At 40.2% G+C, this 204,990-nt stretch overlaps 2 protein-coding genes across 3 annotated transcripts; one reads left to right on the forward strand and one right to left on the reverse strand.

Moving 5' to 3' along the window:
* Positions 1 to 43,074: 43,074 nt before the first annotated feature.
* Positions 43,075 to 63,756, reverse strand: cry1a (cryptochrome circadian regulator 1a). The gene is made up of 12 exons (XM_088348485.1): positions 62,856 to 63,756; positions 57,409 to 57,517; positions 55,292 to 55,434; positions 55,035 to 55,219; positions 53,630 to 53,718; positions 53,407 to 53,547; positions 52,185 to 52,496; positions 49,379 to 49,733; positions 47,803 to 47,919; positions 46,131 to 46,235; positions 45,983 to 46,048; positions 43,075 to 43,816 (listed from the first exon to the last, which is right to left on the reverse strand). Exons 1-12 carry the CDS (start codon positions 63,011 to 63,013, stop codon positions 43,722 to 43,724), a joined length of 1,875 nt encoding a protein of 624 aa, XP_088204611.1. The 5' UTR covers positions 63,014 to 63,756; the 3' UTR covers positions 43,075 to 43,721.
* Positions 63,757 to 74,939: 11,183 nt separating this feature from the next.
* On the forward strand, positions 74,940 to 196,249 carry LOC148356745 (ankyrin repeat- and BTB/POZ domain-containing protein 3-A-like). Of its 2 annotated transcripts, XM_088348072.1 has the most exons (17): positions 74,940 to 75,962; positions 151,879 to 152,031; positions 163,227 to 163,521; positions 170,405 to 170,557; positions 174,401 to 174,566; positions 176,867 to 176,956; positions 179,352 to 179,453; positions 181,607 to 181,700; positions 182,784 to 182,919; positions 183,735 to 183,973; positions 186,905 to 187,083; positions 189,417 to 189,522; positions 192,057 to 192,159; positions 192,232 to 192,313; positions 192,398 to 192,466; positions 192,538 to 192,651; positions 195,078 to 196,249. In XM_088348072.1, exons 1-17 carry the CDS (start codon positions 75,080 to 75,082, stop codon positions 195,303 to 195,305), a joined length of 3,192 nt encoding a protein of 1,063 aa, XP_088204198.1. In that variant the 5' UTR covers positions 74,940 to 75,079; the 3' UTR covers positions 195,306 to 196,249. The 2 variants fall into 2 exon arrangements, with proteins under 2 accessions (XP_088204198.1, XP_088204197.1); XM_088348071.1 differs by lacking the exon at positions 179,352 to 179,453.
* Positions 196,250 to 204,990: the final 8,741 nt, after the last annotated feature.

Consider the following 204,990-nt stretch of genomic DNA (forward strand, 5'->3'; position numbering starts at 1 on the left):
TAGTTTAATAAGTATTCATGGACGAAATATAATTACCGTATTTCCCACACAATTAGGCGCACCTAAAAACCTTTATTTTTTTCAAAAGCTGACCCTGCGCCTTATAATAAGGTGCGTCTTATATATGGATCAATATTGAATCGCAAGGTCTCGCAAGTAAGGCAAGCAGCTGCCGACTCAATTTCCCCCCATAGAAGAAGTAGTCCGCAGTGCATGCTGGGATATATATATATATATATATATATATATATATATATATATATATATATATATATATATATATATATATATATATATATATATATATATATATATATATATATATATATGTAACCGCGTTGTACGTGTCCCACCAAAGATCCACATTCACGCTGGACTGGATGATGAGGTTTTTATTATTACAGTTTCTGCAAATGGATGAGTCACAACATTAGCTTTTTCTGCTGGGTTTGATCTCTTTGATCTCTTTGTAGTACTCTGGTTAAACTGACAACAAAGCATATCAAAGAGCTGTCTTTTCACTTTACAGAAAATACATTTTAGAATATCACAATACATTTATAAATCTTTGCATTTTAACAAGATACTTTTAACAAGAGATCGTATAGTGGATTTTTAACGTTTACAATGAATTCAACATGTTTTTCTTTACTCTGAATTTTAACCAACATCATCCTTTTTTAATGTATATGAAAAAATAGGAATAAAAACAATAATGAGTATAAAATGGGTACAATTTACCTGCAAATGGATGAGTCACAACATTAGCTTTTTCTGCTGGGTTTGATCTCTTTGATCTCTACAAGGGGAATTAATATTTAGTAAAACAGAAACAAAACGAAAATAAATCAAAACAGCTTGACAATATCAATCACATTACTATGCATGGTGAGAGATTTGTCAGCTGGGGTTATAATGTTTAAAATTAACTTATTTTGTGGAGCACCAAAAGATATGTCTTACCTTTGTAGTACTCTGGTTAAACTGACAAAACCCCGCCTCCTGGTCACATGTTAGAAGCCAAAACCAAACCCCACCCCATACCAGCAGATGGCACTGTTGGACTCAGCATTGCAGGACATTTACCAAAAACTATACACATATTTTAGCAGGAATTTCAATAAAATAAAAGTTATTATTACACCCGTTACATACACCCCCCTGAAATTCTGCTAAATATGGGAGTGCTACACTAAAAAGAAAAAAAATCACATGCCAAAAAGGCAAATACTGATGAAAAAGAGGACACGAAAACTGGTACAGTATTACAAGGAACAAACTGAAGTGCATGTCAGTTCTAAAACTCTCCCAAAAAGGAGTGTGAAAAGAAAGGAGGCGAGCAAACTCCTAACTAAGCACAGACTCAAAGATGCCTGTTACATCTCTGAAATATCAAACATTGTTCCTGTAGTTGTAAGTGCTCACATAGGCACAATTCTTGTTTCTTACTCAAGCTTTGTTACTCAAACTGAAAGTGCATCTCTACTGAACTTAAACTAGGAACTTGCAGATATTGCGGACAGATGATTGTCACCTACCACATGGTCATTCATCTGACAAATAAGACGACTAGGAGGCCTGATGGACTGGCGAACCCTAAGACCATAACGGTTAGGTTGAGCACAAATAACCTGAGCTTGAAGGTCTGGGGCAGTCAAGTCTAAACAGTCAGTATCAGGGGAGTCTGCGTCCAGATGGTCAGTGTTCAATGGGGTCTCGTCTGGGAGACCCATACCCAAAGGGATCATGTTTTCAGAGCACTGTGATGGGCTTTCCGTATTGTCACTTGAAGTATGGTCAACATCTTGTTCGGGGATGTGCTGACTTCCTCGGCTGGATGTATCAACACTGCGAGAGTCGGACTGGGCATCAGATCTGCTGTCTAGTGAGTTATCCTCTACCTCTGGATGAACTTGCTCTTCACCTGCCTGTATCACCCAGTTTACTGTACGGACATCACTGTCTTCAACCGCGTCAGGTAAATCAGGGCATACATCACTTCCATGCATAGCAGCGTCAGACTCTGAGTGTTCAGATTCGCTGGCCAGATCATCCTCACAGGGCAAGAAGCTAACAGAGAGCAGCAAATTCCTGTGAACTACCTTCTCTTTGCCCGTCAGACAATCCTTGACTCTGTAGACATTGAGATCAGGCTTGACTGATATGACTTCATACGGGGTTGACTCCCACTTGTCTGCAACTTTGCGTTTCCCCGGGACACCTCTGTTGGCGATCAACACCCGGTCTCCCACGACGAGAGGTGATCCTTTGGCCCTACGGTTGTACAGCTTGGCATGACGAGTCTGTTCTCTGAGAGTATTCCTCTGTACAATCTGAGCAGCTTCATGTAGATCTTTCTTCAGATGGCGTACAAAGTCAGAGTAGCTGACAACAGCATCATTGGTATTAGCATGTTGAAACATGACATCGACAGGGAGACGAGGGATCCTACCAAACACTAGGTAAAACGGTGCAAACCCTGTTGTCTCATGCTCTGTGCAGTTATAGCAGAATGTGAGCTGCTGCAGCATTTGTGGCCACTTTGCTTTGGGCTGAGGGGGAAGGGTTCTGATCATATCTCCCAATGTTCGGTTGAATCGTTCTGCGATGCCATTTCCCATGGGGTGGTACGGAGTGGTATGGGATTTCTGCACCCCTGCCATCTCTAGAAGCTCTTTGATCAGTTTGCTCTCAAAATTAGCTCCCTGATCTGAGTGGATACGCCGTGGGAAACCATAGACAAGGAAGAAATCCTGCCACAGACGGCGAGCAACTTGTTTGGCGGTTTGATTTCTGCAAGGGAAGGCGTGCGCCATCTTGGAGAAATGATCAGTTACGACCAGGACATCTACAGACTTGTTCTCTTGCTCAGCAGTCCAAAAGTCTATACAGACCAACTCCATAGGCTCAGAGGTGACTATGTTCTTGAGTGGTGCACGGTTGTGTGGTTCCGGTGTTTTCCCTACTACACAACGCTGACAGGATTTGACATAATTCACAACATCACGTTCCATGCCATTCCAGAAAAATCGTTGCCTCACCAGAGACAAAGTACGGTTCTGGCCTTGGTGACCTGCTGAGTCATGTAAACCTTGAAGGACTTTCTGTTTCAATGAATCAGGCACCACAAACTGGAAGATTTTCTTGGCCATGTGAGGATCTTTCCTTATTTTGTAGAGCATGCCATTCTGTATGGTGAGTCTGCTCCAATGTTTCAGTAGTTTCATCACACTAGGCGACTCGACAGCTCTCTCACGCCTGGTAGGTCTCTTGTGTCTATGCACAAAGTACATGGTTCTGCTTATTGTGTTGTCCTGTTCTTGTAACCCAACAAGCTGACTCTGTGGGAGTGCCGTTGACTGATCTCCCTTCTGCAGAAGATTGAGGTTGGCATCTGTTCCCATCACTTGACCCACGCCACCAGTGGACTGAGCACTGAAGACAGCAGCAACTTCTTCTGATGTCACAGAACCATTGGAGCCTGATGGAATTGCCCTTTTTACTGACTCGTCTGATGTCCCAGCACTCTCGTCTACAACAGCGTGACAATTGTTGGATACTCTGAACACCTCTTGCACAGTACTGTTGTTCACCCCGTTGACTTGGTCCAAGAGCGAAGTATAGGGCTCGGTAACAAGGCGATGACCCACACATGACCGTACAAATGGCTCACGGCTCAGAGCGTCGGCTACGATGTTCTTTGGGCCGGGAATGTACTTCAGGTCAAAATTGTATGCAGCAAGCTTCGCTACCCACCGCTGTTCACACGCATCAAGTCTTGGTTTGGTCAAAATGTATGTCAGTGGGTTATTGTCGGTCCACGTGGTAAAGTGTCTTCCTTTCAACCAATGGCTGAATTTATCACATACCGCCCATTTCAAGGCAAGAAATTCGAGCCTGTGTGCAGGGTAGTTGAGCTGGGAGCGAGAGAGCGTCTTACTTGCAAAGGCGACTGGTCTGGCTACTTTTCCACCAGGTGGCAGCTGTGACAGGACTGCTCCAATCCCATCAAAGGATGCGTCGACAGCCAAAATAAACGGCGCATCAAAATCTGGGTGGGCCAGAGTGACACCTGTCACAAGGTCGTGCTTCAGTGTTTCAAAGGCGTTCTGGCATGCATCGGACCAATCTGCAGGCGTCAGCTTCACTTGACCTTTCTTGCGGGCTCTCTTGCGCTTATGCTTGTCACCAGATTCAGATGTGAGCCTGAACAGCGGTTTTGCCTTCGCAGAACATGCTTCAATAAAGCTTTGGAAATACATCACCATGCCTAGAAAGGATCTGATTTTACTAGGGCATGGCGTCTTGCCATCCGACTCCATTAGATCAGCGACTTGTACGTCATTTATCGCTCTCACTTTCTCGGGGTCAGTCCGAATTCCATCCTCACTGATGACATGCCCAAGAAATTTCACAGTCCGTCTGAGGAAAAAACACTTTTTGGGCGCGAGCTTGAGGTTGTGTTCCTTAAGGCGAGTAAACACCATCTGCAGGCGTTGGAGTGCAACTTCCTCTGTGGGGGCAAACACCATCAGATCGTCCAGGTAACATAATAGGCTCATGAAATTCTGATCACCGAATATTGACATCATCATCCTCATAAATGTTGCTGGGCTGTTGCAAAGTCCCTGAGGGAGCCGGTTGTACTCGTGAAGCCCGAATGGTGAGGAGAATGCCGTGTACTTTTTGTCGTCAGGGTGCAAGGGGACATTGTAGTAGCCTGACGTCAGATCCATTGTGGAGAAAAAGGCATTTCCCCCAAGTGCGGCCAACGCATCAGCTTGATGCGGTAGTGGGTAGGCATCCTTTATGGTTCTTGCATTAAGCCTTCTAAAATCAGTACATACCCTTAGTTCTCCATTCCGCTTCCATATGAGAACAAGCGCAGATGCATAGTCGCTAGTCGACTTCTGAATAATTCCTTTCTCTTCCATCTCGTTCAGAGTCGTCCTCAGTTTTTCATACTGACTTGGTGGTATACGTCTGTAGGGTAGACGGAACGGCTTATCATCAACAAGGTGGATACGATGTACAAACTCTTTGGCCTCTCCACAGTCCATCTTATGGCGAGAGAAGATTGACTCGAATTGTTCGATGATATGGAGGAGCTTGTCTTTACACTGCAGCGAAACCTCACATGACTTCAGGTCAATGTCTTGCAGTCCCAGAGCTTCCAATGTACGCATCATGTCCTCTTCTGACCTGGGTCGGACCTCTTTGCTCTGTACACTCTGCACGTTGCACTTGACCTCCTCTGCATTGGGCAGGTCTTCCGCTGCGATACAAGGAGACACATCTGCAATTTTCCTGTTTCTCCTCAGCACCACAACTCTGTCCGTGGGATTAAAGACTTTAACAGGCACCCATCCATCTCCCCAAAGTGGAGTAACAACTCTTCCGACAAGGACTTGTCTGGGCCCAGCCTTTGATTGGGTTGGCTCAACGACCACTGTGCTGCCCGCAGACGTCCCGGCCAACTCAGGTAACTTGCCCCAAATAACGTACTCGGTCCGTGGATTCAGCGTCACGCAACTCTTGATTTTTACTGTCCCTACTTTGTCTGGAATGCAGTCACCTCTCCATCTCTCTGTGTTAGAAAGCATTGACAGGAATTGACTGTGGTTATCGGACAGACCGTTGTCAGGAGTGGAAACTAATCTCCAGTAGCCATCAGTACTTTTCAATTGAGTCAAAATATATTTGATGGCATTGCTGCCAAGGATCATCTGTTCGGTCTGGCCTGGCACAACCATTACTGGTATTATCATTTGGCACCCGTAAACTGTGACGTGAATGTCGTACATATCTCTGGGAGAAACTTGGTGTCCACCGCAGCCTACAATGACATAATCATCGGCCGTGTAACTCATCATATCAGGGAATTGCTGCAGGAGGGACTTAGCCGTGTCCTCACTTACTGTACAAGCCATCGACCCACTGTCCAACAGCGCTCTGAAAGTGGGGCCTTCTTGCACAAGTACAGGTGTGTAAAACAGTTCGTCAGTCTCCGCTATTCTCTGAAACCCCTGAAAGATCAGCTTCTTCGATGGAGGTATCTTGTTGCTATACAACTCATAAATTGATTTATTATCTTGCATGTCAGGCTTCACATTAGTGGTGGGAGGTATACTCAGTTGATCTGCACTGTTCTCCCCTAAGCGCAGATCAGTTAGTTTCCCTGAGGCAGCGGGACAACTTTCGTCACTGGACAATCACGTCGAGAATGCCCTGGGGCATGGCAGTGAAAGCAAAGGTTTTTGTCTCGGCAATGAGAGAGAGCACTGTGTTCGACCTCTTTGCAAATGATACATGGCTTGGCAGTGAAACCATTGATTCTGGCTCCAGGTCGCCTGGTTGGAGCTCCCCCTCTCTCTTGAAACTGGTTCGAGGTAACACGTATCAGAACTTTCTCCAACATACTAATAACGTCCGTTAGAGAGACATACTGTGGGCTCGAAGTCTGAGGTGGCTCGTGCACGAGGGTTGGACCATGGTTCACCTCAGCTTTGTGTACTGCAATTTCCGCTCTATTCGCAGGTTGTTGTAGGGAATTTGCTTTGTAGCTCTTCTCAGCGTGGTATTCATTCAGCACCTCTAGTACCTCACATGCTGACCACTTTTCGATGGTTTTTGATCTGTAAGTGAGTGCCAGTTCCTTGCATGGGCAGTTCCTAATAAACATGCGAGTAACCTCTATTTCAGGGTTGTCAAATGTTTTTCCCTGCTCACTCAAGCATTCAGAGGCAAGGTCAGCTGCTCTGTTTAGTCTCAGCCAGTAGTCATAGGGGTCTTCCTGGTCTTTGGGCAAAGTTGAATAAAAGTCAGCTAAAGGGACAGCAGAGTACTTGGTACAGCTAAAGTATTTCCTGAGAAGACTATAAATCATGTCAGGGCGGGTATAGACGTCTATATTACTGTTTCTAACGCCAAACCTAACTACATCTTTAGCTTTTCCTCTCAAATGTATAAGGATTTCCTCTGCTTGCTCTTCAAGTCTCACATTACTCCTTTTAATAAATGTCCTCATTAGATCTTCCCACTCATGTATTGTTATTGAGTCTGAGCCATCCCCAATAAATGACGGCGGTTCCTTAACCTTTCTCTGCGTAACCACCTGACTCAATCTGTTTGCTACATCTTGTGTGGCAGCAGCGTTAGGAGCTACTATATTATGTGACTGAATATTTGAGAATATGCTATCAGCCAATTTATGTCCTATCTCCTGAATAATATTTTTCATCTGATCAGCTACACCCTCAGAAATGTCACTCGTGCTCTGATTAAACATGTTTTGAATATGTAAATGAGTCAAAATCACAAAATAAATCAGTAGCCTGAGTAACACGTCACTGTATAGCAATTTTAAATACTGTGAGCTGATGACTTCATGAAACGATGTGGCAGGTAGGACAGTCCTCGGTTCGGAGAGTTTGAATGAAGTCACGGGTCTCGGCACCAATGTAACCGCGTTGTACGTGTCCCACCAAAGATCCACATTCACGCTGGACTGGATGATGAGGTTTTTATTATTACAGTTTCTGCAAATGGATGAGTCACAACATTAGCTTTTTCTGCTGGGTTTGATCTCTTTGATCTCTTTGTAGTACTCTGGTTAAACTGACAACAAAGCATATCAAAGAGCTGTCTTTTCACTTTACAGAAAATACATTTTAGAATATCACAATACATTTATAAATCTTTGCATTTTAACAAGATACTTTTAACAAGAGATCGTATAGTGGATTTTTAACGTTTACAATGAATTCAACATGTTTTTCTTTACTCTGAATTTTAACCAACATCATCCTTTTTTAATGTATATGAAAAAATAGGAATAAAAACAATAATGAGTATAAAATGGGTACAATTTACCTGCAAATGGATGAGTCACAACATTAGCTTTTTCTGCTGGGTTTGATCTCTTTGATCTCTACAAGGGGAATTAATATTTAGTAAAACAGAAACAAAACGAAAATAAATCAAAACAGCTTGACAATATCAATCACATTACTATGCATGGTGAGAGATTTGTCAGCTGGGGTTATAATGTTTAAAATTAACTTATTTTGTGGAGCACCAAAAGATATGTCTTACCTTTGTAGTACTCTGGTTAAACTGACAAAACCCCGCCTCCTGGTCACATGTTAGAAGCCAAAACCAAACCCCACCCCATACCAGCAGATGGCACTGTTGGACTCAGCATTGCAGGACATTTACCAAAAACTATACACATATTTTAGCAGGAATTTCAATAAAATAAAAGTTATTATTACACCCGTTACATATATATATATATATATATATATATATATATATATATATATATATATATATATATACCAGCATTTAATTTCCTAAACAATGCATCAATCATCTTTTGTATCGGTCACTATTGGCTAAAGTTATCTATTCACTCTATATACATCGGACTTTAAGTACAACTCTGAGTCCTGCCATGTGCAAAAGTTTGCCGACGACACTGCGATCGTGGGATGTATCAGAAACGGGCAGGAGGAGGAGTACAGGAAATTGATTCAGGACTTTGTCCGATGGAGCGACGCAAAGCACCTGCACCTAAACACCACCAAGACCAGAGAGATGGTGGTGGACTTCAGGAGAACCAGAACTCACCCGGTTCCTGTAACCATCAAGGGAGAATGTGTAGAATTTGTCCAGACCTACAAATACCTGGGTGTGCAGCTGGACAACAAACTGGACTGGACTGCAAACACAGAAGCTCTATGTAGGAAAGGGCAAAGCCGACTTTACTTCCTCAGAAGGCTGGCCTCCTTCAACATCTGCAAAAAGCTCCTGAAAATATTCTATGAGACAGTAGTGGCAAGCGCCCTCTTCTATGCGGCAGCGTGTTGGGGAGGCAGCGTCAAGAAGAAGGATGCCTCTCGTCTCAATAAACTGGCTAGGAAAGCGATCTCTGTTGTGGGCAAAGAGCTGGACAGCCTAACAACAGTAGCTGAGAGACGAGCACTGAAAAAGCTGAGGTCAATCATGGACAATCCATCGCATCCACTACACAGCATTATCTCCAGACAGAAGAGCAGTTTCAGCGACAGACTGCTGTCACTGTCTTGTACTACGGACAGACTGAAGAGATCTTTTCTTCCTCATGCCATGAGGCTCTTTAACTCCACCCGGCAGAGTAAAGGCCCACATTAAACCACACCACCTACATTGGATATTACCGAATCTTACTGCAATATGTATTCTGTGTAGCACTATTTAGTTACTCTATATAACACGCTACAGTGGGCATTTGCACGTCACACTGGGTATTTGTATATTGCATTCTTTTGGCTTTATTATTGTACTGTTCTCAGCTCAGGGATGCTGCTGGAAATGTGAATTTCCCTTCGGGGATAAATAAAGTATCTATCTATCTATCTATCTATCTATCTATCTATCTATCTATCTATCTATCTATCTATCTAGGAGGCGGGTCCTTATCAGCATTTACAGGCTCAGGCTAAAACAACGTTAAACAAAGCCTGCAATTGGTCAAAAAAGATGTGAATCACAAGTTACGTTGCTCTTCGGCCTGAAGAAAATGTTTTGTACTACGGTAGTTTGTGTATTTGTAAACAGGGTCTAAACAGACAGCTAGCAACAGGCAAAATACATCGATACAGATGCTTCTCGGTGGAATTTTTTTTTTATTTGTCGGCATTATTGCGTGTTTTGGAGTGTGTAAATATTTTAAAAGGTTGGATTTACTACACTCACGGATGTAAGAGGACGATGCTTGCGTATTATTGTTGAATGCGATAGCTGCAAGACTACTTTGATGATGTACCCCAGCTTTATATTTTCCTGGTATCTTGTTTCAGACTGATCTTGATGTTTCTTTGATGAGTCTATTTTTAACTACAGTTCAATTCAATTCAAAGTGGTTAGTGTCATATGCACAGTAAAGAACCACCTTTCCCTGCACAATGAAATTCTTACTTTGCTGTCCACAAAGTAGTCAGCGTACAAAAACAAATAGAAACTAAGAAATGCTTGGCATTTCTTGAATTCCAAGAGTTTAACCCTCCTAATGATCTGCGTAATGACGCATTTGAGTGTTTGGTGACATCGACAGGTATTTGCTTCTTTGCGAGCCGTCGGAATGTTAAGGGGTTAATAAGTTTGACTGAACTTTTTGACTGTTTTGTTGACGTCCCCACTCTAGCGCCTTTTAGTCCGGTGCGCCTTATGTATGGAAAATATATGACAAAAAACTATTTTTGCGGGGTGCGCCTTAAAAACTCGATGAGCCTTACAGTGCAGTAAATACAGTACAACACATAATTCACATATTTTCTAGGACAGCAGAAAGGTCCTTGCAGACCCTAACGGCCCACCAATGCCGTATCCATTGTACTCTACTGTAAGCTTTAGATCAACAGTGGTGGCAATATCCTACCCCCCCCCCCCTTGTCCCAGGTTTCAATTTAAACAAGCTATTTTCCGATTACGTTGCAAAAAACGAGGTGGCTCATTAGTCAAATCCGCTAATTTGTTAAAAATTATGGTCTGCAAAGTGTACGCGCCGACACGAGGTGTCCCAATGCGACCCGCACAGGTGAATCAAAAGAGTCTGTCTCCTTGACAACAGTACACACGGGAAATTGTTTGTTAAACGTCTGGACGAGCAAGCAACCCTGCTAGAAATTTGTCTGAGGAAAAAAGATAAAGACTGAGCCAAATATTGTCAGCTATCAGGTCAAGTCAAGTCATGTTTATTTGTATAGCCCTCAATCACAAGGAGTCTCAAAGGGCTGCACAGACCACAGATTATTGCAAACGACAGACTAGTATTACACCATCCCCTGATCTAAAACCTACATGAGGGCAAGGAAAAACTTGAGAACCTAAACATGAGGAAAATGAGGAAACCTTGAGAAGGGACCTCACATGAGATAATCCCCCCTTCCAGGATGACCAGGCTGCAATGGATGTTGCAACAACAAATAATACACAGATATTGTCAACATAAAATATAGGTTATTCATATGCTATAGAATAGAAGTGTGTTTAAGCCTAGATTCAAACAGTTCCACTGAGGTTGCAGATTGAATCTCAGGGGGAAGAGCATTCCACCACACTGGGGCCCGAATAGAGAAAGCTCTCAAACCTGCGGATCTCTTCTTGACTCTTGGGATCACTAGTAGACCGACATTTTCAGAGCCAAGGCTCCGGACCGGAACATAGGGGGAAATTATATCTGAAAGATATGAGGGAGCAAGTCCATGCATGATTTTGTATACTACCAACAGAAACTTAAAATAACATCTCAAGCTAACAGGGAGCCAATGCAGGTTAGCTAAAATCGGGGTAATGTGATCAAACTTTCTTGTCTTAGTTAAAAGCCTCGCTGCAGCATTTTGTACCAGCTGAAGGCTCTTGATTTTGGACTTTGGGACAATGGAGAGTAGTGCATTACAGTAATCAAGACGGGAGGTAACAAACGCATGAATTATAATCTCCGCATCCGACTGAGACCACAAAGGGCGGATTTTAGCAATGTTGTGAAGATGGAAAAAAGCTGTTCTAGTAATATTCTTAACTTGTGTTTGAAAGGACAGATTGGGATCAAATATGAAACCTAAATTTTTGACTGAGTCACTATGGGTGATATTACATTTGTCAATGTTCAGAACAGTTTTTGAGAACAAGTCACGGCATTGAGATGGCCCAATAACTAACATTTCGGTCTTTTCAGAGTTAAGGCGCAAGAAGCACCTTGAAAAAGACCCCCTTGTGTACGATAGTGTTGCTATATAAGGCGCATCGAGATATAAGGTGCATGCGATTAAAACGTATTTCATAGAACATAAATATTATGGAATCTGATTTCACAACTAAAATGAACCAATTCCTTTCTAAATGGTTCCCATATTTCAAAGAATTTCCTTCTATTTATCCATTGTTGAATTTATTTACCGTATTTCCGGCTCACTGAATGAAAAGGCAGACTTTCGAATCCAAGGCAAATTTGGGTTGTTTTGCGTCCGCCGTATAGTCCGGAAAATATGGTATTTTACTTGTCCTGTTGAAATTGTTATATAAGTATTTGTATTTTTGTTACATTGCTGCTTTTTTGGTTTGACACTCTTGCCTTTTGTTCTAAAACAGTTATTGAAGTATCTTAATTTTTATACTGGCTTATTGTATTGTTTACACTATTTGCACATTAACTTCATTTTCAAAATATTTTGCAATGGAAGGTATTAAAACTGCCATGTTGACTTTGTTTGTATTTTCTTCAATCAGTTGTAATATATATTTATTTATTCAAGAGTGTCGAAGTTCGTATTTGTCACGGTTGCCGTTGCGCCCAATTGGCCCTGCCCGTGTGGCGCCAACTGTGTTTTTTTGACAGACTGGCTTCCCTTCCATTTAAGCTCAGTGCTCTCACTTACCCTTTGTCAGTCCGTCTACGAACCTCTGCACCCGCAAGACGTGGGTTTAGGCTCTGTCCGGTTTCCTGCTTGTCTTTCCTGTCCGGTATTGTTCCTGTCTATTTTATCCTGTTTAATGTCGATCTCCAGTTTCGTTCCCATCTAGTTTGTCCTGTTTAATTACGATATCCAGTTTTGATATCAATCCTGTCTGTCCTGTCCTGTCCGGTATCGACCCTATCTGACCAATATCTGCTTGTGCAATTGGTATCGATCTCGTTGGCCTCAGGCTTACTGTCATTCCATGCCAGACTGCTGCCTTACGTCTTCTGCCCAACGATCGCCGAATCACCGGTGTTTGAGTTAACGTGCGTGACTGCCCCATTTCCCGTAAAATAAAAGCTTGTCTGAGAAATGTCACGCATTTGGGTTCTCCTTCCGTTCCTCTTCTTGACAGTATTGTATTTATTAAATAAGGAATACACTTTTTAGGCTGTTGTATTCATAGTTATAAACTAACTCAAGGGTAAGGGGTTTGTTTATTCAAATTTCAAAGCAAAAAGTATCGGTGTCTGATTGTTATCAATCAATACTACCATGTATTTACTTCGATCGGATCAATACTAAATATTCCGGTATCACTCAGCCTTAGCTTCAGGACTGTTTTTTGATCAGTACCAAGATTAAGTGCCGCTCATGCTTAAGCCAAAGTGGAAGCTGATTTGAAGCAGAGTACAAGTGAAAACAAATCCCACAACTAGAGATGAAAAGGTGTTACAGTATATACACATGGAAGGAAATGGTGAAATCATTTCAATTTGTGTCACCTAAATGCCTACTGTAAATGCAGTGGTGCAGTCAGGATTCTGGGCCAATCTCTCTACTGAGACAGCGCTGGTTGGAGTAACCAATTATCTCTTCCTGGCATTAAATTCCAGCACTCCATTAATATTATTGCTCCTGAATCTCAGCGCTGCCTTCGACACCGTGGACCATAATATACCGTATTTTCCGCACTATAAGGTGCACCGTGTTATAAGGCGCACCTTCAATGAATGATATATTTTTAAACTTTTTCCATACATAAGGCGCACCCCATTATAATGCGCTATAAGTGCATGCTGGTTGAAGATCAGGTAATTGTGCAATTTTGTAATTGTAATCCTGTGCAGTCCTTCCTTTTGTGATTAAGGGCGTCATAAATAAATGTGACTTAACTTGACTTGGCTACAGCAGAGGATGTAGTTACGTTATGCAACTGTTAGATGGTGCCGCGCTAAAGGGAATGTCAACAAAACAGTCAGATAGGTCAGTCAAACTTTTTTAAAAGATAACAAACAAGCTTTCCACAACTCCATTCACTCCCAAAATGAATAAACAGCCGTTTTATTATTTTCTCTGAGGTAAAGCATTTTCGTGACACATCTTTAACATCTTTGAACAACAGCAAGGCATAACATTTTACTTTTCCTCCATTTAGTCAACACGCAAACAAATGTCTGATACTGTTATGGTAAATTAAACGTTAGTGCAATCGCAACACATTGACACTCGTAATGTGCAAAAACAACAAGTGCAAAACAATAACAGTAAAGCAATAACATAATAACTGTAAAATGTAAAACGTTGTAGTGGGTTTTCACCCATGGAATCATTGTTCAGTTAGCAAGTTCCTAGGGGGACTCTTAATTCTGCCGGCTCGAACCACTCTCGTGTTCGATTCATTAATGTTGAACTCTCTCGCTGCTGCTCTATTCCCGTGTTCTACTGCGTGACTGATCGCCTTGAGTTTAAACTCTGCGTTGTAAGCGTGTCTCTTAATAGGAGCCATTTCAGGGTTTTTATACAAACGCACTAATAAAAGAGAATCGTTGTTTAATATTTCCCTGTATGCACAGCGCACTTCTTCTTCTACGCGAAAAATGGAGTCGATGGCTGCTTCTCTTAGTTGCGAGACCTTGCAATTCAATATTGATCCATATATAAGGCGCACCGGATTATAAGGCGCATTGTCAGCTTTAAAAAAAAAAAAATCAGATTTTATGTGCGCCTTATAGTGCGGAAAATACAGTACAACTATATCGTCTGGAAAAATTGATTAGTATCTCAGGAATGGTTCAGGTCCTTTCTCTCTGACAAAACGCATTGTGCTAGTTGTGGTACTTAGCCTTTTTGTGTCGCCTGTGGTGTTCCACAGGGCTCAGTACTTGCCCCCTCCCCTTCAGTATGTTTATGCTTCTGCTTGGTGAAATTGTCCACGAGTATAATAGTACTTTTCATTGCTGACACCTCCCTGTATACGCCATTAGTGGCAACAGCTCTGGTTATTTGTATGAATTTTAGAAGCTTGCTAGACATAAAAAGAAATGGGTTTTATATTAAGGTTTCCAAAAAGATTCTGGTTACATTTGCCTGCAGTTAGAATGTGGCCTATGTCATTTGGGTTGTTTTTAACCCTCCCCGATTTGAATAATGTCTCCGCTCCACTTAATGACTTTAAATATAATCATAATCATGCAATATGGCGTGTGGCTTGGTTCCTCTGGTTGCCATGGTTACAGTATTTAATACCACTCTTTCAGCAAAGCACCCTTTGATTACACAAAAGAGTGTGTTGTAAACTAGGATTTCAAGTATGTTCGAAAAGCGAGGATAAAATTGAAGGTTGTCTGTTAAAAGAGGCAAAGAAACATGACTATTTGGGTATCAAGGAGCCCTCAAAACCAACTGCATAGTGCTTTTAAAGATAAACAAGGAGGGAAAACACACTTGGAAAGACTTTTTTGAGAATGAGAAAGCTTTATGTGAACAAAAGTATTACCAAAGAGTGGCAAAGAGCATCAAATAAATATAAATTAAGAATAGATGAATTAGTGGGGTAATAAATGAAAATTAAAATGAAACTAATAATGGTCTAGTAAAAGCATGTAAAGTGCCTATAAGACAAAAAATTGGGGAAAAGATACTTGGAAAGATGGTCTTCAGAACAAAAAAAAACCTTGGGAAAATATTACTAAATGTGGCAAAAGGGTTCTACAATATGAGACTAAAGAATAGTGACAACATTTTGAAGATTCAAAGAAGAGTGCAGGGTTAACAACTGGCTATATAATTTAGAAGTGGCGGCCTGTTTGCCATGATGCGAGGCACCTGATTGGCTCCCTGTCACTATTTCAACCCCCGTCTTTCTGTCACCTGTTGTCAGTCTGTCTGTAAACCTCAGTTTACGCTAGGGAAGCTTTTTGACCCTGACTCACTCCTGTTTTGGCTCCCATCTGTTTCCCGGCTTCAACCCGTTTTCTGATCTCGACCACGTTTTTTTGCTCCTGTCCCGGCTACTGACCTGTATGGTATAGCTCGCCACGGAAGTAACACTTCCATATTCAGACTCCCGGATCGTGTGTGCAATCCTTTCCCTTCTTCCCAATAAAACTGAGAGAAACGTACGTAAGTGGGTCCTGTCTCTGTTCTGGTCTTGACACTGTTGATTTTACACCTGGCTTAATCATGTCCAAATGCCGGCCCGGGGGCCTGTTGCGGCCTGTGAAAATTTTTTTGGGGCCTGCGGCATCTGTCATGAAATTGCCTTGTTTTGATGGCTCGAGCTCGACGTAAACACCTCGGAGCTGCATTTGGGTGACGCGCATACTTCAGCCAAAGAAGATTATTCTGTGGCCAACTTCGGGTCCGGTCCCTCAAATCAACTTGGTCGGGTTCGGACTGGTCCGGGCTTTTACACCCGCAGGTCGGGTTGGACTGGGCTGGATTTTCTCAGGCCTAATCTTACCTCTAATCAGTATTGATGGACAAAATATGATTATCATCACATGATTCTGATATTTTCTTAGGCTCACAGAGAAGGCCTTTCAGGCCTTCAAGGCCCACCACTAGCTAAAAGTGTCTAAAAACAAGCTGTTGAGAGGGTTTAAGGACGGTATAAGGACGAAAAAAGGTGGCAAAAACTGGGAAATTGCTAAGAGACAGCTATGGTAACTAAAGATGCCCCCTAAAATGATAAAATCGATGCAACAAAGTTTAAGGAGATTAGAAGTTGCTGCAGAGTTATCGGTATTAGATGAATGGGTATCTAATAAGGTTGTCCACCCTGGTCGAATGGTTTATTGTATTTGAGAAGTCTGATTGGAAGCCAAAGACAACACAAGAGCGATGTTCCTTTTTATTCCTAATGGTTCCGTGCATGGTACACGTGACATGGTACGGAGCCGGTTCATCAATAAGCGCGTGCCTGGCTACAGTGTTAATGAAGAAGCCGTTGTCCTTTGGAAAGCCACATCATCTTCCTGATTGAAAAGGGCCTTCAGACGTGATTGAATTGTTGATTGCTCGTCAGCTATAACTCTTTTGCTGTGAATGCGGCTGCGGCCAGGTAGCTTTTTGGAGAAAAAAAAGGGAAAACTGTTGTCATGACGACCGTTGCCGCTCAATAGAACCTGGGTGGTACCAGGGCTACTCTCTCTACCAATAGGTGAGCTATTTTTAAATGCAACAAACACCCCTGCGCTAAACTCATCAATCACTGATTGATTTAGAAGTCGAGCGCTAAGACTAAAGAGTGATTAAGAAAGTATTGAAGATTTAATGGCTCAAAGTGACGAAAGTCTCTATTTACCATTTTAAAGAATTTGGTTTTAAGAATTGAGTCTTTGGATGGGTTTTGACTTTTTGTGAAAGTGATTTTCTATTAGAGCTGTAGTAGATTTTTCTTTCTAAATCATATAATCAAATAGTCTAAGGCCTGTTACATAACAGCAAGGTTAGTGTTGTGTAACACCTGTAGAGTGACACATGCTGGGATTTAAATGGATGATGGGAAATTGCTCACAGCCCCCTCTCTTCTCTCTCTCGCCTTGGGAAGGCGGTATCTCTAATTCACGTGCGGTGCAACATGCATCCGTTTGGCCTCTAAGCTACTCTTATGAATTGCCTAAAACCAGTGGAAGGCTGTGTGTTTCACACCTAAGCCTGTATTAGTGCTATGTCTGAATCAATCCATTGAATGCTGGAGTGACTAACGGGATATTTCCAGAATCGACGGCTCATGACAAGGTGGAGTTTGGGCTGACTGGATAAGAAAAATAATTTGAACATGTATCTGTCACTTGCACCTAACCCTACTTATTAATTCACTAATCAGCTAATCGGCTACATTCAGCATAACACCAACATCGTTGCAGATGAGGTGAGTTTTACCACCTGGATGAATTCTCCCCTCTTAAAGCTGAAGTAAGTTTGGCCCACCGCAGTTTTTCTGTGGCGGGAAAATGAACACAGAGCCACGCAAAAGATATGAGTCAGGTACGATTGAAGGCAGAACGGTGCTAGGTGGAGCTGAATAAGCCAGTAAAAGCAAAAGAAACGCGTTACAAGAAGCCAAATGTGCGATATTTACATTTTTCGGACGACATAACCCAGTTGGTAGGTTACTTAAAGATATAATAACATTTTGTATTGTTGTCATTGGGCTATCCATTGGCTCCATGTGACATCACTGTGTTTCATCGTCACCATAATTGTAACCGGACACAATATTGCAGTGCATGAAGAAGGTATTGCGTTTGGATCACATTTTTGGCACCTTATCTCATAATTACAAGATCAGGTTCTTTTAATTACTAGTAAAGATCTCCTGATTATAAGAAAAGCTCTGATAAATGAAAAGGAAACACCTGATATCTTCTATAATCAGCAATGGAAATTATCACTATCGCAAATAATGTCATGATGACTGATTAGTATTACCTGTGCCCGCTCATTTGGCGCCAGCCGCTGCGGGCCACCTGATTGGTTCCCCGTCCTTTTTGCGCTCAGTCCTTTCACTCGCCTGTTGTCAGTCCGTCAGCGAACCTGTGTTTCCACAAGGCAAGCACTTTGATTATGACTCCGGTCGGTCCCGATTTTTGCACCCGTTTTTCCACCCGTCCGTTCCTGATTTCACCGGCTGTCCCCGGCGACGACCTGTTTTTTGACCCCGACCACGTTTGCTCTCCCGTCCCGGCTCACGACCCGTTTTTGATCCTGACCATATTTTTGCTCTCCTGTCCCGGCTATCGACCCCGCCATCTCCTTCTCCAGAAGATCCACTTCCGCATTCGAAACACGATCCGATTCTGTGAGCAGCTTGCTCCCCGCGTCCAGCGAGCAACGGATCACGGTGAAGTGTTTCCTCTTTTTTTCTAAATAAACTTATGGTTAATGTTACGCCGCAGGGTCCTGATTCTGTTCTAGTCGTGATAAATGATCTGCTATTACTACCTCCTCAGTTTAAGACACCTGGAAAACTGATGTTTATAAAGACGGTGGGTGTTTTTAATATGTTTGTCAACACAGCACAGGCATCTCAAATCCTTGGGATTGATTTGGCAGAAAGCCCAGTCTGACGTGCCAGATGTCGCAGACAAGATCTCGTAATTATGAGAGAAGATGAATGTAAAGGAAACATCTGCTAGGGTGAATAGTAGATGTAGCAGTGTGATACCTGACTCCATCCTCATCAACTCAGCATTCTGAAAAACAAAGTGCAATGGAATTGGGGGGAGGGGATCCTGAAGTGTTGGGTCAGGCAAACGGGTTCTTCTCCCTGTTTCCCAGATCATTTTCCTTTACCAGATGTTAAATTTCACTAAGGTCAGAGCCTCAGAATGTTAGCAAACACCCGTATCTATTATCTGAGTAATCTTGGGGGGTTCATTCTCCCTAATCATGGTAGGTGCTAGTGTGTTGGAAGAGCCGAAATGAAGCACGACACTACGGATGAGTGTTTAAAAAGTGACGAGGGAGAGGTGTGATTGGAGGGTAAGAAGGACATTTGGCACCAGGTGTGGGATGGAATTCAGAGCCAGGAAGTGAGCGACCAAATATTAAGGGCAATCGAAAGCTGCACTTAGTGTGATCTTCTTGCTTGGTCAAACATCTCTACATAAAGTGAAAATGATTTTTCCTGTCTTTCATTGTGTAGTCTATTCAGAGAAGTAACGTATTATTATAAAATAAAACCCAACTGAAAAATTCATAATAAGAACTTAATAAATGAAGAAGGTCTATAATTATTACCATATATGGACAGTGACATACTGTAATCCCTCAGTTATCATGGTTAGTAGGGATCATAACCCGTGCAATAAGTGAAAATCTGCAAAATGGCTGCGACCTTTCATAAAAGCACCTGAGGGTCAGACTTACCTCTATGTGACGTCCTTGCCGGCTAGGAGTATTTGACTATAAACGAATAGCAACTAGAGCTCTACAAATAAAAACACAGAATTGCAGTCGAATGGTCTTCATAGTCATTATACAAAAGTACAATAATATTGGATGGCTTCTTCTTTTAGTGTCAGAGTGATTTAGAGAGCGACTGGCTAGTTAGGCCCTTGCATTTGTACCCTTGGGTTAAGCCAGGTCTCCTTGTTGATTACAAAACAATTTTCCCAAATGTAGCTGTTTCCCATAAGTTGTAGCTCAATGCGATCTGTATCATTGGTAATTGATATGGCGTTGGAGAGATACAGGCTTGGCAGGGGTACCTTGTGAGAGTTAGTCGTAGCAGTAGGCTAGACCTGCAGCACTGCAATTGTCTTCTCTCCTGACACCGCCTCAGTTGCTTCCCGAACCTGATGATAATCCACGGAGCACCCGCTTATGATCACCATTTCTTTGCTCTCATTTGACTTTCCTCAGAGTCTGATTCAATCGATGAATTTTTCAATGTAACGAGACGCTTAAAGCTAACCGTCGGCATGCTTCGGTTGGTTTTGGTGGCCACGTTCACTTGCGCGCTCGCCCCGCTGTTTGACTGACAGCATACTCCCGTTTATTACAGTCACGCCCACCCAACACACACACATACAACCTGCCCCAGTGATAGTAATCTTTGTCTGCTGTTTGCTACAGAACACAAAGCGCGATACATTGATATCAATTACAATAAATACAATCCAAATCAATTAAAAACCCGCATGGCAGTAAACCAGCAATAACCAAAGCCCGAAGGAGAGAGTGATTACTGTATTTTTGTCACAGTTGCCCATTGCCCTCACTTGGCCCTGCCCGTTTGGTGCCAGCTGTGGCTGGTTGCCTGATTCGCTTCCCTCCTATCTAAGCTCAGTGGGCTCACCCTTTGTCAGTCCGTCAACGAACCTCTGCACCTCAAGACATGCGTTTTGACTCTGTCCGGTATCGATCCCGTCTATCTTGTCCTATTTGATATCCGACTCCAGTATCCCGTATCGAGTATTGATCCCGTCTATCTTGTCCTGTTTGATATCTGACTCCAGTCCCCAGTGTCTGGTATCGATCCCGTCTGTCTCCTCCTGTCCGATATCTTGCACCAGTCTCCGGTATCCGGTATCGATCCGATCTGTCTTGTCCTGTCTGATATCTGACTCCAGTCTCCAGTATCCGGTATCTATCCCGTCTGTCTCGTCCTGTCTGATATCTGACTCCAGTCTCCAGTATCTGGTATCGATCCTGTCTGTCCCGTCCTGTCCGGTATCTGTTTGTGTATCTGGTATTGATCTCGCCGGCCTCTGGCTTCCTGTTTTTCCACGCCGGACTTCTGTCTTACTTTTTCCGCCCAGCGATCGCCGAATCACGGGCGTTTGTGTTCATGCGCATGACTGCCCCATTCCCGTAAAATAAAGCTTGAGTGAAAGCGGTACGCATCTGGGTCCTCCTCTTGTTCTGGTTCTGACCATTTTAGTACCAGAACACTTTCTTGCCTGCCCTTGCCCCGTCTTAACTTTCTTGACTTCATCTGAGGTTTAAGTGAAGGCCACAGATGAGCATGTTCTATGTAATGGATTCCACTGAGGCGCCTATGAGTGCTTTAATCATTATCCTGCTCATTTAATTAGCTGGCGAGCTAATCCACCCTAATTGTACGAGCTGATATCCTCTCCCTGCAAAAGCAATCTGTTGAGCCTGGCTACTGTCCTCCGACTGATGTGGAGGCGTCCCAAAATGCAATTATATCCTTATTGAACACGATTGTGTTACCAACCCCTTTCAAAACGGGTGACTTCTGTGGGGATTGTGCTCCTTTAACATTTAATGATGAGTGGTTGTGTTGAAAAGACATTTAGAGATGGGAAATATGGCTTCAAAACAACAAACCTTTTGGGTTGGGGCGGGAATTGGGTTAAAAATAATGGCAAAAGAGCCAGGAGGGGAAAAAAATGATATTTTCAATTTTTTAGTGTGTGTAGATGCAATCTCGAATCCTGTACAAAATACATGAGGAAACATAAGATGAAAATAAAATGGTGGCCCATTTAATATTTCTCATACTACACCATTTTATGGCATTTTTAATGTTTTGGGGAGCAATTTCGCTTTATTTTTTTATTGCAAAAATTCTATTAATGCAAGATAATACATAAAAATGGAGAAATGTATTTTTGGGATAGCAGTAATAATATGCATAAATAAACAGGCAGGCATTGAGATTTTCATGAAATATTTCATGTTTTTTTCATCTATAAATAGGCCATTTCATGACATTTATTTTGAAAAAAGTGATTCAATTCTGTATATCCTATTTTAAGCACTAAATTTGATAACTATGAATTGAAAATCAAATAGGGATAGTTTAGAAGTGTTTTTGCATGAAACTTTGTAAATATATTTATAAAAAAATAAAATCATGATAGAAAAAAATAGAAAGTAGTGAAAAAATGTAGCCAGCTCTTAGAAAATTGATATTTATTTGAGCTCAGTACATAATAGTACTTCATGAAAACTGTACTATACAATACGATACAATATGATAGATACCATACGATACAATACAATACAACATGATACCATACCATACCATGCAATACTCTACTCTACTATACATACGCTGCCCTACTTACGAACGAGATGTTCCAGATGATCGTTCGTAAGTTGAATTTGTTGAAGTTGCTTCAGTGCTATATTTTGTATGGCTAAGGTTTATATAAGTATGTTTAAGGCTTGTATAAGTAATCTGTATTGTTTTGTACTAAAAAAAACATAAAATAATATGCTCTTTAAAGAGAAATAAAGTGAAGTTTAAATTACTTTTGGAAGATGGGCTTCAAGAGGTCCTCCTCCGTGGTAGAGAATAGATAGATAGATAGATAGATAGATAGATACTTTATTCTTCTCCACAGGGAAATTCACACTTCCAGCAGTATCCTTGTGTTGAAAATAAGATAATAATAAAATAAAAGAAATAGAATACAGAAATACCCAATATAACGTGTTGATATAGAGTATTTGAATAGTGCTACATAAAATACACACTGTAATAAAAATAGGGTAATATGAAAATTTGGGGGGTGGGGTTTAATGTGGGCTTTTACTCCCCCGGGTGGAATTAAAGAGCCTAATGGCATGAGGAAGAAATGATCTCCTCAGTCTTTCCGTGGAACAAGACTGTGACAGCAGTCTGTTGCTGAAGCTGCTCTTCCGTTTGGAGATGATGCTGTGTGGTGGATGTGATAAAATGGTCAATGATTGACCGCAGCTTTTTCAGTGACCGTCTCTCAGCTGCAGTTGTCAGGCTGTCCAGCTCTGTGCCCACAACAGAGCCCGCTTTCCTCACAAGTTTATTAAGACGAGAGGCATCCTTCTTCTTAGCGCTGCCTCCCCAGCACGCTGCTGCATAGAAGAGGGCGCTTGCCACAACAGTCTCATAGAATATTTTCAGGAGCTGTTTGCAGATGTTGAAGGACGCCAGCCTTCTGAGGAAGTACAGACAGCTTTGTCCTTTCCTGCATAGTGCTTCTGTGTTGGCAGTCCAGTCCAGTTTATTGTCCAGCTGCACACCCAGGTATTTGTAGGTCTGGACAAATTCTACACATTCTCCTTTGATAGTTACAGGAACCGGGTGAGTTCTAGTTCTCCTGAAGTCCACCACCATCTCCTGGTTCTTGGTGGTGTTCAGGTGCAGGTGGTTACCGTCGCTCCATTGGAAAAAGTTCTGAATCAATTTCCTGTACTCCTCCTCCTGCCCACTTCTGATACATCCCACGATAGCAGTGTCATCAGCAAACTTCTGCATGTGGCAGGATTTAGAGTTGTACTGAAAGTCCGACGTAAACATGGACAAAAAAAAGCGATCCAACCATTTTCTCAACCGCATGAAGCTTTCTTATTCCACTTTCTTTTCAAAAGAATCCTCTTCTTTACACTTTACACCAACCATATTGATACTATGCGATACTATGCGATACTATGCGATACGATACTATACTATACTATACTATACTATACTATACTATACTATACTATACTATACTATACTATACTATACTATACTATATAGGGAATACTGGGGACAATAGTGGTGCAAAATTAACATTTTTTTAATGATCATGATGTATTTTATTATATTTTCACCATTTTATAAATGTTATCGCTTTAAACATTTTCATTTGGCAGGCTGGATTAAAAAGACTGACGTGCTGTTGCATAAGCTTTACCGCCACTGCTTTAAAACAAGATTATGACATTAATTTGCCACAATAAACCCCTCTATAATTATGTTACATGGCAGGTAAATTTACCAGCGTTTTTTCTCCGGCGGTAAATTGCCACCTCATTTCACAGTTAATGTGTGCCCCTTGACATGACAAAATGTCCTTTTTGTAAAAACATGTACACTGACTAAAGGTTTGGGGTCACCCAGACATGTTTTGCGCTGATGAATACAGTTGTAAATGGCAAATTTTCCCACCCAAAAAATTGTTTTTGTTTTTACCACCTTAGAAATATCCACAGACAAAAAAAATTAAAAATATCAAGATCTGTGAATAGGGCTTCAAAAATAGCAAAAAACCCAGACTTTAAACCTGGGGTTATGGAGGTAGGATTTGAAAAAAGGGCCCAAAAAGGATTGATGTTGATTACCCAAGTATTCGAAAGACAGGCAATAATATCCTTCGAACAACTCCAACAAGAATTTGACCTACCTAGAAATGATTTTTTTACAAATATTTGCAACTAAGGAATTACCTCCAGAAACATGATGAATGGGGGAAAATATGTAAGGAGCCAACTAAAGTTGAGGAATTATTAATATCATATTCAAAGGGACAATCAATAAAGTGGGTTATAACAAAACTATATAAAGCTCCGAGAATGGTTCTCAGTAATGATGGCATGGTGGCTAAGGAAAAATGGGGACAAGAAACTAATGTAGTGATAAAAGATAACGAATGGGAAAAAACATTGAAAGAGGGAAACAAAATAACCAACAGCCTGACATGGAGGGAGTTTGAATGGAAAGTAAAAATGCGATTCTTCTATACACCCTCTATCACTTCATAATATAAAAATACCTTAAATCTATGTTCCATAACTGTTGGGGGGTCGGAGACTTTACGCATATTTTCTGGAGTTGCGCTGTAATATTAAATTTTTGGAGAAGTATTCAGACAGAAATAAAATTAATTATTGGCTGGGAGTTGCGGTTGGACCCAACGGCCTACGTAGTAGGAATTTTGCCAGAAGAATTACTGTCTGGTCAAGATAAATATATACTAAAGGTTATGCTTCTGGTAGCAAAGAAAATGATCAGTGTCCTGGCTGAAACCACAACCTCCTGACATAAAACAATGGAGAGACATATCAAAGCAAATGTACATTATGGAAAAAAATCACTGCAAGACTTCAACTGAAACTCAATCAATTTGAGAAAAGGTGAAGTCTATCACACAAATTTTACTTGATGTCTAAACATCTCCCCCCATTTTTATTTTATTGATTGTATTGTATTAACTTTTTTTTTGTTCCTTCTGTTATTTATGGGTGTGTCAAGTGTATATGTTTTGTGTTTGTGTTGATGTATGATGGTGGAATCAAACCTCTGTAAAAATTTGTGTGAGAAATAAAAACTTATAAAAAAAAGTAGTTTACAGTCACCAAAAAAGAATGAAAACGTTTCCCATAGACCTTTATTTCAGTAGTGTATGTACTGGAAACCTTAAAATTGATATTCGAAAATAATTTTGTCTTCTGATCTTTACAGATCAGGTTTATTTGAACAGTGGTGGGCTGTTAGGGCCTGCAAGGCTTTATCTGCTGGCCTTGAAAAGATTTGAATCATCATTCTATTATCTGAACCACTTATCTGGTTGCCGGCCAGTCGCAGGGCACACAGAGACATACAATTTACTCGCTCATTCACACCTAGGGACAGTATGGACCGGTCAATTAACCTGACATGCATGTTTTTGGAATGTGGGAGGAAACCCAAGCATGCACGGGGAGAACATGCAAACTCAACACATTAAGGTTTGATCCCATGACCTCAGAACTGTGCCGGAGACGTGCTTACCACACATCTGGCCTGCTGCCCTATTTGAATCATGTGATGTTAATTGTAATTTGTCTATCAAAACTTATCAAATAATTCCAAATTGTCTGTCATCTTCCTTTCATTGCTTCTCCCTGTTTGTGCTGCTTCCAAATGTTTGCTTTCATATTTAAGTATCTATCAATCACATTTAGGCCATTAGTTGTTACTAAAATCAGAAATCTACCCGGAGACCTTCACAAAAAATCCTGAAGGCGGTGTACTGCAACATGAGTCTTTGATAAAGCTGTTGGTTAAGCCAACCAGATTTCAAATTGGCGTCTGAATGCCTTTAGCGGCGTTAGGAATTGTCACCAGTTAACAAACTGCGATTGGCTAGGGGCTATTAATCTGGTGGATTAATGCCCCCTAGCGATCGCGCCAACAGCCGTTAAACTTGAAGAAACCAAGCCGCACAAGGAAAAACATTGTTTTGTTGATTTAATAACAAAGTCCGAACAACTCCTGAGCGAGCAAGGCTTTTGGAAGCGGGAAAATGTTTTGTCTGCCACTTTCAGCCAAAAGTAACATCGTAAACCCAGACCCAAGCTTTATCAGATACAGATTTGGGGACAGGTCAGGCCAGACATGTCAATCATTACGTTAGGATCAGGGACGAGCTTCTCTCTCACTGACTTTTTAAAATTATCCACCCGTCATTGTTCTTTGTCTCTCTATATACTGTCTTGTTCATCTTGATTTTGTTGATTTTGAACGATTCCCAAAAAAAAGCTGAGCACATGGAATGAAAGCTCTGATTTTAATTGCTGTTTCTGTGGCTGATGAGTAATGATACCATGGAAATCCGTGTCATAAGCTTTTAAAATATATTTGCTTAAAACCTGTGATGACTGGAAACATCTGTTTTGCGACAATGAGGCGTGCTAATCCGACCCACCTAAAAAATTCAAATTAATGTATAAATCGGAATAATAACATAATCCTACATGTGATGAAGGACCTATCTGTGTTAAGACCTGCTATTGCAATAATTAAAACAAGTCTCTGGATTCCTCACACTCGTGTTTTTGTGTCGGATGAATGGATTAACGACACCTTTTATAACATAAACACGATGAATCATTTCTTGATCAAGGTTACTTACAAAAGGTAGTTAAAAGAAATCATGTGGTAGGTTTCCTAGAGATTATTTTCCCTTGTTGCTATGGCAACTCTCCTGGATCGATTTCCGAAGGCCTCTGTTCTAGGAACGAATCAGCTTTGCTATATAAGTGTTGAGTTATGATACGATCTGCAACCTCAGGGGAACTGTTTAAATCTAGGCTTAAAACACACTTGTATTCTATAGATTATGAATGACCTATATTTCCTGTTGATGATATCTGTGTATTATTTGTTATTACAACATCAATTGCAGTCTGGTCATCCTGGAAGGGGGATTACCTCATGTGCTTTCTAAAGGTTTCTTCATTTCCCTCATGTTGAGGTCTTTGAGTTTTCCCTTGCCCTCATGAAGGTTTTAGATCAGGGGATGGTGTAATAACAGTCTGTGGTTTGCAATAATCTGTGGTCTGTGCAGCCCTTTGAGACTCTTTGTGATTAAGGGCGTCACAAATAAACATGACTAGACTTGAATTGACTATTATGACTTTTAGTGGAGCTCTTGTGACAGGTGTGAAGTTGTTGTTTTTTTCCTGCAAATATATGTGAGCTAATATGAGTAATTAAATTCCTTTCTCAACAGCGGTCTACCGCAGTGAAGGATATAAGGTAGGGGTGGGGGATCAATCACAAATATCAACGTTGTTGATATTCGGCAAGTACTTGGAATAGATCGATACCATTGTCGGGGATGGAAACTTCGCCCTTCCATCAATTTCCTTAAAGCGCCACCTTCATACGTAGATATGGCCTTTATTCTCTCTCTCACCAGGTACCCTCGGCCACTCTCTAAGTTTATGCCTGTTTGTGTGAGTGACAGGCACACTTTTAGAATCTACCTGGCCTGCTGCTGCATCTTGCCTGAAGAGAGGGTGAAATCTACGAATGCACCCTTATCAGATCCTTAATAAGAGAGAGGCAAACGGGAAGCCCAGCGCGGTGTGGACTTTGTAAATTTGTCGTCACTATGGCAACAAAGCCAAAGGGCTTGCTCGTTACATTGCTGATTTTTGTAGTTTGACTCTTTTGACTTTTGCTCTGTAACCGTTGTTTTAAGTGTTTTATTTATTATACTTTTAATAGTTTTTAGATTGTATTGTTTACGCTATTCGCACTTTCTGACTTTATTTTCAAAATATTGTGCAATAAAAGATATAGTTGACATGTTGACATTGTTATGTTTGGATTTTAGTTACATTGCTGCTTTCTATTGGTTAACTTGCTGTTATATTAGTTTTAGTTTGACTCTCTTGACTTTTGCTCTGTTACAGTTGTTGTGGTATAATAATTTTATTTTTTATACTGTTAAATAAGCTTAGATTGCGTTGTTTACACTATTTGCACTTTCTAATTCTATTTTTCAATATTGTTTAATGGAAGATATACAGGTAGTTGACATGATGACATTGTTATGTTTGTATTTTAGTTACATTGCTGCTCTTTATTTGACTCGTGCCTTTTGTTCTGAAGCAGTTGTGTAAATATTCTCTGACTGAATACAGAAAACCCCCTGCGACAGAAACTTCTCCTTTGCATTCTGTCTATAGAAGCAAGTCTCACACCCTACACCCATACGTTTATTTTTTAAATGAAAGTGGAATAAGAAAGCTTCATGCGGTTGAGAAAATGGTTGGATCGTTTTTTTGGCCACTTTTGACCAGGAAGGAGGGAGTAGCCTAACCCTTGAAGCGCAACTTCTACAAGTAAGTTAAACATAACTTTATTTATCTTTATAGAGCATATTATTCTATGAAATGTTTATTTTTTTAGTACAAAACAATACAGGTTACGTATACAAGCCTTGAACATACTTGTATTAACCTTAAACATACAAAACCTAGCACTGAAGCAACTTACAAAAAAATTCAATTTACGAACAACCTCGTTCGTAAGTAGGGCAGTGTACAGGCGTGCTTGGCAGAAACGCTAACTAGTGGCAATCAAATCGTGATTTTTCTTTTTGCTAATCACATCAAATTTCTGCGTGCAAAACTTGGCAGGCCCGCAAAGGAGGGGCACATGGGGAAGGGTGACCAGTCCCTCCACTCTCCACCCACTTGGGTGAACTCAAGTTATAAAAGGTTGAGAAACCCACTTCACAGTCTCTTTTTTTAGCCATACACTCGTCCTCCTCCTTTTTTTTAGGGACGAACTTCAATCAATCACAATGTAACAGAAGGCTAAATGGAGAAAACCAGTGTTACATTTCTGTTGCTGTGGAATAGGAGGATGCTAAACCCTCACAATGACTGAGCAAAAAGTTGATTCAGAAAACAGCCTTTCCAAACCGAGAAGAGGCGAAATATTCATTAACTGACTTTGCTGGTGAACCTTTGTGTCTTCTTTGTGGAGCTACTGTGGTAATGTGCGTAGTTAAGGAATTCAATTCAAAACGGCACTGCGAGACAAAACATCAGAGTAAGCTGAAAAACCTGAACGCAGAGCAGAAGATACAGAAAATTGAAGAGTTAAAGAGGAATATGAGGGCTCAGCATAAGTTTATCCCCAAAGCAAAATACACAAAGTAAAAAGTAGAAATTATATGTATGTTTCCATTTTTTGTTATTTTGAATTTGTATAGTTTTCACAGGAGATGTTTTTATGGAGACCCACTTTTTATTTGTTTATTTAATGTTTAAGTTAGTTTATTCTGGAATAATATTCCTGATTGTTTTAAATTCATATCAATGTTTTTTTTTAAAAGTCAAGTTTTAGTGGACATATTCAGTAAATATTTAGCCTTTTCGGCCCGTGACCAAAAGTGCGGTTTGAGTTTTGGCCCTCGGTGAAATTGTGTTTGACACCCCCGGTATACTATCATCTATTTACCTGGATCAGATTGATACTAAAATTCCCAGTATCGCCCACCCCTAATATAAGAATGCAAAGGTCAAAATGCTTTAAATTAGACAAACCACTGCCACCTATTCACAGAAACCAACTAATTCCGAGCAGAAAATAAACCCACTTAAGTAGCATTATCGGGCATAAATTCTTACATGACAGGACTGCATTGACTTGTTTTTGCTGTTCCCCATGAAGCAACACAGTCCACATGGGAATCGGTATTAATGAGTCTCGTTGGAATCCCGGCTCTCATAGGATTTCTTCAACGCTCCTTCTGTCATACTACTATTTGTTTTATCAGTACAGTCTCGTGGGTGCGTTTTCACGTAATACTCTTATATTTATTGTCATGTGAAACAATGCCTTGGTATACCTCCATCTGTTTTTTTTCTGTTGCAATTTGTCTGACATGATAAATAGAATTTCCCTTAGTTTATTTTTTTCCTTTATTCCGTCTTTGTTTTTCCTTTTTTAGGTACTTTGTAAGCATGGGCCAATGTGAGATTTTTTTTCACGCTCTTGCCCTCTGGTTCCTGTGGCTCTGTAGTCTCCTGTATGCCCCCACCCCTTCTTTTACCCCTCTACGTCTCTCAAACTTACCTCATTTGGTCACTCACTTCCTGGTTCAATTTTCCTCCTCACAGCTGCGGTCACTTGTGTTGATTTCCCTCCTATCACAACCCACCCTCATCACCATTTAAACTCTCTGTCCTATAGCCTATGTGCTAGTTAGTTGCCTTCCTTGTCACATCTCAAGACCTCTAGTCTCAGCCGTGTTGTTATTACGGTGTAACGAACCATTGCCTGCCCTTCCGGATCACGAGTACCGCCTGATAAACTCTTGGACTGTCGCCTATGCTGATTGAGTTTACGAGACTACCGACCCTTCGCCCGTATCTTGGACCACGATTGTTGCCTCGCGACGCAACTCCATGTCGGACCCAGATGAAGCACATACACGCATATGATTGAGTCTGAAATACTTTTTAATATAAATATTCTACAAATGCTTAGAATAAATGTTTAAGGGTGCGGCTTGTCGTTTGCAGTGTATTTAAAAGTTGAACGTACAATATTGTCTCTATTCGGTATGTGTTAAAAATTACTAACTGAGTTCAAAGAGCCATATTATTTTTTTACACTGCGCATAGCTGCTTTTATCATACTTCAAGCATCTGTTCCAGGACTCACGACACATTGGGAAGCAGTAAGGGTGAAGGAAGGGTGGACAATGATTTCATGCTCACTCCCATTTTTTTTGTTAGTGTAGCCTAAAAATGGTAAGAGTAAGAAAAGGCCTGTTTCAAATACAGTCCAAGCGCTAACCCAAACCCACAAAAAGATGGAAGAAGAAGAGTTTTTTTTTTTTATTTGAGAAATGAGTTGACTGAGGCTGCGATCATGACTTGAAGCCAGAAGATGGTGACAGAGAATATCAAAATTTCATGTTGCTGACAACACCTTAATTTTTTTCAGGTAAAAAGAGTTCTAATGACATAAAGTACAGTAATTGAAAAACTTACGATACATTTGCCGTATGGCAATTTCATTAAGCCATGAAAACTAACCAGCAGCAGAATTTTTGCAAAGCAAAGAAAATATTCCATTGCTTATTACCAAAGTGTCACATTATATTCCATGAGCCTGAAAAATCAGCTGTGCTTGCCAGATTCGTCACATTCTTGGTGGAGTCGCATCTTCAATCACAGGTTGAGACTCATCCTTCCAAAAGACTAATGTTTTCGTGTTGGGTAAGATGCAGCCGAGAAGCCATCCAGTGCCTGCATGTATTATATCAATTGATGGTGTTGGTTTTTTTGGAGGGTTAAAGTTTTCAAGGGACAGAACCGAAAAAGCCATCTTTAAAATCAATCCATTTTTCCCCTGCACCGCGTATCCTCGCTAGGGTCAAAGGGGTGATGGAGCCCAACACAGCTAACTTCTGGCAGTGGGCATGGAACACTCTGAACTGGTATCCAGCCAATTACAGGGCCCACAGAGACACACAACCATTTATATGCTCACTTATACTTAAGGAGTAACTAATTAACCTGCCATGCATGTTTTTGGAAGGTGGGAGGAAACCAGGGTGTCCTGGAGGAAACCCACGCAGGCACGGGGAGAACATGCAAACTCAGCATGGGGAGGGCAGTAGCAGGAATTGAACCCTGGACTTGAGCACTGTGGGGGCTGAAGCGCTAACCGCTCATCTGCCGTAGGCATCTGTAATATTTGTGATGAAATACAAGTTATATGACGTTATTTGCTAGGTGGCTATGAAAAGTGTCATTATGACAGTGTCCACCCAAAACTCGGGCATATTTATATCAGAATTTAGTAGAAAAAACACCTAAATATGGTGTGTACCCTGATAATAAATATTAATCTGTCTTTGTTTTTTTTTGTGTTACAACACTGAGTGCGAAATATGTGTTTGCATTAATCCCCTAAATCTTTAGATTACATCAAGTTGAATCTACTGTGCCTTGCGAAACCCTTAGCCCAAGCAATTTTATATATATATATATATATATATATATATATATATATATATATATATATAATATTTATATACTATATATTGGTAACCTAGTAAGGGAATGATAAAGAAAGTTTGAGTATGAGTATCTGCCTAAAAATTCCTAAAATACTTGATGCCTCTCTCCTCTCCTTTTTTCTTCCAGGTGGACTGTTAAATTCGGCACTATCCTAATCCGTCTACTTATATCTTTTCCTCAATCCATTTGGAGAGCGAATGATCGTCCTAATCAAGGTGTCATTGTGACATCGGTGACTTGTGAACAAGTAATGATTCGTGCAAATGACCCGCAGCTAACATCTTGGCCCACTGTCAGCACACTGGTGTGGTTTTCTGCCTCCCCTACCCACCCGTCGCCATATCCACTCCGGTTTAATTAATAATAAAGTAGCTTCCAGTCGTTTCTAGGAGGCATTCCGTGATTGGGGTCAAATGCTAATTGGGATTCATGGAAGCATGGAAAGCATAGAGAGCCCAGTTTGTGCTGTTTTTACACTTAGTGCGAAAGCAGAAGCCAGATACAAAAAGGTAATCGGTTTTCTTTTGATTTCTGATGTCAGGAACAATAGATGAAAGAAACCCTACGGATTATATTCATGGATTAAAAAGGATTTCTTTCTAAAAATTCCCTACTCACGAACGTTCGTAAGTTGAATTTGTTCGTAAGTTGCTTCAGTGCTATATTTTGTATGTTTAACGTTTATATAAGTAAATTTAAGGCTTGTATATGTAATCTGAATAGTTTTGTACTGAAAAATAAACCTTTCATAAAATAATATGCGATATAAAGATAAACAAAGTTAAGTTTAACTTACTTTTGGAAGATGAGCCTCAACATTGAGGCGATTTCCTCCTCTGTGGTAGAAAGTGGCAGAAAAAAAGTGATAATTTTCTTAACCACAGCAAATTTTTCTACTTTCATTTAAAAAACAAAAACAATCTGGCTTCTTCTTTACGCTTTACACCAACTATATTGAATGAATTCACGAGGTATTAGACAATAAAAATGTCAAAGTTCTTATTGTGCTTGATATACAATATAAAATATCTACACACAAACTAGGAAGAGGAAGCCGGATTTCTTCTTCCAGGTGGATGCTGGGTAAACTCCCGCAGGGCCACACGGTGGAAAGAAGCAGTATTGTACCGTCCTGTACTCGGAACAAGGTGTGCACAATCCAAAATCTAACTTGCAGCAATGTCCGTATTTTTTTCAACATCCGGAGAAAAAATCTACCTTTTTTGAAGTCGAGTGGTCAAGTCGGGGAGTGTCTGTACATAATAAGAGTTTTAGAGGTGATTGGGCAAAAACCTTTGATCAAACTGCTCGTCTGTGGCCAAGGTTGGGTAGGGTTACTTTAACTGGATTACTTTCAATTACTTTGGATTACTCCAATACCAAATATGCTAATAAAAGACAAAAGAAACTAATTTACTAAATTTTTTGCAGGCTTGGAATACATGGAACGGCAAAAATGATGTTGGCAAGCTGTTTGGATTTATTTTCATTTTGTTCCTGCCGCATTTTATGTTAGTTTTGCTGGAGATCAAAGGGATCAAAGCCAGTAGAGAAAGCTTACCACGTGTTGTGAGTCATCATTTATTCATATTTAGTTTCTTTTGTCTTTTATTAGCATATTTGGTATTGGAGTAATCCAAAAGTAATTGAAGTAATCCAGTTAAAGTAACCCTACCCAACCCTGTCTGTGGCCTACTGAATCTAATATATTGCACAATATTGTCTTTAACATGAAACCAGACTGTTCGTTATCTCTTGTACAGCTTTAAATGTAAATGGTATGCATTTATATAGCGCTCTCAAAGCACTTTACAATGTACTTCACACTCACCAATTCACACACACTCACACACTAATAGCCATGCAAGGCAACTACCTGCTTACCGGGGGCATTAGGGATTCAGTGTCTTGCCCAAGGACACTTTGACACGGGAATCAAACCTGCGAGCTCTTTACATCCTGACCTACTGCCTTTACTGCCCTCTAGCGGCGGGGAGTATTACTAGCTTTGTATTTGTTAAAAACTCTCTCTTTTGATAGAAATGAGCTAGAAAATTGCTCTTTTTTTTAACATACTCGGAAATTTACGGCAGGATCCAGTCCAAGGGCTGTATGTTTGACATGCCTGACTAAAGCTTCGAAGTGTAATTCTGGTGTGTGGCCACAGCTTGCACACTGGATTTTGCTCACAATTGTCCTCAGGGAACTGGGGGAGATTGTGTGTTTCACCAGACTGACAAAAAAATGACAAGGAACGTTGCTCTCTATGTTTATATGTGGGCAATACTCCGAAAGGAATCAGACCCTGGAAACAAGCAAAGTAAACCAAGTCATGTAAACGCGCAATCTGACCCGATTGTGGTTTCCATCCAAATACGAGAAGACAGTTTGAAATATGTGGGTTAGTCTTTTTGAATGCACGGTTCAAGGATCCCTTATCTGAGTTGTCAGGGCACCACTTCCAGTGGTGTGTCTTGGGCAAGTACAACCCAGTGGCCTATCCCTTTCCGGGCTGTTTTTAGGTAGAGGTTTGCTGCCTCACATGAAACTGTACCGGTTTCCATGGATACCAATAGCCAGGGAAGCCACCATCTGGCTCAGATACAGCACCTTCATCATCTGGTCGTTCGCGAGTACGCCTGCTACAGCCCATCGCAGCATACTTTGACCCCGAAACCTTCGGATAATCGTGTATCCTACCAGAGGGCAACAGGTCAAAGAGGTGGTGGCCGGGGTTCGAAGTGTCCAAGTGTAGAGTTCGAGAATTCAATTTTCATTCCTGTGTTATTATTTTCTTTTCTTCTTGAAATAATACTTTTCCAGTCTGATAAATACCAATAGGAATAAAAACGTCATTTTAAATATATGTAGTAGACCAGTGGTTCTTAACTGGTTTGACTTCAGGATCCACTCGCTCACCCTAATTACAAGCCACGATCCAAATCAAGAAAAAAAAATCCAGTTCAAAAAATGGAAATAAGTAACATATTGTGCAGTTTGAACCAGCAATAAATTGATTTGTTTACAGGTTTTTAAAAATAGAATAAAATAACCAACAAAACCAAAGCACAGTTATTTTATTGAATTCCATTGAAAAGGATAGTATGTATTATTTAGGCAGCATTTAGGCAGTGGTTAGTGCGTGTGCGGCACAGTTCTGAGGTCATTAAATCGAACCCCCTGTGTGGAGTTTGCATGTTCTCCCCATGCTTGCGTGGGTTTCCTTCGGGCACTCCGGTTTCCTCCCACATTCCAAAAACATGCATATCAGGTTAATTGGTTGGTCCAAATTTTCCCTAGGTATAAATGAGCGAGCGAATTGTGTCCCTGTGTGCCCTGCGACTGGCTGGCAACCAGTTCAGAGTGTCCCCTGCCCACTGCCTGAAGATAGCTGAGATGGGCTTCAGCACCCCCGTGACCCTGCTGTGGATAAGCAGTGCAGATGATGGATGGATGGATGGCATGTATTATTTAATTATTCATAGTGTTAAAAGAAAAATGCTTTATCATAAACACTACACAATACAGCGAAATCTGGTGGTCAAATAAAACACACTGTCCCTTTAATGCTCTATGTTTAAGAAAATCCACAACTCTTCGCTTTAGATTTTCGAAGCCATTTAAACATACCTAGACCATTGTTTTTTTAACTGGTTTGACTTCAGGATCCACCCACTCACCCTAATTGCAAGCCACGATCCAAATCAAGAAAATAATCTCATCTCATCTCATCAGCCGTACCGCTTATCCTCATTAGGGTCGCGGGGGGGCTGGAGCCCATCCCAGCCATCTCCGGGCAGTGGGCAGGGGACACCCTGAACTGGTTGCCAGCCAATCGCAGGGCACACGGGGACAGACAACTCATTCGCTCAGTCACACCTAGGGACAATTTGGACCGGCCAATTCACCTGAAATGCATGTTTTTGGAACGTGGGAGGAAACCGGAGTGCCCGGAGGAAACCCACGCAAGCACGGGGAGAACATACAAACTCCGCACAGGAAGTCTGGAGCTGGATTTGAACCCACGACAGGTTCCCATGACATGAACTGTGCCGCACAAGCGCTAACCACTGCGCCGCCGTGCTGCCATCAAGAAAATAATCAATCTCTAAAAATAGAAACAAGTAAAATATTGTGCAGTTTAAACCAGAAATACAATTATTTGTTCACGTTTTTTCTTTAAGAAAATGACCCACAAAACCAAAACAACCCCAAGTTATTTTATTGTATTCCCTAAAGAGTGTTTATTATTTAAAAACTCATATCAGTAAAAAAAAACTATTTTTTTATAAACACTACACAATACAGCGAAATCTAGAGGTCAAATAATACACACTGTCCCTTTAATACTCTACGTTCAATGAAATCCAAAACACTTCACTTTAGCAGATTTGTCCCTAGATATAATAAAAATCCAATTTTCAACATGTGTAAACAAATGTTACCTGTCTTTTTATGTGGTGTGAAATGATGGGGTGTCCACTCACATTGGTAGGGCATACACGCCATTTAAAGTTAGGGGTTTAATTGACCCTCAGAAATGTTTTGCCTTTTCAAGTCAAGTCAAGTCAAGTCAAGTCATGTTTATTTGGATAGCCCGTGATAACAAGGAGTCTCAAAGGGCTGCACAGGACAGACTATTTTAAACTACTGTTGTTACCCCACCCCCTGATCTAAAACCTACATGAGGGCAAGGAAAAACTCAAAAACTTCAACATGAGGAAAATGAAGAAACCTTGAGAAGGGACCGCTCATAAGGTAATCCCAGCTATAATGAATGTTGCAATAACAAATAATACACAGATAATCTCAACATAAAATATAGGTTATTCATATGCTATCGAATAGAAGTGTGTTTTAAGCCTAGATTTAAACAGTTCCACTGAGGTTGCAGATTGAATCTCAGGGGGCAGAGCATTCCACAGCACCGGGTTCCGAATGGAGAACGCTCTCGAACCTGCAGTTCTCTCCTTGGCTCTTGGGGTCACTAGTAGACCAGCGTTTTCAGAGCGAAGGCTCCGGACCGGAACATAGGGGGAAATTAAATCTGAACGGTATGAGGGAGCAAGTCCATGCATGATTTTGCATACTACCAAGTCAACTTGTATTTATTTGTATAGCCTCTTAATCACAAGATGTCTCAGAGGCCTGCACAGTGCAAAATTAAACTGCCCCTGATCTTAAACCAACATGCGCGTCACGACCAGAACGGAATCAGGACCCAGATATGTAACGTTAACCACAAGTTTATTGAGAGAAACAGGAAGGCCAGCGCCCGCGATCCGGTGCTCACTGGACGCGGGAAGCAAGCCGCTCCCAGAATCCTATCGTGTTCCCAATGCGGAAGTGGATCTTCCGGAGCGGGAGATGGTGGTGCCGAAGACGGAAAAACAGGTCGATAGCCGGGACAGGAGAAAAAAAAGCGTAGTCTGGATCAAAAACGGGTCGGGAGAGCAAAGGTGGTCGGGGTCAAAAAACAGGTCGTAGCCGGAAACAAACGAGGAAATCCGAAACGGACGGGTGGAAAAACGGGTGGAAAACGCAGGACCGACGGGAGTCAGAATCAACGTGCTTGCCTTGTTCAAGGAGGTTCGCTGACGGACTGACAACAGGTGAGTGAAAGGACTGAGCTTGAAAAGGACGGGGAACAGATCAGGTAGCCCGCAGCGGCCGGCGCCAAACGAGCGGGCACAGATGATACTAATCAGCCATCATGACAAAGCGGGTAAGGAAAAAGTCAAAACCTCAGCACGGGAAAAAAAGGAAACCTAGAGGAGAGGCCTCAAAAGAAGTAATCCCCCCTTCCAGGATGACTGAAATTTACCCCGACGTGCATTTTTTAAGCATTATTTTGAAATCCCGATCAACCAGTTGACAAACACTGAATCAAAACAACTTTTCCATGTTGTTCTGTCGCCCCTCCTACCCCGTCCTCCGTTTAACTCCTCCCCAAAACACACAAACACATTGCACGCACAAACACATGTCTCACGCTCCCCACCGGTTGGCTGTCACTTTCAATTTTTTTCTATTTTGCAGAAATCGAGACGCTTATGTAACAAAAACACATGGTGTACTGTCATATCCTTAAACTTAAGACTACGATTTCTGACCCTTTTTGGGAGATTACAGCAAAACAGAAAACAGTTTCTGGCTCTCAACTACACATTTTCATACGGCGACGATATATTTGTTAAGTTAAGTTAAGATCTCCTCTTCAGAGCATGCAATTGTCTCACATATACAAAACTAAACATCCTAAAGGCAGTGGATGTCATTTTTTTCATCATTCATCTGCGTCTGTGTGTCAACCGCACTCGGAGGACTGCACGCTAGCTGACCTTTATGTCGGCAGGAGGCATACAAAGCTAACTGATGGGTGGAGCGAGCGTGGAAAAGGTTAAAACAGCGAGAGCGTTGGCATCAAGCGCGTACCCCAGCATGAGGGAGGGGGTGCGAAATTAAAGTCTCCACACCTTGTGGTATCGCCCATCCCTCTCCAGGCCGGTGTTTGGGTCATAGGGGGTTTTCTCCCCCCCACATGAAACAGATAGTTACTGGTTTCCGTGGTTAACAGTAGCAGGAGAAGCTTTGCTGATCGGGCTCAAGTACAGCACCTTCGTCATCTGGCTGCCGTTGTTTTTCCAGTGTAAAGCGTCATCTGGCTCTTTAGAAATGAGCTGGACCTGGATATTGACGAGTAGCGGCATGTGACAATACTGATGCCAGATCCTAAATCAACGGGGATTTTTTTTGAGCATTACATCGCACAATACGCATTGCATGACTTGTGGCTTTCATTTTTTTTGTAGGAAAGCAAACTTGGTGGCGGTTACGTTAGAATTGATTGCTTTTAGGACATATTAAAGCACAGTGTCAAATTCACTTCGGATCAGGCCACATAGTAGGAAAAAATATTCTCACAGGGAGCCGGTTGAGTAAATTAGATAGAAAGCGAGAGAAGGAAAGACAGAGAAGAAAGAGAGAGGGAAAGGAAGAAAAAAAGGGAGAAAGAGAGAATAAGATAATGATAAGCAGAGAAAGAAAAGGACAGAGAGAGGAAGAAAGAGAAAGAGTGAGAGGCAATACAACAATATTCTTTGAGAAAAACATTGCTTTAGCTGAGACAAGAGCTACTTTATATTACAGCAAGCTGTGACATCAGTAAACATTATACAGCACCTCACACTTAACAAGATAGTGTTCAGAAATGGCATTGGGATACGGTAACACTGTAACATTTGAGGCTACTACACCCCGCATCAGAACAAGGTCTGGAGTATTCCCATCTTTATGAGTGGGCACATAAACTATTTGATTTAAACCAAATGTATCAATCATTGATTTAAAAGCAACCACAAGTGAAGTAGATAAGGAGTTTATGTGAAAATTAAAATCACCAGGAATTACAACATTGTCCGCATGAGTTACTAGGTCTGTTGAAAGTTCCGAAAATTCATTCCCAAATATTTCAAAATCACGAAAACACTACTAGAGTAATACTTTAACACAAAATACTACTACAGTAATACTTTAACTCTAAATAGTACAACAGAAATATTACAACACAAATACTGCAAAAGACTATGATGGAAATACAGGAAAAAGATTACAAGAAAACTACAGAAAAACTACTATGGAGATTCCTCCAAAAGAATTCTACAGAAATACTACAAAAGTACCTCTACAGTAATACTATACTATAAAATACTACATCAGATATAGTATGACAGAAATGATACAAAATACTACAACAGAAATACAGTCCTACAAAAATATTACTACAGAAATATTATGACAGAAATTCTACAAAAATAGTACTAAAGTAATATTCAAAAAATACTAAAGAAAATTCTACAAAAATACTACTATGTAAATCATACAAAACTACTACATAAAACACTACAAAAACACTACAAGGGAAATAATTCTACAAAAATACTACAAAAATACCACTACAGTAATAAAATATAAAGGTACTACTACAGAAAAATTATGACAGAAATACCACAAAAAATCTACGACGGGAATATTATGACAGAAATACTACATGAGTAAACATACAATAATATTAAATTAATTCGACAGATATACTGCAAATATTCTACTACAGAAACACTACCACTGTAATACGACAAAAGTACTACAGAAATACTACAAAAATACTACCAAAATAAAACTATAGTAATAGAATGAAGAAGAATGAAGAAGAAAAAAAAAAAAGGTCAGCATTTATATAGCGCTTTTCAGGTCAATCCAAGACCTCCCAAAGCGCTTTACAATGTGCTTCACACTTACCCATTCACACACGCACACTCACACACCAATAGTGGCCATGCAGCCATGCAAGGCGCCAACCTGCTACTGCAGAGTTTCCTACAGGAACACTACCATGAAAATCCTACAAAAATACTATCAAACTAAAACTACACTAATACTATGAAATACTACAGAAGTATTACAAAATTCCAAATTGCAAAAAAATTTGCAAAATACTAAAGAAAATGCATATACAATAATACAATACTACAAAACGTTATATCGAGAGTAGTGCTTTAAACAAGGGCCACGTATATTATATTTCTTTAATAGCGAGGGTTATAGATAGACAGACAGACAGACAGACAGACAGACAGACAGACAGACAGACAGACAGACAGACAGACAGACAGACAGACAGATAGATAGATAGATAGATAGATAGATAGATAGATAGATAGATAGATAGATAGATAGATAGATAGATAGATAGATAGATAGATAGATAGATAGATTACATATTAGATAGATAGATAGATAGATTACATATTCGATAGATAGATAGATAGATAGATAGATAGATAGATAGATAGATAGATAGATAGATAGATAGATAGATAGATAGATAGATAGATAGATAGATAGATAGATAGATAGATAGATAGATAGATAGATAGATAGATAGATAGATAGATAGATAGATAGATAGATAGATAGATAGATAGATAGATAGATAGATAGATAGATAGATAGAATACATATTAGATAGATAGATAGATAGATAGATAGATAGATAGATAGATAGATAGATAGATAGATAGATAGATAGATAGATAGATAGATAGATAGATAGATAGATAGATAGATAGATAGATAGATAGATACTTTATTCATTTTAAAACCAATTTGAAGAAACTAACCACAACCCTTTAAAAACAAATCTAAAGAAACATGCATGTTGATATCTGCATGTATGTTTTTTTAGGATCGACCCCTTGGCCAAAAAGTTTAACCCAATAGGGCCACTCCAAATTCCTGCTTTAGAGGGTTGAATAACTACGTTGAGCAAATAAGTGAACAATAAGGACGTCGACTGACCTCTGCTGGCCAATATTTTGTAGTACAAGGATATTAGAGGCCTTTAAGGACCTCCGAAAATCAATGTGCAGAACAAGAGATTGAGGGAGTTAAATCATACAGTAGAAATTCACATAAATAGTTGAAAGGAAAACATACTTTGAGATGCCATTTGAACGCATTAAGTTGCCACATGAGCATAAGTAAACTGTTCTTCCTTTCTCGTTTTTTCTTTATTATATTTTATTGTATTCAATTTTTTTTCATTTTATTTAATTTTATTCTATGTGATTCTATTTTATTTTATTCTATTTTATTTAGTTCTTCATTCATTCCTCCTTTTTACCACAAACCTTTTTTCCTTACTTTTTTCCTTTGTCTCCTTTTCCATTTGAAATAAGAAAATTCTTGTGGTTTCATCACTTCGAGTCTCCAAAGTTTGCTTTCTTCCTTGTGCTTCGTAGCACTCATTTTCAGTTGCACTGTAAAAAACAGTGATAGATTACACAAGAATCCCTAAAAACGTATGTGAACCCTTTTCCTCATAAAATGTCATTACGACCGATGCGGATTGTAATTTGTGACGTATATTTCCAAAATATTTAAGGAGGTATTTTAAATGACAGTGCAGTAATCCCTTGTTTTTTGCCGGGGTTGCATTCCAAACAAGTCAAAACATGGAAACATTTATTAATTACCTATTAGTAACAGTCTAAAAATGTAACAACTACCGTAAAAACACATACCTACAGTAGAATGAACAGTCTTATACATAAAGACTGGAGGGCTTCTCCTTAAAATGGAAGAAAGTGATGTGGAGAGTGGCTGGCTAGCTGCACGCAAGCATCAGGATCCACGGATTAAGCCAAGTCTCCGTGATGGTCAAATAACGAGTCACGAATGTAGCAGTTTCCCACAAGTTGTAGCTCCAGGTCATCCATTCTATGTGTAAATGATCTGGCATTGGTGAGACACATGCTCAGCAGGGGTGGCTTGGGAGAGTTGTTACGTAGCCACAGCTTTTCCTTCCCGATCCGCCACCGCCTCAGTCTTTTCCCGGACCAGATAACCGGCTACGGCGCTCCTGGTGGTAATCAGCATTTTTTTGCGTTCTTCGGACTTTCGTAAGAGTCCAATTTTTTTGTTTCAACGCAACGAGCTGCTAAAAAATGCTGGACGACCTTCACGAGACATCCTAACTTTATCTGAGAACACTATAAAAGCCAATGTTGAACGTCTGGAACTTTGAAGCGTGTTCCCTTTTCGCCATATCTCCTCTCTGCGTATTTTTTGTGGCGACACCCAACGACGTTCTCTCCAAAACTGACAGCATACACCAGCCAATCATAGCCACCTACCCAACACACACAACTTGCCCCCCTGTAGCATTTGCTGTGTGTTGTCTTGTGCAGAAAAAAACAACTCTCTTATAAAACATTGAAATATTTATCTCTAAATATGAAAGGGCCAAACCATTATTTTTACATCCTTTTATTAAAACAGCACAATTAAAAGCAAGTTTGCAATATTGGTCATACAATGGTGGATATCTGGGGAAGAGGAGCACAATATGACTTCAGGGTAATGAGGCAGAACAGAGTCAAAATGACATCTAGAATAGGAAATCCAACCGGTCGACGGGTACAGACATTTTTTGTCACTAAATAAACAGGATGAAAAAAATGAAACAGCCGGGTTTTTTGGGGGGGAGGGATACGTCAGGGAGAAACCCCACAAAGAGAGCTTGTAACTTTGTTTTTGCATCATATCAAAAATATATATAATGGATCTATGACACTACACAAAGAGAAAGGACACACATACAGTAGTCAAATATGTACAGGTTGTATGTGAGTTGAATTTTGGAACATTATTTATATATACACAACGAATTTCTTCGCATTTTACCCCCCCTCCGCCCAAAAATAGTGCATTGCTCTCCCGAGACGTCCGCTGAATTACATATTCGATAACTTCATGGCGGCCGATATGACGGGGATTTACTGAGAAGTGCAGGAGACACCAAATAAATGTTGGAAATCCATGCTGGTAAGTAAATGTGAAGCATTAACAAAACTAGGAACCTTTTCCTCTTCTTTTTTTTCAAAATGTTTCCTTTAGCTAGTGTCTCTGGACTTTGGAGCTTTTGCTGTTCCCGGAGTCCTCGCAGTGGCGCTTGCTGCTCATGGAAGCGCCGCTCGAGTGATGCTCTATCCCTAAAAAGACAAGATTCAGGGTTAGAAATGTGAAAACACAACTGAATTGAATCAATAAGGTATAGCTTCTTACGTTCAATAGATTTGTACCAGGCCATTGTGGTTTAAAGGGACAGTGTGTATTAAGTAGCGCCTTCTGATTTCCCCCAGTCATTTAGGATCCAGCATTGTTCAACTCGCTTAGAAGTCAGCCTGTTATTTTATTTTATTTACAGAACTGTATATGTAAGGGAAATGATGGTCTAAATGTGCCTTTTATACTATATTCTATACTTTTATACCTAATATATACTTTTATACTATCTTTATACGTTTATATATTTATATTGCAGTGATTTTCAACCGCTAAACACTAATGTGCCGTGAGAGATAATCCAATGTCACTTATTAAAATGTAAAATTTTATAAAACACACACGGCGAAATACACAAACGAAAAGCCACAATCACCTACCTAAAAGGTGGAGAAGGCAAAAAAGAAACGCACGCTGTAAGGACAGCAGGTAAACTTAACCTACTCAGCTTTTGAAGGTCGAAGCACGCGACTCTGACAAAATAGTCACAAGGAACCCAGTAACAGGGTGAGCAAAGTTAAAATTTCTCCTAGCAGAAATGGTCGGTACGCAATGGCTGTTACTTACAATCAACGTCGGTTTCAGAGCTGCCTTACGTGTTGTGTTAATGATATACACCATGTTGAACGTGTTGTGTTACTTCAATGACGTCACATCTCTAGAGAAAACAAGCCAATGAGGTCTACTTTGAGACTAAATTTATCGAGTCCCCCCAGGACAATGACATAATATTTTCTGCAAATAGTATGTCATTGTCAAGTGTCTGTGCTGTAAAAACTGGGGGTATTATAAACTATATTGTAATTAAACATACTGTTCAGTGTCATTTTATAACATTTTTGGTTAGTGGTGTGCCACAAAATTTTTCCAATGTAAAAAAACCTGCCCTGGCACAAAAAAGGTTGAAAAACACTGTTCTATAGAAAACTCAAAAAGTGTGCAGTTATGTTTCCGAGTTGTTTTCAGGGGCGAGCACCTTCAAAGTAAAAATAATACGTTTACCAAGCCAAAAGAGTTTGTCTCCAAAAGAATTCGTCTCTACTTAAAAGCTACAACTTGGAGGCCACTGGTAAGCTCGGAGACTGTTTCTTCTCCAGGGCCATCACCACCCTAAACAAGAGCGCAAAATATCTTGTGACTTAATTTTTGTTTTGCTGCTAAATAGTATTGCACTATTGTTACGATGCAGTAGTCCTTATCGCACTGTTACAACTTTCGACAGTCTCTTGACCCACAGATCCCTTTACCGCCAGTGTTTTCAGGATACCACTTCCTGTTGTGGGTCTAGGGAGGTTACAGCCTGGCCGCAACAGTCCCTCTCACAGGATATTTTTTTGGGGGTAGGGGTTTGCTTCCCGACATTAAACAGATAGTACCGGTTTCCATGGATACCAGTAACAGGAGAAGACTGCTAATCCTACTCATTTACAGCACCTTCTTCATCTGGTCACTGTATAGTGTCCTTCTGCTTTTCAGAGGTGAGTGCGACGATATTGAAACCAGATCTTAAATCGCTGTAATGGTTTCCATGGTTACCTTTAGCGACGCCTACCAATCTGACATTCATGTTTTTTGTTGGGGAAACAAAATGGCGTCCTTTGCTTTTGTGACATATTTAAAGCACAGGCATATGTCTTTAAATCCTGCACTTTATTTAAGGTATTTGATTGTAAAAACAATCCTAATATCCAATATTTCAAGTCGCAGCAAAGTAAGATAAATAAATAATGACCAAAAGTTACATGAAAACTGACTAACTTAACGCTTAAATACTCTGTAAAAAATGCATAGTGCTCGCTTGAAATATTATACTTATAGGTAAAATTAATCTCACTGTATAAACAATTAGGCATGGATGTAATATCACGTAGTACATTAGTAAGAAAACTGCTGACCTACTGCACTTGCTCTGCACTACATTTGCTACACAGTAAATAGGCACAATATTTTTGCATATTTATTCAGTGTAAAGTCTTTATCATACGTTTACCCTGGAGTGCCATAGCTAATCTCGTTCCATACAATGTCTCACTACGTTTTTGCTAATCACAATGAAGAAGAATCAATTCAATGCTGATTCTAAGGGAATTCACCTTTCTGAAGAGCGGGGCTGTGGCGGCTGCCTTGAGGATAGCACATCATGCTGGAGCTGACGTAGCCTGGAAAAATACAGCAGCGTGAAGGACTACAACTCCTCGGGAACGCCATTTTTTTTTCTTAAGGGTCGGATTTTTCAGGTACCTTGCTGGTGCGTGGCCATGCCGGCTTGGGAATCGCCCTGCAAGTACATCATGACGTTGCTACCGCCTTGCCAGTCAGCTGGGGTTTGCCCCTGTAGAGGATAGCCTGGGAAGACAAAAATAACTTTGAGTTGAAATCTTTTCACAGTACACCATATTTGTTTGACCCCCTAAAATCTGATGTCATGCATGAAAATGGACTAGGGGTTAAAAAGGTGTGAAGCGTGCGAGAAAATATATTCCAGTACACAGTTCTTCAACTTAGCAACATATTGAGGTCTGTCGAGCCACACTGTGTTTCAGTGGTCTGCAGGAGGTCCCTCACACACACATACACCTTGGGGATATTGCACGAAACCAAGTTAAAGGAAATAAGCCTGTGAAGGTTTGTTATTAGGCTGAATTTAGCCTCAAGTCGGTTGCATGAATGAAGGTTAAATTTAGCTCGGCTCAGTTACTGTAATGATTTATTCTCTACAGCTAAACTGCTCCTGACCAGGCTAACTACTAGGCTATGATTACCCCCAGAGAGTTTAGATTCCTGGCTCCTCCGTGTTATATGGTGAAGTGACCTTGGGCAAGACACTGAATCCTTAATGTCCTCAATAAGCAGGTAGGTGCCTTTGCATGGCTGACCCCCTATTGGTGTGTGATTGTGTGTGTGAATGGGTAAGTGTGAAGCACATTGTAAAGCGCTTTGGAAAGTTTTCGTTGACTTGAAATGCAGACCATTTACATCTGGCAACTCGGCTATCTATCGTGAGAGAAATTAATGGGTTTTATAGCATTTCCATGGACTTTCTTGATATGTTGCATTATTAATATTACCCTGCATTGAAATGTGACATGTAGGCTATATTTTCATTTCCTTAACCTCTGTTGATGTAATAATTGCAAAAGTTGTTTTTTTTAGCCATTCATGTAGTCAATGTATTGCTGTCAGGCATGTGTTTTATTGCCATGCCAATGGAGAATGCTTGTCAAATGACCATCGGAGCATGACTGCAGTTTATGAGATTTTTAAAGGGACGCAAAAACTTGCAAATATGGTGTCACTGGAGTCTTCAACAAGTGTAATATATATATATATATATATATATATATATATATATATATATATAGTATTTCCATTGTAGTATTTTTAAGTATTTTTGTACTTTTGTTGTATTTCGATAGTAGATGTTTTCATTGTACATCTGTAGAATTTTTGTCGCATTTCCATTGTAGTATTTATGTCATATTTCTTTAGTATTTTTGTAATATAACTGTAATTGTTTTTTGTAGTGTTTTTGGAGTAAATAACTCTGAAGTAGTATTTTGTAATTTAGTATAACTGTAGTAGTATTTTTGTAGTATTTTCAGAACATAAGCTAAATAATACATGAGGTCCCCGTTTTTAAGAACTAAGTATTTTTGAGTGAACACACAAAGTGACAATGTTGGGACCAAAAAAAGTGAACCACTCTCGGGGCCCCCTAGTGGTTGCGTGCCCAAAGTAGCCACTTAGCTCGCTTATGCCATGACTCACGTTATACCCCTGCACCCTCAAAACCCTAAATCTACACAATTCCTGTACGTCACCCTTTTTGACTTCAAAACGAGGATTATTGCCAAAAGGAGAGATATTTTCAAGCCTGCTATATTCAGAAAGCATGAAAAATAAAGCGATTTACCGGAAGATGTGGCAGTGGGTGCAGCTGCAACGTGAGGAGTTTCCACATAGTATCCCATCCCGTCTGACGAAGGTTTATTGTTTCCATTGGATGTGGAAGGAACGGACGCAAGGAGACCTGCAGGATCATAAAAAAAGGTTAAAACGAAATAAGCGCGATGATCATAGTTGTTGGTTGTCAATGAATTTTGTACAATTTGACAGTCTCTGAATCGACTCCTTGGCTTTTGGGAGTAAATTCATTTCATATGAACAGTGGTGTTCCATCTGTGGTACTGGGGGCACTTTTAAGTGATTTGCTCAGACTAAAAATTTCTATTCCATACGTGCGACCTCTTCTTGTGGTGTCTCAAGTTTTTTTTCCGTTTTTTCCTTGCCCTTATGGTGGTTTCAGATCAGGGGATGTTGTCATGGTGGTCTGTGGAGCCTTTTGAGACGTTTTGTGATGAAAGGACATATAAAAAATGTGACTTGGCGTGTATACTGAAAACATTTTCTCTGCGGGCAAATATATTGAACTTTTGCAACAAAATCAATTTTCTTCAAAAGAGGCTATATAAGGCTTTTCAGGTACCAGTTTTTCCAGATTGAAAAAAAACTATTCTAATGTGCTTTACAATTTCTTTTTTCTTTTTTCCATCTATGTTATTTAAGGAAATCAAACTTTTTGGGATATTTTTACCTGCCAACAGATCTTTTGTTTTGTATCTATGTATGGTTTGTTAATGACACATCCGTTGCACCCTGGTCATCCTTTTGATTTGATATTATACTGTAATTATTTTATATTTTATTTGTAATTTTATTGTTTGTTAATGCAACATCCATTTTGGCCTGGTCATCCTGGAACGGGGATTAACTCATGTACACTCTTTTTTCAAGGTTTTTCCGTTTTCGAGTTTTTCCTTGCCCTCATGTAGGTTTTAGAGCAGGGGATGTTGTAATAATAGTCTGTAGTTTGTAATAATCTGTGGGGCCCTTTGAGACTCCTTGTGCTTAAGGGCTATACAAATAAACATAACTTGATTTAAGTAGTATTTTTAACGATTTTCTGTTCATTTTTTTAAGAGACCAAAAACATTTAGGCTTGCATTTGCTATGATGTGGACTGAACTCAGTATGATTAAAGCGACAGTGTGTATTAATTAGTGCCTCCTAGTGGTAAAAAAAAAGAACATTGTCTATTGAAAATACAATAGATTAAAACAAACAAGCAAAAATACAAGAACTAGAATATAAAAACTTTTTTTTTAAAACACCTAGGTTGAGAAATTAGCATTTTTTTCCTTTCAAATTATTAGCCTCACCAAAAGAGAGGTGACATAATTTTTTGCAGTCTTACAGTGACCCAAACCAAATACATCACAAAAAGCTTGGCAAAAAAAAAAAAATGGTGCGGTTTGGTCACTTGGAGTCTTCCTAGTTTATATTCTTCCTTGTGCTCCTTAAGCACTCGTTTTCAGTTGCACAACACAATAAAACCACATTAGTGGTCAAATAATACACTCTGTCCCTCTAATGTTCAGCCCGTTTGTGTTACTATAGATATGAATGCATTAGCATTGTGCAATTCATACCGAGGCCCCTGTAGCAGGACAGTTGCTGGTAGATCTGTTTCATGCGTTCGATGTTGAGGCGACTGGCTTCGGCGTGGTGCACCATGGGTTTGGGGTAGTGCACGCCCACAATACAGCGTGCAGCCTTTTGCACCGCTTCCGGCGCGTTCCACGGGTCGTAGATGTATTTGGCCGGGAAGCCTCGCAACACGGGCAAGTAGCGGCGGATGTAGTCGCCGTTAGGGTCGGTGCGGCGACCGAAAACCACGGGGCAGTAGCAGTGGAAGAACTGCTGGAAGAAGGAGCTGCAGGAGAGCCACATCCAGCTGCCGGCGTTTACACTCCAGTCAGCATCTAGAAGTAGCTCTTCGAACACCTGAGAACACACGAAAACAATCATTCGAGCAACTATTGGACTGCCTTTAGTTTAGGGGTGTCAAGCTCAGTTTACCTCAAGGGCCACATGGTAGAAAAAACGGGGAAGACAAACTAGTAAATTAATGGCAAGGAAAGTGTGCCTTAGCTATAGGGCTGCAACAACTAGTCGAAAAGTCGAAAGCACTTTTCAGACACAGAAAGGCAACTCAAAGTGCTGTAAAAAAGCATTCAATACACAAAATGTTATATAAAAGGTTGCCTGCAAAGCCAAGAGGTAAGCAGGTTTAAAGCGAGGCAGTTCTGGTATCCATGCAATCAAGTTTAGAGGTTGGATTGTTTGTGGCTTTTTTTTTAGCACGCAAAAAAACGCATCAATCATTATTTAACAAAAGGAAAAAAACATCCGACGAAATACTCGCATTCTCCTCCGTTGTTGCCTCTTTTTTTTTCACTTTATTAAAAAGTATCTTACATATTTGCAGGTGTATAGCATACTTTAGTATGTATTTCTGTTTATTGTTAGGCGATTGAGAAAAACTTTTTTTTATGTTTTCTGTTATACAATATTCTGTCGTTTTGTGCACTATTTTTCTATCAGTCCGAAAATATACAGTGTATTTAAAAAAAAATCAGATTTATGGATATATCCAAAAAAATCGAGCGATCCATCCATCATTAATGTAGTCAATAGTTGCAGGCCTACTAAGATCAAATGCTTTTGGAGGCTCACAATTAATTCATTATTGAAGGATGTAATGATCTCAAAAATATTTTTTGAAGTGGGGGGGTCTCCTAAGTATTTTGTTTTTTTCACTAAAATTGTATAAAATGTAGTGTTTATAAAGTGTACTTTGTAAAAACAAACAAACAAAACAAAACAACAATTGAATTTATTTCTACTACAGTTTATTTAACTCAGGGAAACTCGTGCCAAAAAGTGGCCAAAACAGCATATAAACATGAATTAAACTATAATGACTATAAAATGATTTAAAAATCTTGCTTTTGTTTTTTTATGAATAGATAAACTTGAATATGATTACTTTGCTGTTAGAGATCATATGTATTACAGGAAAGAGCTAAAGCTTCTTTAAACTTCTGCAAATACACCCAGGTGCTATTTTTAACATAATATTTTTTGTATTGCCTAAAAACAGCATGTCTGTGACATTTATTTGGAGTAAAGTATTATCGGGATGGGTTTCCTCGATGTTCTCTGGTTGATTACTGGTAGTCCAGCTATAATGGGTACATTGCGAGTGGCGCCTGGCTTTAGCGACATCAGGTGAAAATATTTAATTGATGCATTACAATTTTCTCTTGTGCTTCACTCAGTAATGTCTTTCGGGTCACATAAAATTATGAGGATATGAGTTTGTCACACATTCCCTAGATTCTCTTAATGTGAGGATTAAATATGGTTTGAAATCAGTTGTAATTGGGAACAACAACTTTACATAGTAGACTAATACGATGGAAACTGAAAATGACCGTATCCTGCCTGTTACCTAGTATAGCCTTTTGTGTCTTTATGATGGAGTTTCATTTTTTTTCCCTTTTTATCCATTTGAAGTGTCTGCAATTGTCACTTCCTGAAAATGAACCCTTCAAATCCAAGTGGCAGACTTCCTGTGTATTTCCCAGCCCTGCCACTTGAGATTGTTTTTTTAAGATCTACTCAAGATAGATTTCTTTATTTTTCCCTATTTCATTATACGATTCTTTAATAATTCAGTAGACATTGAAAAACAAAACAAAACATCATTTAAAAAATATGTATGTCATCTGTACCACTGATGGTTTAATGGTAAAGTGTCGGTGCTTTCACCCATGCGAGCCGGGTTCGATCCCCGATTTTAATCAGCGATACTTAACGACTGATTCATCATTTTTGTATTTTTTTTGTATTTAAATTTGAAGAAGTGAATAGTTGGACACCGTTTGATCTCGTCTTGTAAATTGTTCCAGTTTGTCTCCACACACAGACACACACATACTTTTCGAGGTGGTTCTCACCTCTGGGATTATGAATTCACTACAGCCCCTTAAATCATAATTTCCCTCTTTCCGAATGAATAATTGACGGATGTTTTCTGGCACTATGTTTTTGTTGACCTTAAATAGTAGTTGTGCAGTGAAAAATTTAACTAAATCATCTAATTTTGATGATTTGGACTGCAGGAATAAAATGCTCTATTAAAAGCTGTAAGAGTATCAAGAACTCAAACTTTATAGACGAATAAACAAGGCAGCTCTTACTATAGTCTTAATTTCATGCGCCCTATTGTTCGATGAGCCCTATGTATGAAAATAATATGACATAAGACTATTTTGTGGTGGTGCGCCATATATTCCAGTGCGACTTATAGTGCGGAGATTACGGTATGTAAAAAAACATGGGAACCAAAGTAAGATTTGTTCCAAAAAAGGTGAAATTGTCTCGGCTTACCTTCATGCCCTCTTCCCAGCTGATCCACAAGTCCCCTCGGGTAAGAAAGCAGGCCACGGCGTGCCGGGCAAGGTGGTGGATCCAACCCTCCTGACGCAATTGCGTCATGATGGCGTCGATCCAGGGGAAGCCGGTGCGTCCTTCGGCCCATTTGGCGAGCGCCTCGGCGTTGCGATCCCACGGGATTTGAACGCAGATGGGGTTGCTCTCCATCTTGTCGAAGCACGGGTTGTTGGTGGCTGCCGTGTAGAAGAACTCGCGCCAAAGCAGTTGGCCGTACAGCGACAGTGGCGGCGAGCTGTTCTTCTTCACCTTTGGTCCGGAAGGAGAGTTTCAAAGTTTAAAGCATTGCACTTTCAGAAATGTAACTCCCGTTTGCTATTTTGACGATTATGCAATGTTCAAGTAATTATCACTGCTAGCCAATAATGTTACTGTTTGATTTCCACACCCTTAAGGGTGGATATGCTTTTATAACCTAAGAGAATTAATAAAAAGTAAAGGGCTAATGGGAAGACGTTTAGAGTAGACTGGAAATGTTCTTATTTTGAGGATTTTTGTACAGTCTTCTCCTGTTCTCCTTGCAAGTTCAAAACCAGCAGATGTATTGTCTCCCTATTTTGAGTGATAACTAAACTATAAACTTATCAATTGCCTTTTTATCTATTTGATTTCTCAGTATTTTTGTTGATTTGTTTCCCTTCAACATTTGTCTGAATACTTCTAAGTAAATATTAGTAAGTAATAATTGTTTTAGTTGTGATAAACCATTTTTCATTCCTGTTTTTTATAAATTCGATTCAAACTGGAGTGATTTTTCAGTAAAATATGTGTCTGAGTCTGATACTTACAACTTTGGCCAGTCTCTAAGCACTAACTAGTAAATGGTCTTGCCCATTTATCCTGACATACTATTATCTCAATTTTCTTTTCAGTCTTTATCGTGTGTTCATCTTGTATATCCTGGAGTGCCATGTCTAATCTTGTTGTAAACAATGTTCACTACATTGTTATCAATGGCAATAAAGACGATTTCATTCCATTAACTGCCTGATCAATTGGTGTTTGGCAAAAAGTCAGTAACAGATTTCTTGGTGATTGACTCCTAATTGTTTAGTGGTTGTCTCTATCTTTACATAACAGTTGTCACAAAACCAAACATTTTATTTATAGAAATCTACCCAACGTTTCCCACCTCATCGGGAGCGGAAGCATTCCATACCTTTCTGTAGAGGTCAGTGAGTTTAAAGTAGAAGAGACGGCAGGAGAGGCATCCGAAACGTAGGTAAGGGCTGAGGCCAGTGGGGCTGGCAAGGAGGGAATTGGCATTCATGCGAGGGCGCTCAAAGTTGGCCACCCAGGCCTGAGGAAACAAATAAAAACCGGGAGTTTGTTTAGAAAACCGCCCTTTAAATGTAATTTTATCAATTTGAATTGTGACCAACCTTCCTCTCCAAGTGCCTCTCGAGTCTTGTGAGAGCTTCGGATTCCCCTCCGGGCCAAACGGCCGATGATAAGCCCTCGGTATCGAAACCTGAGAGGAGAACATCAAAAGTTAGCGCGCTAATCTATACACTGATGCTCCTCCATTTTAGAGCTGCAACTATTAGTCAACGTTGTCGTCATAAATCGATAATGGAGTGCATTGTCAACTAATGTCGCCAAACCATGTTTTCCCAACAGAGAGAGGCCCCTCTACATGAATCTCTGATTGAATACCCAGGCGCAATTAACCAATAGCATCAACATCAATTATGCATATCAAAACTTGGAAAGTTTGAGAATTTTAGCCGGGATGCGACCAATAAAAAAAATACTTGCTAAGTTTGCGAAGCAGACTTTGGGTATCATGCTGGTAGATCGGTGACAAAAAAACACGTCGGACTGTTGTATGGAATGGAGTCTGACTCGCCTCAGTAAGATTAAGGTGAGCCATTACGGTTTTGATGACATACATCGTTCATTTCATACGCATATAGTAGGCTTTGTAAGAGAGATTGCGCGTCATGCCAGATTGTGCCTGAAGATTGTATTTGAAAATAAATCCATGCAGTCTAAAGAACAAATGTCAATTGTTAAAACTTAGCAAACGGCAGTTGTTTGATTTCACAATGTTGAGAATCATTATGTTGTTTTGTTACATAATTTGCAGTTGATCACGCAAAGTCCTTCACAAAATATTTAACTCTATTCTTCTACTGCTGCAAATGTGCCTCTTCTTGGTTTACAGGCATAAAAATGTTCACCTGATATTGATTTATTATTCATTTACTGTCCCTATAAATAGACAGAGGTTTATTTATACATTTATGTCTCAACTGTAACCTTGTGGGCAGGGCACCCAAAGACTGGGAGGTCCCTGGTTCGAGCCTCGGCCCAGTTGCACCTAAGACTTTCAACATTGGTACCCGTTGCCTCCCTGCTTGGCATTAGGGGGTTTAATTGGGGGGTTTGGTCACCAAATGACTCCCAACAACATGTCTGTTGGGTTGAGCGAGGGGGCTGGGAATCTCCTTCTTTGTATCAATCTCCCAGAAAGAGGCAAGAATGTGACCGTGTTCTTGACTCTAGCCACCTCCCACTAGGGTGATATGGCTCTGGTACATACTGTCCATACAGACATGTCTCACTGATTGAGCACAGTGCCTAATTGTTTTTAGTTTTGTATTTCATTTCTGGATGAATCCAGAGTATGTTCAATATAAGATGTATTTTCATTGTACCTTGTATTATTTGCCACTTAATTAATCAATGCTAAATTCAAGAGAAAAATCATAAATATCAGATTATTCCACAAATTGTTTCAATAATTGTCGAATTGCAGCCCCAGTCCAGTTCCCTTCTACTGACCCAGTTCCTCCAGGGACGGCACCCCGAATTTGTCGTCATGGTCGTCTGAGAGGGGCGTGTTGCATTTGCCCATCACGTCGGCAGTAATGAACTCGGCCGGCACCTCCACGGCGTCCATGCGGCTGATTAAGGTCTGGAAGCGCTTGTAGGTGAGCGGCGACTGACCGCCGTTCAACTCGATGATCCTGAAGTGCAAAATTATAATTTAACAATGGTCCAATAATGACTGAACATTTTGAGGGTTTGTCGTTGCTCACTTGTCAAGGTCATAGAGGGTGTGCGAGATGCGCACCATCACCTCCACGCCGGCTTCAGAAGCCAGCTTCTTGATTGCTGCATCCCGCTCTTTTCCGAAAGGTTCCGAGTCGTACTCGTAAGATAGGCGGGATATTTTCCACTCCTGGGGAGTCAAGACGATGAATAACTCGTTCGCTGACTTTGACAGCTCAAGATTTATTTTATGTGGGATGACAGTTGAGAAAATCCCCAAAACCTGATCCCCAAACTAGATGAATGAGTAATCCATAATAAAATAGTAATAATTAAAAAACATACACAGCATGCAAAGTGCTTGAATTTTTTTGTAAATACTGGTTTGGTTGCTGCTATTAAATAAACACAACTTGTATGCAGAAGTGAGCATCTGAAATACAGTATTCCCTCGTTTTTCGAGGGGTTTGAGTTCCAAAAACGTACCGCCATTGTCAAAACCTGTATTTATTTATTTATTTGATACGCTACAATACATTGAACCAGCGAACCAACCCAAAATACAGGCTCAATTAGTTGTCATACAAATAAAAGTACAGACGCTCCCCTACTTACAAACATTCGACTTACACAAAACGGTAGATACGATCATTTTCTTTGGGATGTCGAAAAATACCTGGACATTGTTAGATTTTGTATTGTGTGCACCTTTTTCCGAGTAGAGGACATTACTGTAGTGCATTTTCCCGCCGCTACCGGCGTGTGGTGCTGTTAGAGGGCACCCAGCATCCACACTGAAGAAGAAATCCGGCTTCTACTTCCTGGTTCGTGTGTAATCTTAACAATGAGTACTGCATCGCTAGCGCGCTAAGAACTTTGACGTTTTTATTGTTTAATATCATCCATATAATATGGTTGGTGTAAAGTGTAAAGAAGAGGCGAGCTGTTTCTTTTGAAACAAAAGTGGAATAAGAAAGCTTGATGCGGTTGAGAAAATGGTCAGAATGCTTTTTTTTGCCCATCTTTTACCATGAAGGAGGACCTTCTACCAAAAGTAAGTTAAACTTAACTTTATTTATCTTTATAGAGCAGATTATTTTATGAAATGTTTATATTTTAGTGCAAAACAATACAAGTTACTTATACAAGCCTTAAACATACTCATATAAACCATAAACATACAAAATAAAGCACTGAAGCAACTTACTAACAAATTCAACTTACGATCGTCCGGAACCTAACTCGTTCTTAGGTAGGGCAGCGTCTGTACTGTACTTTGTGAATTTTCATTATTTATTTATTCTTACAAAAAAACTTTTGTAAAGTTAAATTAGAATTTAAAAAATAATCTTCCTGCTTTATTGCACAACTTTAATGATTAAGGACACGATCCACTTGACTTCACGTGACACTTTCTCACCATCATGTGGAAGTTATGGAAAACTGCATCTACTTTCCAGTCAGCAACCCAAAGTGTTGAAAGAGCCATATTGAACCAACAAAATAAATGTCTATAGCCCCAAAAAATTATAAGCTATATAGAGAAGGAAACACATACTGTGTCTATATTCAGTGGAAAACGTAAGGAATGTGTCATTTTTTTCTCTTTATTTTTAATTACAATACATTTTTGAAAAAGCACCAGGGAGCCACTGGAGAGCGCCAAAGATCCGCACCTAATTCATGCAGAAAAATCCCAAAAATATTTTTAAAATTCCCCAAAATAGAGGGTCTACGTTATCTGTCTTCCTTAAGTAGTGCCGAGGTATCGGATTTGAGAATGTATCGATAGATACAAAATTAAATTGATCATTCCTTTCTTCCCTGCCCTTTTGCCAATTTTTCTAAACCAATGAGTTTTCCCACCTGTTTATCTATGTATATTTATAAACAGTCAATTTGAACATTCATTTTTATATAAATGGAAAAATATCCAAACATGAATGGAACTGCAATAATCAGCAGCGTTCTATGAGTCTTTACCAGTTGCTAAATTGACAGTAGCGATAAAATCGTCAGAAACAAAAGTAATAGGCAGTATTTTAGGGTATTTAGCAAAATAATATCAATATAGTTCTGTAATATAGTCGTTTTACAGGTCATAGTAGAAAGCGGCGAATGTTTCTTTGTTTTATCGCTTTATACCAGCTTTTCACAAACGCACCTTGAAGAGCCTTGGAAAAACATCTGTGGGCTGGCCCCGGATGACAAACAGACGGGAGTTGAGCTTGCGAAGGTTCGAGTCCAGGTCCTCCAGACTCTGCAGCAGGAATCTACGGAAAGGGACAGAGGTCAGAATAGCCACCTTGCACCCTTTCCTCCCGATGTTCGCAATGAATCATAGTTGTGAACACGCGAGCTCACTCACATGAACGCACAGGTGTGTTGGATCTGTGTGGGAGGCGGAAAAACAAATTTGTACAACACTCGGAGTAAGCGGCACTCATACGAGCTTCCCGTGCTGTTTCCGTGGATACGAAACTTGGCTATGCGGAAACCCTTTGCTTTGGGGTTTTCCGTAAGATTAGAACTAAGAGAGGTACCATAAAACTGGGACAACAAAGCGTATGTGATTAAAAGATGTATGATCAAATTTAAGAACAAAACTCAATTTTGTCTCTGTAAAAGCTTTACCACATTTTAAGCTGCAGGCTTAAACAGCCATGAAAATGAAATAATTCACGTCCGTTTCTTACATTTTAAGGCCAACTGCGCCGTGCCCCCGCAATCCTGACTGCGTCGTTTCCAGTTCTGCTCGGAGTGGTTTTCCGTCACGTGTTTTTGGATAATGAGAACTTTCAAGATGGCGATTGCAAAAATGACCACATATTTACTACAGCGCCAAAAGGAAACGCAAATAAGGGCTGCGTCATGTAAAATCTGAGCCTCGTATTTCTAGACGACAGCGCCAGGGCAACCATACTGAGATTAGTGCCAGATTGCAACACAGAAGTGGGGTTTTGTGTTGTTGTCATTGATGGTTGCCACGGTAATGGACCAAATTGCATTTGGTTGTTATCGTTCCTTGACAATTCAAGGGAACTTGAGCAACCTGACAAGGATTCAGATGATACAGAAAGTGTAGCATTTTTGATGGATGGCTTCCGATGCTGTTCAATTCAGCTACAGTTTATGAAGGATTTGATTTGTGGCTGAAAAAGTTGAAATATTGCAAGTACGTTTTAAATATTGAATAAAGTACTGTCCAACCTCCGGTTTTGCTCCTCTTATGTGTTATAGGAACAGTGTTGGCAAAAACATGGACTCATTTCTCTAAGAGGACGTCATAAATATTACCAGATCTCACTGCAGTGTTTTGTATTTAGAGAGACTGTGTTGTGGAAAAGAGCAGCTCGCCGTTTTTCTTGGTGCCGCCACAGAAAAAGAAAAAAACTGCACCGTATTTGAAGCTGCAGTTTTTAAAATGTAGCTTAAAAGTAGCTTGCGTCTTATAGCCAAGAATTCATGGTATATCGTTTACAGAGACAAAACGCTTACAGGTGTAATTATGGTGTCATAGAAATAGTATTAAATACGAATTTCATGGCAAATTCCAAATCCCAAGCATACTTTTAAGACTTTGGGAAAAATTATTTTAATTGTATTTGCCAGGTTAACTTTTTTCCGTATTCTGCTCTTTAAGATGGTTAAAAATGGGGTCCTTGCGAAGAATTAGGTCACAACCAGGGCAGAGGGAGGAGTGAAGGGGGTGAACTAACACACTGACCCATTTATGTAACACCATTATGATTGCGAGGTTCACCTTGAGGGTTCAATTGCTGAGGTGTACAATAAAATGTCCTCTCATTCGGGGGCCGAGGTGATCTATTCACGCATGACAAAAGCGTCTGCGTCAGCGGTTGCATAACAAAACATGGAAGTGCATGTTACATGCTTGCGTGGAACACCCCTGTTACCCCCTTTTAACCTGGACTTCACTTTCAACCAGGCTATCACTTTAACACCTCAAGTCATTGAATACATGCCTCTGCCTGACCAATTCCCTTGAATAATGTTATCACTCAAATGTAGAAAAATCAGCTGCCATTTTTTTTTAACCCATTCTTACACTTTCCTTAAATCAGGGATTTTGGCTGAAGGTGTCTAAAGAATTCTTCGCATGGAAGCTAATTAAACAATCTATGATCACTGATGGGACATTTTATGATGAAAACCCACAGATCAAACGGTAAACACCAGAAAATGCTATCCAAGCCAAGAGCGATGTGATTGAGTGAGCATTCATTCTACACACATAGCTCCTTCTCATTTTCAGAATGCAGTGACATTTTACAAAATAACTCTGTCTGCTCCCACATTGTTTTCGAACCATTGTATGAAGGTCAAAATGAGTCTCAATTGTCTTAAGTAACTGCGGGAGAGAGACACATTTGAAGTAGTATTGATTGATATGGGACACAGGTATGATTATTATTTCATGGATTTTATAAAATCATCAAGCTTTTGTCTAGACAGCAGTTTTAGTGGTTTTATTTTATTTTCAAATATATGATGTGACCCCAAAGAACCCTAAATATTTTGCTTTCTTGGCTCTTTCAATCAAAAAGTTTCATGACCCCTACCTTAAAGTGACACTGTAATACAGGGGTCACCAACCTTTTTGAAGCTGAGAGCTACTTCTTGTTACTGATTGGTCTCTCACATCAAGAAATACATTCCACTTTGACCGGCCAGGACGTCAAAGAATATCAACACTATATTTCAGTCAGGTAGGTTACACAAGATATGAAAACAAAGCTGACTTGGCCTATTGGTTTCGCTGACTCATTTGCTTTCCCAGAAATAGTTTGGCCAGATCACAATATTTCACAAACAACCAGGTAGGTCACTCTAGAGGTGAAAATGCCCTCCCCAAAACTGCCTCAGCACTTTTAATTTGTTGACACAGCAGTTTTTCTGCAAAAATATTCCCTTCTTCCAGGCCACAACAACATGCAAAGCAAAAACAAAGACAGAAATGAGAAAACAAAAGAAGAAAGAATACAATAAAAGGGGGAAAAATTAGAATAAGAAAGAAAACAGTAACTGTTTTGACTTCGAGTGGATGTATCTGTTTAAAGGCAACTTCAAACTGACAATGTTATTGTAAAACTCCATTATAATGACTTAATGTTTGAAATGGAACAACTCAGGGTAAACTGTATTTAAAATGCCAATGCTAGCTTAGGGATTACCTCATGTGCGGTCCCTTCTCAGCGTTTCTTCATTTACTTATGTTGAGGTTTTTGAGTTTTTCCTAACCCTCATGTTGGTTTTAGATCAGGGGATGGTGTCGTAATAGTCTGTGGTTCGTAATAATCTATTGTCCGTGCAGTACTTTGATATGCCTTGTGATTAAGGGCTATACAAATAAACATGGCTACTATTTTGCTACATTTCTAAAATACCTTATGTCATTACTATGTTGTTACTATGCCTTTACCAGGCTGTAATTCTTATAAGTTAAGGAGACCACCCAAACACCATGTCAGTTAGAAATCAAATTTACAAGAAAATTGCAATCACCCAATAACTGGTGACTTCTTTCAGAACCTACTCAGTTGTTTTCAGGGGGCTACCTGGGGCCCATGGGCATCACATTTGAGAGCAAGATGGAGGAAAAATAGGCTAGCTCCCTCTAGGTGAGCCACATGGTATGAATATAAACACACATTTCTCAAAAAACGACCTTTGAAAAAAGTGCCCATTTATGTAATAGTTTATGTAAAACTTAGTCTGCTGTTAAACTGTCAGGATTAGAGTTTAGTTCGATCAGATTATTACATTCGTGTTTTATCTTTTTTTAAAATGTACGGTTAAGTTTACCTTTCTTCTAGTTCAAAAAGTTTTAGTAGTGTAGAAGTTTGTCAGAGTCAAGACCCATGAGAAGGTTTTCTTCGGCCCCTAAGAGGATCTTGATTCATTTCTGTATCATACACTAGGAAACGTTGAATTTGATTTCAGTGTGATTTACTTGTACTTTCACTTTATTTATTTGTAGTAATGAGAATAAAATTTGTTTTTTTTTCATTCACTTCAGAATAACCAAATTCCTTCCCACGATGCCCTTCTCATTGTTCCAATCTGAAACTTGTGCGTTTTGTAAAGATTTTGAAAAGTCAATTGCACCACGGACTGGTTTAAAGTATGACAATATTCTCGTGGCCTGGACTGATGATAAAATCAACAATTCAGTACTGTGACCTAAAAATGGAAGATGATAAGACCTAAAGCCTTTGTTGTTTGTATCCCAAGTGGTCTAGAGGAAATGATCCGGCACACAGCATTTAGGTTCAATTCCTGTTGCATCCGATGTTATGCAATTGTGACCAGTGATAAATTAAGACCGATCTAACGTGCAACGGGGTTCGTACACCTTTTTTTCATGGTGGAATGAAGCACTTTTAAGGACATTTAAGGACAATTTTATAATTTCTCCATTACCATTAAAAGGAAAAAAATCCAGTGTAAATTGTGTATTTTGCATAGCCACAGATATATCTGTGATTTACATATGCAATTTTTAATCTTGCACGTGCATTTATCATAACATATAATATTTAGATCTTGACTAAACCGCGAATAAATTCGTTTTTTAGATGAATCTCTCCCCCTATAGGCGTTGGGTAAAATGACAGTAATATCTAGCTTGCATTTTCAGTTGCAGGAAGTTCTTCCCGTTAGAATTTACTGGGAAATGCTACCATAATTCTTTGCATGGCCTATACATATCCATAAATGTGTAATCCTTGCACTTGGCTGCGGCTGCTTCGACTCGCTACAACGGGTCAGGTGTATCGACATTTCGTTCTGTGTACATTGTTACAAAGAATGACAATACAAAGGAAATTATTATTATTATTACTAATACTCATTTCAAGTGGCCTGTTTGGGTGTAGCATGCACCTGTTCTCTTGTCCGCAACCAGTAGGGAGCGATGACGCTACGGGTGTGTGAGAATAGGTGAAGTGTGAAGTGCATTGAAAAGCACTTTGGAGGTCCTTAGTGACTAGTAAAGCACTACATAAGGACAGTCCATTTCCCATTCACAGGACTATGACATACAAACTAATGCATGCTGCATTTTATTATTATTATTATTATTATTATTATTATTATTATTATTATTATTATTACTTTATCCCGAGGGAAAAAGAAACGCAATGGCAAAGCAAAGCCACAAAATGAGCTGTGTCGCTGCCATTTTTAAATCGATTTGTTGAGAAATATGGCAACAATTTCAAGCATTTACAAGTAGTTTATCCATGAATCAAGCACTTTTCAATCCTTGAGAACACAACATTTAAGTTTTGCAGAATTTCAAGCACCCGTGTAAACCCTGGTGTAACCTAATTCCACGTGCCTTATCGTCTGGTGCGCCTTATAGTGCAGAAAATACGGTATATTGAATGGTTTAACCAAGTAATTTACTCATGCTGAGTTTTTTTTTAGTTTTTCCTTGCTCAAATGTAGGTTCCAGATAATGGGATGTTTTAATTGTGGCCCTTAGAGACTTGCTGTGATTAAGGGCTGTACAAATAAATGTGACTTGAAATAAATAGTTGCAACTGAATGTGCATGCACGTGTGTGTTTGTATATGGAGGTCTCACCTCCACCTGTTGATGCCCACGTTGGACGAGCCTGCAAACCAAGGGTCGAGGATGTAGATGCAGCGGACGGTGTCGGCCCCAAGCAGGGACTCCTTCAGGGATGGATTGTCGTGGAGCCGCAAGCCCTTCCTGAACCAGTGGATCGTATTCACGACCATCACTCAAGAGGATGAAGACGTCAAGCTTGGAAAATGGTTCCTTATTTGTTGTTGTTTTTTCCCTCCTTGATCCGACTTATTTATACGAACAGAAATCCAGGCACGATAATAACACAAAAACAAAATAAAAGAAAAATAATTGCAAAAAATTCTTGGAATACGAAGGCCGGAGTTGTGTTGGAGTTAACCTTGCTCTAATAAAACCTTTTCCATCGTGACGAAAAATTTGGAACGTGTCAGAATCTTAACCATTTGGCCCTTAAAAATCTGCGCACTCCACCGCAACGTGACAGGCAATTCGGCGGGTGCTAGGACCTTGCGCGGCTGAGAAAGCAGGCAGCCTCGTTGTATAACTTGTTTTTCAAAAACGGTAAAAAACACGAAAAAAAACTGAAGATATGGGTTTTGTTTACGCAGATGTTAAACAGTAAGCCATAATCGTAAACAAGAGATGCGTTAACGTGTTTGCAATCGCCCACAACAATATTTCCTCACAACACGGGGGGAAAGCTGGTTATGTAAATACACGTAGCAACAGCGATTCAAATGGAAAAACAGCGCTAGATCGCAACGCAAATGTACACTTATCTCCTTTAAATGTCTCCGGAATATTCCAGCCTCGCATCCAAGATATTTGAAAAAAGTATTTTTGTTGGTTTGAAGACTAAACTTGCTACGCAACGTCCATGAGCATCAACTCAGTCCTCGCGCCGCACCTTCTGTCTCGTCCCCGCCTTCCTGATGACGCACGTAGATTCGACGCATGTGATTGGTCAATGGCGCCCCCATCCAAGTCACGTTCCCACAGCGTGGTTTTCCTACTGGAGAACACGAGAGAAGGTTCACAGTCATGTAACAGTTCTGCTGATGACGTCATATGACCCAATTACCGTCGTGTTAAAATCTATTTTATTTTGTATTTTACTTTTTCCACATCGTAACATGAATTTTAGCAATGTATTTATAAATTCTTATGTATGTATCTTAGTTGTCCCAGGCGGTCAGAATTTTGGGTTCAGAACATGTTATGCAAAGCGCAGAATTTTAGAATAGAATAGAACGCCTTTATTGTCATTACACGAAGGATCAATAAAATGTATAGCTTCCTCATATGGTGCACATATACACATAGAATTTTAAGTGACAGACAATTTAAAAAGTAACATTGAATTTAGAAAGTAACATTGAATTTACAAAGTAAAATTTAATTTAAATAGTTGCATAGAACTAGATTTATTACATAGAATAGAATAGAATAGAATAGAATAGAATAGAATAGAATAGAATAGAATAGGATAGAATAGAATATACCTTTATTGTCATTGTTACAAAATGGGTTAACATATTGTGACAACTAAATTGGGCAAGACACTCCAGTTTCACACATTCACAGTGAGGTTAAAAAAAAGCCAAGAAGATAAAGGAACAGAAAAGATAAAGTTATAAAACAAGGAGGATAAGCTTATAGTTATTGCATACTTGTCAACTTATACATTTTCCCCATACTTGATCATTTAAAATTGTTTGCCTCCCCACATGAAACAGACTGGTTTAAGAGAGAAAATCCTAAACCCGAGCCCTAGAATGACCCGAGCCTAAATGTCATTACGTTCGGGTTCAGGCTGGGCCAGGCTTTTCTGTTGCTGACTTTTTAAAGAATTATCCACCCGTCATTGTTTTTTGTTTGTATTTCTTTGTATCGGCTCTGCGTGACGCATTCAGTCCCCTTCTCGCGCAGCGCAAATTATATTTGTTTTTATGCTTCAGTCTTTCTTGCTGTTTATTATCGCATAATAAGGGATTGTAATCAATAAGAACAGGTATGTTATTATGAAGGAAATGAAAAAAATGTTATTTAATTTTCAAAAGTCACTGAGGGAAAAAAATCTTTTTGAGGCATAGCCAAGTATTATTTTTGATAAATTGTGGCTTTTTTATTTAGGTACAGCACAAAACAACAACGACAACACCTGTCATGATTACTTATGTGACTCAGCTGTGCCCGTTCATTTGGCGTCACCCGCCGCGGGTTCTGATTGGCTCCCTGTCACTATTTGAACTCAGCCCTGTAGGTTCCCTGTTGTCAGTCCGTCTGCGAACCTCTGTTTTCAAGGCAAGCCATTTTCGACCCCTGACTCCCGTCTGTCCCGTTTTTGCTCCAGTTTGTCTCCGGCTATGACCCGTTTCGGTCCCGACCACGTTTTTGCTCTCCTGTCCCGGCCATCGACCGGTTCTCCGTCCCTGACACCGCCATCGCTCGCTACGGAAGATCCACTTCCGTGTTTGGATCACAATCCGAGTACGAGAGTGATTTTTTCCCGCCTCCAGTGAACACCGGATCGTGGGCACAGCCCTTCCTCTATATTTCGACAAAACTTGTGGGTCCTGTTTCCGTTCTGATCCTGACAACAACAATAATTAATGAACAAAAGGAAAACAAAAAAAGCTTTTTTCTCTTTTTTCCCTTACAGGAAAGACATAAAAAGAGTACAGCACCTTAACCCACAAATCCACATTAAAAATCAAATCAATTACATTTCAAATGTATTGTCCCCGAAAAAAAAATCGATATATTAATCTTCTTTAGTATATTTATCTAAAAGTATATTCGTTTTTAAAATGATATACATTAGGGACATTTTGGAAGTCATCCTCTAAATTGTTCCATAAATAAATACCTTTATGGGTAGCTCTATGGCTTTTCAATGTGCGAAAATATTGGACCTTGATGTAATTCATTCCTTTGAGATGATGAGTGTCTGCTTTTTGGAGAAACAACTGTTGTAATACTATATTTCCTCCTTTCTCCCCACACTAAAAAAGAAGACAAACATTGTTATTGTTACTGTATTTTAGCATATAAATAAGTTCAGAGTTTAATTTTAAGGAACTTTCCATAGGAATTTCAGAAGGAGACCCATTTTTTTTTTAGTTTTTATTTCATTTTATTTTTTTCTAAGTAAACACGAGTTCAGTCAATTCGCACATTTCACAGAATATAAACGACGTGCATTGGCACGAAACGCAGGTAATTCGGATGTTACTAAAACGGTTTTTGTTGGTGCAAGGACTCCAAGCGAGATAAATTGTTCCCAAAAAACAAAATATTAAATCTATTTGAATTACCTTTCATTTAGACCTCAAACCTGTATGACACACAGCAGATTTCTGTTTTATTCAAGTACAAAAATACATACTTGTTTATGCAATCGTATTTTTTCCCTGTTCGTTTTTTTTCCCATCTGGAAAATTTACCTTATATAAATACTGCTCCAATTATGTAAGGGAGCTAAACGGGGCACGTGTAGAGGCAGTGTAACGTTTTGTCCACTAGATGATACTAAAAACCCACAGTAAAGGGCATGCGAGTTGTTAGCTGCAGAATCAGAATTCAAGATTTTCGCATCCGTCTGCATTAGATTAATTTTAAAATAGTACCATTTTATTGTGACGCTACCATAGTAATACCACACTTTTTTTTCCAACAAAATGACTGAAGGCATTTCCCCAGAAAATAATATGTTTCAGAAACCATACTAATCAAAATTAGAGAACCCCAATGGCTTTGGCATGGGGAAACAAATCTGAAGGTTACAAAAGTCAGCAATTAGTAAGAAGTGCACAGGTCTCTGCTGCGACTGACTCCATCTGAGACCACAGGATAGCACTACCCTCTCATACTGCTCTGGTGTGATTTTGGTCCATTCTTCTTCCAGCCTCCTCCACAGTTCAGTGATTGTAGTAGGTTTCTTGACCATAACTCTGTCACCAAGGATTTTCCAGAGGTTGTCTATTGGGTAGAGATCACTACTCTGGGAGGCCATGCCATTAATTCAATGTTTTCACCTTTAAGGAAATACTTTACCTGTTTTGCTGTGTGACATGGAACATTGTTCAGCATGAAGACTACAGGCCGATTGGGTAATGAACTCAAGTAAGGAACCATGTGCTGTTGAATAAGGTTCTGATACAAATTTGGATTCACTCTGCCATGATGCTGTACAAGAGGTCCAACTCTTGCTGCCAAAGACATGACCAAAACCATGACACTTCCTCTTCCACCTTATACTTACTTTTATGACACACTTCGGGTTTGGCCTTTCTCCAATGTGTCGCCGAAGATAATGCTTCCAATCAGAGCCAAATGAATTACATCTGGTTTTATACTGAAGTAAACTCTGGACCAGTTCTCCTCTGTCCACTCAACATACTCCTCAGAAAGGCTCAGTCTAGCTTTTTGATTTCTTTTTGTTTGCTGAGAGGTTTGGTCACTGTAATGAGGGTCTTTAGTCCAAACGTTCCTAAACGGCAATACATTAAATAGCGAGACATGTCCTTCCAATGTTCAGCACTGAACGAGCGAGCAATTCCAGCTGCAGCGTGGAAACGATTACCCATTGACATCCTGTTAGGAATTAAACATTACAATGTACCGTTTACCAAATTGTTTGAATTAGTTATCTGACTCCATTGACCAAACACAACCTTCATTTCACCTAACAATGCGCGCTCGTTTCTTTTTGGGAAAATATGGACAAGAGACCGGCATTTCTACACAGGGGCAGATTTAATTTCTTAAAATATTTAACTAAGTGAACTCCATCGAGTTAGCCGAATTAGTGTCGCTGGAGTCTCCGTCAAGCCTCTTCTCTCGATTCTCCCTCTCGATCTTTTTAAGTTCTTCTCTCGACCCATGTCCCTCCGCCAGCTGGTGTGCCGGCTCCTCCCATGGGCGGGCCAGAGAATCCCCACGTGGGCTCCACCTCCTCGCCTTGATGTCTGGACCCCGAGCTTTCCTGCGTCACAAAGGCCCCTCTTGCGTAGGGAAGCTCTGATTATCAAATCAGCCCTTTGTCCCAGTTCCTGCTGTTTTCTGTAAACATCAATCTCCACTAGGTTGCAATGACCTGCCCCACAGCTCAGCCAGTGAATATCTTTCTCATTTAAATGTAATTTGTATTTGATCGTACAAAATCCCTTATTGTCAAATGTATAAAATCCTTCAATCCCCAGCAGAGACCTGTCCTCTTTTGCATCTATCTTCAGGGCAAGACCACCCGTCTTGGTTGTCCTGAGTAAGTTTGTAGTTTTGTAAAGATTCAATATCCTTGAAATCACCGTTTTTGAACATTTAAGTTGTCCTGCCATGGCTGATAGGGTCATCCATTTCAGACACTTTAGAACGGCCCACTGTCTTGCACTGCCAGTTAAATAGGGGTTGTCATATACTCAAGGAAATTGGCACCACGTGCTAGATTAGCATCCTTAAGTGGGAGGCACCTGAAAGTGTTCTCTAATTTTGACCAGTGCATGTTCGGCAGATGTTTTTTGTTGAAACCTCTTATCCATTTTGTGAACAAGTGTTGTAGTAGCATGGTATGGACACAGCAAAATGTCCTTAAACTGTTGGGCCGTGGAGATGGTATCATTTCAAAATATTCAATTGATTTAACAAATTTTTCCCTAATTTTGATCTCCAGTGCATGCAGTTAGTTAGGCATAGGAAAGAAAAGCTACTGGACTAAGTCCAGTTTGATAATATTAATAGAGGAAATGTCCGAACCAGAACAGATGGTAGACCCAAACGCGTAACGTTACACAACAAATTCTTTCGCGGAAGCTGAGGAGTCAGTTATGGGAAAGCAAGCACCAGCGATCTGGTGATCGCTGGGCAGGAGGAGAAGGGAGCTCACAGGATCGGAGCGTGATCAGAAGGCGGAAACGAGTTGAGTAGCCGGGACGGGCGATTGGAGCATGGTCGATGGGCAGAACGAGTCGAGTAGCCGGGACGGGAGATCGGAGCGTGGTCCAAGGAAGGAAAAAGTCAGGGAGCAGGAGACGATTGGGAAGCCAAGGTTAGACGAGCAGGATACAGGTAAGACGGGACAGACGGGAGCCAGAATCAAATAGTGCTTGCCTTGCATGTGCAGAGGTTCGCTGACGGACTGACAAGGAGTGAATGGAAGCGTTGAGTTTGAATAGGAAGGGAACCAATCAAGCAACAAGGAACAGCAGCTCGCACCAAACCAGCAGGCACTGGTGAGGGCAATGGGTAATCGTGAAACGCCAGAGTCAAAATTAATTTGAAAAATAGTCGGTAATTTAATGAACAACGGACAAGACTGTAGACAAAATTTTAAACAAATTACAGTAAAAGAACACTCTTATTTAGTTTAAAGTGTTTGATGAGAAATAAGGTTTGGTTAATCTTGGTTCAATAACCATGTTTTATTTCTATTTCCGTTTCTGTTCTAATTTTGGTTGACAATCTATTATTAATCGCAAAATTTACATTTATGGGCACTGATAGGGTTTTAAAGTCAACCTAAATCTGTTTTTGTGCCAGAATTTAAAGTCATACACTTCAAATTTTGAATACAATTCAAAAGAATGACAAGAAAGTTCATAACATAAACAAGATAAGATGGGAATGTTAATCACATAAGGGAAGACAACGCAATTCTAATGTTTTCCAATTCAGGAAATAACAAATCCACAGGTATAGTTGGTTTATCAAAGTTTATAAATTCAAGATCAAATTAATAATCCGATTTCTACTGCGACCTTGATGATGAATCAGATCTCTGTTGGTTTCTTGGTCTGGGGTCGCTCACCACCCGGATCACTGAGATTTCCAATCGACCAAGGAATTGCGATAGTGTCAATAACTAAGTAACAATATAAAATACAATCAAATGAAACATCAGATATTAGAAGATCTCAAATTTGAATTAAATGTTATAATCTGGTACCATGAGTCGTGTTTTTTAGTACATCGAAGCACCCTTTTAAAACTAGATAGATAGATAGATAGATAGATACTTTATTCATCCCCGCAGGGAAATTCACATTTCCAGCAGCATCCCTTCGAGAACAATACAATGATAAAGCAAAAGGAATACAATATACAAATACCCAATGTGACGTGCTAATACCCACTGTAGCGTGTTGTATAGAGTATTTAAATAGTGCTACATAAAATACACTCTGCAATAAAAGTACGGTAATATGCAATGTAGGGGGTGTGGTTTAATGTGGGCCTTTACTCCGCCGGGTGGAGTTAAAGAGCCTCATGGCATGAGGAAGAAAGAATCTCTTCAGCCTGTCCGTGGTACAAGACGTGACAGCAGTCTGTCGCTGAAGCTGCTCTTCTGTCTGGATATAATGCTATGTAGTGGATGTAATGAATTGTCCATGATTGACCGCAGCTTTTTCAGTGCCCGTCTCTCGGCTACTGTTGTCAGGCTGTCGAGTTCTGTGCCCACAACAGAGCTTGCTTTCCTCGCCAGTTTATTGAGACGAGAGACATCCTTCTTCATGATGCTGCCTCCCCAACACGCTGCAGCATAGAAGAGGGCGCTTGCCACAACTGTCTCGTCGAATATTTTCAGGAGCTTTTTGCAGATGTTGAAGGAGGCCAGCCTTCTGAGGAAGTAAAGTCGGCTTTGACCTTTCCTACATAGAGCTTCTGTGTTGGCAGTCCAGTCCAGTTTGTTGTCCAGTTGCACACCCAGGTATTTGTAGGTCTGGACAAATTCTACACCTTCTCCTTTGATGGTTACAGGAACCGGGTGAGTTCTAGTTCTCCTGAAGTCCACCACCATCTCCCTGGTCTTGGTGGTGTTCAGGTGCAGGTGGTTTGCGTCGCTCCATTGGACAAAGTCCTGAATCAATTTTCTGTACTCCTCCTCCTGCCCACTTCTGATACATCCCACAATCGCAGTGTCATCAGCAAACTTTTGCACGTGGCAGGACTCAGAGTTGTACTGAAAGTCCGATGTATACAGAGTGAATAGGAACGGAAAGAGCACGGTCCCCTGCGGAGATCCTGTGCTGCTAACCACAGTGTCCGATGTACAGCCCCCCTGTTTCACATACTGGGGTCTGCCTGTCAGGTACTCCGTAATCCAACTACAAAGAGAATGGAAACAAAACTCACCAAAACTTGCCTGAATCAGGTTTTGTCTCGAGATTTATTTTTTCCATGCATTCTTAAATATTACTACCGGTATTTAAGAGGACATCAATACTGACATGCTTGCTCAGTAACGATGAAAGACTGGCTATCGGCACTCGCTTTGGTGTCTACGATGTCTTTATTTGCTTCTACCTTGCTTTTTAACAGGGTTACAATAGATTGATACATTAGATAATTGTATTGATATACTTTGGATTGTGGGTATTCCTTTTCCACTGTTATTATAGCTGGATAAATACCTCTAGTATATAAATTACAAATAGCTATAGTATTTATACATTGGTTTTATATGAGGGTAATTCTTTAACTCACAAATTACATTCTGAGTAAAAGTAATCTAAAAGTACAAGGACTCAATTCATGTTTTACTCATACAGCAGAAAAACATGATGATATTCTGTTACCAGGCAACCAGAACTTAACAGGCCTATTTCAGAGGTTCAACGCAGTGAAAGTAATTGTCTGAAATCTACCCACATATTGGTGCAGGTTCAACGTATAGTAAGTAGTATGTGCAACAAACGTCTCCAGAAACATGGACAGTATTACGATGCGTTGGTGAAAATAAACAAATAAGTATAGTATGGGAGGTGAAGAGAGAGGATGGGTGAATGAAGGAAAAAATGATAGAAAGGACGTTTAATGAATAGTATTAATAAATAACGCAAAAAAAAAAAAAAAGTGTACGAAGGGGGTTGGAGAGAGTGTTGCTGAAATCAATTAGGGAATTAAACCAGGAAATAAACATTGCATGCTAAACGAAGAGAATGATTTGGGTGTGGGCATATTTTTTAAATTCAAATGTGTCCCCCAAATAATGTTATTTTTCAATTAGGCACAGAACGTGTGTTGTCCCTCCCCACAGCTATGAAAACATAATGCAACATATTCCACACGCCTGGGACACAACACATTCAAAGCGGCATATCCTATTAGAGAATAGAATATAATAGAATATACCTTTATTGTCATTGTTACAAAATGGATTGAATTTATTGTGACAACGAAATTGGACGTAGCACTCCAGGTTCACATTTTACAGTGAGGATCAAAGAAAACAAAGAAGATAAAGGAACAAAGAAGATAAAGTTATAATTTACACAATATTTACACGAGTTATTAATACAACATGTGAGGCGACTTCCGAATAAGACAAGATTAGTGAAAAGCGATTACATACAACTCATTTCTGCCTGGAAGTTAGCGATTGTCTTAGGGACCAGCACAGAAAACAGGACCCACTCGCGTAACGTTACTCACAGTTCATTGGGGAGAAGAGAAAAGAGCGCACACTCGATCCGGAGATCGTTGGTCGCGGGGAGTAGATTGCTCGGCACTTTTAAAACTCGAACAGTAACAATTGTGGTTGGGCAAAACGTCATCACTTACTACAAAACCTTGAAAAAAAAACGCAGTGTCGGTAGATATGTACCTTTAAGACAAGAGGTCTCCAACCTGGTTCCCGATGGCATCAGGTGGCCTTCAAAGACCACCTAAATAGCCTGCGAACTGGTTCTGATTATATATCATGGGTCATTGTGGTTTTCTAGGAAATTAGATTTCTCACTGTCATCATTTTTAATGGTTAATTAAGCCTGTTTTAACCTTTAACAACTACAACCTGGTTAATAACATTGTGGTGACATATTAACAACGTATTAATAACTTTTTATTGAAGAGATGCATATAAAACTGGTAGCCCTTGGCGCTAATCAGTAACAATAAAGGAAGCTCTCAGCTTTTAAAAGGCTTTCGACCCCCGCTTTAGACCGACATCATTGTCCTTGTTTTGCGTGTTTTGTGCTTGAAATAACAATAAAAATCATGATAACAAAAATATGATTATTGTATAAGCATACCTGTCAACCTTGATGACTCTATGCCCATACAAACTGTCGCATTTTCCCTTACAAAATACAAAATAATCGCAAACAATATTTTTTTTTTCTCGGAATGATGCAAAATGGGAAATCCCAGGCGGCAGACGCATGCGCACAGTAGCATCAAACCGCTCGCTTCGTTTGCAACAAAAAAAAACTATACCGAGATAGAGGCTGCCGCGGCGAACTCGTTAGACTTGATTGATTTGCCGTTTCGTGATAGTCAGTGTTTACCGGATGATACCCATAATTGACAAATTTGCGTTTTTCCGTACGGATTTTCTTGTACGTCGTACACGTCTTAAAATGCATGATAAACGCATACCTGTCAACCTGTACGTTTTTGCTGTACAAAGTACGTTTCGCATGATATTGCGAATTATTATGTTGTATAAAGAAGTTAAGAAAAAAAGGAAGTATAAAAGGAGAAAATGAAAAAGACAGGTCTGTGGTTATCCCTTTCATCAGTATATTACCAACAATAATTTAATGCAGAAAATGAATCAATAATTTGAATAAGAAGATTCTACATAATTATATTTGCATGTATTTTTTCCTTCCACTGTGAGCGTCCAAGCTACTTCATTTTTGAACTTTTTTTATAATAAACCTCATTCTTGTCAAGCAACTCAGTATCTCACAACAAAATGTTAATTAACAATATACATGTACAATATTACATGTTAAACTACATAAATAAACACGTTTGAAAAAAAAATATGGTGTAAGATTTTTTTGTATTTTGTAAGGGAAAATACGACACTTTGTAAGGGCATTGAGCCGTGGAGCTTGACAGGTATGATAAACGTACTTTGTACGGAAAAAAACGTACAGGTTTACAGGTATGTATAAGTTCCACATTGCAAGCGCACCAAATGTTAATCAAACCAAATTGACGGTACTAGGGCATGTTCTGCAGTTGTCAATCAACACAGACTCCACCTCCAAGTTGTGCAGAGAAACCCCGAGCGCGTCCGCACTTTGCAGACGGAGTCGTGATGGGAATTCCGGCTCTTTCTGAAGAACCGGCTTTTTCCGCGCAGCTCATTGAAAAGAGCCGCTGTTTTCACCACCCAAACGGTTCAATTGTTTTTCAATTATATATTAACAATAATCATTCAACTTTATGCACTGAAATAATTATTTTAAAATATATATTTTGCTACTCTATTATTATAGTCTACTATTTTATAACGCAGTGAACTTTTACCTCATTTTAAGTTTTAAATTGTTTTATTAAGCAAAAAACACGCCACTCATGTTGACCATTCACGGGTGCCTTCAGAGAGAGAGAGAGAGAGAGAGAGAGAGAGAGAGAGAGAGAGAGAGAGAGAGAGAGAGAGAGAGAGAGAGAGAGAGAGAGAGAGAGAGAGAGAGGGGGGGAGAGGGAGAGAGAGAGGAAAAGAGAGAGACACAGACAGAGACAGAGAGACAGAGAGACGGAGAGACAGAGAGAGAGAGAGAGATATTTCACGTCCCGTGCTCACTGTCCTATTCTGTTCTAGAATGAAGAAGAAAGAGAAAGAGGAAGAAAGACAGAGAGAAAAACACAAAGAGAGAAGGACAGAAATAAAGAGAGGGGGATGAGAAAAAGCAGGAGAGAGAGAAAGACAGAGAAAAAAAGAAAAAAGACACATGGAGCAAAGAGATGCAGATAGTAATTGAAGAAAGAAGAGTGGGAGAAGGAGAAAAATGTGGAGAAAGAAAAGAAAAGAGGGTAAGAGAGAGATAGAGATAAGGGGTATGAGAAAATTAAAAAAGAGACAGAGAGAGAGGGAGGGAGAGTGAAAGAAGAGAAAGTGAAGTTGAAAGAGTTAGAATGAGAGGGAGAGAAGAGACAGAGAGAGGGAGAGAGAGAGAGGGAGAGAGAGGGAGAGAGAGAGGGAGAGAGAGAGGGGGGGAGACAAAAAGATAGAGATAGAGAAAATGAAAAAAGATATTGAAACTCAGCCAGCTCCTTATTGACGGGAACCCGGCACTCGTCATCCACGTCTAAGAGCCGGCTCATAGATTCGTTTCGTTCGTGAACGACTCACCACTACCAGAGACTGGGGCGAAGGGAGTGAGACCAAACGCAAACTTTTATACAGTCGGCCGAAGCAAACCTTGCCCCAATGACGCACACGGTACCCTGAACACCCGAACCGCGGATGGCTTCATAGGACGCACGCAGGCGAGCACCCAAACCCAGCACTATGCTGCGCAGCGATGGCAGCCAACGGTAACGGCACCGCGGTGAGAACGCTGGAGGACCTAACGCTCGATTCCGGTTATGGTGGCGCGGCGGACTCGGTCCGATCGTCCAGCGTATCGCTGTGCTGCTCCGACCCGCCCTTGCAAACCCTCTTGCACGGCACCAACCGCTGGCATCTGACCGAATCCATGCACAGCCGACAGAACAGTTTGGATACCGTCAACACCGTCCTCGCCGAGGACGCCGAGTCGCTGGAGTGCGCGGCCCAGTTGTGTGCCAAGCTTCCCGAACCCGAGGAGGTTCCGTGGAGCTTGGCAGAGGTGGAGGGTGCCCTGCAGCGGCTTCAGGTCAACGAGGAATCGCCGCTGCCGCCGCCGTCACCGGAGGTCCTGGCGCGGCTTTCCGCGCTCGTCAGCCGCGCGCTAATGCGCCTGGCCCGGGAGACGCAGCGGTTGAGCCTGCGCTATGCAAAGTGCACCAAGCTGGAGGTCCACACCGCCATCAAGGTGGTCCTCTCGTGGACCATCTCCGTGAATTGCATTGCAGCAGCGCTAAGCGCCCTGTCCCTATATAATATGAGTGGTGCGGACAAGTTCTGTCGCGGGAAATCGGCGCGCTGTGGACTCGTCTTCTCCGTGGGCAAGTTTTTCAGGTGGATGGTGGACAGTCGCGTGGCGCTGCGTGTCCACGAACATGCAGCGATTTATCTGACGGCGTGCATGGAGAGTCTGTTTCGGGAGGTGCTCAGCCGGGTGGTCCGCAGTGCGCTGTTGCAGTGGGACAACGGAGTGCCTGACCTCAGCCTGGAGGTTCTGGAGCAGGCGGTGGCTTCGGACTCAGAGATCTGGGGGCTTTTACAGCCGGCCCAGCATCTCGTTTGTGGGAAAAACTCCAGCGGTGAGTACCACCTGTCATTATACAAGTATAACGAAATTGAAGGGCTTTTCCTTTTAGCGCAACTCTAACGAATTTGTAATGAAAGGGTCTTCCAAAAGTCTTGGGAACATTTTACCATTGAACATCTCAGAAACTATTCAGGATATAAAATCAATCTGGTAACCTCAATTTTAACATGGAATTTTCAAAGATGTTCAATGTGACCACCATTGGTCACACGACAAACATCGTGCCAATAGTCAAATCTTGCCAAACACGTCCCAGCAATGCATTGTCAATGGTTGCAACAGCTTTTGTCCTTCGTGCCTTCAGCTCATCCATGTCTCTTGGAATAGGGGCCACAAAGATCTATACTTTCAATCAATAGTTGTAGGACACTGAATTTCCCTATTGACTCGTCGATCGATTTACGGGGGGCTCTACTTCTTTAAGTGGGCATAAGCACCCATTCGTTATTAATTTACCATGCATCTTAATATGAACTTCTTCCCTGTTGGCTCATTTCCGAATTTTAGGCGGAATGCATGTTGAACAACAGTCCATTACGTTTTTGCAAATTAAAGCTCACAAAACACATTTTCTGGTTAAATGAGCGCCATTAATGGATCTGAAAAAAAAAAATCAATAGCCCTACAAAACACTTTAAAGCCCTAATGTGCAATATTTGACCACTAGATGGCACTGTGTTGTCTGGTATGAGCGAGGGGCCAGTGATACACAGCAGAACGTGGTGGCAGGATGGCTGATCTAAGAGGAGATTCCACAGAGAAATACAATCTTTTTGACTTATGATAGGTATGATAGTTCATGCATTTTTGCCTTGTATTCAAATCGATGTTATTGTTTTTGTTCACTGGATTATTGTATACACTGTCCCTTTAATATGACACTTTTATCTTACCCACATTCATAGTTAAGGAGATATGAGGAGTTCAAATTGTCATGATTACTGATGACACTCAGCTGTGCCCGCTCATTTGGCGCCAACTGTCAGTCTTTGTACTCAGTCCTGTCAATCCCCTGTTGTCAGTCCGCCTGAGGTTCTCCGTGTTTACTAGGCAAGCCTTTTTTCTATCCTGACTCCCGCCTGACCCGTTTTTGCTCCCGTTTGTCTCCGGCTACGACCTGTTTTGATCCTGACCTCGTCTGCTCTCCCTCCCCGGCTTACGACCCTTTTTGTTCCCGACTACGTCTACTCTCCCATCTGGCTCACGACTCATATCCAACCCAGACCACGTTTTGCTCTCCCAGTCTCCACTACCGACCAGTTTTCTGCCCCTGACACCGCCATCGCTTGCTACGTAAGATCCACTTCCGTGTTCAAATCACAATCCGAGTAAGAGAGCGACTTCCTACCCGCGCCCAGCGAACACCGGATCGTCGGCGCAGCCCTTCCTCTCTCTTTCAATAAAACTTGTGGTAAACGTCACGCAAGTGGGTCCTGTGTCTGTTCTGATCCTGACACAAATGTGCTCAAGACTTTTGGAACACACCGTATATTAATGATGTATAATAGATATGTATTATATCAAAGTGGCAGTTGTACAAAACATGCTCATAAACGCTGTGGATGGGAGAATCAGGGTGGTTATGGTTGGAAGAACCTGGTACCTATTCTGTTTATTCTTGCTCTGATGCACCTGTAGCACCTTCCATAGGCCAGCAGGTTAAAGAGCTGAGTAGCTGAATATAACCTGTCCTTGATGATGTTTTGGGGCTTTGCTAAGCCACCAAGTAGAGTAGATGTCCATCAGGGAGGGGAGAGGGCAATAATGAGTTGTGCTGCTTTAAATGTCCTCCCATACCAGGTGGAGACGCAGTATGTCAGCAGGCTCTCGCAGGATGAGCTGTAGAAGGCCAGCAGGAGCTTCCTGTCAAGATTGTTCCTCCTAAGGACTCTCAGGAAGCTTAGATGCTGCTGGACCTTCTTTATGATAGCTGTCCAAGAATAAATCATTCATGTTAAGAGATATTGCCTTATAGCATAAGTAGATTTACGTCATACTCCAGGCATAGCAGGATCTGTGAAAGGTGGGGTGCAGCGTTTTAGGTGAACTTAAAAAAGTTGTATTAACAATGCCCAATCAAGTTCAAAGAGCCATTATGCTTTTTTTCCACTGCGCCTATCTGCTTCTACCTTACCTTTAACAAAGCTGTTTGGGGCGGACCACATTAGGTAGAAGGAAGGGGGCGTCCTTTGCGGCTGGAAAGTAAGGCCGTGCTCATCCACGCATTTTTTGTTTTGTTTATATTTTTTAGCATGAAATTGGTGAAAGTCAGAAAAGGCCTGTTTCAAGTAGTGTCCAAACACCAACCCAAACCCCCAAAATATTAAAAAAAAAAGTGTTCATTCGAGTGTTTATAAGAAATGCACGTACTTGCATGCGCAACATAAGGATCCGACAAGCATGGAGATGGGGTCAGCGGGTAAAAGACTTTTAAAATTCCGAACAGTTGCTCAATTTCAGCAATATTCATGAAACTCATCTTGGTCCTGCGTAACCTTCCAGTTTTAGAGTAATGTTTCCAGTCCCAATTACTTGGAGTTCTTGGAAACAATTGTTCGGGGAATGAAAATTTCTCTCCAAAAGTTTTTTTGGGTTCCACACCAAATATCTCATCGTAAAAGTCTAGGAAACGTTTAGAACTTTCTACTTTCCTCCAATTTGCACAGGACAAAATGTTTTGACCGTTCTAGTCTCAGAAACGTTTAGCTTTTGTTTTTTTTAATTTCTGGAACCAAACCTGTTTTCCATAGCTGCAAGGAAATGTACCTGGTCCCCCATTCAATTTTACAGTAACCCTTAGAACATGTTATTTTTTATCCAAAAATAATCCACCCCAAACTTCCTTGTTTTGGGGTGGACAACATGGTCGATATGGAAGTAGGGGTGTCCCAATACAACTCTTTCACCTTTTATATCAATATTGCAGCCCGATCTATTGTGAGATATTATCCCGTCCACTATCAGCAGAAACAATTTTGTAGTGTCTATTTCAAATCGGACTAGGGCCCAACCCAGGACTTTGAATGATCTTGGTGGTTTGAGTCAATTCAGATTAGCATTATCAACCTCAATTATAGGCCCCCCTCCTAAAAGCAAACAGAAAAAGTTAATTCCTTGATAAGTATCTCTGCATGCTACATCTTAACACTGCTAGATAGAAGAACTTGCACGCAACATGGAATGTTCTGCTTTCATATGAGACCTGATATTGGATATTAGCTTATCATCTTAGCTTTTGTATGGAATCTGCTACAGTATCAATAGCAAAATCAGACACCCTTATTCGTAAGCAATGAAATAAAGCAAGAATTAAGGAGCTGAAGTGTAGTTATAGTAACGTAAAGTACTTGATTATAACAGAACAAATGTCCTTGTTCTCAGGTATTAAACCCATAATGCGACTCGTCCACTTACAAGTTGCCAGCTATTGGATAATAATAATTCATATCAATCAATTTTTGATATATTGTCACTAGGTTTGGACAGACCCAAATGCAGAAGAACAAGTAAGCACAAGGGATGTGATCAAACCCAAACAGGGAGGTGTTTATCTAACAACAAACAACTAAAATATTTTACTTGGGAGAAGGAAGTGTGGGACCGAGATGCTGAGGAGGGAAACTCGAGGCAGGGCCTTGGGGTAGGTACAATCTTAAAAGTGGGTCTACTTTTAAAAAGATGGCTGGAGTGGAAGAATTAAGAAGGAAGTCCAGGAGGAGAAGCTTGACATTTTGAAAGGGAGATTTGGGACTACCTTTAAGAAGGTTGGAGTGGCAGGTCTTGGAGTAGGTGAATTTGGAACAAGGAGGGAACTGAAGAAGGAAGTCCTTGGAGAAGCCCTTATGAATCAAAACGATTCAGCTGCGTTAGGTGGGAGCCCAGAATATTTAGGGTAGAGGTGGCTAATTGTCTGAGTGGGTAGAGGTATTGTGAAAGGGACTGACAAATGGGGTAATGCTGCCATCTTTCGAGAAGGAGATAGACGTCAGGCGCCAAACCATGGCATACGTATTGGATTCTATACCGTATGTGAGTGAAATGAAAGCTGAATTCCTTCTAGGGAAATTGAAACGTGGCAGAGTGGTCCAATTATTTCCATTACTGTTGCACATTCATTTAATACTAATGACATTGTTGAGTATCATTTTATTGTCCTGTGTATGTGTGTGAGTGTGTGTGTTAAAGACAGAGATGCTAATCTCTCTAATTAAGTGTAGAAAAAAAACATGTTGTTTTGGATTTAATTATTCAATAAGTGTGTTGTAAGTGCACAAATATATGGAGATGCAAATGAGTGCAAAACAAAAAGAAGACTCGCTTGTTGAGTTTGTGCTTTCATCTTGCGTTCGTGCCCCTGTGAAAAAAAAAAAAAGATTGTGGCCAGGACGAGAAATTGGGCTCTCCAAATTTAAGTGGTGTGCTCGGGTACAACATGACAGTTTTTTTCCCAAATATCCAGTCCTTTGACAAACCAGACCAAGCCAGATTGTGTGTCATACCCATCCATCTATCCATTTTCTGCACTGATTATCATCACCAGGGTCGTGGGGGTTGCTGGAGCCAATCCCAGATGTCTTCGGGCAGTGGGCAGGGGACACCCTGATTTGGTTGCCAGCCAGTCACGGCGCACACAGAGACAGACAACCATTCACTCGCTCATTAACACCTAAGGTCAATTTGGACTGGCTAATTAACCTGACATGCATGCTTTTGGAATTTGGTTGGAAACCCATGCAGACATGGGGAGAACATGCAAACTCCGCAAAGGGAGGCTGCGGTAGCTGGAATCGAATCTCAGACCCGCGTGATAACCACGCAGCTGCTGTGCCGCCTGTGTGCTATATGTCCAGGGTATTGTCTAAATAAGTAATGCCAAACATATGGCTCACGGGCCGATTCCGGTCTGTTGAATTTAATTTGGATTCCACCCGGCCTACCCAAAGTTTCTGTCAAAAAAAGAAGCGAGTATCTAAGTCATTTTTATCATTTTTTTTTTCATAAACGCAAACCAAATGCTCCCCCTGATTGCTAGAGGCAGTAAATTGAATACTCTCTGCTTTAGACCCATACTAAATCTGATAGAGTCTAATCTTATTACGCAAGCACTGCTACATCTTTTATTTATATGTCGTTTTATTCATTTCAAAACAATAGTACAAGACAAAAAATATATTTTCTTCATAGCTCCCTATTCACTTTATATAGCGTGGTGAGTTGGTTCAAGTGTAAAACTGCAATAAAATAGGTTAAACTATAAATGTCAAACATGCAATTTTTTTCTCCTATTGTTTGTAAATACATAATCTATGTTCAGAAAAAAATCCCCTGTCCTCCATGATTATAATATGTAGGATAGGCTGAATGATTTTACTGATCCGGCCAGCCTGACAACAGAAAGTCTGGATCTGACCCCACAGCCAAAATGATTTTGACATCACTGGTCCAAAGAGATGATTTTGATGAGTTTTAATGATTTCTCTTTTTACACATCAATGGCAGCAAGCTCACTTTTCAATTTGGCACCTAACAGGGATTGTTTTTGTCTGGAACTGTAAGATAAGTATTGATTTTTTTTACCCAGTTTTATGGTTTAAATCCAGTGATAGCTTCAAAGGTTAAGTTGCAGCTCACATTTAGAAACAAGTAATAGGATTGTTTCTCTTTTGGGGAGGCAAGGTGGTTAACTTGTCAAAATGATACAGAGAAAGATTGTCAAAAGTTAGTTGTCAACGGCGGATCATTTGTTTTTATTAGAGTTTGTTAGCTAATTGTCATCAGAAATTCCTGTGATCAGGCTCAGCCTTGTTTCCTTTCATTCGCACTTGTTTATTGTTTTAGTAGCCATTGTTAGTCATTAGCATTTCTTAATTTTAACTAGGGGCATTATTGAAATTGCCTTGTGATCTACTAGCTGTTGTCATTATCCATTGGCTGCCTTTATTAGTTGTCATTAAATAGAGGAGTTTGCATTTATTAGCTGTCAAGAGTGTTGTTAGCAGTCGTTAGTTGCCAAACAGCGGTTAACGATCGGCTAGCTGTTACTGGGTTGAGGATCGGGATTTGGATTTTCTGACCAATCTGAATAAATTGTTTACATGATTAGTGACATACCAACAACCCCGTAGTCATGGCGTTCGCGAGGATTCTGATGGCTGGAGTGAAATGAATGAATGATTGAAACTTTATTTTGAACATGATAAAAACACAAACAAAACAACAAAAACAAAACCAAAACAAACAAAAACAATTATATTGTCACATGTCCGAAAAGGAATAGGAAGAAACATGCTTATTTAATCTTATCCTTTCGACTTCTTAAATAATCAACAAAAATTCCCATTATTACCTGTGGTGACAACTGACTGTTTTGTGGTGTGTGTTGTCCATCATACAGAGTATCTTTGGACCTGCTGCTAGAGGGCGCTGCCCCCAGGCATCAGGGCCACCCATTGCTAAGTGTCCTGATCTATGCATTAAAAATACAAGACATGAGAACTCAAGCTCTCCAGCATCAAGCTCCCACTTGTCTGCCCTATCTATGAGTTCTGCAGTACATGTCGGTTTTGTTTTCTCATTAAAATTGCCTTCATGTGATTGTATCCCCATTTGTTTAGTTTTTGTTTAGTTTTCACCATCATCTCCAACTTATAAATATAGATCCAGATGTGATCAATTTGCATAATATAATGGTGACAACAATGTAATACCAAAAACAAAGTTCAACAATTTCAATAAGAATAGTCAAGGAGTTGATAATGATATTAATAATAACAATAACAATAACACAAAAACAACAATAATAGCATGATACTAGTTATAATAATAGAAACAAGCTTGATTATTAGCTTGACCCTTCTATTGACTGCGTAAGACTTCTGACTAACATAATTTGAATACCAATAATACTTATGATAATAAGAATAATAGTCACATAACAGTAAAAATAATAATAATAAGCATCGTCACAATAATCGTTATAATAATACCATTACAATCACAATGCTACGAATGACTAAATAAAAATCATTACACAAAAAGTCGTTGTTTTTGCCATTTGACTTGACAATCAATTTCAGATAATTTCGTTCATGCTACTCACCACAATCAATAAAGTACCCTATTTTCCGGACACTAAGGCACACCCAAATACCCCAAATTGTCCAGAAGTTTGAACGTGCCCCTTATATGCAGACAAACTTGGAGATGTGTTACCATGTTTTTGCAATTATCAATCAGTCAACCAATTTTGTCACTGACCACGATGGCAATGGTGGTATTGGGCATCGAACTGGATAGCGACGGTGATAGCATTGATTCCTAACTACCATGACGCTAGGGACATGGATGATTATTCACAATGGCATAAGTTTAAAAGCAACGAGAATCAAACTTGTATCATGGCGTGGAGTGCTTCTTCCCCATCCACTAGACCCCTCGGGATACGGATGACACATAAAAGGCATAAGCGTACAGTACCTGATATGTTAGAGTAGAGGGAATGTTGTTTCGCTATATCCCATCTCAAACTAAGCATTGTAAGTGGCAAATGTTTTGATTACATGCAGCCATGGGTTTGTTCATATTTTTATGAACGGCTGAATTACTTCCCACAATTCCGTTCTCTTCATTCAGTTCAAATCAACCAAATTACATCTCACAATGCATTTATTGTCACTCAGTTCAGAATCTCAAGGGCTTTGAAAGAATTTGCAAGTTCAAGTTTAAATTCAGGACTACATAGCGCACCTAACTAAAAGCTGCATGCGCAAATTAAAGGAACACTACTTAACTTTGCTTTTGTACAAGCACACCAGCTTAAAAGCCGCAAGCTTAAACATTCATAAAAATAAACCAATTTACGTCCATTTCTTCCGTTTTAAAAAGATAACACAGCTACCCCGAAAAAAGTTGCATTGTATTTTAAGCCTCAATGTTCAAAATGTAGAAAAAAATGACCTGCTTGTAAACTGGATTTTACAGTAGTCAGTAAGTTATTTTCTCCTGTAGTAATCGTCAGGTTTTATTACCATTTACAAGCAGCAGTAAGTGGTCATTTAGTTTAATCATAAATGAGTTTAAAAATAAGGAAGAGTTAGTCTCTATATTGCTATTGATTAGCTATTGATACTTCTGAGGAAATACTACAAAAATACAACTACAGTAATCCTACAAAAATACTATTACAATAATATGAGAACAATACTACAGATATACTTTAAAAAACGTATGATGGAAATACTACAAAAATACTAAAGACATAATACAGAAGTACCATAGAAGTACTATTACGGAAATAGTACTGAAAGACTACTGCAACAATACTATAAACATATAAAAAAGTACTATTACAGTAATACTAAAAATACTACAAAATTACTGTAAAACTAAATACAAAAATAAAATAAATTAAAAAAATTAGTGCTTGAGAACAGGAATTTAATATATGATTTTACTTTCATTTTGTGAAGAAAAATAATACAAAAATACTACAACAGAGATTTTAAATAGAAATACTGTCATGACCAAAACAAGTAGTGGACCCAAATGCATAACGTTTCACACAATGCTTTATTAAGGGATGGGGGAAGTCAGGGCGAGAGGAAAAAGACAGCAATTAGCGGACAAGTGAAAAAGTACGTTTTTTTATGCATTTTAAGATGAGTACGACGTACAAGGAAATCTGTACGGAAAAACGCAAATTTGTCAATGATGGCTGCCATCCAGTATACACCAACTATCACGAAACGGCAAATCAATCAAGTCAAAGGAGTTCGCCGCGGAAGCCTCTATGTCTGTATCGTTTTTTTCGTTGCAAACGAAGCGAGCGGTTTGATGCTACTGTGCGCATGCGTCTGCCGCCTGGGGATTTCCCATCATGCATTATTCCGAAAAAAATAAAATAAAAAATATATATATGTATGGCGTACGATTATTTTGTATTTTGTACGGGAAATACAATATTTTGTACGGGCATGGAGCCGTGGCGGTTGACAGGTATGCAATTCGGACATGTGGTAGGAAACAGGGGAGAACATGCAAACTCTGCACGGGAAGGCTGGTAGCTGGATTCGATCCCATGACCTCAGAACTGTGCCGCGGACACGCTAACCACTCATCCGCCGGGTGTGTAGTCCATCCATCCATTATTTGCACCTCTTATCCTCAATAGGGTAGTGGACGGAGGACACCCTGAACTGGTTGCCAGCCAGTCGCAGGGCACACTATGTAATATAGGTAATTTGAAACAATTATTTAAGTTTACTGAATGCGTAAAAAGTTGTGTGAGAGTTTAATAGCAAGTCATGATCCTCTTTCGGAATTGCCGTCGTGTTGATTGTGCTGGATTACGCCTCATTCATTGCGACCTTCCCCAAGGAGCCCCCAAGTGCGGGACAGATGACACATCAGCAGAATGCCATTGCATAGCCGCTCAATTAAATCAGCAGCGGGACGTCTTCTTTTCCTCCTCCCCGCTTCTATTGTTCATTATGCCGTCTGCCAGGGGGAGCGACCTCTCTGTTTCATATTTATTCCCGCTCATAACTTTTTGCTTGTCCACACGATTATTAGTTACCCTCCACGGAGAGAGGGGGCTGACGGATGGCCGTCGTTCCGCCGGCTGCAGAATTTTTTATGCGGCGGGAAATTTCATCAAATAAATTAAGATGGATCGGGAAGTTGTTTCTTCTTTTGTTTTATGAACCGCATCTCGTTTCAAGCTGCCACCATGACTATTTTGTTCTGTTCCTAGCTTTCTTTTCCCGAGCCCGTGTGCTGTTTTTCAAAGACACGATTACACGAAGTGCGATCTAATTAACAAAGTTTTAGTTTTTAGTTCAAAAAAATCCAGCAGAAGCTAAAAAATTGTGATCACTGGTTGCTATTAGTTGATTAAGTGCATGTTGTTTTTTCAAGCGTCAGCAGCAGATGAGTGGTTAGTGTAGTTCTAAGGTCATGGGTTCAATTCCAGCTACCAGCCTTCCTATGCAAAGTTTGCATGTTCTCCCCATGCCTGCATGGGTTTCCTCCGGGCACTCCGGTTTTCTCCCACATTCCAAAAAACATGGTTAAATGGCCGGTCCAAATTGTCCTTAAGTGTGAAAGAGTGAGCGAATTGTCTGTCCCTGTGTGCCCTGCGACTGGCTGGCAACCAGTTCAGGGTGTCCCACCCACGTCTTGCGGGGCAGAGGTTCTTTGACGGACTGACAAAGGGCGAGTGAGAGCACTGAGCTTAAATAGAAGGGAAGCCAATCTGTCAACGAGACCCAGCTGGCGCCACAGGGGCGGGGCCAATTGGGCGCCATGGCAAGCATGACAAAAAAAAACGGGCGAAAAAATGAAGTGAAATGGTAAGTTGTGGTCTGTTTGTATCCTTCCTTGTGCGTTTTAGCACTCATTTTCGGATGCATACCACCACACAGCGACATTTAAAGGTCAAATAATAAACACTGTACCTTGAACCAAACTGAACTTAAAACCATTCCAACATTTTTTTGTGTCTCTATTTTTTTCAATCTATATTATATTCTGCTTTTCAATAAAGGATATAAAAGGAAAATAAATCCAGCCACTCGATGAAATAATAGACAAAAATAACCGTTTGCGAAACATGAAGAGCAAATTGAATGCGTCAATAGGAAAGTAGTCATTTGAATTGTATGAGCCGTAAAGCAAAGACATAAACGGCACTCTTCACTTTTACAGTTTGTGTAAAAATATGACATTTTATGTAGAACAGGGTCATAATTATTCATCCGTCTCGTTGCGGATGGCATCAAATGTAGCGTGAAGTTATGTTGTGACACTTTGCGTGTTTCAACTTTCTCCTCTGGGCGCTAGCTGCTTAATGCGGCCGCTACAACTGTGTTGCTCTCAACCCGTTATTTAGTGTGAATTTGTCATTAACCTGATGACATTAAGTACCCGATTGTGGCAAAAAATGGCAAATGAAGCAAGGTTGGCTATAGCAGTGTCTCTCCAATATTGAAAACAGGTTTTCGAGCATTGTCATTGTCAAAATACTGGAATTTTTTTTTTCAAAAAGCAGGGTCAATTACACTCCTTAACAGTAGGTGGCGATCAAGCCAATAATAATGGGTCCTAAGAAAGTTAATGATAAGGGGGAGGGGAAAATGGAAAACAGTGACAACTATTGCAAAATATGAAATGATGATTGAGTGTCTGACATTGAAGCACTGCTGGAAGGTACAGTAAATAGTTAAAAATATTGTAATTTTAGCTTCTAACCAGTACAGACGCTCCACTACTTACGACCATTGTTCCCTCTAAGCTGCGCGCGTGCGCAATCGCACATTCTCAGCTCACAAGAAAATCTATCCAGCGCAATGTTCCCTCTAAGCTGCGTGTGTGCGCAATTGCGCACCACCCAGAGCTTTTCCGTGCACAAGAAAATCTAGCCAGCTCACAAAAATGAAGGCCTCGAAATTGCTAATTAACAAGCGAATTAAGTCAAAGTTACAGTGCATGAAGGTCAAATTACAAGGGTTCCCCTGACGTTGTCTTCTAAATGCGGTATTTGGAAGTCAATGTTGAAGTAGAACGAAGTTGAGTTAAGTCAGTAGAGTTCTTCGAGAACCGGCTTCTTCGGCTCGGCTCACTAAAAGGAACCGGCTCTTTCGGGTCCTAAACGGCTCTTCAGGTTATTTTTGCTTCTTTAATCCCTACACGACCAAATATTATGTAAAATTATGCACAAAATGACTTAAAGGAAGGGGGAATAGAACAAAAAAGAAAAAAATTACAAAATGAAAAAGTAGTGAAAAGCTGAGAAAAAAAGAAACAAAAGGAAGAGAAAAATAGAAGGAAACATTTTGAAACAAGCCAGGAAAAAAAGAAAAGAAAGAAATGTAGGAAAAAAGTAAATAGAGAACAAAAAGAAAAAAGTAACAGCTTGAAAAAATATACACAATGGTTTTTTTTTCAAAGGAATTTAAAAGAATAGATAAAAACAGGGAAAAATAAGAAAAAGTTTATATTGCCTTCAAATAATTTCCAATTATACCAAGTCAATCTTGTTGCCAACATTGTACTTCCACAAAAAAATGTGATTAAATACAGTTGTGTATCGTGCAACTGACTAAATAACCCCCCCAAAATGTTAGTATTACATACATGTTAAGTTTTAGAAATGGGAAATCGGGAGATATTTTTTTCGACGCGATTATTATTATTATTATTACTATTATTACTTGAAAATACAACAATAAAATTCGTTTTTCAATCTACTTTATTGTTATTTTATGTTTACATGTGATTATTACAATGTTTAATTATTCCAAATTTTCTGGTGTTCTTTAACATAGTCATATGTAGCACTCTTATTCGTCTGTTGCTTTCGAAGTAATGAGATCACGTGGAGTTCGAGATTATGATTGCCGAGTCTCGATCAAAGCTTATTCTGGTGCAGAACGGCGAAAAAGACGATGATAAAGACTATGGATAATTCGGCTACATTTTAATCGGCAAAACTTTGTTTACATAAAAATTTCGGCGACCCCCCAAAAAAAAATAATTAAATTTTTAGAAATCGGTAGATTTTGCTCTCAGATCGGTAGGCGGGAGAATCGTAGCCAAAGCTGTAGTCTCCCGACCAAATCGGGGGACTTAACAAGTATGGTATTATGCGACAGAAAATACCAGGAAAAAAAAGAAATGGATATCTTGTGAAAGAATTGTAAGAAAAAACAACATTTGTAGGCCGTACAACCTTTGCAATAATACATTAGTTAATTCATTCAAAAGTGAAAACAATTTTTGCATTGCCGGAAACTCAGCAAAATGTAACGTGATGTCAAGTTTTGGACATATTTGATAATTAATTATCTTGCCACACTTGGGATTACGGTTGCTCACTGTTGTTTCAAGCTTTGCTCACCGACTTTCTGTGGAACGCTCAGACTCGTGGAAAATTAGAGGGAGAATTGCTTACGACCATTCAAATTTTTTTCGAGATGTCGAAAAATATCCGGACATTGCTGTAAGCTAGATTTTGTATAGTGTGCACCTTTTTCCAAGTACAGGACATTACTGTTGTGCTTCTTTCCACCGTTACTGGCGTGTGGCGCTGTGAGAGCTCACCCAGCATCCATACCGAAGGGTTAGGGTTCTTCGTAGGGTTCAATGTGCCCTCTGATGGTGCTATGCACCCTTTTGTTAGTCACATGGGCTAAGTAGCTGATGTCTAGAAGTTTCCTGTAGCATTGCATCTCCATGGACAGGAAATTTTGAGTCCATGTCTCGCAAGGGTAGAGGAACATGGAAGTAACCAGCGCTTGCGTGAGTCTGATCTTTGATTTCATTGCTATGTTATTTCATATATACATATATTTAGCTAATGGAGTCAAGTCACATGGGCTTCGATGCCACATGGGACTAAATAAAACATCAGCCGGTTCAAACAAAGTGCATCACGCTGACAGACAGGCAGACAGTCACGGTGTTTTCCTCTAGCCTGTCTGTCTCGCAGGCTCTCCATCACGAACGCTCAAGGACGACTATTCTCCGTCTTTGCCCTCCTAAGTCTCTGCTTCTTAAAAAGTCGATCCAGTGTTTGTATCCTCTTGTGCTCTTGGCCAGGCTTAACACCTCCCTGACGAATCTTTGTTGACTCATGACTTTTTTGTGTCACCTTTACCACAAAATTCTTCAGTTTGTCCTTTTCTGGCGGTTTAGGTGTGTGTTGATTCATCCGCTGTGTAATGTTCAGTGCTTGGGGTCAATGTTCCCTGTAATTTTCCACGGGTCTGAGCGTTCACACAAAGTCGGTGAGCAACGCTTGAAACAACAGTGAGCAACCATAATCCCAAGTGTGGCAAGATAATTCATTATCAAACATGTCCAAAACTTGACATCAAGTTACATTTTGCTGAGTTTCCGGCAATGCAAAATTATTTTTCACTTTTGAATGAATTGACTCATGTACTATTGCAAAGGTTGTACAGCCTACAAATGCCATTTGTTCTTACAATTCTTTCACAAGATTTCCATTTCTTTGATTCCCAGTATCTTTTGTCGCATAATAATAACATTTTTGGGGGCTTATTTAGTCGGTTGTGAGATACAGAACTGTATTTAATTACATTTTTTAGTGGAAGTACAATATTGACAACACGATTAACTTGATATAATTGGAAATTATTTGAATGCAACACAAACTTTTTCCTCTATTTCCCCTGTTATTTTCTCCTTTTTTAAAAATTCCTTTTTAAGAAAATCTCATCGTGTTTACTTTTTCTTGGCTGTTACTTTTTTCTTGCTTTTTTGTTCTCTATTACCCTTTTCCCTTTATTTGCTTCTTTCTTTTCTTCTGTTTTTTTTCTGAAATTTTCCTGCCCTTTTTTTTCTCTTTTTCTCTCCTTCTGTTTAGTTTTTTTCTCAGCTTTTCACAACTTTTTCATTTTGGTATTTTTTTCTTTTTTGTTCCATTCCCCCCTTCCTTTAAGTCATTTTGTGCACAATTTTACATAATATTTGGTCGTGTAGGGATGAAAGAAGCAAAAACAACCTGAAGAGCCGTTTGGGACCTGAAAGAGCCGGTTCTTTTTAGTGAGCTGAGCAGAAGAAGCCGGTTCTCGAAAAACTCTTCTGACTTTACTCAACTTTGGTCTACTTCGACATTGACTTCAAAATACCGCATTTAGAACACAGCGTCAGGGGAACCTGTGTATTTTTACCTTCATGCACTGTAACTTTGACGTAATTCGCTTTTTAATCAGCAATTTGGAGCCCTGATTTTTGTGAGCTGGCTAGATTTCCTTGTGCGCGGAAAAGCTCTGGGAAGTGCGCAGTTGCGCACACACGCAGCTTAGAGGGAACATTGCTTGTGGTTCAGTTGAAGTATAATAGCGTTTCTATTGATACTTTATAAGCCTGGGTGCCCCCAAGGGTTGCTTTTCACTCCCAAACAAGCTAGTTTTGCCTGTTTTCAATGTTTCTTTTTTCAACATAGCTGCAGCTTTTCAGAAAGCTCTGAAGAAATCGGATAAATCTAATAAGGACTTGTTTTGGGGGAGCCAGACAGAAAACAAATAACTCTATTCCTCTTGAGGGAAAGAGTTCCCTTTCCCCTGGTGTAGTGGCTTAGCTAGCAGGGATGTAGTGATGAACCAAATCTCAGGGTACAACATCAATTCACAATTTGGCCCCAGAATAAGATAATTATTACAAACTAACATTACTTTATGTAAAAAAAGAAAATCATGACACTGTTAAAATGCATATGGAACATATGGTTACAGTGATTCCTTGGGAGTAGAAAAAAACAGTATTGGGTCAACAACTCAGTTTGGGGTATTGCTGAAGCAAAGTGCAGAAACACTGATTATTACAGCAAGAGGTGGTCTTTTAGTTGGGCTGGGTTCGGTACACAGGAAGTCAGGTACCGAGGCAACAACTGTGGTCAAAGATGCTGAAGAAGGGTCGTTGTTCCAGTAGACCCAAACATCGAAGGTGACAGTCCAAGAGTTCGACAGGCGCTACTTGTGACCTGGAAAGGCAGGAACGGGTTTGATAGAGGGTGAGACAGGAGTGACACGGGAGACGATGAACTAGCACAGAGCCAAGGATGGAGAGTCGTGATAGGAGTTAAATCAAGACAAGTGACAGCGGATGTGAGGAGGAAAATTTAACCTGGACGTGAGTGACCAAATAAGGTAAGGTTGAGAAAGATAGGAGTGAGGAAGAAAAGGGGGGAAGAGAGAGAGAGAAAGAGAGGGAGAGAAAGAGAAACAGAAAGAGAGAACATACAAACTTAAAATTGAGTTTTTTTTTCTCTTCTTGTGTCCTGCATTTGGGTCTTTCCGACATTACGTGACAGAGATTTTTTGTTAAACAGGATAGCCTTCACTTTTTTTGTCGCAACTGAAAAACAAATTGGATTAAATTGTCTTTGATATCAACGTTGTGAAATATCGTATGCAACAATATTAGACAAGGCACTTAACATATGATAGAGACTTTAAAGAGACAAATGCAGGAAGGCCCCAAATCTTATTAGATTTACATTTGAGACATTAAAAGGTTACATTTTGGGATATTACACTTTTTTTTTTAAATTGGTAAATATTTTAATGTGTGTTTCCAGGATTTTTCGAGGATTTGTTTCATGTTTACCCTTTTAAACAAATTGTATAGTTTATTCTTATATTGTGTAGTTTATTTGTTGGTGCACTGAAGTCAATGTTTTTAATTGACATTGTGGTTTTTTTTTTACGCAAGGACTCCAGTTGCTTTACTTTGAAGTTTAGTATAAAAGGGTTTAGAGTTTAAATATATTAAGAGCTCACTAGATTGTGAAAAAAATAATAATATTATAATTTAGTGGAAAAATAGATTTAAAAACACATATAAATTCCTTTTATGCATACTATTACATTATCAATGGTAATATACTGCTCAAAGGGACTGCCAAAACCTGTCTTTTTGTTTTTCTTGCTTTGTTAAAATCATTTTTTTTCCTGCTTTTTTCTTCTATTTTAATTTATTTTTTTGTTTTTGTTTCTTGTTTTCCTAGCGTTTTACTTCTTTTTTTTCTTCTTTTCTTTTGTTTTCATTTTACTTTTTTGTTTTAGTTTTTTTCTTTTGCTTTTTCCCTCCTAATTTTTAACTCATTTTTTCTTGATTTTTTTCCGATCTTGGGCTCTGTTTCCCACTTTATTTATTTTTCTCTTGTTTATTTTTTCCCTGTTTTTTATTTATTTTTTCTTGCTTTTTCCCCTTTTCTCATTTATCTCCTGCTTTTTTGTTTCTTTTCCCCCCCTAACTTTTTACTCATTTTTTTATTGCTTTATGTTTTTCTTCCTTTATACTCTTTTTATCCTTTTTTTCTTCTTTTGTTTCTTTTTCATTCTTGTCTTTTTTTCATTTTTTTGCTGTATTTTTTACCTTTTTTAAGTCATTTGGTGCATAATGTTACATAATGATTGGTAATAAATGGATTAAAGCAACAAAAAATAAATCTGAAGAGCGGCTTGGGAACCAAATGAGACAGCTGGTTCTGGTCAGCCAAGCCGAAAGAGCCGAGTCTCTAAAAAATGATGGAATTCCCATCACTACGACAAAAGGATATGCTAGGAGGGGATGTATATGATGTATATTTTCACAGTTTTCTATACTTGTTTAGGGTTGTGATGGCCCTGGGTAAGAAACCGTCTCTGAATCTGTTAGTCCTTGTTTTAAGGGACCTGTTGAACCTGCACAGAGGTGGTGGCCGGGGTGAGAAGAGTCTTTTATTATGTTGATGGCTCTGCTGCAGTATCGCAAGCGGGCAATGTCCTCCAGACTGGGTAGGGAGCAGCCAACGATCTTCTGGGCTGTGTTGGTTACTCCCTGAAGGATTTTCCTGTCCCCAAATTATAGTCTGGCGTTTATTGACTGACTGTTTGTTATAAGGGACATTTTTTAAATGATCTTATCCAAATTTTTGTTTTCGGCACTTGATTAGCTCAGATGGTAGCATACAGACGTGGGTTTTGCTTTGGCGTCAAGGTTGATTAAAGTAAAAATTATTAACAACAATCATTTTAGAGCGCTGTCTTCTGAGAGCTTTTGGAACCCGAGAGGACCACCGGCTGCTGCTTTAATTAACAAGGGCGAGTGCAGGGCAAGCTCTTGGCACCTTTGAGAAGAACCATCTGGTGGTGCTATGAAGCTAAATAGGCCAGTGAGGCGCAATCCTTGGAGAAAAGCATCCAGGCTCGCTTGTGCGGAGGCATGAACTCCTACAGACATGATGCATAACTATTATTAAAGGCAACTTGTTGCCAAACTCTCCTCGTCAAACTTTCTGGTACATGCATCTTAATCTGTTAAATGCCACCTCTGAGTTTGTGTTTTACAAAGTGTCACCTGCAACACCCCTTCAACTTGTTGCATTCTTTTATTGGTGTGAAGAAATTTCCTCATGGGGATGAGGAAAACTGTGAAGAAACCAAAGACGTGAGTTAAAAACTATTCAATAACCAGGAGTTTTATGAATTCAACATCAACATTTGACCATTTTTTCATAAAATAAAATAAAAAAAAAATATAGTAATCTACCGTATTTTCATGCCCATAAGGCGCACATAAAAGTCTCAGATTTTCTTCAAATTGCTGGGCGCACTACCCCTATCTCTCATGCAGAGCAGCTGACGAAGACCAGCTTGTTGGCCTTTATGGTTCGGCGCTCGCTCCCGAGAATGGGAGGTTACAAGTTTGCGCCTTGACCGAGTCAAGCCATACAACATTTTTGGGGTGAAATCGTTCCCTGTTCCCCAAAAATGCCTTTCCCATGACTTTTAAGCGTCTCCTGTTTGATTCCCATCATATCCTGCTTGTGCGGAAGAGGATGCGTGACGTTGCACGCAATGCATTGTTGGCGTAAGTGCTCATGGATGTTAATGCCCATATAGCAGTTTGAAAGTTATTGAGCTACCGGAGGCTGAACAGAGTTGTCCCCCAAAATTTGATTAAAATCCTAAACCTCACTTTGCCTCCATTGATTGCTTTCCATGTTTTCGTCCGCCGTGGTGGGTTGATTTCTACACCGCACGGAAGAACTTGGAATTGAAGATAAATATATCAAAGGTTCGCAAACTGGAGGAAGCTCAAAAAACGAATATCGGCAAGTTTTTATCTGTGTGTTTTACTTTGTAATTAAGACTTAAATAAACAACAACCAAACTTTTACTACGACTGTATTTTTAAATACTCACACTAGTACATTTGTCTGTGCTGTGGCGAAAATTGATCCAACCACCTCAGGTCATAAAAATGGATCCAATTTTTGGGGGAATGTTATAGAACATTAAAGCATGGAGCATTTGCACCGTGTATGCGTGAGAGGAAACATTTCCCCTCCAGTGTGTGAAATTCCAAAGTGGAACGAACTACAGAGACTGCGCCCTTAGAAAATATGGTATGATAGGTGTGATAACTGCACTGTTTTAACTGCTGACTATTGAGCAGACTTAATCTAAGCCAGGTGCCCAATGAAGGAAAGTAAATTGACTGGGTCTGTCCTTATTTTCTTCTCAAAATGCACTCCATTATATTATTCCTCAGGGTTGAGTGATTACATATTTATTTCCCTGCACTAGCTCTATAAAAGTAACATTTACTGACCATTGCAATGTTTTTTCTTCATTTATTTTAGTGTTTTTGAATGCCAATATGTTTCACTTTGGAATGACCTTACCATCGTTTCATGTTTGTGATCTGAGTTTCTTCTACAGAATAAAATATCCGTGATTCCATCCTTTTTACCCGGGGTTGTATAAATGTCGGCAAAATCATTGATTAATTTCTCTCAAAGTGTTTCCAGACAAAACCTGTCATGATCACTGATATGCTCCACCTGTGCCAGCTTCTTTGGCGCCAACTACCTCGTACTCCGATTAGCTCCCGGTCACTATTTAAACCCTCGTCTATCTGTCATCTGTTGTCAGTCCATCTGCGAACCTCAGTTTACTCTAGGCAAGCTTTTCGACCCTGACTTACTCCTGTTTTGGCTCCCGTCTGTTTCCCGGCTTTGACCCGTTTTTTTGATCTTGACTACGTCGACTCTCCTCTCCTGGGTTTCGACTCGTTGCTGATCTTGACCACGTTTTTTGCTCTCCTGTCCCGGCTACTGACATGTTTTTTCCGCTCCCGACACAGTTATCGCTCGCCACGGAAGTGCCACTTCCGCGTTCAGAGCGACCTGCTCCCCGCGACCAGCGATCACCGGATCGTGTGTGCAATCTTTTCCCCTCTTCCCAATAAAACTGAGAAAAACGTACGCAAGTGGGCCCTGTCTCTGTTCTGGTCCTGACAAAACCGCCGTGTTTTGTATTTAGAATGCATACGTTGTTGAAAGGAACAACTTGCTGTCCTCATTGGTGCCACCACAAAAAAAAAAAAGAAATAAACCGGACCATAATTAAAGCCGCAGTGTTTAAAATGTAGCAAAAATGTAGCGGTTTGTACTCTGGAATTTACGGTAGTTCTACACCTCAACAAGTGGCTCCAGAATTTTGTATTCCTTGGACGTTTCCACTGGTCAATGTTACATGTAAACCCCTTTTGAAGGAACAATAAAACCCCCTGACATGACCGTAAAAAAATAATTTCCTGCCTCAGTGCGCTGCGGTTAAAATTATATTCACATTCAGTTCCACAGGGTTCCTACTTTGCCCTTTCAATCTTAGCATTGAATTCCAAAGCAACAAATTAACGACATAAAGTGAGGATCCTTTCAATGAATCAGGATCGTTGTTGATTTCTAAGTGAGTGGAACATCCACAAGTTAGTGGAGCTTAGTAAGCTTTCTCTTGTAGCACCATAATAAAACCTCCACAATGTGACCAATAAAAGGTTTATTGGCTCAAAGGGCTGCGAGAAGAATCAGAATTCCACTCCAGTAGCACGAGGTCTCTACAATTTCGTTTTCAAAGAGAAAATCAAAGGGATAAAAACCCAAAAATATTTTCAAGCTATCCAGTGAATCAGAGTATTTTTATTTTAAATGTCTGTGCAAGTTATACACATGGTGTCTGTAAAATCATATTTCCCTGTATAAATATCACCAGTATTGCAACATCCTACCTGTCGCTTATACAGTAAGGGTGGGCAAATCGATCCAAATATAGATATCGATGCTGAAAAGGTACTTGGATTGATGTCTTAGGTTCACACCATATTCCCGTTTTAACTATTACTATCATCATGTTACTTTGTCGTAAAATGATATATCCAATGGTGTTTACACCTTATTTGCACTACTAGTGTATTACCGTCTTTGAGAGATAATTGATCATTGAACATTGGATGCAACAGGAACCGAACCCGGATGGCGGCGGTGAGAGCATTGCATCCTAACCATTAGACAACTAGTAATGTGGATATTATTGGAAAAGCCTTTAGATTTTATTTAATCATCAGGCCACGTTCTTAAATGTGTGTGTTCATGATTACAAGAATTTATTGAAACTAAGAACAAAATACCAAAATAAAATTTATAGTGTATTTATTTAAAATCCGTCAAAGTCCGTTTTATCATCAGATGCACAAAATATTTGTTTCCCTCATCTGGCTTTCTGTTTTGTTTCATTCTCTCTGGTACCACAAGTAAAAAATGTGTGTTAATGAGATCAAATTGAAAGTCTTTTCCTATGTCATCTACATCTAAGGTTCATACAGGTGTCTGAAATTCTTGAAAATGCTTGAATTTTATTGTTGTCTTTTCAAGGATTGAAAAGTGCTTGCATTTTGGGTGAAGTGCTGGTAGATGCTTGAATTTGTTGCCATGTTTTACAACATGTCTGCTGATGCCGACACTGCTCTCTGGTGTTTTCAGTTTGCCAATGCGTTTCTTCTTCTTTTGATTAACAGCAGCTGGAATTAGTTTGTACGGCATTGTCCTATAAGGCCTCATCCTTCCCTACGGGTCCTGCTCTTGTGGACAGGTACATGCTACACTTAATCAGAGCACTGTGAAAGGATTATTAGAGGAAGGAGTACATATCAATTATGGACATTTATTATGCAAAAAACTGGAGGTAGCGTTTATCAATAGGAAAAAACTACCTGCAACTTAAAATGTAAGAGAGATTCGTCTCAAAAATATTTACGCACGTATTGTTTTGATCCGAAAATATATTCATAATATACTTGAGATCTAAAAACTATATGCCTTAATAAATGCACACGCAAGATCATATATCTCATGAAGGGGGATTACCACTTGTCTGGCCCTTTCTCAAGGTTTCTTATTTTCCTCTTGCTGAGGTTTTGAGCTTTTCCTTGCCCATATGTTAGTTTAAGATCAGGGGATGGTGTAATTGTAACCTGTGCGGTCCTTTTAGACATTTTGTGATTAAGGGCTATACAAATAAATGTGACTTGACATGATTCACACCGGGTTTTCTCCTTTTAATGGTACTAGAGAAATTGAAAAGTTGGCTTAGAAAGTCCTTACAAAGTGCTTGGCTATGAAAAAGCTGTACGGATGGAAGAAATCCCCAGTGTCAGACATTAAACCGGTCCGTGATACGGAAAAGGTCGAGGACAACTGCTGTATAACACATCTTGCATAACTTACAGTGTATTTGAGTAATACTGTATTCAGTTGCCACATGCAGCGCTAATGCAAACACACACGCCTACGCCGTTTGCCTTGGCGGAGGTTGTTTTCCCAGAGTAGCCGTTCAACAAATCATGTCTGTGCCGTCAGCACCACCACCACAACAAAACACATTTTTATAGGCTACTTTTTAGTTTTTTCTCGCCCAACAGTGTCGTCATCTTAAGAGGCAGCGCGTGTTTTCTCTGACCTGCATTTTGTGGCGTAAGAGTTTTTTTTCCCGTTTTCTACTTTTTGGTGATGTATGAGTCAGACTCGCTCAACTTGAAACTGGCTGCAAGGTTTGTGCGTGTATGTGTAGGATATTGCGTAGACATTGCACTGGCGCCTATCTTTAGGAGGAAGGTGATGAAATTTCCAATAACAGCATTAGGGCCCATCTGCCTCATACACGAGGTTCAATTTTGTTTGCAGCAATTGGATCAAATCTTTACAGCGCTTCTGTCTAGGAAGGGCAAACAAGAGCCATGAGTGGCTGACTTTCTGTGGTTTTATGAGCATGCTATTGTCACATTTTTTACTATTGTTTTTTTTTAACATTTTTCAATCAAAGTGTTTCCAGTTCATGAAACCTTTAGCTGCCAGAGTCATCAGGGAAGCATCTCCTGTGGTGTATTCCCCACTGGCCGCACCCATCCCCCTACAGGCCTGCTGTTTGGGTTGGTAATTGCTCCCTCACATGAAACAGTACTAGTTATCATGGTTACCCGTAGCAGGAGAAGCCTCGTGATCTCACTCAGACACAGCACTTTCATCTTCTGGTCGCCGTGGTTGTTGGTGTAAAGCAGGGGTGTTAAACTGATTTTAACTCGGGGGTCACACGATAGAACAAACATTCTGTCGAAGGCCGGACTAGTAGATTAAAGAGAAAGAAATGAGAGAGATAAAGAAATAAGATAAAGAGGGAAGGAAAAGGAGAGAGGGCGGGACAAAGAAAGACAAAGAGAGGGAGAGAGCGTGAGAAACAGAAGATAAAAAGTCGTGAGAGAGGCGTAAAAGAAAGAGAGAGGAGGAAAGAAATCCAAAGAGAAATAGAAAGAAAGAAGGAGAGAAAAGAAAGCGCGAAGGGTATGAAGAGAAAAAGGGAAAAGAGAGAAAAGGAAAAAAAGGAATTTAGAGCAAAAGAGGTTAAAAGACACAAAGAGCAACAAAGAAAGAGAAAAAGAGAGACACAGAGTGAAAGAGACAGAGACAGAGTGGGAGAAAAGGGGTGGAAAAGAAAGAGAGAGAAAGAGAGAGGGATATACAAGTACAGTGTCTTTGTGAGAGGCACCTGGCTTTGGCAACATCAAGTTGACATATTTCAACCTGGAGCTTGTTTTTCTCTTGCGCTTCTCTAAATGTTGTCTCGCGGATTCAATCCCTTAGCGGGCCGCCTGTTTGACACCTGTGGTGTAAAGCGTCTTCCCGCTCCTTATAGATGTTCTTTACCTCGGCCCCAGCAAGTACGTCTGCTGCAGCCCATTGCAGTAAAAGCCTTCCGGTACGCGTGTAATAATACTGATAACATATCCTTAATCACGAGGGAAAAACGTTTCGTCACCAAATCTCGAGTGGACCATTATTTTGTTCACATTCGCATTGTACTGGGGCGGCAGTAGCTCAGGAGGTAGAGCGCTCGTCTTGGTATCAAGGGATCCCAGTTCGTATCCCGGCTCGTCCGTGTTACATGTCGAAGTGTCCTTGGGTAAGACACTGAACCCCTAATACCCCCAATAAGCAGGTTAGCGCCTTACATGGCTGCAAGGCCGCTATTGGGAAATGTGGAGCACATTGTAAAGCGCTTTGGGAAGTCATTGACTTGAAAAGCGCTATAGAAATGCAAATCATTTCATTTTCATTTACAACACGCATTGCATCACTTGTGGCTTTCAAATTTCTGTTGAAAAATTTGTGGCGATGTTGTTACGTTCTGTGCTTTTGTGACATGTTAAAGCCTCTGTTACATTTACGGTCACTAATTTTTCTGGGTTGTAGGGGCATCACTTCCTGTGGGGTGTCTTGGGCAAGTACAGCCTGGCGGCGCCCATCCATCTCTAAGCCAACCTTTCCCGTGTTAGGTGAATGTGCTTACCACTGCACTACGGAAACATACTGTTGTATGATTGGTTGGATCCCTTAACCAGTAGGGTTGTAGGAGCACCATTTCGTGTGGGGCGTTTTGGGCAAGCACATCCTTCTCCAGGACGTTCTTCTTGGGATAGGGGTTTGTTCAAATAGATAATACTGGTTTCCATGGTTACCCGAAGTAGTAGAAGCCTTGTTATATGACTCAGATACAGCACCTACATCATCTTGTCGCTGATGTTTTTCAGTGTACAACACTTAAAGATGGAAAGTCTCAATGCTTTGGGATACTTAGAATGAGAAATTTAAACAAGTAACTATATTTTGAAAGTTTCTTCTCTTATGAAAGTTTTCTTTTTTTTTTTTTCATTTACAGTGGGGAATAAATATTTTTCCTGTCGAATGCCAGAGGTGCTAAGGCAAACAAGTGTTTCTTCATCCTTTGTCTTTCCGTGTCAGATGCATGCCACTCCAAGGGTTCGCGGTGGTCTTGTCGTCCCATTTGTGTCAGGAGTTCTCCCGTTGGATTCCTGACGTCCCCCAATTTGACTTCCCCTTCGAGTGTGTGTTCGTGCCCATGTGTGTCTGTTTGCCAAATAATGAAGGCGAATTCTTCTTGTCGCATACACGCACGCACGCAAACACGCCACCAGAGACGTCAAGCCTCGACAGCCTCCTACGGGCTCAGTGATGTGTCGACTTGAGATTCGGAGGATGGATATTGGAGTCGAGTCTGCGGGATTCTAATGTGCTTCTCCCTTTAGTTTTTGCAGTAAATATACAATTAGCACATACTCTAATTGTCTGTCTGTCTGTCTGTCTGTCTGTCTGTGACTGTCTTTGACTGTCTGTATGCCTATTAGCAGGGGGACAAAAAATGAACTCATGTATACAGTGGAACCTCGGTTCTCGACCATAATCCGTTCCAGAACCCTGTTCGAAAACCGATTTGTTCAATCACCGAAATCTATTTTCCCATTAAAAGTAATGTAAAAACGTTTTAATCCATTCCAACACCCTGGATGTTTACCATGAACGTAAACATGAAGCTAACCCAGGCTAATCGTACGTGCTCGTTAGTGTAATCTTCCGTACGAAAGATTACGCTAACATGAACGTGTAAAAATAAAAAAAGATGATTATGAATAGGATTTATTACCTTTGTGGTGGACGGTGGGGAGAGAAAAATCATCAAAAGCTTTTCAACCTCTTCCAAAACTTGCGGCAGTTGCTTGCTTATAGCGCTTCCTTAGCCGCATCACTCGATTTCACAGCCTCCTTATTCGTTACTATCGAACTGATAGTAGATTTAGCAAGATCGGAAATTCGTACACCTCTTTCATATTTAGCTATTATGTCTTTCTTAAAGACAATAGTTGGACGAACAACTTGGTTTTTCTTTCACCAGTCCTGCTTGCACCGACCTTCTTCGGAGGCATAATTAGGTGCTGAAATAACCGTACGCCGCTCAGCATCGCACCCTAGCGTACCGGCGTTCGAACTCATAATTTTTGACCGAACAGCGAAGAGGCGTTCGAAAACCGAGGTTCCACTGTATATTGTTATTTCATTTTTGGTCATTTCAAATTGGACGCTTCTCCTTGGAATCGACTTTTGTGACATCAGATCAGATACATAAGAATGCAGGAAAGCAAATAGAAGTGGAAAATGGAGGAAGAAAGCGAGCAACAAGAATGAGGCCGATCACCAATGAGGTTGTGGTATCCTTTCCCAAGGGCAGGCAGTGGCGTAGCACTGTATGCGTCCTTGATGTTCGCATACAGAAGGTCAATAGTCCTATTTCCCCTGGTCTTGCTGGCCTCCATCAATTTTAGATCCAAAGTATGGACACATTTTGGTTTTTATACAGTTCCTGGGAAGACAATGCTAGACATCACCAAAACTCTCTGCAATCTTTGTCGCAGACCCGTATCTCACTGCGGGTATACATCAAATATATATACATATATATATACTGGAGCCATATCCCCCTAGTGGGACTTGGCTAGAGTCAAGAACACATTCACATTTTTTCTCTTTCGCAGAAATTGATACAGAGGAGGGGATTCCCAGCCCCCTCACTCAACCCAACTGATGTGTTGCAATATCTCGTTGGGAGTCATTAGGTGACCAAAACCCCAATTCCAACCCATAATGCCGATCACCAAGCAGGGAGACAATGGGTAACAATGTTGTGAGGCTTGGTTATGACCCGGCCGAGGCCCGAACCAGCAACCTCCAGTCTCAGGGCGGAACGCTCGACACCTAAGTCCACCGAGCTGAAGGATCTTGATTTTAATGTGGTAGCTTACACTTGACAATTCAGTTCATGACATTTTGTGGCTGTAAACCTGTTGCACAGTGTAGGTGCTACGTTCTCATTGTCTTAATTGAAATAGATGTCAGCTTCCATACTAACTTGATTTGCATTGTTTGGATAACATTCATGGTTTGTCCTCATGGAAGTGTATGATTTAAGGTGTTTGTTTTTTAGGGAAGAAAATTCAATCGCAATCATCAATCAAATTACCGTAAATTCCGGACTATAGAGCGCACCTGACTATAAGCCACACCCACCACATTTTAAGAGGAAAACCTATTTTGTACTTACACAAGCCGCACTTGTATATAAGCCGCATGCCCCCACATTAAAACATGTAGCACGATCACAAAATTAGCCCAAAACCCGCTTTGAGTCCCGCGATTGTAACTGAATATAAAGTACACAGTCCATAAACCACAGCCGCCAAAATAAACAGAAAATGATACCGGTACTTAAGGTTTGATGCAGACCTGCAGACTCCAGGTACCCGTTGAAACTAATCCAAGGAAAAAAAGTCTATATTTCGAAAGGTAAGGGTGGGAAAAATATATATCCACTATTGTCCGCCGCGACAACAGGTCTCATTCACCTTTACCCCACTTCCTGTCAGCCCTCGTTTGCTCCGCCCCTCTTTTTTAATTCGCAAAACATATCAGTAAAAGTGGCTCAAATAAATACATTACAAAAATATACAGGTGCAAATACATATTATACATCGGTTACACATATTTACAAAGAAAGACGGTACACCGAGAGAGTTTTCAAAGCTTTAATTATAATATAACTTTCATCCCAAACCGTGCCTGTGAAGGGTAGCAAAACGCTACTAGCAACACGCTCGCTACACAGTAAACGTCATGTGCCTTTCTTTTTGCAATTTGCACGATGAAGATATGTCTACGCTAATTTTATTTGTGCTCAAGCTAAGAAGTTTCAGTCTTCCTCGGCGCATATATTCCACCGGTCTAAATCTTACCTTTTATACCCGAGCGCCGCTGGCGGCTGTTAGAAAAATTACCGTATTTTCCGCACTATAGGGCGCACCCCGAAAAAATAGTTTTTGGTCCTATTTTTGACATACATAAGACGCACCGGATTATAAGGCGCTACAATGGGAACGTCGACAAAACAGTCAGATAGTTCAGTCAAACTTATTACCCCCTTAACATTCCTAAAGCTTGCAAAGACGCAAATACGTGTCGAGAACACGTGCGGATGCGGTGTCCGTAAGATGTCACTCAAATGCATCGTTCCATCATTCGGAAGGTTAAAGTCTTGGGATTCAAGAAATGCCATTCATTCCTTAGTTTCTATTTTCTTTTTGGCTCGCAACTTTACTCTATATATGACAATAAACACTTGGAATTGAGTTTAATTTAAAAACAGACACTCCATTCCATCCATTATCTGCACCACTTATCACAGAAACATCAAGTTCAGTCTGAAACAAGATACAGGGATAATATAGAAAGCTGGAGTAGCTCACCGAAGTCGTTGTGTTCATAATAATGTGCAGCCGTGGTCCTCTTATATCCGTGAGTTTAGTAAATCCAGGAGAATAAAATACTTACAAATACAAAATAGTAAAAAAATGCTTTCTGTATGCCGTCAGCCACGTGCTATATGCATTCATCTTTTTCGGCCAATTGCAGGCTTTGTTTTGCCGTTTAAGCCAATGCCAGCCTGTAAATGATAAAATGGATCCTCCCCTTGACCTCCGAATAACTTTAGCCAATAGAAAGCCATTCAAATGATGATTGACACATGGGTTAGCCAATGAAACGCCGGTAAATAAATCCCAGCATACAACGCGGACTACTTGGCGTTCGGGGGAAAATCTAGTCGGCGGCGGCAAGTTAGTTGCAAGACTTTGCGAATTAATATTGATCCATAAATAAGGCGCACTGTATTATAAGGCGCATGGTCAGCTTTTGAAAAAAATAAAGGCTTTTAGGTGCGCCTTATAGTGCGGAAAATACGATACATAAATTGGCCGCATCACTGAATAAGCCGTAGGGTTAAAGGTTTGGGAAAAAAGTAGCGGCTTATAGTCCGGAATTTACGGTAAATTGTGATACTTGTCGAATCGCAATCACTTTTCTATCTGTTTGTCTGTCCGTCTGTCCGTCCATCTTTCGTTTTTTAGTTGTGCTCCGAGTTGTTTACATCAGATCATGTGACCTTTCAAGACAAGCACATATTTGCTGCTGCACCGAAAGAAAACACTGTTGAGGGATGTGTCGCATAAAATGTGAGCCCTGTATTTTAAAGCAACAGCAGGGGCAAAGATAATGTGGAGAACAGTGAAAATTTGCAACGCAAATGTGAAATTTGTCTTTGTGTTGTCATTGGTGGTTGCAGCGGCACGGAACCAAATTGTGTTTACTTGTTAATTCTCCTCAAGGATTAAAGGAAACTTCAGCGACCTGACATCAATGCCAATGATACCAAAGGAGAAGTCAAGCGTCTTTGATGGATAACTTCTACTGCTGTTGAATTCAGACGCATAAATTGAGGACTTGATTTGTAGGTGAAAAGTTAAAATACCACGAGCATGTTGTAAATATTCAATTAAGTATTGTTAAACCTCATGTTTTATACTATAAGAATAGTTTTGGCAAAAACATGGACTCATTTCTTTTGTATTAAGAGCATATGTGTTGTGGAAAAGAACAGTTTGCCGTATTCACCGAAGAATAAGCTGCACCTTATTTAATGCTGCAGTGCTTAAAAGAGAAGTGCCTTGTATTCCGGAATCTACAGCACGTTTCCACATTCAGCCACAACCGTTCTGACCATGAAACGTGTGTGAGTGTGCATGGGCGATCGGTTGGTGATTCGGCCACAAATGAGGTCGGAGGCGAGTGTAAACAGCACTGCAGAGCATGACAAACTCGGCCCGTCTAGGGTGGCTCATGCGAGCGGGTGAGTGGGGCCAAGAGGTGAGAGGAAACGAAGGGTAGGGGGCAGCGCTAGACGGCCTGGGATGTTTGGGCTTTTTGAAAAGTAGGCCAGCTCGTAGCCGAGAGCGCCAAAACCAAGGGAGCCAGTGAGAGACGCCTTTTTAATACCCTCTTATTCAAATACGTGGCATTTTCCATTGTAGCCAGACAGTATTAAAGCATGAAAAGTTAGATGGTTGACGAGGATTCCTGAGTGCACTCCAGGTATTTCTGAGTTCACTTTTGTGGAGGTTGCTTATCCTTAAGGGTAATCTGAAATTCTTAAACCTACAAAATAGAACGTAAATTTTGCATAAAATCTATGTACTGTATTTTCCAGACTATAATTGGCTTTTTTTCCCCATAATTTGGGTGTGCGACTTATACTCCAGGTGTGAATTACATGTGAAATTATTAACACATTAGTATGTCATTGAGTTTTAAGTATCAAATGGAAACAAGTTTGAAAATTTGTCTCAAAGCATTAACAATCGTTCAGATTGATGTTGTGAATGAGCCTGAAACTAAAAATCACGTTTAGACTAGTGTACATTGTTACAAAGAATGACAATACAAAGGAAATTATTATAATTATTATTATTATTAAGATAAACATTTTACAAAAAATCAATTTGAAATTAATAATCCTTGTGATTGGGTTCAACAAGGTCAAATTTGTTATTGTCACTGTCTAAAAATGTAAAAATTTTTTTGTCTTTCGATATTTAATCTCCTGATTAGATTCATTAATCGATATAATGTTGATCAGGGGTGTCCAATTCATTTTAGCTCCGGGGCCACACAGTATAAAAACCCTTCTCACCTAAAATCACCCATGTGTTGAAGACATCATCTTCAAACAATATGTATGTGCAAACAAGTTGTTGCGCACCAAACTGTAAATACAGTATACAAGTTTAAAAATGCAAACCGTGTAGAGAAGCTAATCGCTTTTGCTAATATTTCATTTTTGGTAATTAATGCGTGCTAGTGAACTTTAGAACATAAAATCGGCGCAAAACTGCTAGGGCAATTCATTATTTAAGTCGTTGTTAACCCACCTATGTGCGGCCCCTTCTCAAGGTTTCTTAATTTCAAGCTGAGGTTATTGAGTTTTTCCTTTCCATCATGTATGGTTTGGATCAGGGGATGGTGTAATAATAGTCTTTAGTTTGCAATAGTATGTAGCCTGTACAGTCTTTTGAGATTTATGGTGATTGAGGGCTATACAAATAAACATGACTTGACTTGACTTGACTTCAATTTTTATTAACGGTATATCATTTCACGTGTTTTTTTCACACTAAACCACAAGAGGGCGCTCTAGGCCTGTGTTGATCATTTAATTTGCTTTGTTGTGGGTGGGCCTTTTTTCGGTACAATACTGGTGATTTGGAAAAAACAACTGAGAACAGCTGGACAAAAACGGCAATGAAAATAAAATCATACTCTGCAGATTACAAGCTGCAAATAGTGAAATAAGTGGCCCAAAACGGAAATCGAGCAGCAGAAACAAGGTTGGGAGTTAACGAGGAGCAGAGTTGCCGATGCGTATGATGTAAGCGATGAGGAAGAGGAAGCGGTGTATCGCCTACCTCCTGAGTAGGGGAAGTATTTTACTGGCAAAAGTGACACAGAGGATGAAAATTTCTTTGGATTTAGTGATTTGAAGTGAAACTGATGCTTTAGATGCTAGAGTTACGTCATTACTGACACCAACAGGCATGTCAATCATGTAACGTTAGTATACTGTAGTTTCAGCCTGTTATTCTCTATTTTACTTTTATTTTAAATTATCTTTTTAGATGACATATATGTTTTTGGTGTTTTATTTTTTTCAAATAAATTTCCCCCACAAATGCGACCTATACTTCAGGTGCGACTTATATTTGTTTTTTCCTTTTTAGTCAAGCATTTTTTGGCTGGTGTGACTTATACTCCAGAGCAACTTATAGTCCAGAAAATACTGTATATTTCATCGGTATATTACAATTATTTACGGAGATAATGCATTTTGATGACAGCATGTCTCGTTTTTGACATCCTAGACTTTAACGTCATTGGAGAAATACCAGCACCATAAAAAGCCCAACACCATATTGTTTTATGGCTTAATTTGTCAAAGAGGTTACGAGTGTTTTAAGTTTTTGGTAGTTTCGGGAGAATGCTTAGGCGTGTCGCAGGTGGATGCAGTTGTCATGAACCAGGACGGAATCTCGGACCCAATTGCGTTTGTTTTAAAGGAATCTTTATTGTAATCAGTTGTCAGAGCTTGCTTTGGACGCCCGCGTTTCTCGGTCTCAGCCGCTTCGGACGGGATGGCAGTTCCGTGACAGGTAGGCAGAATCGGTACAGCTTAGAGGGCAGGTCGGTGGCCAGGGCAGGAGAGCAGGTCGTAAACGTGGGGCAGAAACAGATCAAAACAGATGGCAGGCAAGAATCAAGCAGAAGTCTTTGGTACTGGTAATCTGGCGAAACACACAGAGAGACACAAGTACGGTCTGACACCCTCCTCTGGCCGCTGACGGCTTAAGAGAGAGTGCCAGCCAATCAGAGAGCGCGCTCCTGCGCGCCAAACGATTGCCCCAGGTGTCTTCATTTTGTCAATCATGACAGCGGTAATGGTACATCAAAGGGCAGCAGCAAAAAAGGGGCCAAGAGGCACAAAAAATAACTCATGAAGAGCTGCACAGAGACAGATAACTGCGACCGATCAACGAAAGGCAGTTGTAGCCTAAGCGGAAAACAAAACAAGAACCCTAACCGGAAATCAACAACGAAAAGTACAATTGACTACGACAACAAACGCGAAGCCGCCCAGAAATAAACAAACTAAGAAATATGGCAAAACCGGCACTAACAACAGGCTACCTAATTGAAAAACATGTGCTGATTATCCAGGCTAACCGGGAACCAACCACGAAAATCAGCGCATAGCCGGCGGGGATAAACCAAGGGACTTGGTAAAATAGGTCCAAACGCCAGGCCAGCTGGCCAAATATTACACAGTGGGCAGCCAACGAACACCAACAGGAACCAAAAATAAACGATAATCCCTTCGCAGCCCCAACATTGACAGGGGGGCTAGCCGGACCAAACTTTACCAACTGTGATTCACAAGGGGAAAAACACAAATGAATTGCCCAGTTAAAATCGCTGTCTGTTCTGGAAGGGCCCTACAAGTTGTGTTATTGGGATTCGCCATTTTGAAAGTGTTGTGTTCCTTCAATGATGTCACAGCCCTACAGCAAACAAGCTAGATGGGTCAACTTTGAGACTAATTTTCTAAAGTCCCCCAGCACATTTAATATTTCGCAACATATTTGCATAATTCTGGTCAGGAACACCACATGTTATGTGCCTAGTTTAAAAAAAAAATTGTTTAATAATTATTTTAATAAATAGCAAAAGATAAAGCAGAACACACAAGTGCATGATGTAAACTGAGCTGAATTTGACTGTGCAGAAGCTACTAAATGAATCCCAAGAAAGTGCTATTTCCTGCAAAATAGTCTATCACTCTTTGCAGCTGTGCCTTCACATTAAAAGTAACATTCTTTTCTGGTTTAGTGCTTGGCATTATTTAAAAATATCACACACCACGATCCACTCCTTCACGTCTGCAGTTGTGTTGCTGAGCATGTGTGTGTCAGCGAGCGTATATAAAAACTAATGAAGCCGTTTTGATTAGATTTTTGCAGCCTACTAGATAATCACCTCGGGAGTCATTCATTAGGTCGGGCAAATGATCCGGAATGTTTTTGTCAGTGTGAAAACCCGAAAAGGATCCAGGAATTTTAGCCCCACCCGTGCACTCAAATCCCCTGAGCTGTTCAACTAGAAACGGACAGACTCAATTGAATATTTGAGATGAGCCCCGATTTGTAAGGTACCCCTGAGAGCAAGGAGGTGTGACCTGCCTAGTCGACAGAGCGAAAAATGGCAGAGGAGGCGACAGTCTCTTGGCCCGCCCCTCATTTATTTCCGCTTGGTAAAACCCGGGCATAATCACGACAGGGAAATGAGCCAAGTCCCGTGCGGCTCCATGCCAACTGCCCCGGGGCGACCCCCCGACAAGCATGATGGATGGCACCGCCCGTCGAGCGTGCTCCCTTAGGGGAGGTTTCCATAGACGACGGCTGTGCTTTGCGGGTGGTCCAAAGATTGTTAAGACAGGAAAAAAATACCTTTTTTTCCAGGGTTATCCTGAGGTGTTTCAAGACCCCCTGGGAGGGTTGGAGTTTGACTTTCTAATATCTTAAGTACTAACTGTTAAGGGTTGTTAAAATAGTGGGAACTTTAAGTATAACTACTGAGTTTTCCACACTACAAGGAGCACCAAATTATAATCCATACTCCCCAAAATAATCAGATTTTTTTTTCATACATAAGGTGCAACGGACTATCAGGCACAATAGGCTATAAGGCGAATCAAATTAAAATTGTAGTAAAGGCTAGAGTAGACGTCAGGATCCTTTTGACCCAAAGAGCCATAAAAGCAAAATATTTCGATTTTATAGTTCTACTATATATTTGGAGACAAAATTTGACAAAACTTTAAAACCCACTGTCCAGACAAACGTTTATTCTTCAGCACATTTTATTTCACTGTGTGACATTTGATGCTTTTATAAAATGTATGAAATAATGATATGACAGAGCCTGTGTCCCATATCAATATAAATAAACAGTTAAAATGTGTCTGCATCCCACAGTCACTTAAAGAGTGTCGGGTCTCCTTTTGACCATCATTTTGGTCCCAAATAATGGTTTCAAAACAAAGTGCAAGCAAAGTTCTCTTGTAACAATGTCAAAAAATACTGCAAATGTGAAGGATACAGACATATTTACCTTCGGCGCATATGGCGATAGGCAGAGAAAAGGGCGTGCATGTATTGTGTGCATACTGTAGCTCTGCTTTGGGTGTTTTGTTGGGTGTTTACAGATTGTTTTGTAGGTTATAACCGCAACCTGTCTCAACTTTGAACATACATTAATGAGCTTTCATCCTTGGTGGCGTACAGCCAAAACTGTGTCTGTTGATGTGATTCGTTGACTGTAAACTGTACTTTAGACTGTGCCAGATAAATACTGAACCCCTTGTGATTTCATTGTTGTGTTGTGTTGTATGTACAAAACTTGACTTTGCATACATTTATAATGGAACAACATACGAAAGATTTTCATCCCTAAACCAGATGTATTAGTAAATTAGCTACTGTTTGGCTAATCAGAATGCAGAAAACAATGCACGATGAAAATCTGTGAAACCGCATATAGTAAAACTGCAATACAGGGAGGAATTACTGTATTGCTTTGTCACCTGATGTTTGTCACAGAGGCCAGCGTTTTGCATAAAAAAACAAGCAATTGCAGAGTCATTGACGGCACAATGGCCATCTACGGTGACCGGTTTGAGCGCGAGGTCACTGCAGTGGGAGGACTGGCCGATGAAGTATGGTGAGTCATGAGCAAGCGAGCTGCAGGGAAGAGTGCTGCACTCGGCAGCACTGCAGTGTGACACGGGCTCACTCCTACCCAGTGATCTCCATTTTCTTCCCGCATCTCAATCTTGTGCCGGGTCTTATCATGCCGCGAAGCTTCCATGATAGCGGGTTAGCGATGAGGGTAGGGCTGCCTTTGTTAAGGTAATGTCACAATATCGCACCCTTCGTCTTTTATTGAACTAGTCTGTGCTGAGCTCCAATGGACCCTCATCAGTCTTGAGCAGACCTGGGCACTCCGGTCTTTGAGGGCCTTATGTCCTGCCTGAATTTTTTTTCTGTTCTAATACAAGTGATTCCAAGCTCCTGCCAGCCTGCAAACAAGTTGATAATTTGTCTCACCTAAGTTGAGGAAGAGAAACCTCCAAATTGCCGCAGGACATGCAGCCCTCGAGGACCTGAGTGCCCAGGTCTGGTCTTAAGCCCTCTTTAGACCCAAAGCCAGAGAAACCCAGCCACCACAAGGGTTTTAATTAGCTCCTTCTGAGCTTTCACTTGGATGGTGATGAATGACTTTGCGACCCAAAGGACAGATTACGAAAGCAATTTTTTATTCATGAATGTGGGTATGAGAAGGGGGTTCTAGAGTCACATACCACAGCATAGTTTTCAAGTTGATGATTGTTTATAGTTAATTGGGCGCTAATGACTTGAGAGTCAGCAATGTCACGATCCAGCACACCTCTGTTCCCCCAGAGAGCACCAACTGACAAATAGACTGGAGAATACCAACGCCTGCCTCCAATCATCCACACGCGATGCCCATTAATGACCCTCTATAAAATGACTGCGGTGACAGCAGCGTCAGACGGATACTTCTGTTCGAACTTGACAGAGAGGATCCAAATCTACATGGGGAGAAAGGGAACAAAACTGGCCATTCCCGCTTCAGTGATGCGTGTATTGTGCCCACAACAGACTTCCTCTATTTTACCAGCAGTAAGTTTTGGCCTGTGTTTGTGTTGCACGTTTTGTCACTTCGTCTCCCTGTGGAGTGCTTTTTGTTAATTCCTTCACCTGCAAAAAAGCTGTCAACTCAGCTTGCGCGTCTGAGTTTGGATCCACTCAACCAAACCCTAACAGACTATCTAATGCATAGCTGATCGGAACTCACAAAATTTTACTGGGAGCTGAGGTGATAAGATTACCTCATACACAACAAGGGGAAAAACAAGGGGAAACAAAGAGGTCAAGGGTAACTCCCTGAACAAAGAACCAGGATCAGGTGATTGACCAACCATAAGGTCAGGAGGGTCAAAGTCAAATATCCAGACACAACCTATAAGTAAATGCTTTACTCAAATACATAGATAATCATAAAGTGCATAACTACAACCAAATGAAATTTGATGATTTAAATATTTAATCCGATATTACTGGGAAACGTATATAAATATGACTATATATGCCGCAATGTTTAATAATATTCCAACAAATTAAAACAATGTCTTTGTAACTCCGATTGAAAGTTTTGTCACCAACTCATGCGTAGGGCTAAGTGCAACTATTTTCAATCAACTTTCATTATTATACCATTATTTTTGCGCTAAATGAGACATAAGTGAGTGTTGCTTAGAGGCAGCTGCAGGTCAAACGGATATCAAGCGCAGTGGAAAAATCATTAAAAACACAGCAGGCACGCTGGGCACGTGCCGCTCATCTCCTCTGGACACCAAAACAACCGACAACAGTAATAAAAAAACGACTTTTTTTCCCCTTCCTATCGCCTCTGCAGAATGCGCCACTGTGTTGCTATGGCAGCACTCTGAGCTGGGGCAATTACAGCATCGTTGGTCTACCGTAGTCATGGCGAGCTTGTGGAAGCCGAAAGGATGAATCGATCATTTTGTTATCATCACGGAGTCTAAAATTTAATCTGACAAATGGAACGTTTGTGAGGTTTCAGTGCAACCAAATTTGGGAGGGCTTAGGTAAAATGATATTGGTATCAGTCCGATACAAGTGAATACATGGTAGTATCGATTGATACAGAACCGATACATAACATGAGATGCACGAGATTGTCCGCCAACCTGCTGCAATGGGTACTGAAGGCGAAAGACATTCCGATGTCCCGCCGCGTGTTATTTTCGGGACCAGACTGAGTATTCAGATTTTGAAAAAATCGAGCTGGAGAGAAGCAATACAGTTAAGGACATTTATTACAAAGTTTCGAAATGAAGATAAAATCACAGTGCACTCAGGACCAAGCGATATTGATGCGTTCTCCCACCAAAAGGCAGACAAGAATGTTTATGCCCCTCTCTTTTAGTAAGGAATATTTTCAAAAATGGAGCATGCAGCACAAAAAGACACGCAGAACTCATATTACAAGAAGAAGAAGAGGAAGTCCCCTGTGCAAGAGATTAGGCCACAGCTCAATCTTCAAGGTTGTGTGATTATACATTCAGCAAGTAAATACTTCCCTAAAATAGGTGGATAAATATGATGAACATTTACTAAAATCAATAATGTGATTATCAAAGTAATTTTGTGATGATTAATTAATTAACTTAATATAGCTGGAAAACTCATGTTATGGTGACAACATACTCAGTGACCTATTTTAATAATTTAACAGTACAGATGAAACTAAAACCTTGCAAAAGGCTGGGAAATTTTGAGAATGTTTGGTAACTTTGAGTCTCCGTAGTTTGTTATTTCTTAGGTGCCAAGGTGCCTAAGTTGTTTCGCTGTTAGGGCATTTGGGTTGGCCATAGTCCAAAAATGTTTGTGTGTGTTTTTTGCTATTTTTTTCCCTTTTTTATTTTCTTTGTTATTGTATGTGTTTGTCTTGCTGTCGGTCACCCCTCTTGAGGGATATGACCAAGGTAGATAGATAGATAGATAGATAGATAGATAGATAGATAGATAGATAGATAGATAGATAGATAGATAGATAGATAGATAGATAGATAGATAGATAGATAGATAGTTTGTTGTTTGACTCTCTGCTGACGGTTTTCCAGAAACACTTCTTATACTCTTCCTGCCATGAGTTTGGAATGTGTTTGTTTTGCCCATTTGATTCCTTCCTCCCTAAGCGAAGTGCTTTTGTTAATTTCATTTACCCATCCAATAAAGCTGACAGAACTGCTTGTGTGTCTGCGTTTGGGTCCAACTGCCAAACCTTGTATTTTGTTTTTGGTTCCACGACAATATACGGCAACATCTAGTGGTCAAATAATATACTCTGCCTCTTTAAATTAAAACATGTATTATTATTCAAACTCAGTCACAGGCAAACAAATTCTCTTAAATTAAAAATTGGAGTCGTCACCCGCAAGTTTGTATGCTTGGGTGTAAGCACACAGCATTACAGCTTACAGGAATACGCTAATCCCTTTCATATTACATCCTCCAATCCTTCTACTACAAGACACATGTACTCTATCCGGGCTGGTGTCCAAAAGGCATTGTACCTCCAAATTGATTCCCGCCCGTAAGACGGAAAACAAACAAGTGATTTAAAAAATAATTTCACAGGCTTGCCAATCCGAAAAAAATAATGTTATAAGCATGAAACTCAATTGCAACATCTTCAATTACTTTTTCAGAGCTTTATATCCAAGTGCATAGAGTGATAACAAGAGAACAATGTCCAAAAAGCAGGAACAGTCTTGAAATTTTTGATTTTATTTTGTTTTTTGAATTAAGTAATCAAGAAAAGCTCAATGGCAACTTCCTTCTCTACTCTTCAAGATTTTAAATTCCAAGTGCATGAAGCGCCCACAAGAGGCCAACGTGTAAAAAGCAGGTACAGTGGAACCTCGGTTCTCGACCATAATCCGTTCCATTTCTTTGTACGAAAACCGATTTGTACGCTCACCGAAGCCGTTTTTTCCCATTAAAAGTAATGTAAAATTGTTTTAATCCGTTCCAACACCCTGAATGTTTATCTTGAATATTTAACGTAAAGCTAACCCAGGCTAATCGTACGTTCGCGTTAGCGTAATCTTTCGTACGGAAGATTACGCTAACATGAACGTGTAAAAATAAAAAAATCGGGTCGCTTACACGTCATTTAACACCCGGGTCTCCAGAACAAGTGGTGAGCGGTTAAAGGATAAAGAAAATAATTATAAATAGGATTTCTTACCGGTCGGCAGAAGCCATGCTGTATTCCTGAAAGAAGGGAAACTCGCACACCTTCTTCATATTTTGCTATTATTTCTTTCTTAAATGCAATAGTTGTACGCACAACTCCTCTTTTTTCACCTGTAGGAACTTTGCTGCTTGCACCAACCTTCTTCCGAGGCATAATTAGGGGTAAAAACGAAAACAGAAAAGGAGTGCGCGTTGCCGTGACAACAGTTCTTCGCGAAGGGTGGGGGCAATCTACACTCGTACGCCGCTCAGCGTCGCCCCTAGCGTACCGGCGTTCGAACTCCGATTTTTTGGAACGAAAAGCAAAGCAAGAATTTCTCAAAATTTTTGGTCGAGAACCGATTTGTTCGAACTGAGAGGCGTTCGAAAACCGAGGCTCCACTGTATTTATTAATAGTTTTTTTTAAATAGAATACATTTTATTTTATCATACACAGTGCTATCATATTTTATTTTATGTTTTTACATGAGAAACACTAAAATATCATTTTTGTTTTTGAACTAAATAATGTTTTTAGGTGAATAATCACAGGGACATGTTATTTTTAGTGACATCCATTTCTATTTGTCTGACTTATAGTGAAGAGTTGAAGATAAACATTTCTAAAGTAACAATTTGTGTTAGTACTGTGTTGTTACTATGTTAGGACCAGGTTGTAATAATTAGAAGTTAAGACAACCACTAAAACATCAGTTCAAAATCACATTTTCAAGGAAATCGCAAACTCCCCGCAGGCTTCTCAGGTGTTCTTAGAGACTACCTGGTGCCCACGGGCATAACATTGGAGACCCCTGGTGCAGTGCAACTGAAAACATGTGCGCTATAAGTTTCACTGAATAATAAGGTCCACCCCCTAATAATAGACCTTTGTGATATATTTTTCATAAACAGTATAAGGCACACTGGACTAAAAATTGAAGTACTACAGACTGAGCTAGGGTTGCATTATAATATATAAATACATCTAAATTAAAATTATTTATTTCATAAAACATAAATTAACATTATGTAACGAGATTTCACCACTAAAAATAATTATTTCATAAATCCTTACTCTCAGACCAAAGTTTTACCTATTCGCCAGCCAGACAGTGAGTGAAGGACGTCCCGAATAACCAGGCTTCTTTACTATAGTTGCTGTTCATTCAGACGATGGAGTACACCATAACGCCTATAAGGTCGCTGTAAAATCTCAAAACAAAGGACAAAAAAGTCCGGTTAAGTTGCTGACTTTACAGATATATCTTTACCATTAACCAAAATCTTCACTCAAGTAATCACAACCTGATTATTGTCCGAGCCACAACAAAAAAGGGTTTGCAATGAGCATGTTAACCACAAGAGGGCACTCATTCTACGTTTCTCAAGTGCAGAACAGTTACCTAATGCAGTATGATTTTAATGTAACGATGCATTTACAATATCATCCACCGTATATTCTGGTATTCAAGCCGCACCGAATTATAAGGCCCACTTTCAAGTTTCTGGCCAATTTGGGGTTTTTCAGACGTGTGCTATAGTCCAGAAAATATGATACATACTACAAAGCGCGAGGAAGAAATACAAAATGACAGAAACACTTAGTCACCAAACTGCACCATTTTTCTTCTCAATCTTTCTGCCTGGCCTTTCACAACATTTTTGTTTTTTGGTGGTTTTCTAAGCAGCAAGATGTCAGACAATCATGTCAGCTCCCTCTAGGTGAGCCTCACTACAATTTAATATATTTATATATATATATATATATATATATATATATATATATATATATATATATATATATATATATATATATATACATACATTCATTATCTGAACCGCTTATCCTCAGTAGGGTCGCGGGGGGTGCTGGAGTCCATCCCAGCTAATTTCGGGCAGTGGGCAGGGGACACCCTGACCCGGTTGCCAGCCAGTCGCAGGGCACACAGAGACAGACAACTCGCTCTTTCACACCTAGGGACAATTTGAACGGGCCAATTGACCTGAAATGCATGTCTTTGGAATGTGGGTGAAGTGCCCGGAGGAAACCTACGCAAGCACGGGGAGAACATACAAACTCCGCACAGGAAGTCCGGTAGCTGGATTTGAACCCACACAGGAGGTTCCCAGGACCTTAGAACTGTGCCGCAGTGTGCTGCCCTGTATATTTTGTATATTGTTCAAATCAATTTTGTTTTGTTTAAAGTAGAGAATGTAGTATAGGACCACTAGATGTCTCTGTAATGTGTCGTTTAACCAAAAACGAGTGTCAAAAAGCACAAGAAGAATACAAAGTACGGAGACTAAGTGACCAATGCTGCTGAGTGGCTCCCTGGCACTTATCCAAAAATGTTTACAAATTGAAAAAAGATGGAGGAGGGAAATGTATATCCGTTTTAATATAGTGTCTATAAAAGGACAACCATGACACAAACACTTTTATTTTTTTTCCATTGCTATAAAAATGTGTAGAATAATTATTACATTTCAACTAGAGGTGTAGCTATGAGGGAAGATCAGCTGGTACTAGTTCGCGGGTGGGAAGTGACTGGTTTGACTGCCACTCTCTCACTGGTATCAGGTTGTAAAAACACCAAATAAAAGCTGTCCCCTAAGCATAGTCATATATTTTGACGTGAAGTCGTGGCTCTCAGGCTTGAACTCCTGCCCGGAGAACTTAGCTGCAAAGCTTCTTCGATTATTTTCCTCTTCAATGTTTCGTGTGTTGGAGATGAGTCCAGTCAAGTCATTTTTCTGTATCCAGACGCCCCCCTACTTACAAACATTCGAGTTACGACAAACGGTAGATGTCAAAAAATATCCGGACATTGCTGTAAGTTAGATTTTGTATTGTGTACAGGACAGCAGTACGTCTTTCTGCCAATATTGTGGCACTGTGAGAGGTGACCCAGCATCCACCCAGAAGAAGAAATCCGCTTCATCTTCCTAGTTCGTGTGTAAACATACTATACTGTATCTCCAACGTGCACAGAAATTTGACATTTTTATTCTTTATCATCTTGTGTATCCATTCAATATGGTTGGTGTAGTGTGTAAAGAGGAGGCGAGCCGTTTCATTTGAAATGAAAGTGGAATAAGAAAGCTTGGTGCGAATCCTGGAAAGGGGATTACCTCATGTGCGGTCCCTTCTCAAGGTTTCTTCATTTTCCTCATGTTGAGGTTATTGAGTTTTTCCTTACCCTCTTGTAGGTTTTAGATCAGGGGATGGTGTAATAATAGTCTGTGGTTCGCTATAATCTGTGGTCTGTGCAGCCCTTTGAGACTCCTTGTGATTAAGGGCTATGCAAATAAACATCACTTGACTTGACTAACCTAATTCAATAACAAGGTAACAAAGTTAAACTTGAAGCGGTATACTCAAACAGAGTAGTCTCGTAGTGCATCATTCTTCACATGCGCTGCATTCAACTCACTCATTTTGATAGTAGGCTATTATAGCCAATATACCGTAAATTCCGGTCTATAGAGCGCACCTGATTATAAGCCGATTACGCCTGTAATTCCCGCCAATCCTTCACCCGCCTGTCAAGTTCCGTCAATCCGCCAACTAACGGATCGAAGAATCCCACCTTGTCATTTCCTTCCTTTCAATAAAACCAAGAAACGAGCGCAAGTGATCTCAGTCTTCCTTTCGTCCTGCCTGACAATGTACCGTAAATTCCGGATTATAGAGCGCACCTGATTATAAGCCGCACCCACCACATTTCGGGAGAAAAAACGATTTTGTACATACACAAGCCGCACCTGTATGTTAGCCGCATGCGCCCACATTGGAAAACGCAATTGAAACACGAAATTAACCCACACCCGACAAAGTCCAAAAAACACAGCCGGCCAATTGAACGGAAAATGATACTGGTACTTAAAATTTAATGCAGACCTGCAGAGTCCGGGTGCCCGTTGAAAGTAATCCAAGGAAAAAAGTGTATATTTCCAAAGGTAAGGGTGGGAAAAATATATATCCACTATTGTCGGCCGCGTCCACAAACACGTCTCAACTTTACTCCACTTCCCGTCAGCCCCCGTTTGCCCCGCCCCTTCTTTCTCATTGCTCTTACAAAACATATCAGAATACGTTTCTGAAATAGATAAATTATAAAAATATACAGTTGCAAATACATATTATACATGGTTACACATATTTACAAAGAAAAACGGTACACAGAGAGAGTTTTCAAAGCTTTAATAATAATATTATAACTTTCATCCCAAACCGTGCCTGTGAAGGGTAGCAAAACGCTACTAGCAACACAGTAAACAGCTCTGTCAAAAAAACATACCGTACTTGTAATAAGCACGATAAACCGATCTTATCTTCCTTCTTATAACTGACGTCATCAAAGTCGTCTTCCTTCAGTATGGGGAAGAGACTTTGTCATATAGACGACGTCCCACGCTCCCTTATTCAAATACACGCTAGCATCACGCTCGCAAATTAAAGTCTACGTGCGGTAGCTCTGTTTCCTTCTACATCAGATTGCTCGATTGCGTTTAGCTTGAAAGTTGCGTCATGTGCCTTTATTTTTACAATTTGCATGATGAGGATATATCTACACTAATTTAATCTGTGCACAAGTTAAGAAGTTGCAGTCTAAATCTTACCTTTTGTACTCGAGCGCCGCTGGCGGCCGTTAGAAAAATTACATGAATTGGCCGCTTCACTGAATAAGCCGCAGGGTTGAAAGTTTGGGAAAAAAGTAACGGCTTATAGTCCTGAATTTACGGTAGTTACATCCAGCATGTGTTGCAGTCATAAAAGACTTGAAGAAGGCTTTTAATGTTTTGGTCCAATATGGCTCTTTCAGCGTTTTGGGTTCCCGACCCCAGACCTAGATTATTATCTGATCCCATCCCCTGAAATCATCGCGAACAAGGCCAGGCAGTGTCAACACTGAATTGATGGAATTTTATAGTGTGTGTGTATTAATATTGATGTCTTTCTGATTTGCTTTCTTGACTCGCTAACATTCGGAAATGTCGCGTCCGCAGGGAAATGATGGGCACTGCTCCCGTTTCCCTGCTCCCTATACGCTCCGTCACGTCTGAGATGCTCGCCATTGAGGTCGTCTCTGACCTTGCTAGAATTTGCAAAGGTGTTCTACCTTTGCCACTCGAAACATCATCCGGTCATGGATTCTCAGTATCCACAGGAATTACAATAAATGTCTTTTTTTATTTATGATAATTGGAACGTTTTATTTTCTCCACCGCAGTGCTTCTTGTCGTTTCGGTCCGCAAATTCCGTTTTCTGTGGAGGATCTTCACATAAATCATTTGCTTGGTTGCGTAGCCTTACCCTCTCCTAATTAGAATTCCAGGCAGGGGGATATTCCAGTGCTAAGTAGATAAACATCTGATGCTTGAAAGTGGATGCTTTCAAATAAGCCTATATGAGATTCTTGCCGCTAAAGAATTATACCTTGAATGGTCCTAAATAATATGTCTTATTTATCATAAGCGGAATGGGGGCGATGATTTGTTTTGTGTGAATAGCAAACAATTGCCTCAATCAGGGTGTTGGTTCCAATAGAAATATACATTCGGCTGCTTGGCGTGGTCAGGAGCTGCAGTACCCAATTTGGCCGCCAGAGGGTGTTATAGACCCCACGAAAGCAGAACACACAAAAGCAGGTGTTTATCAATTTTGTTGGTATTTATTGGGGGTTCCTTAAAGCATATCCTAGCTAAAGACACTTGCGGAGGCCTAAAGTACAACAGTGTAAATTTTCACAAAAATTGGTTAAGCTGTTTTGGAGCCTAATAATCACAAACATACACGCACGAGATAGAAAGCTAGATAGAGAGAGAGAGAGAGAGAGAGAGAGAGAGAGAAAGAGAGAGGGAGAGAGAGAGAGAGAGAGAAAGAGAGAGAGAGAGAGAGAGAGAGAGAGACTGATTTGGGATATGCAAACTACAGCCTGAAGGCCACATAAAAAAGTACTACAAAAAAATGTTACTTTGACTTTTTTTTACTCTACTCTTTTTTAGTCACTGTTGGGTTTTTTTTACTATCATGGACTGTTTTCATCATTGTCACTATCGGCCAATAATTTTCCTATTCTTTGATATTCCACACCCTTTAGGGCAGGTCTGCTTTTTGTAACTTAGGAGATTTAATAAAAAGAAAGAGCTCAGGGGATGACCTTTAGAACAGCCATCCATCTGTTGTCTTCCCCTTATCCGGGGTCGGGTCGCGGGGACAGCAGCCTCAACAGGGAATCCCTGACCTCCCTATCCCCAGCCACTTCATCCAGCTCATCCGACGGGATACCGAGGCGTTCCCAGGCCAGCCTAGAGACAAAGTCTATCTAGTGTGTCCTGGTCGTCCCCGGGGCCCCCTGCCAATGGAACATGCTGGGAACACCTCCCGAGGGAGGCGTCCAGGAAGCCTCCATATCAGATGTCCGAGCCACCTCAACTGGCTCCTCTCAATTCGGAGGACTAGTGGCTCCTTCCCGGATGACTGAGCTTCTCACCTTATCTCTAAGGCAGAGTCCCTCCACACTGTGGAGGAAACTCATTTCATCCACTTTAAACCAGGATCGTGTTCTTTCTGTCATAACCCACAGTTCATGACCATAAGTGAGGGTAGGAACGTAGATGGACTGGTAAATCAAGAGCTTTGTCTTTTGGCTTAGCTCCCTCTTCACCACGACGGACTGGTACAGGGTCCGCATAACGACAGGAGCTGCACCGACCCGTCTGTCGATCTCCTGTTCCATCCTACCCTCACTCATGAACAAAAACCCCAAGACACTTGAACTCCTCCACTTGGGGCACGATCTCATTCCCAACCCGGAATGAGCATGCCACCCTTTTCCAGCTGAGTACCATGGTCCGAATTTGGAGGTGCTGATCCTCATCCCGGCCACACTCGGCTGCCAACAGCACCACATCATCTGCAAAAAGCAGAGAAGAAATGCTGATGCCCCCAAACCCGACCCCTTCCCAATTAAGGCTGTGCCTGGAAATTCTGTCCATGAAAGTTATGAACAGAATCGGTGAAAACTGGAGACAAACCTGACTTATTGCAGGCAATGCGGACCAGATTCTGACACCCGGGCATACAGTGACCGCACAGCCAGGCTAAGACTGTGCGGTACCCCATACTCCCGAAGCAATCCCCACAGGGCTTTCCGGGGAACACGGTCGAATTCCTTCTTCAAGTCCAGAAAACATATGTAGACCAGATACGCAAACTCCCATGCACCCTCAAGGACTCTGCAGAGTGTGTATAGCTGGTCCACAGCCGGGACCAAAACCACACTGCTCCTCTTGAATACGAGATAGAACAGGTTGGATTTTTTGCATCATGTTGCTTCCTCCTCTCCTGTTCTCCTTGCAAGTTCAAAATTCATTGATGTCTTCTCTCCTTATTTTGAATGTCTACTATATTATAAATTTATCTCTAATATTCCAAAGAAATATTTCCTACTCACGTCGTTTTATTAAACAACAGAAAACAATTTTTTTAGATTTTCACACTTTTGCCGTCCTGATGTGCATTACATTTAAATTTGTTTCTCCAAAATAGAAGAACGGATAAATAAGCCGCATTTAAACGATGTTAGAGCCTTTAATCAGTGTTGTAAATCTATTGGACTGCGATCTAGTTTTCCCTGAAATTGCTTTTTAACAAGTTTGGTAATCCTTTGAGGTGTGAGCGCAGCTTCTCGATTTGTGCCTGTAATTGGGTTTTTACGATATACAAAGCAAAGTGACTTATTTGGGGTTTGAGATTTTATATATTATATACAAAACTGATTAAAAGTTGCATCACTCTCCTCATAGGATTCATCCAAAGTGTAATATTTTGTCCTAAACACCATGGGAAATAATTTAAATGCTACATATGAGTGGGGTTGGAGCATTTGTGTTTTTTTAACCCCCAGTTATTTTGGAAACTAAGAAACAATGTGTCTTTGATGGCGTACCACTCATTAAATGTCCGTCCAAACGAGACTTAATATGTTTTACTTTCACTAATTTCTAATATTTAATGGGTATTCCTTAGTTATGTTTCATAACATCAATTATCTGTTAAGTCACAGGTGTCAAACAGGCGACCCGCTAAGGGATTTAATCCGGCGAGACAACACTCAGAGAAGCGCAAGAGAAAAACAAGATGCAGGTCGAAATATGTCAACTTGATGTTGCCAAAGCCAGGTGCCTCTCACAAAGACACTGTACTTGTATTTATTTCTCTCTCTCTCTTTCTTTTCCACCCCTTTTCTCCCACTCTGTCTGTCTCTTTCACTCTCTGTGTCTCTCTTTTTTTCTTCCTTTGTTGCTCTTTGTCTCTCTGTGTCTTTTAACAACTTTTGCTCTAACTTCCTTTTTTCCTTTTCTCTTTCTCTCTTCATACCCTTCGCACTTTCTTTTCCCTTTTCTTTCCTTCTGTCTTTCTATTTCTCTTTGGATTTATTTCTTCCTCTCCCTTTCTTTTCTCCCTCTCTCGTGACTTTTTATCTTTTGTTTCTCACGCTCTCCCCCTCTCTCTCTTTTTCTTTCTTTGTCCCACCCTCTCTCATTTTCCCTCCTTCTTTCTCTTATTTCTTTATCTCTTTTTCTTTCTCTTTAATCTACTAGTCCGGCCCCCGACAGAATGTTCTATCGTGTGGCCCCTGAGTTAAAATGAGTTTGACACCCCTGTGTTAAGTATTCACCAACACCAATTTGTAATGATACAAATATTCGGATTTCATTTGATTTCACTCGACCTACATTATTTTTATAGTTTGTTTGTTTTATTTGAATGTAATCCTATATCAATAAAATGAAATGCATTTATGGAAACTATATATTTTAAGGTTATGATCAAAATTAATGCTTTACAGATTATGTGGAGGTAGTAACTGATCAAAGGTTGTTTAACGTAAATACCCCTTAAATATGTATCAAATTAAGACATTCTTAATTAGATAAGAGACAAACTTCTTTCATTGTGATGTCATCCGAATGTTTACAGTTAAAGGATAGTCTAATTTTAAAGTTAAATTTTAACAAAGGCTTCTGTACACGTATGAATAAAGAATTAGACCAGACTGAAAGACATCTTTAGCACATACTTATACAAACAATCAATAAAATAACTTTAGTTTTGTTTTTAAAAGCAGAAATATGGATGTTTAATCTCTGTTTTCGGTACTTTCCCTATTTATGTGGATTATCAAACTCCGGTAAAATATGTTTTTCTTCACGATCTTCCTCGTTTTTTCTCCGTTATCAGGCTGTAGTTAAAAATAGAGCGTTGCTACTTGCGACTCATTTTGGCAGAGGGTCACATATGTTTTCACAGCTTTGTGTGCTTGTTTAGGGTGGTCATGGCCCTGGGGAAGAAGCTGTTTCTGAGCCTGTTTGTCCATGATTTGAGGGACCTGTAGCTCCTACCAGAGGGAGGTGGTGGCTGGAATGGGAAGTGTCTTTTATAATGTTGATGGCTCTGCTATGGTATCACAATGTCCTCTAGACTGGGAAGAGAGCAGCCAATGATCTTTTGGGCTGTGTTAATTACTCTGTATGTTATTCCTGTCCCCTGAACACTGTTTTTTTTTCTGGGATGGGGGAAGGCTTGTTCTTTTGGGGGGGAGTTTAATCTTATTAAATTAATTAGGAAAATACAGTATTCTGCATTTACACGGCATCATGTGGAATTCTATTGTGAGGGTAAGCGTCTGGAAATTGAATAAATGCATGCATTGTGTGGAATGTATGCCACATTTGGATTGTCGCATTCAAGTGATGGATTTAATCTATTTGTCATGATTTGCCCATTGCCCTCACCTGTGCCCGCTCGTTTGGCTCCAGCTGCTGCTCGTTTCCGGATTGGTTCCCTTCCTATTTAAGCTCAGTACTCTCATTCACTCCTTGTCAGTCTGTCAGCGAACCTCTGCACTTGCAAAGCAAGCATTTTTTGACTCTGGCTTCTGTTCCAGATCTGTCCTGTATCCTGTATCCTGTATCCTGTATCGATCCCCTGTCCCTGGTTTCCCGATCGTCTCCAATTACCTGACTTGTTCTGATCTCTGACCATGCTCAGATCTCCCGTCCCGGCTGCTCGACTCATTTCCGCCCTCCGACCACGCTCCGATCTCGTGGGCTTCCTGCTTCTTCTGCCCAGCGATCGCAGAATCGCTGGCATTTCTTTTCCCGCGCCTGACTTCTCCACTTCCGCAATAATGATTGGTGTGAAACGTTACCCGTTTGGGTCTACCGTCGGTTCTGGTTCTGACACTATTGTTGCAAAATGTTTCCTTATGCTTTTTGTCTGAATAATGCAGCAATGAAATAGGGTCAGAGTCCTTCGATATCCGATTGAATTAAAATTATTACTGTGATTGCATTGCCAGCATACTTTTTGATTGGCATGTGGGTGGTGAAGGACGATGTCCTTCTGTTTCTAATCCACTCCAGAGGGCTTTTTTTCCAGCTTTTTCCCCGTAAACCTCTTGTCAGAACGATTTATTCCAATCACTCTTGTAAAATCCATCCCCGAATGCACAAACCACCCTTGCTTTGTGTGCATTATCTGCATGGTCAAATAAACTCACACATCCACAAACAAGGTTTGCCATTGAGTTGAAAAATGCTCTCAGGGGAAAATAACCCGCAGTTTTGGCACGATTCTTCACTTCAGCCGCCAGATGGTAAATGGGCTCTCCCGCGAGAAGGCGCGCGCAATATACCGTAAATTAGCATGACGGATGTAGCGCGGCAAATGCTTGTCTATCACTACTTAGTTACCTCACCCTACCTTTCCTCCTTCTTTTTAAAGGTACAACAATCTCTCAGTTATCACGGTTAATGATGACCAGAACCCCACGTAAAAAGTTAAAATCTGTGAAATAGCGACGTCCCTTTATGAAAATCCCAAGGGTCAAACTTACCTTAAGATGACGTCTTTACCGACTGAGACCATACGACTGTAACAAAATAGCAGATGTAGATCTATAATTATAACACAGAACACAAATTTGCAGTTGAATGAATGGTCATTGTTGTTTTTTTAAAAAGTAAGACGAAATTGGAAGGTTTCTTGTTTCAGTGTAAGAAAGCAATTTAGAAAGCAGCTGGCTAGCTGCACGCTTGCTTCTTGTATCCCCGGATTGGGCCAGGTCTCCATGTTGATTAAAATACAAACTTCCTGAATGTAGCGGTTTTCCAGGAATTGCAGCTCCAGGTCATTTTCTTCACAAGTTATACATCTGGCGCTGGTAAGATACAGGCTCAGCATGTTTAGTTTCTGAGAGTTGCTACGTAGCATAGCCGCAGTAGGCCGGACCTGCAGCACCACTATTTCTTTTAGTCACCTCTCGAACCCAATAATAGTCTATGGAACACTTGCTGGTGATCAACATTTCTTTGCCCTCTTCTGACTTTTCTCATCTCATCTCTCATCTCATTAGCTACACCGCTTTTCCTCAGTAGGGTCGCGGGGGTGCTGGAGCCCATCCCAGCAATCATCGGGCAGTGGGCAGGGGACACCCTGAACTGGTTGCCAGCCAATCGCAGGGCACACGGACACAGACAACTCACTCGTTCATTCACACCTAGGGACAATTTAGACCAGCCAAATCACCTGAAATGCATGTTTTTGGAATGTGGGAGAAAACCGGAGTGCCCGGAGGAAACCCACGCAAGCACGGGGAGAACATACAAACTCCGCACTGGAAGTCTGGAGCTGGATTTGAACCCACGCAGGAGGTTCCCAAGACATGAACTGTGCCGCACATGCGCCAACCACTGCGCCAACCACTGCGCCGCCGTGCTTTTCTCATAGTCAAATTTAATTGATGAATTTATTTTCAATGCAACAAGCTGCGAAAAGCTAGCTTTCTCCATGCTTCAGTTTGACTTGTGCGCCCGTCCCACTTTTTGACTGACAGCATGCACCAGCCTATCTGAGTCGCGCACACAGCCAGTCACATCAACCTAATACACACACATACAACCTGTCTGCTGTCTGCAGACTTTTGCATAACAAAATGCACAAAAACTTGATATCAAATACAATAAAGACAATTTAACACAAAACCCACAAAGGAATGAACAAGCAGTAACTAAAGTGCAAAATAGTGAAAGTACTGTATTGCCAAATTCTTTAACGTGCAAAATGTTGGGAAGTAGTTTTGCATCAAATCTATAAATATATCATCGTTTCATAATATCCTCAGAGAAAATGCAATTTGAAGACAGTCTGTCCTGTCCTTGACATCCTGAGCTGTGACATGTGCAGAACACCATAATCCTAGCAAGCCAGTCACCATACTGGTCTATGAGTAATTTGGTCGGAGAGGTTACAAATTTTTCAAGTTTTGATAGTTTTTTTGTTGTGAATGTCTAGGCGTTTTGTCGTTGGTGGATGTGGTAATGGTACAACAAAAAAGTGGCTAACTAGCAAAAAAAAAAAAAAAAAAAGGTTAAAACCAGGAGGGATCATGGAAAGGAGGCCGCAGCCACAGCGGAAAAACGCTAGGCTGGCCAACCCAAAAAAATGCAGTGAGCATCCAGGCTTACCGGTAATCAACAAAGAAAAACGGCTATGGCGGCTGGTAATCAATCAATGGACTCAGCAGGCTAGCTAACTAGCCTAACAACACAGCTAAGTGGGGCTGACCAGGACTGATCAACAACAGGCGGCCGCAGCCTTAGCGGAAAAATACGGGGCCAGCCAACCAAAAAACATGCAGTGAGCAACCAGGCTAACCAGGCGACAACAACAAAAAACGGCTACAGCAACAAACGCAAACCCGGATGGGGATAAACAAATGAACACGGCAGGCGAGCTGGATAGGCAGCCAAACATCGCACTGAGTGCATTAACGAAGGCTACCCGGGAGCAAACAAAACGGGATGTCCCCGGCAGCCCCGACGCTAACGGGGAGCTAGCTGGACAATGATTTACAAACCACAACACAAGCGGTAAGAAGCACATTCGAAAAGCCATAATTGCCTACCTAAAAAGGGAAAAAAGCAAACAAGGAACACTCGCTGTAACACCGCAGTGTTTGGAGGTCAAATAATTCAACTATGACAAAACAGTCAGAAGACTCATTATTAAAATACACATTTTTGTTGATTTGTTTTGAGGAAGAAAATTGCTCATTGGAAAAATCGAAATCTCGTTCAACCTCTTGCATTAAAATTGGTCAACGATTAAACAGATTGTCCAAGCATTGTTGAACCTCTTGCATTAGATGGGTCAACGATCAAACATTATTTTGTTTCATAGTTTCTCATAGCAACAGGGTAGGGAAGGTTCCATATTCTCCAAACAGAAATGAGCGGTATGCTATCGTTGTTCACCACAATCCCCGTCTGTTTTAGAACTGCCTCGTATGTTGTGTTAATGGGATTCGCCATTTTAAAAGTGATGTGTTCCTAACAGTTCTACAGGAAGCAAGCCTCACAGGTCAACAAGCCAGATGGGAGACTAAATTCCTGGACTCCCCTGGCGCGGGGAATATTTTGCATATATCTGCCTAATTGTGAGGAGGGACACTACACGTTTTGTGCCTAATTAAAAACAAAAAATTATGAATACCTGTCATACGTCTTTTGCATCCTATTTTTTCGTGTTAGCTCATCTCAATACAATCTTGTGGTAGTTTGTATAATTACAGAACACAGTAAATAACCACAAGTGACCTAGTTAAGTGATTGACACAGTTGCGGTCAACTGTAGTCAATGAATGAATAAATGGCGTTTTCACCCGAACAAAGGTATAAGGACACAAGGTTACATCAATTATTCGATTTCAACCTTCAAACTTTGCATCGCAAATAAACAAATCGAAGCTGCATTTGATTGAGAGACTCCACAACTAAACCGGTTTCACATAAGTTAAATGCACAATTGCACATCCTCGTCTTTAACGCGATATGCTTTTCCTATTTTTGTTCGAGACAATAACCTTATGTAGGATCCCGTCAATAATTCAATATTGGTCAACAAGCACACATTCAACATTATTTAGTACCAATCAGCTGTCCTATTCCTTTTGACCTTATCATTTTTTGCGGTGATCCGAAATCCAATACAAAAAAATCATACCGGGTTCGCCTTTTTTCGATCTGATTAAAATCAGAATTAAAATAGTCCTTATTGCCATCGATAAAAATGTAGTTAACATTGTTTACAACGAGATTAGACGTGGCTGTCAGAACCAGAACAGGAGGAGGACCCAGATGCGTAACGTTTTCACACAAGCTTTATTTTACGGGAATGGGGCAGTCATGCGCGCCAACACAAACGCCAGTGATTCGGCGATCGCTGGGCGGAAGAAGTAAGACAGAGGTCCGGCGTGGAAAAACAGGAAGCCAGAGGCCGACGAGATCGATACCAGATACACGAGCAGATACCGGACAGACGGGGTCGATACCGGACAGGACAGGACAGACAGGATTGATACCAGATACTGGAGACTGGAGTCAGATATCAGACAGGACAAAACAGACGGGATCGATTACTGAGACTGGAGACTGGAGTCAGATATCAGACAGGACAAGACAGACGCGATCGATACTGCATACTGGAGATTGGCGCAGGATATCGGACAGGATGAGACAGGCTGAATCGATACCGGATACCGGAGACTGTAGCAAGATATCAGACAGGACGAGACAGACGGGATCGATACCAGACACTGGAGACTGGAGTCAGATATCAAACAGGACGAGATAGACAAGATCGATACCCGATACTGGAGACTGAAGTCAGACATCAGACAGGACGAGACAGACGGGATCGATACCTGGCACTGGGGACTGGAGTCAGATATCAAACAGGACGAGATAGACGGGATCGATACCGGACAGGAAACACAAGCAGGATACCGGACAGACTCAAAACGCACATCTTGCGGGTGCAGAGGTTCATTGACGGACTGACGAGGGGTGAGTGAGAGCACTTAGCTTAAATAGGAGGGAAGCCAATCAGGCAACGAGCCGCAGCTGGCGCCAAACGAGCGGGGCCAAGTGAGGGCAACGGGCAACCGTGACAGTGGCACTACAGGATAAACACGTGATAAAGACTTAAAAAGGAAAAAATATGATAAAAAATGTCCGGATTTATAGGTAAACGTATAAAAAATGATTATAATGTTATAATTCTTAACTATTGAATTCAATTAAACTTGTGGGGGTCTATAATCATTAAATGTGCAGTAGTCCTAAAAATATCATACAGTACTCAGTTTTGGTTTCTGAACAAACTTGAATTGCGTATTACTTAACTTAAGGTCTTATTTCTAAGAAGAAGAAAAAAGAAAACCTTAATTTACTTGAGTTGTTGGATTGAATTATTTGTGGTCTACGCCAAATAATTAAATCCAGGAGGTTAACGCATGAAAGACTCATTATTAAAATATTTTAAACATATTTTGAACAAATAAATTGCTTGTATCTTTGTACAAATCTAAACCTTGTTGAACGTTTTGCATTAGATTGGTCAACGATGAAACAGATGTAATTATTTTACCGGCAATAGGTTTTTGTAGGATTTATGTTGAAGCTTTTTACGAATGTGGACAAAAATGATGGAAATACTTTTGTATTAAAAAATGATCAACATTTGATTTAATATTCATCAGGTTTAAAACAGTTATTTGCTTGTTGTTCTGATGAAGACACTTTCTAACACGCAATTTAAAGGGACACTCTGTAATATTTGGCTACGATAAGTTGTTGTATTGTGTAATGCGGGGTCGCTCTGTTTTGCGCATGCAAGATACTGTACTTACCAAATGAACAACTCAAAATGATCTACCCACCCCCCAAAAATGCTTAACATAAACATGCGAGCTATTTACAAAATGATCGTATCAAAATGATCTAATTTACCCAAAAAAGTACTACACATAAGCATGTGTGCAACCAAAAAATGAATGCGCAGGGAAGATTACAAACTACGGAGACTCAAAGCGATCAAATCTCACCATTTTAATTTATTTTTTTTCACCCGTTTGCAACAAGATGGCGGACAATCGATCATGAGCCACATTTTATACAAAAAATACACATTTCTGGACCTGTGAATATCGAATAAAAATGTACGTTTGTATGAAAATTCATATATTTTTTGATTACTATTAAAAAAAATGAATGAAGATTTTACCACTAGGAGGCGCTAAAATATACACAATGGCCATTCAATTTGGTCTGGCTATTTAAAGATGATAGAATTGTATCTTTAAGTGATTCTGATCCTTCTCATATAAATTAAGCAAAGGTTATAATTTCTTAATCTATACAATCTTAAATAAGATTATTTGCAATTGATCTCACCGCCTCTTCTCTTTCCTAAACTCAGATTTTTGTTTTTAAAGAAAAAGATGAACAAGTGACAGTGCGGATAAGATAGGGGAAAAATGGAAAGATGGATGATGGCACAGCGTGACTCTAGGCGCTGAATTTACAATCTGTCGCAGTGCACCCGAACGCACCGCCAACATTGACGACGTCCTCCTCCTCGCTTTCACAAAAAAGGAAAAACAATCAAGTCTTTCCCTACGAGGGCCGGATGACTTCACGCCGGAGGAGCTCGGTAGGGTTTAAAGGTCGTTTGGTTGTGATTTTTTTTTTCCAGTTTTTATGTCAAAAGGCACTTTTGTAGGTGCACTTCTGATTTTTAAGGCCCAATTTGGGGGTTACCAAAATAGGGTACAACTATCCTGGATCCTCTCTTGATGGTGCAGTAGCTCAATGCAGAATCACAGATTGGTACGGTCAAGGAAGGGAAGCAGGACACATGGCAATGTGTTCAAAAATATGGTATTTAATAATCAAAAAAGATACAAAGAAACAAACAAGGGATCAAAAAACAACATGTCCAAAATAGAAAAAAAACCATAACTGAAGAACCAGGATTCAACTTGCAAACAGTGTGATGGTGTTTCTGATGATGACCTGACCGACGCCCAAAAAACGAACAGTCCTTCGTCTGAACAGGAAGCCCAAAGCAGCAGGGGCTTCAGCTCCCTTGCCCCGTCTGTAAGGAGAGCCCCCGGCCACTTTGGCGCCCCCGTCTGCAAGGAGGGATACCAGCCGCTTTGGCCCTCTTGCTAGCTTGTGCTCCCCTGCCCCAGCTGCAAGGAGAGACCCCGGTCGCTTCGATGTCCCTGTTCTGACAAACGACTGCCTGTCATAGCCTTCATAATGAATTATTTTCCGTTTTTTTTCGTGAGTTGGGTCACCATCAATATCACACTCTTCCCAGTTATGCCATGGTTTGTGAGGTCTTCTTTCTAGTTTGAACATGTTGTTGTGCAACCACTTGATTGTTTGTTTTTTTGTTCCTCATTTTCTTAATTAAATACCATATTTTGACCTCCCTGTCATATTTTCCGCTTCCCTGCATGTGGGTCCACCTGCGCAAATGTGACAGGGTGTCCTTTATTAGGGCAGTGTTCACCACAAGGGAAGGCAGGCTATGAGGCAAAAGTGTCCGCAGCAGCAGAGGAAAAGAAGCATTGCATATTGGCAGTATACCAGTATTACCAGTATAAAAAAAATAAGATTTTACTACAATAACTGTTACAGAGCAAAAGTCAAGTTAGGCAAACCATAAAAATCAGCAATGAAATGGACAAAAAACAACTGATTTACACGTTTTTGTTCAGGAACGATAACACGTTTAAAATGTCAATGTAGCTTCTTGCATTCTTTGGGGTAAACTTTTTTAATGTGTTTATGTACATTTGCGACTGTAGCAGACCATTGAAGCCATTTGCCATTGTCCATTTCTTTTGTTAAAAAAAAAAAATCAGACATCAACTTAGAGAGTGACTAAGGGTGCTGGGTGAGAGAGAGTGGGATTGTGTCATCTGCCTATAGAAGTGGCACTTTGATGAAATTGGCGGAGGAGTAAAGTATAGATCCCAGGACAATAGTATCAATCCGATTCAATTACTTCCTCAGTATCAATAATATCGATAATTGGATTGATCTACCCACCTTTACCAAATACAGTCGTCAGGTACCCAGAGAGGCAGTATTATGTTTACTTTTCCATCAGCTCCTTTTAGTACCCCATACGGACACAGGAGGATAAGCAATTCCCTCAACGTTTTTCTTCAATAGGTTTGCAGCTGTAAGGTAACACTAGTGCCGGCCTCGCGGCTGGCAATGAACGCCTCTTTAACATCAAAAATAAAAATGGTGGCCACGCTTGCTGACCCGCAGGAGTCCGTATTGATCGAGAGCGGTAGAGATGACACAAATCGCTGGGGCGTATCATGTCAGGAACGGACCGCACTTCCCTCCGGACAGATGGCATCGATCCCTCTCTTCCAACACAATGCTAGGAACGATAACAATCGGTTTCAATTTAAACCGTAATCCTGGCCTGTTGCCATACTTATAAATTCTGGTTAAGAATCCAAAATGGCGAACTGTGGCTCAATTTAAACCCTAATGAAACTTGTGCAGATGTTCAGGGTTTAAGTCCAGCTACTGCAGCCTCCCCGTGTGGAGTTTGCATGTTCTCCCCATGCCTGCGTGGGTTCCCTCAGGACACTCCGGTTTCCTCCCACATTCCAAAAACATGCATGTCAGGTTAATTGGGCGGTCCAAATTGTCCCTAGTGGTGAATGAGTGAGTGAGTTGTCTGTCTCCGTGTGCCCTGCGACTGGCTGGCAACCAGTTTGGGGTGTACCCTGCCCACTGCCCGAAGACAGCTGAGATGGGCTCTAGCACACCCGTGACCCTACTGAGGACAAGCGGTGCAGATATCGTAAGGATGGATTAAACAACAAAAACAACCTGAGGAGCCATTTGGGAGCCGAAAGAGCCCTGGCTCTTTTTAATGAGTCTAGCTGAAAAAGCTGGTTATATAAAAAAAGTCGGAATTCCCAGCTCACCAATGGACCATTTGAGTTGGATATAATTTATTAAACTCACTTTATATTGTTTACTGCTGATTGTTATTTTATTATTTACTGTTTCTTATTGCACTTCAAGGTTCTATAACACAAATACCTGTCTGGTCTTCTCTATTCATCCATCCATTATCTCCACCGCTCAGAAAATTTCCTTGAAAGACAACAACTTATTTTTAATGTAACGGAAGTAGTTACATTGGCTTGCGAAACTATTTAACCTCCTTGAACTTTGTGACCTTTTGCCACATTTCAGACTTTAAAAATAAAGATATAAAAAGGTAATTGCAAAATGAAAATCTTGTGAAGAATCAACAATAAGTGGGACAAAATCATGAAGTGGAACACACTATTGGATATTTTAAACGTTTTTATCAAATACATAACGAAAAAGTGGATGTGCAAAATGATTTAGCCCCTTTAATTTCAGTGCAGGAAACTCTGTCCAGAAGTTTGGTGAGGATCTCTGAATGATTCAATGTTAATCTAAATGACTAACGATGATAAATGGAATCCACCTGTGTGTAATCAAGTATCTGTATAAATGCACCTGCACTGTGATAGTCTCAGAGGTCTGTTCAAAGTGCAGAGAGCATCATGAAGAAGGAGGAACACACCAGGCAGGTCCGAGATACTGTTGTGGAGAAGTTTAAAGCTGGATTTGGATACAAAAATATTTCCCAAGCCCAAGTTCAAGGGGGCCAAATAGTTTCGAAAGCCACTGTACTTTCCCTGGTATCTAGTTAATTTTACTATGGAGTTACTCAGTAAACTTTTGGAAAAAATAGTGAGTAACTATAACTAATTCCTTTTTTTAAAGCAACGTGCCCAACACTGGTGGTAACTGAGTGGCAGATAACACAAAACAGTCTCTGTATCAGCTGACCCAAGCAATCCTAAAACACTTGAGATCTGAGAAGAAGAAGGTTTAACACCATACTTTGAAGCCCTAACTGTGTTAACTCTACTCGAGGCCAGCTACTGAGAAGCAAAATCAAAACATCATTTGAAAGAAGAAGAAAAAAAAATGGATGCGACCGAGTCGACTTGACGGGCACACGCTTTCATGTCTGGAGAGATAATTTTCTCCCTGGAGGAGGTAAATCGTATCTTGTCGATCCATTTGATATTTTTTTCTAAGGAAGTGTGTTGAAAAATGCATAAACTATATATTTTCAAAACATATCTGTGCAGTAAACACAGCCAGAGGGTTTTACTTCGATTTTTCTCTCTGCGAAATAATTCTCACCTTCTTTTTATGGAATATATTTCGACTTTCATGTGTGATGTGAAACTCCTTAGGAGAAAAGCTTATCAGTGGAAGAAGCCAGTTCAAAGTAAGAGATGTAGCAGCATTTGTTTTGCCGTGCTCCCCGAAGTCTTTCGTTCCGGGAATCAGTTCTCCCCTCACAATTAAATCTGAGCTCACTGCAAAGTAGACACGTGAAAATTACAGGGAGGTTCACTCGGGCAGCAATTAATTTGTAGTCTTTCCGGAGGGATTATTCCATTTTGCCAACATTTACATGTTAAGCACACTATTCTTTTTGATACCAGTGATTTTCAGACTGATACAGGTGTGAATGAATGTGAGTTGTCTGTCTCTGTGTGCCCTGTGACCAGGGTTGGGTAGGGTTACTTTAACTGGATTACTTTCAATTACTTTTGGATTACTCCAATACCAAATATGCTAATAAAAGACAAAAGAAACTAAATATGAATAAAATTACAAAATTTTGTGCAGGCTTGGCGAGTAACGAAATACTTGGAACGGCAAAAATGATGTTGGCAAGCGGTTTGGATTTATTTTCATTTTGTTTCTCGCATTTTATGTTAGTTTTGCCGGATATCAAAGAGATCAAAGCCAGGAGAGAAAGTTTACCACGTGTTGTGAGTCATAATTTTATTCATATTTATTTATGTTTCTTTTGTCTTTTATTGGCATATTTGGTATTGGAGTAATCCAAAAGTAATTGAAAGTAATCCAGTTAAAGTAACCCAACCCAACTCTGCCTGTGACGGGCTGGCAACCAGTTCAGGGTGTCCCCTGCCCACTGCCCGTAGACAGCTGGGATGGGCTCCCCCTGAGACCCCGCTGAGGATAAGCGGTGCGGATAATGGATGGATGGATGTTCGAATCCAGAAATATCTTTGACTCAAGATCTAAAAATCATATCTATCTATTTACCTTGGTCATATCCCTCAAGAGGGGTGACCGACAGCAAGACACACACATACAATAACAAAGAAAATAAAAGGAAAATAAATAGCATAAAAAAGCACACAAAAAAATGTTTGGACCATGGCCAACCTAAATGCCCAAACACCCAAACAAATTAAACACCTCGGCACCCAAGTTGGTCATGCTTTCGTCCCTCCAGATGAAACGGGACACCAGAAAGTGGCCATGTCATTCGGGTCAGGGTGACACAACACACTCTTTTGTTCAACAGCAGGGCCCGACAGCTGTCACTGGTTTACCCCTGCCGCATCATACGGGTGCCCAGTCCATCCTTAAGAACGCGTCCACAATCCCACTATCCTTTCACAACACCTCTCCACTCCTTTCTATCACCAACAAGAGCTCTAGCTTCCATTATATTTAGACCTCTTTCCTGCAGTGCACTCATAACACCATCCATCCACGTCAATCGCGGCCTTCCTCTTGGTCTCCTTCCATCCAAAAATCATATGCCTTGATTAAAAAGCAAGAGACATGGTTCACACCAGATTTCTTTTTCAATGGTACTGGAGAAATCGGAAAATTGTCTTGAAAAGCCTTGAATAGTGCTCAAATTTGGCCTGACAAAGGTGTACACACCTTGTTTTTAGGAGATCGACTTCAAGTCCATGTGGAATATACGTGAAAATGTGCTAAGATCCATGTTAGTTCTTCACAACTAAAGATTTATCTACCTCATGCCCCAGCGGCATTGGTTTTGCCGTCACGCTCGAGGAGCATTTCTTTAGTGGGGTTCCTTGTGGGATTTACGCAGTCGGCTCCGTGTTTATCTGCCCTTACGGCTCGTGATTGAGGTCTTGAGGAGCAAACCTACAAGTCAGATTTATATGTCTCGTTTGGCTAGCAGTTTTTTTTTTCCTGGAGGTGAGGAAATCACTTGGCGGCTTCGTTTTTGTGTCATGCATAGCCAAGCTCGTGCAAACTGTTTTTGTAAGAATTTACCGCTTAACCACTCAGGTCATCGGGGCACCACTTCCTGTGGTGTGTCTTGAGCAAGCATAGCCTGGCAGCGCCCATAGCTCTTCAGGCCGTTTTTCTGGGGGGTGTAGGGGTTTTCTCCGTCACATGAAACAGTACTGGTTTCCATGGCTACCAGTAGCAGGAGAAGCCACCCGATCTGACTCATTCACAGCACTTACATCATCTGGTCGCCATGGTTTAAAATAAATATGATGATGATGATGATAATGATTGTCTACAGCAGGGTCGTTGAGGTGCTGGAGCCGATCTCAGCTGTAGTGGGCAGGGGACACCCTGAACTGGTTGCCAGCCAGTCGCAGGGCACACAGGGACAGACAATTCACCCGCTCATTCACACCTAGGGACAATTTGGACCAGCCAATTAATGTGACATGCATGTTTTTGGAATGTGGGAGGAAACCGGAGTGCCTGGAGGAAATTTACGCAAGCACGGGGAGAACATGCAAACCCAGGAAGGGTCAATCTAATGACCTCAGAACTGTGCCGCGGACGCGCTTACCATTCAGCCGCCGTGCCGCCCTATTATTATGATGATGATGATGATGATGATTATTATTATTATCATTATTATTATCATTATTATTACATGTTTTACCCTAAATGTGTCATTGGTTCCCTGACTTCTACTTACCGAATTTATGTGTGTATTAAAATGTGTCTAAAATTTTGTTTCACTTTTTTCTCAATATAAGAATTGTAAGTGACAATTGTTGTTGATTACACGCTGCAATGATTAAAATATTTTATTAAAAACATAAATAATGAAATAAAATACCAAAAATGTATTTATGTAATGACTTACTGTGTTTACCATTCTCAAACATTCGTCTCTGGTATCTTGAATAAAAATAATGCGATAATGAGATGAAATGGAAAACCTTTTCACATGTAATTTATACCATTAGTGGTCTAGTGTTTAACATTCAGTGCTCTCACTACCATGATCCATCTTCGATTCCCGCTGCATCCAATGTTATGAGATTTTAGTCAGCGATATTTTTCAACTGTTGAAACATTGCAAAAATACCCAAATTTACTGCTGTAAAAACTTGTGTATAACACACCCCTACATTTTTGGATCTTTTTAGGTACAAAATGCATGTTATACACACATAAATACAGTAGTTCTCTCACAGTCTGAATCTTATTTTGGAAAGTTAAAGTAAAAATGTCCCCTTGCATGGTTAGCACTGAGCTATTTTTGGAGTGTGCAAGTGATGTGGGCAAGGTCCGGCAGTCCACGAAATAGTTGCAAGCCAAGTTTATTTTCATATTTCAGCCTGTTTGCTCTTCAACATCCCAAGCTGCTCTCGTGGCCTACTGCTCCTTTTGAGACTGACCTACTTCCCTACACAACACACAAAATGACATCAAAACAAAACCAAAGAATGAGTCTATGCAGAAGAGTGTAGTAATTACACAAAGTGCTCTACGATTTAAGACAGACATGTCAAACATTCGGCCGGCTATCAATTTTAATCCGGAAATTTCTCAATATGTCAAAAGAAGAAGCAGGTCTCTAGATCCTTTCCGTCGAAAGTTATGTTTTTATAGATAAACATTTGCTCTCTCTGGTCGTTAGGGGGCGGTATTGAGTTAGTATTGTGTGGTGAGTTGGTTCAGTTGTAAAACTGCATTCATTCAACTGTTAAAGTAAACCAGATATCACATTTAACGCCAAACATGATTATCTTTTCTCCATTATTTCTAGATAAATGTGTTTAGAAAAGATCCCCTGTCATCCGTTATTGTAATATGTAGAGTAGGCTACTAAAGTAAGCTGAATGATTTATTATATTGTTCTCTCGTTCTGCCATATTTAACATATTGTGCAGAAGTCTGGGGCAATAATTACAAAAGTTCACTACAGCCCCTTTTTATCCTTCAAAAACGTGCAATAAGAACCATTCACAGGGTAGGATATCGGGATCATACCAATATTTTATTCATGCAGTCCAAATTATTAAAATTGGATGATTTAATACAATTTTACACTTCACAACTGTTATTTAAGGTCAACAAAAACATAGTGCCAGAAAACATACAAAAATTATTCACTCGGAAAGAGGGAAATTATAACTTGAGGGGCTGTGGTGAATTCAAAATCCCAAAGGTGAGAACCACCAGGAAAAGTATGTGTGTGTCTGTGTGTGGAGTCAGACTTTGGAATAATTTGCAAAATGAGATCAAACAATGTCCAACTATCCATGTGTTCAAATTTAAATACAAAAAAACATTACTGGCAAAATACAGGGATGAAGAAAATGGGATATGAGGGATATTGGAAATACTGCATTTCAAACTATGGTTAACTTGTTGTTATTGTTGCTATTATTACATCAGAACTGTTATTATAAGTATTGTGTTTATTTTTATTGTTATTATCACTGGTGCCGCAGTGACATAATGCGCATTATGACGTTGAGGGATGGGTATTGCGAAGATTAGTGTATAAAATATGTGATTATTGTAACTATTATAATTATTGATATCTGACCCATGTAATAAGTATTTCCATGAGATTTTGTTGTATTGGACACAAGAGGAGCTATCTATAAAATGTATTTAATAGGGACTACCCCTTTTTGAACATGTTATGTGACATTATTTTGTTGCTGACTCATTGTTTTTGTCCTGTTTTTATTTTTATGTTCGAAATAAAAGTTTTCATTCATTCATTCATTCAATGATTTGGAGGTGACATTCTTTTACTGATCCGGCTCACTTAAGACAGAAAGTCGGGTGTCATAGAGTCCCCATAGCCAAACTGAGTTTGACATCGGTGATTATGGAGTTTTCACATGCCTGGTTTAGTGCCTTAGCCATAAGTAGGGATCGACGCTGAAACCCTCTGTTTGGGATGTTGACACTCCACCACAGAGACACGTCACCCATACAGTATGGTATATAAAACCCAAACGATCTACTTGAAACCAACAATAATGAATTACTTTGAACTACAACCCCTAGATACTGGGGACTGTTATCAAGTATGCCCCAGGGTGTGGCAAAACCTCTATGTTTCCTAAACTGTCACAATTGCTGTGATTGCTTTATAAGCCTGTAAATGTGATACAAGGGCACATCATTTTACTGATGTTGCAGGAAAGGATAGAATGAGCATAAATCTACACGTGTTGCTGCACTGATTATAACGGGCATGGATAAATGACGGCCCCCGCTATACACATCTGCGGCACACACATAATGCAGTTTTTATTTGTTGGGAAAGGCAAGAAATGATACTAGGTATTGATATCAGGGGATATCAACCTTGATTTAGGGCAGGGGTAGGCACGGGCCAATAGGGTTAAAAAGTTTGTCAGAGGGGACATACAATTTTACATTAAATTTGATTATTTTGTATTCACCTATAGTCTCGAATCCAATACCTTAGCAGTACATGAGGAATATTCTCATGCAGACCGATCCAATTTTTATCATTTGCATTGATGAATATACGCTACCATTCGGAAGTTGCGCATCACTTCAGGTGCACCTGTGCCTTCTCCGGCCCTGATAGCAACCATGTCTCACCTTAGTCTGTGGCCCGCCTCCTGTCTCATCGGAGTTTGGCTGCCTATGAAACCTAAAGCCTGTGTCCGGTTATGCAGTCACTTCCTCGCTCCTTCGGCTTGGGACGCAGTTTTAAAGTCCGCGCCATATTCCTAGATGGACACATTATGTTGTGAATGTCATTTCCTGGTACTAACTCCATCCATTATCTGCACCGCTTATCTTCAGTAGGGTCGCGGGGGCGCTGGAGCCCATCCCAGCCATCACCGGGCAGTGGTCAGGGGACACCCTGAACTGGTTGCCAGCCAGTCGCAGGGCACACAGGGACAGACAATTCGCTCGCTCATTCACACCTAGGGACAATTTTTACCGGCCAATTAACCTGACATGCATGTTTTTGGAATGTGGGAGGAAACCGGAGTGCCCAGGGGAAACCCACGCAAGCACGGGGAGAACATGCAAACTCCGTACAGGAAGGTTGGTAGCTGGATTTGAACCCATGATCTCAGAACTGTGCCGCGCTAACCACTGCGCCGCCTTGCTTCCCCACTTGGTTTTCATTTATTAAAAAAATAAATAAATCATAACTTGTAATAGAAACAACCAAGCTTCTTACATACAGAGACACCTTGCTTTTTCGCGTTTTGGATAATGCTGGTTTACTGCTTTGCAGATTATAAATTCAATTGTCTTCAATATAATTTGTACAATGTGTTGTGCATTGTGTTCGGCAGCAGACAGTACACAGAAAATTCCATCCCTGGGACAGGTTAGAAAGGGCTTTGTGCGTTGGCTGGGCATGACTGTGTACTAAGCTCTGATAGGCTTGTGTATGCTGTCAGTCAAAGAGCCGGAGTCCACCAGGACACACTGAAGAGCAAAGCTAAAGCTCATAGCTTCATAGGCTTGTTAGAACCAAAAGAAATCCGACAATTAAATCAGACTTTGAGGAAAGTCAGACCAAAATAAGTATTGATCACCAACCGGGGCTCCGTGGATTGTTGTCAAGTCTGGTAAGCTGACAAGGTGGCGTCGGGCGAGAAGGCAATAGCGTTGCAGCAGATCCGGCCTACTGCAGCTAGGTTAAATAACAACTCTCACAAGTTACCCTCTACCAATGAAATGGATAACCTGCAGCTACTGCGCGTGGAAAGTTTGAGTTGGTTGTATTTTAACCATTATTGAGACCTGGCACAGTCCAAGGATACCCGATTTAAGCGTTAGCCAGCCGCTCTCTACATCGCTTTCTGACACTGAAAGCGTTATAATTTTGTTGTGCTTTTGTATAATGAAAATAAAGACAATTTATTAAACTGCAATTCTGTGTTCTGTGTTTTTATTTGTAAATCTATAGTTGTTATTTTGTTACAGTCGTATACGACATCTTGATGTAAGTTTTATAACTGAGTGATTACTATATTTAAAAATTCATGGTGGGCTGCATTAAATCTTCCAACTGGCCGGATCCAACAGTTTATGATTGACATGCCTGATGAACATTTTTGGCGTACAAAAGAAAATGAAACATGGGTTAATAAACATGACAACCAATTTCAAAACAAAATAAAAAACTTGTACCCGCAAGATCCAGGAATGATTCCTGCCTTTGATTGTCATGAAGGGAATGTCATCTCAGAGAAAATAACAGACCCAACATGTCAGTTTGACATTTTTTGTGCTTTGAGCGTCCGTCACCCGCATTGGAAAACTGGACCCCGTTGGGGATGCTGCTGTCTTACACGGCTGTATCCTGGTGGGAGTAGGCCGAGCGCGCCTTCCGATTGGAGGAGGCGTCTGATTGGTCGAGCGCTCAAAAGTCAGGGATGTACATGACACCTCTATTACTGGCTGACAGGATTGCGCCGTCGCCCACAATTCCCCTTGGCGGTCGTCACAGTGACATTAAGTGGTCTGCCCGAGACCTCCACCTTAACCGCCTCTCCGCAATCACAACCCCTCAACCTCGGTCAGCATTTTATCTGTCAGGGGCCAAAATGTTGCCATCACCCGCTGCTGTCATGCTGACAGCAGCAAAAACAATATAAACGTCTTCCCAAATTCTTAACTCAATCCGTGCCATAACATATAAATATCTTATCAGAAGCATTGTCCCTGAGTGGCAAAATGTAAAAATGTGTTTTTTTTGTATTATTTCTTAAATCTATTAGAAAAGGTTTTGTGCAGCTCATCAGTAAGAATCAAGCCTTTAGGAATGGTTTCATTAAGATAAATCACCATTAGAGGGCAGAAGTGGCTTTGATCAGATCGTTGTCTACACATTGAGGGAGCCCCCCACTTTTTAATCATGTTTCCTGTATCCAGCGATTGAAGTGTGTAGGCAACCCTGTATGGCGAGTATAGGCATAGTGGAGCAGTTTGGTTAGAGTTGGTAATGTATGAATATCGCGTTTTTTTTCTTTCTAAAAAGATAACAAAGTCTCTTCATCAATGTCATAGCAGAGAGGGATGACGTTTTGTATACATCCCCAAGAACGCGTTGCCAAGAAGTATTGTGTTCCCTCAATGATGTCACAGCTCTTCAGGAAACAAGCCAGATGGGTCAACGTTAATGTCACGAAGCGGAGCGGGAAACAGGAAATAAGGACCCATTTGCGTAGACGTACTCAGAATTTTTTGGGGAGGATGAGGAGGGTGCGCACACTCGATCCGGGGATTTATGGTTGCGGAGTGGATTAGAAATCCAAACAAAAGAAAAGTTGTCAAAAACAAACAAACGGATCAGACCAAAAACAAAACAGGATCAAACGCAGGCAAACCTACAGACTAGGCATTTCTCAGAGTCAAACAGAACTTGCAGAAATCTCACAGAAGGTTCACAAAAATCTCAAAGGTTTAACAAAATTAAACAAACGCTCAGGCAAAGCACAGTTAGAAGGAACGTGTTTAAGTACTCCAAAAAGCAATCAGTCAATGCGCCTCAGCCGGTGAGCATGGGCGGGGCCAATTGGGCGCCGCGGCAACCGCGCCAGAATCCAGCACCACCCGGCTAGGACCGACTGGGAGCCATGGCAACCGCACCCGACGTGACAGTTAAGACTGAATTTCTCGAGTCCTCCACTGTGTGGAACTTTTTGTAATATATTTGCGTAATTCTGGAGAGGACCACTACACGTTCTGTGTCAAATTGACAAAAAAGAAATCTGTTTGGGAAAACCTTGAAGTGGCCTGCCTGAGACCTCAATCTTTACCCCTTCTCTGCAATCATTCAGCTTCAGTCAGCATCATAGCTGTCAAAGGCCAGAATATTGCCACCCCCTACCGTAGCGCTGACAGCAGCAAAGAGAATATGAACATCTTAAGTACACAGATTTGCTACTGTCAGGACTTCACTTAGCACTGTTTCCTCCCCTAGGAAGCTTTTGTTTTCACTAGTGGGTCCAACTTCCTGTTACCGTAAATTACGGACCACAGAGAGCACCTGAATAAAAGCCGCGACTGAAATTTAATGCTGAATGTCATTAATGACCAGCAGTGGACACACACCAAAGGCGTTCACCTTATAGCTTGGAACTTGAACAAGATCAACAAAACTGTACAGGTACGCTGCATTGGAACTGTGTCTGTGGATAAAGTCCTCCAGGTTTTTCCGAACCTCAAGCCCTGGATGACCAACCATGTCCGTTCTCTCCTCAAAGCCTGTGACTCCGCCTTAAGGTCAGGCAACAAAACTATACGGCGGGGCTCGAGCTGACTGGAAAAGAGGATTTAAAACAGCAAAAGCGTACTACAACAAACAGATATAGTCCTACCTCGTCAGCAACAGGCCATCAGAAGTGTGGCAGGGAGTACAGAACATTACCAACTTTAAAAAATGTGATGTGACGTCAGAAGAACTGAGAGTGCCACTGGCAGAGGAGCTAAACAGTTTATTTGCCTGCTTTGAGACACTGCAGTGACACTCATCCTCTCTGGTCTGGCTTTCATCCCTACCAAGCCTCTCCACACCCTTAAAAATTTTAGGAGAGGATAATGGGAAGTGTATGCCCCTAGCAGTGAATGCCAGAAAGGCACTGGAAAGATACTCCGAGTATGTGCTCACCAGTTGTCCTGGGTCTTCTGCAGGATCTTCAACTTATCAGTGACCCAAACAGTCATCCACACCTCCCTGCAGTTTGCCACAATCATCCACATCCCGAAAATGTCCTTTGCATCCATCCTCCTTGACTGTAGACCACAGGTGTCAAACAGGCGGCCCGCGGGCCAGATCAGGCCCGCTAAGGGATTGAATCCGGCCCGCGAGACAACACTCAGAGAAGCGCAAGAGAAAAACAAGCTGCAGGTTGAAATATGTCAACTTGATGTTGCCAAAGCCAGGTGCCTCGAACAAAGACACTGTACTTGTATTTATTTCTCTCTCTCTTTCTTTTCCACCCTTTTTCTCCCACTCTGTCTCTGTCTCTTTCACTCTCTGTGTCTCTTTTTCTCTTCCTTTGTTGCTCTTTGTCTCTTTCTCTCTCTGTGTCTTTTAACCTCTTTTGCTCCATCTTCATTTTTTTCCTTCTCTCTCTTTTCTCTTTCACTCTTCATACCCTTTGCGCTTTCTTTTCTCTTTTCTCGCCTTCAGTCTTTCTATTTCTCTTTGGATTTCTTTCTTCCTCTCCCTTTCTTTTCCCCCTCTCTCACATTTTTTTTCTTTTGTTTCTCACGCTCTCTCCCTCTCTCTTTTTCATTCTTTGTCCCGCCGTCTCTCCTTTTTCCTTCCTCTGTCTCTCATTTCTTGATCTCTCTTTTTCTTTCTCTTTAATCTACTAGTCCGGCCCCCGACAGAATGTTTGTTCTATCGTGTGGCCCCCGAGTTCAAATGAGTTTGACACCCCTGCTGTAGACCTTACAGCCATCAGCCTGAAGTTCTTAGAGATACTGTTCCTTCAGTACCAAGAGGACTGTCAGGGTAGACAGTTTCCCAATAAAATATCAAATGAAATATAACATGTGCTTGTATTTATTGAGAAAATGTATTTGTATTTTGCATTTTCTTATTCATTTTAAACAAATTATCATGTCATACATCATTAGAACAATCATTTGTTAGCCCATTTAGAAAAGATTACATCATTTGAACCAGGATATATATTTTACGGTTTCTGAGAGTTTTTTTCTTTTAGCATTCTTCTCATTAGGAGAGTGAAGAAGGGAAAATTTCGGAGCAAGTATGGGAAGCGCGTTTTCTCTTGAGACTCCAGAAGAAGCTATGAATATCAGTGGTGGGCTATGACAGCATTCAAGACTTTCTTTGCTGGCCCAGATAATATCTGAATCATGGGATGTTACTTATATTTTGTCCATCAATACATATTAAATAATTTCAATTGTCTATCAGCTTTCTTGCATTGCTTCTCACTGGTTGCCTTGCTTCCACTTGTGAGCTTCCACATTTAGGCATTTAACTAAGCACATCTCAGCCATTAGTTGTTGCTTAGCTCAGAAATCTACCCAGAGGCCCTCACAAAAAATCCTGAAGGCCATGTCCCCTAACAGTAATCTTTAAGAAAGCTGTTGGCTTAGCCAATCAGATTCCGAGTTGAACGCCAGCTAACTGGCGTTAAGAAAGGTCATAGGTTTCACAAACCATGATTGGCTAGCATCTCTAATCCATCAAAGTGTCGGGGCGGCAGTGGCTCAGGAGGTAGAGCACTTGTCTTGGGATCAAGAGATCGCAATTCGAATCCCGGCTCCTCCGTTACATGTCGAAGTGTCATTGGGTAAGACACTGAACCCCTAATACCCCCAATATGCAGGTTAGCGCCTTACATGGCTGCACGGCCACTATTGAGAAATGTGAAGCACACTGTAAAGTGCTTTGGGAAGTCTTGACTTGAAAAGCGCTATATAAATGCAGATCATTTTATTTCATTTCAACTGTTAAACTTGAACAGACCGTGCAAGCTGTTCAAGGAAATATATTGTGTTGACTTAGTAGCGAAAGGTTGGACAACTTCGAAGTAGCAAGCCTTTTCCAAGCGGAAAAAGTTGAGCTTCTCTTTCGCTGACTTTTTTAATGTTTCCAACCCGTGATTGTTCTCCCTTTTTTCTGTTCATACAGTCTTGTTTAACTTTTTGTTGAAGAAAAAAATTGTTAGAGAAGACAGGCTTCATGCGTCGCGCATTCGCGCGGACCAGAGCTCTTCACGCATCCCTCATCGCTGTTCTGGCTCTCTGGCTCCCTGAATGGACCGCGCTTGGCAGTGGCCAGCGTTGTCGGACCCTTAAGACTCTCCCCCACGCGAGTCCTCACAAATAAAATGAGAAATTTCGCAAATGACAAACAACTGTGGTGTGGTATGCTGGGTGCACAGCAGCAGACAGGAAAAAGCTCCAGAGGATCATCAAAACAGTACAGAGAATCGTCGGCTGCTCTCTGCCCAGTCTGGAGGACATTGCCTGCTCTCGCTACCTCAGCAGAGCAGAAAACATCATCAAGGACTTTTCTCACCCCGGCCACCATCTCTTCGACCTGCTGCCTTCCGGCAAGCGCTACAGGTCACACAAAGCAAAAACGAACAGACTCAGAGACAGTTTCTTCCCCACAGCCATTACCACCCTAAACAGACACCGCACAAAAAACTGAAAACTGTTGCAAAAAACTACCTCACACGTATGTAAAATGGTACTCACGTACATGCTGTCTGCACTATGTTTGTTCACTGCTCAAACAGACACCGCACAAAAAACTGAAAACTCGTGCCAACACTACCTCATACGAATATAATGTTACTCATGTCTTGTTCTTGCACATGTCGACTGCACTACGTTTAATGCTCAAATTGCACAATGTCTGACCATTTCCTGTTTCATGCTGACTATTTTTGCACTATGATGACTTTGCACCAAATGCAATATTGCACAACCGTTACGATACCGACGTTATCACGACAACCCTGTATGTAACATCCCACATGCCGACATTTCTTGTGTAAATACCATGTAAATTATAACTATAGCCTTATCCCCCTTGTCTTATAACATTATCTTCTCTGTTCCTTTATCTTCTTGCTCATACCTCACTATGATTGTGTAAAACTGGAGTGTCATGCCCAATTTCGTTGTCACAATATGTTAGCCCATTTGTAACAATGACAATAAAGGTATATTCTATTCTATTCTAACTAATTCAGACTGGAGCTGAAGGCCTGAGTGTAAAATCTGCCGACTTCCAACTGAAGGATATGGAGATGTTTTCCATCCAATTTTTTTAACGCAGTGCACCTATGACTCAGAAGGTTCGCCAACTCACAGTCTAAAACATGAAATAAAGGAAGAAAAAAAAATATGTTTGGATTTCATTTGATTATTCCTGGTATCTCAGGCCACAGCCTTGCCGCTTCAGGTCGGATGGTTGTGCTTACATATCCATGCATGCAGATGTGAGATTCTCTTTTTTAAATTTTGTTAGCGCTTCCCTTGGTGTTTCCCTTACACCATGGCATGTTGAGCCAATTGCAGTGCAATGCCCTGTTGCTATGGCGACTACCTGTTAATATTCCGAGAAAGGTTTCTCACCGGTGAGGGTGGAGGGATCGCTCGCACTCCTGGAGAGAATCGATTCCTGCAGGTGGGGAAGGAAGATGAAGCCCCTGTTTGATGCAGTCGCGAGGCGCGTGGTTTTGAGACAGTGCATCAATGTGACCTAATTGACCTTGAATAGGATTAGGAGTTTTGTCTTTTGTGTGTGGGTGTTGAAAGGTGAAGGGAGAACTGATGAATTCTACATCCAGAGGGATTGTCCCGGCATCAAATACCAGCTCAGGAAAAAGCCATTATATCCTTCTTTGTAATCCTCAGCTTTAATTATTTTCCCATGAAAAATTCAGCCCCTCGAGCCATTCTAACTGACAACTTGGGTAAAAAGTAGAACTGCTAAAAATTTGTAATGAGTAACCAACGATGAACTAGTTAAAAAGAAAAAAAAACAATCTCTTAATTCTATAAAGCAGCTACACTATTTATCACCCGCGAGCAAAGGAAGGGTGGTGATAATGTTTTGGATCTAAATTTCTATTTAGCTGTTTGTTTTTCTGTTTGTGTGTTTTTCCATGCAATAAAATGGGGAAGGAGTTTAGATATGACCGCCATCTTTCAGGGGCAGTCAAGTAGGTTACCCTAGTTGTAAAAACAGGAAAAAAAAGCTGACTCGGCCCTTTTTGGTTTTGTTGACCCAGTATTTTTCCCAGAAAGACATTCTACTCTCCCAAGCGAGAACGATATAGAATATCAACATAATCTTTTATTGGAAGTTAGGTAGGTTACACCAGATGAGAAAAGTGCCCAAAAAAGCCTACTGTTTTGCAAACACTCTAGAGGTGAAAATGCCCCCATATAACTGTCTAAGCACTTTGGTTTTCTGACTCAGCAGGTGTCGCGAAAGTTGTCGCGAAAGACATTTCACATGCCAACTGGGTTGATGCTGAAATGGTGCATAGCAATTTGAGACCTCCCTAATTTGTGGTTGTTTTTTTGCCAGTGACACTAATGAATCATCGGATTGATTGGTATTCTTTAAATAATAGTGTTAATTAAAACTTGTGCCACTAAGAATAACATTTCAATGTGGAAAGAAGTTCTTGTCATGAACAGGAACAGGATCAGGACCCAAACGCGTGACGTTCTCACACAAGCCTTTTATTTTACGGGAAATGGGGAGTCATGCACGTAAGGAAGCTGTCTGGCATGGAAAGACAGGAAGCCAGAGACCGACGAGATCGATTTCAATCGCCCGAGCAGATATCGGACAGATGGGGTCGATACCGGACAGGATGGGACAGACAGGATTGATAATGAAACAGGATATCGAAATAATCAGGACAAACTAGACGGGAACAAAAACTGGAGAGAATGATAAACAGGACAAAAATAGACAGGAACGAAACTGGGAACCAATATTTAACAGGACAAAATAAACGGGAACAATACCGGACAGGAAATACCAACAGGAAACTAGGACTGAGTCAGAACCCACGTCTTGCGGGGCAAAGGTTTGTTGACGGACTGACAAATGGAGAGCAAGAACACTGAACTTAAACTTGAAAGCCAATCTGTCAACGAGCTGCAGCTGGCGCCTCATGGGCGGGGCCAATTGGGCGCCATGGCAACCGTGACAGATCTTGTCAAACAGTTATGAAGTAAAGTGAAAATATTTATATGCGGGTTATGAAGAAAACAAATATAAGAAAGAATCTACATTCTCTTTTGTTATTGACTGCAAATGTTGTTAACAGAGAAGTCGTCCCCCCAAGATGAAGGAAATGCATGCGTTCTCTCTGAGCATTTTTGCACGGGGATTAACTTCTGGAGTGACGTTGATAAGAAACATTCTAAAGCTTGATGGAATAAAGGCGTATTTTGGTGTATAGTATGAGGCTTTGTTGCTTAATTACCTGCTTGTCCCCTCATCAGTGGCATATGAGCGATGTGTTTGCTATGAAAATGTAAAAAAAGCTCTTAAGTGGTTTAGAGCAGTGGTTCTCAACCAGTCTTACTTGAGGACCCACCTTCCCAAACTCATCGTCAGCCTTGCTTGTGATATTTAGCACTCGTTTTCGGTTGCGCGACACAATATTGCAACACAATACTGTGACACAACTGTCCCTTTAACTTTCATATGAAGGCTTGGACCTCAAACTGTCATCATGAAGATCGCAGCTGAAGCGGAGCAAATGTGGCGGCTGAAAAACAATATTCCTGATAGCATAGCCGTATTTTTTCTTCTGGATATTGGAAATCTCAAAAGTCATTAGAGAAGGGTCTCAATGATTATAGGCAGAGTTATATTCATATCATCAAGATGTCCAACAATGTTAATCTTGTGACGGTGGATGCGAAATGTTGGCGATCCATGAGGAAGTTGTCATGATTACGCCTCGGACTCTGATTGGCTCCCGGTCCCTATTTACACCCACTCCTATCTGTCCCCTTTTGTCAGTCCATCTGCGAACCTAAGCAAACCTTTTTGGAACCTGACTCGCACCTGTTTTTTTTGCTTCCGTCTGTCCCCCGGCTTTGACCCGTTTTTGATCCTGACCACGTCTACCCCCCTTCCCGGCTTTCGACCTGGTCCCGACAAACTCTACTCTCATTTCCTGGCTTACTACTCACTTCCGACCCCGACCACGTTTTGGCACTCCTGTCCCGGCTACTGACTCGTTTTTCCGTTCCGACACCGCCATCGCTCGCCACGGAAGATCCACTTCCGTGTTCGGATCACAAACCGAGTACGAGAGCGACTTGCTTCCTGCGCCTAACGAACGCCGGACTGTGGGCGCAGCCCTATCTCTTTCCTTTAATTAAAACTTGTGAAAATTATAACGCATTTGGGTTCTGTTTCCGTTCTGGTCCTGACAGAAGTAAGAAGCCCTGTATCAACTACACATGGAAATAGATTCAGATTAGTCAGCTCTGACAGACTCTTACTGGGAATGTAAAGCATGGTATATACACTTTATTGTTTTACCTACAAACAGACCATCATGAGTTTTAGATATGTCACTTCACTTATCCAATGCTATAAAAGAAGAAAAGTTTTCTTTAGGCTGTCTTTGTGGAAAACTTTATAAGTTCATAACCTATGACAGGACGAACCTATTGCAGACATTTTTAAGCCGTGTCCTGGTTTCTATTTCATGGCGATATACCAAATTAACGAGGCAGGGAGGAGCTTCACGTCATGCTGTGAGGCTGATTGGTTCCTGTGTTATAAGGACTTAGTTTAAATTGTAACCAGCTGATTTTCCCAGCATGTTACTGTGAATGTAGGCGCTAAAAAAGGGTTGGCTGTATAGGTATTCATCTTGATGGTTGATTTCACATATAAAAACAGTAACGAGTTGGGTCATTTCTAAGACTTTATACAAAAAGGCAACATCATAGGTGATGCGAGATGTGGGTTCAAGTCCATTCTCTGACAGGGAACTTATGTCTTGAACAATCTAACAATCAAACCATTTTGATGCAAAACACTGTACAAAAGATTGGATCACATGCGCATTGTTTGTGATACAAAGATGGCCGAAGTAAGTCAGCAGCCACAGCATGTCGTCTGCCTCACGTTCTGATGGGCTGAAAACAAGCCCTTTCGGATGTATGAATTGGCCCCTTGGCCTTGTGTTTGAAACCCTGCCTTTAGGTGAATATGATTTGATATGATGTGAACTTTTTGCTTCACCCTGTTTCTCCAGATTTGCTCTTCCTGACCTTGACCCTGGCTTCTCCACAGGTGTGCTGAGTCTACCAGAAAGTCTGAACCTCCATCGGGATCAGCAGCAGCGACCTGGCCGGGGCGAAAGTCATGCCTGCTACAACCAAGCCGAAGTCCGCACGGTAGAGCAGTCGCTGCTTGCCACGCGGGTTGGCAGCATCGCCGAACTGAGTGAGTACCATATTTCCCGCACCATACCCCCCAAAAATATTCTTTGTCGTATATTTTTCATACAAAGTTGTACCTTTACTTACAAACTGAATTCGTTCTGGGAGTAGCTTTGAAACCTAAAACATTTGTAAGTAGAGACACCGTTTGAATGTAAATGCCCTAATCTGTTCCAAGCCCTTGGAAAAGTATGATTTTTTTGGGGATAAATAATAAAAGAAAATCAGAACATGAAACAAATACATATTCAAATTAAGTCACCGCACATTAAACATAAAATTAGAGTCACATCATGTTAAAAAAAAAAAGAATGAAGAAAATAGTACAAATATTAATTTACCTTCTAACTGGCCTCTTTGTTTACTGGTCCTCAGCAGTCTTTTTTGCCTCGCCTTTCTTGAAAACTGATCCAATGACGGCTGCTTTTGCCAGCTTTTGACATTCCGTCGGAAATGCACGATGCAGACATCGTGATAAGCGATAGTCCAACTTTCTTTCTGGTTGATTCTTTTCCAAAAATTCTGAGACTTCATGGGATTGAGCCAAAATATCTTTAATTTGGGCTGACGGAATGAAGGCTGTGTCCTCCTCCTTTTCGTCTCTGAACTCCTCCTGCAGGCATTGTGTCTTGTCATACCTTTATATCTCTTGCTTTGTTTTGATGGCCAGAAAAAGTCTCTTCCTTTTCTTTTCTCCGTGTCCACTTTTCTGAATGTCTTTCCTGGTGTCCATAGTGAATAATAGCTCTTCGTAGCAGCCCCATATAGTAGACAGTTTACAGAGCGGGATGGGGACACGAAATTGTACATGAACAGCATGCTGGGATTCCCGCCTAAGCACTTGATTCCTTCGTAGAACTCAGGGAGCGGTGAATGAGAGCGCGTACTGTACTGTAATCTTTACTTCGTATCCTGAAAAGTCTTTGTAACTAGAGGCAATATTTTCCCATTCAGGTACTTTGTAAACTTTAACACTTTTCCATGTGCAGACATTTGTAAGTAGAGGTACCACTGTACTGCATAAGGCGCACTGGAATAAAAGGCGAAAACTGTAGTAAGAGCTCCAGTATGTATTTGTGAATGTTTCTCATCTGGTTGGTCAGGACCCAAGAAGACTTGTTTTCAGTGGGTGGTGTAAAAATGAATCAATTACACAGTAAATTGTGATAATGCCCGGTTGCCCAGATTTTTTCTTCTTGTTCAGTCAATCAGCGTCGTCCCAATTGTGTTTGAGAGGGCCTCCAAATATATCTTCTAGCTTTTGGGTTTAGGTACATAATTTTTTTTAAATAATTTGGGTGAAAACTTTTTTTTAGTATGTGGTTATTTTGAACAGTTTCAGGAGGTTACCTTATTGCGATGCAGGCTTATATGCGAGTGTATACCGTACTTGAAGTATTTTTTTTTTTTTTGTCATTTTGTTCTTTAAAAAGAAATGGTGAATATATATATATATATATATATATATATATATATATATATACTACTATCTCTGTTTTAAACTGCACAATCCTTTCATTTGATTCATTTGAGAAGTGGATTTTCTTTTCTTGATTTACATCGCAGTTTGTCATTTGAGTGGAATGGTAGGTGCTCAAGTCAGACCAGTTGAGAACCACTGACTGATACTGGTATATGTAATGTCATTGATAAGACATCGGGTTAAACCACTAAAGAAGGACCCTGACCACAGGTGACATGTTATTGAAGCTTTAATTTCCTTCTCTGGAGTGTGAAAACAGCAACAATACAATGCATTGAGACCATATGACAATATGTTCCTGAAAATAAAGTGCATGAACTTTACATCTCTCCAAATTATTACAATAAAATCATATAAACCTTTTTAGAAACTTACGGCATTGCTTTGTTAATCTTTCAATGTGGATGGGGATGGATTGGACATGCAACAGTTCTGTCAGCCATTGCGTGAGACTACTGTTGAAAACCCGGGTGGTGTATTGTTTCCCAGTATTTTCTTCACTTGAAGCTTAGATAATAACTAAATATTTATGTCGAACACTTCCTAATGACTTACATCGGTTTTTAGCTCTTTATTAAATTTAAAACATCGTAAATTATCTATTTAAAAACAAAAACTTGCTTTCAGGGAAACACACTTACCGTCTGGAAAAGTAGGCTATCATAGCCAATAAAACCTTGCAAAAGTGACCCTTAGTGGAAGAAGATTACTTTGGTGACTGGTCGTTTACAATTTTTTTGACTGCCTTTTTCACTTTCTTTAACTTAATTTTTCTTCACTTCCAGGAAATGTGCCTTAAATGCAAAAAAAAGCACGACAAGGGACACAATTCTTTGGCGTATCTGACAATGAATCGGACTTTGCATTTATTTATATCTTTCAGGACAATTTTCGGTTTTCTTCATTCTTGATCATTTCTAGCACTGTGAGTAGAATAAGTCTGATAGTGGGATGAAATCAAATGCCTTTTTCGACGTCATCGGCAGGTTTCTGTAGGGTTACTTTAACTTGATTACTTTCAATTACTTTTGGATTACTCCAATACCAAATATGCTTATAAAAGACAAAATAAATTAAATATGAATAAAATTGCTAAATTTTGTGCAGGCTTGGGTAGTAACGGAATACATGGAACAGCAAAAATGATGTTGGCAAGCTGTTTGGATTTATTTTCATTTTGTTTCTGTCGCATTTTATGTTAGTTTTGCCGGAGATCAAAGAGATCAAAGCCAGGAGAGAAAGCTTACCACGTGTTGTGAGTCATAATTGTATTCATATTTGGTTTATTTTGTCTTTTATTAGCATATTTGGTATTGGAGTAATCCAAAAGTAATTGAAAGTAATCAAGTTAAAGTAACCCTACCCAACCCTGGTCATCGGTATCACTGGTTGGCTCGCTGCCGTGACCTGGGTTCGACTCCCATTGCATAAAATGTTATGCGATTTTGGTCGGTGATGTTTTTTGATTGTTCAATCACTGAAAAAAATAAGGTAGTATAAAGCAAAACTTTGTGTAGTAACGACCACATATAAATTCTGTATGCATTCTCAACCTTATTTTGTCGTATATGAGGCTTAAATTTCGGGCGAATTTGGTTTTTGGTTTTAAGGAGGTATAGTCTGGAGAAAACGGCGTGTGCCCGCTGATGACATTCAATAGCGAAAATTCCAGGTATGAAAAGACTTTTTCGCACGTCCCTTACCTACGAGTGCTTTCAGAGCCATGCGTCTTGGCCATTATCTGTAAGTTCTCATGGGATTGTAATGGCTTTTTCTAATGGAAGAACTTCTCAACTCGCAGAGAGCCAATAGATTCAACGGCATGTGTCGGCTTTCATCTTCAAGCCATCTATTTTTTATGATCTTGTACTTAATACGCTGCCGCGCTTCATTTTTCTCAATATGACACATTGAAAATGAAAGAAATGTAGAATACAATGGAAGCTGCGAGCTAAAGCAATGTCTGATGAGGTGAGCTAATGTTGAGGAGTGACGTTTGGAGTAGACTTAGATGACTTCCCGGTTTTATAGCCTCTCAACTTACCTTGCCACTCTGCTCCACCAAAGACTAACACTTATTGTGTTGATTACATGGGCTGACAAATTTTCTAGAGATGAAAAATAGAAAGAAAGAAATAGGCTGCAGTCAACCAAAAAGGATACTGTTTTTGCTTCATAACAAACTAAGAAAATACCCAAAAAATAAAATAAAAAATAAAAAATAATTGTTCTGAAACATAAACATTTCATAAAATACATGCTCTATAAAGATAAATAAAGTTAAGTTTAACTTACTTTTGAGCTTCAACAGTTAGTCGACTTCCTCCTCCGAGGTAAAAAGTGGCCGAAAAAAAGGTGATCCAACCATTTTCTCAACCGCATCAAGCTTTCTTATTCCACTTTCATTTAAAAAGAAATAGGTCGCCTCTTCCTTACACTTTACAACAACCATATTAAATGGATGCACGAGATATTAAACAATAAAAATGTCAAAGTTCTTAGCACGCTGGAGATACAGTATAGAATGTTTACACACGAACTAGGAAGAGGAAGCGGATTTTTTCTTCCGGGTGGATGCTGGGTAACCTTCCACAGCGCCACCACTTGCCGGTAGCGGCGGAAAGAAGCACTACAGTAATGTCCTCTACTCTGAAAAAGGTGCACACAATAAAAAATGTAACTTACAGCAATGTTTTTGATAGTTTTCGTCATCCCGTAATTTATTTTCGTATCTAACGATCGTAAGTAGGGGAACATCTGTAATGACAAATCTTAAAAGTATTTTGATTATCTTTGCATATACATATTTAAAAAGATTATTATATTCATTCAATAACACAGGTTGATGAGACTCTGGCGGGATCTTCCTATTATATAAGAAACACTGCATGCCTCAAATGTTATGTTGTTTAGTGAAACCAGCTTGGAGAACTGAATTTCAACACACTTAGTTGTGTTCTGACCTGTGCTTGATTAGTTCTAGAAGGATAATTGGTATTTGTGAGCTTTTTGATAAACAAACACGGCTTGTAAGCACCATTGAGAATTTCAGGAGCCTCTCTGGAGGAAGGATATGCACCTTGACGTGCTTTAGGAATACCACTGAGTTGATGAGCTAGCACAGTTTAATCTGTTCCAATTTAGATGATTAGTTTTATGCGTCGCCACCGTGATTTAATCTGAGAATTACGACCCACAAGTCGCATTTACGAAGCAATGTCTTATCTGGTAGGTATGTGTTACATTAGTAAACCCATAAAAAGCCTCAAGAGACAATGCTGAGAGAAAAATGGTTATCTTTGAAGTGGCAGTTTTAGAGGACGTGTTTTTCAGGAATTTTGAATCAAACTCGAATTTGCACATTCGGTTGGCGACCCTTTTGTGAGTAGACAAGGGGTGTCATACTCATTTTAGCTCCGGGGCCACATGGTAGGAATACCAACTTTGCCGGGGGTGGACTCGATAATTAATGGCATGAAAAATGTGCCTTAGCTGTAGGGTTGGATATCTTTTGGAGGCTCACAACTAAATTATGATTCATGGGTGTAATACTCCATTACAAACTGATTATCAATGGGGGTTTTTTCTTAATATTTTTTGCCTTTACTAAGATTTAATCTTTTATAGTGTCTATGTCAATTACTGATGCATTTCAAGCGATCTGCTACCCGTGACCGACGATTACCGGATCGTGGGTGCAAGCCCTTTCCTCCTTCTAAATAAAGCTGAGTAAAACGAACGCAAGTGGGTCCAGTCTCCGTTTTTGGTCTCTGACAGTCTATCAGCTGTGTAAAAGAGCAAAACAATTGAAATAATTTCCACTAAATTTAAATAGACAGCGTGAATTATTGAGCTCTTAGTAGTTGAAAAAAACTTTCATTCATTTAAAAAACAATATTGATTCAGTGATTGTTTTAATATTCTCTTTGGTGTCGAAATATGCATTTATTTTTCATTTCAATAGCCTTACTTAGCCTTACATCCCTTTCATTTTCCCCTTTTTTCTCCTTTTATCTTTCTTTTTCTTCCTTTTTCTGTTTTAGTTTCCTCGTTTCGAAAAAATTTTTTTCTTTGTTTTCCATTTTCTTTGTATTCTTCTTTTTTCTTTTACTTTTTCCCTTTATTTTTTTTGCATTTTTTTGTACCTTTTCTCGTTTTGTTTCATTTTAGTTTGTTTCTCTGGAAAAGGCCAGGCAAAAAATTATTTGTTCGCTTAATGTCTCCATAACTTGTAATCTTCTTATTTGTTTTTCTTGCTCTACACAATACATTGACATGTATTGTTCAAATATTACACACTGTTCCTTTGATTCAAGGCAAGCTGCAAGTGACAAAAATATCAAACAAACACTCATTTAAGTGCCAATAATTAAAAAGTTTTATCAATGATTTAAAAGTATTTTTCTGCTTTTTATTTCTATTACTTCTTTTTCAGGTAAAATAACATCAGCATGGGTGTTTCCTCAAATGTTATCTGGTTCATAAATAGTGGTCAACAAATAAAGCTAAAATAGTGGTCAACAAATAAAGCTAAAGTGGGTAAATTACAGCGGCGTCTAGCTTTGGTAACATCCAGTGGACATATTTAGAATTGCAGGTGATTGTTTGTGGCTTATTTTTCTCTTGTGTTTCTTACAGCATCATGTTTTTTGACACCCCTGGACAAGACAAACGAAGCACGGCCCAAATTACATTGCATTTCATACATGTTTTGGTCAGTGCACTTGGGTGTGTGTATATATTAGCTTTTGACAGTCTCTAAAAGTTTCCTCATGTTTGTCTTCTTGGACTAAAGTTTTTGTGCGTGTGTCCTCCACTCTTATTTTTTGGCATGTTTCGTTGAGGCTGCCTTCCAAGAGCGAGTTCGAGGACGACAAAGACGGCAAAAACCCGGGAGCGGCCTTGCTTGCCAAAGATGCGCTTTAAACAATGACTCCATTAATCCTTAACTAGAATGTTCTCGTTTTTCTCTCTGCCCCATTAGAAAAATCGGACTGGAAAACCCTTCGATGATCTCAACTTGAGATTTGTAAATTTCATGCTAGGCTAGAATGATACAATTGTAATAATTTAATCCAATAATGCAGGGTTTGTAAACGACAGCCCTTGGGTCACATGCGGCCTGCCAAGCTTTTAAATCCGGCCCGCAAAACAATAAAAATGATCAAAATATAATGTAAATTGATTTAATAGTAAACAAAGTAGTAATAATAAAATATGTTTTTTTCTGTTTCCACTTTACCCCCATCGACACTTTGTCTACAGCAAAAACTGGGGTGCGGGAATAATACGAAATAACTACAAAACTAAGTGCCAAATTGAGGGAACTAACATTATTTTTCTTTCATCCTGAATAAGAAAATAATAAAAATACAAAAACACTACAAAAATACTTATAAAATAATACTATAATAAAAAAATACTATTACAGAAATATGACAACAGAAACGTGACAAAAATACAAGCATACTAATACCACAAATATATTTTAAAAAATACTGAAGAAATACTACAATAGAAATACTACATTAATAATACAGACACACTACAAGAATACCCCTGTGGAAATACCTCAAAAGAATTTTAAAGAAGTACTACAAAAATAGAACTACAGTAATACTACAAAATACTACATAAAGACAATTACTGTAATATTACAAAAATACTAAAGATGTACAAAACAAATACTACAACCATACTACTATGGAAATACTTCAAAAGTATTTATACAAAAATACCACTACAGTAATATTACAACAGAAATACTATACCTATTCCTCGACAGTAATACTACAAAATACTACAGTTATTCATAATGAAAAAAAACGATATGGAAATACTACAAAAATTCCACATAGTTATTCCAAAATACTACTATGGAAATACTACAAAAATCCTACAGTCAAAATTACAAAACTCTGAGTGCAGAAATACAATAAAAATACAAGCACAATAATATTACAAAACTAAATATCAAATTTTGTGCTTAAACAGTGCCCCATATATATTATTTAGCTTTAATTGTGAGTATTTTAAAACCAATTTCAGGAGACTAATCTTAATTAAAACAAAAATAATAGGAAATATAACACGTACATGCCAGTATGCATGAATGTTTTAATAAATGGGAATAATTGCATAGGTCTCCAGTACTGGCCACTTGGCCCAATTTTTTTTAACTCAATGCTGCCCCTGATTCAAAAAATTTGCCCACCCATCGTTGCGCCTCACTTCTCCCTTCCAAAAAATGTTAGGTGATAAATTATGATGATTAAGAAGAGAGGATAAATAAGACTACGGTAATGGTGAAATTGATACAGCTTTTGTTCCAAAGGACAGCAAAGATTGGAGTAAGGTGCCGAAAACAGGCCTGCACCATTATTTAAGAAGGTAGACCTAAATGAGTCATGACACTAACAGCTACAGAGGCGTATGTCTCTTGGCAATGGGAAGTAGAATCCTTGCAAGGATATTATCAAAGAGAGTTGGAAGATAGGCACAGAACTTAAATCTATTGGATGAAAACCAAGCCGGCTTTCGAAAAGGAAGATCGACGGCAGACAGTTCAGATAGTTGTTAAAATTGAAGAGGACACACAAGACATGAAAAGAAGAACGACAAAACGGGACATAAATATAAATGACAAAACACTTACCTGAAGCTAGACTCCTTGACCTCACTAAAGCATACCCGAGGGTAAACTAGCCTGCCCTCTAGAATTTATTGAAGATATATGGAATGAAAGAATACTGTTTGAATACACTGAAAGACCTACATGAAACGACTACTCACAAGGTATGAGGTAAAGACAGAACAAGCCAAGAATGGATACCAACAAGAAAGTTTAAGAAAAGGATGTTGGCTTCTCCCTTTCTTTTTAAAATTTACTATCAAGCAGTCATGAGACAAGCAGAAGAGAAGAGGGAATAATGAGGAGAGAAAGAAATCACCTGGAAGTGGGTCCCAGGCGGATCCTTCGCAGTATGGGAATGAGGAGGACAGGAGTGAAAAAAGTAGAAATAAAGAATGCTTTTTTAGGCTACGACACGTCACTATTAGGCAATACAAACACCATTAACGAGGCAGTAGTGAGCATGAAGAACGTTATGAAAAAATGAGAGAAGAACAATGAAGCAAAAGAAGAGGGACTAGAATTTGGAACCGAAAGGAGGAGAAATAAGGATAATAGGAAGTTGGCTGGGCACAAACAGATTTACATAACGGAAAGACGAGAGCAGGAGCACTGTGGGGTAAGATCAAGACTTGGCTAAAGGGATAGAGACTATCAAAGAGATGGCAGGCTGTCATAGTTTAGACCTGTGTAGAGAGCAGCTTCCTCTACGACTGACAGGCAAGGACGTGGTATGTTAGGGACATAAAAAAGCCACAAAGCTATATTGACAGAATATGCCGCTATGTATGAAGAAACGAATGGACAACCATTCAGAAAAATGGAGTAGAGAGAGAGAGATCAACGTGTTGGGTGTGAGAAAGTTTAGGAAGTTTAGGAAAATAGAGAAGAGAGTGATGGACGGAATAGGTCTCGTGATGAGGATGGATTATGACAGATTGACAAAAGCTTTTGTTCTTGGATGGTATGAAAACCTATAACGTATAAACAAAATAAAAGGAAGTAAGAGAAAAGGTGCTATATTGGAAAATGATATAAAGAGAAGCAGGATGGGATCTTGGGACTGACCGCAGACAGAAAGGGATGGAAGAAGATGGTGATGAAAAAAATAGAGCACATACCGAATTGGGAGGAACAAAGAGAACATGAGTGCATGAGGCAGTAGAAAGATAGACCTTCACTGCAGACATGAAGTATTTAGAAACAAGAGAGGTTTGACAATACATCAGGAAAGGATGCACAGAGGAGTGACCGAAAGGAAGACATTCAAATGTAATAAATGCGACAAGTCACCAAAGACCATAGCGGCCAAGATCAACCGCGAGAAGACATGTAATGGGGGGAACAATATGGAGGGTGTAAGGAGACAACGTAGCGCTTGCAAAAAGAGATTGTCCCGCAGCAACTTTGTGAGGCACACCCAAAGATGCGAAGGAGAGAGGGATAGCAAAAGATGAAAAAGAAGTCGGAAGAGGAAAACGGGCCAGTTGATCTCATACACCAAAATGGCATGGCACACGAGGACCTGCCTGATGTGGGATCCCAGTGGGGGGCGGTGGAGAAACCCAATTGAGGGGCCAATGGGTCGTTTTGATTTTGTAAAGTAGTTACATGCAATTACAGTACCCTTGTTTTTCGCAAAGGTTGGGTTCTAAAAACCTTCAGCTGGGAGGTTTCTGGTTCCAGCCTCAGCCCATTAATACCTAAGACTTACAATGTTGGTACCCATTGCCTACCTCCCCAGCATTAGGGGTTAGAGTTGGGATTTTTTGCAACCTTTGACTCACAACGACACATTGGTTTGGTTGACATGAGGGCTGGGAATCCCCTTTTCTGTATCAATCTCCCAGAAAGAGTCAATAATCCAAGAATGTGAGTGTCTTCTTGACTCTGGCCACCTCCCACTAGGGGTATGTGGCTCCAGTATATACATACATTCATACAATACATTTATTTACAACTCAAAAACAAACCAAATTCACAGAGTATTTATCTAAGAAATAAAAGCACTGTACTTTCTAAACAGTTTGTTTTACAAATAACTTCGGTACTGTAAAATTACCGTATAATTAAAAAAATTATCCTGCCCTTTTTTTGCAAAACTGTATAGTTTAAGGACACAATCCACTATACTTTTCATGCCATCGCGTGGACGTTTTGGAAACCTGCATTTACGAATGTGTACTGAATACATTTGACGGAAACCACATATTTTAACATTATCCAACAATTTTGAAGCACCAAAGACCTGCATGTGGCTCCAGAGCAAGTTTAGTAGGTCGAGAAGTCCAACTTTATTGGTGATAGAAAGCATCTTCCTGTTTAACCAATCAGAATCCAGAACACAATACCTGATGACAATCCAAGAATTGGTAAAACCGCGATACAGCAAGGGATTACTGTACATTATAAGCTGTATTTTGCAATTCCCACATAGCACCAGTGCTACTTATACCTCATTTCTCGAATCACATCATTCAAAAAGTGATTGAATAAATGTCCAGTGAATGAATTGTGCAATTTTGAACGATAATGCAGCATCTTATTTGCATATTCTGCGTGGAGGACAATGTGATGAGGGCTTCTGAAAGGGAAAGAACAAGAAATGCTTCTTGGCCAATTTTCTTATTTTTTTTTTTTTTGCTGAGCTAATGAGAACACATTTCCCTTATCCCCAAGACAGAAAACAACAACAAAAATGGCAGCAGAAGAATTAATGAAGCGACACAAAGGAGCTTCATCAAGGGAAGCATTAGCAGTTTGTCTTGTTAAAAATCAGAAATGGTTATTTGCGGACATAAGCCCTTGAAAAAAAACCTAGACCGAAAACCTTCAATTATTCCAAGAAACAGTGTTTGTACGGGTGCTTGAAATCGTTGAAAAGGCTTTAATTTCAATATTGTGTTTTCAAGGATTAAAAAAGGGCTTCAATGTTGAGTGAAGTGGTTGTAAATGCTTAAAATTGCTGCCAGGTATATGTTTACTTAAAAAGGATGCCGACACTGCTCTCTGGTGGCTTACACAAGGTGAGATGGACCCTGACATGTGTTTTGATGGTCTTTGCACATCTGCTTTGTCCTTGTAGGTGATTTGGTGTCACGGGCCATGCACCACCTGCAGCCGCTGCACGTAAAGAACACCAGCAACGGGACATCCCTCCACCACCACCAACAACGTCACCACCACAAGATGGCCGCTGCCACCGCCAGTAGCAGCAGTAGTGGCAGCAGCATCGGCAGTTGCTCGGACCCTGCGGCCTGCGCCGGCGTCCACTGGGTGCCCGAGGCGCTCCACACTTTGTTCTATTTCATGCACTGCCCGCAGATGGAGTGGGAGAACCCAAACGTAGAACCTCCCAAGGTCTCTCTTCACACAGAGAGGTACGACTTCTCAGTATTAAACGTGCATTCAATCCAGGTTTATGTGTTACTTTGAGACTAAACTTGACAAATTTTATTGGATTTTCGAAAAAAGAGTCAAAAAGCAAAAACACACCAGTTTCTCATAGCTCAGGTAAAGTCACGAACTTACTCGGGATCTAATGCAGAAGCTCAGATTAGTATAATAAAACAATATCAAATCAATATGTATTTATAAAACACACACAAAGTGCTGTATAATAACATTTAGTGTACAATAAGGGAAAAAAAATCCCCTGCTTTTTTCCCGCCTAACAATCCAAACCACTATAAACACAAACACACACAGTGCGTAAAATAGAATTTAAAAAAAATACATAGCTATAATAAAATCAAACAATACAATAAATACCATAATCGCAAGGCACAGACTTAACATGTGAGGAAAGGGACCTGAGCGGTGTTCATCCACAATGACAGGGATGGCAGCAGATGGCCGCAGGAAGGCTTTTATTTGTTGAAACCACACCCTATCAGTGCAGAGGTCCCACACATGACGAAACAAAATTATTAATAAATAACTAAAGAACTAAGACGTTGAAATGTGAATGATAACGTAAAATAGATTACAATGAAAGGTCATAAGTAAAATGAATCAAACAAAATTAAAATAATCAATTAAAATTTTAAAAAGTGAGTCTTGAGTCTACTTTTGAAAATATCATTTTGTATTCACAGTACCAGAGAAGAATATTAGGCTATGGAGAAAACAGAGAGTCGTCCTGAAAGATAAATAAACACAAAAATGCACGATGAAAGAAACAACTCTTTGGTGTATCTGACGATGAATCGGAGTTTGAAGGACATGAAATGAAATCATTGTTAATTTTATGGTGGTTTTGTGTTGTAGAGCAAATAAGCCCAGCACAAAAATGACTTCCACATTCTTTGTTGTAAATAACTCACTTTTGAATGCATGGAACGACTGCGTCCCCTTTTGGACAGTTCCCGGAAGTACCAATTCACCATGTACCATAATGAAATCTGATAACATGAAGTTTTGAATATAATTAAAACAACCAAGGGAATGTATTAATAAAATAAAGTTCTCACCGTACATAATTAGGTCGATTGGAGGGGCATTCTCAAGTACAGAACGTTACGCAGATTTCTCACTTCTTTGGCTATCTAACAAGTTTAGCAACTTCAAACACCGTCATCAGATCCTGGTGGTATCAGATACATAGTTCCACGCCCATAGAGGCATGATCTGGTCAAGCATCCCTGGTCCATATAAAAAGAGTAGCTGATCGATAGCTCGTCCTCTTTTCTCCTGCTTGTCTGGCTTGTTTGTCTCACACGATGGCTGCACCAAGCAGCCATCGTGTGGGCCTGCACTGCGGCCTTGAGTTCAGCACGTGAGCCATACGTTGCAACCATTTGGCACACGAAACCAAATTTCTCTACAACAAGTAAGGTGACAGCTATAGATTTAACTAAATGTTTGCTGGTTCTTGAGAATGAGAATTTTTTTTCTGTACAAGGGAATCTCCCCAAATCGACTAGGATTATCGCGGAAACTTTCTTTTTGTGCTCGTAACTTCCAGACTTTCAGCGGTCGAAAACTCCCGTAATCTCCGGGACCCCCCTTTTTCTATCATTGATTTTCTGTGTTAATAAATTGTGTTCTATTTCAATCAGCCTGGTTCATTGAATCCATTTTCTATGGATTAGAAATTCATATCAGAACTCAAAGAACTCAAAGTAATAATGTAATTTATTGTGTGTTTTTTTTAATCAGCGTAGGAAATTCTCGCATTCTTTAAAAAAAAAGGATTTATAGTGGAACGCTAGCAACACCTAGAGGCAAATAGGTTAACCGTTTGCAGTAAAAGAATAATTCATTTAAATCCTAACGATTTTCAAAATGAAATCTAGAAACATCCCTACATTGTTTATAGTTGTCAATCAATTATTTGAATCATGGCTGCATGTATTCAACAACGTTTTTTATTTTCAAACAACACTTTATACCGATTTTTTATTTAAAACAAAGGGGTGTGTGTTATGCACAAATAAATACTGTATTTCCTCGACACTCTTCTCACCTTTTCAAGCTCAAATCCATTTAAATGCCTGTTTACTAAATATGAAATGAAATTAAATGATCTGCATTTATATAGCGCTTTTCAAGTCAAGACTTCCCAAAGTGCTTTACAGTGTGCTTCACATTTCCCACTAGCGGCCATGCAGCCATGTAAGGCGCTAACCTGCTTATTGGGAGTATTAGGGGTTCAGTGTCTTACCCAAGGACACTTCGACATGTAACACGAAGGAGCCGGGATTCGAACTGCGATCTCTTAATCCCAAGACGAGCGCTCTACCTCCTGAGCCACAGCCAAATATTGATGTAATTTCTCTGTTGGGGTGCGCAAAGGTATGCACCTACCTCCTTTTGTTTGAGTAATTAATCCACATTTTTTGTAATCCAATAAATTTCATTTCATTTCTCAGATATCACTGTGTTTGTCTGCTAAATTGTATATTTAACCGAAATCGCTGATTTTTAAAGGAAAATCTCAAAAATGATCAGGGGTGCGCAAACTTTCTCAGACAACTGTAGTATAGATCTTAAATATCATATTTTCCATCTCATATTTTGTCTTCTGTTTACGCACCTTTACCGCCACGTGTGCAGTTTTAGTTTCCCAACATCGCATTTTTGTCGGCTCCGAAGAGAAGGAGAATGCTTGGTTACACAGCGTCCAGGCGTAAAATGAATCGGAGATGAGGGGACGAGAAAGGAGCCGATGATGATGGGGAAATTCCAGATGAGGTCTGACCCATTTGCAGATCGACCTCATTTGAACCCGAGTAGTCAAAACCCACAAATAGTGTCAGTAACGCGCGTGTGTTTCTTGTGTACGCATGAGTTGCTGTAATCTGCCCACCCGAGGCTGAGGGTCTGGATGTCTTCCATTGTGGATAATTAACATGAATCCAAATAGTAACACGAACGCACTCGTGTTCTACAGAGTTTGTATGGGTTTTTGAAATCTTTGAAAATGTTTGAATTTTAACGTTGTGTTTTCAAAGCGCTTGAATTTTGGGTGAAGTTCTTCTAAGTACTTGAAATTGTTGCCATGTTTCTCATCGAGTCTGCTTAAAAAGGACGCCGACACTGCTCTCTGGTTACTTTGCTTTGCCATTCCATGTCATATTCTCACGTGATTGACTGCAGCACGCATTAGTTTGTATTGTCCTATGAAGTGAGGACAGGGGTGCACACACTTTTTTAGATGACTGGGGTATATATCTTAAACATTATATTTGCTATCTAATATTTTGTTTCGTGTGTGAGGGCCTTTACCGCCACGTGTGTAGTTTTAGTCTCCTGTCATCACATTTAAATTGGACGTGATTCCCTGACAGGCTACACCTAAACAGAGTTCTATGAAATGTATATTAGTACAACGGCATTTAATATGGGCCCTGCAAAAAAAATTAAGGTAGCATTTTCCAGTTGTAAATGCTCAAGGGAATAACTTGCCTACCTATTACAGACGCTGCCCTACTTACGAACGTGATATGTTTCGGACGATGAATAAGTAAATACATTTTCATAAAATAATATGCTCTATAAAGATAAATAAAGTTAAGTTTAACTTACTTTTGGAAGATAAGCTTCAAGAGTTAGGCGTCTTCCTCCTCTGTGGTAGAAAGTGGCCGAAAAAAAGAGATTCAACCATTTTCTCAACCGCATCAAGCTCTTATTCCACTTTCATTTCAAAAGAAACAGCTCGCCTCTTCTTTACACTTTACACCAACCGTATTTGATGGATGCACAAGATGTTAAACAATGAAAATGTCAGTGTTCTTAGCGCGCTGGAGATACAGTATAGTGGGTTTATACACGAACTAGAAAGATGAAGCTGGATTTCTTCTTAGGGGTGGATGATGGGTGAGTTCTCATAGCATTACATGCAGGGAGCGGTGGAAATAAGCACTGCAGTACTGTCCTGTACTCGGAGAACTGTGATCTATACAAAATCTATCTTACAGCAATGTGCAAGTATTTTTCGACATCCTGAAAAAATGTTTGTCTCTACAGTTTTACGTAACTCGAATGTTAGTAAGTAGGGGAGCATCTGGACTGTCGATTCAAACCAACACCTATACGGAGAGAAATTTGTCTCAAAAACAAATATACTCACGATTTACTCAAGATCTAAAAATCATATGTCTTGATAGATGCACAAGCAGAATAAAACTCGCATATACTGTACATAAATCAATTTTTTGTCCCGGCCCCTATGTAAATTGCAGCTATATTTGTGACTCAACAAGATACATGATGTCACGTCCAGATCAAAGGGTAGACCTAATCGCGTAACGTTTCTCACAAGTTTTTTGAGATCGAAAGAGGAAGGGCAGCTCCCGCGATCCGGTGCTCGCTAGACGCGGGAAGCAAGTCGCTCTCGCAATCGGATTGTGATCCGAATACGGAAGTGGATCTTCCGTTGCGGGAGATGGCAGTGTCAGGGACAGAAAAACAGGTCCATGACCGGGACAGGAGAACAAAAACGTGGTCGGGATCACAAAGGATCGTAGCCGGAGACAAACGGGGAGATCAGGAATGGACAGGTGGAAAAACGGGACAGGCGGGAGTCAGAGTAGAAAAGGCTTGCCTTGTATCAACAAACAGACTGACAACAGGCGGGTGAAAGGACGGGGCTTAAAAAGGGACAGGGAGTCAATCAGATAGCCCGCAGCGGCTGGTGAAATTATTGAGTAATAATGACACATAATTCACACCAGTTGTTTTTTGTACTGGAAATTTAAATTTAAAAAATCTGAAAACTGGCTTTGAAAGTCCTTAAAAAGTCCTTGAATCTGGCCATGAAAAGGTCTACAAAGCCTGGTTTTAACTTGAAAATGCAAGTTGGGCCAACTTTTTTCACTCGTCACTCCAGCAGATGTTCTGAATCTGTCAGTCATTTATTTTCGTTCTTCAAATTTGTTAAAATCTTATTTGCATTTCCTGCGTTTCTGTTCTCAATAGCAGGCTAGCGCAAGAGGCTAACCTTGCTAGATATTTAGCGAGCTTGTATTTGCGTTTACAAGATTTCAAAGAAGTAACGAATCAAAACACTCACTAAACCATGGCAGTTATGTATAATTTAATTCTAAAAATATTTGTCATGATTACCGACGTGAATCACCTGTGCCCGCTCCTTTGGCGCCAACTGCCTGGGACTCTGATTGGCTCCCTGTCCCTATTTAAACCCACTCCGATCCGTACCCTTTTGTCAGTCCGTCTGCGAACCTCAGTTAACACTAGGCTAGCCTTTTTTGACCCTGACTCCAACCTGTTTTTGCTCCCGTCTATCCACCGGCTTTGACCCGTTTTTGATCCTGACCACGTCTACTCTCCTGTCCTGGCTTTCGACCTCTTTTTTCCCGACCACGTCTACTCTCCTTTCCTGGCTTACGACTCGCTTACGACCCTGACCACGTTTTTGCTCTCCTGCCCGGCTACTAACCCGTTTTTCCGTTCCCGACACAGCCATCGCTCACCACGGATCCATTTCCGCGTACGGAGCTACCTGCTTCCCACGTCCAGCAATCCAGATCATGAGCGCAACCCTTTCTTCCAATAAAATTTGTGAGAAACGCAACGCAAGTGGGTCCTGTCTCCGTTCTGGTCCTGACAATATTTGATTAAAATGTTTCGCTATAGTCTTTTTTCTTTAAAACGCCATCCTTTACAAATGTAATGCTTGTTCAATGGACGTTTTAATTAAATCAAGATTTAGAAGTAAAAATGGATGGTGCTGCAATAGAAGTTTTTCGGGGTCATAACAGACAGTAAATTAAGCTGGAAAACACACATCAGACACATACAAACTAAAGTATCTAAAATCACTTCAATAATTAATAAAGCCAAAATTATTTTAAACCATAATGCATTGTATTTATTATATTGTTCTCTCGTTCTGCCGTACTTTACATATTGTGCAGAAGTCTGGGGCAATAATTACAAAAGTTCACTACAGCCCCTTTTTATCCTCCAAAAACGTGCAATTCGAACCATACACAGGGTAGGATATCGGGATCATTCTAATATTTTATTCCTGCAGTCCAAATTATTAAAATTAGATGATTTAGTAACATTTTTCACTGCACAACTGCTATTTAAGGTCAACAAAAACATAGTGCCAGAAAACATCCGTAAATTATTCATTCGGAAAGAGGGAAATTATGACTTAAGGGGCTGTAGTGAATTCATAATTCCAAAGGTGAGAACCACCAGGAAAAGTATGTGCGTGTCTATGTATGGAGTCAAGCTTTGGAACGGATTGCAAGACGAGATCAAACGGTGTCCAACTATTCACTTGTTCAGGTTTAGATACAAAGGAACTTTCCTGGCAGAATACAGAGATGAGGAGGGTGGGGTATGAGTGGTGCGGGAGATTGGGAATAGTGCGTCTAGTTAACTTTGTGTTATTGTTGCTATTCTTAAATCAAAACTGGTATTCTTAATATCATTACATTTGTTGTGATATCATTGGTATATTTGGTGGGGAATATGAAGGGGTAGGGAATACAAGCATTTGCTTCTGACTATCCCTTTTCGAACATATTATGTAATGTTATTTTGTTGTTCAGTTATTGTTTTTGTTCTGTTTTTATTTTAATGTTCGAATAAAGTTTTCATTCATTCATTCAATCGTAGGTTCAATTGAATTAGGACACTCTTGGGCTTCCATATCCTCCTCGCAGGAAGTCGAAATCCATTTCATGAGCATCGATCCACCGTTAGAGATAACTGTAATGAGGGAGTCTATGGAGGGCGATTTATGCTCGTCGCGGCATTGACCTTGCCGTTCTGGACCCTTTTCAGGCCGTTCCTGGTGATGCCGCCGCTGATGGAGTGGATCCGGGTGGCAGTGGCGCACGCCGAGCACCGCCGAAGCCCGGTAGTGGACAGCGACGACGTGCGGCAAGCCGCTCGACTCATGCTACCGGGCGTCGACTGCGAGCCGAGGCAAATCAAGTGAGACTGCACTCCATCACGAGTCACGGACACAACATCGCGAGAATTGTTACAGTCGTGGTCAGGACCGGCCCAAGCCTTTATGGGGCCCTTGGCAAAATTAGATTTGGGGCCCCCTATTACTTGATCATTTTAATCCATACTAGAACTCATTCCATGTTCTACTCCAGGTGTGGGAAACTATTTGGAGTCAGGGGCCGCTTGTGGCATGTTATACTTCTTTTGAAATAGATTAGTTTCATCAAATTGGTTTTGCAACGACCACAATGCGGTCCCTTTTTAAGCACTTCATTTGTTATTTGGTTTTGAAGTATCACTGTTTTGTAGGGTATTTTCTTTGCATTTCTGAAGTTGGACTTTTATTGAAGTTCTGTTTTTTTTGTAGTGTTACTGTAGTTATTTTTGTACGATTTTTGTAGTATTTCTGACGTAATTTTTATGTAATATTTCCATAGACATAATTTTTTAGTATTTCTGTAGTACTTTTGTTGTATTTCGAAAGTTGATTTTGTTGTTGTATATCTTTAGTATTTTTATAGTATTTTTGTATTATTTCATTAGTTTTTTGAGTATAGTATTTTTGTGGTATTACTGTAGTACTAAGTATTTTTTAGTAGTTCCTTTTGTATTTTGTAGTATTTCCATAAAAGAATGTATGTTGTCTATCTGTAGTATTTCTGTATTTTTTTTGTAGTACAGTGTTACTGTAGTATTTTTGTGATATTTCCATAGAATTTGTGTAGTATCACTATAGACGTGATTTGCAGTATATCTGTTCTAAACCTCTTTTAATTGTATTTTTGTAGTATTATTTTATTATTTCTCAAGTATTTTTCTATATTATGGTATTATTTATTCAGTAGAAGTATAAATTATGTATTTCCAAAGCAGTATTCTAGTAGTATTTTTGTAGAAGTTTTGTAGTATTTCAATAGTAGTATTTTTGTCATTTTTCTTTAGTATTTTTTGTAAGATTGCTGTAGTTGTTGTTTTTTAGTATTTTTGGAGAAAATAATTCCGTAGCAGTATTTTTTAATATAGGACTACTGTAGTACTATTTTTGTTGTAATTCTATTCAAGTCAAGTCAAGTCATTTTTATTTGTATAGCCCTAAATCACGAAGAGTCTCAAAGGGCTTCACAGATTGTTACACTATATTAGACAAACTATTTTCAACCGACAAGAGGAGTAGGTTATTCGTATGCAATGGAGTAGAAGTGAGTTTTAAGTTTAGATTTAAACATTTCCACTGAGGTTGCAGATCGAATCTCAGGGGGAAGAGCATTCCACAGCACCGGTGCCCGGATGGAGAACGCTCTCGAACCAGCAGAAGACTTCTTTGCTCTCGGGATCATCAGAAGACCAGCACTCTCAGATCGTAGGCTTCGGACCGGGACATAGTGGCAGATCAGATCTGAAAGATAAGAGGGAGCAAGTCCATGTATGATTTTATACAATACTAAGAGAACTTTGAAGTCACATCTTTGGCTAACTGGGAGCCAATGCAGGTTAGCCATAATCGGTGTTATGTGATCGTACTTTTTTGTCCTAGTTAAAAGCCTCGCTGCGGCATTTTGTACTAGCTGAAGAGACTATTCTATTTCCTTGTTTTTTGGAATGAAAGCAATGCAATTTATGGGGTCCCTGTTTTAAGCACTATATTTGATATTTAGTTTTGTAGTAATTGTGTCGTATTTTTGTTGTATTGCTGAGTGGAAACACAAAGTGACGATGGAGACAATGTTGGCACCAAAAAAGATAAGCCCTCTTTGGGCTCCCCTAGCTCGCTTATGCCTTGGGTCGGCTCTGGTCGTGGTAATGATGACTTTGATGTGGATTGGATTTTAGCTGTCAAAGAAAATGTATTTATTATTATTTTTCGTCTTGTTTTTTTTTAACGATTAATTAATTTAGAACTGCTGCATGGCAGATGAGTGGTTAGCGCATCTGTAACACAGTTCTAAGGTCACAGGATCAAATCCAGCTCCCAGCCTTCCTGTGCGGAGTTTACATGTTCTCCCCATTCTTGCGTGGGTTTCCTGGGCACACTCCGGTTTTCTCCCACATTCTGAAAACATGCATGTCAGGTTAAATGGCCGGTCCAAATTGTCCCTAGGAGTGAATGACCGGGTGAGTTGTCTGTCTCTGTGTGGCCTGCGACTGGCTAGCAACCAGTTCAGGGTGTCCCCTGCCTACTGCCCGAACACAGCTGGGAATGGACTCCCCCATCACCCTGCTGAGGATAAGCTGTGCAGATAATGGATTGACGGATTATTTAGAACTATGTCCTCTTTGTTATTATTCTTCAAAGTTTAGAAAAATAAAATTCTGAACAAGCAAAACAATTTACCTAAAGACATTTTTCTTCTAAAATTGTGTTAAACAATGTTCAAGCAGTCCAAGAGTTGGTCAGGTGGTACCCGTGATCCAGAAGAGTAGACAAAGATTCGTACACTGGACGCTGGAATAGGCTGAGAAAAGACTGCTTGGGACACGGCAAGAAAGGCAACAAACTAGCACAGAGCCAAGAGGGCACAATTCTTAATTAGTGACGAAGGAGAGAGGTGATAAGATGAAAATCATAAGCGTCTGCAGCTGTGGAGAAACAATAATGGTAGAAAGAGAGAGGAATATATAAAGAGGGAACCTACAAACACACAGGAGCCTGTCACGAAGTGGAGCGGGAAACAGGAAAAAAGCACCCATTCGCGTAGACGTACTCACAATTTATTGGGGGAAGGATGAGGAGGGTGCGCACACTCGATCCGGGGATCGATGGTCGCGGAGTGGATTAGAAATCCAAACAAAAGACAAGTTGTCAAAAACAAACAAACGTATCAGACCACAAACAAAACAGGATCAAATGCAGGCAGATTCACAGAACTAGGCATTTAACAGGTTTTAACAGAAGTCTCAGGGAGTTTAACCAGGTTTAACAAGCGTTCCAGCCCCGCACAGTACAAAGGAGCGCGCTTAAGTACTCCAAAAGCAATCACTCCAATGCGTCTCAGCCGGTGTCAAGGGGCAGGGCCAGCTGGGCGCCATGACAACCGTAAAGGACATGACAGAACCAGAGTGCAGGAACATGACAAATAGAGCACAACCAAACTCAGTTTTGACCATGCTCTATTCTTAATATGCAATATTACATGATTGTGTGTGTGTGTTTTTGTGGTCTTAAAGTGGACGTAGAGAATGTTAAAGGGTGAAATGTGAACACATGGATTGTTTATAAAGCCCACGCCCAATTATCAGGTGTGCCTTGTGTGTGTGTGTGTGTGTGTGTGTGTGTGTGTAAAATACAGTAATGGCACACATACGACTATTCATGTCCAGCATGGTCGCCGTGGCGACCGGCTGGCCCCGCCCCCTTGGCACCAGCTGTAGCAGATCTTCTAATTTGCGTGTGTGCTTCTTAAGGGCGGGGTTTTGGGCATTGCCGGTTGTGGGTTCATTGCATTACTTTGCATTATTCTGTTCTGTTTGACTTGAGGAAACCTGTACTTGCCCGTTCTGAGTAAAAGCCTGTTTTGTGAGTATTCCTAGTCTAAGTTCCTGTTTGTCTGTAAGCCTGTTTTTGTTTTTGTCCCCGAGTGTTGGACGACTTTTATTTTCTAAATAAAAGTAACTGGTCGTTACGCGATTGAGTTCACCCTTCCTGCCTCCTGCCTCCGATCTGGTCCGGTCCCGTGACACTACTGCTCCTTTTAGTACAGTGCGTCTTATAGTTGTGAAATTACAGTACTATTGCTTTAACGACTGTTTTTCCTTTTTATATGTAAATATTATATTGCTTTCAATTGTTTTTTTTGTGTGTGTGTGTGTGTGTGTGTGTGTTTACAGAGCGGAGGATTGTTTCTGCGGGGCACGCAAGATGGACGCAGCCACCACGGAGGCCAAGTTTCTGCAGGACTTGGGCTTTCGGATGCTCAACTGCGGACGCACCGACCTCATTAAGCAGACTGTGAGTCTGTTGGGACCCGACGGAATCAACAGCATCAATGAGCAGGTGCAATGATGAAAAAAAAAAAAAACTATTATTGAGAATGAAATGACGTATAATTTTTAAGATTTAGATTTATTGTCATCGTCAAAAAGATCAACAAAACCTCGTTTGGAGCATCTATTCATGAAATAATCAAAATAATATTCAAAATCCACATAATAAATATTCTGATTAAATATCGAAATAACCCTCCATCCATTATTTGCACCGCTTATCCTCAGAAGGGTCACGGGGGTGATGGAGCCCATCCCAGCTATCTTCGGCCAGTTGCAGGACACACAAAGACATACATTTCACTCGCTCATTAACACCTAGGGAGAATTTGGACCAGCCAATTAACTTGACATGCATTTCTTTGGAAAGTGGGAGGAAACCGGGGTGCCCGGAGGAAACCCATGCAAATGGGATCCATGTACAGCTTTACATATTGTCTTTGTAAATTGCGGCTTCAAAAATTACATTCAATGTATAAATCTTATCTCCGTCTATTCAAACTCATACTCCTACTCCTGCTGTTTTGGGTCAAACAATACACACTCATCCAGTGGTGATCCGGTGATGACGTAGGCTGAAAAGGGGTCTGTAAGAGACTCTTCTTTTTGTTCAATTTTCAAGCATTCAAAAGTGAAATTGAGTTTACAAGTTGAATTAAGGCCGGCGCCTCTCAACTATCCGTCGTTCTTTTCTTCTGGCTTTGGCAATGGCACCACAAAAACTTGTGAGTGCAGAACATCTTCTAGTGGCGTGCTCTGCCAAGTCTCCATCTCCCACGCAAAAAAATGTGTTCGTTTATCTCCATCAGCTTTTGTCAGGAGCAGAAGGCCCAATTAACCCTTTCGCTTAAATAGTGGGCGAACTGATAAAAATAAACACAATGACAAGTACAAGCCAACAAAAGGACTGTTATGGTTTTGTGGATGGACCCAAGTAGGGGAAGCAGGGACTAAAGCAAGGTTGTTCAAAATAGGGATAGTATTCAACAAAAAAGTGGTCACAAAACAACGAAGTGTGCAAACAAGAAACCAGAAACAAACAAAAACAAACCTGGCCTGGCAGTGGAAATGCAAATAACCCGACGATGTGTGCTGTCCAAAACGTCCTTATAAAGGGTGAGGATAATTATGAACATGCATGTGGTGATTGAACACCCCTGTGCCCAGTCCCAAACTTGGTTTGAACCCTCTGGTGGAAGGGGGCGTACCAAATCCTAACATGGACACAAACCCTCAAACGTAACATACAATAGGTGTTGCCTCTTTAAACTGATCTCAACTGTTTTCATGATCTGAAACTTGCACAATGAAAATAGAGAAGCTATTTAAATGTGGTGCAGCACGACACAGTGCCTAGATTTTGCGCATGCAATGAGTCACTTGGAAGGAAAACCAACAGATAATCCAGTGGAACAGACTTTTGGCTGATGTCTGTTGGAGAGCGGTGAAAACCGCCTAAAATGCAGACAAGACAGAAAATCCCATCTGGGAACTTTATGAAGAAGAAGGAAAAATTGCCAAGAAAGAGAAAGGGAGCACATTAGATGAAGAAAAAAAAAAATTTTTTTTAAAAGAAATCAAATTTTTTTTAAAATTCAATTTTACAGGGAAAATTGTATAATTTTACGAGAAAAAATGTCTAAAAACGCTCAGAAAAAAAAACAAGTGATTAATATGAATGGAACAAGATAACCGAAGACTATAAAGCCGGCGTAGCTCACCAATTACGTTTCCTGGCAGTCATCAAATGAGTTGAATGTCCGCAAACATGGTTTCGTTACATCCAGGACTCTCCGAAGAATCCAACCGTGTAAAATAGTTGCTCAGAAACACATGATAATGTCGACAGATAAAAAAAAATCCGCCTAAAAGCATTCCTGCAACATTGGACGTTCCTTGTTGTAATCTTTTGTAATCTGTTGTTGTAAAGTGTTTCGCCACATAATTAAATAATAAAGTCTGCTTAATAATTCACCACCCTTACTATAAAGGTGTGACACTACTTTGCATATTTCCACTTTTTGCGAGCGGTTCTGGTACACATAAACCGCGAAAAACAGGGGATCTCTGTATATTTTTCACAGTCTTATGCGCTATTTAGGGTGATGATGGCCTTGGGAGAGAAACCATATCCGGGCCTGTTAGTGGTTCTTTTAAAGGACCTGTAGCGCCTACCGGAGGTCAACAGGTCGAAAAGGTGGCAGCCTGGTTGAGAGCAGTCTTTTATGATATTGTTGGCTTTGTTGTGGTTTCGCAAGCCTAGTACAAGCAGACTATAAACTTGTTTATTAACGTTTTGTTGGTTTCCAGGGAATGACGCCCCTCATGTACGCGTGCGTGCACGGGGACGAGGCCATGGTCCAAATGCTCCTGGACGCCGGTGCCGACGTCAATGGCGAGGTGAGCCATTCCCCGTCGCGCTCGCTTGCTGCTTCCTGCTTCTCGGCCTCGAGATAACGTGCCGTTCAGGGCGATAAGCGGCGTTTGAGGCACAGCATGAAAATGATTTTGCCGCGGCTCCTCGGTGGGCCTTTTTTGTTTGTTTTTACCACTCATCAATAATGAATGGCCATCGCTGTTCCTGGAGAGGAATTCAGATTCTCCTCCGCAGTCCAGCGGGCAAACTGCAGATTTAATAAACAATCATGATTAACAAGCAAAGTGATGGGCATGTTGGTGAAAAACAGTAATTACCGTATTTTTCAGACTACAAGGCAAAACTAAAAACCCCACTTCGGCCAGGAATTTGGAAGTCTGCCTTATAACCCAGTGCGCCATATACACTGCAGAATACAGTGAATGAGATTGGTAATACATTAATTATAGGCAGCGTTGGGTAGGGTTACTTTAACTGGATTACTTTCAATTACTTTTGGATTACTCCAATACCAAATATGCTAATAAAAGACAAAAGAAACTAAATATGAATAAAATGATGATTCACAACACGTGGTAAGCTTTCTCTCCTGGCTTTGATCTCTTTGATCTCCGGCAAAACGAACTTAAATTGCGACAGAAACAAAATGAAAACAAATCCAAACAGCTTGCCAACATTATTTTTGCTGTTCTATGTATTCCGTTACTCCCCAAGCCTGCACAAAATTTAGTCATTTTATACATATTTAGTTTCTTTTGTCTTTTATTAGCATATTTGGTATTGGAGTAATCCAAAAGTAATTAAAAGTAATCCAGTTAAAGTAACCCTACCCAACCCTGATTATAGGTATGTGTTACCATACGAGGTTTTACGGTAGTACCGTATTTCATTGTGCAATGATTGATTACGATAAAGATCGCTGACCAAGATTGCAAAATATTGGATGCAACGGGAATCAAACCCGAGTAATGGTGGTGGGAGCGCCAGTACTTTACCACGAGACCACCAGGGGTAGGGTTAACATACAACAAATGCATTAGAGCTTATCACATTATCACTAGGGCAGCACGGCGGCGCAGTGGTTAGCGCTTGTGCGGCACAGTTCATGTCATGGGAACCTGTCGTGGGTTCAAATCCAGCTCCAGACTTCCTCTGCGGAGTTTGTATGTTCTTTCCTCCGGGCACTCCGGTTTCCTCCCACGTTCCAAAAACATGCATTTCAGGTGAATTGGCCGGTCCAAATTGTCCATAGGTGTGGATGAGTTGTCTGTCCCTGTGTGCCCTGCGATTGGCTGGCAACCAGTTCAGGGTGTCCCCTGCACACTGCCCGGAGATGGCTGGGATGGGCTCCAGCCCCCCCGCGACCCTAATGAGGATAAGCGGTACGGCTAATGAGATGAGATGAGACATTATCACTATTTTTACGGTGCCAGAAACAAATATTTGCATAGTGCATTCTCATAGGCTAAACACTCCATTTTTTTCACCAACGAATGTAAGAGAATAGAAAAAATAGAAAGTATTTTTACAAAATACTATAAAAACTTAAACGTAGGCACACGTGCTAGACAACAAAGTTATTGAAAAAGTTGAGATATTTTTTTCCAATCTATCATAATGCACTATGCAAATCTATGTTTCTGGCACTGTAAGTAAATTATGTGGTAATGAGATAAACTTCAATGCCTTTTGCATATAAACGCACCACCAGAGGTCTAGTAGCAAACTGTCGGCGTCCTCACTGTTCAGCTCGGGTTCGATTTCCAATACATTTATTATATTAGGGGGTTGTTTTTACCACTAGGAGGTGTTAAATAATGCACATTGTCTCCTTAAGAGATTCCCGGTCCCCTACCCATAGATTTGAAAAAACAAAACAAAAAAACAAAACAATGATTGTCCCATACCAAGGGTCTCCAACGTGGTGCCTGTGGGAAAGACAGCTGAGGGGCCCTAGGACCTATTCTTTTGTATTTCGTATATTTAACCCTAGTTACAATAATTAACTTGGTAACAACCTAGTAATAACAAGATAAATTGTTATTTAAGAAACAAATATTAAACTGGGTGCCCTTTAACCTAATACGTATCAAAATGTAGCTTTCAGCTTGAAAAAGGTCAGAGACCCTTGTCCTATATCATATTAATAAGACAAGACGCACAAACCTATAAGCTATCACTATAAGCCCCCATAACACGAGTTTAGTATAAACTAAGTACTAACATATTTCAAGCTAGCAATGCTAACATTTTTAACACGGGCTTTTTTTCACTTGCTTTGCTCGTAAACCGAATTAGACATAACAGCCGGCAATCACTTATCTGCTAATTAGTTAACACTAAGCAACCTCCTTCCCGTGGCCTGTCTCGCTTTATTTACCTCCGGCAGCCGTTTTTTTGTGAAATGTGACTTCCCAGGTCCCCTACGCAGTGCACAAACATCCGTCCGTTTACCCAGAAGTGCGTGGCGGGACGCCGCTAACGTTCGCCATCTTGCACGGACAAGCGTCTGTCGCGCAGGTAGCAAAGCCCTCAACACCAAAAAGTAAATGGTCGAGACTGAAATCATGAGTTTGTTCATTTTACAGGGATAAAAGTATCTCTCCTTTCAGAAAAATTCTGTTTTTAGGTCAATGAGGGTGACCTATGTAAGTTGCTTTGATCCATGGAGAAAATGTTTTTAGAGGGGAAAGGGGGTTTATAAAACCCATTAATTCTTCACCCCCGAGACTGTGGAAGTGCTAGATTTATTACTAGGGATAATCTTAGCCTAGTTCTTAGCCTGTTCAGGAGTAAGCTAGCTGTAGAGAATACATCACCACAGTGACCGAGCCGAGCAAAATTTAACCTGCTTTGATGCAAGCCAATATAAAAAACGTATCAATATTTTGTTGGGTTGTACATTGTACCGGAGAATATTTCCTCCGCACCCTTCTAACCTTTTTATTATTATTATTTTTTAAGTTACACTATTGTATTATTTTAATGCATGAATTTATGTGTATTCATGTAAACCTGGGGTGTCAACATCAAATGGACGGCGGGCTAAAGTTAAAATGTCACTACTAGCCGAGGGGCGGACTGATTGATTGTTGAAAATAAAAAAAGCAACTAATGCTTGTTGATAATGCTGTGCTTGTCACAACAATGCTAGACAAGACTAAAGCTAACAGCTAACCGCAAAGCGAAATATGTGCCCAGTTCAGGCTGAGAATAGCCCAAAATAAAAGAAAATAACACTCAAAATAGGAACAAAAGATGGATTTCTGAATTATTCAATTTCTCAATGTTTTGATTCAGCAAGGCAATTCTAATTGTTAATGCTGGTTGCTAATGTTGTGCTCATCCCAGATAGCGTCCCCTAAAGCAATGTTAGACAGTAGTAAAGCTAACCGCTGACTGGTCAAGCTAAATATGTGCTCAGTCCAGGCTATTGACAGAAACAAATCTAAGAAAACAATACTTAAAATAAGAAAACAATTCTTAATTTGCATTTCTTTTTCAATTTTACAATGTTTTGATCAACCAATGCTAGTTTCTAGATATTGTGCTCGTCACAGCTAGTGACCTTAAACCAATACTGGACAATAATAAAGCTGAAAGCTAACTGCTAAACCAAAATATGTGCTCAGTTCAGGATAATCACAGCGAAAAATCTAAGAAAATAATAATAAACAAATGATTTATTTGCAATAATTTTCAATTTTCCAATGTTTTAAGGCTATGCAAATTGTAAAGTCAGCCCTTTGAGACTCCTTGTCATAAAGGGCTATAAGAATAAACATTACTTGACTTCACTCGACTAAATCCTAGCTAATGATTATACAGCGTTTGACAGCGTCTGTGATGTCAGCTACTTAAGCAAAGCTAGTTGCTAATGAGCTAGTTCGAGCTAGCGACCCCTAATGAAATGACATTAAAAATACTAAAGCTAAGTGCTAAAGCTTCATATGCACTCTGGCAAAGATAATAATTTTTTTTAATACAGCTAGTATCTCCCACTATTACACTAGGCACTATTATTTCAGGCACCATAAGTAGCCTAGAGTTTCCATTTTAGCAAAAGTGGGCTAAATTGACTTAAACCAGTTGATTTTTTTCCATCTTCCTCAACTGTTTTAAATAGAATTGGATTGAAGTACAACAAAATGAAAAAAAATGTATTCACCATAAAGCCATTCGTCAAAGAGAAATAACATTCTGTGGAAGAAATACACAACAATTCCTGGTGTATAATACAATAATGCAGGGGTCTCCAACAGGTGGCCTATGAATTGGTTCTGAAAATAACTTATTGGTAATGGGTTATTGTGATTTTCTTGTGTTTTTTTTTGTGGTTGACTGAGTCTTTCTAAGACTATTTCTGATCATTAACCTGGTAATAACATAGTAATAACATGATTCGTTATTATATTAGAAAATAATACCAAATTGGTAACCCTTTGTTCTAATAACTAATAAAAAAAAGTATCTCCTGACTTTAAAAAGAATGAGGACCCCTGCAGTAGTGTATCAAAATCTCGCTTGGCCTTGACGTTGACTTGTCATGTAAACATTTCAAATCAACCCAATTTCAGTCTTTTCATTTCATTTATTATATGTATGCAAATAATCTCTTTTTAGTGATTTTCTCACTTTCAACTTTTTTCTATTTTCTATTTTTCCCATCTCAGTTGTTGCTGGACAACCGCGCTGACGTGGAAGGTTCTCTGCAGGACGGGGCAGACAACTACACAGAGACGCCACTGCAGCTAGCTGCCGCCGCAGGTCTGAAATGCAATAAAAATCGCACATTATGGCACCCCTAACAAAAATATATTTCAGCGTTACGATCCTGGGCCAACTCAGACGTAACTCATTTTCTTTGATAAAACAAATGCAAAAAACTCCAGGCTAATATACTGTAAATTCCAGACTACAAGTCTCTACTTAAATACTGTGTGGCCTATTCTTTTTTAATGGCGTCACAGAGGAAAAAGGGCGAGCTGCTCTTTTCCAAAACGAATGCACTCAAAATAAAAACACTGCGGTGACGTCTGAAAACATTTATGATCACCTTTAGGAGAAATTAGTCAATGTTTTGGCCAAAATTATTTCGATAAAGCATTACAGGAGCTTAACAGGAGGTGACAGTACTTAATTTCAATATTTACAAAATATTCACAATATTTCAACTTTAAACATCTGAATTGAACAGGAGTGGAAGTTATCCATCAATATTGCTACACTACACTTTCCGTATCATCTGTGTCAATGCCAGGTCGCTGAAGTTTCCTTTCATCGAGAAATATTAACAAGCAAATGTAATTTGGTCCATGACTGCGGTTACCCCCAACAACACAAATAGACACATCTGTGTTGCAATCTGGCTCTATTCTCCACTGAATGGTTGCCCTGGCGCTGTTGTCTAAAAATATAGGGCTCACATTTTACGAGGCCCTCATTGGCAATTTCTTTCGGCGCAGGTGTAATGTCTCTGTGGTCACAAACTTGAATAGTCACTTGATCCGAAACACGTGACGTAAACAATTTGGCGCAGAACCTAAAACAATGCAGTGAGGCGTCAGGTGTGCGGCTCAGTTGGCGTTCTTCGTTCTTTGCCATATTCCCCATGCAGTTGGCAGCAGTTGGCGCTGTGCTTAAAAGTTAATACGTTTATTTTTATGGTGCGCACATGACGCCAACTGCGTGGGGAATTTGGCGTCGACTCCATTGGTTGCATTTAAGAGCCGGTTCCCATCTCACATGGTCCCGTCAAGAGTATTTTATTTATTGTCAACTGGGTCTTTCTTCTGATTTTATGTTTTAAAAAAATTGAATGATCGACTAAGTATTTTTTGTGGTGATCAGGCAATTTTGAGCTGGTGAGTCTCCTGCTGGAACGAGGAGCCGACCCCATGATTGGCACGACCTGTCGAAACGGAATCTCGTCTGCGCCACTTGGTGACATGAACTCCATCAGCCTGGCAGCAGCGCATGGGCACAGGTTGCACATCTATCGTTTTGTCATCAAAAAGTTGCTTTTTTTTGCTGTACCGTAGTATTTCTTTATTTGAGTTTTTTGACAACACTGTTGCTTGCTATACGGTAAAAAATCCAGTTCACGAACAGCCTCAGAGCCTCGTGACCACTTTACATCGGCTTGTCCAGTTTGCAAACGCAAACTACTACAGGCAAAAAAAAAAAAAACCTAGTAGTTTTAATTTTTTCATATCGTTACACTAGCGATTCGAATGACCAGCACGATCCCGTAATGAATTGGGCTCGTAATAAGAGGTACGACTGTATGTGAATTGTTTTTCTTGTAAATATATACTGTATAAAACACTGCTGTAATCCCCGAAAATATGGGAGTTCCCCTTAAAAATAGTCTTCTAATGCAGTATTCATTAAATAAAATCTAACTTTTCTCAGTTTTTCCTTTAAAGGTACAGTGTGTATTATTTGACCTCTAGATGTCGCTGTATGATCTGGTGCGAAACAGATGCTGAAAAGCACAAGGAAATTACAGATTACGGAGACTACAGACTAACAATTTACGTTAATGATATGTTGTTACTATGTAATTACAAATTTGGAATTATTAAAAGTTTAGTCAACCACTAAAACATAATCTCAGTTAGAAATCAAATTGACTAGAAAATCGCAATAACCCATCACTTTTGAGCAATTTTCAGAACCTGTCTGCAGGTTCCTCAAGTATTCTTAGGGGGCTACCACTTTGGGACACCTGTACTACTTAATACCAAATATCCCTTCAAATTCTACCATTTACCTGAAATTCCCTTAAATCTGTTTTAGGAATGTATTCCGGAAGCTCGTGTCCCAGTCGGAGAAGGAGAAGGGAGAAGTTCTTTCGCTAGAGGAGATCCTGGCTGAGGGTTCAGCTGGGACGCAGAAGGCTTTGGTGCCGCAAGCTAACGGCAGCGGCGGTGGGACGTTGCCAACAGGAAAGGCCAAACTTCGAGCACTGAAAGAGGCCATGTACCATAGTGCCGAACACGGCCATGTGGACATTACCATCGACATCCGCAGCTTAGGTCAGACTCACTCGCATTTGTCATCCATCCAATTGTGTACTTACATGAACTATGTGCGCTTATTAGAGTGAAAGCCAAGTTTCCTTTAAGTGAAACTCTAAACCCTTGCGCAGACCTGACGCTAACCATGTGCCACGTCACTTGCAATCGCCATTTTGCTTCACCTGCTAGCATCAGGTGTGTGGAGGAACTTTTTGGAAGAAAACAGCACAGCGTTAATAATATCATTTTGATCATTTAGCTACTGCTTGCATAATTCTTTAAGTATGGGAGGAAGCGAGGAAAACTGCCACGTGACGCATGCGCTCAAAGTACAAAACACCGCAATGTTGTCATTGATCTGAGTTTCCTTTAATTCTTGTGGAAAGATGATAAGCAAATGCCACGGCATCCAGCAAAGACAACAGCACTTGTGTCATGGTCAAGAAATATATGGCTCGCAGTGTTCTCGTTTGCCCGCGTCCCTGCGTCCTAGACGCATCATTTTTGCTGGGGACGCATAGTGTCGAATCAACGTGCGTCCCCGGGACACAACTTTTTCGACACAAAATTGTCATTATTACCCGATTACTTTTATTTTTGACAAAGATTTACCGCACTCCAAAGTTTTCGTCAGGCAGATCCGCCAATGTTGTTTTGGTCTCACGGTTCGAGTTTTCGTCTGCACGACGATCTCTGCAAACAAGATCTTGTTGATTCGAGATGACGTCATTGTTGTGGTGGTTGTCGTCGAGGGAAGGTGAAAATCAACACAAAATTGGTCATTTCTTTAGTGTCAGTAATAAGTCAAAACATAATGCAGAAATTGATAGCAACAGCACGAAAAAACGGCGGAGAAATTCTTCGGAAGATCGCAAAGGCAAGGAAAACACGCGTGTTGAAGCGAACGACTCGACGAAAGAAAATAAACAAAAGAATACTCCTAGCAAGAAAAGGACTTTTCTGCCAAAATGGACTAAATTATATTCCTGGTTACGCTATGAGGAGGATGATAATGGAGGCTACATGTTCTGTGATGCGTGTCCCCATTGTGACAAAAAAAACTGGATTGCATAAATCATTTCACAATTCGAACTTTCAGAAAAGCACATTGGATCGGCACAACGACAATGAAAACCACAAATTAGCTATGAAATATGAAATTCCGTTGCTGCAGGAAGAGAGAGGCAAGTATGAACGGATACGACATCAAAAAGAAGACTTGGCCAATGCTTTCACTGCTAAAAGTAAACTGTGATGATTAAAACTGAATGAATATATAGATTCATATTATATATTTGTAGCCGATTTACAATTTCAACCTCGATAAATTTTGGGGACCCATAGATCTCTGTTGGGACCCATAGATTTTTGAGCATGCGAGTCCCTGGGACCCATCACTTTTCAGAGGTAAAATGAACACTGGGCTCGGATTTTACGCGACGCAACCGTCATTCACAATTTCTTTTGGCGCAGGAGTAAATACCTGCTGTCAGAATTCACTGCATTATGGAAGATGAACAATTAGTTTTAAGTAGTTCTAAGAAAAACCAACATAACCAACACAAATGTGTATGGGGGCACGTCACCGTTGCTGTTCTGCAGCCCAAGGTGTCAATGCCAAATTCCCCATATGGTTGCCGCCAGGTGTGGGCCAGGCTTAACACAGTGTTCGGCAACCTTTTCTGGAGCACGGATTGGTTCATTCTCTGACAATATTTTCATGGATTTTTCGGGCATCTTTCACATCTAAGGTAACTTAGCTGATTGCTTTTGAAAGATGGTGGTGTTCTTTAGGCTGGGAAGAAAGCAGCCAATGATCTTCTGAGCTGTGTTGATTACTCTCTGTATGTTTTTCTTCTCTTCTCAAAAATGAATACTCCACAGTCCCTTTTAGTATTTCCATAGTAGTATTTTTTTAGTATTTCTGGAGTTTTTTTTTTCAGAATTAAATATTTTAGGCCCCTGTTTCTAAGCACTAATTTAGATACTTACTTTTGTAGTAATTTTGCTATATTTTTGTAGTATTTCTGTAGTTTCATACTTGTAGTAAACAGAAAGGGAATCTAGCTACAAAGCGGGGACCAAAAACATTTTATCTGACTAGCAGTACTCTTTTTTTATATGATACATATTGATAAAAATGCACTTATTAGAAAAAAATAAATTTCAAATCTAATCTATCTAAATGTATTCTACCTAATCCAAGATATCAAATCTAAATATATCTAAACTACTTTATAATTTATGAATTGTATGTAAGTCATACTCTCCAAAATGGATGATTCGATTTTAGTGAAAATGTACACAGTTATCCATCCATCCATTATCTGCACCGCCTATCCTCAGTAGGGTTGCGGGGGAGCTGGAGTCCATCCCAGCCATCTTCGGTCAGTGGGCAGGGGACACCCTGAACTGGTCGCCAGCCAATCGCAGCGCACACAGAGACAAACAACTCACTTGCTCATTCTACACCTAGGGACAATTTGGACCAGCCAATTAACCTGAAATGCATGTTTTTGGAATGTGAGGTAAACCGGATTACTCGGAGGAAAGCTACTCAAGCACGGGGAGGACATGCAAACTCCACGCAGGAAGGTTTGATCTCATGACCTCAGAACAGTGCCGCGGACGCGCTAACAACTCCAGCGCCGTGCTGCCTTGTACACAGTTACACTTTAATAATAATAAATGTCAACAAAATATCGATAAACATCTGCTTTCGTTGGGTGTCTAACGCCCCCTGGCGGCCGAAATTAATACTGCATCTCCCTTACATTGACCATTTCAACACGCCAAATTCAATATGATATCGGCCCGGGTCATTTTTATTTTCGTCCCGCTACATTCACTCACCGACATCATCAAATGATACATGGCCGCCCTTACCAGTGTTACAGGATTGAATTGGGGTTTTGAGCTTGTGTCTGTTCTGGGGTTTTGGTTCTGCAGGGGTTCCGTGGACGCTGCACACGTGGCTTGATTCGCTGCGGACAAGCCTACTGCAGCAGCGTCGTCCACTGATTCAGGCTCTGCTCAAGGACTTCAGCTGCATCCGCGAAGAAGAGTACACCGAGGAGCTGCTGACTCATGGCCTGCCGCTCATGTTCCGCATCCTCAGAACGTGCAAGGTTCATTTAGCAAATGAATATAGACATACATACATACATCCATGCATACTGTACTGGACATCCTTTTTTTCTCAAAAAAAAAACCACTATAATTGCATTACGTACATATATTAACCCTTTGCATGTGACGTCACAATGCAATCCCCAGAAGTATGAGCGCCATGACGGACGGTCCAAGCACCTAAGCGGACGGCAATTGAATAAGCAGTTAATTTTAAACAAATATCAATAACCACGACAAAAGAATATTGAGTAGTATAGCTTTTTTTGTTGTTGTTGTCTACTGGTTGCTGGCCTTAGCTTCGAGGAGTACTATTTACTACGGTTTACTGCGGTCTGTCATGGTGTCGTCACATGGTTCGGTCATTTATGCTTATAGAGTTATATAAACATATATAACCGCATTTTTAGTCAAATCATAAATCAAGAAAAATAAACTATACTAAAATTATCAAATAATCTGCCATATAAAACATCTTTGTTCCCTTGTGGAATTACATTCATAACAGAAGATAATCAATCATAAAAGGGTCAATGTGTAAAATGTGACCAGAAGATGTCGCCGTATCGTGTAGTGCAACTGAAACTTAGTGCTCAAAAGCACAATGACGAATACAAGCTGTTAAAGACTCAAAGTGACCAAACTGCACCATTTTCTTCTCATTTTTTTTGACAAGCGTTTTACAATGTTTTTGGTTTTGGGGTGTACCCGTTGCACAAGATGGTGGACAATCATATTTTTAAATGTCTTGACCTACAAGTATTTGGAAAAAATACATTGTTATGTGATAGTTCATGTATTTTTGCTTATTCTTCAATTTGGTATTGTTTTTTTAATGAATTACAATTTTTTAACAATAGGAGCGGCTCAATAATACACAATGTCCCTATAAAATTAGCAAAATAATCTGTCATCTTTCATAAATTATCAATACATTTGGTATTCTGTCTGTCTGTCTGTCTGTCTGTCTATTCATTTATTGCTGTGCGCTCTTGGAGAATTGGAGTAAAACTGTCACGACCGGTACAAGCAGTTGACCCAAATGCGTAACGTTTCACACAATGCTTTATTGAGGGATCGTAAATGTCAGGGGGAGAGGAAAAAGACTGATCTGGTGCTCGCTAGGCAGGAGGAGCGGGAAGCCGTCGCGAACGAAGCGCTGTCGGGGATAGGAAGCAAGTCGGGCAGCCGGAACGGGACATGGAGCATGGTCGGAGATCGAAACAAGTTAGGTAGTCAGGACGGGAGAACGGAGCGTGGTCGGGGATCGGAACAAGTCGGGTAGCCAGGACGGAAGAACGGAGTGTGGTTGGAGATTGGAACAAGTCAGGTACCCGGAGACGATCAGGAAGCTAGGGACAGGGGATCGATACAGGACACAGGGGACGGAATCGACCAGGGTATAGGAACAGGACGGGAACAGAACGGGAGCCAGAGTCAAAAATGCTTGCCTTGCATGTGCGGAGGTTCGCTGATGGACTGACAATGAGTGAATGAGAAAGACGTGCTTAAATAGGAGGAGGACTAATTAGGGAACGAGTGGAAGCTGGGGCTGGAAGTGTGAGCGCAGGTAACGACAATTGACAAATCACGACAAAAACTTTTTAACTGCCGTAGTTATTTCCACTAGAGAAAAACATATTTACTAGACAAAATTATCCTAGAGTTTCGACAACCAATTGACATTTCAAGCTTTAAGAAACCAAAACCTTACTGATTCTACAAAAAAAGAATAATACAGAAATGTCAAGCGTTTAACATCATTAAAAGTCTTAATTATTTTCAGCTCCGATGCAGCCTGTGATGATCAGTGTTGGGCGCGTTACTGAAAAACAGTATTTAGTTACAGTTACTAGTTTCTTCCTTTAAAAAGTAATTTAGTTCCCCTCCTTACTACTAGTACTGTCACCAAAAAGTAATGTGTTACTTTAAAAGTAACCGTCTAATTACAAATTACTGTGTAAACTCGAGTAGAAGAAGACTCCTTAAAATGCTTTATGATAGACACATTATAAAAGAAATAGAAGAAAATTTGTATACAAACCTGTGCAAGCAATGAACCGTTTACATGTTTTTTGGCTTGAACAATCTTACACTTTTGGCTGAGACACTCCATATGTATTTTGTCTATAGGGTTCAAACCACTCCAAGATCTCTTCCATTTCCCGGTACTGTCCATTTTTTGGGACAAAAGGTTGGGGAACATTGCGTTAGAGTACCCATTAGCGAGAAAAGTGATTCTGTTCGTGAAGCATGCTTTTTGGTAACGCGGTCAGACTTCTTCCTCCTTCCCAACACTTTTCTCTGCATCTCTGTGTTCATCTGCTTATAGAACGAGGTGATCAGCCAGCAACTGTCCGTCATCTTCACGCAGTGCTACGGCCCGTTCCCTATCCCCAAGCTCACTGAAATCAAGAAGAAGCAGACATCGCGTTTAGGTGACTATATTTTAAAAAAAAAACTTTGAAAACCCTATATATATATAAATAACTTGTGGCAGACTGACTTATATTTAGCTTTCCGTCAAATATCAAAGCTTTTAATGTTGGAAACCGCACCCTGCCAAATTCAAATTGAATGTCACTGTGCTCTTCTGCCATAAGAAAGTTCTCATATTATTATATTTGACATTTAATCACAAACAAAAATAAAGCTGCCCTGGAGTGCTTTCCAATCAGGTTCAGTATAAGTGTCTGCAGCTTTCTGTGGTTTAAAATGAAAAATGAAACTTGGTATTTGAGTCCCGTTCCAACAAATAACAGAACTTAAATTGATACCGCTTTTGACAACAAGCTTAAAATAGCAAAATAACATTTTGTGAAAATACTTGAGTCGAAATATCTCGAGATGCTGCCACCACAGAGACAGGAGGTCAGCCATTTTGCCTTGGGAAGGCCATTATAGGGATGATTTTCAGGGATTTTTTTTGCCTCATTTATTAGAAAAAACACTTACTGCCAAGATCAATAAACAAAATTACATTTGTTTGAGATGTTGTTCATTAGTTCAGCTCACAAAAAGATTTCAAAAAGCCAAACCCAGACAATAAGAAGAAATCAGCCTTTTTTCTGAAAAAGATGGTAACTTTTACGGTCATGGTTGGGCCTAAAACTACATTAGGTCAAAATTTCTGCTACAACTACACCCAGAAAACGGGTCTCAAGAAGCAAACCCCAGAAAGACAAAGTAAAAAAGACATTTTGCTTTGAAATTGCAATTTAGTGTTCATTTGACGGGCTTACGCAAACAATTCAGTGGTAATTTCATAAATGGACCCACTAAAAAATCTCATGAAGCCACTCGCAGAATGTCACAGTAAGTCAGCCTTTTTGCTTTGAGATTGCAATTTTATCAATCATTATATGAGCTTAAAGACGAAATGTTGTCATCAATAGACCCAGAAAAAATGTCTTAAGAAGCTACTTTAAGAAAAACAAAGGTAGACGGCCATTTTGTTTTGTATTGCAAAAAATATGGGTCATTTTCAGGGCTTAAAAATAGAATATGGTGAAAAGGTCTGCCACAAAAATGTCTTAAGAAGCCACAGCCAGAAAGACACTGGAAGGTGTATCGCTTTCACCCATTTTTGAGGCTTCAAAACTAACTCTGGTATAGGTCTCATAAGTAGAGCCACAATAAAAGTCTCAAAGCTTTGCCCAGAAAAACTATGGAAGTCTACAGTAGCACCTACGCTATTAGGCAGAGGAAATAGAAGCTAATGGACTAGTTCTAGGTTTGATCAGTGGTAGAATTAATAGCGGAAAGGCCAGAGTCAAAATGAATTCGAGCAAAAGCCGGCAAATTATTGAACAATGGACAAGACAATACAATCTTACTTGGTTTAAGATGTTGGACGAGAAATCCTAAGTTTAGTTAGTCTTTTTTCATTGGTATTTCAGTTAAATGACTGGTCATCTATTGTGATTTTGGTTAATAAACCTATTACTAGTCACAAAACTTTATTGAAACAGGAAATTACTAATCGTTGTTCGCTAATCAAAATAATCTATTTCACTAGAGGGCAGCACGGCGGCTGAGTGGTTAGCGCGTCTGTGGCACAGTTCTGAGGTCATGAGATTGAACCCTTCTGTGTGGGGTTTGCATGTTCTCTCCGTGCTTGCGTGGGTTTCCTCCCACATTCTAAAAACATGCATGTCAGGTTAATTGGCCGGTGTAAATGAGCGAGTGAGTTGTCTGTGCCTGTGTGCCCTGCGACTGGCTGGCAACCAGTTCATGGTGTCCCCTGTCCACTGCCCGAAGATGGCTAGGATGGGCTCCAGCACCCCCGTGACCCTACTGAAGAAAAGCTATGCAGATAATGGATGGATGAATGGATATTTCACTAGATCAAACATTTATTACGATTTTTTCTTAATAATTTTAATATTTTGTTTAATTATCTAATTTTCCCCTGTCTATTTTGAACTCTTCATGTTTATTTGTTTCTACTGCCTATTAACATAAGTTACAATGCCATTTTGCTTTGAAGTGGCATTTATTTTTCATTTTCAGGCCTCAAAATGAATTCATTAAAGCTGTTTTCAATGAGTAAACCCATACAAGGTTTCAAATAGTCAAGCCCCTTAAAAACACAGGATGTTAGCCATGTTGCTATTGCATCTTGTTGACCATTTCTATGGTTCCTTAAAAGAAGCCTCTAGGATGTTTACACAAATTTGGCTGAGAACAGATGGTAGTATTTTTTTTTAATTGTATTTCCTTTGGGCAGAGAATATAAGCACAGTTTGATGACTCACCATAAAACAGAAAAGAGCAGGAGGCCAGAGTAGAAGCTCACAAGTGTTCAGTCACTGGTCACAGCTTTAAAACTCCTACCATTAGGTTTTCATGAAGGATCTATCCACTTGATGAACCAGCCATGGAATGAAGGCACACGTTAATTTAATCTGTTGCTGCACTTAGCGTCAGGAGGAAGTGACTAATGAGGCGTTTTGTGTGGTTGTATCATCAGACCCACACTTCCTCAACAATAAGGAGATGTCGGACGTCACCTTCCTGGTGGAGGGGAAGCCCTTTTATGCACACAAAGTCCTGCTTTTCACTGCGTCTCCCAGGTAAGAAAAAGCCTTGCCAATTTTTCCACACCATTTGCATATGCTTTTAAAACACTGACCAAATGCGCTCAGGTTTAAGTCACTGCTGCAAAATCGACCAGCGGCGGAGAACACCTGTATCGAAATCAGCCACGTCAAGTATAACATATTCCATGTAAGACTTGGTCTACAAAAGGGTCAGTGAGGTAACAAGAATAAAAACGAAATGTTGATTATATTTTTCTGACCACCATTACAGCTGGTCATGCAATATCTTTACTGCGGAGGCACCGAGTTCTTGCATATACGTAACACCGAAGTCATGGAGGTAGGTTTTCGGTTGAGTTCGGCTAACAAGAGTCAGCATCTCTCATTAGTATTTGTGTGTGTCCCACACAGCTACTGTCTGCCTCAAAGTTCTTCCAACTCGAGGCCCTTCAGAGACACTGTGAGATCATCTGCTCCAAGAACATCACCACCGAGACTTGTGTTGACCTCTACAAGCATGCAAAGGTCAGACAACATCCAAAATCAGCTTGCTCAATGTGCATGTGGTACCAGTTACGCAATGCGTACAGACGATCCATTTGGACAAACTACATTGGTGTCTTTTTTTGTTTTGGCAGGAGCTCAGTGTTTCTGATCTGTGATTATTCCTCATAACATCATGGCTCATTTTGTATGTGTGGTGTGTGTACACTTGTGATTTTTGCTCTCCGATGATATATCTCCATAAATGTTAGCCTTTACTGCGTATGTTTGACTCCTAGCAGACTCAAGTAGTCAGGAAACCAGAAGAGGTGAACGACAAGTATCGCATTGTGATAGTCCAAAAGTCTAATCCCACCAACTCAGCACTCTGAAAGAGGCACATGAACCAAAAACAAAAACACACACAAAAACAAAAAAGGAGCAAAAGATATGGGGACGGGGGTGAGAGTCTGAGGTGCTGCCTCTGGCATGATTGAGGTTTTCCCCTGGTTTGCCAATGTTCCTTAAATTGTTTCAATGAGGTCATTATCTACGGTATCTTCAGAAAACAAAAGTAGAAATGACAATAAGACTAACAAAGGCAGAGTGTAAACTACGGACACCAGTATCTATCGTCTAAATCCAAGGTGGGCTACCCGGTCCTCAAGGACCGCAAGTCTTGCATGTTTTAGGAGATTTGTCCTTTTCAACTCAAGTGATCCCAATCACTAGGATCATAGTGCTACTGCCGGCTTGCTAATGAGCTGATAATTTGTATAAGAACAGAAAAAAATCCAAGACATGTGGCCCTCGAGGACCGAGTTACCCTCTGGTCTGGATTTTCACAAGCAGCACCTGGCTTTCGCTGCCTTGAAAACACTTGTAGTATAGTATCAAAATACTTTTGAGTATAAGATCATAAAAAGGCACAATTGAACCATAATTTCCTCTACAATTTTTTGCATGGCCCTGCTTTCTTTGAACAAGAGACTGTCGAGTTTCACATTCCGAAAGTTTAATCACACCTACAAATGTGATGGTCCAGATCAGGGGTCAGGCACCCGTTTGACTCAAAGAGCCATAAAAGCAAAATACTTTGATTTTATTGGGGAAGGAACCACACCATATATTTTAAGACAAAATTCAACAAAAGCAGTCAAAGCTCTCCAGATAAAAGCTTGTTATCCAGCACAGTTTATTTCATTTGTGTCATTTGATAATTTGATCACATTTGAGAAACAATAATTATGCCTGTGTCCTAAATGTTAGGGTCAGGCACCCGTTTGACTCAAAGAGTCAAGATTGTTGAGTCTCATTTTGACCTTCATTTTTTTAATCAATAATAGTTTTAAAACAAGCGTGTTTTAAAACGTCACAATAGCGTCCAAAAAATTCTTTGAATGAGGATCCCGAGGTATTTACATTCAGCGCAGATGGCAAAGGGTGAGAGACAGGAGGAAGTGCTTGCGCTATTTGCATAGCTCCACCCATCCCTACAGCTCACCCAAATTAATTGCTATGGGTACTCTTCTGGTGTTTTGGCGTATTTACAGTTTGTTATGTAGATTTTCATCACAAGGTGTCTCAACAGTAATTATTTAATAATCTTCCTTTTAAAAGTTTACTTAGCAAAGTACGGCCAAAACGATTTTTAAAAAAATGTGATTCCTTTCCTGTAAACTGTACTTAAAAATGTGCGCTACACTTACCTGAAAAATCCTACATCATTCCTCAACAATGGTTAAGCTTCTCTCACTCAAATTGGGAACGGCACAGAAAACATTTTCATGGAAATTTTTCTGTTTCCAAGCCATACCTACTCAAATAAAAAGCCATATACGGCTCGCAGGCCATAAGTTCCCGACCCCTTGCTCCAGATACCTGAGTAACTTAAATGAAAGTCAGTTTTATAGCTCTTCTAAGCAGCTAAATCGTTTTCAGCTCTATCTATCAACTCTTAACTGCACCGCTTATCCTCAGTAGGGTCGCGGGGGATGCTGGAGCCCATCCCAGTTATCTTCGGGCAGTTGGCAGGGGACACCCTGAACTGGTTGCCAGACAGTCGCAGGGCACACAGAGACAACCATTGACTCGTTCATTCACACCTAGGGACGAGAGAAGACCCCCTTTTTTAATATGGCTTATAAATTATATTTTAATGAGTTTAATTTGTGTAACTTCTAGCCTTTTACTGTAACATTACAATTCACATTTTTATGTTTTCGTTCTGCAGTATATATATATATATATATATATATATATATATATATATATATATATATATATATATATATATATATATATATATATATTTATATAACACGTAAATGATGCACACCCCGGGCGTCCGAGCAGGCATTATTTCAGACACTGGCATTGGGCATTAAAAGAGTTTAAGAGTGTATCTCTTATGTTGAGGTATCACTGCATACAAAAACTTGTCCTGTGTTTTTGCGTCCTGTGTGCAGTTCCTAGGCGCCTTGGAGCTGACGCGCTTCATCGAGGGTTACTTCCTTAAGAACATGGCGCTGCTGGTGGAGCTGGACACTTTCAAGCAGCTTCTTTTCGAGCCGCCGCCGTCGTCCCCCTCCTCCCCTGATGTCTTGTGCACGGACATCCTGCACGATTTGGAGAAGACGCTGGCCTCCAGAGTCCATTCCATTCACCTGTCCACCTCGAAAGGCTCGGTGGTCTGACACTTTATTTTCGTTTTAGACTGTGATCACGAGTGATTCGTAGCAAAGCCTGCAAAAGGAACTTTTCGGGCCACACCTTTTGCATTTGGAAGTTACCAAAACTCTCCCAGCCTCATTTTTTTTTGCATGAGGCCCTTTTATGCACAACCTTCCTAAAAAAGGTGAAAGATGACATGAACGTGTAAAACGATTGACTTTTGTTCTTAAGGTCCACTGCCAGGCTTGAATGTGCGCACGCATGGTGCACATTTGCCCCCTGCGTTTGCTGGAAAGTTTTAGCTGATTGACTGGGGATCCAAACATGATGGTTAAAGCAGAAAATAACCCACAAATATATTTTAAGGGGACATTGTGTATTATTTAGCACTTCATACTGATAAAAACAACCTCTAAAAAACAGTGTTGAGTTGAATAATAAGCAAAAATGCATCATATGATCGTGTTTTTGCTTAAAACTATTAATTTGAGGAATTTGTATTTATTTACGATTACCTAGGGGGAGCTGTGATGATTGTCTGCTTGCTTGTTGCTACGGGTACCCCCAAAAACCAAAACCGGTGTGAAAGACTGGACAAGAAAATGAAAAGAAAAAATTCAAGATTTGTACACTTTGAGTCTTTGTTCTTTGTATTCTTCCCTGTACTTTGTAGCACTTATTTTTGGTTGCACTACATTAGGTAGTCAAATAATACACACTGTCCCTTTAAAAAGCTAAAAAACACAAGGAAGAATACAAACTGCAGAGACTTGAAGTTACCAAAATGCACCATTTTCCATCTCATTTTTTTGACCAGCCTTTTTTGGGGTGTCAGGTACCCGTAGTAGCATGATGGCAGAGAATTATGTCAGCTCATTCTAGTTAAGGATCATATTGTGTAAAATAAATGCAAATCGCTCGGCCTACAAGTATTGAAATAAAAGCATATATATATATATATATATATATATATATATATATATATATATATATATATATATATATATATATATATATATATATATATATATATATATATATATATATATATACTGGACTGTCTCAGAAAATTAGAATATTGTGATAAAGTTCTTTATTTTCTGTAATGCAATTAAAAAAACAAAAATGTCATACATTCTGGATTCATTACACATCAACTGAACTATTTCAAACCTTTTATTATTTGAATATTGCTGATTTTGGCTTACAGCTGAAAAAAACTCAAAAATCCTATCTCAAAATATTAGAATACTTCCTCAGACCAAGTAAAAAAATTATTTTATAACAGCAAAACTAAATCAAACATTTGAAAATGTCCATTGATGCACTCAGTACTTGGTTGGGAATCCTTTTGCACGGATTACTGCATCAATCCGGCGTGGCTTGGAGGCAATCAGCCTGTGGCATTGCTGAGGTGTTATTGATGCCCAGGATGCTTCGATAGCGGCCTTCAGCTCATTTGCATTTGTAGGTCTGGTGTCTTTCATCTTCTTCTTAACTATACCCCACAAATTCTCGATGGGGTTCAGGTCAGGGGAATTAGCAGGCCAATCAAGGACAGTGATGCCATGGTCAGTGCACCAGTTACTGGTGGTTTTGGCACTGTGGGCAGGTGCCAGATCATGCTGGAAAATGAAATACTCATCTCCATAGAGCTTTTCAGCAGATGGAAGCATGTAGTGCTCTAAAATCTCTTGGCACACAGTTGCATTTACTCTGGACTTGATGAAACACAGTGGACCAACACCAGCAGCTGACATGGCTCCCCAAACCATTACTGACTGTGGGAACTTCACACTGGATTTCAAGCAACTTGGATTTTGCTCCTCTCAAGCCTTTCTCCAGACTCTGGCGCCTTGACTTCCAAATGAAATGCAAAACTTGCTTTCGTCTGAAAAGAGGACTTTGGACCACTCTGCAACTGTCCAGTGCTTCTTCTCCATAGCCCAAGTCAGACGCTTCTTCCGTTGTCTTGAGTTCATAAGTGGCTTGACCATGGGAATACGGCTATTGTAGCTCATTTCCCGGACACGTCTGTGAACTGTGGCTTTTGATACCTGGACTCCAGCTTCAGCCCACTGTCTTTGAAGCTCCCCCAAATTCTGGAAGCGGCTCTTCTTCACAATTTTGTTAAGGCTGCGGTCATCTCTCTTGGTTGTGCAGCGTTTCCGGCCACATATTTTTCCCTTCCAACAGACTTTTTGTGGATATGCTTTGAAACTGCACTCTGTGAACAGCCTGCTCTTTGAGAAATTTCTTTTTGTGTCTTACCCTCCTGATGGAGGGTATCAATGATGGTCCTCTGGACAGCAGTCAGATCAGCAGTCTTCCCCATACTTGTGATTTAGTTTACTGAACCAAGCTGAGTGTTTTTAAGGCTCAGGAAACCCTCGCAAGGTGTTTCGAGTTAATTAGATGATTCAGATGATTAGTTGAATAGCCTACTTGTATACTTTTTCATGATATTCTAATATTTTGAGATAGGATTTTTGAGTTTTCTTAAGCTGTACGCTAAATTCAGCAATATTAAAATAATAAAAGGCTTGAAATAGTTCAGTTGATGTGTAATGAATCCAGAATGTATGACATTTTTGTTTTTTTAATTGCATTACAGAAAATAAAGAACTTTATCACAATATTCTAATTTTCTGAGACAGTCCAGTATATATATATATATTGAGAAAAACATGTTATAGTAGAAAAATGATATTTTCAAGTTAATTTTTCTTTTGGCAAATCACTTTGATAAATTCACATGTTTTTCAGTAAACGAACTAGGAAAAAAATTACAAAAATATGGTCAAATAATAATAATGATCAAAATGAGAAAAATGATTAGCCAACAGTATGGTGCCCCAACCACACTATCAAGAACACAATAATTGATTGAGTTTTATTTTGGGAGAAATATACATAGATATTTACACACACACACAGCATGTCAAGAAAGTGAGTACACTCTCACATTTCTGCAGAGCTTTCATTATAACATTTAATAGAAAGAACATAGCTGAAGAAACATTGCTTCGACACAATGAAAATGGTGTGTAAACAAAGGTCATAGCTCACTGGAAAGATATCCTCTGGTCTGATGAGAATTTTTGGCTCGGATGGGTGAAGCATGTGTGGCGTAACCAGGTGAGGAGTACAAACATGTTTGTTTCGTGCCTAGAGTCAAGCATGGTGTTGTGAATGTCATGGTTTGGGGCTGCATGAGTGCAACTGGAATTGGGGAGTTGCATTTCATTGAGGTAAAGGAGATGGTCTGGCCAAGCATGTCTCCAGATCTAAATTCAATAGAATATCTTTGGGGCATCTCCAAGTGGAAGGTGGAGAGGCACAAGATCTTGAATATCCCCCAGCTCAGTAATGTTGTCATGAAGCAGTGGAAGAACATTCCAGGGGCAATTTGTGAAAAACTGGTGAAATCCAAGGCCAGGAAGATTAAAGTGGTCCTGTTAAATCATGGTGACCTCACAAAATATTGAACTTCAGAAATCTTTACTTAAGGGTGTACTTACTTTTGTTACCAGGGGCTTAGCTACTAATAGCAATATTTTGAAGGGGTTTTTTTGTTTTGTTTTTTGAGAAACTAAATGTACACCAATATATAATTTTTACACAGATTACCTTCCATTGTGTCAAAGTGAAGTTTCTTCAGTGTTGTTCAATTGCACCTTATGATGAAATCTCTGCAGAAATGTGGGAATTGTACTCCCTTTTGTGATATACTGTATTTATATTTTTGTGCTAAATTTTATTATTTCATTGAAATAGGATTTTATTTTTAATTCAGCCCTCAAGCTCAATTTTCCTTCGCAGTGTGTCTATCTTGAGAGGACCTACCAAAAAAAATAGTTTTCAAATCATTTTCAATAATAACTTTTGAGTCTATTTTAGAAGGCTTGAATCAGTATTTGAGCAAATGAAATTGTTTGACAAGTTATAGTTTCATTTTGTAGCATTAATTTTAGTAGTCTGTCTTTCAATGTCCAAAATGATGCTTCGTGCAAAATAATCAACACCAGATAAAATAGTGATCAGAAATTGAAATGTATATTTACGGTGTATTCAAAAAGATGGCTATAAGAGGAAAACTTTTCACTTGTGATAGTCAAAATTATTTTATTAAAAAATTGAAATAATATGCAGAGTGTCCAGCAGACAACCCAAAAAAAATAGTGTGATAATGACTAAATGGTTAGTTCATAAAACACACTTTAATGATGTACATAGTAACAGAAATCCTATATTATTTCTTTATTTTCTTACATACAGCCCATCATATTTAAATGTTCTATTTTGTTGTCATGCGTATAAGAATTATATTAAAAGCAATATTTCCAAAATAATTTATATTGGATTGTACTACTAGAGCAGTAGGAAAGAGCCAGCAATGAGGTGAATGAAGTAATGGGAAGAATAAACCATTTTATAGTATTTCTTAAAATAAATTTGACTTATTTCTTTTGAATGTTAGTCTTCGAATTGAGTTGTCCGAATGTTTTTTAACTTATTTCATTTTGATGTCAGCACTTTTTGTGATTGTGTTACTCCGCAAAATCAAAAGAGTAAAAAATGTCTTTCTCGTAATACCGCTTTTGGTCCTGCAGAGGCGCCAGTGTGTTGTCAGTGCTCAAGCCGGAAAGCAAAGTGTGCCTGCATTAAAATAGAGGTAAAGCAAAAGTATTTGTTTGATTGTTTATGTCACGTCTCAAACTCATGGCCCGTGATTCAAATATAGCCCATCATATTTAAATGTTCTATTTTGTTGTCATGCGTATAAGAATTATATTAAAAGCAATATTTCAAAAATAATTTATATTGGATGGTACTACTAGAGCAGTAGGAAAGAGCCAGCATTGAAGTGAATGAAGTAATGGGAAGAATGAACAATTCTATACTATTTCTTAAAAGAAATTTGACTTATTTATTTTGAATGGTAGTGTTCGAATTGAGTTGTCCGAATGTTTTTTAATTTATTTTATTTTGATGTCAGCACTTTTTGTGATCGTGTTACTCCGCAAAATCAAAAGAGTAAAAAAATTCTCGTAATACCACTTATGGTCCTGCGGAGGCGCCAGTGTGTTGCAAGTGCTCAAGCCGGAAAGCAAAGTGTGCACGCGTTAAAATAGAGGTAAAGCAAATATATTTGTTTGATCGTATATGTCACATTTCTCAAACTCATGGTCCACGATCCAAATGTAGCCCACCACGTAATTTTACGTGGTCCGCGAGACAATGCTGAGAGAAGCGCAAGAGAAAAATGCATCTCATCAAACATTGGCTAGCAGTTTTAAATATGTTCATTGGATGTCGCCAAAGCCAGGCGGCACTCACAAAGCACACACTGTAGCTGTATTTGCTGACTACCATTAATCAACAAGGGAACATTGAGGAAACCCTACCTGGTGTTATTTTACTTTAAATAAAAAGTCACATATGCACTGTTTAAGGCAATACAAAAAATACATAACTAAAAAAATAGCACCTGGGTGTCTTTGCATAAATTTAAGAAGGCTTTGGTTCAGGGATGTCAAACTCAGTTTGGCTCTGGTGCCAGATTTAGACTTTCTGTTTTGAAGCACGCCGGATCAGAAAAAGAATGTCAACTCCTAATTTTTAGCTTAGATTTTTTAGTATTATGCTTGATCATGTATTCACAAACAATGGGGAAGATTATTTTCATGTTTCATATTGAATGTGCTAACTGGTTTATTTCAACTGTTGAGTGAATGCCATTTTCACCTGAACCAACTCACCAAGCTATACAAACTCAACACTGACTTCTAGCGACCGGAGAGTGCACTTGGCACTTGGAGAGAGACTTGCTTTTTTTTTCTTTTACATACTCAGAAATGTATGGCGGGCTGGATTAAATCATCCAACGAGCCGGATCCAGCCCGTAGGCGGTATATTTAAGAAACCTGCTTTAGCTCCTTTCTATTGTACATATATGAAATCTAACAGCAAAGATCCCGTATTCAGGGAAACATTTTTATATTAAATTAAAAAGCAGAAAGACCTTTAAATCATTCCATAATTCATTTAAATTAGTGTTTGTATGCTATTTTGTCACTTTCCAGTCTACAGTACACACGTTAAATAAACTGTAGAAGAAGTAAATTAAATAGTTGTTTCATTTTTATTTTATTTTTTTACAAATGCACGGTTGATAAACACTATGAGAGATACATCTTAGTGAAGGAAAAATAAATTGAGGGGAAAAAGTAGACAATCATCATTTTATAATCAAATATTACATCCCTGGATCATAAATTAAATGTCAGCCTCTGAAAGACCCCCAGCCTCCAGCAAATGCACACTTTCTATGCCATTAATTAACAAGTCTGGCCCTGTGAGAAAGTTTTTTCTACCTTGTGGCCCCCGACTCAATTAAAATTTGTTTGAAACCCCTTACCAGGGTTGGGTAGGGTTACTTTAACTTGATTACTTTCAATTACTTTTGGATTACTCCAATACCAAATATGCTAATAAAAGACAAAAGAAACTAAATATGAATAAAATTATGACTCACAACACGTGGAAAGCTTTCTCTCCTGGCTTTGATCTCTTTAATCTCCGGCAAAACTAACATAAAATGCGACAGAAACAAAATGAAAATAAATCCAAACAGCTTGCCAACATCATTTTTGCCGTTCCATGTATTCCGTTACTCCCCAAGCCTGCACAAAATTTAGTCATTTTATTCATATTTAGTTTCTTTTGTCTTTTATTAGCATATTTGGTATTGGAGTAATCCAAAAGTAATTGAAAGTAATCAAGTTAAAGTAACCCTACCCAACCCTGCCCCTTACCTATGTGGCCAAAAAAAAAACTAATTTTTGACAGGTTTTAAAAAGATAAATGGAAAAAAAAACTTTCAACAGTTAAATTAGTCCAAATCATACCTTTACCCACTGATTTCCAATACTATTTGTTAGCTCGACCAAAATGTCCTCAATTTCCAAGATGTACACTTTGCTCGTCTTGGGTCTTCTTTCTTGTAGAGTGTCGCCCCCTTTTGGTTGGAGGCAAAGTTAACATTTGGCTCACTTGCGCCTCTGCTGGTGTTCTGGTGGTATTGCTGGTTTTGGGCCCCTTGGGACTTCTCTGTGATATCAATGTGCTTTCTTTGTCTTTTCTCATTGTTGTTTGTGCTGTTTCTACTTATAAAAAATGGATAGGTTCCCCTATTAAACTAAATGAGTGAAAACCTGTGAATACTGGAGGGAAATGTTCACCAAGCTTCATGTATTTATTTTTTGTAACGATAAGTGACTAATTAAATGCACTCTTTAGGGACCCTTTTCCTTTTGCCTTGGAGAACAAACATGCAGGTATAAGATTCAGGATAAGAAAATTATAATAATGAACCTTTAAATGATATGAGGTGTTAAAAGAAAGGATGTAGTTGAGTTGAACCGCAGCAAATGAGACTTGTTAAACTTTCGCTTTACATTCTGCTTATGTGGGCTAACAATAAATGACCACATTTTCACCTGCATTTTGAATTTAATCGTTTGTCCATTCCAGATGTACTCTAACCGGGATTTAACTACTACCATTTTCCTTTCTCACCTGCTTGTTTTTTCTTGTCTTCCAGGGTTGGGTAGGGTTACTTTAACGTGATTACTTTCAATTACTTTTGGATTACTCCAATACCAAATACGCTAATAAAAGACAAAAGAAACTAAATATGAATACAATTATGACTCACAACACGTGGCAAGCTTTCTCTCCTGGCTTTGATCTCCGGCAAAACTAACATAAAATGCGACGGAAACAAAATGAAAATAAATCCAAACAGCTTGCCAACATCATTTTTGCCGTTCCCTGTGTTCCGTTACTCCCCAATCCAGCACAAAATGTAGTAATTTTATTCATATTTAGTTTCTTTTGTCTTTTATTAGCATATTTGGTATTGGAGTAATCCAAAAGTAATTGAAAGTAATCAAGTTAAAGTAGCCCTACCCAACCCTGTTGTCCTCAACAGCCTTCTTTTTAGTTCTTAAAGGGAGAGTAAGTATTTTTTTGCGGCTCCAATGGTAAATGTTGGAGCCCATCTCAGCCATCTTCGGGCAGTGGGCAGGGGACACCCTGAACTGGTTGCCAGCCAGTCGCAGGGTACACAGAGACAGACAACTCACTTGCTCATCCACACCTAGGGACAATTTGGACCCACCAATTAACCTGACATACATGTTTTTGGAATGTAGGAGGAACCCAGAGTGCCCGGAGGAAACCCACGCAAGCACGGGGAGAACATGCAAATGTAACCACCCTCAATCATGCACGACACAAGGTTTCCCAGTCACTTGGTTTATTGCCTGCATTCGGTAAACAAAACAATACAAAAGTCAGGGCATCTGTTCACGACTGCAATAATCTTCAGCGCGATGCAAATTAGCTGAAGCTACGGCAGGCAGACAACATGCGAGCACATTAATAGTGAAACTTTAATAATAACAATAAAAATAACTTTCCCACGTACCTGCATTCAGTAAACAAAACAATACAAAAGTCAGGGAATCTGTTCACGACTGCAATAATCTAAAAGATTAAAAATACAAAAAACGGGTCATCACTCAACAGGCCGCACCTCGTGGCGTGTTTGCATCAAAACATGTTGCATCATCGTTTCAAGCTGGATTACTTCTTATTTAGTGCTTTTTTAATATACATCATTTAACACAACTTATATATATTTATATACAAAAATAATTTTTGAAAGCAGCTCCTATATCTAGCAAAATATGCATTTTTTTTATCTAACTGATATTGGGCACATCTTACCTTCAGCGCGATGCAAATTAGCTGAAGCTACGGCAAGCGCTGAAGCCCATAAAGTGCCAAACGAAAAAGACAGTCGCAGACGCACATGACTTAACAATTGAATGAGGTACCGGAATATTAACAGTAATACAACAAAAACACAGATTTCATGAGAATTCAAAAAAACATTCAAAACAATCAAATTTCAACTCTGTTACACCAACTCCACACAGGAAGTTCGATCTCATGACCTCAGAACTGTGCCGCACACGCGCAAACCACTGCGCCGCCGTGCTGCCATTTTCTTATTTTGTATGCTTCAAAATACTCCATCACTGCAAAAACTAAAAGAATGGAGAGAAAATAGGGTAGAATTCAGGAAGAAAAAAATCTGGTTTGGAATTCAACATTTCTTCTGGCATGTAATTTTGTAGGGGGGCACAGCGGCTGAATGGTAAGCGCATCCGTGGCATAGTTCTCAGCTCATGGGATCAAATCCAGCTACCAGCCTTCCTGTATGGAGTTAGCATGTTCGCCCCGTGCTTGCATGGTTTTCCTCCGAGCATTCAGGAATGGGCACCACCAGGCTGTACTTGACTGTTAAGACCCATTTTTGACTGTTCTTTTAGTCCAAGATAATAGTTTCAAAAGAAGGTGCAAGCAAAGTTATTTTGTAAAAATGTCACAATAACTGCAAACGTGGCTACCAACATATTTACCTTCAGTGCAGACGGCGCTGGGCGAGGAGTGCGCGCGTCCTGTCGTGAGTGTAGCCCCGCCCAATCTTACTGCTCACCCAATCAAATTTCTCTAGGTGCTCTGCTAGAGCTTCTGCATAAAAAGTTCGTTTTGTGTAAAAATTAGTTTTGTGCCTTTTTATATAGTGGCTTAACAATGAGCATAGAGTGTTTAACAATCTTCCATACAAAGGAT

Source organism: Urocampus carinirostris, chromosome 11 (assembly GCF_059441175.1).
Source record: "Urocampus carinirostris isolate Australia breed hairy pipefish chromosome 11, RoL_Ucar_1.0, whole genome shotgun sequence".
Classification (NCBI taxonomy): Eukaryota; Metazoa; Chordata; class Actinopteri; order Syngnathiformes; family Syngnathidae; genus Urocampus; species Urocampus carinirostris.

Coding starts and splice junctions, on each gene's coding strand:
- cry1a (XM_088348485.1), bottom strand. CDS start 63,013: ATGGTCGTGAATACGATCCACTGGTTCAGGAAGGGCTTGCGGCTCCAC. Junction 57,518..62,855: donor GTGGGCATCAACAGGTGGAG/GTGAGACCTCCA, acceptor CCCTTTCCGTAG/ATTCCTGCTGCAGAGTCTGG. Junction 46,049..46,130: donor CATGGCCACGCACCAGCAAG/GTACCTGAAAAA, acceptor GTATTTTTCCAG/GCTACGTCAGCTCCAGCATG.
- LOC148356745 (XM_088348072.1), top strand. CDS start 75,080: ATGGCAGCCAACGGTAACGGCACCGCGGTGAGAACGCTGGAGGACCTA. Junction 170,558..174,400: donor TGCGAGCCGAGGCAAATCAA/GTGAGACTGCAC, acceptor GTGTGTTTACAG/AGCGGAGGATTGTTTCTGCG. Junction 189,523..192,056: donor GAAGCAGACATCGCGTTTAG/GTGACTATATTT, acceptor TTGTATCATCAG/ACCCACACTTCCTCAACAAT.